Source organism: Momordica charantia (assembly GCF_013281855.1).
Source record: "Momordica charantia cultivar OHB3-1 chromosome 9 unlocalized genomic scaffold, Mcharantia_2.0 BLBB01000009.1, whole genome shotgun sequence".
Classification (NCBI taxonomy): Eukaryota; Viridiplantae; Streptophyta; class Magnoliopsida; order Cucurbitales; family Cucurbitaceae; genus Momordica; species Momordica charantia.
The window spans coordinates 30,783,099-31,057,791 of record NW_028275167.1 but is presented as its reverse complement, the minus strand read 5'-3'; the positions used below and the strand labels follow the sequence as shown (position 1 = coordinate 31,057,791).

The following is a 274,693-nucleotide window of genomic DNA, read 5'->3' as shown; positions in this document are numbered from 1 at the left end:
TAATAAATAATGGACATGAATGGCTGTGCTACAGGTCTTCAAGCATTATTTTGAAGAGCTGGAAGAAGAATCACTTAGAGACAACTTTGTTGTGGTGGTAAGATGAGCCTTTCACAGATTGAACCATCAGAAATTTCTTAAATTGTTTACCATATCATGTGTTGTGATCTATGTCAGGTGGTGAATGAAAATATTAATACTTATATTCTTTGTAGTATGAGTTACTTGATGAAATCATGGACTTTGGTTATCCTCAATACACTGAGGCAAAAATTCTTAGCGAGTTCATCAAGACTGACGCTTACAGAATGGAGGTTGCTCAGAGGCCACCCATGGCAGTAACAAATGCAGTTTCTTGGCGTAGCGAAGGAATAAATTACAAGAAGAATGAAGTATGTGTTCCTTGAAAGAATAAGCTGCATATATTCATTTGTGACTTTTAAAGCGTAGTAGGTAATGTCCTGTTCTTATTTCTCCAGGTCTTTTTGGATGTGGTGGAGAGCGTTAATATACTTGTCAACAGTAATGGGCAAATAATTAGGTCAGATGTTGTGGGGGCGTTGAAGATGAGAACTTACTTAAGGTCTGTGTGCTGTGCTTTAAGATGTTTGCATATTGACACGGATGAAGCTAGTACTTTCTTCACTTGTATATTGCACGCAATATTCTATAGAGTACTTTTCCTTGTCGTCATGAAAAAATTTATGGTCATGGAGACACCTGTTATTGGTTTGCTCTCTATTTCGCTTTCAAGTGAGAAATGATTTTAAATTTTTTTTAGCAAACTCTGAACTGGTAAACTAAACCATTCAGGACATTGACTATTTAATCATCTTAGTAAGCTAACAAGAAGTGTTAACTTTTGAAATATGTGGATATTGTTTTTATGGTATTGTTGAAATCTCCATTTCTTCGTTTCTGTTCTTGCATTTCAGCGATTTGTTATTATATACATTTGTACTCATTTGCAACTTGGCCTTGTGGTAATATTGAAAGTCTCATTTCTTTGCTTTTAAGTCCATCCTTCTCATGCCATTTGTATCCTAGTTGATAAGCTGAAAATTAAGGTTTGGTTTGTTTGTTGTTGTAGTGGTATGCCTGAGTGTAAGCTTGGGCTTAACGATAGAGTATTATTGGAAGCACAAGGTCGAACCACAAAAGGAAAGGCTATAGATTTGGAAGACATCAAATTTCACCAGTATGTATCAAGTTATTGACCATTTGGTGTATTTATTTTCTGGCATTAATAATATCCGTGTACCATGTTGGGCATGAATGCTAATATAATAACGTACGACTTTATAAGCGTTGCCTCAAGTTTCTAATTAAATGCTTATATTTTGTATTGCCTCGAGTTTTTAACTCGGTGCTTATTTTTTACTTTAGGTGTGTACGTTTGGCCCGCTTTGAAAATGATCGGACCATATCATTCATACCACCAGATGGATCTTTTGATCTCATGACTTATAGACTCAGCACTCAGGTTTTATATATCCACGTGGATGCTATTCTCTGGTCACTGCTGGCTTACTCCTTTACTTCCTTCTATTTTGTTATTTAATGTGTTCCCTTCTTTTTGTTGACAGGTAAAGCCTCTTATTTGGGTAGAAGCTCAAGTTGAAAGACATTCAAAAAGTCGTATTGAGATTATGGTAAAAGCAAGAAGTCAGTTCAAGGAGCGTAGGTATTAAAATATGCCTCTTTTTTTTGTTCTCTCTCTCTTTTTTTTTTGGTTCAAAAGAAGAGGTTTTAGGGAGGTCAGTTAAGATTATTATCTTCCTAGAGGACTAGATCCTTCTTACTAATAAAAGGTCAATCTTACAGCACTGCAACAAATGTGGAGATTGAGTTGCCTGTGCCAGCAGATGCTACCAACCCAAATGTTCGGACCTCAATGGGGTCTGCTTCTTATGCACCAGAAAATGATGCGTTATGCTGGAAAATAAGATCTTTTCCAGGTGGCAAGGTATTTAAAAATTTTTTTGCATTTCCATGAATGGTACTTTATGTATGAATAGCTGGTGGATTCAAGAAGACAATGTTCTTGACCATAATCTGGAAAAATTCAGGAGTACATGTTAAGGGCAGAATTTCGCCTTCCTTCAATTACATCTGAAGAAGCAACTCCAGAGAGAAAAGCACCAATTCGTGTAAAGTTCGAGATACCATATTTTACTGTTTCTGGAATCCAGGTAGGCCTTCCATATGCTTTCTTTTAACTCTCGCTATTCATGTTTGTCGTTCAATGACATGATAAATCCCTCTGATTTTTCCATGCAAGAAAATCCCTTAAAGCATACTATATCTTCCAAAATCTCTCGATTTTTTAGGATGAGATCATGGGCATATTCTTTTTACTCTGTCCAAACTTTGCCTCATGAAAAGTTGGCGTGCTTCTTGAAGAAGTAAATTGACCTAGGCTTGTATTTATTCTGTTATCTGCGATGTGTTAACACAGTTAGATTGGGTAGATTTGCATGTCTGACTCAGAAAATATGATCTAAATTTATCTTTTTTGTTACACTATGTTTGTGGAAACCGAAGGGATATGGATAACCGGGTAAAATATACACGTATTTTGGAGTTGAATAAACATAACCTTTGGGAGAAGATATAATGTTCCTCTTTACTAGCAAGAAACTAGGAGTCAGTCCGGATTTTTTTTTTATTTTTTTTTAATTTGAATGTTTATGGTGCAATCCGGTGATTTCGTAGGTTCGTTACTTGAAGATTATTGAGAAAAGTGGTTACCAGGCTCTTCCATGGGTGAGATACATCACAATGGCTGGAGAGTATGAATTAAGGCTCATATGAAAACTACTTACTTTGATATATAGACGTTTCATTCTGCGGAGTTCATATGTCGTGAATTATTCAGTTAATAATCACAGGATGAGTTAAGGATTTGTTGTTGTAGAGGATTTGGTGGGGGAAAAATGTCTGTTTTCTACTTGTCTTTTGTTTGTGAAGCATATTGCAGCTTTTGTAAGTCCATAGTAACTGAGAAGGGTTCCTTTTCGTTTATTTCTTCTTTTTTTTTCCTTCTCTTTCTTACTACACTAGGTGGTCTGATTGAATTCTCTTTTGCTCATATTTGCTCTCAATTAGTCCATTTCTATCTGTTTATTTTTGTTATAACCATTGATTTTTTCAAACGTATTGGCCTATTAATCCCTGTGTATGAGCAAAAACTGTATAAATAACATTAATCTAACAGAAACTACAAGGTAAACATAAATTTAGGAAAGTAAAAATTCTCTCGAGTTTATTGGACGGTTGCACTTCAATGTACTTGGTTTGGCAAGGTGAGTTTATTCCTCCTAAATGCATGTTTTCTGCAACGCTCAAAAATGCCATCGTATATCAGATCGAATTGAACTCCTGCTCGCTCCCGATTTATAATGAATGATATGTGATCTGCTTCCACAATCTTGTAGTACCTGCATCCGATTTTCCGAAAATTGAAATCGACAACCGAGGATTCAATTAGCAAAATCATGGGGTGTTTGCTTAACCATTGATCAGCTTAAGTTTGGTGTTTCTGATCTCTTAAAAGAAAAAAATCCCAATCGTTCACTCAGTGTTCGTGGACTATTTCAGATTAATATTGAAAAATCATGGGGGAAATGCTGATAAAGAAGAGTGAGCAGTGGACTAACCAGACGCCTGGTTCCCAAGACTGAAATTCAGATTCATTCAGAAGGAAATGGCTTGGATGTTCAACTGGGAAACGTGGGTGAGTCATAGATATTGTGTTTAATGCCCCATCGTTCTCCTGCCAATCCTCGTCCCTGCACGCCCATCACTGTCATTCTCCAACCAATGATTCCACCAAATTCTCTATTTAACTTTAACTTCTGTTTGATAACTATTTCGTCTTTCATTTTCTATTTTAAAAAATTGAACTTAAAAACACTATTTTTGTCTATACCTTGGTTTTGCAATCACTTTTTAAAAGCATTTTAAAAATCTAAGTCAAAATTTTAAAATTAAAAAAAGCAATTTTTATTTCTAAAATTTGGTTACGAATTAACTGTGATTTCAAAGAAGGTAAAAATCATGCTAGAAATCAGGTAGAGTTTCGAAAAATAGAAAACGAAAATGAAATGATTATTAAATAGGATCTGAATGCTTTTACAAAATGAAAAATTTCTAATACTCCCGTAGTATTCACCCACCGATAGCCCTTATACGGCGGGGAAGGAAAGCGCCACCAGCTCATCTGCAATGCTCTGAGAGAAAGCAGAGGGTGGATTCCAATGATGCTAAAAGGAACTGTGAGGCCAAAGATTTTCCTTGCAGGCTTCGTAGCATAGCTAAAATAGTATGTGGTGGGAAACGTCTGAAGACGGCGGTTCAATCGCATTGATCCCTGAATTGTAAGATCAGGCAGAATCCAATCCCCAGAAGCAAATGGACCTGCATTTCCCAACAAACATTTCAACACACCCAAAACACCACTTTTCCTCCATGACATGTTGAAATGATCAAATCCAAAGTTGTAATATTTTTTCAACCACGTGATGTCCAACCAGTCATAAGCTATGACCCCAACTCGGCACAGCTGCAACAGACTTATAGGTTTCATGGTTTCTCCATCTTCTGGTCTGAAAAAGGAAAATAAAAAAGGGAAACAAAAATGGACGAGTCCAAATTCAAAATCACTGACCCAAAAAAGTTTAAGTATATACGCTGCAAGTAATTTAACACATGGACGATCAATCGAGAAGGAAATAGTCAATCCGAGTATAGTCTAGGGAATAAAATAAGATATGAGTTTGTAAATAATGCAACCAAAGTCTCATTTTGACTAAGGAAAGTGAAGATACTGGGTATATATGTGAGAGACAACAATTTTTATTAGTATGAGACATTTTGCATGAAATCAAAAGCAAAGCCATGGACTTATGTCTAAAGCGAACAATATCATAGCATCGTGGGAGTGTGGAGGGTCTCTTGTTGGAATGGCTCCAAACATAACCATGGTTTAAACCTAGCTGTGTCGGTGAGATACTCGAGTGTTGAACAAAGAAGTGGTGAGCTTTGAAAGATATAGTCACGGTATAATTCATGGTGTGCTCTATTTGGATGTGCGTGGAACTTTAAATTAGAGCAAACTCTCATTGTAATTTGAGAATGGATAGATGAATGACTATTTCAAGGGAGGCTCGGTAATACTGAGGTCCGATAGTTCGATTGTCTACCTCGTAACTAATGGAATTGAGACCTTATGCTCTGGTCGATTAAATTACTACTCAAACCAAAAAATTTAATCGATCTTTTGCCAATATTTTTACCATGAGAGAACAAGAAAGTGTCATTTTTTTTTAGAGAGAAACTCACTGCATTCCGTCCAAATAAGTTCTTGTGGTTCCGTTGAACGCCCCTGATATGGCCGTTACGCTTAAAACCCAATTCTCAGAAGTGTTCTCGTGCCCTTTGAATGCCTGCACCCAAATTGAAGAACAAACAGTCACAATTTGTCGTGTCGGAAAATTACCTGACCGACACATAAAAACATCACAAAGTCTTCATCCTTGTTATAACAGTGAGTAGAAATGTCGTTTCTTCAGTTACCTTGTCGGCCAGCATTTGTTGGAGCAGACGAGCAACCTGAGCTCCGGCTGAATGGCCCACCAAATGAATAGGATGATCCTCGTCCCATTCAGGGTAGTGCCCTGCATTCCCCAATCAACACAACTTTTTGGCCAAAACAGAGAGAGAAAAAGGAAAAGAAATCCAATTTTTACCCGTATAAACTTTCAGTTTAATGTTTCCAGAGTGGGTGGACTGGTGAAAATTATAACAAATAGTACAAAAATGCAATAAAAATTGATTTTTCCGATTCCCAAATCACCTTGTTGGTAGAACCGGCCGAATCGCGAGTGACCATAAACTTCACTGTGTTCTTGGCCATAATCGACTCGCCCACCTTTCAGACAGTAGAACAATTCACGAGCCCTGAAACCCAATTTCAAATTCAAGATCCAAACAGCAGAAAAAAAAGCTTGAAAAAAAATCACAAACCTGTCGTAAATGCTGGTTAAGGACCCCAAATCAGGCACTAGAACCCTCTCGTCTTTGTTCTCAGCTCCGGCAAAGTACGACAAGTTTCCCAATCTCTAAAATGGACGAAATCAAAAAGCAAAAACATCAGAAAATTGAGAAATGGGGGCAGAATTTGAAAGCGATCACCGTTAAGTACGAACCCCTTTTCCAAAACCAAAGATTCCATGGACCAAAACGATCGGAGGAAGATTGCTTGATGATGGTAACGCTAACGACTTCATCGGCCCCACTGTTTTAGCCTCAAAATTCACCAAATTACCTTTACGAAACCGTGAACTGAGAGCCTCTGAAAAGTCTCCGGCGACGGCGGAGCTGAAAATATACAAGCCGTACACCAAATGAACCAAAGAGCTCAAAAACAGCTCCCACAAGAGCAAAACTAGAGCAACCCACGAGCCGATCATTTTCTGGCCACCGCAGCCGGCGCCGGCGAATTCAGCACGTGTTCACAGCACGAGCGAAGTGTTTCTGTTTTGCATGGGTTGCGAGTAGCACGATGGATCCAGTTTTCAGTTGGTGGGTTTATTTGAAAAGGGGAAAAATGAAGCCTCCTTATGGAAGAAGCTTAACGTCAGCAACAAATGGGATTGCTCACGATTCTAGTGGAAGCTCCAGCCAAAAGCCAAAAAGTCTGTGGGACAGAGGCCGAAAAATGACACGATTTTAATGCGATTGCCGCCACGCCTCATCGCCTTGATTCCCACTCCCACAAGTTTGGTTTTGGACTTTGGAGAACCCTAAGAAAAATAAAAATAAAATAAAATAAAAACTTTACAAAATTCAACTATTCGAGGTCGAGGACTGAAAAACGTTTCACGATTGAGGTATTCACTCTGTTGGCAGTTGGCAGTTGGCAGATTTGATTTCTGAAACAGAATTACATTAAATAAAAACTTTGATATAAATAATATTTGATATTATAAACTCAGTATTATTTTTATTAAAATAGTATATTATAAATTACATAATATTATAAGATAATAATTTTATAAAATTTATAACATATGTTAATAAATTAATTAATATTATTTTATATTGAAGTAAATATTTAGTTATTAACTACCACTCTATGAATATATTAGTAAATATTCTTAACATTTTTTCTTTTAAAATTTGCGATTCAATTTATAAATCTACTACCAAAACATATAAATCTTTTATTTTTAATTTCTTGCTTCAAGATCACCGATTAAATGCATAAGAAGTGTATGGTTTCTCAATTTTTGTTTTCTCTTTTTTAATATTTAAAATAGAAATTTATTCGAAATTTATTTATTGTTTTTGTTCTCTAAAATTTTAAATTTATATTTATATATAAAAATTATTTTTAAAAATATTTATTATGTATTTTATAAGTCGATAAAATAATGCTTTTATTTTTGTTTAAGAAAAAAAAATAATAATAATGGGACAAAGAAACAAAAGATAAACTTTATGCTTATATTAAAAAATAAAATTTTCCTTTGATTATTAAATGTTTATATTCCTAAAAAATTATTAGTAGGAAACAAGGAAGGAAAAAAAATGAAAAGGTTATCATTAGAGGATAAAACTATATTAGTTAATTATTTATCTTAGTATGACTTTTCTTTGTTTGGGAGTAGAGATGGAAGGTAAGCTAGGAGACCCACCAGGACCACCCAACTTCAAATTGTTGCTCCCTTTCTATGGAAACTGCTCAACTAATCCTACGGCCAATTAATTCCCTGCTCAATTGCTTCTCCTCTGTGCAATTACAATTACAGAAAATCTTCTTTAGATTTAATGAGATTTTTAACATATTAATAAATTAAATAGAGATAAAATATCTCTATAAACTACTCGGATTAAATCCTTACATTATAAAAATCGAATCGAGACTGTTGGAGGTAAATTAGCATCTACCACATGTCTGCTTCATAAACTAGCTTCTATATGATGATTAGAAGAGCCAAACGAATTTTTCAATTTTGTTCAAGTCTAGACAGCTTGACAATGAAAGTCGAGCTTAGCAACATCTTATTATCCAACCAACCTTAAAGAGCATCTGCAGGTGCAAAGACAATGAGGATATTCTTTGATAGGACCGCGGCGTTTCTTGAGCAGTCGAAGAATCGTTAAAGTGCTGTCGGAAGCTGTGTTGGGAGCTTTTCGCTATAAATAGAGATCTTCGCCTCTCACACAAGGGATGTGAAACTATATTCTCTCATTGTGAATTGACTAAAAATCGTAGTGCTAACTTTGTTTTTTAGGTCCTTCATATGTCGGTCTACCGAGTTTGAGTTTGATCATTTTCGTGATCAAATTGTGACGCTCGTGTAGAGAGGAAGGGGTACATGAATGAATCGATATCATATCCGAATGAGAGAGATCCTGAATATGGAAGCATGGTTAAGAAAAAACTTAAAAGAATTGTTAATTAGTACCTATACTAACAAGTTGCACCTTCTTTTTCGATAACTCAATCGTATGATCTGGTGACCTCCTAGTTGCAACTTTTGTTAAATAATGATTGAGTATTTGTAATTTATAAATAAATTTAGTCGGTTAACTTGAGTACAACTCAACTGGTTTAAACTGACTAAAATATCGTGAATTCGAATATCGACTCTTACCTGTTGTACTAAAAAAGATATTCAATCTCTAATTAGTTTATATGTCTACATATATAAAAACAACCTTATTAAATCTTAACAAAAAAATTGTACGATAAGACCAACCAAAAGTACAACGACCTAAAGTATGTTTTAACCATTTATAATTTAGTATAAAATTAGTCTAACTTACTAGAGATAATATAAAAAACTATGTAAGGATAACAAAAATGAGTGAAATCAAAATTAACGTTGGTAAATCATGATTTCAATACTCTTTTTATATAAGAAAAATAAAACACATCAATATTGAAAAAAGGAAAAAAAAATACAACAGAAAAAGAAGAAACGCTAAGCACGAGTTTTCTTTTCCTCCGTAAAAAATACAAAACGACACCGTAAAAGCGGAGATGTTAAGTTATAGGTATTTGCATTCCAGGCGTGATTTGAATGACCCAACCTATATTCCGGTTTTTTTTCCCCGTTTTTCCTTTTACTCTTGCAAAAATTTCGAAAAAGAGTAGTAATATTAAATTCTGCCATCTGTTATAAAATGAAAGCAGATCTTTAATGGGCTTTAGATGTCGATCCAAATATGGATTCATGGGCTTTTAGACAGTTGAAAGATGCTGTATGATTTAGGCCCAAAATATGAGCCCATAATGGTTTCCCCGTGGGACCCCTTTGCCTTGCCTCCTCCTTCCCCTCGCGACGTTAGGGTTTTGATGAACTCCTGATTTCTGCAGTAAAACCACCGCTGCTGTGGCAGAGAGAAGTGCCGGGAAATGGCGTTACGACAGTTCAGTCGCCCCAAGAATGTGGCGAAGAGGTCGAACAAGTATCTGGAGGAAGCGCTGTATGTGAGGCTCTTTAAAGACGGTAGCTCAGAGAAGAGCATTCGGCATCAGTTGAATGCTTTCATCAAGGGTCACAAACGAGTTTTCAAATGGGAGGTGGGAGATACGCTCAAAAAGCTTCGCGGCAGAAAGCTGTATAATCCTGCTCTCAAGGTTCGCTAAACTAAAGCCTTGAGATTCTGCAGTATTTGAATCAATGTTCTTGTTAAGGCTATCTATTCTAGTTGTATTAGAATAGGTTTGACAGGATTTCAGTTTTTAAGTACTTTTTCATGAGTCTAAACCCTTCTTGTTGGATCATTTCGACCATAGAAACATGAAGAGCCCGATAATAGCTCCCAAACAAATTTTGATCTCTCGATTTTGCCTCAACGCTTGTTTTGGATCCATTTCCTTTGCTCCCGTGATCTTGAATCTTGATAAATACCTCCTGCCTTTTGCTCTAGTTCCGTTTCTCTTATTTTTCTTGGTGAAAACATGTTTTAATCCCCGTATTTTGTCTAATGATTTAGTCATGTAATTTTAAAATTTAATAGTTACGTCCTTAGCATTAAGAAGTTAATTAAAATTATCGTTGAAAAGTAGTTTATGCCTTTATGGTTCAATGAAGTATATAGAACTTTTATAGTCTAAGATTGAAAGAGGTTCAATTATATACCTATTCATATGCTGGATTGTAATATAATTATTGACACTGGGAATTTCGTCATTGTATTGTTTCTATTTTGGAGAGGGAACTGGAGAGGCTTTTAGTGAAACTATGCAAATAGTTTTATCTCTATTGCTTATTGCTTGTGTAAAATGATTATTCTGAAATAGAAATCGTGGTATAGCTTTCAGAAACTATGGCCAAAAGGGGCATGAACAAGACAATTAGTGATCAAGCTATACACCTTGATTTAGTAGCCAAGGCTCGAGGAATTGCTGCTGCTGAGAGTTACTTTGTTACTCTTCCTGAATCATCAAAGAATCATCTTTGCTATGGCTCTCTTCTCAACTGTTACTGCAAGGAATTAATGACTGACGAAGCTGAAGCTCTCCTTGAAAAGATGAAGGAACTCAACTTACCTGTGACCTCCATGTCATATAATAGTGTTATGACACTATACACAAAGACCGGGCAGCCAGAAAAAGTTCGTGCAATCATACAGGAAATGAAGGCTGCCAATGTTATGTTTGATTCCTATACATACAATGTGTGGATGAGGGCACTAGCTGCTTTAAATGACATTTCTGGTGTGGAGAGGGTTATTGACGAGATGAAGAGGGATGGCCAAGTTGTTGGTGATTGGACAACATATAGCAATTTAGCCTCAATTTATGTTGATGCCCACTTGTTCGAAAAGGCAGACAAGGCACTTCAGGACTTGGAGAAGAGAAATTCTCATCGAGAACTTTCTGCTTTCCAGTTCATGATTACATTATATGGACGAATGGGTAACCTGCTTGAAGTTTATAGAGTCTGGCGCTCATTAAGGTTGGCCTTCCCAAAAACTGCAAATATAAGCTATCTCAACATGATCCAAACTCTGACAAAGCTGAAAGATTTACCTGGTGCAGAGAAATGTTTCAAGGAGTGGGAATCAGGATGCTCAACTTATGATATTAGGATAGCGAATGTTCTTATAGGAGCTTATGCTGAAGAGGGTCTGCTAGAGAAGGCTATGGAGCTCAAGGAACGAGCCAGAAGAAGAGGTGCTAAACCTAATGCAAAAACTTGGGAAATTTTTCTGGATTATCATCTCAGAAATGGAGAATTTAAACCGGCAGTTGATTGTGTTGCTAAAGCAGTATCTATTGGTAGAGGAGGGAAATGGATGCCATCACCCGAGATTGTTAAAACGTTGATGAGCCATTTTGAGGAAGAAAAAGATGTAGATGGGGCAGAGGATTTTCTTGAAACTGTGAAGAAGGCTGTTGACACTTTAGAGCCTGAGGTGTTTGAGACATTGATAAGAACATATTCAGCGGCCGGAAGGAAAAGTTCTATGATGGATCGCCTGTTGAAAATGGAGAACGTGGAGGTCAGCGAGGCCTGCAAAAAGCTGCTTGACGAAATATCTATTGAATGAGCTTTCGTTGTATCACAAATTTTTATCATTTGGAATTCCAGCTCTAAAGAAATGATTTTTTCCAGTGGTTCTTTAATTTTAAATAAAATCACCCACACAAGTAGCCTCCGGTTATCTGGTTCTTGCCATCTCGGAAGTGGGATCGTGCGCAATTGTATCAGAGTCCTTTCCTATTGCCTTATTCATACAATTTCGCTTCGTAGTAGTTGCCAAGCTTCTGGATACAAAATACTTTTGTTTCAGTAGGTAGTAATCTGGGTACCTTGTCGTAATCCTAGATGTCGACGCATTGTCTCTGTAATGTCGGATTAAGTCGGTAGTTTTGAGTTTGATTCCATGTAGCAGACTGATCGGATTTGGAACCATATTGAGCTTTCTGACGTGCAGTTGTATCAGCTGGGATGGTTATGGTTACCCATTTTAGTTTGTATCCAATGATTAGGTCTCATCCTCATTACGGAATACTGATCCTGATAAGAACATCTAGACACCAAACCCAACCGATCTTGTTGGTCGTTTTAGGCCTATGAACGGATTGGGGGAAAAGGCAATGCAAATAATACCAAGATCCCTCCAGATGGAAGATCTGGTTCTGTTCTGATTCGTTACGACAGTGACAACAACGGGGATCTGGTTCTGTTCTGATTCGTTACGACAGCGACAACGACAGGGGATCTGGTTCTGTTCTTCCTTGTATTGCAGATTATCTTCTGCATATGAAATTTTATTTCAAATGGGAAATCTCCTTCCTGTTCCGAGCTTGTAAGTTCGTTTCATTAGCTGCAACGTAACTGACATGAGGCTGCTACAAACATTTTTTTTTTCTTTTTTTTTTCTTCCATTTTTAAAGGGATGTGGAATTTCAGTTGTATTGACTATTGAGTAGTAATCTTGAATTTTTTCTGAATGGGTAGATGAGTGATCACCACCATTTTAATGTTGAAACACAAAGTCAATATTCTTTCTTTCTCATTAGTTAAACTATCCACGAAAGAGACGATAATCTTTGCCTTGGTAAATTTCATGTCGGCGTTGATTCCATATTTTTGTTTGATTATAAGGAATCAAGCTTTGCAATATTGTGTTAGACGTGCATGAATCTAAATTACTTATTCACCATTGGTCAAACGGAAATGAAGTTTATCAATTAAAAAATTCCAATATTTTCAAAGAAATTCACATGCCAGCCCCATCTGCCACTACTTAAAAAAATGAGAATAAATTCCACAATCTTAGTATAATTCACTATTTCTTTGTCAAAATTTACAATGGTCCTCCCGATTCTCACACTTTAGTGATTTGAATTAGAAGGGACCAAAAAATGAACTAAAATAGGAAACAAATACAAGAATATCTCACACTTTTCTCTCAAGAAAAAACGAAAAAAACCCAAATCACCCCCACAAGAAAATTACATTGGAGAGAAACAGACCCAATTAGGGGCATCTCACATTTCTTCCAGGCCCACCATAGTAAAAGTAATTTCCCCAAACTCTATTAATCCCTCCTTGAATGTCGTAGCAATTTGGATGATCTGCCAAAACCTTCAAGTTTGACAGTGGAATTAAGCTGTTGTCCCAATCCACTACTTGAAGGTTACGAAAATACGAAGCTTTTCCAAAGCCCTCGCCGGCGAAATGGCCGCTGCCCATTTGCGTCGCCGTGTGAAATCCAGAGGCCCTCGAATTCACCACCTCCCCACCGAACTGAATCATCGTCGCGTGGCTTTGAAGGTGAGTGAACAAGAATGCGGGCCAGTACCCGACCAGCACGCCCGACCCGAATTCCAACCACCAATTCCCATGCTTTGGATCCTTCAACAAACAAAACCCACTTCAATTTCAAATTTGAATTTTGATTTTCTTTTGCGTTTCTCATCCTTTAAGAGAAAGCATGGAATTGAGATGGGTTACCTTCCAAACCAGTAGACTGATGTCGAATTGGCCGCCATTGTAGGAAGAAGTTGGAGAAATTGCAGCTCCAATGGCGATTCTGCTGTTGGTCTGAACGAAGCCCGAGCAGAGTAAATTGTAGCATCCAGTCGCTTGATATGCGTCTGACTGTTTAATTAATTAAATCAATTAACAACTTAATTCCATTTCAATTTAATTAAATTACATCTCGGAAATCTCTCTTTTGCAATACTTACTGTCCAATAAGTGAAAAATCTAGGGTAATTGTCTCCATATAGCTCTGGGCTAACCTGCACAGAAATTCAAATAATTTTAATTTAAGGGAGAATATATTCTTCTTCTTCTTCTTCTTCGTTTGTTTAATTAACAAATGTGGGTTTTTTTAAAGCCCACACTCCACTTTTTGGAATAGTTGTTGAATAAGAATTCTGGTGTGGGTGTGGGAAAGCTTTAAATACAAAAGAAGAAAAATGTTGGTGTGAAATTCTGTGGTCTGCGGCTACCAAATTTAGTTTAGAGTGTGCGTCTGTGGTAGCTTTCACATTTGAGAATTTAGAATTTTTCTCTCTCACACACAATAATGGCTTTGATAATGATACCAATAATGATGAATCACAGTTGTCCCCATTACAAGGATCCTTCCATTCCAATGCCCAACCCAACCATATAATTCAATTCCCAAACAAACCCATTATTATTATTATTCCAGAGTAAAAAAAAAATGGAGAAAATTTAATAAAAAACTGAGAAACTTGCCTGCCAGCCAGCTTCAATGGTGTTTAGATCATCCCCAAATGAACCAGAAATGACCCACATCTGTGACAGACTGAACTCGTATTGATTCGTCACCCGCGGCGCCCATACGTTTATGCTCGCCTTTGCTCCGTAGTACTGTTCTCCGCTTACAAATCCCACTGCATGCTGTCACCAACAAAATATTAACCACTTTAAAAATTTTAATTATCCGTCAGAATCTGTGTTTAAATTAACTTTCTAATTTTTAGGAACAGATTTGAAAACTTCAAATTCAACTTTTTTTTTTCATATAATTTTATTAATTTTTGAGACAGAGACAGTTATCCATTTCTTCCAGCTTCTCCCTTCTCTGTTTTAATTTATCTGGCTCCGTTTGTGAGAAGTGTGAGATTTTGGAGAGAAAAATTGTGGGTTTTTTTTTAATTACTTTACAGTTACCTCGTGGCCGTTGCTGGTGGAGTCTCTTCTAATGCGTCTTCTTCTAACTTTTCTTCCAAATCTTTGAACGGAGCTGGCTCTCAGCATATCCTTTTCCCTCGTTCTTCTGATCGGAACAGTTCCTTCCGGGCAAGACTCGCCGGACATGCTCCATAATTGAAACGTTTCCGATGCCCCTCCGCCGGAAGGGCTCCGGTCATAAGGTCTCTCCGGCAGATCCTGCAGAACAATTTCCGCCATTAAAAACGCAAACGCTCTGTTTCACCATAACCCCAAATGAAATGATTTAGCCTCAGATTCGTTAGCTTACCAATGGCTTCTGTCCTTTCAGCAATGGATGATCAAAAGCCGGCTGGTGATGAGATATTACACAATCTATAAGATCCCCGTCCGGACTCTGCACCCCAAAAAAAAAAAAAAAGAAAAAACCCATCATATTCAATCTTCAAAACAGAGGAAAAATTGGAAAAAAAAAATTAATAAATTGGGTACCTGAATGGTTTTGACGGGGGGCTTGTTGATTTTCTTGAGATGGGCTCTAATGAGCTTCAACTTGTTTAATTCATCCTCCGGCTGGAGCGTGGCCGTGTGGTTATTGGGAAGGATATTTTTGTCGTCTGAATGAACGGGACAAAACGACGAAACGACAAGAAGGGAAAAAACAAGAACAGGGACGAGGTTAGAAGAATCCATGATCATGAGTGGGAAATTTGGTTGTCTTGTCTGTTTGGCAAAGTAATTTGGTCGTGTGCATTGGCCTTGTCTTCTTCTGCAATCACCGCAGCAGCGCCATAGGTTCTTAGCTTTTGCCCAACGAAACGTACTGAGCATCTTCTCAAATTGCCAAACTCGAATTGACCATTAAATTGAAAATTTCACTGTCTCGCCATTTCCAATGTCTTTGAAAGCTCCCCTCTGAAATTTCTCTCTACTACTACTCCTTCTTCTTCTTCTAATTCCGTGGCCTTGGTTTTATCTTTCTGACAGGCTTGCTTGAGACTTCCAAGGAAATTAAAAACAAAAAAAGAAAAAAATAAATAAACAAAGGGGAGAAATAAAAGGGCAGTCACTCACTTATGAGGTTGGATTTTCTTTAAAGTTTTGCCCATGTGAGTGTGCTATTATATATACACTTGGACTTGGGTAGTGATGAAATCATGCCCAATTCCTCAAAATTCGTAAAGAAATTATAGAGAGAGAGAGAGAGAAGGAGAGGGGGTTGTGTTTCCAGTCTCCGATACAAAGACTGAATACTTTAGCTTTTTGTGTCAATTTTCGTTAAGGCTAAAATCTGGGTCCGAAAATCTGTTTATTCTCTTCTTCACATATATGGCTGTGACCTGTGAGATTTATAGAATAGATGGGAATTAAAACTGGTTCTCTAAAGTTGGGTTTCTCTTTCTCCCTTCCCTAGATGTTCTTTATGACAGCTGCTCCAATTTATTATTGTTTTTTTTTTCTTTCAATTATTCCTCATTTTTTAATTTTGTAAATCAAAGCCAACCCACTTTTTTCCCCCCTTTGCAAATGTATTTATTAGAAGTTGATGGACGGCCGTAGATAATTTATGGGGGAGTTGTAGTTTAGAAGCCGTAAACGGCTGTAAAATTTTGATGCTTTAATTTCCGACGGAGTGGGTTGAAACGGTGTCGTTTTGTGAGAGGTGCGATTTTCCAAATGGGAACACGCGCGTTTTTGGCTGTTTGAGCAGCGTGCCCATGCAGGCTCATGCGTATCCGCTACGTTTGTGTTTTGGGGATTATTTTTCAATTTCGATGTTTCAAAATAATATTATTTCCACTGTGATTTATTAATTCCTGTATTATAAAATAACTTATTAAAATTTCAAAATTTTGGTATTAATGTTACTTTATTTCTTTTACATGTGGTTGTGGCGTGTAAATAAATTAAGTGTTTTACATTAATAACGATATGAAATAATTTCAAATTGTTTTGGTTTATATATTGAAGGGAAAAGAAATCTCTTTGTTTGTTACAGTGTACAATTAATTCCAAATCTTATGACACTTTAAAATTAGATGCCGCTATTCAAATTGATTAATTATTTAGAACACTGAAATTAGAGATGGAAAAAAAAAAGAGAAAAAAATCTACTCTCAATTGGAATAGGATGAGATTTGTTATATTTAAAAATATCATTTGGAGAATTTTTAACTAATAAATTTTTATTATTTGTTGTTAACTCGGGTTAATGCTTACACTACTAAACTTCTAAACTTACATCATATTAACATGTCACGTACGTAATTCTTAAATAATTATTATATATGGATCAGTAGACATAATCTTATAGGTTAGGAATCAATTCTAAATGTTTATGAATTGTATTTATAATTCCTCTACATAATACCCAGTTTTTAAATAGATAATCCATTAATTTGGCCTTGATTTCACGTGGGGCCGACGAAAGGAAAAGCATCTTTCTTTAATTCTGCTCTATCTGAATATAATTAAACTCAACTAAATTCATGAAAATGTAGATGTAGAAATCACTTCAATTTATTTAAAGTCGGTTGAAAAGTATTATTATATATAATTAATGTGATAAACAAAAAAGAAAAAGAAAAAAACATAGCTGGAAGAATTAAAGAATTTAAGTTTGTAGATATTTTTAGGTAATTAATATTTATGGTGTAGAGAGAGAATTTAAAGGTTAAAAATTAGACAAGATCATAAATATTATAGGCATAGGCATGAGGGTAATGAAAATTAAAAAAAATATATAAAAAATGGACAGCCAACTTCCCCTTTCAGAGATTTAATTGCATCAACCGTAACTGTGTTGGACATTGAAGGCAAGGCAGGGTCATTTTCGTAAACTACCACAAAACTCATTTACGTTTGATAAAACTTGTACCGCCGCACGCAGCGGAATTTAAGATGAAATCCAACACACGAAATTAAAAAGTTGGAGCCTTATTTATTTATTTATTTATTTTTTGGTAAAGAAAATGACTATCCTAGTCTATATAATTTATATTTAGTTTTAATTTTAGTTATTAAAATTTCTAAAATTTTCATTTTGGGTCTATATGATTTTGTATAATGGAACTTCAACTTTCAACTTTCTCTGACGAGGGCCACCAACGGACGAGAAATAAAATAAAGATTTAAATATGATATCTTGATGTTTGTATTTTTACTTTGATTTATTTTAGTTTAAGTAATTTCAAAATAAACATTTTGATTCATTTGATTCATTTTAATTTTGTTTATTTTAGTGTTTATACTTTCAAAAATTTGAATGCACAATAGAAATTATTGAATATAGATAATAAAAACTATTTAATAAAAATTTATAACAACATTTGAAACAAATTAGTTAATGAAGTATCGTACTAATAAAAACTATTTAATAAAAATTTATAACAACATTTGAAACAAATTAGTTAACGAAGTATCGTACTAAAATTATGATGAAAATAAATGTGATAAAAATATATCAAAATCGTCATTTTTTTTAAGGATAAAGATGATCAAAAGAATTGTTTTGAAGGTACAAAATTTAAAAATAGACCAAATCGAAACAACGAGAAATAAAATAGTTAGGGTTGATTAACATTGGTTAATTGGACGGCGGAGACTGGGTGGCTATGGCTATGGCTTGGGGTTGGGCCTCTTAATATTGGCGTAGAGTCCCTTTTTAGGGCTCTGTTCTGCGCCCAATTATGGCTCCCACTGTCCCACTCCCATATCCTTTATTTCCTCTCTCTTTTCTCAAATTCTATCTATTTTCGCTTTCATTTTTCACTCTAAACATTTATTTTCGTAATTTATTTTCTGGAAAATGCTAACTTTCTTGCCTTCTAAACCCTCCATTTGTCCCCCTTTCTTTAAATTGGCATGGACCACATTGTAATTTACACTACACTCATGTCAAAAAGTATATCTTTCTATGTCTTCATATTAGATATTGTTTAGACATTATTTTAGCTAAAAAGATTTTATGTAGGAATAATGTTGAAAATGCATGAGTCTCGTAGTATATAATATAAAACAATATCTATACTGATACGGGACATTCTTACAAAACTATACTGTCAATGGGTTAGAAAAACAGTTAAAAAAATGTGTAGTTTAAACTTTGAAAGCAGTTATTTCAGAGACAAAAGTACAAGACACTGAAATGGGGAGGAGGGCAGGCCATGAGAGTGTCTCCTAATTAATTAATATTGGAGTTTACTCATTGTTATGTGAAGTAAAAGCCAGTTTTAAGGGACAGAAATGACCAAAATGTTAATTTAATTACCAAAGGCCAAAGGGCAATGGATAGATGAATTGTATAATTAAACGTAATTGGGAACGTGCATGAATGCGCATGCAGGACAATGTGATGTAATGCAATTGATCCCAAAGCTAATAATTTTCCATGCTGTGTGTTCACTGTTCAGAGAATTGTTTCAGTCTCCATTTTTTTTTCTTCCTTTTTTGGGAATTTGATTCTCTGATCCTCTTTTTCCATTGGCTTTGATCAGAAGAAGAAAGCTGGTGGGACTGGGAAAGTACCTGAGATAACCCTAAACAAATGGAACATCACTGTGCTTTGATAATTATGACAATCTCACTTCTCATAATCTAAACTTCATTTTTTTCCCCCAAATCTCTAATCGAACTCTTTTTTTTCCCATTAAAAAAACCTCTGTGAATCATCTGAAACTGACTCAAAATATTGTATGGAATTGAGCCTATTGGGGGAGAAATTTAGGGTGAAAAATTGAATTTTTACAGTGATAGTGTCTTGAGAAGCCCAAGCAAAATGATTGGTAATAATTTGGAAGGAACCCAAGAATTATTTATCCAAACACATCCTCAAGTCCAGGCCCTTAATAATTTACTTCTCCTGCCTATGTGATGCTGTGTGTTTTAGAAGAAACATTCCATTACATAGATGTAATCATATTGTCTCCTCAATTCAAGGGGTTATTGAATTGAGGCACTTGGGGAAACCCCTTTTCATCTTCTACCAAGAAGTTATGCAAATCCCAAATCCCAAATCCAAGCCCAATAGAAAGTAAAAAAAACAAAGAAAAGAGGGCAGGATTACAAATTTGACCAAAAGCCTAAATTTTGAAGACATTTGACCAAGAAACTCCTAATCGAAGTGTGCAAAAGACAGAATGGACCTAGACCCACTTGTACTAATGGTTAATCTTGAAACCCCACCAAATAAAATTTCAAAAAAAAAAAAATTTTTTTTTGAAAACCCTCTAAAGATGAGCCTTTTTTAATCTTATCTTCTGGGTCATATGCTTTGGTAGAAGAACTCTCGATAGGGGCTTGTAATGTGACATGAAATGGGATTCATTTACATTGGTTGGGGACTTTACCATTTCAATCTTTTGATTCTTCTCAGAGACATAGAATGATTGCAAAAGCAAAGCTTTAAATTCCTTTGACCTCAACATATATATATGAAATATGAAAGGGGGAGGCTTAGTTTTTTTAGTCAGCTTCCTCCAAAGTCTTAAAAATAGTTTTCTTTCCTTTCATCCACTTTTCTGCATAATTATCTGATCCCACTTTAAAAGGTAATGTTTGTGCACTTTCAGTGACATGTTTTTAAGTCCCACCAAGCCCTTTTTCTCTTCCAAACGCTTAAGAATTAACGTTCCAATGTTTAAAAATCTCATTTTCTCGGAAACCAAACAAGAGAAAATAAGAATTCTAGTCAGAAATTAAAGTGGGAGAACAAACAGTAAAGTGAAATCCACACAAATCGACATGAAAAGAAGAGTGATGGGGGGAACCAAAAAAAATCATGAGAAACGAGAGCGTTGGTTGTCTAATGACTGGACTCTGAAACGACGCCGTTTAGAAGTCTTCCCTCGATTTGTTCATAATAGTGTCGCAATCAATTGGGTCTCGGTTTTGCTTTATGGGTCTCTGACAATTTTTACTACAAAAACAAAAATATTCGTATTGACAGAACAACAAAAAACTAGATTATTAAAAAGTATGAAACAATTATGGTTTGGGCAATGATTTTGTCCAATAGGCAGACTCAGCTTTTCAAAGAGGAAAAAAAGGGGTAAATGGCCATTAATTGTATGTAGTGGCCATTTGCAGCCTAAACCCATGATTTTAAAGGGTGGGATTGGAAAATTTAACCCTTTTTTTTTTCTCTTTGTTAAATAATATTTTTCTACCTACTCTTTGCTTTGGCATGCTTAAAGCAGCTTCTGGTGGGTCATATTCTTTAAAGCTCAAAACGTCGTCGTGTGCATTTCATCATGATGATGTTGCTGGAGCATTGTGCAGTTTGATGGCAGCTTCTTGCATTTGCTTGCAATGGGGACAACAACAATGGATCATCATTCATCATATTCTTATGCTTCCTTTACATCACGTTTATATTGTCTCTGCTGCAATACTATAGCCTGCCTTTTTTCCAATATTATATCACAAAGAGCGGGTCGGATTCAAACCTACGATCCCTTACAAATGATAGAGATGTATTTTATTATTGAACTACGTTCAAGTTGGTCAATCAGTTGCCTACTTCGTGGACGGTAAGTTCATTGAAAATTGATCTAGTTCCATAAGATTCACGTATATGACATAAATTTGATTGTTAGAATGAGAAGATTAAATCGAATTGGATCTTTTGGAGTTGGTTTGATTTTAGTTTTTATAAAATGCATTTTAAGAATTTCATAAAATGTCAGAAACTGTAACAAAATATAATTTTGATTTTGTTTGTTTTTGTTTAGAAAATTGATGAAATTCTAGACCAGACCACATTGTTCACAAGTGCACGTATTTATGGGCATGTGAAGTCGGACCACAAACTTAGATGAGCGGACATCTTTATTGGGCCGAAAGAGCAATTTCAGGCCCAGCCTCCTTTGAAAAAGTGAATGAAGGGCTTGGTATTGGGCCAGGCCCAATAGAAAATAGTAAGGCCCCGGGAAATAGCCCAAACGCTTTCCACTCTAATAGGAAGCGCTCCACCGGTAGAATGCTCAGTGACAAAGTTATTAAAGAAGAGAATATAGGATGATGAGATGGAAAAGCATTAAGTTTTCAAATTGAAGAAAGTGGGAACGGAACCAAACAACTGAAGAAAAAAAATGTTAGTGATTTGAAAGAGAAAACAGATCCATTTCGAATCCATTTCTGATCTTTTGAATTGGGTGACAACATATTGTGGCTACCAAACTTCGAACTTTTTAAGGTTTCTGATCACAGGAATCTATTTCTCAGTGCACCTTTAGGTACAGCTGCTCAATTTTTATTTCAATTTTGTTATACAATTTGATTTGCTTGTCGGGTCATAGTACGAAATATTTTGCTTAGAATTCAAAAGCAAAACTAGGTAGAGTTGAGTTGAAATTGGCCAACACTAACAGGGCTATTTATAAAGCTAACTCCAGCCAAAAGCCAATTTAATTTGCAGCGCCACGCCATTGAAGAAAAATAAGAAAACTCAAGCATGGAGGGTAAGTTATTGCTCTACTCTGCACTAACAATATACTTCTTTCGCTGTAGCTTCGGCCGAGTGATTGAATCTCCACAATATAAGGTGATTCATTTAGAATCAGATTTTGAGATCAGACAGTACAGACAAGTCTCATGGATGTCTGCTCTCGTCCAAGGAACAGCCTCCTTTGAGAAGTCCACCCAACAAGGCTTCCACAGGTCTGCTCTCCAATTCAGTTGCTTTGCTATATTCTCTGTTTGGTTGCCAAGAAAATGTGGTAAATTTTTTCTTGTGATCTTCTTGGGATGCTCTGCCTTGAACTAATTCTCTTGTGTTTCTGTTGGATTGCTTGCATCAGATTGTACCAGTACATTCATGGGGCTAACAGCAACTCTTCTCGCCTTATGATGACTTCTCCTGTCACAACCACCATAACAGCATCGACACATGGTCTCGATCGTTTGGTGAGGTATTACCTGCCTGTTATGTATGCCAAGAACCCGCCGCTGCCCAACTCTGAACTGAATGTTCAGTTTGAGAAGTGGACAAGCAATTGCTTAGCAGTCAGGCGGTTTTCTGGGTTTGCTAAAGATGATAACATTAACAAAGAAATTGATGCTCTGATGAGCAGCTTGAGCAAGTACCTGCCAGGGAGTGGAGCCATTTCAAAATACACCATTGCTCAGTATAATTCTTCGCATCACCCATCGGGGCGATTGAACGAAGTTTGGCTCGACGTTTCGGCTTTTACTGCTGAGGGATGTCAACCCCTGTGAGGAGTTGTCTTGAGTTGGCCTCTGTACTGTTGCAGGCTGTGTGATTGTCTATAGCATAATAAAATGTAATGTCTTTCTGAGTAACAAAAACTAAATAAAAGATCATATTATAACACTGCTCTTGAGGTATTTCTGTGTTTGTTGCAATATGCTTAGAGATGGATTGCTTCAGAATCCAAAGCATCATTTGTTAAACGATGCACAATCTGAAACAAAATAAGCCACTTAATCATCTCCAATACTTGAAATTTTTATCTTCACTTCATAAATATATGCTCTCAAGAATGAATTTGATGAGGCTAGGCATTCTATGATTGGATATAACTTACTTTTTAGCGGCGTTAACTTCGTAATTACTGTACGAGGCCTCCATTCCCTCGTCCTTGATTCTACTTCAGTAACAGTAATGATAAAAATATTATTATGCTGATGGTGATGAAGCAGAAGACGAAGATTGCAACGGTTCGAAAATATAGAATAAATTGATGCTTGTTTGGTGCTACTGGCTCATTATTCTTGAAAATTCCCTTGGACAATCTATCAAAGCCCAGATCACGATGATGACTTTCAGGACCCTGACGTTTTCTGGTAATAGTAGATCTCTGGTTCCTGTGCATTATACTCATAATATAGAAAATAATTCTTAAGTCTGTCAAGTTTTATTTGTCAATGAATCAACTGCATAAGAATTTTGCGGTTTTAATGCTGAATATGCATATCTGTATGTCATAATTAAGCTGCCCGAGAAGGCTAAGCCAGTTGCTATAAGATGGAAGTGTGATGGAAACTGGCCAACTCTTTTCAATTGTAATGTAATAAGATATCAATTTTACCTCTTTATTTCTGTCAACTTTCATCAACAACTATTACTTTTCTTACTGCTTTGTTTCAGTATATGACTTTAATCAGTCAGACATTTTCCTCATAGGAAAAGTCATATAAATAGAGAGAGAGAGGGGATTACATTTGTGGTCTTGTTTGGACGACATATACTTTCCCATCTCTAACCACACCTTCAATGTCCTGAGGAGATCCATAAAGCTCCTCAATTGCGTTTCCTGCACGAGCAATGCTAGAGAGAATCGACTGTCTAAAGTTGTCGTCCACAATGAGTGGATCCGTTGTGTAATCAAGGACGACCTTCTCTTCTTCGTCCATCGGTACGCTACGTCGAAAAAGTTCTCAATCAATTACTGAACATGGAATTACATGATGGACAGAAAGGAAAAGAGATATAATCCAAAATTATTAGTAGTGATAGAACCTAACACTTCATTTTTAGGATTAGAGTAGCAATATAATTCTACTTAAATGCCGACAACTGTCACTGCTACATGGAACACTGTATCTGTCCTTTTCCCTTTTCTAATGCTTTGATATCGATATTTAAATAATGTTGCTCACTTCAAACATTCTTGATGATTGACAGTACAGGCAATAGAATAGGAACGGCACTCCACTTGAAAAAAGAAACTGAAAGAAAATATTTGGAAATAACGAGGGAAATTATGTATTTGAACATTCCTGGTAGAACGGATCTAATACGGAAGGAACAAACATCTCGACAGGGCAACATAAGGATTTCGTACAAGTTAGAAAGATTATTGTAGGAAGAGATTTAAGAATACCTGTCATAGAGACCTGCCCCAGCATATCCTTCCAGGTCCTCACCATTTGAATCAGATCGGAAAATAATGGATCGTCTAATGAACAGGCCGATGGGCTTGCTTGGGTAACCCAACACCTGAAACATGTCAAATCCGAAATTGTTTTTTATGTAGTTTCACTCATTATATTAAGTGGATTGATTATCGGAGTCCAAAAGATGAGGGGAAAATTCTGTTCTGAACTATTTACATCTTATACACTGATTTGTAGAAATTATTTGTGAATTATTGGAGCTAACGGTGGTTCCATATTCATTCTTTCAAATACATTTTACAACTTCCATTTGAGGGATCAAATGACAGATTTACCTTAGGAGTATTTAGATCATTCTTCTTGCATATAAAACTCAAAGCACGTCCCGGGTATGCTCCTACTAGAGTTTCTCCAAGTCCCTTCACAACCTATTGCAACAATGAGACAAAAATTTCTCTTAGATTGATTAGATGGACACGTGGAAAGCCAAAGCATTTTTTTTTCTAATAATACCTCTGCATATATCTCAGATGAGTCTCCGGAAGATGGATTAGTTGTATGGATAACAAATGCATAGTCAGCATTCACGATTTCCTGAACAAGGACAGCCATGCAGAGATAATCGTGATCTAATTTCACCTTTCTCGTGCTGAAGTATGCCCTCTCATTCCACTTTGAAGCCCACACCTACACATGACATATGAAATAACAGTAAAGAGCATATACAACTCCTAAAGCATAAATAAACCAGCTAAAATTGTGATAAAATGTGAAAGTTTCACCATGGATAAAACCGGAATTTATGTCTCTCGGCTGGATGAAAGGTGAATTTTGCAGTGTATTAGGCCAAGTATGTGTTAACTACAAAATATGGCAATATTTTGGACAAAAAAAGAAACCTTTGGGAGGATGCCAAATTAAAAGTACTCATATCTATGAGTTGGACTTGGGAGTCTAGCCAATTATTTGCTTGGACCAGCATCACATTAGGCACAGACTGGAATAGCTCACCTTTTTTATTGCTGTCCATGCTTGCTCCCATCGTTGTTCACCTTCATCACCGGGCCAAGGCATTCCTGAACTTTTCATCTTAGATTTTAACTGTAGCACCTGAAAATAGTATTCGCAGATGAACTATTATCGTCAAAATGGGGCTGCATTACCTGGTTGGCCATCCTTGCATTTTGCTGGTGTCAAATGATATAAAATTCTACGAAATTTCCATCTCAATTTTATAAAGAAAATGAAAAGCTAAATGAAGCGGAAAGTCATACTGTATAATAAGTTTAAAAAGACACATTATCTATTTTCTGGAGTTGGAAAACCAATTGCAGCAGAGATGAGATAAACACCACGCTTGTCTATCATATAAAATGGATTGTCGATACTTTGTGTTATAACTTAAAAAGTACATATATATGCATGCATAAGATAATGTTATGCCAATAATAGGAAAGGTATACCAATTGAGGGGGTGCTGTCAGCTGTAAAACTGTCTCGCGAATCTCCTTCAGAGCACTGAACTCCCCTTCTCCTAACTTGCTCTTCAAATCATGAACCTTTTCAGCCACTGCCTTTTAAGTTATGGAAAACAGAAAAGAACTATTTCAGCTTAAACAGTTATCTCTTTTGGATGAACTATAGACCTTCAACATGCACTCGAGCAGCAGAAGAAAAATCTAAAATGCACTGGCCACCCAGAATGCATGAAGGTAAAAGTATTAGTCAAGAATAATGAAAGCTTCGAGATCCTATGAAATTTACATGAGGGTTAAATGATAGAGATCTAGCACACTGCATGGGATGGAACTTTACGTCAACCATTATACGTAATTTTCAAGAGGAAATCTGGAAGAAAAACCTTATTCGATTCATCAGACAGAACTGTCTCGAATACTCCAAATGGAAGGGCAACTGAGGTAGGGATCCCAACCCAAGATGGCACTTTTCCTTTTAGATAAGAAATATTACGTGATTTTGCTCCAACCTAAAAGAAGCAAAATTGAATGTCTAAGTTGACATTAGAACATAGGAGTCCCTGTCTTGGCAATATAAATAAAGTTAAGAAATGAACAGGAATATAATTTTTTATTCGAAGCCTAACCATTTCACTTGTGAATTCTTCAGATTCAATGGCATATTTACCACTAAAGTGCTTTCTGACAAGAGTTACAGTTGATGGAATACCATCATTTTCATGCTTGGAACTCGCATCTGATACCTCATCCTCTTTTACCTCGCTAGTGTTAAGCGAAAAAAAAAAAAAGCTATTATTTCACTTTTATGCATAACACAATACTTAAAAAGTGAACAGACTAGTTGACAGAAAAGGGAAAAGGAAGAAGCCGTGGAATATAGTAAACAATTGATATCATCTCAAAATTTTCAACTGCTTCAAAATGGGACGGCATAAATTTGCTTAAGCGAGGGAAAAGGATACCTATATACAACATCAGCAGATGTTGGCTTCAGACGCAACAACTTCCCTTCTTTAACTTGAAGGTCTGATAGAATATTTGGATCAAAGCACGTTGCGAAGCAAACCTACCCGAGATGAGGAAAAGAACATTATATGATAAAACATATGGGCAATGGTACGTGGTACTTGTAATCTTAACATATAACTACCTTTCCATTTCTTGCTCGAACAGAAACATGAGATAGGACATCTGGCATATCAGGCGTCAACACAGCAACAGTACCATCTGGAATTTCTTCCTCACCTTTTACTCGGTTTGCCACCAAAATTGTTGGCTTCTCATATGATTTATTCTGAACAGCAAGCAACTCATCCACCACAACAATATACCCAACAGCTTCAACAGGGCTAATAATCTGCCAGCTGTAGCATGGCGAGACAAAGATGTATATTAGAAGGTTGTCATAGGATATAAGAGGCATTACTACATGCTGCAGTATAATATTTGATCTAGTTTCCACTTCATTTAGCTATATTTAACCACTGTTTTCTTGAGAGAGTTCAAACAGGAAATAGTATGCAAACTCAACCTCCCAAGGTTTGCAGTCTTCCGCAAAACAGGATCAAGTCTGTTTAGAAGTGAGGATAAAGAGGAAGCTGATCCAGCACGAATGATTTCTTCGGTAAATATGTCAACCTGAAAATTTGAAATATGAGGAAGAATACAAAAAATTTTACAATACAAAGCAGCATGTTATAATCGCAAGAAGCAAGGACATACAGCCCATTGGTCTACTCCAAGAAGTGATCCCAAGTACTCAGCAGATGGCTGCAGAATGCGGTGGTATGATTCTGCCTTGTTTGCAAGTGCAAGGCGGGTTCTATCAAGCACAGACTTTGCATATAATGCCCAATGATCATTTTTACTTCTTGTCAGGTTTAATGCAAGGTCCCATCCCTTCGAAAAGAACAAAACAAATATAATAGTACAACTACAGGGACATTACCTTAAATAAAAAAAACTGACTTTCAAGAACCAAAACTTTTAACACTGAATGACTGAAATATAGACAATAGTTGTTCAAGATTTCAACTTCAGGGGTTTAATCTCTAATTTTATTGATATTACCTTCAAGATGTAGATGAGATCCTCATTATCATCTGATGATAGTGCAAGATTTTCTAGAACAAGGGTGATGAAGTACATAATTTTCTGCAAAACGAACAAATTAGATTACTACCATTCTATGTGGCCTGCAAGAAAATGTGATAGGATGCAGGGAAAAGGAAGGCTTTGAATGTCTAACTTTTAGGTGCTAGCTCAGAGAGAGGGAATACCTCTGGTCCTGCAGTATTTAGTTCCTCGTAACCCCTCTCAACAGCTGTCCTAACTGCAGAATCAAGGGCAATATCCAAAAATAAGAGATCCCTCAGACGATCTCGAGGATTAAGGAGCAAAGGACGTAGCTCTTGACGAGCTTCAAGCAAGCCCTACATTTAAACAACTTATCAGACCACATTTTGTTAAATAAAAGGTGGTCATAAGATTAAATAAGAACGTGCTTACAGAAGAATTTTAGGATACCTCAAGAAGTGGTTCAACATTCTTGATTTCAATATTTTCTAATACAAATTGCAGCAAGTTCTGTTTCAAAGACATTGTCAAATCAAATAGTCGATGACCAGCCATGTGATATTAGAAGTAACAATCAAGACAAAGTAGAAGACAATAACATTAAATTGGCAACGCTTAACTGATATTATGAGTGCAAATTGAAATAAGAGTTGAAAGTATTACCGGTAATTCAGAGGGTAGACCAGAAATGGGATTTATCTGCACTCCAACCATGAAGCCTTGACCCTGAAATTATTTAAGTTCTTTGTAATAAATGGAAATACAGGCCTTTATACATAGAAATTCCAGCCAATTCTACCTGAGATCTATAGCCCATGCAGTTTTGAATTGCAGATTCTAGATCTGCACCTGAATGAACTGCCTGCATATAGACCAAATATAACTAGAATCAGAAAGATCACCAGCACAAAATTAACAAATTGAGAAGTGAAATTGAGAGATTATCTGTTAATGCTGATAAAAAAGAGATCAGAGTGAATATTTACAGTACCAGAGTGAATATGAACAGAAAACTACATGAATTCTAAAAGCATGAAATTTTGATGTTACCAGTGAATAAAATGCAAAGCTTAGAGTTGAGATGATCAGAAAACCGACCTTCAATGTTCTCATGTAGTTTCCTAGATCACGCAAAAGACCATCCTTCTGATCATTCCGAAAATTTGGCTCAGAATGGATAGCACGATCATAGCTTAGAAGTCGTTCTTTTGTGATTCCGTTCTCATTCAAAGTTTTCCAGTAAACACCAATGTCAAAGTCACTATTAATGTAATCCATTAGTGCCTGCGATGGAAATTTACCAGAAAGGTTTTGAAAGATATGCATCATGCAGCACTAGAGAAGGCCAGAACAACTCAAAACTCCAAATTACCTGACAGATAACTACGTCATCAGGGCTAGTATTATTATGCAATTTCTGATGCCATTCTTCCATCATTCCCCCCTTGCAATCATTGTTTCTCTAATATCAACCAGTACATCGTCAAAATTTTCAACAGTCTTTTAACTATGAAGGAAACCAAAAGGACAAAATACTGAGAATTTATAAACTAATTCTACCACCTGAATGACCAAAATTTCATCCCGAATTCTCTGTCCAACATCCCCTTCACCACCCCGTCCAACAGTAGACAAAATCATCCGCAAGAGCTCTCGATATCGTGGATAACTTGCATAAATACTCTCCAACAAATCTGTAAGTCTGTCTTGTGCTTGACTGATCTCACTGCACCAAGAGTAATAAAAGATTAAACATTATGCTTCATAGTACTGCTAAAGCAGACCCATACAAGGAAAAAAAAGGCAGGCATAATAGATAACAATAAGTGAAAAGTGGATTGCATGCAAGCAAAAACTGGATGGTTGAGTCAAATTAAGTGAACCACTTATTAGATGATTTACCGTGGTTTCACATTGTAATTTTTATTCCATATAAGCTGCCTTGTTGCCATAAATCTCATCCACACCAACATCCCTGCAAGGCCCAATTCACGAGCATCTTTAGCTTCATCCATCAAGTCAGCTGCAATATTAAACCTGAGCAAAAGAATAAGTTAGATCGCACTGTAAGAAAAATTTTCAAATATAGTCTTTTCCAAGCATATATGAAAAGTAAAAAAAAAACACCAAAATCTTTACCCCATTCTTCATCTTATAGAAGTTTGAATGCACAAATAGAGTTTGTTAAAACGGGTAAGCTAATCCAAAACTTAGGTAGAACAATCATTGCTCATCCCTCATGCTCACACGCAAATGGCTTCAATCTTTACAAAGATCTAGTTAACATGAGGAATATTAATACAAAGAGAAGCTTATGGATCATTCAGGAACAAGGGTTGTGAAAGAAAGTATGTGATGCGACCATTTGATAAGAAGTATCCAAATAAAAACAGCGTGCAGAAGCTCTAACAATTACAAAATTGGTTTCCTCATTCCTGTTAGTTTCTAAAATATTTAGGAAGTGGCAATCAGTGCATTGTCTTTAAGTTTTAACAAATAAAAAGCAAAGAAGACAGTACATTGAAAATGTTGATGAACGGACTCATACACCTCTGAGATTTCTACTATTTGTGAAAATTAGGTGATCAAGGCTACTTTTTTATGAGACAATGGAAAAAAAAAAAAGGCAAACAGAAACCAAACATGAAAGAATATATGTCCAGATCTACTACTACTGGAAAAATGTTGATGAACGGACTCATACACCTCTGAAATTTCTACTTTTTGTGAAAATTAGGTGATCAAGACTACTTTGTATGAGACAATGGAAAAAAAGGGCAAACAGAAACCAACCATGAAAGAATATATGTCCAGATCTGCTACTACTGGATTACAGGTATTTGCTTTCAAGCTTTGGTAATTTTCAATGCTTGAGAAACGAACATTTTTTTTTTTATATTTGTGAGTGTCCGAGCCAGCTTGCGTGCACTTCGACTAATCTCACAGGACAATCGTCTGACCCTACTACATTTGGTTGCCTAGGTAACTCGTAGGATATTAAATCCTTGGTAGGTGATCACCGTGATTTGAACTCATTCCCTCTAAACCCTTTGCTATTTATATTGGCCTTTATTGACCACTGATCACACCATCATGGTTGAGAAACGAATATATTAGTTCGAAGAGGTTCATCTCAGTCTCTCTTCCTTTTCTCAGATAGATAAATTTCTAGATAAAGGCATCTCATAAAAAAATTGCAGAATAGTTTTTGGATTGGTATTCTATTGTAAACATTTTTGGGATTGCATGTGGATGATAAAGACTTTTGCAATTCCATTGCCCTATCTCACAAAAAATAATTTTCATGAAGCAAGCCTTGTATTAGTTCTTTCTACGTGGTCAAATACACAACAAGACCAAACTGATTTCATCTCTCACAATTTGGATTGCAACCTAGGGCACAAGGAAGCTATCATAACGAAATAGCCAACTGGAACCGAAACTTCCGTAAATATTATGCTCAAAGTAATACTCAACTGCAGGCTCCATTTTTATTGCTTTAAAAGAAAACCTGATGAAATTTCTAATATTTATAAATGTTAGTTGTTAATATTTGGTGTTCGTTTTTTCTATTATGGGTCTTTCTCGAATATAAGAGGCCTAGTTGCACATATCTGAATCTAATAGTGAAGACCAAAAACAAATATTAAAAAAATGTACAAGATATTTCATAATAAGGTAAAGACAACTCAGTCTGACAAAAGTCATTTGAGATAACTTACCGATGCATGAAGGACTTTTGGGCCTCACTCTCCAGGTCTGCTATTTTATCCAACAACGGCTTTGCAGTGCCTTTACCACCCTCAGTATCCTTTTAAGAAGATTCTCTCAGTCATTAATGAAGAGTAATGGAGGGGGAACAGAGGTATGCACAAAGCACTTGGACAAGGTAATGATGAAAAATCACATTAAATAGAAGAGAGATCACCTTTCGCACTTTCTGTGGTTTGATGGCAAAGCCAACATAAAAGTCTGACGAGCCTTTATTTTTTATCCACTTTCCAGAAGATTGAAGAACAAATGGCATTCCCACATAACCATCCTCTTCAATCAAGATTTCTAGATGTTGGACCTGTAAATGAATTGTAGCGAGATGAAACTACTAATTATGTTTCTTAACTACAGTAGTCAAAATTCAGCATTTCGAGAGATAAACTAAAAAGGACACCCACTCTTGTCTTACCTTTAGGGTGGAATCACCAGTGTCAAGTAAAAATTGTGTTTCAGCTGCCTGGCTCAATGAAACTGAACCCCATGGAAGTACATCAGGAGGGGGCGTCTGAAAATGCCAACAAATTAAATCTCTTGGGAAAAAAATGCATTAGGGTATCTACACCTTCTCCAGGATAATCTTAATGAAACAAGAGTTTCGGAATATTACCAACCACTCGCCGGGATTTGTTCTAGATAAACCCCAGTGAAGAGTAACTGGCTCCTGCAGATCTGTAGTGAGATAAACCTTTATCTTGCTAGCATTTTTTGTTACAAGTACCTAACATAATGAAATGAATTTTTAAATAAAAAAAAAAACAAAATTAACCTTTCAAAAGAGGAAATTTAAATAATAACATCATTTTCCTACCAGAAGATCCTTATCACCCAGCTTGTAGATAATTTTGTTTACAACAACACCACCATCCTGTTCCTCCTTTAACTTGGCAAATTGCTCTACTTCTGTCAAGGCTTTTGGCTTAGCTGAAAAAGTTTCCTCTATAGGTTGAGAAGCATATTTATTTACAAGTTGCATCAAGTCCCTCTTCTTGCGCTGGATTTTTTCAACTCTAAAGTACTTTTTCTCCTGCAATTGCTTAGCTACTCTACTTTTTATTTCTCCTTTGGTAATCTTCTTCCGAATCTCATCAATAGTAGCACCTTTTTTTAGTTCTGATAGCAACTCTTTCTTGGCTTCTTCGAATTCCCTCTACAAATAATGATTGAGAACAAACAAGTGAGTAATGAAATGACATATCAAAGGATACACAAAATGTACTTTGGTGGGTTAGGGGAGGGAGAGAATAAATATCCCTCACAAAAACAGCTTATACGCATTGATGGCTGAAAGGGTATTTGAAATTACAAGTTCCTGCTCAGCATTGTAACTGGGCTTCCCTGCTTTCTCCCAACGTATATAAGCTTGAACTTGTATAAGGTCATTAGGGATTGTATTTTCTTTAGGAGTGGATAGCTCCACTGTTTCATTGCCATCGTTTTCTTTGGTCAATCTAGTTCTGAGATCTTGTATGGTAGCACCCCTGGCTAATTCCTGCAATAACTCTGCTCGAGCAGCTTCATATTCCTCCTATAATATAATGATTTTTTTATAAAAATAAGATAATCAGCGTCAAACCACAATGGTACAGGTCTACTGATCATGCAACCTCTCTCCTATGATAATCAGAAAGAAATCTCAATGAAGGTTTTGGTGGCATTTGTAGATAAATCACCTAGTTTTAGAAAGATACAACCTGAGAAAATAATAGGAATAACAGTGCAGTTCAATTCCACCTACAACTAAATTTAAACTTCCCTACAATCCCGTCTACTTTTATGTTGAACTCTTTTTATTTGTTCTACAATAAACACAAGTTATATCATACATATGTGAATTTAAAAGAAGGAAGAAAGCAAACTAAAAATGAAGTGTAGCAAATCCTGATACAACGCACTTAAAGGAACATAAGTAAATTAAAAAATTGAAGAGAATGCATCCTTGCCTGCTCTTGTTGTGGAGTATACATCTGTTTGCCCTTTCTTTCCCATCTCAAATATGCTTGAACTTGCACAAGATCTTCAGGAACTGAAACATCTGGAATGAACTTTTCCTTCACTGGTAACATAACATGAAAGTTTTTGTCCTTGTTCTTATACCTGTGAATCAAACAATTTGAGATGCAAAAGAAAAAGACCTGTGAATTGTTGTGTTATCTTGCTTCAATGTTATTTAGAAACAAAATCAATAAGGAGCATACCACTTATTACGAGCTTCATCAAGTAAAAGAAACTCTATTGCTTGTATTGCAGGGTCATCAACCTCAATTGTAAGGATAGAATTGGAACCAGACTACCAAGAGAAAGGTGAGGGGAAAAGAAAAAGGGGACGTTCAATTATCTGATAGAATTAATTATAGGATCTATTGATACTCGTTCAAAGTTAGTAAGTTGAACTGCTATTTCAAAACTTACTTTCAGAAAAGGAGTTCTAAGAGCTCTGTTCTTATATACTTGAGTTCCATCTGGGCAACATGATGGAAGCACCCATTTACTGAAAACAGGAAAATTACAATAATAAGGATTTTTTATTTTTCTGAGAAGTACACTAATAAGGATCGATGCAAACAAAAATGTGCTGCAGAATAATATATGATGATAAAGATTGATAAGGAAAACAGGATCACTTTGTCTGCAAGTGAGCTTACTCTTTTCTATCACATATTGCACCCCAATGAAGAAGAAGAGAGCCACTAATGTTTGTGACCAGAATATTTACAAGTCTAATAGAACCGGAAGTAGGGACATTAACATCAACCTGTTCGATTAAGTACAAGATTAATTTAGTGCAAATTTTTACTTTGTTAGATTCAAAATTGTAAATTGGAAAGACTCGTTCTAAAAGAGCCTCAGATATAATCAGATATTGCCATTAAGAATCTAAAGGATATGTTTCCAAATACCTGCAGTTCAATATTCTCATCCAGACTGAACTTCCCAGCAAGCTGAAAACAAAAATTTTGAGACAGATTTTTCATAGAATGATTGGGAACAAAAGGAGTCAAAATTTGACCCCAAAAAATGCAATCTCGAACAAATGGTGTTAGATGTACATATTCTAGTGCAATGTAGTATGCCTGAGAGAATCAAATCTGATGCAAAATGTAGAGCTAATTGCCAGGTTGGTGCATCGTTGATTCCGTACCTAAAAATCATTTACACATTCTTTGATGCACCTCCCCATTTTCTTTTTCTTTTTGGACTCTCTTTGGGGAGCTCAATTATGACATGGCCATTTGAAGATTTGACATGTCATTATTGAACACTCGTTAACTAATTCACATTTTGCATAGATAAACGGAGAGATGATTTACAAGAGAGGGATAGAGACTATTTAGATTTGCAGAAGAAAACGAAGGTCTATTATGAAGAAAGTAACAAATTATTAATCAACTTCACAGCCTTACAAAAACAATCCTTAAAACTTCCTCATCCAGAAAAATAATATTAAAACTTTTACTTGAAGTCCGAAATGCAAATAATCTTCAAATCTCAATAACATGATTAGCAGATCCTAGCAGCTGAAAATGTACCTCGGAAGCTGTATCCGTGGCTAATACAGCGTGTGGATTGACAGGAGAGCTGCGACGACCTGTTCCGATGGCCATCCTTCGTTTTTGAAGGTTTAGACCGTTCCCCAAGAACTTTGTGGATACAGGAGATTTCCAATGCTGTGCTGGGACTTGATTAGCTATTGCAGCTTGGAACAAAGTATTCTTTGGGGTGCCAGAATAATTGAATTTACTTTGGCTATCAAAAACTGTAGGACGAAGCAAACTCTGGTGGAGTATATTCTGACTAATGGAATTACTCATATTCGTTGATGCACTTCCTCTGAAGAAATCGTAGAATCAATAACTTCCGTAAGGAACAATACAACCACGAAAATTCAATACAGAATAAAGAAGTAAAGATTCAAAACAGAACTCCAATGCTATAGGTCAGTTGAATAAAATAGGACTTCATTTACGTATCCGAGCTCTCTGCATCAATGATCGGGAATTCATCAATAAACGAACTCCAATGCTTCAGTTCTTGAAAATACAATTGACGAAAAGAGAAGAGAAGGGTCATGCTCGTGATCTTAATTTAGATTCAACAAGAAACACATTGGATTCATCGAGCTCATAGACCATTCAGTTCAACACAAACAGTATCTTCCGGACAAGAAAATAAGCAACAAACTAAAAATAAATCGAGCAGAAATCTAGCATTTCTAGTCGAAACTATACTGCAGCATTAGAACAAGTAAAGAAAAGCAAAATCCCGAAATCAGTGATGCTGGAAAACGAGAGAGGACATAGATATGATCAGATACACAGAATTAGATTAAATTGCAGAAGCTAAACCTCGGGATTGAGCTAAGAAAATATGGATACTGTTCAATTGGATTCTGGAGAAGTAGTAAGCTTCGAAGTGAGCTCCAGTCCAATCCCGCGCAGGCTTCAGAACTGGATCGTTGAAAGTCGGAAAAGTAACGTAATTGCGCGGCGTTTTATCACTTAAAATAAATACGTGGTTTGAAAGGGCCACGTAAGTGAAGAAGCGACGTAATTGGATCTTTTCACATGCGAAGTGAGAGTGGGATTCCGATGCATCGGGCTGGGAGGAGGAGGGCGGAGGGTCCGTGACTTGCCCGCCGGGCAGTTGATATTTTCCTTTTAGTTGATATTTAATTGCACATGTAACTAAATGCCCCTGGCTTTATAAATTATTTCCGAATTGGCCGTAATTTCGACCTCACAGCCATGAGATTTTTGTCATTTTACTTACTTTGGTTTTCTTTTAACAATATAAAATTGCTTTTTTATTAAATCTTTTAAGAAAAAGTTTTGCAGCCACGGCAGGAGCAGACAAATCCTTCCCGTGCAGTGAATTGGGATCATACAGAAAGCTGAAAGGTGACATTAAAAGTTTAAAAATTAAATTGTCGTAAATAAATTATTAGCTAAATTACCAATTTAGGCTTAGTTTCCAACTTTCAATTTTTTTAATATTCGTAAAATTAGATTGTCAAAAAATAATAATAACCACACCACGTTATTGTTGTAACAAATTTAATATCCTATAGACTTACTCAATAATGAAGAAAAAAAGATTTAAAAAAATGGTCACTCATTCCTCCAACATTTTACTTTCTCCAGGTGTCAAATGCCACTAGGCCAATTCATACCTCCAAATTTTAAATTGTTGGATATAATTTGTTTAAGTCTCACCGAGTTTCGATTATTACAAGTTGTTACAATATTTAATATATATGATAATGACATCTTTTTAATGTCAATTAGTCGGTATTCTTTATTTAAGGTTGAGAGGAAAAAAATAAAGGAGCGAAATAATATGGTAGGTTGGAGAGGGTGAGAGGGTAAGATTTAGGGACAATTTGTGTTTTAAGAAAAATCGATAGAAATCCAATGAAACCTTTAAAAGCACATCAACCAAACTCAAATTAAGCTTAAAAGAGATTTTTACTACATATTATAGATAAAATGGAATGTACACTCGGAGTCAAATGGTTAGAAATTGGGCCCCAATTTTAGAAACCCCTATTATACTTTTTTTTGTTAGAAATAAATAGGTACTTAATTAAACCAATTGAATACTGAGTGGCTCTTTCTTATTTAATTTAAAACAAATTATATTGAAATTATAGAATAAGAGACTCATTTAATCTATAATATTTAAACTAAATTACAAAAAAATTCTATGAACTTTTAACTTTCTCGCTTGTTTTAATAGTACTTTTATCATTTCAAAAATTTAAATATATTTTATTAACTTCTTAAAATATTCTTGGAGAGAATTTTTGTTATTATTTTAAACGAAAAATTGACATTACAGAATTTGAAACGATGCCATAATTAATGTTCTAATTTTTTGCTAAACGTCATCTTCCTTCATTAACCAGAGAATTTGTTTTATCTGTTATCTGCCTGAAACAGGTGAAATCAAGGGACATTACTTGAATGCTACGGCAGGTATCCCCACAATTACAATATATAATTGTGGGTATGAAATCCAATTTTTAGTAATGAACGACTCAACTCTTAATATCTGAAGATTTTTCCCTATTTCTAGAAAAAACTTCACTGCATTTCTTGGTGTCAAAATAGGTTAAAATGGAGAACCTATTCTCTCTCTTTTTTTAATGATCTTAGAGATTGTGTAATGCTGGAGAAGAAAATCAATTTATTGCTTATGTAGCTTATCCCCTAGACCTTTTTGAAGAAGGTTATGTTACGCTAACATGTTTAGCCAATACCAGGTATATAAGTAGTGATTTCAAATCCCGAGGTTAAGCGTTAACAGCAAGTAGATCTATGCCAGGAGAATTAAATAAAAATTTTGTCAATAACCGATAGTTTTTTCCATATTCCTTGAGATTTAATATAGGTAAACTTCTATGTTAATTGTCATCTTCCATGTTTGTTCAAAAAATATTTTTTAAATGAAATGTAAAGAATATAATATTAAAACTTCTGAAAAAATACCAATATTTTTTAATCCCATAACAAAGTTGATGAATATTAACTTTTAATAATTTAGCCTAATATTCGTTAAATGGGGCTTAAATACCTGACGTAACGAAGGAGAACATATTACACTAGAATGGCAATCAATGGATCGAGGTGGGAAGAGACGATAAAAGAGGATCGAAAGGCGAAGGAAAGAGTTTTGGAAATTACCGAATGTGAAGGAAAGCGAAAGGAGTGGCCGAAAACTGCAATCAAAGCAACTTCAAAGGAAAGGAGGGGGAAAAGAACAAGACGAAGTTTGGCGAGAGAAATGGAAAGCACTTGCGTTAGGCCACGCCACACATGATAAATCCCCATTTCTTACGACGCCAATCGACCCACGAAACCCCTTTTTAGGGCCAACTTGGATGCTTGTGCTGTCGGGGTCAGCCGTGAATGTGAATGGGCAACTTCATGGGTAGTTAATACTTAGATATTAAATCTAGATTTTTTTTCCCTTTTTTTTTGTGCTATCATTGATCTGTGTTCTCGACCGTTGGATTACAGATCGTCAAATATCAAACGGAACTCAACGACAGCCGTTGGATGCTTGCATACATTTCGATCAAATTGAATAATACTTTGCGACCGGAGGGAGAGGATGGCAGAAAATGAGAGAAATATAGGAGACTTTTTCTTCCCTTACTTTTAGTTATTTTGAGGAAGTTGCTTACTCGTGATAATTTTGGTCACTTATTTTAATTTGGGTAAAACATATAACTTTATATTATAGAATTTGTATTAAAATTTTGTAAAAAATAAAAAATGATCGTGGAAAGTGTTGAGACTAAAATAATATTTTAACCAAAATAAATAAATAATTGTCAAATTTTTATGGGTTATTCACATATCCCTTCCCAAACACAAAATATGTCTACAGAAATCTTCTTTGCTTTGAGAAATGAGGGAATTTTAACTAACACATCCCGTCCTACAATGGCCCAAATTAGAATCTAAAGTTAGGAATCATTCCAATCGAAATTATCAAATGCTAATCTAAAATAACAAAATTAAATTCATTTGATTTTAAAAAAAATGTAAATACATTGAGCAAAAGAACTTTTTTTTTTCTTTTTTCAAAAACTCACACTCTGAGCCTGAGGCTCCCAAGCTTCACGCATCTCCTGGTTGGGGCATTTACCCAACCAAAATTTTCCTCCTACCAAAATTAAAATCCAATATCTTCACCATAATATGGTTCCTAACCTTCATGCTATAAGTCATAGATTTCATTCTTGTAGATACTAAATTTGGCATTAATAACCCCTATATTCAGGACAATTTTTAACTTTTTAATGGTAATATATTAACAAAAATATTGTCAGAGATATCTATTATAAATGATTAAACTTTATTTTAAATCATCAACTATTCATTCATTCTCACATGTGAGGAGGAGTGTTTAAGATATCCAATATAAATAACTAAATTAAACTTTTGGATTTATTGGTGGTTTATTTTATATTTAATATAAAAAATAGTCTAAAAAAAGTAGTTAGAAAACATATAGCTCAAAAAATATAAATTAGATAAACAAAATATTAACTAAGCCGAAAACTAATAATTAATTATTAGGCCCAATGATTAAAGCGTAATTTTCATCTTTGTTTAAATCATTCATATTATGTAATTTTTTTTTCTCGATTAAAAAAAGAAAGCAACTAAATCTACATATCAAAAGAAGAAATCCGTAAGTTAAAATAAATAATTTGGTATTTGATTTACATAATTTCGTCAATGTGGAAAATAGGAATAAGAACCGAACCGGACGCGCTCATAGTCCCAGACCGTCACGACGTTTTGATAATAACAACTGAATGACTTATTTGTCGCCTTTTTTTGAAATTAATTTATGAACGACAAGTCGAGTCAGTCCGAGACTACGCATCGCTCCGCCCAAAGCTCCCCACGTTTGTTCCCTTCCCTTAGTGGGGCAACCAAGGCAGAGAGGCCAAGTAGATAACATTGGATGCCATGTTAAGGAGCACGTTATCAGTTTTAAAAATGCCCACACTTTGCACCATCATATCCCCTTCGATGACGGCGCCGTCGCATCGGACGTAGTCGCTCAGAGCCGCGGACAGGTGGCTCTCCAGGCTGTCTTTGTCCTGGATCTTCAGAGACTCCAGGCTTCGCTGCAGGTCGCGAATGGCGTTATCGAAGTTCTGTTTGCACACGTCCAGCGGCCCGGGATTGGCGGCTAATGCCACGCTCGCTTCATTGGCGCGTTTGGTTTCGAAGATCAGCTGTTCAATGGCAGCCCTTAAGGCGGCCACCGGATCGGTGGCGCCCTTCACGATGGCCCGGCACTGCGGGACGTCGTTTGCATTAACGCAGATGTCGGAGCCGTGGGCGTGGCCGGCCAAGAGGGCCACGGCCGCCGCGAGAAAGACGAGCGAAAAACAAACCAAATTTTTTTCACCCATATTTAATAAGTTGTGAAAGAAATATGGGTTCGTTTTTCCACCTTCTTTCTCGAGGCGTGTCTGCGATAAAAATCAAAAGGGCGTGGACAGTGGGCGGAGGGATGGTGGTCCCGGTTCTGGTTATTGTACGCTCTCGGGGAATTATGTTATTTATAGGCCTTGTCTGTAACAGTTTTCTATTACTGCCCATTAACGACGGGCTGTTTTGCGGGCTCTCCTTCGATCTCATTTTTATTTGGTTAAATTTTGTTTGTGTTTTTTTTAATTGTTTTGTGAAAATTGTTTTGAATTATTGTAATTCAATTTAAAACCAAAATTTCATGTATTTATGAAGTCACTACTCCTTTTTTTTTTTTTGAAAATTTGGAAATTAATATTTTTATTTGTATATAATTTTGATGTATTTATAAAATTTAAGAAAATTACCAAAAAAAAAAACACTACTAATTTTCAAATTTGACTTTTATCTTTTTTTTTTTGGAATTTTTGTAAAATTAATTTGGGTGAAAATTTTTATGTATTTATACAATTTTAACAAAAATTCATAAAGAGAATACTCACTCTTAAAATTTAAATATTTATTATCTCCAATTTATTTCAAAATTTTAAATGAGATTGGAATTGGTTTTCTATTTTTATTTTAGCATCTCATGCCTGCCCATAGAATTTTATTGGACGTAAGATAAATAATTTTAAATTTTATTTTAATTCCTACCAACTAATAATTAACTTCGAAAATAATTTCTAGTTTGTCAGGTATAACTATCCTTCCTAATTTTGGATTTTTTTTTCTCTCCCTTGTTAAATGTTGGTCGTAGATTTTTAATTTAAGTTTATTCTATTCAATTTTGGTTTAAAATGTCTAGTTTATAATCTCATGTCATCATGAATATAGTTTAATAAATTTTGATCAAGACACTAATTTTCGACCAAAGTGGTCACGTAATTTTGAGATCTTTTAAAATCTAAAGATTAAAATGGTTATTTTTAATTTTAATAGATTTAAAATCGAAAGATATTTGTGTATGATTAAGGCATAATTTTCATCTTGACATTTAAATAATTCGTATAATTTAATTTACTTTTATCGGATTAAAGATTATGTGAGACCCTATTTGTTCGTAAATATAATATAAATAACTCAATTTAAAAAGTAACAACACATGAAATTTCATAGTTTTTATTTCAATGTTTCAAAATATAAAATTTAATTAAATAGTTAAAATTTATAATCTAATTTGGTTTTTTTTTATCTCTACATGTTTACCTCAAGTTTTTTCATATTTTCAATGTTTATCTCATAAAAACGTCTCAATAATTCTCATCATTGCGGTTAGTGTGACTAAAATTCTAAAAAAAACACATATTCATGGATTTTTCATCTTTTTTTTCCCTAAACATAACAATACATAAAAGTAAATAAATGCAGTCGTTCTTTGCCATGTTCGAGTTCGGATGAGGTCATTGAGAGAGTCCTCGTGATTATCCTTCCAAGGTGATTCGATCTAATCAGGGAAAGAGTAAAGAAAAAAATCTTTATATATTGTAGAAAATAAAAAGTTACAAAACTTTTGAAATTTCTTATTAATTATAATTCAAAATAAGTTATAACTTTTTAACCTAGAAATATTTAACTCTTTATATTATGGAGAGTTTAAAAATAGGGAGAAAAAGTTTCTCCTCCCCTTTTATATATACTAGATTAAGTTATAAACTAAACCGTTCTCATTATTTAAAGCAAAAGTTATATACTTTTGTATTTCTCTCTTTTAATTAGTTGAGAAATATTTAATGTCGGTGAAGACAACCTAGGTTTGAACATTGACTCTCTTTACTCGATGGTTGTGATGACCAAATAGCTGCGAGTGTTTACTTGGCCATTAGATAATTTTTTTCACAACTCAATGATAAGGGTCAGTTTTTCACAACCCAATGATAAGGAGTATGGATCTTGTTGTTAATTTTTCGACAGTGATATTTGGTCCGAAGAGTAAAATTAATAATTTTTTATGTCATCTTATGAAATTCGGGCGAGTGGCCACGTGAGAATATATAAGAACAAAAAACCGAACCGGACGCCTTTTTTATTTTAATTAATTAAGTCATGGACGACAAGTCGAGTCATTCCAAGACTACACATCGCTCCGCCCAAAGCTCCCCACTTTTGCTCCTAAGTCAAGCTGGTGAAGTGCAAGCAATTGCTAGTCATTTGCGTCAGCCTTTTATCGATTGACACCAAGCTCGCAGCTTGCGTGACGATGCCGCTCTCGCCGATGGCGTCGTCGCACACGCCGTATGTCGCCACAACCGCGGACAGCCGGATCATCAGCGTGTTTTTGTCCTTGATCTTCAGAAGCATCAGGCATTCCTGCAGGTACGAAATGTTGTAGCCATAGTTCTCCGCGCACAGCAACAGTGCCGGGGATTTGCCTATTTTGGCGCTCGCTGCTTTGGCGCGTTTGGTTTCGACGATCATCTTTTCCATGGCTACCTTTAAGGCGACTGCCGGATTATTGGCGGCGCCCTTCGCCATGGACCGGCAGAGGGGCACGTAATCTGCTTTCGCGCAGATGTCGGCGCCGTGGGCGTGGCCGGCCAAGACAGCCACGGCCGCCGCGAGAAAGACCAGTGACAAACAAACCAGATTCTTTTCACCCATATCCAATAACGTACGTGTGAACTGTGAATGGCCTTGTTTTTTTACCTAGTTTCTCGCAAAGAGGCAGTGGGCAGTGGGGTGAGGAATGGTTGAAGTTGGCGCCGGTTCTGGTTACTGTACGCTCTCGGAGGAATTGTGTTTATAGCTTCACTGTAACCGTACTCTTTAACTGCCCATTAATAACGGGCTGTTCTGCGAAGCCCTCCTTGATTCTAGAGAGAATGTAGACTATGTTAGGTTTTACTTTTTATTTTCCTCCCTTTTAAATTTCTTCTTCTAAAAAAAGTTTTAAAATAAAATAAATTAAGAATTGAAAATAAATTAAATCTTAGTTTAGCGTGGTAATTCACACCGGTTTAGTTATGAGTTTGGATTTCATCTCCCAATATTTTATGTCTAAATGTAGCATATAAATATAATTGTATTTAACCATTTATTAATGAATCGATCACATGCTTATTTTTAAAATAAACATCAAATAAAGAAAATTGATAAAAAAAGGATTATATGAATAAAAATGACAAAGGTTAAAATTGTCGGATGAAAGATGACCTCAACTCAACATGAGAATATAAAAAACTAATGTTGCAAAAGGACATCTTGTCCGTTATTTAAAAATGAATGGAAATTAGAATCAAAATTTTCATCAATGATGTTTGTAGAAATGGAATCTAATTAATGGGAGTCATTCCTCTAAAATGTATAATTGAACGTCTCTCCTATAATTAATCTTATCAATTTTATTCCTATTTTTAATTCTGTGGTCATACACCAACTTTACAATATATATAGTTTACAACTTTGATCTTTTTACTCTAGAGTGAGACTCATAACTTCTTAATTAATTATTTTACATTTTTGTTATTTCTTTTTTATTATACTACTGATAATTTCTCTTACAATAAAAATGTATTACTATGTGAGAAAACTTCACTCCCTATAGTTGGATTTATTAAAGTTCAATACATAACTCATCAATACCTTCTATTTTTTATTCTCCTCTTTTTCTCTCCCTCCTCGTAACGTCTCACCTCTCTCTTTTTTTTTTTCTCCCTCCCCTCTACAGCGTCTCATTTATCCCATTTTTCTATATTCTACGATGCCTCATCTCCATTTTTTCTCTCTTTTTAAAATTTTTTTTTCTTATTTCCATTTCACAAAACTACAAATACCTCTTTTATACCTTTGACTTTGTCATAAATTTAGGTATCTTTTTATCTAAATTTACTGTAATTTTTTATTTAAATTTACTATATATATATTTCCAAATTTGTTGTATCTATTTTTAATCATGACCTATATTGAAATAATTAAAATAATCAATATCTCCCAGTTTAAATTATTTCAATATTCATCTACTGTAAATGACTAATTTAGTTATTTTCAATCTCTCAATTTAGTTAAACTATTTAGAACCAGATGATGATTTAGTTCAAAAGAGAGGAAAAAAGATAAATAAGAAGACAATCTTTTTAAAAAGGAAGGTTCAACTTTCTAGGGTATGTACCTTTGGATTCTGAAAAATATCGAGTTTTGTTTATTTCAAGTAGAATAATATGAAGAAAAAAAAATTGTAACAGAGACAAAATATTCTTCTTGAAACAATATGAATATGTGGTATATTGAAAAGATACACTAAGAATAGATACAATAAATTAGGTAAAATTGAACTAAAAAGACGCACTCTATCGCCAACAAAACCATGGAGTTATTACTCTCGAACTCATAATCTATTGATATTTTTGTCAATTTTTCGATCATCGTCTAATAAGTAATAGTTGTATTTAAATAATTTCATGGACGTGGAGTGGAGTTAGTCTAAGACCACACATTGCTCCGCCCAAAGCTCCCCACGCTTGTTCTTAAGTCAAGTCGGCCAAGTACAAGCAATTGCTAGCCATATGTATTAGCTGGCTATTGATTGACACAATGCCTGCAGCTTGCGTGACGATGCCGCCTTCGCCAATGGCGTCGTCGCACCCGCTGTATAACGACACAACTGCGGAAAGGCTGGACATTAGGGTGCCTTTGTCCCTGCTCTTCAGAGCTTGCAGCCCTTCCTGCAGGTTCAAAATGTTGTCACCAAAGTTCTGCGTGCATGCGCCCATAAACGAGGATTTCCCCAATTGGACGCTCGCTTCTTTGGCGCGTTTGGTCTCGGTGATCAGCTGGTCAATGGATGCCTTTGTGGCGGCTACCGGATCTGTGGCGCCCTTCACCATGGACCGGCACAGGGGCACGTCGTCTGCTTTCCCGCAGATGTTGGAGACGTGGGCGTGACCAGCCATGAAGGCCACCAGAAATACCTGCAAAACAAACATGACTATCAGGTAGGTCGTCTGCTTAGTTTTTCGTGCTTCTTTGTCGCGACGCCTGTCTGCGATAAGGGGCAAAGCGCCAGCGGGACAGCGGGCCGTGGGCAAAGGGATGGTTTTGTGAAGTTAGCGCCGGTTCCGGTTTTTGCAAAGGGACAGCGGGCAGTGCTCTCGGCGTGCTATGTTTATCGCTTGACCGTGTGTAACCGTTTTTCTTTTAACTGCCCATTAACAACGGGCTGTTTTGTGAGGCTCTCCTTGATTCTAGAAATAATGTAGACTTTGTTAGGTTTAACTATCATTTTTAACTTGTTTTATTATTATTTTATTCTTAATAAAGAAAGATAGAATTACCTGGCACCCATATTCATGGATTCAATAATGATAAAATTCTAATCTTATTGATGTGTGATAAAATTATAGTCTTATTGATGTTTTGGAATAAATCGAGAAATATAGAACAATAAACAATAAACTTATTTTTATTGTTTTAAAATTTTTATACAGAATGTTTCTAGAAAATGAGGAATAAGAAATCTGTGTAGTTGTTAAATATTTAGATTTCTTAATAAAATTACAAACGATAAAACAAGAAACGTAAACGTTTTACTAAACTGGCCATTTGCTTCCCTCTTTTTAAATTTTGGTTGTCCATTTTTAAAACATACATTTTATCTTGAGTGTAGCCTCTCAGGCCTCTTGCCACTGCGCTAACACCCGAAGGTGGGGTTAAATAAGTTCCATCCTTAAACTTTTACAATAATCAGCTTCTGAGCTTAAAATTCTTTCTAACAAAATCTTAAATTTTCAATTTTATATTTAAGAGGTCCATAATCTTTTAAAAAATATCTAAAATTAGACAATGATTTTTAAAATGTCTATAACCTCATTAATTAGATAGGGAATCAATGAAATGAAATGAGAGTGAAAATTTTCATTCAATCCCTCATTATTCTCCTACAACCTCATCAATTATGTTCTCATTCCTTAACACGTGTACGCTAGACATTTTTAATAATTACTTTACAACATTTAACTTTCTCTTATCTCATCTATTAGTATTATTAAAACTCATAACTTTTTTATTAATTATTATTTTACAATTTACTAGGAATAATTTTTAATTTTTCGTGTAATACAAAATTATATGGCTAAGTTGATGTGATTGTATTATGAAATATTATAAAATTCTATTTAATTTATCAATTATTTAAATTTACTTTGTCATTAGTAATTAATATCAATAAAATTCATTATTATCAAATATTATAACAATAAAATTTATCAATAATTTAAATTAATCAGGATTGTTTTAATAAAAATATATTTATTTTTTAGTCGATATAATTTTATTTTAATTGTTTGTTAATATTAAATAATTTGTTATAATAAAACATTTGTATTGTAAATAAAATAGTAATAAACTAAATTAAAATATTTATTATTATTCTAATTAAAATAATATTAACACGCTTTTTAATTTAATGTATATATAATTAGTTAGAAATAAATAATAAAAAAAGAGAGAGATAATATATATATAAACCGAACCGGACGCACACGCAGTCACGGTCTCAGACCGTGACGACGTTTTGAAAATAATAACCGAGTGACTTCTCTACTTTGTCGTTTTTTTAATTTTACGAACGACAAGTCGAGACAGTCCAAGACTACACATCGCCCCGCCCAAAGCTCCCCACGTTTGTTCCTAAATCAACTTGGCCAAGTACAAGCAATTGGTAGCCATTTTAATTAGCATGCTATCGGCTTCCACAAGGTCCGCAGCAAACGACACGATGCCGGCTTTGCCGATGGACTCGTCGCACCCCACAAATCTGGGCACAACCGCGGACAGGCGCGTGTTCAGGCTGCGTTTGTCCTTGCTCTTCAGAAACCCCAGGCTTTGCTGCAGCTCCGAAATGACCACACCGTAGTTCTGTTTGCACGTGTCCAGACTCCGGGATTTGCCCAATTTGACTCTCGTTTGTATGGCGCGTTTGGTTTCGAAGATCAGCTTTTCAATGGCTGCCTTTGTGGCCGCTTCCGGGTCGGTGGCGCCCTTCGCCATGTACCGGCAGAAGGCCACGTCTTTTGCTTTCCGGCAGATGTTGAACCCGTGGGTGTGGGCGTTGGCGTAGCCGGCCAAGAGGGCCACGACCGCCGCGAGAAGGACCAGTGACAAGCAAACCAAATTCTTTTCACCCATATGTAATGAATGGGGTTGGTCTGCGATAAAAGGCAGAGGGACAGTGGGCAGTGGGCAGAGGGATGGTTTGTGAAGTTGCCGCCGCTTCTGGTTTTTCATTTTGTACGCTATCGGCCAACTGTATTTATAGCTTCACTGTATCCGTTTTTCTTTAAACTGCCCGTTAACGACCGGCTGTTTTGTGAGGCTCTCCTTGATTCTAGACAATGTACTTTGTTAGGTTAAATTATCATTTCTAACTTTGGACATTTTAATCGTTAAAGTTTTCTTCTTTTTCTTTTTACAATAAAATGGGAAGATAAAGATATAAGAGATTGAATCTCACCCTCTACAAAACCAGCAAAATACATTGAGTGCGGTCCACATGCATTGTTAAACTTCTAAGAGGAAAGAAAAAGATCAACTACATAACTCTAATTCTTGTGCTTCAATATCATATTCTTCTGTATGAAGGCAAGTCTCGAGATCATCTCTTTATATAGAAGAAGATAAGGTTTACTCGAAATCTCATTTATCGAATTTCATCACGGTATACACAATTATTTTTTGAAGAATTAGTTAATTTTAGTTCATAAATGTTTAAAAATGTCAAAGTTTAATCTCATAACTTTTAAAACAATAATGATTTTGGTCATAACATATAGTGGCTGTCAATTCAATTTCTCCCACACTCGTTATTCAAAAGAAAATCCAACATATGTCTGAAGCTCAAGTTGAGGTCGAAAGGGAGATGAACATAGGGAAAAAGGTCATTCCATATTTGCTTGGTGCGTTTGCAGAAAAATATATGGAGTACGTGGTAGGTTTTTCAACGGTGGTAAGTAATAGGATGTGTATCTACTTAATTGCGGGCCTATGGGTAAAAAAAAAATATATAATTATCTTTATATATATACACACACTATAAAATACAACAATTTTTCACCAACAAGATTTTAACTTAGGACTATGGTATACTATCGCTTTACCTCTAAGCTATTAAATACACATTTGTGAGATAATAAATCACAGCTAGATTTACCTCAAGATCACAATGTTCCGAAAATAATAACAACGTACTTCTTTAATATTATAGAAAATAACTAATTATCTATATATAATTATTTGTAAGCTATTTTTTTAAATATTAAATTATTAATTATCCCGGCACGAAATCATCCACACATAACTACCTATGGAGTTTTTTTTTTTTTATACCTACCTATGGAGATCAATTTCGTTAGGTGGAGAGTTTTTTTTATATATAAAATATGAATAAAATGTAATTATTTAAAACAAAAATTATCTAACTAAATCTAATTTAAAAAAATTTAAGAATATTTATTTTAAAATTATCTAAATATAATATTAATAAATTTAATTATTAAAATAGAAAATCATCTAAACCAAACCAAGTTTCTAAAATTTGGGAAAATTTATTCCTAAAATTATCTAAGAAATTGTTTGAGTGGAAATGGGAGGGTAAAAAGGAAAAGAAAAAAACGATGGAATCTACCTAAAATTTCCGATTGCTCTTCTCGGTCTTAATATTATCTAATTACTATAATCTTAGTAAAGTATGATCACCAATTGAATTTTAGGTTGATTCATTTTTTTTCCCTTTTCTAATTCAAAGGATAATTTCTTAGATAATTTCGTCATAAATTTTCTAAACTAGATAATTAAAAGCAATTAAAAATACTCAAAAGCGCAAGATTAAAAAATAATTAGTTATATTATTTGATGACCGGCAAGCCAATCAGGAGTACACATCGCTCCACCCAGAGCCCATAGGTGATCCCCACGTTTGTTACTAAGTCAAAGTGGCCAAGTACAAGCAAGTGCTAGCCATTCTAAGCAGCATTCTATCGTTTTTCAAAACGCCCACAGCTTTTCCCACGACGCCGCTTTCGGCAATGGCATCGTCGCACGTGGTGTAGTCGGTCATCGCCCCGGAGAGTTCGATGTTGAGGCTGTCTTTGTCCTTCTTCTGCAGATAATCCAGCCCCGTCTTCAGTTCGCTAATCGCGTTGGCGTACGTCTCTTTGCACACCCCCAGAGCCCCCGACCTCCCCGATTTTATGCTCGCTTCCCTCGCCAGTTTCGTCGCCGTTATCAGCTTCTCGATGCCTGCCCTTGTGGCCGCCACCGGATTGTTGCCGACGCCCTTCGCCATGGACCGGCACAGCGCCACGTGGTCTGCTTTCGCGCAGATGTCCGCCGCGTGGGTCTGGGCCATGGCCGCCGCCAGAAAGACCAGTGACAAACAGACCAAATTCTTTGCACCCATATCTAATAATCTCTTAAATATGGCTTCCTTTTTCCACTGGGCCTGTGTGGATCAAGAGCAACGGGCAGAGGAATAATGGTTTTCTGAACTTGACGCCGGTCTGGTTTTTCTACGCTCTCCCCGAATTGTTTTTATAGCCTTCTTTGTAACCGTTTTCTTTAACTGCGCCCTTTAACTACGGGCTGTTTTGCCAGGCTCTCCTTCATTCTAGATGGAATATGTAACTAATGTGTGATCAGTTTTAACTGTCGTTAGGGATTTGTTAGATAAAAAATTTGGAGGACTACTAAAATTAGTTAAAAAATAATAATAATAAAAGTTTATATTGATTTTGAAAAATGGTATTAACATACATGCTGCAGGTTTTTCTTTTATTAAGAATAATCAATATTCATATCTTTTAACTCTCTTTGCATTGGTAACACTAACTTAGGGTGGTGGATTTAGAATTTCTATTAAGGGAACCTAATACATATTAAGTTACGTTTGGTGGCCCGCAACCCGACTAGTTAAGAGCCACTCCAAATTTAAGGAAGAATACAATATCACTAAAATAAGCTTTGAAATGAAAGCAAGGTTTGTTGAAAGGTAGAATGCTACTTAAAAATAAATAAATAAATAATTGAAGATGGTTGTTGGTAAACAAGCTTCAATCATGTTTGACACCATTCTACACTTGCAATTTCTATTTTGCACCATGTTCGAGGGATTCTTTAATTATGGTCGAAAAAACCAATATCACTTGGATCATTATCAAATCGATTGGCTAGTGGTATCAATGATGCAAGGGGATCTTTTTCAAAATTCTTTATGTGCTTATTCAGTAATCATTGATAACACAAAACGTTATGTCCAATAGCTATTGCAATAAGTAAAATTAATAACATCTATATCATACCTATCAAAATTAGTATTTTTCTTTTTTAGACGAGGACTCGTTTATTGTTTTTTTTATAATATTTCTCCATGATTTCAAATTAAATCTATACAAAAATATTAATAGAAAAATATTCAATAATTAAAATATAAAATATAAGTTTGACGAAATTAAAAGTCTAAAAAGAATTAGAAATTTGCTTGTAAATGGTATATTTTGACTTAAAACTCGGCCCTAGCTGTAAAATTGATCAAATAAAAAATGTGTATAAATAATTAATTTTATTTATTCATAATATTTATGTAAATAAAAAATAAATTTATGCTTTCGAGAACATTAGAGATTCGATAACTCAGAATTTTTAAAACAATAATGATTTTTGTCCACCTATAATGCTATTAATTCAATTCTTTCACACTGATATTATTGTTAAAAATGAATAAATTACCAATCAACATAACAAATTTAATCCTCGTGCATAATCTTCCATATTAGAAGAGTTTCATTCTAGATAAAATTATTTTCATAACTTTTGTCAATGCTACATTCTTATTTTTGAATGGTGGTAAGTAGGATATATCTACTGACCTAAATATATATTATTATTATCACTTTATATGTATATATGCATATAATTTTTTTTTCTAAAATGCTACAATTTTTCACAAACAAAATTCAAACTCGGGGCTTACTCTAAGCCCATTAAATAGTTTTGTGAGACAAATCACAGCTAGATCTGCCCACTGGTTGAGGTATCGAACCCCCAAGTTATGGGACCTTTTCTTTAATATTATAAACAGTAACTAATTATTTAGATATAATTATGTGTAAACTATTTTTTCAAATATTAAATTATTAATTATCCCGACACGAAATCATCCAAAATAACTACCTATGGAGATCATATTCGTTACGTTGAGAGTTTTTTTATATACAATATCCATAAAATCTAATTATTAAAAAGAAAAATTATCTAACTAAATCTAATTTTAAAAAATTAAGAATATTTATTTTTTAAATTATCTAAATATTAATATATTTTAATTACCAAAATAGAAAATTGTCTAAACTAAACCGAGTTTCGAAAATTTAGGAAAATGTATTCCTAAAATTATCTAAGAAATTGTTAGAATGAAAATGAAAGGGCAACAAAAAATCCGATATAATCTACCTAAAATTTCCAATTTGCTTTCTATATCTTGATCTTAATATGATCTAAATTTTTTAAAATCTATATCTAATTACTGTCGTCTTAGTTATTAAAGTACGACCAACTCATGAATTGAATTTTAGTAGATTACATATTTTTCATTTGTATTTAAACGATTTCGTAGATAATTTTAAAAACAAGCCGTCTTAAATTTTCGAAGCTGGATAATTAAAAGCAATTAAAAATAATTAAAAAGCGCAACATAAAAAATAATTGGTTATATTTATTTTTACGACCGGCAAGCCAAATCAGTACACATCGGTCCGCCCAAAACCCATAGCTGATCCCCACGTTTGTTCCTAAGTCAAAGTGGACAAGTACAAGCAATTGCTAGCCATATTAAGCAGCGTTCTATCGATTTTCACAATGCCCACAGCTTTCCCCACGACGCCGCTTTCGGCAATGGCGTCGTCGCACGTGGTGTAGTCGGTCATCGCTCCGGAGAGTTCGATGTTGAGGCTGTCTTTGTCCTTCTTCTGCAGATAATCCAGCCCCATCTTCAGTTCGCTAATCGCGTTAGCGAACGTCTCTTTGCACACCCCCAGAGCCCCCGATTTTGCCGATTTTAGCCTCGCTTCCCTCGCGATTTTCGTTGCCAATATCAGCTTCTCAATGCCTGCCCTTGTGGCCGCTACCGGATTGTTGCCGGCGCCCTTCACCATGGACCGGCACAGCGCCGCGTAGTCTGCTTTCGCGCAGATGTCCGCCGCGTGGGCCTGGGCCACGGCCACTGCCACCAAGACCAGTGACAAACAGACCAAATTCTTTGCACCCATATCTAATAATCTCTTAAATATGGTTTCCTTTTCTCCACTGGCCTGTGTGGATCAAGGGCAACGGGCAGAGGGATGGTCTTCTGAAGTTGCCGCCGGTCTGGTTTTTCTGCGCTCTCGCCAATTATATTTATAGCCTTGTCCGTAACTAACTGCCAGTTAACAACCGGCTGTTTTGCCGGGCTCTCCTTGATTCTAGGGAGAATTTGTCCGGTGCGCAGTCAAAGTCCAACTAAATGAAAGTGGGCTCTGGATATGGACCTTACTGAAGCCCATTATCCATGCTGCTGAGATCCGTCTTGCAACTTCGAATCAGGGTGTTCTTCATCAACTACGTAACAAGAATAGTCTAAAATAAAAATGAGAAAAACTTGTGGTACGAATATTATTTTTATTCATTTAAGCATTAATAATTAAATTGTAGACGATATTTTTTTTGAAACGAGTGTTTTTACTCCCGTTATTTCATTCCCCAGAGTAATAATGTGAAAGGAGAAAAAAAATTAAATAAATGAAATATATAAAAAGAGGCAATTATTCAAGCAAAAAGTTATATAAGTGCAAAAGGAGTGGTGGAATTTCCAACTTTATAAGGTGTTTTGACTTTGTAACTGACCAAAGTTTTAAATTAAATCTCAATGTCTGAGGGATTTATGGGTGAAAAGATGGATATTTATGAACAAATTATAAAATAAAACATTTATAGAAAATATATTTAAATTAATAAATAATCACTTCACCTTTTTAAATAAGTTGAAAATTGTCTTGGTCTGTGTCTACCTTATAAATATTTTATTGATGAATTTTTGTAAAATTATGAAAAATTAAGATCCATCACTTATGTCAAATTTAAATCAATGATATATCAACACAAATTTAATACCTTTGAACTTTAACTGATAAATTTAATATTAAATAATTTATCATGACAACCAAGTGAAAACTATCAAATAATTCCTTGTACATTCTATTGGAAATATACATTACGGTTCTCGAAATATTTATTTTGTGAGCGTTAGGTTTAGAAGGGTAAAATATGGGAAAATTTCTAGTCCTCCTAGTAGGGAACTTCAACTTAAATTATGTCATGTGTAAAGGAGTACTATTATTATTTAAATAAAAATATTTTTAGTTTTTATATGGGACTCACGGGCAAAATTGATCCATCAGTATCTCACTTTCTCTCTCTTAAATTAATCCTACATTCTCTCTTATTATATAATTATATATTTTAGATGTGATTATTTATTTTCACTTTTCTAATTTCTTCATCCCTTTATTGTTATTTACCTCTTCACTTACTTCTCTCATCTTCTATTTCTATTTTTTGGATATTTCTCCATTAAAACTAAATTTATTGTTTTTTTTCTTAACGATTTCGACTTCACTATTTAAATTATGTATGACTTTTCTATTCATTTATTTATTTTTCTTGTTCTTTATTATTATTTTTCTATTACATTCTAATCATTTTTATATATTTTTTTCATTTTTTATTGAATCCATAAAAATATTTGGTTGCATATGTTATGTTTAATTCTTTACATTTTTTTAATTCACAATTTTTAAATAAATAATAATAATAATAATAAACAAGAAAAATAAAAATTAAATAGAAAAGTAATACATAATTTAAATGGTGAAGTAGAAATCATTAAGAAAAAGAAACAAGAAATTTAGTTTGAATGGGGAAAATTTTAAAAAATAAAAATAGAAGAGAAAGAAGTAAGTGAATTCAACATCTAAAATATTTAATAAGAGAAAGAATGTAGGATTAATTTAAGAGAGAGAATGTGAGATCCTGGATCAATTTTGTCGGCGGATCTCACATAAAAACTAAAAATATTTTTATTTAAATAATAACAAAACTCTTTTACACATGACACAATTTGAGTTAAGTAGTATGGAAGTTCTCCCGGTACTAGAAATTTTTATTTCCAGTTTCCACCCACCAACCCAATTTCAATGGCTGATTTTCTTTCTTTCTTTTTCCAAAAAAATAATAAATAAATATGAATGCCAGGGCAACTAGTTTCATAACAACCCAACGTGGTCATTCCTGATTGGGTAGAATCTAAAAACAGTCCCGAAAGTAATTTAATAAGAAGAGGGGAGCATTGACTTGGGGCCTTGGGGCTGACAACAGGGCCCGCTATGGCTCCATAAAGTTGAAAATGAATATAAGCCAGCCATATTGATTATTTAGTTTTCTCCAGTAATTAATAAATAAATAAATAATATTAAAAAGTGGTGCAGAATATTCTTGGATACTCGGAAGTGGTCCCACCTTCGTGGTTGAATATTCTTCGGCCGGACTCTATGACTACAAATAAAATATCTATCATTATTGCTTTTATCGAATCTATTATAAAATAAAATAAAACAAAATATAAGTTATTGGTTTTCTTCTCTCTCACTCCTCAATAAAATAAACACACAAGTATTAAGTTGTAAATTTATAATGCAACACAATTTTGAGACGGGGAGATTTAAACACCAAATCTCAATAAAATGACTTATCGTTGACTATTTTAAAACTTGAAAATTCGAAGAAAAAACATATCTTTGCTAAATAATAAATAATAATTTTTAAATTTTAACTCTTTGAACAATTACTTCCCTATAAAAGTGAGTAGGTATCAATAGAGAGAGTTTGAGCATTTATACCAATGATCCATAGGTGTAAGAGAATATATACATAAAAGTCGGTATCCACAACCTATAATTTAATTATAGATAAATTTATATGAGATATGAGAAATTAGAGTCATTATTATAAACAGGCCTGTAATGATAAAATTCGTAAATTAATATTCTCCTCAAACAAAATGCTTTTATTATCTACATGTCTCAAAGTCGGATTATGTATGTAGACATATTTTCTTGGGTTGGAGTCTGTCAATATATTTTACTATTTTGTACTCACAGCACATCAAATAAATAATAATAACAAAACAAGACATTTTCTTTCTCAGAATCTGAGAGTATATCCCCGTATTGCCATATATGCCCATGACCATTAACATACATGGCAGGACTTACTTGTCTTTTCACATTGAAAAAGTCAGAATCTGTGCGGGTAGATCCCCGTCTTGTCTTTTGTGTCCATTACCATCTGATCTGTCACATACCAAAAGGACATAGTAGTCCTTTCACCGCCAAAAAGGTAGAATCTTAATGGTGAAATCAACCGACTCAGTTGAATACCCTCCTCTCTCCGTGGGCAAGTTTGGTCGACTGGTCCAGGTTTTTCCTACTTTCTCCTACTAATTTATTTACGGCAAGTAAATAGATTTTTTTAATAATTTAAAATTAAAGTATGAAAACAAAATGACATTAATGTACAATTACAGAAGAAAACAAATAAAACACTTTTGTATAGGGAAGAAAAAAAATGATTTTTTTCAATACCTTTTTATGCGAGTTAGTACAATGGACCATGTTAATATATATATATGGCTAAATTACAGAGATTATTGAAAATATTTGTATACTTTTAAAAATGTTATTATTAACTCCATACTAATTGGCACATATTTATGATCCTTTTAAAAATATATTTGGAACAAACTTCGATTAATATTTTGTAAAATATTAAAGGATAGTATTGAAAGAGTATTTTTCAAACAACGTCCATCGTGCCACATTCAGGTAATGATTTTTGTAATTTAGCCTATAAAAAACTCGTCTTACAACTGACAAGTATTTTGTATTCATCCTTTTTATACGCTATCATCTTCTCCATGTCTCTAAGCCTTTGTTTTTGTTTGAGAAAGAAACCAAATTGAGTCTAAAAAATTGTCAGTAAACGACTGCCGACTTAGCGGATGCGTGCATTGTTTCCAACCCCAAAATTTCCCTTTCAATCTCACAAAAGCCAACCCTCAAGTTTCCTTTTAAACAGTTTCCGAATTCCAAATTACATTGATTAAAAATTCAAAAGTCCACCTCCATTTTCGCTGCAGAAAATCTTTGAACATGGAGGTCGACGGCGGCGCAGTGGAGTCTCAGCCGAGAAAATTCTCTCTTCCGGTGGACTCTGAAAATAAATCCACTAAGTTCAATATCTTTTCCGTCGCCGCGCCCCACATGCGAGCATTCCATCTCTCGTGGATTTCTTTCTGCGCGTGCTTCATCTCCAGTTTCGCGGCGGCGCCACTCCTCCCGGTGATCCGCGACAACCTTAACCTCACCGACACGGACATTGGCAACGCCGGAATCGCCTCCGTCTCCGGCGCCGTATTCGCCCGAATCATGATGGGCTCCGCCTGCGATTTGGTCGGACCGCGGCTTGCCTCCGCCACCCTCATCCTCGTCACTTCCCCGGCGGTTTATTTAACCTCAATAGCCTCATCCCCTGCTTCGTTCTTCCTCGCCCGGTTCTTCACCGGCTTCTCCCTCGCCACATTCGTCTCCACCCAATTCTGGATGAGCTCCATGTTCTCCGCCACCGTCGTCGGCACCGCCAACGGCGTCGCCGGCGGCTGGGGGAACATGGGCGGCGGCGCGACGCAGCTAATCATGCCGTACGTCTTCGCAATCATCGAGCACATGGGTGCCACCAAATTCACCGCGTGGAGAATCGCGTTCTTCATCCCGGCTCTGTTCCAGACCCTCTCGGCCTTCGCGGTGCTAATACTCGGCGAGGACACCCCCAACGGCAACTTCCGGCGCTTGCAGAAATCCGGCGACAAGGCGAAAGACAAATTCTCGAAGGTGATTTACCACGGAGCGACGAATTACAGAGGGTGGATTTTGGCTTTAACTTACGGGTACTGCTTCGGGGTGGAGTTGACGATTGATAACATAATCGCGAACTATTTCTATGATCGGTTCCATCTGAACCTGCACACGGCGGGGATTGTGGCGGCGAGTTTTGGGCTGGCGAATTTGTTTTCTCGGCCGTATGGTGGGATTTTGTCGGACGTGATGGCGAGGAGGTACGGGATGAGGGGGCGGCTGTGGGCGCTGTGGGTGGTGCAGACTTTGGGGGGCGTTTTGTGCGTGATTCTTGGGTTGGTTGGTTCTTTGGGCGTCTCGATTGCGGTTATGATGGTCTTCTCTGTGTTTGTTCAAGCTGCCTGTGGCCTTACTTTTGGCGTCGTTCCTTTCGTCTCTCGCAGGTACACACTCCCTGCCTTTTTTTTTTTTATAGGTGTGATTCTGATTTTTTACTAAACCGATTAAATTGTTCCTTAACCAATTAAATTATACCGATTCTTTAGGAAGTAATTAAGTTAAATAAAAGAATTAAAAGGTGACATTTATAAAAAAAAAAATCTAATCACAATAAAATTTTACCCCTCAGGATGTAATATATATTTATCAGTAATCAATCTTAATATTGATTAACGGGTTAGAATTAAAGTTATTATTGAACATGGGCCAAGTGGTCAAGATACTTTTTTTTATTAAAAAATTGGGAATCTTCATTCTTACCTAGGGCAGTAAAAAACAATCCGAATTAATGTCAATCCTGAATAAGTTTTATCATGGACTCTAACATGTATTTACCATACAAGTGGAGGAATAAACTTTTAACTTTTTATTTCGTTTTTGCAATTTTATATTCAAACATTAAAAATTGTCTATTGAGTCTAACTTTCAACTTTATTTTATTTTAATTTCAAATTTTTTTAAAAACAGCTATTTTAATATTTATCACGAATGATAATTTAATGAATAAATATCATGACTTAGTAGGTAAGCATCAATTTTTTTCCATTGACATGTAGGAATTAAATAAAATAAACATCAAGTGAGTGTTTATTCAACGATGATCAAAATAATTATTTTAAAAAAGTTTATAAATTAAAATAGCCACAATCAAAATAAGATTTAAACTAGATATGAACTCGTCTTCAAAAACAACGGAGAAATTTAATAAAAAAAAAAAACACCTCATACTATGTTAATAATAATAAATCACCATTCAATCAAAAAATTTAAGTTTATGAGTTGAGTAAATTTAACTCATTTATGAATATCTCAATAATACGTGTTTGATTCAGGTCATTGGGGGTGATATCTGGGATGACGGGAGGGGGAGGAAACGTGGGGTCTGTGTTGACTCAGCTGATATTCTTCAGAGGGTCTCGCTACACAAAAGAGAGAGGCATCAGTCTGATGGGAGTGATGATCATCGCCTGCACAATCCCTCTTCTGTTCATCTATTTCCCTCAGTGGGGCGGCATGGTGTGCGGCCCCTCCTCCTCCAAGATTGCTTCCGAGGAGGATTACTATTTGTCCGAGTGGAGCCCTGAGGAGAAGGCCAAAGGCCACCATTTGCTCAGCCTTAAGTTCGCTCACAACAGTCGCACTGAGAGAGGCAAAACCCATAACTCCACTGCTGCTGCTGATCATGCAATTGCAGATCCTCCCCATGTCTAAATTGCTTCTTTTTCTTTTTGGGCTTAAGGCCCACTATCCTACCTCTGCCATATGGCCCATTTCTTTGTTTCCTCCAGGGCCACCCCACCCTGCATCGTCTCACAATATTTATATCATTAGAAGGAAAAAAAAAAAAAAAACTATTTCGGATGGTAATCTGTACTTTATCCGAAAATATGTTATCACTTATTAGAAGAATGGGGAGCCTTCTCCCCTGGTTAGAAGGGAAACGGAGCACTGAAATGTGTTCGAATTGACTATTTCCTAATATCACGTGTGCTACAATTGCTAGAAGTAAGGAAGTTCTAGGATGGGTTCGGAATGAGTTTGATAAAAATAACATTAATTAAGTGCTTCTCCTTAGTTCTGAGAACTTTCAAAAATCTTGTATTAAAAAAAAATGAAAATCACTTGCTATCTAATATCTATCCAAAAATCATTCTGAATTTACTCTTAATTTACAAACAAAAACAACTCTATTAGTACAACACTACGAGACATGATTCGTGAAACTCATAGAACCAAGAGTAAAGTAATGTGAGCCTAAGTCTTTAAGTCAACAATATTGTACTATTTTGCAAGCTATTTTCAAATTCTAATCGACTCGACGGTAATTCTTATAGAACTAAATAGATTCTAAATGGAAAAGAGAGAAGAAATAAGAAATTTAGTATAAAGGAAAAGAGAGTAAATTTATTCTGCATTATTTTTGTTGTTCCCCAAGGAGAAGGTACTAGAATGAAGAATCAGTTAGAAACGGGAGAGCAGAGCACTAGCATATTGCGTGTAAAGGAAAGGGCAGTGTTAGTGGAGGCCAACGTTTATGAGCAAAAACATAAGCCGCTGAAGAACAGTCGTCATAAAGCCTGTATTATCTTTACATTAATTACTAAGGTAAAATTAAAAGCCATGCCGCGCCTGAAAAGCTTTCCCCCACTGTCACCGCCATGAATCTCTCTCTCTCTCTGCCCTTTCTTTTCCACCAACCAATTTTCCAGAGGCAAAGAGAATAGAACAGAGTAGGGCCCAAATTCAACTTATTACAACTTCGCAAACTTTTCTGGGAAAGCAAAAAAGGAACATTTTTGGCTGATGGGTAGAAAATTTCGGGTCACTTTTAGTTTTATAGCCTCCTCAGTTTCACTTTGCTTGGATCAATTGGGAAATGAGATGCTGATGGATTCACAATATAATTTCTGATTACAATATGTCAACGCCAAACCCAACAAAACAGCGACAATGCTTTTCAAATCATCACCTTCCTACATTTTCCAAAAATTTCTGCAGAAGGGAAGCTAGACAGAGAAAACAGAAACAGAGAGGGTTTCAGTAACAGGCATGATCATGGGACTTTGCAATCCTGCGAACAGCGCCACCACCGCCCCTTCTCAAGCAGTAATCCATACTTGAAGGAACCAGGGGGGCCTGAGATTTGCCATAAGAATTCCAGCACATGGAGCTTTGAAATCCTCTGGATTCTGAAGATGGGCTCAGCTGGATATTAATGAGATCAACGTCTATGCATGGGATTTGGTTGCTGCAGGCCAAGTGAATGGGCTGAACCGTGTAACTCCCTATGATTTGATCGTATGTTACACCTGAAATTGCAACTGCTCCTGTTTGGTTCTTGCATTTGTACTTGTCGCAGTAGTATTGGTCTATCATGATGGGAACCTTCACATCAGAAACTTGGATATTGGAAAATGATACATTCTTCACTGATCCGGCTCCTCCCTGTTCATATTTGACAAGTGTTTATTTGTTTGAAAACAAACAGCCATTCTTCTCTATCCCATTTGTAAAAAAATTAGTGGTGGGCAAGAAACAGTCAACAAAGAAGTATTGGTTTTTCTTTTCTTGGCTAGATGGGAATTAGATTGCTTGTTTTTTAAGGTTAAATTGTTAAATTTTTCGACCTTTGATCTTAAATTTTGGGTTGTGTTTATTAAGTTCCATTAACATTTCTAAATTGTGAATAATAACTTTAGCTAGTTTAACATTGTTAACTAAATGATGAAATGACATGATTACCATTAATTGATTTGGCATGACGTGACAAATAAATGACAGAAAGAAGTAGACCATTTGACAAAATAAAGAGATATGTGCACTATAATATATACCCTCCTTTTGAACCAACCTATCAAATCTCTTTTATAGACTATGTTACACCATTTTTACCAATTATTTAATTATTTACTTTCTTCTGCTATGTGCCTATCACGTCTTGTTTCAAATGAGTCAACATTTATTCAATAGAGGCATGCTTCATCATTAAAATTACATTGAATAGCGATGTAGAGTCTAAGAATTAAATAAACATGACCATCCAAATTTAGAGTAAATCTGTAGTTTTAACTTCTTCTTTTTACCTGCCAGGTTTTGATCCTCACTCCTGAAAGAGCGTTTTGAATTGAGATGTTTTGGACAACAATATTGGAGACACATGCAACACTTTTATCTTTTCCAAGTCCACCCAAGCTGTAATTATAGGCAAGAAAATCATCTCTAGTGGTGAATATAATCATGTTCAAGAAAAGTTGAACAAAATGGTTAGTCCTTAATCACTGCAATAAATGAATGTTCTCTACAGGAATTGCCTTTACTAAAAAGTAACATTGATGAGGATTTATTTACCTAATGCCATGTCCAGGGCCACAGTTGATATGATGAACGTGAATGTTGGAGCAACCAGTCTGAATGGAAACACAGTCATCTCCTGTCAAAATAAAAAATATATAAAAAAGAAAAAACAGTAAAAAGAAAAAAAAAACTAGTAAAATAGTTCATATTTGAAAAGAATAAAATATTACCACAGCCAATGTTGGAGTGTTGAATTTCGACATCTTGTGTGTTCTGCAGGTGAATGCCGTCGGTGTTGGGGCTGTTCTCCGGCGAAGAAATGGTGATATTGTCAATTTTAACCCCGCCGGAGTTGTCAAATTTCAGATGACACTGTGGACTGTTTAGAATGCTGATGTCACGAACTGTCACATTATAGCTGGAATAAAATCTCAAAGCCTGTCATTTATAAAATAAATCTCAATTAATTGTTTTTTAAATTGTAATTATAAGCCAGAAACAATGAGAGAGAGAAGAAGAAGAAGAGTGAGAAAATTTTACAGTGGGCTTCATATCTGGAATGTGTTTCACTTTCTTCTGCAGAAAAACAAAAATAACAAGAAATGGTTAAGCTAAAACCCCACTCACTTCAATGTCATTAGCACAATTTAATGAGGATTACAAGTTTGTAAATTAAAAAAAAAAAAAAAAAAAAACTAACTTTGTTATTATAGAATCCGGAGAGTGTCCACCAATTAAAGCCCTGGCCATCCACAGTACCAGAGCCTTGAATGGTGAAGTTATGTAGCCATTTGAAATTCAGCCATTGAAACAAGCTGGATTTTGGCCACGAACTTACTTTTGGAGGCGCCAACACAGCTCCATCAATCTGTTTCGGAGTTGCACTTCCCCCATTAATTATCTTATCTTTTGAAGTCTAAAGCAGCACTAACTTATTAAAAGGAGAAAAAGAAAAACAATATGTTACATGACATGTCAAAGAACATACTTTTTGTCCTTTTCATTACATCCTCAAATAAATCAAATTCTTTAAGGAGAGAAGATATGAAGGCAAACCTGAAGAACTAGCTGAGGCATACAAGGGCCATTTAGAGTTATGGGTTTGATTAGAAACCTGTATTCTGATGGGATCTGCAACGTAGCTCCAGGAATCTGGCATGCAGCTTTCCATGCTGATATAAGTGCCTGCAAATAGGATGGTTTTTGCAAGTTCAAAACAATGCATCAGTCACTTACTCTCCCTCCCTCTGTTTTCTGAGGTTGTTTTAGACAATTTTCCTTTTAATGTTTGCGAGTGTCCATGCCAACTTATGCTACTCGACGAATTTTAGAGGATGGCTGCTTGATTCTACTATATTAATTTGGTTGCTAAAGAAAGGTTTAAGATATTAAATTTTAAGTAGGTGAACTCTTAACTCGTTTTTTTTTTCTTTAGCCTCGATGACAACTAAGCCAATTCAGGATGGTCAGAATTTGTTTTTCACAATTTTACCTTGGAATCATCAGAAACTCCATTTCCCTTTGCTCCAAACGACAAGATGTTGAAAATGGTGGACTGAGTTTGATTGTAATCAGGAAATGGAGCTGGTGCTGAAGCACTGCCATTTCCAGCACCCTTTTGCTTCTGATGCTTCCCCTTCTTGCTGTGATATTGCTTCCTTGCCTCCACTGTAACTACAGAAGAACACACAAGCAAAGAGACCAGAAAGAACAGAAACAATGAAAAAGTTAAATTCTGGCTTCTTTTGTTCATCTCCACAAGCACTCTTATTTCTCACTTCCCAACACTAGAGATTTTAAGCCAAGTTCAACTGAAAACAAGATAGTGAAGTCTTCAGAATATATAGAGAATTCAAGGCCTGTCATATTCAGAAAAAAGGTCCACTTTTCCAAGGTAATTACCTAATGGCATCTAATGGCAGTGACCCAACAGCCAGCTCAAAGAGAATAAACATAAAGTAAACTCCATCTCAAGCAAATGAATCGTATTATAATTAGTGAAAGTTGTCATTATTTAGAGCACCTTTGTTTGTTTGTATGTTGTTGTGTATAAAATTATGAATTAGCAAAATTATGAAAGCTATCTACGGCACATCGAATGGATAATGCATTCAAGAGCACGTCTTCCAAAATATATATAAATTAATCTTTCAAAAAGAAAATAAATAACGGCATTGTTGGCTCTAAAGAAAATTTCTCCCTTTGAGTTAGGAAAAGATTCTTAAAATTGCAAAAGATGCTGTTTTGTTGACATGGACTGTTAATCTTTTGAATTAGAATTTTGGACACGCATATGACTTTAGGTGCTTTAAAATTTTCAATTTTTTAAAAAAAGTGCTCACAGCCAATAAAAAGTTTAGTAAAAGAAACCAATTGGTTGATAAAATTCTAATAGAGAGTTTGGTATTACTTCTTGAAGGCGCCAGAGCGTCTTAATGAGTTAAAACATCGTCCAAATTTTTCATAGGTTAATGAATACCTTTAATAATTCTAAGGATACTTGAAAATCTGTTAAAGTATGATCAGAGAACTTAATAATGCCTTTCCAAATCTTTTTTATAGAAAATGTGTTACATGGTACTACTTCCGATATTAAATTGGCCACCATGATTTGAACTCATTCCCTCTGAATTCTTTATAATTTAGATTGATCTTTATTGACCACGATGGTTAACTGCTCCCCAACTAATTCTAATTGAAAAATGTAAAATCTTTATTAGTACAAACATTTTTTTCAGCTAAAAGCCACATTTCCCATTACTTGGGAGTAAATACCAATGTTGGTCTATATCATAATCAATCATAAAAAAGATACAAACATCCCATTTGATAATCATTTTTTTCCAGCTAAAAGCCACATTTGCACATACATTTCTTTCTATTCAAGGAGAAAAGGCAAGCATAATTTTTTAAAGTATAAAATAAAAAACGAAAGGATTATCAAATTCGTTAACTTCCTGATTCAGAAGAACCAAAATGCAGATTCATCAAAATGATACAATTAAACAAGGGTAACAAAAGGACACCCCAAAATCACAGGTCAACCTAATAAAAACAACCAGAGCAGAAGGGGTTACTCTTACTGGATTAGTGATCTATCAGAAACCCACATACAGAAAAGACACAAAAAAGGACAAAAGTGTAGAGTAGATAGAGCTAAACGGAAAAAAATAAAATAAAGTGCCACTTGGTAGGTTGAGGAGATCATGGGGGCAGTTTTTATAGTTGAATACCTGGAAAGTTGTATAAAGAGGGTTTTGAAGAGGTAGCTTTTTGGCGAAGTGGGTCGCACGTTGATCAAACTGGGAATACAATACAGCCTACAGAGGGCGGCTCAGGCTCGGCATTATAGTATGGTAGTGACTTCCATTTGGCTCCATTTTACTTTCTTTTCTATCCACACCCACATCTTCTATTAGCACACCACGGTTTTCTTTTATCTCTCTCTCTTTCGTCGCACGCTGTGGGCCACTCGATGGGCCGGTCGGTGCCCACTACGGCGATTGCGATGTTCTTCTCTGTTGTGTGTTCTGTCGGGGTGGGATTAGGAATTAGGAGCCTACTTTTTGTAATGGTGGCGCTCCTTTTTGATAGTCGCAAAAGTTTAAAAGGTTGCAGTTGCAGAGTAGCCATAGCCGGCTGAGCACTGAGGAGACAGGGAAGGTGGGAGATATTGGGTTTGGGCCTTGTGATCGGCCTATCCCCCAGTTTGGTCCTTGGGCCTCTCGTGGTTTCTATTTTTCGGCCCAAAAGGCTGTTTCTTAAGTATCTGGTTTTGAGCCTTGTGATTTGATCGTTGGGCCTGTTGTGGTCTCTGAGAGGTTTTGGGTTTTGGGCCTATCGCGATTTCTGGATATTAGGGCCCAAAATGTTTTAACTAAGAGATATTGGGTCTGGACCTTGCGATTGGCCCAGTGATAGATGGCTGGGCCTCGTTATTTCTGGATAATAGAACCCGAAAGAAAGCCCATAGTATCTGAGAGAGAGAGATTAGGTCTGGGCCTTGTGATTCACTTGTCCCCAATTCGATAAAATCTCGTCATTTCTGGGTATTAGGGCCTAAAAGGCTGTTTTACCTATCTGGGGATATTGGGTTTGGGCTTGTTATTAAGCCCAATTCTGTAGTTGGGCCTCTCATGATTTCTAGATATTAGGGCTGAAAAGGCCGTTTTAACCATCTGAGAGGTATTGGGTATGGGCCTTGATATTAACTTATAGGCCAATTTGATTGTTGGGCCTCTTTTAACTTCTGAATATGGCCCAAACGCCGTTTTAGCTGTCTGAAGGATTGGGTTTGGGCCTTGTAAGTGGCCAATAACCTAGTTCGATGGTTGGGCTTCTCATGATTTCTGGGTATTGAGGCCCAAAAGGCCATCCTAACCATCTGACCAAGCCTCCATGCCATATCTTCCTGCATTATGGAAGAAGAAAGGAAAGATGGTAAATAATAATTTAGTACACGAGATATTAAATATAATATACACTAATATGTTCAAAGGTCCAAGTTCGTTTATATTAGGTGAGAAGTATTTGACAAGTTAACCATTCTGAGAGTTTAAAATTGTACATTTTTAATTTGAATAATGAATTTTAATAAAATGCATGTCCAGTCGGTGGGTCTTAAATTTACAAAACGTTAGTCACTGGTAATTTTCAAAAGACAAGACAATATAGCAATGAATTAATAAGTCAATAACATAAAAGTCGTCCCCAGTTGGGAATTAGGTAGAAATCACACAGATTGTGAGAAATTATATTATAAAAAGGGTGGGAATTAAGAGATTTTTATTCAAAACTCTTCAATAATTAATACCTTTGTCGGAAGAAGAAAATGGAAAATCGTTCTTTTCGATTCAACTTTAAAGTGACCTCATTTGAAAACTTGAAAAGAACGAAAATACGTGTAGAATTTAATATTTATATTTATATATAAAAAAATTCAACATCACAGAGGCTAAATAAGGAATGAAATGACAGAGAATTCAGGAATTGGCCCCACATGAGACATAGGCGCCGCCGTGCCCCCACCGCGCATTTCCCGTCGTCGCGCCCACTCACTCTGCCGAGTCTTCCATTACATATATGTTTTTACGGAAGAGTCTTCTTTTTCAGTTTTATTTATTTTTAAGATTTTGACTTGTATGATTTTAAAAGTTACGATGGAATTACCAAAAGTCGGTTAATTTATGATACATTATTTCCCCTTTTGAGTTTTCGTGCTAATCTGTTCAAGTTTGGAGGTAAATTAACGTAGGTTTTTTTTCCCTCCGCAGGGTAAAATGGCACGGTAAAGTTTCAAAAAAGAAAAGGAAAAAAAAACGGCTCTCCCTGCTGGAACAGAAAGGCCACAAAATTACAAAACAAAAATTAATCAATTCAAACTCCCAAATCCACTCATTCCAGGGGGTCCTGAATAAGACGGTTGATTTATAAGTCAAAAAGCATATCTTTATGGACATGAAATATTTCTACCGTCCAAAAACAAATCCGATCGTCTATTTAAAAATCTAAAAGAATAAAATTTACACTTTTATCCTGAACTAATTATAATTAGATTAATATATTTTTAAGGATCCATCTCAATATTAAAATTTAAAATTGGTAAATTAGGAGATCAATGTTAATGACACCTTCCAAAATAAAAAAAAAATCTCAAAATCTCAAAAAACCATCTATTTTCGAAACTCATCCCTTTCTTCTTCCTCCGAGCCTCCGTTCTTCTTCTCCGACAGTCCGTCGCTATCTACCTTCCTCTCCAGCCGTCTCCGTTTTTCTCTGTCGTAAGAGCATTTCGTTGCGTTTATCCCTTTCAAAAGGAGATTTCCATCGGTCGACCACCTTCATCTCTTGCATTCCAACGTTGTTTTCAATTTCTGATTTCGTGTGAAATATTGTATATATGAGGATATATATTATTATAGTAAGTTGATTATGATATATCTTATTACTCAACTTATTTATATCTAACGATATGTACTATAATGATTTTAAATGTATATATGTGGATATATAAGTTAATATATACTGTGATTTTGAATATATTTTTTGAATATGCATTATATGTTTATTGAGACTTCAAAAGATGTTTTGTGATTTTGAATTGTCTTTGAAAATTGAGCATCAGAGAGTGAATTAAGGGAAAATTTTGAATGAGTAAATTAAGGTTTTGAAGGGGTGAATTGTGTTCAAAATTAGTATGGGGCCCACTAATTAATTAAATGATTATGATAATAATTTATGGAATTAAATCTTTTATATTAAAAAAACAAATAACTATGTAAATGTAATAAATAATGGTAAAATCGAAATTAAAATAAAATCCTATCGTAGAAATTTAAGTGTAAAATTAGAAAATTTTACCCTGAAACAGTACTCACCATAAATCTCCACGGAGATATTCAATTACTGTAGATACTTTTTTGTTTAGTACAAGTGTCTAGATAGGTTAATTATATTATACATCAAAATTATAGTAATGTGTTAGATATAGCAAACAACCTTAATTATTAGGTATAGCTCAATGGTATCTTGCCCATTCACATTTATTATATTAAGAAAATATTAATCATAGCATTAAACTAATAATTATCTGCTGGTGGAGTACGATTTTGACCAAAATCAACCATATAATACATCAGTTTAATAAAAAGCAACAATTGATACATAAAAATAAAGTTGTTGAAATTTGAATCAATCGAAATGATAAAGTTTATTAAAATCAAACTAATTAATTCTTTTCCAATTGTATGCTTTAAAGAGAATAATAAACCAAATAATATAATTTCAACCCAACCCAATTTAATTGATTTTGGTTAAATTAAAATTTTAGTAGGTAGATTCATGAGTTTTCATTTTTATTATCTAACAAGTCTATGAAATTTAAGGAATATCAAATAAATCGACTTTCAATCTTGTATCAAATGGACCCTGTAATTATTAGACATCAAATTGGAATGCTATGATACTATTAGACAATATAAAATTTTAAAATATTGAATAAATAAGAGATTTACTAGATATAAAATTATAAATTATATTAAATATAAAATTTATTGATTAGACACAAATTTTAGAGATTTAATTAAACCATTTTTGAGGTTTAGGAAGTTATAGATAAAATTTTAGAAGTTAAAAAATATAAACCAATTTTCAGTTTAATGGTTTCTAAAGCTGTATTTAATCGCGATAATTGGATGTTAATTGCGAACTAAGATGCATTAAAGTTGTCCATCCAATTCCAATCAGTGTCATATAAGTCTAAAACTGCCGCAGAATTTAATTATGATCCGTAATTAAATTTGTCTGCACTCAGTTCTGTTCTACGCGGTTTCTTTAGTCTTCTCTTTCGATTCAGAAGTCAACGATGGAAGCAGAATCTGCAATTTTCCACCCATACATATTGCTTTCAATGGCTTCGCTTCCATTAATGACCAACAGTGGACCACTTTCGCCACCCTATAAATCTTCCCACTTTCGATTTCTTTCCCTGATTTTCCCCCAATTTCCAAAATGTATCCCTCCAATTTCAATTTCCCCTCTTCGATCGCATTGCTTCTGCTGCTCTTCTTTTGTCTTGTAAGTCATTCGGCGGCTGATCCGAGAGCCACGGAGGCGGCTCTCATATGTTCCAACAACACGGCTTCCCCGCCGGAGCGATCCACCTTCGTGACGAATTTCTTGGCGTCCATGGATGCGGTTACTCCTCTAATTGCTGCGCAGCGATTTGCGACTGTCGTGAATGGGACTGGAAACACGACCGTTTACGCTTTTGGTGAGTGTATGAACGATCTCTCCCAGTCGGACTGCGATCTCTGCTTTGCTTCGATGAAAACTCAGATCCTGCGGTGTCTCCCCTTCCAACTTGCTACTCGCGGGGGAAGGCTATTCTTCGATGGCTGTTATGTTAGGTATGATTATTATAATTTCTTCAACGAATCTTTGAGTGCAGTGGATAGGGCTGTATGTGGGAAGTCGGATTATAGTGGGAATCAGACCATTTTTAGTGCTAATGCTATGGAATTGGCGAGGAATTTGAGTGTAGTAGCGCCCAAGAACGACGGGTTTGCGGTTGGATTGGTGAATCTGAGAAATGTTTCCGTCTTTGGATTGGGTCAGTGTTGGAAATTTGTGAGAGGGGCTTCTTGTTCGAAGTGTTTGGTTGCTGCTGCTAAGGAAATAGGTTCGTGTCCTCCAAAAGCTGAAGGAAGGGCGTTAAATGCTGGCTGTTACTTCAGATTTTCAACTCAACGATTTTATTTCAACAGCACGGCAACTGCCACTGGAGGCAATGGTGAGTTCGGTTTTATTTACTTGCAGTGAAACTGTTTGAAGAATTGCTTCTTCACTGGATTACTTTATCGTTCAATTGAAACAAATTGCCATAAGAGACTTTTCTTGTGGTTCCTACCTGGATATTAAAATCTTATGGGACCTGGGGGATAACCTATGAGATTAGTCGGGATGTATGTAAGCTTGCTCATAGTCATGGATATAAAATGCAAAAGAATTAACCTTAAATATGGCCTAACTGGTAGTCTCTTATGATGCCCTGTTCTCTGTTCACGAGCTGAGTTGCATGTTAGAACATTTTGGAGAGAGAGATGGTGATAGTTGTGGTGTAGATTAATGAAAGTTCTAAACCTAGTTTAAGTTTGAGACTTGAATGAACCTGAAAAACCCCATAACCTAACCATCAAAATGGATAAAATTGTCGTGAGTACTCAAATGTATTTATGGTTAACTTGATGAGGAGAATTTGGATTTTCAGTTTCAGTGATTAGAATGGAATCTAATTTACAGTGATGAGAGGTCCTTTTATTATTGCGCGAGATGAGATTAACAATGGTGTGGATGTTTTTCCACATTCTCTACACTGTCCAAATATATAAAACAAGCTCAAATGAGTCCTAGAGAAAATTTAAAGCATGTGGAGGCACTTTGACTGGAGCTTCATAATGTGCCTACAATAGTTTACTGAAATCGAGTTCCTCTTTCCAATTAGCCGTGTAAGATTTGTTAAACCATGTGATATATTAAAATTTTCCTGTCCTTCTAAATAGAACTTTTTCAATCTTATTAGTCCTCTGCACCATTGCTTGTTGGTTTGTGAACCAAGCATTTTCATGCCATTGCTTCTCTTAGTTTGGTTTAAAAAAAAAAAAAAAAGAACCTACTGTTATCCTGAGATATGGTGGCAAATAATTCATATGTTAATTTTTACAGGAAGGAGCCGTTTGGCAATAATTTTGGCTTCAGTTTCTGCTGCCGTGGCTGCCGTGTTGATTATTGCAACGGTTGTTTTCTGTGCCAGAAGGAATGTTGTGAGGAAACGCAAAGGTATTTGCTTTTATTATGTGACTATGGTAAAGTTTTCTTTCAATCGTCAAAATATTCAACTCATTGCAATTTTCTTTTTGCTTCAGAGAGAAAGCAACTCGGTCCTCTTCTAGCTATCGTTAACAAGTCCAAACTTAATTTTTCATACGAGACTCTTGAGAGGGCCACAAATTACTTTGACCAGTCCAATAAACTGGGACAAGGAGGTTCTGGTTCAGTTTATAAAGTACTATTCTGTCTCTCGTTGTCTTGGGCATACTCAGAACTTCAAAAATGCAAACTAAATAAGAAAGTTTCATTATGTTAAACAGGGAACTCTATCAGATGGAAGAGTTGTAGCAATCAAGAGGCTTTTCTTCAATACAAGACAATGGGTGGATCATTTCTTTAATGAAGTGAATTTGATAAGTGGCATTCGACACAAAAATCTTGTTGGGCTGTTGGGATGCAGTATTACAGGCCCGGAAAGCCTTCTTGTTTATGAATATGTGCCAAATCAAAGCCTGCATGATTACCTTTTTGGTAACGATTCCACCCCGAAATCCCATGTCTAATTTAAGAAGCTTTATTCTTAAAAGAATTAAAGAAATTGAAATTCTTTTACTTAATCTCTGTTTTCTATGTGCATCAGGTAACAAGAATGTCCAGCCACTGAGTTGGGAATCCAGGTTTAAGATTGTATTAGGCACAGCTGAAGGCTTGGCTTATCTTCACGAGGAGTCAAAGGTGAAAATCATTCATCGAGACATAAAATTAAGCAATATTCTGCTGGACAATGATTTCACTCCGAAGATTGCTGATTTTGGGCTCGCTAGATTGCTTCCTGAAGATAAGACACACATTAGCACTGCAATTGCTGGCACGCTGTAAGTTTCCATAATATATCATTTGGGACTCTTATCTACTTTCCAAAACATGAAGTTTTGCTCAGACCATAAGTAACTAATGTATGTTGACGTATTTTGGACATGTGTAGAGCAAACATGTTTTGCCCCTAAATGCATTCTGTGTTAACAGTTGGACATCTTTGCTCGTTCACAAGTTTGTGATTATGCCTAAACTCATGCATCTACAATCAACTTTTACTTGTCAATAGAAACATTTAGCAGCTTGATAATTTTCATGAAAATACCAACAAGACTATCATCTTAATGTTTTTCCCAAGTCCTTTTCTCATATTTAAATGCTTTACACTTGCAGAGGTTACATGGCTCCAGAATATGTAGTGCGTGGCAAGTTGTCTGAAAAGGCAGATGTTTATAGTTTTGGAGTTTTTGCCATTGAAGTTATCACAGGAAGGAGGAATGGTCACTTCTATCAAGATGCAACCTCCATCTTACAAAGGGTGAATCTTTTATCTCTTACATCATTCTGTTATCCTCTAATGTAAAGTTCCTAAATTAAACTGACACGGACCGTCATTGTCTTTGTTTCTTAAGGTCTGGAATTTTTATGGAGAGGGTAAGCTATATGCAGCTGTTGATCCTGTTCTTGCAGGCAACTTTCCACGAGATGCAGCATCTCAAATGCTTCAAATAGGTCTGGTTTGTGTGCAAGCCTTTGCTGATCTAAGGCCATCTATGTCGATGGTTGTGAAAATGATTACAGAAAATTATGAGATTCCCCAGCCAAAGCAACCTCCATATCTTCATTCTTCAAGTGGAGAAGTAAAATTCCAGAATTCTTCAGGGTCATCCAAACCCATTCTGGATTTGAATTCAGGGTCTTCACAAACTAACATGACTCAAAGCATCATCGATCCTAGATGAGCTGCGGCGTTCTTGTGAAATTATTTCTGATCATATATATAGCATACTCTTATATTAAACCCTGATAGATAACAGGTGAAGGCTTGCCATAGTTTTCCTGAACTTGTCATTCTCCCAACTCCCAACTTGCCTTCATCGTCGTGTACATTATACGGTCTCGTGGAAAACAAGAAACGCAACATTCTAATCTCCACTGGTCGGAGGATTGCAGGGTCGGTACCTGCCAAGTTTTAGAACACAATTAGCTTCTAATGAATGGCACTCCAAGTTTGGTAAGTGCAATTTGTATGCTGTAAATTCCATATATAGTCCATGTAATATGATGTGAAGGAAAATTTCGGCTTCTTGAGTTTTATAATTGTCTTATTGTATGAAGAATAAGTAGACTGCCACCATATGATATAACTTCCCAATCACGGTGCTTTACATAACAGTAAATTTCTGTGATACAATATTTTCTAGAATGTAATCATGAGAAATTGTTCTTACTTTTTGTATATCCTAAGAGTTGGGTTTAGTATTTGTGAACATTGGAAACTTGGAATTTATTTTCTGTATGTTGGTAACACAAGCAATAATATGAGTGTCCAAATTCTTCACCATATAAATATATATATATTGTTTTATTTTCCAGATATACATGAAGGGAAAGCAAACAAAAGCCGAGATCAGAGGAAACAACACTGGGAATATACATGTTGAGATGGTTAATTGAGTGTCTCAGTCCTCTCTGAAGAATCTACCAGAAGAAAGCCCATCCATTGTTTCAAACTGCATATTCTCTGATGGCTTCCAGTGGCGTTTCCGTTGATTTATGAACCAATTGTTAATTTGCTTCTGGTCAAGCCCTGTTCTCTCTGCCAGCGCCACCTTATCGGCTTCCTGCAAGATTATAAGCACCGGGTTATGGCCCATAAACTATCTCTCAATGTCAATGATGAGGGAAATTTATTATTTAATTAAACAACTTTAGATATTGTGAATTCAAACGAAATTTATTTTGAAAATCTATGCTTCGTAGCACGTGAGAAGGTATGATTTCATGAGACCATACCATGCAAATTACAAGATTTACAAAAGGTTATAAGTAAACATACCGTAGGATAAGGCCATTTATAGTGAACACTCCACCATTCAAAGAGTATTTGCCTGGCTTCTTTGGGCAATTTTCCCTTTTTCTTCTTCTTAGAGAACTCCAATTTTAAGGTACTAATATGACTGCCAAATCTACGTAAAAGTTTGTCCTTGAGATCCCTGTTCTCGCCTTTGGTTTGAGGCTCCGCCTCCACAGCTTCCATCTCTCCTCCGCTTAAGTCTTCATCCGATGAGACAGCACCTTCATCTATTCACGTGATAGCAAAAATTAGTACCCAGTACCCAGCCCATGTTTAATCAGATGAAATTTCTTAAAAAAATTAGGATTCAACATCTCAAAGAAGAAGGGCAGACAGGAGGAGTTTGATGACGGGGACCCCACAGAGAAAGGCATTCAAAGGTAAAACAAGGATTTGACTACCAACTGCAAAAAGGGAAGAAGGAAAAGGGGAAGCCCAAGGTGCGTTTCAGCAGTGTCTGGTTAAGTCATTTGTCAGAGGCAGGGGGGCGTGGAGGAACTCACAGTCAGAATAGACAAGACTGAACGGCCACATAAATTCACTTTCTGGAATGACCCAACCCAACCCACGAGAGTTTCGAGGTTAATAGAAAAAAATTTAAGAAAAAAAACCTTCTTCCCCCTCTCCCCTCGACTATATCCCATGAGCAGTAGCAGTAAGCGATGCCCCCACCAGACGAAAGTGACACTTTACCCATATCCTTATTACCGGGTAATGCCCATGCCAATGTCCATGCCCAGCCAGGAACAAAGCACATGGTAGTTGTTAGTTGATAGTGAATTAAATGACCACCCCTTTCCAGACCACTTCCTCACATTTTCAAATGTCACACTTTGGAAGTCTGGAAAAAAAGGATAGAGTATCCATCCGGACAAAGGGAGAGAGTACTGATTGTTTTAGTTTGTAAGATTTAAGAAGGAAGGTGGAAGGTGAGAAACAGAATCCCCCACCCCACCTGGTTAGCGAGGAACTATTCTGATCTGATCCAAACCCTGACTTTCCTTTCGCATCTCTTGGCTAGTTAGCTGATTCTGTTCAGACAAAGTAAAAAGTCGGTGATGGGCACCAACTTCAATCTTAAGTGTAACAAAGAAAAAGGGCCCCCCAAAAGGGGAAAGATAAAGCAACGGATATGGGTGAAAACTGTGAGCCCAGCTACCAGCCACAAAGAGACACGTGTCGTACACATCACCCGCACGAAGAGTACTTGTCGATAGAAGTGACAACCACTAACCAGCTGGGAGTGACTAAGTGCGTGGGTAAGAGAGGGCGCCAAAAGCACCTTCGCAGCGAAAACTGCGGGAGTACATGTGACAGTGTGGAAACCTCGACCACCCGCTCAACCCGGGCTTTCCCTTAACTTTTCCCTTTCTTTTTTTTCTTTTCCTTTCCCTTTTCTCTGCCAAACAAAATTTCTCAGTTTTCAATCGTGGGACATGCCATTACCCAGAATTTATTTCCCACCCAGAACACTGTACATTCTCAAGCTTCTTACTCCTGGATAAAAATGGCGATCAAGACCAAGCAAAGCAAGCCGTGACCATTATATTGGTGAGTAAAATACACATGGCAGAAACAAAAGCTATTCAGTATTTCCTAATGGCACATAAAAGCATGTACTCCACCACCTAGTACTCGCCCCAACAGACCCTAGGTTTAAAGACCCATCTTTTACTCTTTCTTCATCAAAAAGTTCGGATCGATTTACGAAATGGGTCATATAAAACTTGGGATATTAGAGTTCATTCGCAAGGAATCCTGCTGTACACAAATAGTGGGTTCCGAGAAAAAGATAATAATTTGAATACTGCTATCACTGTAACCAGCAGAAAAACTATAAAAACAAAAATAGTAATTAAGAGGGGTGGGATACAAAGACCACATAACAATAACATCACAAATAAGCTAGATATGCAACCAATATGTAATCATTATTCATTCCTTTTACATCAATTTTTAAATCCAGAGAAAGGTGATCTTTATTTAGCTGGGGGTTCCAGACAAAATAATGTAGTAACTCACTGTCCAAAAAGAAATATAGTGATTTTATATGATGAACACAGCTAGATCATCGCCTTTATATCCTCGTTCTAGAAGTAGATACCCAAAAAGAACATTAACTTGTGTTGATGGTAGACATTAAATAACATACTACCAGTCATATATTGTTTCAATTTTCTGGAATAATTTCTGCTAACTAATCTATCCCACTTTCCTACATCAACTTTGTGACCGACTAGCTCTTAAGACAAATCTATCTAGAATGATCTGGATGAGGATGGACGAAAAGCATTACGACAAGATAATAAAAAGGGGAATTCGCACACAAAATTAAAAGTGAGTCCAAAGAGAGTGCAATAATGCAGTTAGTTGGAAATAATAAGGCAAATAGTTCGTGCCAAATCTTTTGTTGTGTCCTCATGAGATGCTAAGTTCTTGCATAAAAACGAGCCAGCCAGATATTGGCAGCAAATACCGTTCGAGCACGTGAACGCATACCCATTTGAAATCCAAATGGAAGTCTGCCAACGGTCGCATGTCCAAAGAGACTTTAATATAAGGGATTATATATATGAAAGAATATAAAGAACTCACTAAAGCTCTCGTGCAAAGACAGGCTGAACACGAGGCTATTTTTTTAATGAAGATAACATCACACCTGAAAAGTTAATTTGTACTTCCAAAGTAAATTAAAAACAATAGTTGCCAACCATTATCTTTGATTTACAACCCCTTTTTTAAGATCACTCATTTTTTTAAGGAAAAAACTAATTTAACCTTTAAAGCCTGCCATACCCATTCCCATAAGTTGCATGTCAGAGAAATTAGAGATCAGCATTACAACACAAAGCAAGTTCAGTGATTTGTTCTATAATAATGAGGTTTCTCCTACCTGGGGATTGAAAGTTCTTTTTTGACGTTTAAATGAACTAATCAAGTTTCAAGAAGATGTTACTGCAACTTCACTTTATCAGCTGCAGTCAACAGCTTCATGACAAGTCCCAAGGTTCATTTTCTCATTTTCCATATCTTACATGCACCACTCATAAATTAACACACTTTAAAATTGTAATTAAAATATCTTCGACAAACATTATCACAGCCATCACAATCACGTTTAAGATAATGTCAATTATATACCTTACGAAAGATTCATCATATAATACGGACACGTATATATGTAACACTCATAAATTAACACACTAATGCAATGATGTTTGCTGTCTGAGTGAGAATTATCCACTCCTTTTATCTCCTTAATGGCATCACAAACTATCTTTTGTCTATTTTAATTAGTTGCTATCCTTTTTTTGTACCTAGAAAAATCTTCAACAGTGATGATCAATTCAAGAAATTATTGACCGAACAAATTTATGCAGGCCACTGAAAAAGGAATTCTTGGCCTCCCCATATACTTACTATTGAAAGTATATATACTCAAAAGTAATTTCATCTTGAAATTTCTAAAGAAAAAATTTATGATTTTATCTTTCCTTCTGGAATTGTAATGTTATATTTGGCGTGATATTGCTACTATCCTCCATATAATCTCTACCTACACAGAAGAGAAAAAAAAGGGGAGGCGGGGGGGGGTGGATTCACTAGCATTTTTTCATAGGATTTTTGGTAGACAATTATTGGAAAGAATAATAGTCACTTATCAAACATCAGAAAAATTACTACTTCACAATGATTAAAGAGAGTCAATAATGATAAGCGAAATGCATGTATGATACAAAATACTTTAACAATAGGATCATTGAGAATCGATTGATTATGTTTACTAAGACATCCCATATGTAAGATTTCAAATATATGATAAGCTAAGGCAGCCAGTATTTCGGGCCAAATAATTAAAAACAAATTAGTACCGTTTTGTCTATCATTAAAAATGAGATGCATTATGGATATAGAATTTAAAGGCTTTTACAAGGATTTTTCTACCAGTAGACAAATATGTATATTAATTAATACGCCCAATCATATTACTATTTCCAATGTCGTCACACTCAACTCTGAAATGTCAAAATCAGAATCTCCAACACGGAAAAAGTTCACACTTCCAGGATTGATATTTATTTTTATTTATTTGTTTATTTTTTTGGCATAGAAAATGAAAAGAGAGATAGAGATAATAAAAGCGAAGAAAATGAAACAAACACAACAAACAAGAACAAGATAGATGGATAGCCGCAGTTAAACAAACGAAAGAAAAATGTAATAATTAAAACTCTAAATTATTAGGAAACACTATTTGGAAGCCTTCATTATTGCACTTGAAGATTTCCAATATAATGAATAAAGAATCAACATTCAACGAACAATTAACAAGGTCGTAATCCAAAAACAGCGACTGTAGATAAGAGTTGCAATCGAAGACACAAGCCGATATCCATAGTTCCTAGGGTTTGGCTGTTCCTTTGAATTATTGGTTGTTAACACCTTAGAATTTTCAATCAGCAGTAATCTCCTAATCTTGTTTTTTTTTTAGTGTCATTATTTAACCAACACAAGTGACGGCAAGAAAATATAATCAGTGATTAACATCAAAGAATACTGGTTAGTGATTACTGACCGGAAAGGCTTCTGGAGAAGGCGCCATTGCAGAGGTTACTAAGTTGCATTTCGATCTTATTTAAAAACGTCGTCGCTTCATCAAAAGGCCTCTTGAGATCTGATTTATACTTCACCAACATATCGCAGTACGTATCCTTAAGAGAGAGAGAGAGAGAGAGAGAGAGAGAGAGAGAGAGAATCGTAACAAATAAACAGAAAATAATAATGAGAGAGAGAGAGAGAGAGAGAGAGAGAGAGATTTTGAAATGTTTATGGAGAAGAAGGAGAGAAATCAGAATGAGTACCATGAATTCGTCGAGCTCAGGATCGACGCCCAAGCACGTGGTGACAGCGTGACGGTTACAAAGGTCGCTTTCCTGACGGATTTCCTCTAACATCTGTGCAATCTCCGGAGGCGCCCCTACCTGCGCGCAATAAACCCACGCAACTCTCTTCATATTCTCTTCTACTCACTCATAATTCATGTCAAAGTTCACTTGATTACTTCCAATTCAAAACAAACTCATAATTCTTCCCGCAGTTTTCCCCCCTTTCGAGGCCGAATTCGGAATTAGGTAACAATAATTACGCTATTGTGTAAAGCCAAAAAAGAAAGAAAAATAAAATATAGGGGACAAAACCTGAACCCTGGCCAGGTGAAAAACCGAGAAAGAAAGCGTTTCTAGACTAGTAAATAGGCGATTTCTCTCTCTATCCTAGTTATACGTCTTCGTTCACAGTGTCTGAGAAGCATTTAAAGCCGAGAAAGTTCTATTTTCTGGTAAAATAAATTTATAAAAAAAAAGAAATAGCGGTAATTATTAAGAAAGAGAAGAAGATTAGGAATTAGGATTTAGGATTTTATGAAGGTAGCTGTGCAAAAGAACAGTAAGAGTGGACCGCTTTCTTTTCTTTTTTTTCTTCGTTTGGTGTGTGGTTGAGAGTTGAGAGAAAGAGCGGTGTTCACCTTTTGGCAGTCAATATAGGCATGGAGCAAACGAGGATAAGAAGGATGAGAAGAAATTTTGGCTTTGATCACGTTGATGAAATCGTCTTCACGTTGAATTTCGGGCGTGATCGATGCCGCTTCGGCTTCCGATATCGCTGAGGCTGCCGCCGACAGCAATTCGTTGGATCCAAACACTGGAATCCGATCGCGGAAGTCCCCGGACGACGCCAGTAAAGTCTGGTAATCCGGCGGCAGAATCAGATTCTCCGGCGACATCAACGCCTTGTCCGAATACTCCGCCGTGGATTGCAGTCCGTACATTTCTTCCATAGATCAGGTTGCAGTTGCAGTAGAGAGAGAGAGAGAGAGAAATGGTCGGAGAAGGAGGCGAAATTTAATGATAAAGATAAAGGAAAAGTTGGAATAAAAATAATTGGAATTAGGAAATAGGAATTAGGAGAAGAAGAGAAAGAAGGATGGGGTTTGCCGGAATTGGGAGTGGCAGAGGGGAAGTGCAGGCGTTCTCGGGTAGTGTGTTTTCCGGAGAACAAACAACGAATGAGATGCTTCTTGTTATTGCCAAGCGCCAGGTTTGGTTTCGCACTGTGCAACCCAGAGCTAAGATTAGAGAGGGAGCCACTTTTTTTTTCTTTTCTTTTTTTCTTTTTTCTTCTGGACACCACCTTTCCTTTTATATATTATTTTATAATTTAATTTAATTAAATTAGCAGCACTTGCCAGTTTTTATTTTTCTTTAAATGCATCCATTATTTTCTTCCATTCCATTTCCAATATTAAATTTCCTAAATTTAATTCCCTAATTGTACCTTCTTTCAATTGTATCCCCCGGGTGGAGTCGAGTACGGTGAGGAAGGAAATCCCCTCATAGCTTATCCTAAACTGGATTATAATCAAAATGTTTAAGATTTTTTAGCTTTCCTTTTAATTCTCCTCTCTTTAATTTCTAGAATTAAAATATATTATGTTTTTTTATGTTAACTCTTTTATAATATGTTCTTATAATTTTGGTACCTAATGTGTGTAAACAAATTCCACTTGGTTGTTAAATTTATTATTGTTTTCCCAACATTAGCAATTCAGTAAGTGACACCTATATTCTCTAGGTTCGACGTTCAAAATTCGTATTTTACATATTTGTTAGACTAAAAGGAATAAACTTTGTTGTTAACTTTATTAATTTCATGTTTCACCTCAAGATTATTAATTAATATATAATTATGTAAGTGTTTAATGAACTAAACAAGGAATACTTATTAAACACAAAATGAAAATTCCCTAAACCTAAGGAAGATTTTTAGTCATGGACTAAAAACTAAAAAGACAACCTGAAAAGTTGAATAACCCAGTAAAAAATTATACTTAATAAATACATAGAAATTTAAAATTTTAAAGATCAAATATGTAGTTCGGGAGGTTTGAATTAATTGTCACACATGCATTTGTAACACTATATTTTGGAAAAGAAATAAATGTATCTAAAAGCATTTATTTAATCATTTTAAGTTTAGAAATGGCAGGATGGAGTATATTGAATCATAAGATAGTAATTGATATTTCGTCTGATAATTAATTGTTTTCATGTTTATTATTATAGTGGCATTGGGAATGTACTGTGGTTAAAGGAGGGGCTCAATATATATAATTAAAAAGTCTAAATATTATATATATATATTTTTTACTTCAGCGACATATAAGATAGAAATTACTTTTCTATGCGAAATAGGTCCCAAACGAAGCAATAAATCTCCGTCCACATTTCCCACAACCAAGATGGGATAAAAAACAGGAACAGAAATCCAAATATTTGCATGTAAAATGTAGAATACATCGTTACGATGTTTACGTTTTAATCTTATTTATATTGATAATTTGAGTCGTCAATTGTAAATTTTGCGATTTTATTTTTTATAAATTAAAAGATATATTTCTAAGAAATTTAGGGATTTGCGTGTGGATGGAAATGAAATGGGTGGAGGCAAAGACGGTCGTCTCTGTCTCCATTCCACTCCGATAATATTTTTAAATGAAATTTTAATCTATAATTTTTTAATTTAAATTATATATATTAATCCGTTGAGATAAGTTGAAGTAAAAAGAATGGTACAAAAATTATTAATTTCATTATTTGAGAGAAAGGGGGAGAGAGGGAGGGGACATGCAGCCATGTGTGCGTATGCATTTTATTGGAACTCGTAGTTGTCCTCACAGCATGGACCTTTTAAAGCAATCCGTATCTTTATCAAATAACATCATTTTTTAACTTATTATATTTATATATAATCTCCTTTTTGTTCTTTTACCCAAATATATATCATCCTCCTTCACCCACTATTTGCATATTTATGAATTATATATTCATAAAAATATTTAAAATTTTATTATAGTTCTTGATTTTTGTCTGTGTATTTTGTTTCAAATTTTAAACCTTAGATTTTTTAAGTCTTTTAATTTTTTATAAAAATATATTTTACTTATTGCTATTAATTTTTCTTCAAAGTGTTCCATTCGTAGTTAAATTAGAAATATTAGATCAGTTTTTTTTTATTTAACACCAAAATATATGTTGTTAATAAATTTCAAATAAACATATTCCACCTAAACGAGCAAGATAATAAAATAGTTGTACAGTTCACCTGAAGATTGGCATCGATCTTTAATTAAAAAACTGTGAGTTCGAATCCAACCCTTCATAGTGTACTAAACGAAATGAACTAGTAGTAAATAATTTTCGCAATAAAAATTTGAGAGAGTAGAAATACATCATCAAATACATTTTTTTTCTTAAAAAAATTACAAAATTAAACAAAAAAAGGCAAATAAAATTTTATCGATTTATTTTCAATATTTAAAATTTCAGACTCGGACTCAACCGTTTAATTAAATTTGATGAATAATAATTGAAAAAAAATCACGTGTAACAATCAATTATAGCTATAGAAAATAAATATAATTGAGTATCTATAATTCCAAATCGCGAAATTTAAGTTTAGCAATCTTTTTTAGGAACAGCCTGTCCCCTAGAAAAATTTCATAAAATCCACATCTACAAAATTATGATTATGTTATAAATTATAAACCAGATCGGTTGAATTAAATCACAAAATTCGCAGAAATTTTTATGTGCAATCATAAATTGTATTAATCACATGATAATTTAAAATAATAATTAGATCTGTAATAAAAAAAATATAATAATAATTATTATTATATCATGCACAATAACATGTATTGAATTATTATAGTCAAATATTGTTAAAATAAAAACAACTAGTAAATTATATTATCAACCATCAATCATAAATCATTTGTGAGTTAAAATTATTATTGGACGCTATCATTTAAAAAATAAATAAATTCAACCACACATATATTTTTTTATATTTATGAGTGTCTGAATCAACTTACGCGCATCTCGACTACCTTCATAAAGTAAAATATAAATATATATACATATATATATATATATATATATATCAAAAATTAAAGTGGTTGTTTTTTAATGTAATTATAACATGAAAATGTATTTTTACTTCATGCATTTTTTTTCTGTACATATGATGGCGAAACATAAAATCTATTTTTTGAGCACGAAGAATTAATAGTTTACTGCTGAATTTACCTATTGCTTCATATTGTAACAATTTAAGTTTAGTTTGTCATATCTCTCAATAGCAAGGTTACTGTTATTGTACTTTCACAATGATATTTCAAGCTAATTAGAATAGATTGTTTAAGCGTGGTTTTTAAAATTAAAAACAAAATAAAGTCAAATAAGACGTTACTTGAAAATCGTGTCTAAAAAATTAAAACGTTTTAAAGATGAAAAAAAATCTAATTGAATATAATTTGCCTGTACAAAAATTTCAGAATATCGTAATAAATAACGAAAAATACACGCATTTTATTGGAAAAAGATGGTCAAGATAGCTATTATTTAAGAAATAAAAAAAAAAAACATTATATTCTCTTTCTATTTAGGCTATAATGTTTCCTTGGTAGTATTTAAATATCCGAGTGAGTAATCGGAGTGGGTATTTCCAAATATATTTTATACGATTTCATTATAAAGCTGTTTATTCCATTTCCTAAAAAGAAACCTTTCATTTTTTGGGTTTAATAATTAATTAAATTCACAATTAATAAAAACATATACAATACAGTGACGAAGGCAAAACGCGGTCGTACTTTATTTTTAATAAAAAAGAATTAAAGGAATTTTAGGAATGCGAAAAAATATTCGAAAAATACCTTTTTACACGGTGGCCGACACGATTCTGGTTATGTGATAGGCGGGGCCCGACAGAACCCCAACTTGATCACCTCCTCCCAATTAACTAAACTTAAAAAAAAGAAAAAGAAGCTCCACCAATCTTACTGTGCGTACTCGGGAGTGGGGCCCGGGGAACTGGGACCGTTCGATTTGAGTGGGGATGCGATCAGAGGGGAGTTACGGTGCGGGGCGAAGTAGGAGATCAGGGGCACGTTTGGGAATATAAAAACGGAGCGGGGGGTTTCCAAGTTTGTGGGTAGGGTCTTTCTGTCTTTGCGTAAATAAAAAACTGCTTATTAATTCAACTTTTTGATTACTGACTGATTGATTGATTGATCGATCCGTCGGTTTTAGGGCAAGTAAAAACAAATGCTGCCTGAAACCATGTCGACTTCTGGTAAACTACAGATTCTACTGTTTTTTTAAATCAAATCTGCACCCTTCGATTGCCTTGATCCGGGCAACCATCCGACGGCTGACAACCCAAGCTCGAAAATATCGTGGAATAAATCAGTAATATATGAAACAGATATTTGAATTATTAATTAGATTTGTTTATATGGTTCAGTTCTTGTAAAATGGAGCTCATAATTGACATGTAGGTTTTGTTTGTATAATTTTTAGGTGAGATTAATTTAACATTCTAACCTTAGAAACAGGTAAGCGTTAAGCTTGGATTGGTTCAAATTTTGAATTTTGTAAATATAAATAGCCAAATTTAAAAATTTAGAAACTCAAAATTTTAAGAGCTATTTGTAATCAAATCAGTTGATTTAGGGTTAGCTTTAAATTATACTATACACGTCTTCCAACTTTAATAAATTTACATTTACAAATGGTACAAAATTTGTAATTCAAACCTCTTTTGAGAATTTTTAGAATTGTTTGGTGATGGCATGTGTTCTTTTTGTACTTGTTTGTTTTCATTAAAAGAAATTAAAAATTAAAACATGTCAATCTTTTTTCTTTTGCTCCATCTTTTCCCTTGATGAAAAGGAACATGCATGTATGTGATAATAAGTCACTTAAGAACATTTTGCTTGAAAAAATATAAATATTGTAGCTACTCAAATTTATTTGTTATTTGTAAGTTTATAATCCACTTTACAAGTATTTTCAGGGTATGTATTTTACAAGTAAAAAAAAAAGAGCAAATTTTCTAGTTCTCAAAATCTAACTGTTAATAAAAAAAAGTGGTATAGAATTAAATGATTGTCTAAGAAATTAACCGCATAAGTTAATTTGAATATTTCACGTATGTAAGATAATAACAATAATAATAAATAATTTATTTAGATATTGAAATTTGAAATTCGAAGAGAAAAAGTGAAAAATCATGACACATGCATTTTTAATAACACTAAAAGTAAAAAATGATCCATCTAAAAAAAACCCACTTTGATTAAAATTTTCCTATTCCCTACGTTTTACGCTTCTATTCCTTATTTGGAAAAGAAACATTGGATAATTAGTCTCCATTTATCTCTAGAATATTTAATGAAATAGAACCCCAATTGTTATTTTAATTTTTAAAGGAGGGGGAAGGCAAAAGTAACATTAGAAAATGGAGAAAGCACAAGCAAACATTCACATATATATGGTCATTATGGTACTTAAATATTTAACAAATGAAATACATAAGACACGACAATGACGAAATATTCTATATATAAAAAAGTAATCACCAATCGATCAAAAATACACCTAATGCTTTAACAATAAGTTCATATTCGTAACGTCAATAATCTTTTTATGGGGAGTAGATTCAAATTTTTATAAGACTAAAAGAAGATCATCAAGCGAGTTTCATTTACAAAATTAAATATACAAATAAATTGAAAAATAATTAGGAAAATGAAATGAGTCACCTGGAAATGGTATATAGTACTGGGAGTGCACGTTGAGAGAGATCTCCAATCTCCAAGGAAATGGCTTTTAGACTGGAGAAGGAAGATGGATGGCGAGGAAAGCAAAGGGGCAGCGGGTATTATTATATATACAACAAAAGGCTGTGGTTTATTGAACTTAAAGGGAGGGAAAAAATGGTTTTATTTTTATTATTATTTCTTTTTGTAGTTGAATAAAAGAATGGAGATAAAGAATTGATGCGCGCTTAGCTTTTAATGATCGTGTCTTGGGCAAGCCTTATCGCGATGAGTATAATCTCTTTATTAATTTCCCCTAATGTTGATTACGTTGCTTTCTTTTTTACGGACCATACGCGCCGTTAGTATTAATTTTTTACAGGAATGATAATTTAACTAAAATGTATATGCAGGTGATGAGGTGGAGGTGGGTGTGTTTTAATTTCAGAGTTGACGTGGCAATTGGCATACATTAATTAATTAACAAACATGTATTTCTCTTTCTCCCATGCAAATTCTGATAGTGATCGCTCTCTCTTTGCTTTCTGGACTTCGCATTGTTGTTTTGTTTCTCTCACGTGCACGTGCACCTGCACCTGCTCTCTTCTTGTCTTTTTTACTTTGTTTTTTTTCCTCGATTCCTTTTTAAAAAATAAGCTTTTCTTTTTAACTACTTGAAGAAAGAAAGCCCATTGAGTTTAATTTTGGTCCTTTGCAACAAAAAAAAAAAGTTTAATTTTGACGCCACATATATAAAATATTTCTAGGGGCCTTTCAAACAGAATGCTCAATTTCAGTATTTTCATACCCTTTATGTAGATTTAGATACACTATTTATTCAATATATGATTGCTTTTGTTGTTAAATTTTTAGCAATTTAGATAATTATTTTTACTCACCGTGATTGCATAATATTTAAATATTCCTCTCAAATTTTAAAATGGTGACGATTCATTAACTCTCTATGTTGGATATCATTCTCAAAAGAAAAATAGATAAATAAATAAATATTGTTAAGTTTTGTTCTTTAACGTATTTAGATTCCTGAGGGAGGAGATCGAAATGTTAGTATAATGTAGCAAAGCCTATGAAAATTGAAAGCTTACACCATTGTTTTCACAAATAATTAAAGTGGGATTAGTTTACATTTAAAAAATTAGGTTTGACTACGGAGTCTAAATAAATAGCATACAAACCTAGTGCTGTGGTATAGCCAAGGCAGCAACCAATTGCCATACGAGGAACCTCGGAAAGCCAAATCGACGCGAAGAAGATAAGATAAAGGAATAATAACCTTTTTTTTTTCCTTTAATTTTAAATTTCATCTTAAAAACTTAATTAAGAATAAATAAGGACACGTGTTCCAAAACCCACCCTGATTAGTGAAAGAGGTTTTCAATTGAACACACGTCTTTTTATGGTGATTAGCGGGAGATAACAAGCCACTAATTCTCGATTTGTCGGCTCAAAAGGTCTTAAAAGATCACAAATCTTGGTCGCGGAATAATATAAAATCTCCGTCACCGTCGTCTTAAGCTTAAAGTAAAAGAAAAAGAAGGCCAAGTCAAACCACCACGTGGCATCTCAAACCCACCGATATGTCGTTTTCGTCCGATACCCCCTGAGAAGAGGAGAATGAAATGACTCTCATTAATTAATTAAACCAACTAACTTCCATATAATTTGACTTTTTCTTTTCATTTTTAAGCTGACGTGTTACGACGTGATTGGTTTCTGAACCTGTGGCTTCAATTTCTTCTCAGTTTGGAGAGTTGAACACTTTTAATTAGATCGAGAAAAATGCAAAAAGTTCCTCCAGGAAACATGGGATAGAGATAAGAATGAGTAGCTGGGCTCGGCCTGGCACGGCCCAGCCCATTTTGTATTTATATATTAAATAGAAAAAAGAAAGAGATGCATGGCCTGGTCAAAAAGAGAGCTTCCTGGATTCGCTCTTGGGCCGTTTTGAGATTAAAAATAAATAAACAAATATTTTCTCTGGAAGATATTCGTGGAGATAAAGAGGAAAGAAAGTACATGAGAGTGTGATATTATTATTGGGAGTAAGATATTCCACTGTCTTTTTGACTTATTTATACATTATTTAATGCTATCTAATTCAAGAAAAAATAGATAAATTCTAAACTTTTTGAAAAAAAAAATCAATTCTAAGATAGGATGAATTTGTGCAATTCATCCTCAAACAAGTGTTAAATATTTACGGTTAAAATAAAAAGTGTTAAATATTTACATTTTAGGAACGTTTTAAATATTTACATTTTAAGATTTGCACTTATATTTTTAGGAACGTTTATTCAAAATAAGATATAAGAAATAGAGAATAGTCATGAAATACTGATTTTATGTAAACATTACCAAAAATTTTCACTGGTTGATAATTTGCAAATCTAATAGCGCCTTCACTTTTCCATATTTATTTTGGACCACGAATCAACGTGTGCCTCAGTCGCCACCGTGGGTTTCTCAATCATGGACGGGTTCGTGGGCTGCTATTCGTGGACCAATAGTAAATTGAAATGACACTGGAAAACAATTTGAAAAAAAAAAAAAAACTTAGACAGAAAAATAATGAGAGAAATAAGATAATTAAAATATGGAAAAAATATTAAATTAAATAGGTAATAATTAAGGGTAATATGGTAAAAAAAATTTGAGGTCTAAAAATGAAAATTTTCATATACATAGACATTTGTGAAAAATTGATTTTGAAACAAGCTTCTGGAGAAAATTTATGTAGTATCTAATATGTCATTTAACACACGATTGAAAGTTTAAGTTTAGGGCTTGTTTGGTAATATTTCTATTTTTGTATTCATTCTGTAAACAAGTTTGTTTGTTACGGACTTTTTATTTTAATACAATAGGTAGGGATAAGATTTTGAACTCATAATCTTTTGACCAGAGATAGACCTTGACCAATTGAACTATGCTCAAGTTGGTCGTTTCTAATAGACTTGAAACATATATCTTGTCTCTCATTTTGGTGAACTAAAAAAATGATTTGTTATTAGTAAACCATCTCATTTCTTGTTACAAAAGTATAACTTATAAATGACGTTCTCATTTTTCATTCTTTGTTTATATTTCTATTTTTTAAGATACAAACTTTGGTTAACTATCCTGTCTCTTGTAGCTTGTTTATATTAAACAAAACTCATTCAAAATATAGCAACATTTTAGAAACTATCCAAAGTAGTTTTCTTGAGATTCATGATTTTTTTTATGGAAAATATATATCTTAATTAATTGAAGTACATCGTGGTTGACAACGAAAAGTAGTTCTAGTGTTTTACCTGGACTTATGTTTACACACATTTAACAAGATTGCTAGGTTGTTCCATTTCTTTTATTCTATCCTTTTTCCTATAAATTTTGTAATTTTTGTTTACTCATTTTTAAAAGATAATAATTCTAACGTCCGTATTTTGTTTGTGGCTTTGAACAGATCTCAATGCTATTAAAATTCTAAGAGTTATATAGAAATGTCTGATAAAAAAATTAAAAAATTAAAAAATATAATATCGATTAAAAGATAAAAATTTAAATCCCACCTTCACAATATTAACTAAAAAAACAAACAAAGAAAAAAAAAACAGTTATAAAATCTTTTTTATTTCTTTTTTTTTTAAATAAACAAGTATTTTTTTTAGACGAAAAGAAATAATTATTAATCACACCTTCTCTCTATTTTAGCTCTACAAGAAATAGAAAAGAAAAAACAATCACGCACAAAAACGTGAGAGAGTTATTAAACGCCCTTCCGACAGTATTTAAGTGATTACTGTTTGAATAAGTTCATCAATAAATTTTAATTTGCCGGAAAAAAAAAAACGATTTAATTCAGTTTGTCGTGATCCTTGATCGTGATTCGCCGACTTTCCGATCTGAGCGCCCTCTGCAAGTCTCCGATGCCGACGTTGGAGCTGGTGAAAACCAACCGCCTAAGCCGGGCTCGGTCGTCCACCACCGCATTCGGTAATATACCCCACCGGCAACCGCCGTCTCCGCCTCCGACGACCTCGCACTTAACCACCTCCACCGGGTCAGAACCGTGGTGAAGGAATATGAAATCTCCCGCCGACGTCATCCCGATCGACGCCATTTCTGGGCTCTCTCCCTGAAGTTTCTCCAAAAACGATTTCGGCATTTCTCCAATTTCCCGACGTTCCGATGTGGGGACCACCACCTCCCATATCTTCACGCTTTTAACATCCTCCGACGTCCCCATTAGGCCTGCAACCACCAACCGGCCGGCGGCGAGGCCGATGGCCGACGAAAAGACCTCCGGGTCGGGTTTCAGGTCATACGGCCCAGACCATGATTTGTTCACCGGGTCGAAAGAAAATGTCGCCGCGGAATTTTTATGCATGACGTACAGCTTTTCCTCGTCAACGGCAGTCGAGAACCACGTGGCAGTCGCGTATTCGGTGAAGATTGAGGGCAACTCGTCGCACGTGTCCCAGGTTTTGGAGTTCAAGTCATAAATGTGTACGGCGGGTGGTTGGTCGATGAAGTCGCACGTGCCGGCAGCGATGATGGCTCTGTGGCTCACCAGCGCAACTATCGGGTCCACTCGCCACATCAGCGGCGTGGGCACGTGATGCCACGTGACGTGGAGTGGGTCGACGGAGAAAGAGAATTTGGAGGGAGAGAGCGTGTAGAGGAGAGTGGAGTGGGAGGACCGGAGGGCGGCGGCGTAGCGGATGGGGGGGTGGTTGATCTCCATCCAGAGATCGGACCGGGGGTCGTAGGCGGCGGAGGAGGCGGCGGCGTAGGGAGGGGTTCTGGCCTGAGCGTGGAGGAGGAGCCATGGCTTGAGGGTGTTGGAATGGGAGAGAGAGGAGGAAACGGCGCGTTCCCAGCCTTGAGAAACGCGGGAGGAGGACGCGAGATCGATTAGAGGGACGCGAGAGAGAATAGCCTCCAGAATGTCGCCGTGGACGGCGGTGCCGTCTTGTTCGTCCGCCGACTCCTCTGCAGACATGGCGGCCGGGATTGGAGTCGGTGGATGCAGAGAGGGATAAATTAATCTTAGAAAAAGAAAATTAATAAATATTGTCAGTTGAGTTTGTTGAGGCTGCTTTTCAATGGCTTTTAATATAAAAATGTGTGGTGAGATGAATATCAAACGTCGTGTCACAATTATATGAAATATAGATAGAAAATGATGGTAAAAAGAGTTACAAAAATATTTTAATTAATAAATAAATATTTTTTTCTAAATAAATTATATTAATATTAGGTATATATCTGTAATATTTTATTGATATTTTTTATATTTTGTCAATTTTTTGTAGTATTATTGAAATGTCGATGTCGAACTTAAATCCATGAAAATGTCGACGTATCGAACGAATATTAATGTCATAATCCTATCTTAAAATATATTGAAATGTCAAGCCTGCATAATTCAACTAGTGAATTCTTAAACTAATTAAATTAATAAAGTCTTAATTTTAAAAACTTTTTTTTTCAAACTCAATTTATATTGTTTGGGCTGAGTTTTCAAGTAATTGAATTTTTCAAAATATCCTTGATGTTAACCTTTTAAGTGGCTTTAATTGAATTAGACATGTCTTTCAGATAAATATGGAAATTTGACAGAAAAAAATTTGAACGCCCAATCAACTTCAACCAGTTAAAATACTTATTTTAATTAAAAATCGTGAGTTTAAATCTCACATCGTATCATAAAGACAAATTCTAAACTATTTATCTTTCAATCTACCAATGTCAAATTTGATATATGTTTCGGTCAGTTGAGTAGTTGTCATGTAGAAATTTGGTACAGACAATAAAGTTTATATGATAAATAAATACATTTGTTTCCTACTTAGAAAACAATAATGAAAGACCTCTGCAATAGTACTCTCTTTACATTAAATACATTTATATAGTTTCCGTATTGTAACTTTATTTTCTATGTATTAAATTTCCATTAATTTAGCTGTCTTTTTCACTAAGCTATAAAATTTTCATCTATATATCAATATTTCCATAACTATTTCTATATATTAATGAATTTGACATAATATTATTGGTAAATCAACATTTTTATAGTATCACAGAAAATTCATCAAATATCAATAAAATACTTCTAATATTGACATATATTATTAATATTGATAATTTTAAACTTATTTATAAATGGTAAAATACTTCATTGAAAAAAAAAATCTATAGATAATATTTTCATAAAATTAAGTGTTCGATATTTCCAACCCTTACAACCTTACCTTCTATCTATCGTACACTGAATTCGGATTTGTCTGAATTTTTGTAAACAACCAATTAAATGATGGTGAAGTAATTTCCTCCCTCCCAGAAGGCCAACATTGAAATTCCTTGGACCAACTACTGTTATTTTAACTCGGTGCTGAACAAAACATCCTAGGGATGAATGTTCATGTTCTGACTTTAATTACTTTTAATGGTGTATTTGAGAGTGACTGTAGAATGAGTGATTTAAAAAAAATGATTTAAGAGTAATTGATTTTCCAAAATCGCCACCGGATAACTTACAAATCAATTTTAAGTGATTTTAGATTTTCCTAAAATAAAATTTTAATTTGTCAAACATATCCATGAAAACAAGAGTGATTTTGACAATAACAAATGTTATTTTGTCATGATAAAATCATTTCCAAACACACCATAAATCTCTTTTTCCAAAATGACAAAATCACTCTAAAACACGTCCTAAATCTCTTTTTTCAAAATCACTGTTTCTACCGTCACTCGTAAACACACTCTAATTTGGAGATCTTTTGAGGTAGTAGTGTTTTTTTTTTAAAAAAAATTTAGAAAAAGAAAATACATTTTTTAAATGGTTGTTATAATGATAAGATTTATTTTAAAATTTATTAATTTTTTTGAAATGTTTTGTAAAATTTTAATTGTTTTGAAGAGATTGATTTTATGGGTCCACAACTTGATAGTAAACTGTATTTAAAACTTGTGAGGTCCACAATTTATCGAAAGATAGATAGTTAAAAATTTTTGGTATCTTGCATTAAAGAAAAAGTTAATTATGTTAGTACAAAACTAAGAGATCCCAAAATTTAAAAACAATAATAATAAAATAAAATAAAATATAGATACATAGTTGGAGTGGTTAAAAAAAAAATCTGGCGTTTCTTATAGAAGGTTTGTTTTTGAAATGTTGCTAGCTTTTTTTAGAAACAAAAAGTTTCTATCTTTTTTCTTCTAATAGTGTTAGTGTTTGAACTAGCAAGCACCATATTACGAAACTATTTTCATGGACCTACGATTTTTGTCATCACTTATTGGAACGATTAAATTTTCTGTGCTGTCAATATGGTTCTGTCTAAAAGTCATTATGTTGATTGAGATGTTCTCATTGATATGTTTCAACTTTTTTGTCAATTCAAATTTGCAACAATATGCTTGCATCTCCAATAAGGGACACTTTCCAATAGAACCACAAGAGTTTTTTTTTTAGAAAATTTCCAATTTGGGACAATTTCCACCGTAAGATTTGAAGTGTCTGAATATTTGGAATCTTCATTCTTACCTAGGGCAGTAAAAAACAATCCGAATTAATGTCAATCCTGAATAAGTTTTATCATGGACTCTAACATGTATTTACCATACAAGTGGAGGAATAAACTTTTAACTTTTTATTTCGTTTTTGCAATTTTATATTCAAACATTAAAAATTGTCTATTGAGTCTAACTTTCAACTTTATTTTATTTTAATTTCAAATTTTTTTAAAAACAGCTATTTTAATATTTATCACGAATGATAATTTAATGAATAAATATCATGACTTAGTAGGTAAGCATCAATTTTTTTCCATTGACATGTAGGAATTAAATAAAATAAACATCAAGTGAGTGTTTATTCAACGATGATCAAAATAATTATTTTAAAAAAGTTTATAAATTAAAATAGCCACAATCAAAATAAGATTTAAACTAGATATGAACTCGTCTTCAAAAACAACGGAGAAATTTAATAAAAAAAAAAAACACCTCATACTATGTTAATAATAATAAATCACCATTCAATCAAAAAATTTAAGTTTATGAGTTGAGTAAATTTAACTCATTTATGAATATCTCAATAATACGTGTTTGATTCAGGTCATTGGGGGTGATATCTGGGATGACGGGAGGGGGAGGAAACGTGGGGTCTGTGTTGACTCAGCTGATATTCTTCAGAGGGTCTCGCTACACAAAAGAGAGAGGCATCAGTCTGATGGGAGTGATGATCATCGCCTGCACAATCCCTCTTCTGTTCATCTATTTCCCTCAGTGGGGCGGCATGGTGTGCGGCCCCTCCTCCTCCAAGATTGCTTCCGAGGAGGATTACTATTTGTCCGAGTGGAGCCCTGAGGAGAAGGCCAAAGGCCACCATTTGCTCAGCCTTAAGTTCGCTCACAACAGTCGCACTGAGAGAGGCAAAACCCATAACTCCACTGCTGCTGCTGATCATGCAATTGCAGATCCTCCCCATGTCTAAATTGCTTCTTTTTCTTTTTGGGCTTAAGGCCCACTATCCTACCTCTGCCATATGGCCCATTTCTTTGTTTCCTCCAGGGCCACCCCACCCTGCATCGTCTCACAATATTTATATCATTAGAAGGAAAAAAAAAAAAAAAACTATTTCGGATGGTAATCTGTACTTTATCCGAAAATATGTTATCACTTATTAGAAGAATGGGGAGCCTTCTCCCCTGGTTAGAAGGGAAACGGAGCACTGAAATGTGTTCGAATTGACTATTTCCTAATATCACGTGTGCTACAATTGCTAGAAGTAAGGAAGTTCTAGGATGGGTTCGGAATGAGTTTGATAAAAATAACATTAATTAAGTGCTTCTCCTTAGTTCTGAGAACTTTCAAAAATCTTGTATTAAAAAAAAATGAAAATCACTTGCTATCTAATATCTATCCAAAAATCATTCTGAATTTACTCTTAATTTACAAACAAAAACAACTCTATTAGTACAACACTACGAGACATGATTCGTGAAACTCATAGAACCAAGAGTAAAGTAATGTGAGCCTAAGTCTTTAAGTCAACAATATTGTACTATTTTGCAAGCTATTTTCAAATTCTAATCGACTCGACGGTAATTCTTATAGAACTAAATAGATTCTAAATGGAAAAGAGAGAAGAAATAAGAAATTTAGTATAAAGGAAAAGAGAGTAAATTTATTCTGCATTATTTTTGTTGTTCCCCAAGGAGAAGGTACTAGAATGAAGAATCAGTTAGAAACGGGAGAGCAGAGCACTAGCATATTGCGTGTAAAGGAAAGGGCAGTGTTAGTGGAGGCCAACGTTTATGAGCAAAAACATAAGCCGCTGAAGAACAGTCGTCATAAAGCCTGTATTATCTTTACATTAATTACTAAGGTAAAATTAAAAGCCATGCCGCGCCTGAAAAGCTTTCCCCCACTGTCACCGCCATGAATCTCTCTCTCTCTCTGCCCTTTCTTTTCCACCAACCAATTTTCCAGAGGCAAAGAGAATAGAACAGAGTAGGGCCCAAATTCAACTTATTACAACTTCGCAAACTTTTCTGGGAAAGCAAAAAAGGAACATTTTTGGCTGATGGGTAGAAAATTTCGGGTCACTTTTAGTTTTATAGCCTCCTCAGTTTCACTTTGCTTGGATCAATTGGGAAATGAGATGCTGATGGATTCACAATATAATTTCTGATTACAATATGTCAACGCCAAACCCAACAAAACAGCGACAATGCTTTTCAAATCATCACCTTCCTACATTTTCCAAAAATTTCTGCAGAAGGGAAGCTAGACAGAGAAAACAGAAACAGAGAGGGTTTCAGTAACAGGCATGATCATGGGACTTTGCAATCCTGCGAACAGCGCCACCACCGCCCCTTCTCAAGCAGTAATCCATACTTGAAGGAACCAGGGGGGCCTGAGATTTGCCATAAGAATTCCAGCACATGGAGCTTTGAAATCCTCTGGATTCTGAAGATGGGCTCAGCTGGATATTAATGAGATCAACGTCTATGCATGGGATTTGGTTGCTGCAGGCCAAGTGAATGGGCTGAACCGTGTAACTCCCTATGATTTGATCGTATGTTACACCTGAAATTGCAACTGCTCCTGTTTGGTTCTTGCATTTGTACTTGTCGCAGTAGTATTGGTCTATCATGATGGGAACCTTCACATCAGAAACTTGGATATTGGAAAATGATACATTCTTCACTGATCCGGCTCCTCCCTGTTCATATTTGACAAGTGTTTATTTGTTTGAAAACAAACAGCCATTCTTCTCTATCCCATTTGTAAAAAAATTAGTGGTGGGCAAGAAACAGTCAACAAAGAAGTATTGGTTTTTCTTTTCTTGGCTAGATGGGAATTAGATTGCTTGTTTTTTAAGGTTAAATTGTTAAATTTTTCGACCTTTGATCTTAAATTTTGGGTTGTGTTTATTAAGTTCCATTAACATTTCTAAATTGTGAATAATAACTTTAGCTAGTTTAACATTGTTAACTAAATGATGAAATGACATGATTACCATTAATTGATTTGGCATGACGTGACAAATAAATGACAGAAAGAAGTAGACCATTTGACAAAATAAAGAGATATGTGCACTATAATATATACCCTCCTTTTGAACCAACCTATCAAATCTCTTTTATAGACTATGTTACACCATTTTTACCAATTATTTAATTATTTACTTTCTTCTGCTATGTGCCTATCACGTCTTGTTTCAAATGAGTCAACATTTATTCAATAGAGGCATGCTTCATCATTAAAATTACATTGAATAGCGATGTAGAGTCTAAGAATTAAATAAACATGACCATCCAAATTTAGAGTAAATCTGTAGTTTTAACTTCTTCTTTTTACCTGCCAGGTTTTGATCCTCACTCCTGAAAGAGCGTTTTGAATTGAGATGTTTTGGACAACAATATTGGAGACACATGCAACACTTTTATCTTTTCCAAGTCCACCCAAGCTGTAATTATAGGCAAGAAAATCATCTCTAGTGGTGAATATAATCATGTTCAAGAAAAGTTGAACAAAATGGTTAGTCCTTAATCACTGCAATAAATGAATGTTCTCTACAGGAATTGCCTTTACTAAAAAGTAACATTGATGAGGATTTATTTACCTAATGCCATGTCCAGGGCCACAGTTGATATGATGAACGTGAATGTTGGAGCAACCAGTCTGAATGGAAACACAGTCATCTCCTGTCAAAATAAAAAATATATAAAAAAGAAAAAACAGTAAAAAGAAAAAAAAAACTAGTAAAATAGTTCATATTTGAAAAGAATAAAATATTACCACAGCCAATGTTGGAGTGTTGAATTTCGACATCTTGTGTGTTCTGCAGGTGAATGCCGTCGGTGTTGGGGCTGTTCTCCGGCGAAGAAATGGTGATATTGTCAATTTTAACCCCGCCGGAGTTGTCAAATTTCAGATGACACTGTGGACTGTTTAGAATGCTGATGTCACGAACTGTCACATTATAGCTGGAATAAAATCTCAAAGCCTGTCATTTATAAAATAAATCTCAATTAATTGTTTTTTAAATTGTAATTATAAGCCAGAAACAATGAGAGAGAGAAGAAGAAGAAGAGTGAGAAAATTTTACAGTGGGCTTCATATCTGGAATGTGTTTCACTTTCTTCTGCAGAAAAACAAAAATAACAAGAAATGGTTAAGCTAAAACCCCACTCACTTCAATGTCATTAGCACAATTTAATGAGGATTACAAGTTTGTAAATTAAAAAAAAAAAAAAAAAAAACTAACTTTGTTATTATAGAATCCGGAGAGTGTCCACCAATTAAAGCCCTGGCCATCCACAGTACCAGAGCCTTGAATGGTGAAGTTATGTAGCCATTTGAAATTCAGCCATTGAAACAAGCTGGATTTTGGCCACGAACTTACTTTTGGAGGCGCCAACACAGCTCCATCAATCTGTTTCGGAGTTGCACTTCCCCCATTAATTATCTTATCTTTTGAAGTCTAAAGCAGCACTAACTTATTAAAAGGAGAAAAAGAAAAACAATATGTTACATGACATGTCAAAGAACATACTTTTTGTCCTTTTCATTACATCCTCAAATAAATCAAATTCTTTAAGGAGAGAAGATATGAAGGCAAACCTGAAGAACTAGCTGAGGCATACAAGGGCCATTTAGAGTTATGGGTTTGATTAGAAACCTGTATTCTGATGGGATCTGCAACGTAGCTCCAGGAATCTGGCATGCAGCTTTCCATGCTGATATAAGTGCCTGCAAATAGGATGGTTTTTGCAAGTTCAAAACAATGCATCAGTCACTTACTCTCCCTCCCTCTGTTTTCTGAGGTTGTTTTAGACAATTTTCCTTTTAATGTTTGCGAGTGTCCATGCCAACTTATGCTACTCGACGAATTTTAGAGGATGGCTGCTTGATTCTACTATATTAATTTGGTTGCTAAAGAAAGGTTTAAGATATTAAATTTTAAGTAGGTGAACTCTTAACTCGTTTTTTTTTTCTTTAGCCTCGATGACAACTAAGCCAATTCAGGATGGTCAGAATTTGTTTTTCACAATTTTACCTTGGAATCATCAGAAACTCCATTTCCCTTTGCTCCAAACGACAAGATGTTGAAAATGGTGGACTGAGTTTGATTGTAATCAGGAAATGGAGCTGGTGCTGAAGCACTGCCATTTCCAGCACCCTTTTGCTTCTGATGCTTCCCCTTCTTGCTGTGATATTGCTTCCTTGCCTCCACTGTAACTACAGAAGAACACACAAGCAAAGAGACCAGAAAGAACAGAAACAATGAAAAAGTTAAATTCTGGCTTCTTTTGTTCATCTCCACAAGCACTCTTATTTCTCACTTCCCAACACTAGAGATTTTAAGCCAAGTTCAACTGAAAACAAGATAGTGAAGTCTTCAGAATATATAGAGAATTCAAGGCCTGTCATATTCAGAAAAAAGGTCCACTTTTCCAAGGTAATTACCTAATGGCATCTAATGGCAGTGACCCAACAGCCAGCTCAAAGAGAATAAACATAAAGTAAACTCCATCTCAAGCAAATGAATCGTATTATAATTAGTGAAAGTTGTCATTATTTAGAGCACCTTTGTTTGTTTGTATGTTGTTGTGTATAAAATTATGAATTAGCAAAATTATGAAAGCTATCTACGGCACATCGAATGGATAATGCATTCAAGAGCACGTCTTCCAAAATATATATAAATTAATCTTTCAAAAAGAAAATAAATAACGGCATTGTTGGCTCTAAAGAAAATTTCTCCCTTTGAGTTAGGAAAAGATTCTTAAAATTGCAAAAGATGCTGTTTTGTTGACATGGACTGTTAATCTTTTGAATTAGAATTTTGGACACGCATATGACTTTAGGTGCTTTAAAATTTTCAATTTTTTAAAAAAAGTGCTCACAGCCAATAAAAAGTTTAGTAAAAGAAACCAATTGGTTGATAAAATTCTAATAGAGAGTTTGGTATTACTTCTTGAAGGCGCCAGAGCGTCTTAATGAGTTAAAACATCGTCCAAATTTTTCATAGGTTAATGAATACCTTTAATAATTCTAAGGATACTTGAAAATCTGTTAAAGTATGATCAGAGAACTTAATAATGCCTTTCCAAATCTTTTTTATAGAAAATGTGTTACATGGTACTACTTCCGATATTAAATTGGCCACCATGATTTGAACTCATTCCCTCTGAATTCTTTATAATTTAGATTGATCTTTATTGACCACGATGGTTAACTGCTCCCCAACTAATTCTAATTGAAAAATGTAAAATCTTTATTAGTACAAACATTTTTTTCAGCTAAAAGCCACATTTCCCATTACTTGGGAGTAAATACCAATGTTGGTCTATATCATAATCAATCATAAAAAAGATACAAACATCCCATTTGATAATCATTTTTTTCCAGCTAAAAGCCACATTTGCACATACATTTCTTTCTATTCAAGGAGAAAAGGCAAGCATAATTTTTTAAAGTATAAAATAAAAAACGAAAGGATTATCAAATTCGTTAACTTCCTGATTCAGAAGAACCAAAATGCAGATTCATCAAAATGATACAATTAAACAAGGGTAACAAAAGGACACCCCAAAATCACAGGTCAACCTAATAAAAACAACCAGAGCAGAAGGGGTTACTCTTACTGGATTAGTGATCTATCAGAAACCCACATACAGAAAAGACACAAAAAAGGACAAAAGTGTAGAGTAGATAGAGCTAAACGGAAAAAAATAAAATAAAGTGCCACTTGGTAGGTTGAGGAGATCATGGGGGCAGTTTTTATAGTTGAATACCTGGAAAGTTGTATAAAGAGGGTTTTGAAGAGGTAGCTTTTTGGCGAAGTGGGTCGCACGTTGATCAAACTGGGAATACAATACAGCCTACAGAGGGCGGCTCAGGCTCGGCATTATAGTATGGTAGTGACTTCCATTTGGCTCCATTTTACTTTCTTTTCTATCCACACCCACATCTTCTATTAGCACACCACGGTTTTCTTTTATCTCTCTCTCTTTCGTCGCACGCTGTGGGCCACTCGATGGGCCGGTCGGTGCCCACTACGGCGATTGCGATGTTCTTCTCTGTTGTGTGTTCTGTCGGGGTGGGATTAGGAATTAGGAGCCTACTTTTTGTAATGGTGGCGCTCCTTTTTGATAGTCGCAAAAGTTTAAAAGGTTGCAGTTGCAGAGTAGCCATAGCCGGCTGAGCACTGAGGAGACAGGGAAGGTGGGAGATATTGGGTTTGGGCCTTGTGATCGGCCTATCCCCCAGTTTGGTCCTTGGGCCTCTCGTGGTTTCTATTTTTCGGCCCAAAAGGCTGTTTCTTAAGTATCTGGTTTTGAGCCTTGTGATTTGATCGTTGGGCCTGTTGTGGTCTCTGAGAGGTTTTGGGTTTTGGGCCTATCGCGATTTCTGGATATTAGGGCCCAAAATGTTTTAACTAAGAGATATTGGGTCTGGACCTTGCGATTGGCCCAGTGATAGATGGCTGGGCCTCGTTATTTCTGGATAATAGAACCCGAAAGAAAGCCCATAGTATCTGAGAGAGAGAGATTAGGTCTGGGCCTTGTGATTCACTTGTCCCCAATTCGATAAAATCTCGTCATTTCTGGGTATTAGGGCCTAAAAGGCTGTTTTACCTATCTGGGGATATTGGGTTTGGGCTTGTTATTAAGCCCAATTCTGTAGTTGGGCCTCTCATGATTTCTAGATATTAGGGCTGAAAAGGCCGTTTTAACCATCTGAGAGGTATTGGGTATGGGCCTTGATATTAACTTATAGGCCAATTTGATTGTTGGGCCTCTTTTAACTTCTGAATATGGCCCAAACGCCGTTTTAGCTGTCTGAAGGATTGGGTTTGGGCCTTGTAAGTGGCCAATAACCTAGTTCGATGGTTGGGCTTCTCATGATTTCTGGGTATTGAGGCCCAAAAGGCCATCCTAACCATCTGACCAAGCCTCCATGCCATATCTTCCTGCATTATGGAAGAAGAAAGGAAAGATGGTAAATAATAATTTAGTACACGAGATATTAAATATAATATACACTAATATGTTCAAAGGTCCAAGTTCGTTTATATTAGGTGAGAAGTATTTGACAAGTTAACCATTCTGAGAGTTTAAAATTGTACATTTTTAATTTGAATAATGAATTTTAATAAAATGCATGTCCAGTCGGTGGGTCTTAAATTTACAAAACGTTAGTCACTGGTAATTTTCAAAAGACAAGACAATATAGCAATGAATTAATAAGTCAATAACATAAAAGTCGTCCCCAGTTGGGAATTAGGTAGAAATCACACAGATTGTGAGAAATTATATTATAAAAAGGGTGGGAATTAAGAGATTTTTATTCAAAACTCTTCAATAATTAATACCTTTGTCGGAAGAAGAAAATGGAAAATCGTTCTTTTCGATTCAACTTTAAAGTGACCTCATTTGAAAACTTGAAAAGAACGAAAATACGTGTAGAATTTAATATTTATATTTATATATAAAAAAATTCAACATCACAGAGGCTAAATAAGGAATGAAATGACAGAGAATTCAGGAATTGGCCCCACATGAGACATAGGCGCCGCCGTGCCCCCACCGCGCATTTCCCGTCGTCGCGCCCACTCACTCTGCCGAGTCTTCCATTACATATATGTTTTTACGGAAGAGTCTTCTTTTTCAGTTTTATTTATTTTTAAGATTTTGACTTGTATGATTTTAAAAGTTACGATGGAATTACCAAAAGTCGGTTAATTTATGATACATTATTTCCCCTTTTGAGTTTTCGTGCTAATCTGTTCAAGTTTGGAGGTAAATTAACGTAGGTTTTTTTTCCCTCCGCAGGGTAAAATGGCACGGTAAAGTTTCAAAAAAGAAAAGGAAAAAAAAACGGCTCTCCCTGCTGGAACAGAAAGGCCACAAAATTACAAAACAAAAATTAATCAATTCAAACTCCCAAATCCACTCATTCCAGGGGGTCCTGAATAAGACGGTTGATTTATAAGTCAAAAAGCATATCTTTATGGACATGAAATATTTCTACCGTCCAAAAACAAATCCGATCGTCTATTTAAAAATCTAAAAGAATAAAATTTACACTTTTATCCTGAACTAATTATAATTAGATTAATATATTTTTAAGGATCCATCTCAATATTAAAATTTAAAATTGGTAAATTAGGAGATCAATGTTAATGACACCTTCCAAAATAAAAAAAAAATCTCAAAATCTCAAAAAACCATCTATTTTCGAAACTCATCCCTTTCTTCTTCCTCCGAGCCTCCGTTCTTCTTCTCCGACAGTCCGTCGCTATCTACCTTCCTCTCCAGCCGTCTCCGTTTTTCTCTGTCGTAAGAGCATTTCGTTGCGTTTATCCCTTTCAAAAGGAGATTTCCATCGGTCGACCACCTTCATCTCTTGCATTCCAACGTTGTTTTCAATTTCTGATTTCGTGTGAAATATTGTATATATGAGGATATATATTATTATAGTAAGTTGATTATGATATATCTTATTACTCAACTTATTTATATCTAACGATATGTACTATAATGATTTTAAATGTATATATGTGGATATATAAGTTAATATATACTGTGATTTTGAATATATTTTTTGAATATGCATTATATGTTTATTGAGACTTCAAAAGATGTTTTGTGATTTTGAATTGTCTTTGAAAATTGAGCATCAGAGAGTGAATTAAGGGAAAATTTTGAATGAGTAAATTAAGGTTTTGAAGGGGTGAATTGTGTTCAAAATTAGTATGGGGCCCACTAATTAATTAAATGATTATGATAATAATTTATGGAATTAAATCTTTTATATTAAAAAAACAAATAACTATGTAAATGTAATAAATAATGGTAAAATCGAAATTAAAATAAAATCCTATCGTAGAAATTTAAGTGTAAAATTAGAAAATTTTACCCTGAAACAGTACTCACCATAAATCTCCACGGAGATATTCAATTACTGTAGATACTTTTTTGTTTAGTACAAGTGTCTAGATAGGTTAATTATATTATACATCAAAATTATAGTAATGTGTTAGATATAGCAAACAACCTTAATTATTAGGTATAGCTCAATGGTATCTTGCCCATTCACATTTATTATATTAAGAAAATATTAATCATAGCATTAAACTAATAATTATCTGCTGGTGGAGTACGATTTTGACCAAAATCAACCATATAATACATCAGTTTAATAAAAAGCAACAATTGATACATAAAAATAAAGTTGTTGAAATTTGAATCAATCGAAATGATAAAGTTTATTAAAATCAAACTAATTAATTCTTTTCCAATTGTATGCTTTAAAGAGAATAATAAACCAAATAATATAATTTCAACCCAACCCAATTTAATTGATTTTGGTTAAATTAAAATTTTAGTAGGTAGATTCATGAGTTTTCATTTTTATTATCTAACAAGTCTATGAAATTTAAGGAATATCAAATAAATCGACTTTCAATCTTGTATCAAATGGACCCTGTAATTATTAGACATCAAATTGGAATGCTATGATACTATTAGACAATATAAAATTTTAAAATATTGAATAAATAAGAGATTTACTAGATATAAAATTATAAATTATATTAAATATAAAATTTATTGATTAGACACAAATTTTAGAGATTTAATTAAACCATTTTTGAGGTTTAGGAAGTTATAGATAAAATTTTAGAAGTTAAAAAATATAAACCAATTTTCAGTTTAATGGTTTCTAAAGCTGTATTTAATCGCGATAATTGGATGTTAATTGCGAACTAAGATGCATTAAAGTTGTCCATCCAATTCCAATCAGTGTCATATAAGTCTAAAACTGCCGCAGAATTTAATTATGATCCGTAATTAAATTTGTCTGCACTCAGTTCTGTTCTACGCGGTTTCTTTAGTCTTCTCTTTCGATTCAGAAGTCAACGATGGAAGCAGAATCTGCAATTTTCCACCCATACATATTGCTTTCAATGGCTTCGCTTCCATTAATGACCAACAGTGGACCACTTTCGCCACCCTATAAATCTTCCCACTTTCGATTTCTTTCCCTGATTTTCCCCCAATTTCCAAAATGTATCCCTCCAATTTCAATTTCCCCTCTTCGATCGCATTGCTTCTGCTGCTCTTCTTTTGTCTTGTAAGTCATTCGGCGGCTGATCCGAGAGCCACGGAGGCGGCTCTCATATGTTCCAACAACACGGCTTCCCCGCCGGAGCGATCCACCTTCGTGACGAATTTCTTGGCGTCCATGGATGCGGTTACTCCTCTAATTGCTGCGCAGCGATTTGCGACTGTCGTGAATGGGACTGGAAACACGACCGTTTACGCTTTTGGTGAGTGTATGAACGATCTCTCCCAGTCGGACTGCGATCTCTGCTTTGCTTCGATGAAAACTCAGATCCTGCGGTGTCTCCCCTTCCAACTTGCTACTCGCGGGGGAAGGCTATTCTTCGATGGCTGTTATGTTAGGTATGATTATTATAATTTCTTCAACGAATCTTTGAGTGCAGTGGATAGGGCTGTATGTGGGAAGTCGGATTATAGTGGGAATCAGACCATTTTTAGTGCTAATGCTATGGAATTGGCGAGGAATTTGAGTGTAGTAGCGCCCAAGAACGACGGGTTTGCGGTTGGATTGGTGAATCTGAGAAATGTTTCCGTCTTTGGATTGGGTCAGTGTTGGAAATTTGTGAGAGGGGCTTCTTGTTCGAAGTGTTTGGTTGCTGCTGCTAAGGAAATAGGTTCGTGTCCTCCAAAAGCTGAAGGAAGGGCGTTAAATGCTGGCTGTTACTTCAGATTTTCAACTCAACGATTTTATTTCAACAGCACGGCAACTGCCACTGGAGGCAATGGTGAGTTCGGTTTTATTTACTTGCAGTGAAACTGTTTGAAGAATTGCTTCTTCACTGGATTACTTTATCGTTCAATTGAAACAAATTGCCATAAGAGACTTTTCTTGTGGTTCCTACCTGGATATTAAAATCTTATGGGACCTGGGGGATAACCTATGAGATTAGTCGGGATGTATGTAAGCTTGCTCATAGTCATGGATATAAAATGCAAAAGAATTAACCTTAAATATGGCCTAACTGGTAGTCTCTTATGATGCCCTGTTCTCTGTTCACGAGCTGAGTTGCATGTTAGAACATTTTGGAGAGAGAGATGGTGATAGTTGTGGTGTAGATTAATGAAAGTTCTAAACCTAGTTTAAGTTTGAGACTTGAATGAACCTGAAAAACCCCATAACCTAACCATCAAAATGGATAAAATTGTCGTGAGTACTCAAATGTATTTATGGTTAACTTGATGAGGAGAATTTGGATTTTCAGTTTCAGTGATTAGAATGGAATCTAATTTACAGTGATGAGAGGTCCTTTTATTATTGCGCGAGATGAGATTAACAATGGTGTGGATGTTTTTCCACATTCTCTACACTGTCCAAATATATAAAACAAGCTCAAATGAGTCCTAGAGAAAATTTAAAGCATGTGGAGGCACTTTGACTGGAGCTTCATAATGTGCCTACAATAGTTTACTGAAATCGAGTTCCTCTTTCCAATTAGCCGTGTAAGATTTGTTAAACCATGTGATATATTAAAATTTTCCTGTCCTTCTAAATAGAACTTTTTCAATCTTATTAGTCCTCTGCACCATTGCTTGTTGGTTTGTGAACCAAGCATTTTCATGCCATTGCTTCTCTTAGTTTGGTTTAAAAAAAAAAAAAAAAGAACCTACTGTTATCCTGAGATATGGTGGCAAATAATTCATATGTTAATTTTTACAGGAAGGAGCCGTTTGGCAATAATTTTGGCTTCAGTTTCTGCTGCCGTGGCTGCCGTGTTGATTATTGCAACGGTTGTTTTCTGTGCCAGAAGGAATGTTGTGAGGAAACGCAAAGGTATTTGCTTTTATTATGTGACTATGGTAAAGTTTTCTTTCAATCGTCAAAATATTCAACTCATTGCAATTTTCTTTTTGCTTCAGAGAGAAAGCAACTCGGTCCTCTTCTAGCTATCGTTAACAAGTCCAAACTTAATTTTTCATACGAGACTCTTGAGAGGGCCACAAATTACTTTGACCAGTCCAATAAACTGGGACAAGGAGGTTCTGGTTCAGTTTATAAAGTACTATTCTGTCTCTCGTTGTCTTGGGCATACTCAGAACTTCAAAAATGCAAACTAAATAAGAAAGTTTCATTATGTTAAACAGGGAACTCTATCAGATGGAAGAGTTGTAGCAATCAAGAGGCTTTTCTTCAATACAAGACAATGGGTGGATCATTTCTTTAATGAAGTGAATTTGATAAGTGGCATTCGACACAAAAATCTTGTTGGGCTGTTGGGATGCAGTATTACAGGCCCGGAAAGCCTTCTTGTTTATGAATATGTGCCAAATCAAAGCCTGCATGATTACCTTTTTGGTAACGATTCCACCCCGAAATCCCATGTCTAATTTAAGAAGCTTTATTCTTAAAAGAATTAAAGAAATTGAAATTCTTTTACTTAATCTCTGTTTTCTATGTGCATCAGGTAACAAGAATGTCCAGCCACTGAGTTGGGAATCCAGGTTTAAGATTGTATTAGGCACAGCTGAAGGCTTGGCTTATCTTCACGAGGAGTCAAAGGTGAAAATCATTCATCGAGACATAAAATTAAGCAATATTCTGCTGGACAATGATTTCACTCCGAAGATTGCTGATTTTGGGCTCGCTAGATTGCTTCCTGAAGATAAGACACACATTAGCACTGCAATTGCTGGCACGCTGTAAGTTTCCATAATATATCATTTGGGACTCTTATCTACTTTCCAAAACATGAAGTTTTGCTCAGACCATAAGTAACTAATGTATGTTGACGTATTTTGGACATGTGTAGAGCAAACATGTTTTGCCCCTAAATGCATTCTGTGTTAACAGTTGGACATCTTTGCTCGTTCACAAGTTTGTGATTATGCCTAAACTCATGCATCTACAATCAACTTTTACTTGTCAATAGAAACATTTAGCAGCTTGATAATTTTCATGAAAATACCAACAAGACTATCATCTTAATGTTTTTCCCAAGTCCTTTTCTCATATTTAAATGCTTTACACTTGCAGAGGTTACATGGCTCCAGAATATGTAGTGCGTGGCAAGTTGTCTGAAAAGGCAGATGTTTATAGTTTTGGAGTTTTTGCCATTGAAGTTATCACAGGAAGGAGGAATGGTCACTTCTATCAAGATGCAACCTCCATCTTACAAAGGGTGAATCTTTTATCTCTTACATCATTCTGTTATCCTCTAATGTAAAGTTCCTAAATTAAACTGACACGGACCGTCATTGTCTTTGTTTCTTAAGGTCTGGAATTTTTATGGAGAGGGTAAGCTATATGCAGCTGTTGATCCTGTTCTTGCAGGCAACTTTCCACGAGATGCAGCATCTCAAATGCTTCAAATAGGTCTGGTTTGTGTGCAAGCCTTTGCTGATCTAAGGCCATCTATGTCGATGGTTGTGAAAATGATTACAGAAAATTATGAGATTCCCCAGCCAAAGCAACCTCCATATCTTCATTCTTCAAGTGGAGAAGTAAAATTCCAGAATTCTTCAGGGTCATCCAAACCCATTCTGGATTTGAATTCAGGGTCTTCACAAACTAACATGACTCAAAGCATCATCGATCCTAGATGAGCTGCGGCGTTCTTGTGAAATTATTTCTGATCATATATATAGCATACTCTTATATTAAACCCTGATAGATAACAGGTGAAGGCTTGCCATAGTTTTCCTGAACTTGTCATTCTCCCAACTCCCAACTTGCCTTCATCGTCGTGTACATTATACGGTCTCGTGGAAAACAAGAAACGCAACATTCTAATCTCCACTGGTCGGAGGATTGCAGGGTCGGTACCTGCCAAGTTTTAGAACACAATTAGCTTCTAATGAATGGCACTCCAAGTTTGGTAAGTGCAATTTGTATGCTGTAAATTCCATATATAGTCCATGTAATATGATGTGAAGGAAAATTTCGGCTTCTTGAGTTTTATAATTGTCTTATTGTATGAAGAATAAGTAGACTGCCACCATATGATATAACTTCCCAATCACGGTGCTTTACATAACAGTAAATTTCTGTGATACAATATTTTCTAGAATGTAATCATGAGAAATTGTTCTTACTTTTTGTATATCCTAAGAGTTGGGTTTAGTATTTGTGAACATTGGAAACTTGGAATTTATTTTCTGTATGTTGGTAACACAAGCAATAATATGAGTGTCCAAATTCTTCACCATATAAATATATATATATTGTTTTATTTTCCAGATATACATGAAGGGAAAGCAAACAAAAGCCGAGATCAGAGGAAACAACACTGGGAATATACATGTTGAGATGGTTAATTGAGTGTCTCAGTCCTCTCTGAAGAATCTACCAGAAGAAAGCCCATCCATTGTTTCAAACTGCATATTCTCTGATGGCTTCCAGTGGCGTTTCCGTTGATTTATGAACCAATTGTTAATTTGCTTCTGGTCAAGCCCTGTTCTCTCTGCCAGCGCCACCTTATCGGCTTCCTGCAAGATTATAAGCACCGGGTTATGGCCCATAAACTATCTCTCAATGTCAATGATGAGGGAAATTTATTATTTAATTAAACAACTTTAGATATTGTGAATTCAAACGAAATTTATTTTGAAAATCTATGCTTCGTAGCACGTGAGAAGGTATGATTTCATGAGACCATACCATGCAAATTACAAGATTTACAAAAGGTTATAAGTAAACATACCGTAGGATAAGGCCATTTATAGTGAACACTCCACCATTCAAAGAGTATTTGCCTGGCTTCTTTGGGCAATTTTCCCTTTTTCTTCTTCTTAGAGAACTCCAATTTTAAGGTACTAATATGACTGCCAAATCTACGTAAAAGTTTGTCCTTGAGATCCCTGTTCTCGCCTTTGGTTTGAGGCTCCGCCTCCACAGCTTCCATCTCTCCTCCGCTTAAGTCTTCATCCGATGAGACAGCACCTTCATCTATTCACGTGATAGCAAAAATTAGTACCCAGTACCCAGCCCATGTTTAATCAGATGAAATTTCTTAAAAAAATTAGGATTCAACATCTCAAAGAAGAAGGGCAGACAGGAGGAGTTTGATGACGGGGACCCCACAGAGAAAGGCATTCAAAGGTAAAACAAGGATTTGACTACCAACTGCAAAAAGGGAAGAAGGAAAAGGGGAAGCCCAAGGTGCGTTTCAGCAGTGTCTGGTTAAGTCATTTGTCAGAGGCAGGGGGGCGTGGAGGAACTCACAGTCAGAATAGACAAGACTGAACGGCCACATAAATTCACTTTCTGGAATGACCCAACCCAACCCACGAGAGTTTCGAGGTTAATAGAAAAAAATTTAAGAAAAAAAACCTTCTTCCCCCTCTCCCCTCGACTATATCCCATGAGCAGTAGCAGTAAGCGATGCCCCCACCAGACGAAAGTGACACTTTACCCATATCCTTATTACCGGGTAATGCCCATGCCAATGTCCATGCCCAGCCAGGAACAAAGCACATGGTAGTTGTTAGTTGATAGTGAATTAAATGACCACCCCTTTCCAGACCACTTCCTCACATTTTCAAATGTCACACTTTGGAAGTCTGGAAAAAAAGGATAGAGTATCCATCCGGACAAAGGGAGAGAGTACTGATTGTTTTAGTTTGTAAGATTTAAGAAGGAAGGTGGAAGGTGAGAAACAGAATCCCCCACCCCACCTGGTTAGCGAGGAACTATTCTGATCTGATCCAAACCCTGACTTTCCTTTCGCATCTCTTGGCTAGTTAGCTGATTCTGTTCAGACAAAGTAAAAAGTCGGTGATGGGCACCAACTTCAATCTTAAGTGTAACAAAGAAAAAGGGCCCCCCAAAAGGGGAAAGATAAAGCAACGGATATGGGTGAAAACTGTGAGCCCAGCTACCAGCCACAAAGAGACACGTGTCGTACACATCACCCGCACGAAGAGTACTTGTCGATAGAAGTGACAACCACTAACCAGCTGGGAGTGACTAAGTGCGTGGGTAAGAGAGGGCGCCAAAAGCACCTTCGCAGCGAAAACTGCGGGAGTACATGTGACAGTGTGGAAACCTCGACCACCCGCTCAACCCGGGCTTTCCCTTAACTTTTCCCTTTCTTTTTTTTCTTTTCCTTTCCCTTTTCTCTGCCAAACAAAATTTCTCAGTTTTCAATCGTGGGACATGCCATTACCCAGAATTTATTTCCCACCCAGAACACTGTACATTCTCAAGCTTCTTACTCCTGGATAAAAATGGCGATCAAGACCAAGCAAAGCAAGCCGTGACCATTATATTGGTGAGTAAAATACACATGGCAGAAACAAAAGCTATTCAGTATTTCCTAATGGCACATAAAAGCATGTACTCCACCACCTAGTACTCGCCCCAACAGACCCTAGGTTTAAAGACCCATCTTTTACTCTTTCTTCATCAAAAAGTTCGGATCGATTTACGAAATGGGTCATATAAAACTTGGGATATTAGAGTTCATTCGCAAGGAATCCTGCTGTACACAAATAGTGGGTTCCGAGAAAAAGATAATAATTTGAATACTGCTATCACTGTAACCAGCAGAAAAACTATAAAAACAAAAATAGTAATTAAGAGGGGTGGGATACAAAGACCACATAACAATAACATCACAAATAAGCTAGATATGCAACCAATATGTAATCATTATTCATTCCTTTTACATCAATTTTTAAATCCAGAGAAAGGTGATCTTTATTTAGCTGGGGGTTCCAGACAAAATAATGTAGTAACTCACTGTCCAAAAAGAAATATAGTGATTTTATATGATGAACACAGCTAGATCATCGCCTTTATATCCTCGTTCTAGAAGTAGATACCCAAAAAGAACATTAACTTGTGTTGATGGTAGACATTAAATAACATACTACCAGTCATATATTGTTTCAATTTTCTGGAATAATTTCTGCTAACTAATCTATCCCACTTTCCTACATCAACTTTGTGACCGACTAGCTCTTAAGACAAATCTATCTAGAATGATCTGGATGAGGATGGACGAAAAGCATTACGACAAGATAATAAAAAGGGGAATTCGCACACAAAATTAAAAGTGAGTCCAAAGAGAGTGCAATAATGCAGTTAGTTGGAAATAATAAGGCAAATAGTTCGTGCCAAATCTTTTGTTGTGTCCTCATGAGATGCTAAGTTCTTGCATAAAAACGAGCCAGCCAGATATTGGCAGCAAATACCGTTCGAGCACGTGAACGCATACCCATTTGAAATCCAAATGGAAGTCTGCCAACGGTCGCATGTCCAAAGAGACTTTAATATAAGGGATTATATATATGAAAGAATATAAAGAACTCACTAAAGCTCTCGTGCAAAGACAGGCTGAACACGAGGCTATTTTTTTAATGAAGATAACATCACACCTGAAAAGTTAATTTGTACTTCCAAAGTAAATTAAAAACAATAGTTGCCAACCATTATCTTTGATTTACAACCCCTTTTTTAAGATCACTCATTTTTTTAAGGAAAAAACTAATTTAACCTTTAAAGCCTGCCATACCCATTCCCATAAGTTGCATGTCAGAGAAATTAGAGATCAGCATTACAACACAAAGCAAGTTCAGTGATTTGTTCTATAATAATGAGGTTTCTCCTACCTGGGGATTGAAAGTTCTTTTTTGACGTTTAAATGAACTAATCAAGTTTCAAGAAGATGTTACTGCAACTTCACTTTATCAGCTGCAGTCAACAGCTTCATGACAAGTCCCAAGGTTCATTTTCTCATTTTCCATATCTTACATGCACCACTCATAAATTAACACACTTTAAAATTGTAATTAAAATATCTTCGACAAACATTATCACAGCCATCACAATCACGTTTAAGATAATGTCAATTATATACCTTACGAAAGATTCATCATATAATACGGACACGTATATATGTAACACTCATAAATTAACACACTAATGCAATGATGTTTGCTGTCTGAGTGAGAATTATCCACTCCTTTTATCTCCTTAATGGCATCACAAACTATCTTTTGTCTATTTTAATTAGTTGCTATCCTTTTTTTGTACCTAGAAAAATCTTCAACAGTGATGATCAATTCAAGAAATTATTGACCGAACAAATTTATGCAGGCCACTGAAAAAGGAATTCTTGGCCTCCCCATATACTTACTATTGAAAGTATATATACTCAAAAGTAATTTCATCTTGAAATTTCTAAAGAAAAAATTTATGATTTTATCTTTCCTTCTGGAATTGTAATGTTATATTTGGCGTGATATTGCTACTATCCTCCATATAATCTCTACCTACACAGAAGAGAAAAAAAAGGGGAGGCGGGGGGGGGTGGATTCACTAGCATTTTTTCATAGGATTTTTGGTAGACAATTATTGGAAAGAATAATAGTCACTTATCAAACATCAGAAAAATTACTACTTCACAATGATTAAAGAGAGTCAATAATGATAAGCGAAATGCATGTATGATACAAAATACTTTAACAATAGGATCATTGAGAATCGATTGATTATGTTTACTAAGACATCCCATATGTAAGATTTCAAATATATGATAAGCTAAGGCAGCCAGTATTTCGGGCCAAATAATTAAAAACAAATTAGTACCGTTTTGTCTATCATTAAAAATGAGATGCATTATGGATATAGAATTTAAAGGCTTTTACAAGGATTTTTCTACCAGTAGACAAATATGTATATTAATTAATACGCCCAATCATATTACTATTTCCAATGTCGTCACACTCAACTCTGAAATGTCAAAATCAGAATCTCCAACACGGAAAAAGTTCACACTTCCAGGATTGATATTTATTTTTATTTATTTGTTTATTTTTTTGGCATAGAAAATGAAAAGAGAGATAGAGATAATAAAAGCGAAGAAAATGAAACAAACACAACAAACAAGAACAAGATAGATGGATAGCCGCAGTTAAACAAACGAAAGAAAAATGTAATAATTAAAACTCTAAATTATTAGGAAACACTATTTGGAAGCCTTCATTATTGCACTTGAAGATTTCCAATATAATGAATAAAGAATCAACATTCAACGAACAATTAACAAGGTCGTAATCCAAAAACAGCGACTGTAGATAAGAGTTGCAATCGAAGACACAAGCCGATATCCATAGTTCCTAGGGTTTGGCTGTTCCTTTGAATTATTGGTTGTTAACACCTTAGAATTTTCAATCAGCAGTAATCTCCTAATCTTGTTTTTTTTTTAGTGTCATTATTTAACCAACACAAGTGACGGCAAGAAAATATAATCAGTGATTAACATCAAAGAATACTGGTTAGTGATTACTGACCGGAAAGGCTTCTGGAGAAGGCGCCATTGCAGAGGTTACTAAGTTGCATTTCGATCTTATTTAAAAACGTCGTCGCTTCATCAAAAGGCCTCTTGAGATCTGATTTATACTTCACCAACATATCGCAGTACGTATCCTTAAGAGAGAGAGAGAGAGAGAGAGAGAGAGAGAGAGAGAGAGAATCGTAACAAATAAACAGAAAATAATAATGAGAGAGAGAGAGAGAGAGAGAGAGAGAGAGATTTTGAAATGTTTATGGAGAAGAAGGAGAGAAATCAGAATGAGTACCATGAATTCGTCGAGCTCAGGATCGACGCCCAAGCACGTGGTGACAGCGTGACGGTTACAAAGGTCGCTTTCCTGACGGATTTCCTCTAACATCTGTGCAATCTCCGGAGGCGCCCCTACCTGCGCGCAATAAACCCACGCAACTCTCTTCATATTCTCTTCTACTCACTCATAATTCATGTCAAAGTTCACTTGATTACTTCCAATTCAAAACAAACTCATAATTCTTCCCGCAGTTTTCCCCCCTTTCGAGGCCGAATTCGGAATTAGGTAACAATAATTACGCTATTGTGTAAAGCCAAAAAAGAAAGAAAAATAAAATATAGGGGACAAAACCTGAACCCTGGCCAGGTGAAAAACCGAGAAAGAAAGCGTTTCTAGACTAGTAAATAGGCGATTTCTCTCTCTATCCTAGTTATACGTCTTCGTTCACAGTGTCTGAGAAGCATTTAAAGCCGAGAAAGTTCTATTTTCTGGTAAAATAAATTTATAAAAAAAAAGAAATAGCGGTAATTATTAAGAAAGAGAAGAAGATTAGGAATTAGGATTTAGGATTTTATGAAGGTAGCTGTGCAAAAGAACAGTAAGAGTGGACCGCTTTCTTTTCTTTTTTTTCTTCGTTTGGTGTGTGGTTGAGAGTTGAGAGAAAGAGCGGTGTTCACCTTTTGGCAGTCAATATAGGCATGGAGCAAACGAGGATAAGAAGGATGAGAAGAAATTTTGGCTTTGATCACGTTGATGAAATCGTCTTCACGTTGAATTTCGGGCGTGATCGATGCCGCTTCGGCTTCCGATATCGCTGAGGCTGCCGCCGACAGCAATTCGTTGGATCCAAACACTGGAATCCGATCGCGGAAGTCCCCGGACGACGCCAGTAAAGTCTGGTAATCCGGCGGCAGAATCAGATTCTCCGGCGACATCAACGCCTTGTCCGAATACTCCGCCGTGGATTGCAGTCCGTACATTTCTTCCATAGATCAGGTTGCAGTTGCAGTAGAGAGAGAGAGAGAGAGAAATGGTCGGAGAAGGAGGCGAAATTTAATGATAAAGATAAAGGAAAAGTTGGAATAAAAATAATTGGAATTAGGAAATAGGAATTAGGAGAAGAAGAGAAAGAAGGATGGGGTTTGCCGGAATTGGGAGTGGCAGAGGGGAAGTGCAGGCGTTCTCGGGTAGTGTGTTTTCCGGAGAACAAACAACGAATGAGATGCTTCTTGTTATTGCCAAGCGCCAGGTTTGGTTTCGCACTGTGCAACCCAGAGCTAAGATTAGAGAGGGAGCCACTTTTTTTTTCTTTTCTTTTTTTCTTTTTTCTTCTGGACACCACCTTTCCTTTTATATATTATTTTATAATTTAATTTAATTAAATTAGCAGCACTTGCCAGTTTTTATTTTTCTTTAAATGCATCCATTATTTTCTTCCATTCCATTTCCAATATTAAATTTCCTAAATTTAATTCCCTAATTGTACCTTCTTTCAATTGTATCCCCCGGGTGGAGTCGAGTACGGTGAGGAAGGAAATCCCCTCATAGCTTATCCTAAACTGGATTATAATCAAAATGTTTAAGATTTTTTAGCTTTCCTTTTAATTCTCCTCTCTTTAATTTCTAGAATTAAAATATATTATGTTTTTTTATGTTAACTCTTTTATAATATGTTCTTATAATTTTGGTACCTAATGTGTGTAAACAAATTCCACTTGGTTGTTAAATTTATTATTGTTTTCCCAACATTAGCAATTCAGTAAGTGACACCTATATTCTCTAGGTTCGACGTTCAAAATTCGTATTTTACATATTTGTTAGACTAAAAGGAATAAACTTTGTTGTTAACTTTATTAATTTCATGTTTCACCTCAAGATTATTAATTAATATATAATTATGTAAGTGTTTAATGAACTAAACAAGGAATACTTATTAAACACAAAATGAAAATTCCCTAAACCTAAGGAAGATTTTTAGTCATGGACTAAAAACTAAAAAGACAACCTGAAAAGTTGAATAACCCAGTAAAAAATTATACTTAATAAATACATAGAAATTTAAAATTTTAAAGATCAAATATGTAGTTCGGGAGGTTTGAATTAATTGTCACACATGCATTTGTAACACTATATTTTGGAAAAGAAATAAATGTATCTAAAAGCATTTATTTAATCATTTTAAGTTTAGAAATGGCAGGATGGAGTATATTGAATCATAAGATAGTAATTGATATTTCGTCTGATAATTAATTGTTTTCATGTTTATTATTATAGTGGCATTGGGAATGTACTGTGGTTAAAGGAGGGGCTCAATATATATAATTAAAAAGTCTAAATATTATATATATATATTTTTTACTTCAGCGACATATAAGATAGAAATTACTTTTCTATGCGAAATAGGTCCCAAACGAAGCAATAAATCTCCGTCCACATTTCCCACAACCAAGATGGGATAAAAAACAGGAACAGAAATCCAAATATTTGCATGTAAAATGTAGAATACATCGTTACGATGTTTACGTTTTAATCTTATTTATATTGATAATTTGAGTCGTCAATTGTAAATTTTGCGATTTTATTTTTTATAAATTAAAAGATATATTTCTAAGAAATTTAGGGATTTGCGTGTGGATGGAAATGAAATGGGTGGAGGCAAAGACGGTCGTCTCTGTCTCCATTCCACTCCGATAATATTTTTAAATGAAATTTTAATCTATAATTTTTTAATTTAAATTATATATATTAATCCGTTGAGATAAGTTGAAGTAAAAAGAATGGTACAAAAATTATTAATTTCATTATTTGAGAGAAAGGGGGAGAGAGGGAGGGGACATGCAGCCATGTGTGCGTATGCATTTTATTGGAACTCGTAGTTGTCCTCACAGCATGGACCTTTTAAAGCAATCCGTATCTTTATCAAATAACATCATTTTTTAACTTATTATATTTATATATAATCTCCTTTTTGTTCTTTTACCCAAATATATATCATCCTCCTTCACCCACTATTTGCATATTTATGAATTATATATTCATAAAAATATTTAAAATTTTATTATAGTTCTTGATTTTTGTCTGTGTATTTTGTTTCAAATTTTAAACCTTAGATTTTTTAAGTCTTTTAATTTTTTATAAAAATATATTTTACTTATTGCTATTAATTTTTCTTCAAAGTGTTCCATTCGTAGTTAAATTAGAAATATTAGATCAGTTTTTTTTATTTAACACCAAAATATATGTTGTTAATAAATTTCAAATAAACATATTCCACCTAAACGAGCAAGATAATAAAATAGTTGTACAGTTCACCTGAAGATTGGCATCGATCTTTAATTAAAAAACTGTGAGTTCGAATCCAACCCTTCATAGTGTACTAAACGAAATGAACTAGTAGTAAATAATTTTCGCAATAAAAATTTGAGAGAGTAGAAATACATCATCAAATACATTTTTTTTCTTAAAAAAATTACAAAATTAAACAAAAAAAGGCAAATAAAATTTTATCGATTTATTTTCAATATTTAAAATTTCAGACTCGGACTCAACCGTTTAATTAAATTTGATGAATAATAATTGAAAAAAAATCACGTGTAACAATCAATTATAGCTATAGAAAATAAATATAATTGAGTATCTATAATTCCAAATCGCGAAATTTAAGTTTAGCAATCTTTTTTAGGAACAGCCTGTCCCCTAGAAAAATTTCATAAAATCCACATCTACAAAATTATGATTATGTTATAAATTATAAACCAGATCGGTTGAATTAAATCACAAAATTCGCAGAAATTTTTATGTGCAATCATAAATTGTATTAATCACATGATAATTTAAAATAATAATTAGATCTGTAATAAAAAAAATATAATAATAATTATTATTATATCATGCACAATAACATGTATTGAATTATTATAGTCAAATATTGTTAAAATAAAAACAACTAGTAAATTATATTATCAACCATCAATCATAAATCATTTGTGAGTTAAAATTATTATTGGACGCTATCATTTAAAAAATAAATAAATTCAACCACACATATATTTTTTTATATTTATGAGTGTCTGAATCAACTTACGCGCATCTCGACTACCTTCATAAAGTAAAATATAAATATATATACATATATATATATATATATATATATCAAAAATTAAAGTGGTTGTTTTTTAATGTAATTATAACATGAAAATGTATTTTTACTTCATGCATTTTTTTTCTGTACATATGATGGCGAAACATAAAATCTATTTTTTGAGCACGAAGAATTAATAGTTTACTGCTGAATTTACCTATTGCTTCATATTGTAACAATTTAAGTTTAGTTTGTCATATCTCTCAATAGCAAGGTTACTGTTATTGTACTTTCACAATGATATTTCAAGCTAATTAGAATAGATTGTTTAAGCGTGGTTTTTAAAATTAAAAACAAAATAAAGTCAAATAAGACGTTACTTGAAAATCGTGTCTAAAAAATTAAAACGTTTTAAAGATGAAAAAAAATCTAATTGAATATAATTTGCCTGTACAAAAATTTCAGAATATCGTAATAAATAACGAAAAATACACGCATTTTATTGGAAAAAGATGGTCAAGATAGCTATTATTTAAGAAATAAAAAAAAAAAACATTATATTCTCTTTCTATTTAGGCTATAATGTTTCCTTGGTAGTATTTAAATATCCGAGTGAGTAATCGGAGTGGGTATTTCCAAATATATTTTATACGATTTCATTATAAAGCTGTTTATTCCATTTCCTAAAAAGAAACCTTTCATTTTTTGGGTTTAATAATTAATTAAATTCACAATTAATAAAAACATATACAATACAGTGACGAAGGCAAAACGCGGTCGTACTTTATTTTTAATAAAAAAGAATTAAAGGAATTTTAGGAATGCGAAAAAATATTCGAAAAATACCTTTTTACACGGTGGCCGACACGATTCTGGTTATGTGATAGGCGGGGCCCGACAGAACCCCAACTTGATCACCTCCTCCCAATTAACTAAACTTAAAAAAAAGAAAAAGAAGCTCCACCAATCTTACTGTGCGTACTCGGGAGTGGGGCCCGGGGAACTGGGACCGTTCGATTTGAGTGGGGATGCGATCAGAGGGGAGTTACGGTGCGGGGCGAAGTAGGAGATCAGGGGCACGTTTGGGAATATAAAAACGGAGCGGGGGGTTTCCAAGTTTGTGGGTAGGGTCTTTCTGTCTTTGCGTAAATAAAAAACTGCTTATTAATTCAACTTTTTGATTACTGACTGATTGATTGATTGATCGATCCGTCGGTTTTAGGGCAAGTAAAAACAAATGCTGCCTGAAACCATGTCGACTTCTGGTAAACTACAGATTCTACTGTTTTTTTAAATCAAATCTGCACCCTTCGATTGCCTTGATCCGGGCAACCATCCGACGGCTGACAACCCAAGCTCGAAAATATCGTGGAATAAATCAGTAATATATGAAACAGATATTTGAATTATTAATTAGATTTGTTTATATGGTTCAGTTCTTGTAAAATGGAGCTCATAATTGACATGTAGGTTTTGTTTGTATAATTTTTAGGTGAGATTAATTTAACATTCTAACCTTAGAAACAGGTAAGCGTTAAGCTTGGATTGGTTCAAATTTTGAATTTTGTAAATATAAATAGCCAAATTTAAAAATTTAGAAACTCAAAATTTTAAGAGCTATTTGTAATCAAATCAGTTGATTTAGGGTTAGCTTTAAATTATACTATACACGTCTTCCAACTTTAATAAATTTACATTTACAAATGGTACAAAATTTGTAATTCAAACCTCTTTTGAGAATTTTTAGAATTGTTTGGTGATGGCATGTGTTCTTTTTGTACTTGTTTGTTTTCATTAAAAGAAATTAAAAATTAAAACATGTCAATCTTTTTTCTTTTGCTCCATCTTTTCCCTTGATGAAAAGGAACATGCATGTATGTGATAATAAGTCACTTAAGAACATTTTGCTTGAAAAAATATAAATATTGTAGCTACTCAAATTTATTTGTTATTTGTAAGTTTATAATCCACTTTACAAGTATTTTCAGGGTATGTATTTTACAAGTAAAAAAAAAAGAGCAAATTTTCTAGTTCTCAAAATCTAACTGTTAATAAAAAAAAGTGGTATAGAATTAAATGATTGTCTAAGAAATTAACCGCATAAGTTAATTTGAATATTTCACGTATGTAAGATAATAACAATAATAATAAATAATTTATTTAGATATTGAAATTTGAAATTCGAAGAGAAAAAGTGAAAAATCATGACACATGCATTTTTAATAACACTAAAAGTAAAAAATGATCCATCTAAAAAAAACCCACTTTGATTAAAATTTTCCTATTCCCTACGTTTTACGCTTCTATTCCTTATTTGGAAAAGAAACATTGGATAATTAGTCTCCATTTATCTCTAGAATATTTAATGAAATAGAACCCCAATTGTTATTTTAATTTTTAAAGGAGGGGGAAGGCAAAAGTAACATTAGAAAATGGAGAAAGCACAAGCAAACATTCACATATATATGGTCATTATGGTACTTAAATATTTAACAAATGAAATACATAAGACACGACAATGACGAAATATTCTATATATAAAAAAGTAATCACCAATCGATCAAAAATACACCTAATGCTTTAACAATAAGTTCATATTCGTAACGTCAATAATCTTTTTATGGGGAGTAGATTCAAATTTTTATAAGACTAAAAGAAGATCATCAAGCGAGTTTCATTTACAAAATTAAATATACAAATAAATTGAAAAATAATTAGGAAAATGAAATGAGTCACCTGGAAATGGTATATAGTACTGGGAGTGCACGTTGAGAGAGATCTCCAATCTCCAAGGAAATGGCTTTTAGACTGGAGAAGGAAGATGGATGGCGAGGAAAGCAAAGGGGCAGCGGGTATTATTATATATACAACAAAAGGCTGTGGTTTATTGAACTTAAAGGGAGGGAAAAAATGGTTTTATTTTTATTATTATTTCTTTTTGTAGTTGAATAAAAGAATGGAGATAAAGAATTGATGCGCGCTTAGCTTTTAATGATCGTGTCTTGGGCAAGCCTTATCGCGATGAGTATAATCTCTTTATTAATTTCCCCTAATGTTGATTACGTTGCTTTCTTTTTTACGGACCATACGCGCCGTTAGTATTAATTTTTTACAGGAATGATAATTTAACTAAAATGTATATGCAGGTGATGAGGTGGAGGTGGGTGTGTTTTAATTTCAGAGTTGACGTGGCAATTGGCATACATTAATTAATTAACAAACATGTATTTCTCTTTCTCCCATGCAAATTCTGATAGTGATCGCTCTCTCTTTGCTTTCTGGACTTCGCATTGTTGTTTTGTTTCTCTCACGTGCACGTGCACCTGCACCTGCTCTCTTCTTGTCTTTTTTACTTTGTTTTTTTTCCTCGATTCCTTTTTAAAAAATAAGCTTTTCTTTTTAACTACTTGAAGAAAGAAAGCCCATTGAGTTTAATTTTGGTCCTTTGCAACAAAAAAAAAAAGTTTAATTTTGACGCCACATATATAAAATATTTCTAGGGGCCTTTCAAACAGAATGCTCAATTTCAGTATTTTCATACCCTTTATGTAGATTTAGATACACTATTTATTCAATATATGATTGCTTTTGTTGTTAAATTTTTAGCAATTTAGATAATTATTTTTACTCACCGTGATTGCATAATATTTAAATATTCCTCTCAAATTTTAAAATGGTGACGATTCATTAACTCTCTATGTTGGATATCATTCTCAAAAGAAAAATAGATAAATAAATAAATATTGTTAAGTTTTGTTCTTTAACGTATTTAGATTCCTGAGGGAGGAGATCGAAATGTTAGTATAATGTAGCAAAGCCTATGAAAATTGAAAGCTTACACCATTGTTTTCACAAATAATTAAAGTGGGATTAGTTTACATTTAAAAAATTAGGTTTGACTACGGAGTCTAAATAAATAGCATACAAACCTAGTGCTGTGGTATAGCCAAGGCAGCAACCAATTGCCATACGAGGAACCTCGGAAAGCCAAATCGACGCGAAGAAGATAAGATAAAGGAATAATAACCTTTTTTTTTTCCTTTAATTTTAAATTTCATCTTAAAAACTTAATTAAGAATAAATAAGGACACGTGTTCCAAAACCCACCCTGATTAGTGAAAGAGGTTTTCAATTGAACACACGTCTTTTTATGGTGATTAGCGGGAGATAACAAGCCACTAATTCTCGATTTGTCGGCTCAAAAGGTCTTAAAAGATCACAAATCTTGGTCGCGGAATAATATAAAATCTCCGTCACCGTCGTCTTAAGCTTAAAGTAAAAGAAAAAGAAGGCCAAGTCAAACCACCACGTGGCATCTCAAACCCACCGATATGTCGTTTTCGTCCGATACCCCCTGAGAAGAGGAGAATGAAATGACTCTCATTAATTAATTAAACCAACTAACTTCCATATAATTTGACTTTTTCTTTTCATTTTTAAGCTGACGTGTTACGACGTGATTGGTTTCTGAACCTGTGGCTTCAATTTCTTCTCAGTTTGGAGAGTTGAACACTTTTAATTAGATCGAGAAAAATGCAAAAAGTTCCTCCAGGAAACATGGGATAGAGATAAGAATGAGTAGCTGGGCTCGGCCTGGCACGGCCCAGCCCATTTTGTATTTATATATTAAATAGAAAAAAGAAAGAGATGCATGGCCTGGTCAAAAAGAGAGCTTCCTGGATTCGCTCTTGGGCCGTTTTGAGATTAAAAATAAATAAACAAATATTTTCTCTGGAAGATATTCGTGGAGATAAAGAGGAAAGAAAGTACATGAGAGTGTGATATTATTATTGGGAGTAAGATATTCCACTGTCTTTTTGACTTATTTATACATTATTTAATGCTATCTAATTCAAGAAAAAATAGATAAATTCTAAACTTTTTGAAAAAAAAAAATCAATTCTAAGATAGGATGAATTTGTGCAATTCATCCTCAAACAAGTGTTAAATATTTACGGTTAAAATAAAAAGTGTTAAATATTTACATTTTAGGAACGTTTTAAATATTTACATTTTAAGATTTGCACTTATATTTTTAGGAACGTTTATTCAAAATAAGATATAAGAAATAGAGAATAGTCATGAAATACTGATTTTATGTAAACATTACCAAAAATTTTCACTGGTTGATAATTTGCAAATCTAATAGCGCCTTCACTTTTCCATATTTATTTTGGACCACGAATCAACGTGTGCCTCAGTCGCCACCGTGGGTTTCTCAATCATGGACGGGTTCGTGGGCTGCTATTCGTGGACCAATAGTAAATTGAAATGACACTGGAAAACAATTTGAAAAAAAAAAAAAAACTTAGACAGAAAAATAATGAGAGAAATAAGATAATTAAAATATGGAAAAAATATTAAATTAAATAGGTAATAATTAAGGGTAATATGGTAAAAAAAATTTGAGGTCTAAAAATGAAAATTTTCATATACATAGACATTTGTGAAAAATTGATTTTGAAACAAGCTTCTGGAGAAAATTTATGTAGTATCTAATATGTCATTTAACACACGATTGAAAGTTTAAGTTTAGGGCTTGTTTGGTAATATTTCTATTTTTGTATTCATTCTGTAAACAAGTTTGTTTGTTACGGACTTTTTATTTTAATACAATAGGTAGGGATAAGATTTTGAACTCATAATCTTTTGACCAGAGATAGACCTTGACCAATTGAACTATGCTCAAGTTGGTCGTTTCTAATAGACTTGAAACATATATCTTGTCTCTCATTTTGGTGAACTAAAAAAATGATTTGTTATTAGTAAACCATCTCATTTCTTGTTACAAAAGTATAACTTATAAATGACGTTCTCATTTTTCATTCTTTGTTTATATTTCTATTTTTTAAGATACAAACTTTGGTTAACTATCCTGTCTCTTGTAGCTTGTTTATATTAAACAAAACTCATTCAAAATATAGCAACATTTTAGAAACTATCCAAAGTAGTTTTCTTGAGATTCATGATTTTTTTTATGGAAAATATATATCTTAATTAATTGAAGTACATCGTGGTTGACAACGAAAAGTAGTTCTAGTGTTTTACCTGGACTTATGTTTACACACATTTAACAAGATTGCTAGGTTGTTCCATTTCTTTTATTCTATCCTTTTTCCTATAAATTTTGTAATTTTTGTTTACTCATTTTTAAAAGATAATAATTCTAACGTCCGTATTTTGTTTGTGGCTTTGAACAGATCTCAATGCTATTAAAATTCTAAGAGTTATATAGAAATGTCTGATAAAAAAATTAAAAAATTAAAAAATATAATATCGATTAAAAGATAAAAATTTAAATCCCACCTTCACAATATTAACTAAAAAAACAAACAAAGAAAAAAAAAACAGTTATAAAATCTTTTTTATTTCTTTTTTTTTTAAATAAACAAGTATTTTTTTTAGACGAAAAGAAATAATTATTAATCACACCTTCTCTCTATTTTAGCTCTACAAGAAATAGAAAAGAAAAAACAATCACGCACAAAAACGTGAGAGAGTTATTAAACGCCCTTCCGACAGTATTTAAGTGATTACTGTTTGAATAAGTTCATCAATAAATTTTAATTTGCCGGAAAAAAAAAAACGATTTAATTCAGTTTGTCGTGATCCTTGATCGTGATTCGCCGACTTTCCGATCTGAGCGCCCTCTGCAAGTCTCCGATGCCGACGTTGGAGCTGGTGAAAACCAACCGCCTAAGCCGGGCTCGGTCGTCCACCACCGCATTCGGTAATATACCCCACCGGCAACCGCCGTCTCCGCCTCCGACGACCTCGCACTTAACCACCTCCACCGGGTCAGAACCGTGGTGAAGGAATATGAAATCTCCCGCCGACGTCATCCCGATCGACGCCATTTCTGGGCTCTCTCCCTGAAGTTTCTCCAAAAACGATTTCGGCATTTCTCCAATTTCCCGACGTTCCGATGTGGGGACCACCACCTCCCATATCTTCACGCTTTTAACATCCTCCGACGTCCCCATTAGGCCTGCAACCACCAACCGGCCGGCGGCGAGGCCGATGGCCGACGAAAAGACCTCCGGGTCGGGTTTCAGGTCATACGGCCCAGACCATGATTTGTTCACCGGGTCGAAAGAAAATGTCGCCGCGGAATTTTTATGCATGACGTACAGCTTTTCCTCGTCAACGGCAGTCGAGAACCACGTGGCAGTCGCGTATTCGGTGAAGATTGAGGGCAACTCGTCGCACGTGTCCCAGGTTTTGGAGTTCAAGTCATAAATGTGTACGGCGGGTGGTTGGTCGATGAAGTCGCACGTGCCGGCAGCGATGATGGCTCTGTGGCTCACCAGCGCAACTATCGGGTCCACTCGCCACATCAGCGGCGTGGGCACGTGATGCCACGTGACGTGGAGTGGGTCGACGGAGAAAGAGAATTTGGAGGGAGAGAGCGTGTAGAGGAGAGTGGAGTGGGAGGACCGGAGGGCGGCGGCGTAGCGGATGGGGGGGTGGTTGATCTCCATCCAGAGATCGGACCGGGGGTCGTAGGCGGCGGAGGAGGCGGCGGCGTAGGGAGGGGTTCTGGCCTGAGCGTGGAGGAGGAGCCATGGCTTGAGGGTGTTGGAATGGGAGAGAGAGGAGGAAACGGCGCGTTCCCAGCCTTGAGAAACGCGGGAGGAGGACGCGAGATCGATTAGAGGGACGCGAGAGAGAATAGCCTCCAGAATGTCGCCGTGGACGGCGGTGCCGTCTTGTTCGTCCGCCGACTCCTCTGCAGACATGGCGGCCGGGATTGGAGTCGGTGGATGCAGAGAGGGATAAATTAATCTTAGAAAAAGAAAATTAATAAATATTGTCAGTTGAGTTTGTTGAGGCTGCTTTTCAATGGCTTTTAATATAAAAATGTGTGGTGAGATGAATATCAAACGTCGTGTCACAATTATATGAAATATAGATAGAAAATGATGGTAAAAAGAGTTACAAAAAATATTTTAATTAATAAATAAATATTTTTTTCTAAATAAATTATATTAATATTAGGTATATATCTGTAATATTTTATTGATATTTTTTATATTTTGTCAATTTTTTGTAGTATTATTGAAATGTCGATGTCGAACTTAAATCCATGAAAATGTCGACGTATCGAACGAATATTAATGTCATAATCCTATCTTAAAATATATTGAAATGTCAAGCCTGCATAATTCAACTAGTGAATTCTTAAACTAATTAAATTAATAAAGTCTTAATTTTAAAAACTTTTTTTTTCAAACTCAATTTATATTGTTTGGGCTGAGTTTTCAAGTAATTGAATTTTTCAAAATATCCTTGATGTTAACCTTTTAAGTGGCTTTAATTGAATTAGACATGTCTTTCAGATAAATATGGAAATTTGACAGAAAAAAATTTGAACGCCCAATCAACTTCAACCAGTTAAAATACTTATTTTAATTAAAAATCGTGAGTTTAAATCTCACATCGTATCATAAAGACAAATTCTAAACTATTTATCTTTCAATCTACCAATGTCAAATTTGATATATGTTTCGGTCAGTTGAGTAGTTGTCATGTAGAAATTTGGTACAGACAATAAAGTTTATATGATAAATAAATACATTTGTTTCCTACTTAGAAAACAATAATGAAAGACCTCTGCAATAGTACTCTCTTTACATTAAATACATTTATATAGTTTCCGTATTGTAACTTTATTTTCTATGTATTAAATTTCCATTAATTTAGCTGTCTTTTTCACTAAGCTATAAAATTTTCATCTATATATCAATATTTCCATAACTATTTCTATATATTAATGAATTTGACATAATATTATTGGTAAATCAACATTTTTATAGTATCACAGAAAATTCATCAAATATCAATAAAATACTTCTAATATTGACATATATTATTAATATTGATAATTTTAAACTTATTTATAAATGGTAAAATACTTCATTGAAAAAAAAAATCTATAGATAATATTTTCATAAAATTAAGTGTTCGATATTTCCAACCCTTACAACCTTACCTTCTATCTATCGTACACTGAATTCGGATTTGTCTGAATTTTTGTAAACAACCAATTAAATGATGGTGAAGTAATTTCCTCCCTCCCAGAAGGCCAACATTGAAATTCCTTGGACCAACTACTGTTATTTTAACTCGGTGCTGAACAAAACATCCTAGGGATGAATGTTCATGTTCTGACTTTAATTACTTTTAATGGTGTATTTGAGAGTGACTGTAGAATGAGTGATTTAAAAAAAATGATTTAAGAGTAATTGATTTTCCAAAATCGCCACCGGATAACTTACAAATCAATTTTAAGTGATTTTAGATTTTCCTAAAATAAAATTTTAATTTGTCAAACATATCCATGAAAACAAGAGTGATTTTGACAATAACAAATGTTATTTTGTCATGATAAAATCATTTCCAAACACACCATAAATCTCTTTTTCCAAAATGACAAAATCACTCTAAAACACGTCCTAAATCTCTTTTTTCAAAATCACTGTTTCTACCGTCACTCGTAAACACACTCTAATTTGGAGATCTTTTGAGGTAGTAGTGTTTTTTTTTTAAAAAAAATTTAGAAAAAGAAAATACATTTTTTAAATGGTTGTTATAATGATAAGATTTATTTTAAAATTTATTAATTTTTTTGAAATGTTTTGTAAAATTTTAATTGTTTTGAAGAGATTGATTTTATGGGTCCACAACTTGATAGTAAACTGTATTTAAAACTTGTGAGGTCCACAATTTATCGAAAGATAGATAGTTAAAAATTTTTGGTATCTTGCATTAAAGAAAAAGTTAATTATGTTAGTACAAAACTAAGAGATCCCAAAATTTAAAAACAATAATAATAAAATAAAATAAAATATAGATACATAGTTGGAGTGGTTAAAAAAAAAATCTGGCGTTTCTTATAGAAGGTTTGTTTTTGAAATGTTGCTAGCTTTTTTTAGAAACAAAAAGTTTCTATCTTTTTTCTTCTAATAGTGTTAGTGTTTGAACTAGCAAGCACCATATTACGAAACTATTTTCATGGACCTACGATTTTTGTCATCACTTATTGGAACGATTAAATTTTCTGTGCTGTCAATATGGTTCTGTCTAAAAGTCATTATGTTGATTGAGATGTTCTCATTGATATGTTTCAACTTTTTTGTCAATTCAAATTTGCAACAATATGCTTGCATCTCCAATAAGGGACACTTTCCAATAGAACCACAAGAGTTTTTTTTTTAGAAAATTTCCAATTTGGGACAATTTCCACCGTAAGATTTGAAGTGTCTGAATATTTGGAATGTTGGTTTTTTTCTGCCCCAAATTCAACCCTATAGAACCACAAGAGATTCTTTTTGAGTTTAACAAATTAATCATACTTTCTAACATTTTTTTTAGATATTTGAAAAATATTGTATTATAATTGATGCATTGAAAAAACTTCTTCCATAGATTAACTTGTCTTTCTTCAAATAAGATAACAAAATGATATACTTTATAATTAGATCAATTTTGTTTAGGGTTTAGATTCATCCCAAATGGGTATATCTTTTTTTTTTTTTTTTTTTTTGAGAAAAGGGTATATCATTTCATTAATAAGAGTTGGAGAACTTCTTTAATAGACTTTTTAATATCCCATGGATAAGAAGAGGGACAAAATGAAAGGACCACAAAAGAGTTAACCAATGCCTTCAATATGAAGGAAAGGTAAGACCATAAATACAAAGAATTGTAAAGGGTGGTAGGTTTATTTCAAATGATGCTAGTTTTCATAGACGTTTTTGTTTCTTTTGTTTTGTTTTTTTTCTCCTTTAATTTTACTATCGTGAGTATTTGAATCAGATTAGATGCACCACACTAAGGAATTATTCTCATGGGACGGATAGTAGGATTCTACAATCTACAACTGTCATGAATTTATTGAGTAATAAAAAACCACCACTTGTTGGACGAATATTGAAGGACTCTTCATATTATCATTGTACTACATGTTATCTACCACATGGTTGTATCTAAGAGTCATAATATTGATTGAGATGTTCTTATTTATATCTTTAGGCTTTATCTCAATTCAAATATGTTTGAATATTTGGAATGTTGATCTTTTCTACCCTCCACTTTTTACCTAACTTTCTTGAGTTTTTTTTTTCCTCAATTATACTTCAAACAAGCTTATTTGACGATTAGGCTTTACAGGGAGTGCCACAATTTAATCATACTTTTTAACATTTTTTTAGATATTTGAAAAACATGGTATTATAATTTATGCATTAAAAAAACTCAGTTCAAATGTTAAATTGTTTTTTTTAAATAAGATAAAAAAATGATATACTTATATAAATTTCATCAATTTTCTTTAGAGTTTAGACTCATATCTAAGAATGTTCATGGGATAGGGTGGGGACGTGGAAGGCTTCCCCGCCCCCTATTTAATTCTCCATCCTTGTGATATTTTGCATGAAATTTAGCGGGGATTGAGGCAGGGATTTAGTGCCGAGAATTCGCGAGGATTAGGTTCCCTATAGGGGATTTTTTTTGTTTATTTTTATTTTTAAAAATTATTTCACAATTAAATAATTTTTTCTAAAGAAATTTCTAATTAATTTTTTATTTCTAATCATAAAACCACATGGTCTAACCCGTCTCTATATATATACATATATTGGACGGGTGGCAGAAAAGAATATGATTTTTTTATTATACATATTATACATAGAGAAAGCAATAAAATTGTATTATCGTGTGTGTGTGCGCGCGCGCGTGTGTGCGGTGAACGAAGAATGGGGAATAGGGAACAGTTCTCCGTCCTCGTCCCCATTTAGGCGACAAAGAAAAAACTTTCCCCATCCTCACCCATATGAAATTTAAACAAGAATTCTCCACCCCGTTTAAATAGGTTCTGCATGAAAAATAGACATCTCTAATTGTATCATCATATTGGCATATCTTTTCATTAATAAGAGCTAAGAGGACTTATTTAATAGACTTTTGGTATCCCCATTAGATAAGAAGAGGAGATAATGGAAGGGCCACAAAAGAGTTAAACTAACCCATGCCATCAATATGAAGTGAAAGGTGTGACAATAACTCAAAAGGATTGTAAACAATGAACATATCACTTCAAAATATGGTTTTTTTGGCGGGATTTGAATCTCTAATTTTTTAGTTGATAATATATGTCTTAACCAATTCTGCTACAGACTGAAAATTTTAAATTATTATATCTAAGAGTTTAGGTTATTTAATTTTAAGTGACAACATTTTTTGTCACTTTAAAGGTATGCTTGGGAATGATTTTAGTATGAATAGAAGTCTAGAATCACTTTCACTAATGCCAAATCACTTCCATTTTAAAATATACATGTCTAATAATGATTCATAAGCGATTTTGGAAAAAATCTATCACTTAAGTGATTCCCAATCAACCACTTGGAAGATGTTTCTCCAAATGATTATCCAAAGGCAACTTGATTGGCAAGGATTTGGGATGATCTCTTGGTTATACTGATTTAGAAGTCTCAAGTTTGAACCTTCCGGTGAGTTTAATACCAAATCTCTTCATATCTTTTCGGTCTAAGCCTTGGGGTAGGCATGGGTATCCGTATAGGGCAAAGTTACGACTCCCAATTTTCCAAAAAAAAAAATAATAATAATAGGGAATTATTTTTTTTAGTGATGATTAGGGAGAGCTTTTAAGACTGGAGGGTGGTAGTTGCTCTCGGTTTCCTTGGTGGGTTTGCATTTCAAATGTTGCTAGCTTTAACAGACTTCCTTTTTTCTGATTTTTCTTTAATATTATGAGTATTCGAACTAGATTACATGCACCACGCTAGGGAACTATTCTCATGGGGTGCAGCATGATTCTACAACATACAACTGTCAAGAAATACAAAGATGTTTTATCCAAAAATAGGTGATCACCATGGGTTCTGGTACCATGAGTATCCAAGTGTTAGAAAATTACATTCCCCTTGCCATAGTCTACAAGCTCTAGCCTAGAGTTCTTCCTTATCAATATGTCGTCCGTGGTTAATTTTTCTAAATTTTGTTCTTGAGAAATTGAATGGTATTGGATGTGGGTGGACATTTTCAAAGTTCTTCAAACTTTATAAACAAGTATATAAGCTCAGCTCATCCAGGCCCGATGTTACCATCAGGGTGCTCGTAAGAAACCAGCACGCACGACAAGAATGATAGGAATAAAAAAGTTCTGGTATAAAAGATCTTAAGATTGTGATTAAAGTTTGACACTGGGTAGAAGTAGAGAAGATGTCATGCAGTTCTTTAGAAAAACGCATGGTTGTTGGTAGAGAACTGACACCAATGAAGGTGCAAGTTGCACATTTTCTTTTACAGCTATGTTTCAAGAATCAAAATTCTCCCAGGAGAAAAGGTGCACTAGGAAGAACATTTACAATTATCCGAAGATCTGAAGGTCCTTGACAAGTTTTTATCTTTGTTTTAAAGTCAATTATCATATCGTGCCTATAATCTCAGAGAAAACCACTTTTAAAGAGTTAAGCTAGTACAGATAACACATAACAGAACTTTCATGACCCATGAAAATTAGCCTCAATTCAGACTAAACATTAAAAGGTTCTTTATTTAATATCCATACATTGCCATTAGCAGTATCTTTTCCTACTCTTGTCATAAAAGACCCATGGCAAATTTTTGAATGAAACTATCGTTAAGAAGCCAAGGGATGGGATAGAGGGAAATAAAAAAGAATTCTATCAGATTCTCCAACTTTGGTATAGATGATAGTTGTTAGAGGAAAAAGTCAGAATACTCCAACGGAGACTTACGCAGCTGCGGTGATGCATTCAATGGCTTGCTTGCATATACCAGTCATTGTTGCTTCAGGGCCATAGACCTACAACAGAACATGGAAGAAATTTCTGAGCCTCTCACTAATTTGATCGCTACTGCTGAGTGTTAAAATTATAGGCATTGAGCTTTACATGACTGTGAAATGATTCGATGTACCTCAATTGGAATGCCGAGTTCTTCTCCAAGTGCCCGCATTTTTGCCAAGCCCCTCTGGTAGTTAGGACCTCCTCTCCTTACATAAATATTCATTCTTGCTGCCTTAAGCTTTGCTTCCTGAATGAGAGGGGGAAACGAGTTCAGATGTTTAGCTGCTAATTGGGAAAAAGGTTCTACAGTTTGTCTGGGAACTTCATTGCTAGATCTTACCTTCTCCTTCAAGGCCCTAATTATGCCATTAAATGTAGCAGCTACATCCGTAAAGTTAGCTATTCCTCCACCAATCACAAGCGCTCTACTACGGCCATCAGGATCTGCAGTTGCACACTACCAAAAAAAGAAAAAAGAAAAGTAGAATGAAAACAGAACCACGTTAATGTTAATGGAAAATGAAAACCATTGTCCAGGAATTCAGATATTTTGATATTTTCCTTATCATTGGCATCACAACCAACCTCAGAACAATTATCAAATCCAGTAGGAAAAAACAAGGAAAGAGTAACTGTTGATCATCAGATCTTTTGGTGGAGGAAGAGCACTTACATCAATAACAACTCGGGCATACTGTAACACCTCCTCTTCGTTTGGTGCTCCACTGTATTCTGCATAATTCCCAAGCTCAGAGGCGTAACCAAGATCTCCAACCTAACAGTAACAGGAAGGTTTCATTAGTATATAATAGCAACAGGACACTGAGCTAGAGGGACTCAATATGGAAGGTGTACCGTGTCTGCATAAATGACACTTGCACCTCCTCCAGCAACCATGGTCCATATTCTTCCTTTTGGGTTCAAGACAGTGAATTTCAATGATGCACTCGTCTGCAGGTAAAGCAAATGTGAATACGTATTATCGAGTTCAATACAATCCCTAAAGAACTGGTTCTTCTGGAATCAATATTGCATTGCACTACATGATTTCCCTTCAGCTTTAAGTATTTGATATCCTTAATTCAGATCAGAATCCTAAGACTTTAATTCAGATCAGAATCCTAAGAGTTCTCTATTGGATTACCAGACATAGAAGTGCATATGAAAATTTGGAGGCTGAAGAACTACTAATGCCGATAAATCTCTCTTTTGACATAAAAACGGCACTAGCAGAGTCAAAAAGTAATGAAAGAGATAAAGAGGCTTGCTGAAAGATGTATGGGAGTTTTTTTCTTCACCTTTTCATCTAGGCCATGAATAAAGCTCTCTGTTGCACTCATAACTCTTCCAAACGGCAATGGGAACTCAACATCACCCCACCTACATAGTCGCAGTATAAGATAACAATAAATATATCAACTAAAGCATAAATAGAATTAACAGCACCAATAAAATTGTGATCATCTAATTTGTTCAAAAAGGGAAATGTATGGAAAAAAAAGGTCATACTTTTTGAAATTCTTAAAACTAGCAGTATCATCCAGTTCGCCTCTCATGTCCAGTGGATAAGGCTTTCCATCAACCAATGTGAAGGGATTCATTTCCAGAAAAGTGAAGTCCAAATCTGGCAAACATGAATCCAAGAAGTTGAGATGGAGTTCTACAAGCCACTGAAGCTATTTCTGCTAGAATATCCATTATCAGGAAAAAATAAAAGTAGAGCACCTTGAAATAGAGAAAAAACAGACTTGAGAAAGTCCTCAATTTCCCCCTTGATCTGGATTAAAAAGCAAAATTTGTGTCAGTTCTCTATAGCTAGAGTGGGCACAAAACATGCTGAAAATTTCACAGAAAAAATATGGCAGGATAAAGTTCATTCTGAATTGCTGAATCCTATGCTAGAATACTGTTGACTTATTTCATCAGGAAAACCGCATCAGAACGCTAGAAGTAGGAATATGAACCAGGAACTATTTGTGATGAAAGTACCTCCAAAGGAAGGGTGGCAACAAGTGGAGCACATATTTCCGATGTAAGGGATGCTCCTGTTGGAACAAAGATGGTCTTGACCTAAAGAGATCATATATCATCATGAAAGTGGTATAAAAAGACCATGTGATGACAAAAAGAAAAAAAAAAAAAAAAGAACTTTTGTATCTTCTGAGACAAACTGCTAATAAAAGCATTCAACCACACCTTATCCCAGTTCTCTTCAATATCAATTCCTCCACATTCTGAAAAGCTTAGACTACAGCCAAGCCTTTCTGAGACAATATTCAGATAAAATTCTTCGTTGTGTGGGATAAAAGGCTCCACTATAAATGTTGTAATGGGTCCCTTGCATCCGCTCATCTCCACCTAGTATTTGAAAGAAAACCAAAAAAGAAACAAGTAAATATGTAATCACTAAAAAAGAATAAAATGTAAAATTAACTGAAATGCTTGCTGATGAAGAGATGGAGGAGAAGAAGTTGATATATAGTACCACTTTCCCCAGACGTTCCTTCACAAAATTAGTTACTTCAGCCAAGTCTAGATTTAGTGCAACTAAACCGCTTTTACCACGCTTTCCAAACAACATGTCAGGCTTCACAACCAATTTTGACGATAACAGCCAGGGTTCCTTCTCAGCTAGCTCATTGAAATCGGTCGATTCACTAACCTATAGCATGTCGGAAATAAAGCATTATTGCAAATATTGAAAGATTAACAAAATAAGATTCAATATACAGTGTGATTTTATATGATTAAGAATTAAGAGTAAGCAAAAGTACTTCAAAATTAAAACACTTCTTTTCTTTCTCCTAAAATCATTTGTGGATATTATTTTTCCAGAAGTTTCAAAATAGGGCTAGAAGCACTTTTCACGCATCCGAAAGTAACCCTAAAAACTTTCCGAAATTTATGGTTTTGTCTCATTGACACTATTAAGTAAAGCAATGGCGCCAATTAACAATGGATAGCGTTTGTGAAGAGGCATCTACCGAACATGGAAAAACAAAAATAATAAATCAAACGATCCTGAATCTCCATCAGCGGAGATATCGACACTCGACAATAATCGGAAGAAGAAAAATGAACTTACCTGCGCTGATTTGATCGGTAAATCACGGCCAGAAATTCTTTTAAAATGCTCCTTCAACAATCTCTTGGAATCGTTCTCTCTGATCTTCTTGCGCGCCATTTCTCAATACCTACATTGCGCCAGAGAAGAAACCAATCAAAAAATAGCAAAACCAAAACAATGAAATCAACCGAAGTCAACTAATTGCTCAAAGATCCGAAAATTTGAATTAGCAGAAATAATAGATCTTGATCAGAGCACAAATCAGAAATGGCCAAAAGTAAGAAAAAAATCTTCCAAAGAAAATCTAGAGAAACGCTTACGGATTGGTGGTGGATTGGGTTAAACTGCGATCAAATCGAGGTTAAAGTTGGAGTCTCCGAATCCTACTCTCTCTATATATAGTCGCTGAAATATTATTTAATTTATGCCCTTTTCCTCTCACGAGCAGATGAAAGAGTTAGCAAATTAATTTCTGATGACATTTGCGAATAAATAATTTGAAAAAAAAAAAGAAAGAAAAAACTCCCGATCACAATCGCCACCTACCACCAAAATAACTGAACCAACCTCTCGTTGCCAGGTGATTTTCACTTGTTTTGTTTTTCTTCCTACAAATTTTATTGAAATTATATTAACGTTTCAATTTCGCCTTAAATTGAAAAATATAGTTCTTCTTACTTTTCGTCCCTTCTCAAAATATTAATGTATATTTATTCAAATAATCTTTAAAAGGTCTAGATCATTAATAGCATTCTTTTTTAAATGATAGGAGTTTTTTGAAACAAAGGATAAAGTTCATTTAATTTTTACATATAATTTAGCATTAATGTTATTTTTAAAATTCAGTTTTTAAAGATAAAGTTTAATACTACTGGTTTTTTTAATATCTAGCTTCTTTATTGTTTAGTATCTAAAATTTAATCTTTCATTTATTTTTTTAAGAAACATTAGACTCTTTACTGTAAAAGACATATTTTAAGAAAGATATTTAGGTGATGAAATCTACCTACAAATAAGAAATATAAATATAAAAATAAATATTTTTTTTTAAATAATCAAACTGTTATTTAAAAAGAAGTGATCACGTGAAAATGTTAAATATATAGGAATTCAAACTCACAACTCTGTGGTTTGAAGTATATGTCAATTACAATTGAACTATATTCGTTTGGATGAAAATGTTAAATATTTTTCTATTTATAATGTAAAATTTTGTATACTTTATTGTGCTTAGTCGTTAGAAAAAGGGCGGGATGGCTTAGCCATAATTGTCACATATTAGTCAAAATAAAAAAATAAAAAGGAAGAAGGTGGGATGAGGGATGAGGGAAAAATTCAGAAATCTTGTGTTTTATTTTTCCGGAGCGTGAAAATTGCGAACTACGCGGCACGTGAGAATCGCGTGAGGCTTTTAGAGAACCAGGGATAGAAAATGAAAAAGGAAAGAAAAACCGAAGAGAAAGAAACGGTAGTGGACTTCTAGGGCTCACCCGAGATTGTTTGTGTACTGGGCTAATTTCGTTCATCCCCTAATTGATCCTTATAGCATTTCAGATTCGCGGCGGAATTATTGAATCAGGTATCATTTTCCTCGATTTGTAATCTCGCAGTCTATGTTTTCTGGGTTCCGTCTTATGTCGCCGATTGGGTTTTCTGGATGTAAGAATCTGGACAGAATTGGGGGGGGGGGGGGGGGGGGGGGGGGGGAGGAAATTTTGACTGAAAGAAGCTTGAACTTTTGAAGCCTATCGACCATACAAGTTGGGGAAATGGAAGGAACGGAACAGTGGAAGGTTCACGTGGAACAATTGAAGGTCCAGATGGAGCAATGGCTGCAACAAGGCTTGGAGCTTGTTCACCAAATACCCCCAATTCAGCTCTACGTCGGGGTTGGTGTGTTGTTATTGACCACCCTACTTCTCTTATTGAGTGAGTCTCCTCTTTGTCTGATCAATTTTTTTCGTTCTTTAGTCCTGTGGTTGAATATCGCTTTCTGTAAGGTGAAACATTTTGGAATTTGCAATTGACTCCTCTCCTCTCTCGACAGCTCGCTTGTTCAAGCGCAGAAAATCGAATACCATTGTTCTCAGTGGACTCAGTGGAAGTGGGAAAACTGTTATTTTCTATCAAGTAAGCATCTGCATTGCTGGTTTCTTCTCTTTGTTTTATACGACTGCTGGACAAAACACTAGAACCTGGTATTTTAGTTTTTCTAGAATTTGATAACTGAATTGGTTGCCCTAAGATATTTGATATACTCGCATTTTGCATTTTTCATTTACTTCGGCTTCAATTCAATGATTATGCCTTTTGTGTTATGAGTTTATACACTAGTTGTATTTCTGCACCATCTTCTCAAGAGGTATCTCAAAGGCACTAATGTTATTTTGGAGTTGGAGTGTATTGTCCACGTTGCTCTTGCATGTAAGAATGCCCCATTTTGCTTTGGACCTATTTTTAAGGTCGGTTAAGAAGTTAGTAACACAGCAGCCATGCACACTGTAGGTTTTCTGTTATGCGTCACAGTGTTTGATGTCTTGGATATTTCGAAACATAATTTGCTGATTGATTGGATGCCATGAAAGCTGTTATACAAAATTTAAAGCAAAGTATAAATCTTATCGGGTTTATGATGATGCTATGTATATGCTAAAGATTTTTCCTTGACAGGGCTTGTAATGTACCAAGAAAAAGAAGGAATTTTTTTCCCTTCTAGATGTGCTGCTATCATTTATGATGTTATTATGCCTTTGCAGCTTCGTGATGGTTCTTCTCATCAGGGTACTGTTACATCAATGGAACCTAATGAAGGCACGTTTGTGCTTCATTCTGAAATTTCAAAGGTAGGTCATGTTTACTAGTACTGGTGCTCAGGAAGTGAGAATGCTCCTTTCTCTGATCCATTACGGTTTTAGAAATCAGTATTAACAATGCTGTGCAGTTTTTTCCCCAACTATCTCAACTTTTTTCTTTCATTATTTGATCAAACTTAAACTAACAGGTATTTTATTTAATTGTTTTCTTAGTAGAAGAACAAACTAAAGCCTGTTCATCTTGTTGATGTCCCTGGGCATTCTCGCCTTCGAGCCAAACTAGATGAGTTTTTGCCTCAAGCAGCTGGTGTAGTCTTTGTGGTGGATGCTTTGGATTTTTTACCTAACTGTCGTGCAGCTTCAGAGTAATTATCTAATCACCACAACTTTATGCCTATGTGTTTATATTTACCATATGAATGTAGAAGCTTTTGGTCTCCCAAGTTCTCACAATCCTAACAGATAGCATTTAATTTGCTACATAAGCACTCACGTGTCTTGTCCATGTCTGATGCAATTCATGTTTAACTACACAAAAGAAGTGCGGAATCAAATGTCTCCTGTCATTAGTTTAATTTCTTAAATTTCTATTGAAGGTACCTCTATGATATCCTGACTAATGCGAGTGTTGTGAAGAAGAAAATCCCTGTCCTGATACTATGCAATAAAACAGACAAGGTTACAGCCCACACAAAAGAGTTTATCAATAGGCAGGTGGAGAAGGAGATGTATGGCTTCTAACTTTCTCTGTTTTATTAACGTCTTTTGTATTTGGTATCATTAACTACCATACTTTGTTATTTCAATCTTATGTTTTCTATAATTGTGCAGTGACAAGCTACGAGTGTCGAGAAGTGCGATCTCAGCAGCTGATATTGCAAATGACTTCACACTAGGGGTACCTGGAAAAGCATTTTCGTTCTCACAGTGCCATAACAAAGTTACAGTTGCTGAAGCCTCTGGATTGACGGGTGAAGTAACTGAGGTTGAGCAATTTATAAGAGAAAATGTGAAGCCTTAGCTGTGTATTCTATCCTACATGTTGACTGGTGCTTTTTACCCCTTCATTTGAATATAAACTCCAATGTGTTTGAAATGCCGCTTTGAGAATTTCGAATTGCATCCCGATTCTTGTAGTGTCTAAAGACAAGAAGTTAAAGCTGTTCTATGTCCATGTCTTCTTCCCTTGCTGAGAATTGTATAAGATCGTACCCGGAATAGTCGTACAATGTCACAGAAAAGCCAAAACATTCGTAAAGCATAAATAATAAAAATCTGAGACATTGTTGCCTTCTTTGTGGTGGAAATAAGATCATTTCTACAACTCTGCAATATGTTGGCTTCTTTTGTTTCTGGCATGGCTCTCAACAATCTGAATTTACACCAGCTAATAGACGGATAGGCGAAACATATGGGGAAATTGGCTCAAATGACCTCCAAAAACTTTTGAAATGCTCAAATAACCCTCTTTCTTTTATTGTGCCCTAATGACCCACTTGAATATTAAATTAATTTTTATAGGTAGCGAAATTACCATAGTACCCTTCGTTCAAAAAATTGAACCGTTCTAACTTTCCCCATTTCTCTCCGTTGTCAGTCGTCGTTCGTCTTCTCCTTTTCCGTTTGCGTGAGTCGTCTTCTCCCGCTTCATCTCCGTTCGAAATCGCTCGAGGTAAGTTCAATTTTTCCACTGTTCCGTGGGGTTAGGGCTACGTTTTTTCATGTTGAATGGGTTTTCTTCCGTTGATTCCTGAACACCAGCACTGTATCTTGTTGACCATGTACATGAATGAGTGATTTCGCTGTCCGATTTTACTTTATTTTGTTTGTTCCATTATTGGGAGATTGTTCTGTTGTGATTTCCTTCATTGTTGTTCTGTCGAAATTGATTTTTGAGCTGAAATTGAGTTTTCAGGTATGTGGGAGGGAACCGTTTTAAGTGTGTTGGGAGGTTGAAGAAGGAGAGCTCTGCCATTTTTCTCGGGTCGTTCTCGGGCGAGGTTGAGCACGAGGTATTCGTCAGATGCTTGAGGCTGAACCTCGAGGTTCCTCGAGGTAAGCTCGAGGTTGGATTTCTTTCAAGTACCTCGGGTTGACCTCGCGCGAGGTTGAACCCAAGGTATTTGAAAAAAATCCAACCTCGAGCTTTCCTCGAGGAACCTCGAGGTTCAGACAAAGCTGAATACATGGGGCATAACCTCGCCCAAGGTCAACCCGAGAAAAATGACAGAAGCTTACAAACGTTGAGCGACTTTACATATTTTTGTGTAGTCTATATTCTGTGAGATTTCTCGGGCCCGATCTTAACCGAGGTTGTGCCCGAGGAAAATTACAGAATGTAAACTTTGTTAACAGTAATATATATTTTGTATGTATCGACCTCGAGGAAGGCGAGATCGTAGTATGGGACTCCTTGACTTCAATGACCACGGATCATGCTATGGAGGATCATTTGAAGGTAATGCGCACCATCATCCCAGTAATGCTCTTCAAATGTGATGTTATGAAAGTCCGACCCAATCTACTGATCCAACCATGGTGGATTCGACGAGTTACGTTAGCACCACAGCAGATTGGCGGTGGTGACTGTGGGATTTTCGGCGTCAAGTATTTTGAGTACGATGTAACCGGGTCCGCATTGAATACTCTAACACAGTCTAGGATCGCATACTTTAGAAGGCAACTTGCTTTTCAACTTTGGGCGAATAGACCTATTTTTTGATATTCCATTAGAATTGTTTTCTTATTTTGTACGTAACTTAGTTAAATTTGATAATACGAATGAATTTAAGTATATTGACTATGATTTAACAAGGACTCGTTTAGATACATTGAGACAAAACATCAATTATTAATGGAGTTTAGGACTGCGTTTTCAATATTAGGATCATTTTAATCTTTATTTATGAAGAACATTGTATTTTACGGTCGAGGTAAGCTGGTTCACGCTCGAGGTTTTTTGCACAACTGACAAAAAAACCAACCTCGGTATCTACCTCGACCGAGTTCGAGCCTGAGAATATTGGCAGAACTGAAACAAAGAACAACCTCCATATTAAATGTACAGAACTTTAATCTCTATTTTTGTAGCTCATTGAATTTTACGGTCGGGGTCGACCATAACTTGGCCGAGAATTATGGAATCAAGAAAAATATTCGGCGGCGGCGTCCAACACGAGGAACAAATTTTGGTGGCTTAATCGTCCTTGGCACGTAGTCATCCAGTAAAATCCAATATTCTTCGTCTCCGACGGGGGTACACGGGTTCGGCGTAACCAAGTATGAGGGTTTCGATTCGGTACCATTTTGTTCTGCATTACAAAGCACAATTGAAAGACAATTAGAGATGGAATATATATATATATACATCAACCTCGGGCGGGAAACATATTTTCTCGCTCGAGGTGGAGTTCAATACGCAACCAAGCCCGAGGTAACTTTAACAAACATTCCGTTTTGAAAACCTCTGACCCCGATTAAGAAAGTTTAGTACCTCGCCCGATGTTCATCAAAAACATGAATCTCGGCCGATAATCATATCACCTCGCTCGAGAATAACCCGACAATTAGAGCGCATAGTGCAGGAGGAATGAACATATGGGTTTAAAACAAAATAACAAAAATTATTGTTACTCCGACTGTAACAAAAATAAACCAAACGAGGATCAAATAAAAACACATGTGTTCAAATGTAGACATCAAGCAAGATTAACGCGCAAAAGGAGAAAGCATAAAAAATAAACAACTACTTCTCCCGAAATCTTGAAACTTCTGAAGATAATATTCACAATACTTTGAAGCTACCTCGGGCGGGAATTTTTCTACCTCGGTCGGGAATTATTCCAGCGGTTATCTGTTACATTTAATGACATTTTGGTCATTTCACCTGCTTCTGACACATCATCAATGTCAAAAGTGAGTCATTTGGGCATAATTAAAGGGGTGGGTCATTTGAGCATTTCAAAAGTTTTTGGAGGTCATTTGAGCCAATTTCCCAAACATATGTTTCATTCTCAATGCTTTTAAAAGTGCTGTTACGATGTTTAGTTAATTTCTTTACAACTAGATACATTGAAAATTTGCAACTTTTCCCACTTCAACTTGTTATACAAGAATAAGAAATATACCAACCAAAGAGCCCAGTCCAACAATTGTCTCTTGTACCTATTCAGGGTTGAGCTTCTTTGCTATTATATCAACAGGTAATGATCCCAAAGGGGCTGACAGGTCGAGGTCTGCTTCCCAATCCTCATCATCATCAGAGCCATAGTTAGGTTCGCTGTAATCCTGACTTTCAGCGCTGTCATCTGGACTGTTAACCTTCTCTTCACTTGACAAGATAAATGCTGGATAAGAGTGCTCAGTTGCTTGTGAAATTTTCTCAAATTCCTCAACTTTCTCTAAGAGGTCATCAGGAGCAAGACCAATCACATTTAGCAACAATGCCTTGTTTGAATCGATAGCACGCTTCCATAGCAGCTTCATTTTTGGACTAGTTTTGATTGTATGATGATTGCCATGTGAACGGTTACTATTCTTGATAGGCTCACCTAAAAAAAACAGCAAAGATGAAGACATTTAAAAGCCATTTGCAGTTATTATGTTCAAATCTGATGAGAAATAGAATTAGTCATTTATACTTTGCATCACAACTTAAGAGTTAAGACTACATGTCATGGCCTCTTTGTATTTCTGATAAAAGTGAGAAAGTGTAATTAAACGAAAGGACTATACTTACCAGAAGAGCCCGAACAATTATTAGTGCTAGCTTGAAGAGGAAGTGGAGCAGAACGATCTTCTGGAATAACTGACTTCCAATCTTTTCCCCTCCACATCAGTATCTTTTCGTTGTCAAATGACAGTAACACACAAGGAACCAATTCCTGTCGAGAAAAATGAAGGAATAATAATCAATGACTTATATCAAACGATCAGATATCATATGATTTCCACAAGTGCTAGTTACATATGTACATAACTTATTGGTTTAACTCGGCAGAAAGGTGGGTAGTTTCATCATGTGTAAAATAAATCTCAACCATGGTAATTGAAGTTTTAGTTTAAAGCATAATCAGCTCGGTTCCATTGATACCGCAACATATATCCAGAGATTTATCTCGGGATTAACTGCTAACTTCTATGCAAGTAATGTTGCAAGGGTCAAAGGAACAAAGCAGAGGTTAAAGGATTAAAATGTACGCCAACCTTGAGTTTAGCACCCAACTTTTTATAATCACTTTCATGCATCCCGGTGCAATCAATCTTCACTAAAATGCTTCCTTCAAAGGCATGCCTTACATCATTCACCAGGGAAATGTACACACCATTTTTTGCTGCAAAGGGAAATAGATTTTGCTCAATACTTATAAGGCGATTAAAATATGCCCATAATGTATGAATAACAAGCAAGTACACAATTGCAATCCGATTAAAAAAGAAATTTGTATATCAAAGTACCCTTTTCCATTTTTATATTCTTGGCTCATTAGCTTCTTCACCTAATTTACATATTCTCCAAAAACTATCACTGCCTCTATCACAAAAAATAAAATAAAAAGACTACATTTTCACTTTCCAAGTTGGCCCTTAAGAAAATCAGAAAAATAATATAAAAGGATCATCTTTGGTTGATAGGAGCCTGACATTGAAAAACAATGATAGCCTCTCAAGGGAGCTCGCTCTCCCAAAACTTTTTGTCCAAGCATTTGCCTAATCCCTCACTCTTTCCATCTTACTCTACTTATAACTACTCAATTTGATGTATAATATAAACTTAGTAACAGTTCTATTATTGGTATACTAATAGTTAACAGATTATATCTGCCAAATGGAGTTGCTCGACTAGAAGAAGAAAAAAGCTAACGAATACTGTTAGGGAACTCCAATAGCAACATAATAGAAAGAGAAATTGGAGACTATGGAGAATGATATACTCATTTACCTAATTTACATATTGGCAAAAGATTTTTCCCTTGCATCCTCAGCTTATTAGCTTCCTCTTTTGTCAATCCTTCTGGAGCTTCTTGAATAAGTTTTGGGTACACAGGGGCTGCAGGTTTCCAGAGCATTACTGGGTATTGGGGGCGAGTACGATAATTGTAGTTTCTACCTTGGAAAAGATATAATACCCACCAACACGGTGAATTATTTTTCCACCTGTTTTTTCCTGGAATAGTGCACAAGAAATTTACAGGCAAAGGAACAGAGATAATTACTAGTGATCTCTCAGAAAAAGAAAGAGAATTGTTAGAAAAGGGTTGAGGAAATAAAATATTTGGGACACCATTTTTATGGGAAAGGAGAAAAAATATATACAATTGCAAAATGGGAGCAAACCAGTTAAAAGAAGTACCTTCAGTATATGATTTTTTTTCTGAGTCAAGATATAAAATTCTTTTGGTCATTCATGAAAGCAAATGGATTTGTTGAATCTTGACAATTCCTTGTCATATTGGACTGGATGGATCAATTCTCAGAAGCTAACAGTCAAATGTGAATGATCTTGGTAGTAGCATATAATGGATTTTTTTTTTTTTTTTTTTAATATCTTTTGATGGACTAGTTGAGATAGCAAGGTCTAGAATGTGGTATATTTAGCACCAAAAGTTCTTGTCTTAAGGTTTGGAGTTTGTCACATTTAAGCATCTGTTATGAGTGAGTAGTTATGTCATATTTTCTCGCTTTCTCGTAGAATTATAATGCAATCCTGAATCCACAAGACAGATAGGCCAATACCCATAAATACATGCTTGGCAATACAGTGTGATATATAGACTATATAATTCACAAACTAAAACTAGTAGTGCACCTATTTAAATACAATAGTCATAAGATAAGCCAGAAAAAAAAAAGATAGATTACTTCATACAATTCAATTGAAATGGCTAAAAAATGAATAATTGTGCGAAAAAAATACCTCGAGATGATGACAGATATTGTCCATATCTACTGTGGGAACACCTTTACAACGAACTTTACAAACACGCTGCCGCTTCCAATGCGAATGTATCAACTCCAACATATTATGTGTCAATCCATCCCTTCCTAACACGAACCAAAAAAGGTCACCAACTTCAGCCGATCATAGAACTGGAAATCGCAACAAAGCATATATGATCATATAACAACCAAGGTGAGTAAAAATTCATATGGAAATGGGGGGGAAATGCATAGCTCACCAAGATTAACCTGGCGGTTATGCGACAAATGGGGCTTCACCAGCATGCGAATCTCCCAATTCTTCAGGGGCTCGCCAAGTATCTCCTCTCTGCTCTTTGCCTCCGTCGGATACTTCCCAAGCGGGAATGGACCAGGCATTTCCACTTGCTTCACTCCCTTCGTGCCTGGAGGGGGCGGATTGAAGGAATCGAAGAGAGGGATTTTCTTCTTGGAGCTCTTGAGTGGGGCTTTTCCGGTCCATGGCCTGGGCATCGTCGGTGGTGCAAAGGGCAAAAACGCCGGCTCGCGAATTGCTATGGGCTTGACCTTGGGGGTCTCGGAGTAGCTGTATTGGAACTCGAATGGAGCATCCGGGAGGAGATAGGAGACGCCCGATTCGCCGATGACGACGGCGCGATCGCCGTGGGATGAGATGACTCCGTCCTTGACGGGCTTGTAGTATTTGGAACGGCGGTGGAAGGTTTTGAGAGCGGGATTGGGGGGAGGATTTGAACGGAGAATGCGGGATTTGGGGGGAGGGTATTTGGGAATTGGGATGGGCGTGGAAGGAGAAGAGACGGATGTGGATGTGGGATCGTGCGGCGGCGGCGGCGGTGGGGCTGAGGGGAGGGAGGAGAAGAGGTTTAGTCCTGGTAGTGACGGTAAAGTTGCCATTGTTACAGACTTACAGTACAGCACCCGTTTCCTCGAGAGAGATAGAGAGGAAGGGAGATAAGGCTCAGCTTCTGGTGCCAAGCCTTCCTGATATTTCCGCAGCGGGAATCCGTTGAAGGGCTAAAATTTAACAGAAAAAAAAAAGCGACAATTATCTTGCTCGGAGAAAATGTAGAAGAAGATCGTTAAAATTAGATAGCCAAGTGAGAAGCAAACTTGATTAATAACGAGAAGTAAGATTTTGGTGGTAAAATTCGACGTTAATTGCTAGGTTTATTATTATTATTACTATTACTACTACCACGTTTGTTTGTTTAGAGGCTATCATTGAAACATCTACTAAAATAAATGTGAATAGTAATGTCGCAGTTTGGTAGTTCATTTTGTTTTGAATACAAAATGTCACGAGTTTCGATCTAGTCATTCCTACCTGTTACTTCTCCTTATGATAGTAACGAGGGATCTATTGAGATCGATTCGAATTAAACATGCAGAATCTTTTAGTGTTCAAACTCAACTTTTGAAATGATAGAGGTATTTTTTAGATAGGTGACAAAGTTTAGGAATATTTTTGTAATTTAACCTACACATAATATAATTGTGACGAGAGAATGATAATAACTACTTTTGGTTGGTTTAATGAACAAGACTTGAATTATTAACCTTGAAATGGTAATAAATATTTTATATATATAACTATGTTTAGATTGAGAGTGATAATAAATATTTTATTTACTTAACTAAATTCGGACACAATGTACTTAACTAAATACCTATTTTTATTTTTTTTACAACAACCTCCCTTTATATGATATTTTTATTTCTATTTGTAAGTTCATTTCAAATAATTAAATAATTGTTTTTCTCATATAATTATATTAAAATTTGATTGTATTGGTTAACTATTTACTCAAGAAAATACAACTTTAAGAGAAGACATGGCTAAAATCAAATGAAAACAATATAGAATAGAAGATGAAGAAGTGGAATAGGAATAAAAAGAGAGAGGAAAAAAAAAGGATAAAATATTTTATCTCGAAAGTATAGATAATTAAGAAAGAGAGAATATAATTTAAGAAGGAAAAAGAATATCATATGGGAGGATTTTTAACTCTTAAAGTTTGAAGGATTCCACTTTACTTATATACTTCATTTGTAATATACAAATGACACGTGGCGTAAAATTAATGGAAGTTGTTTGATCAGACAATTTCGCGAACGTCAGATCAGCTAGGATGAGTCTGCAAAACAGAGTGAACACTCAAATGCCAAAGTCAGCAAATGTCTAAATCAACTCGAGAGAGAGAATCAGATTGTTCGCATACCTTAAAATGAAGCAGAGTGGTTCTATTTATAGGCGAGGTCCCCGACAAAGTAACCGTGAAATACAGCGTGATGTAACAGAATTTGTCGAAGAATGTGCTGAGCCGAAGTGGAAGAAAATAGTTCAATTGTGCTTATTTGATCGGCTCGACCGATGGAGAAGGTCGGCTCAACATGTTAAATCATGACCGAAGCAAGTAAACAGACATCCATCCAGTCATAACATGTCACATGTGAACTGAGAAATCACCTCCAATAAAAATAGTATGGAACATTTTTATGACTATTATAGGAATAGAAAATTTTCAATCTACACATATGTTTAATTAAAAATAGAGGTTTGTACCAAATTGATAATATTTCTTGAAAGAAAACACTAACATCTGAATTTTGTGAGTCTTGGGAGTTCTAGAGATTTATCCCAATTTGCTGGGCTTGAATTTTTGTTGGAATTGGCGAGTGTTTGGAGATTTTTATGTCGTTTTATGTTAAAATTAGTAGGTGAATATGAAAGCGTAAAAATGGTAAAACTTATCAAAATATACTATTTAATTTGATGATATTACTATATTAGAAGTTGAAAATTTTTTTTTAATTAAGCCTGTCAAATATAACAATAAAATTTTCATATGAATTTTTTTTTATTTGAGTACAAGCTGTGAGAGTGAGCACCTGAATTAATTAGATATAAATTCAATAAAAAGATAAAAATATATATATATATATATTGGTGAAGTAAATAAAGACAAATTTTCTATAAAAAAACAAATAAAGAGATATACAATTTAATTGAAATATAAAATAAAAAAAGACTGAACAAGTAAAAAAGGTTTATATAGAAGAGAACTACAAAAAAATCCAACCTTTTTTTTTTTGAAGGAAAAAAAAAATCCAACCATTATTATGAAATAAGCGCAAATATCAAATATCAAATATTCTTTTAGCCTTCAATTAAGATAATTAGAAACACTTATTTTGGGCTTATTAAGAGAAAAGAAATAAATACTGTTAAGAGAGAGAGAGAGAGAGAGAGAGAGAGAGAGAGAGAGAGAGAGAGAGAGAGAGAGAGAGAGAGAGAGAGAAGAAATAAATAAAAAGAAAAAAGAAAAAAAACGACACGGAAACCCTAGAAACACTGGAGCCCTAGCTATAAAAGCCAATCTCCCCCAACTCTGAGCACTCTAATTCGGCCGCTGCAACCAAGCCTCCAACCATGCAGATCTTCGTGAAAACCCTAACGGGTAAGACGATCACCCTCGAGGTCGAGAGCTCCGATACCATCGACAATGTCAAGGCCAAGATCCAGGACAAGGAGGGAATCCCCCCGGACCAGCAGCGTCTGATTTTCGCCGGAAAGCAGCTCGAGGACGGCCGAACCCTTGCCGACTACAACATCCAGAAGGAATCAACCCTCCACCTTGTCCTCCGTCTCAGGGGAGGCGCGAAGAAGCGCAAGAAGAAGACCTACACCAAGCCGAAGAAGATCAAGCACAAGCACAAGAAGGTCAAGCTCGCCGTCCTCCAGTTCTACAAGGTCGATGACTCTGGAAAGGTGCAGAGGCTGAGGAAGGAGTGCCCTAATGCCGAGTGCGGCGCCGGGACTTTCATGGCCAATCACTTTGACCGCCACTACTGCGGGAAGTGTGGTTTGACCTACGTTTACAATAAAGCCGGTGGTGATTAGTTTTATCGTCGTTTTGCTTCATGTTTTCCCTTTATCTAAATGTTGAATGTTGTTGAATTTATCTAGAATTGCTGCTCCAGCTTGTGGAGCATAGTTCGCGACATGGATTTTGTTTTCTTAATGTCGATTTATTATCGTTTTCATTTAGATCCACATATCTAGTCAGTTTTTTATGCGATTATTATCCTTTATATAAACTGTTTCATTTGGATTTTGGTTTAATGGATGATATGCTTTCTCGTTAACTTGAAAAATAGGCGCTGATTAGTTTTCTGCTATTTTCTGCGCGTTTGGTGAGTTGGCTGTTCTGATAGTTCTTAAATTTTTTAGATAGAGCTATAACAGATGTTTACTAATTTCAATTGCTCTTTTATGTAATTCGATTCTTGAACGAACGGGCCTACAAGTTCTTAACTTATGTATATTGTTTAATTTTCATTTGGAACTGATAAAAATGCTTGTGTAACCAGACCTGAGTTGTTTTGTAGTTTGATTGAGGCCTTCTTGTATTGCCAAAACCCTAGGGTTTAACTTTTTTAATCTAGCGTTTCATATTTGACAGAAAGTCACCACATTTGTCAATTTTCTAGCTTCAATAGACCCCCAGCAACAGCAGTGCTGAAGACATATTTGTAGAGGGATTTTCTCGTATTTACCAATGTTGGGGACAAGAATTTCCATTAATTGTTCAGATTTAGTGTGCTGTTCTTACTAATTTCTGTTAAAGCCTGATTTGTGACCTGACTTGGCTGCTTTATATCCTGTTGATTTGAGGTGTGGTGGGATTCTAGATTTGTATGGGGACTGTGCTTAAGGTTTATCTGAGTATTCTCAATCTCTGATTTGTTTGCCTGTGTTTGTGATTTCTTTGGCAAAGTCATATATTCCACCAGTGGCAGAGTCAAGTTAGAACTTTCATTCCTTTGTTCAATTGATTGTATTGGATCTTATGGCAATGATCTGATATCGTGAATTTTTGAACTGCAGTTCTTGTTTGAGTCATGAGTAAAACAGACCTATTTGTGAGATGGGTAAACTGGCCTGTTTTATTGACAGACTATTTTTTCTCCATAATCATTCTTTCCTGTTTGCTCTTTGGAATTGATGGTATAATATCTGTTGGTGACCTATCTGCTCTTTTGTTTGTTTGGGTCATTTTGCTTCTTGGCAAGTCTGAGGATTTCATTGAATGGTTCTTAGAATGTTCATATTGTTGATTTGATATGTGGCTTAATTGGTTTCAAATTAGAGGATTCCATTAGTTTACACGTCTTTGTTAATTATCTTGCTATGAGAATGGGGCTGAGATGTTCAACAAGACTTCGTTTAAATTATGTTTAAATTAAGGTTAACGTTTCTGTTTCTTTATTTCTAGTGAAGGAAGATGTGTTGCATGGGTTCAACCCCCAAAAATTCAAGTATGATAAAACATGTTTTTATATATGTTTTGAAACAAATTAAAAATTGGAAGGAAAGAGAAATTTGTTTGGTTTGTTCTCATAATTTCTATATCATTGTGAGAATGTTCTAAAAAAACGAGAAAAATTATATCATTGTGAATGTTCTAAAAAACCGAGAAATAAGGAAGAGAGTTAGTTGTAAAATACATATTTAGATTTTTTAAGAAAATTGATAGAAACAAGAAACAAGAACGTTACCAAATGAGTCTATAATTTTTCTTGGATATAGTACATGAAATCATGTCTTTAAAATATGATATACGATGACTTAGGTAACAGTATGAGAATTTATTTTCTTTAATTTCAATTACTTTGCTTCGTAACAGTACCCCATAATTTAAATTGATTTCCACGTGAATGTTGGCAAGCAAAGTTAGACCACATCTTTTTTTTTTCTTTTTTTAATTTCTTATTAAAAAATAACTCAAACATCATTTTAGAAAATTTATTCCCATCCCATCGTTCTCATTCAGTCCAACTAAGAGAAATTAGCCTATACTGTTATTTCTGCTTATGGTTTCTTACAGTAAATTAAAAAGTTAAATTTTTTGGTATGGTTCTTGTAGACGTGCTTATAAAGGACCTATGAATAACAAATTTTTATAATATAGGTGATTTACGGTAGTTTAAGGGTGTGTTTGAGAGTGATTTTAACTAGATCAAAATTACTTTTGTCATTGTCAAAATCACTTCTTCCTTTTCCATCGATTATGTTTGACAAATTAAAAAATTGATTTTAAAAAAGTTTAAAGCGATCTTAAATTGATTTCTAAGGTGACTCATTCATTCTACCATCACTTTCAAACACATTAACTCGAACAATAAAATATAAAAGACAAATGATAAGACGCCTTAATTTTCCCAAAGCAAGACGCTACAGTAAAAAGAGAACTCACTGCACTTTCACTTTCATCAGTAAAATACCGAGGCCACTTGGTGCAGGCTGCAGCTGTTGGTTGGAAAAATTGAAGGAGCAAAAAACGACAGATGAAACAAACAAGCACCACTCTTCCAACTTCATTGAAATTTGAACTCTGAACCCAACATCCTAAACCTCTTGCAAGTGTTTTTCAGCATTTAATAACTCCTTTCGCATTGAAACTTTAATACCAAACTTCTTACAACTGATTCTGTTATATATTTGGAGCTTTGCCGTCTTAGAACCAACCATCAAACACAGAGATTTTGGTTTCCAATACAATGAACCATCTCTTTGATCTGCCTGAACAGATTTGTTATGTGCAGTGTGGAATCTGTACCACCATTTTGTTGGTAAGTTGGTGTTCTTCATTGTGTTTGAGGTTTTATTCAAGTGAATGATTCTTCATGTTCTTTCGGTCTGTCGTTTCTCCGGGAAGTGCAGGTCAGTGTGCCGTGTAGCAGCTTGTCGATGGCGGTGACAGTGACGTGCGGCCACTGCTCAAGCCTCCTCTCCGTTAACATGATGAAAGCCACTCTGGTTCCTCTCCATTTTCTGTCATCTATTGCTCGCAATGTGGTATGGCTTTGGACATGTTTTGCACTTTTTCTTCTTGAATTCTGATTCAAAGCTCATCTTCTTTTACATACATCTTTACATTAAACTATAAGTTTACTCTCTACACTTTTCTATTTGCCCCTATACTTTTACCTCTTGTTTTCTTGTGTGTTTTCAGCCCAAAGAATCAGGTGGAGAAATGAATTCTGGGAAGTTCTTGGACAGTTTCAAGGCATCAAACTTGAAATTTTCTGAGTATGAAGATGATGAAGGAGGATTGATCCCTGTGACACCTCCTGTTGTTAACAAACGTAAGAACATTGGCAACTACAATTACAATTACAACAATAAAATGAACAAATATGAAAAGTTCTAACTTTTTGGTATTTTTATTGCCCTGAATGATCATCTCTGAAGCTCCTGCAAAAAGACAGCGAGCCCCATCAGCATATAACTGTTTCATCAAGTGAGATTATCCAACTTTCAAACTTTTTGCTGGTTTTAGAGTGAGTTTGGGATTAAAACGTAGAGTTTTTAGTTGTTTTTTTAATTATCAAAACAACACTACAAAAAGTTTGAAAAAGTAATCCCAAAACTAGCCTTTAATGGCTTGAAGAACCAAAATTTATCTGCTTGTGTTTGGAGCAGGAATGAAATTAGAAGGCTCAAAGCTCAAAATCCTCAAATGTCTCACAAGGAGGCCTTCAGAACAGCTGCAAAGAATGTAGGCAGCAGACAAAATTAATTAACTCTCTGATTAGAAAGTCATATTATCTGAATGTCGAACTGATTTTCATTTCTTTCAGTGGGCAAATTTCCCTCCTATCCAACAAAAAGAAGACGCAGAGAGCTGTAATCAGATCGAGGAAAATGGGGTTTGGGACACTCAAATGCCCGAGGTAAAAACAAACGTTTAAATTTCATTTTGGTCTTTCAACTTTTAAAATCTTTTATTTTAGTTCCAAACTTCAAGAGAATATGATATCTATCCACCGGATACTCATCTTATCCAATCTATATGACTCAAATACATGTTCACGTTAATGCGTTAATATATATACTTGAAGCCATACTAGAATGGTTATATTTTTAGGATTAAAGTAGAATAAACTTGAAAGTCTATTATCTCATTTTAAAAGTTTATGAATCAAAACAAGATTCAAACCAGAAACGAACTTTGGAATCAGAAGTCTTGATATTTCAGTGTTGAACACTTGAGTCATGAGACCAAATGGGAACTTGGTTAGATATTAATGAATATAATTCGACTTTTAAAGCAAAACACTGATCATGAATTCACAGAAGAAGAAGAAGAAGCAATGTTTGAAATGCTCCTTTTCCAAAGCCAGTCAACTTCTCAAAAATTGAACAACCCAAGTAAAATTTATGACATTTCCATTAAAGGGTGGGAGCATTGAGTGCAAAGCTGATTATATATTGAAGAAGTTTGGGTAACTTTATGATCAATTTTGTGTTTGTGAAACAAAATTTCAGGTTCACAATGATGGAAAGTGTTCCCTAAGGCATTCGGTATTGACATAACTCACCATTTCAGTGAAGGCAAGGCTGCAGAAAAAGGTTACAGATTTTGGTGTGTTACTTGTTTTAGGGAAAAAGGGTTTCAAAATTCCAATGTCTTAAGAAGGGTAGATGCCATTGGGAATGAAAGTTTCTTCTTTTTTTTTTTTGCTTTCTCAGTCGATTAGATTAGCTGTTCTGGAAAAACTTGGATTTTTATAGAATCTTCTTCTGGATGTCGGTTTCTATTTCCGCTCGATTTTAACTTTGAAGCTGTGAATTTGAAACTTTGTCGAAAAATTCATCGGCAAGAAACATTCTCTCTTGGGATGCCATGTTTCTTTACATTTCCATTGAGGTTTATTATACAATAGTTACATTTTCAATGATAAAATTTTAATATTTCATCTGTGTTAGTTTTTATTTTCCTCTTCCACAGCATTCTTAAATCTAAGTTATATTTTAAAAACTAAAAAAATTAGAGACCATTGGATAACTATTCCCTTGTAGTTTTCTATTTTAAAAAATTATGCCCATTTTTTTTTACCATTTTATTAGTAAAATTTTAACCCTTTCTTAAAATATATTTGATACTTTTATCGGCTCCTATCTAGGAGCTTCTTTGTCAACCAAATATATTAGGGGTTAGGCGATTGACCCGTGATTAATCGAGATGTACACAAATTAATCCAAACATATGGATAAAGAAGATAACTTTAGAAAGCAGGAAACTAAAAAACCAAGTAATAAAAGGTATAATGTATCAATATCAGTCTAACTTTGAGAAGTTCAAGTACTTTTAAAATAAAAAAATTATTCACAATTCAAATTAGCACTAAATGATAATGTGAGAAAATCTTTTAGTTCGAGTCTTATTAATAAGACTCATTTTAGTGTTAAATATTAGATTAAAGTAAGAAATTTATGAAGTACATATATTATCTATAAGGTGAATGGTCTAACTTGAATCCATTACAACATTACTTTACATTGAATACACATCAACTCTACTTTCAAAAAAAAAATCTCTCATTTAAGTTAAATTAGAATTTTTAAAAATAGAACTTATGTCTTAAAGATATGTAGTATATTATAGGTACATTTCATAGGTAGACTCTTCCACACTCAGATCGATTATGAGATCATGACGTTTACTTATAAGCCTTAAAAATAGCTAATCAAATATTAGTTATTTTGTTATATAGTTTTCTTTTCAACTTCTTTCTCCCTCATATTTTCAAACTTTTCTCCTTTATCCATCAATTAATTTTTTAAAATAAAATAATATGACTGAAAAGAAATTAATAAAATTAAAATTTAAGACCTCTAAAAATAAGATATTAATACTTGCCATTCTGTTGTAGATTTTTTTTTTATAAATATAATTGTGGTAAAAATTTGCATGACAACGAGAATAGTAATAAGAAGATACTGAATTAGAATTTTCTTTTTTAATTTCAGGACAAAACTGTAATTTTAATCTTGTAGCGGCATGACATCACCAGGTCAAAAAAAAAATACAGAAATTGAATTAAATCTCATTTAAGTTTAATTTTTTTTTTTTTTGGATCATTTGGCCAAAAAAAAAATCCAAAAAATTCTAAATTTTGGAAAACATGTTAATCCCAAATACATTGTTTAATTTCTTTCCTGAAAGATCATTTTTCAAACATACTTCACCTACATATTTTATTAAAAAAAAAAGACTGTTTTTGGAAACAAAAATAGTATAGTTTTTCTTCCATATATTCAATTAAAATAAACCACATCGATAAATAATAAATAATCCTTCATTTTTTTCTGACCGTCTAGACGACTACAAGAATAGAAGACCATGCAAAAACCAGATACTTTCCATAACTCAAAACTCTTCTGCAAAGTGTGTGAATCGATCGTCACTTCACCGACTCATAATTACACGCGTTCTTCTCTTGGCATGTCCAAGCTTCAATTTGCAGCCCGCTCATCAGCTACACGATTTCAGACTTATCCATGGCTGCATCATAATCACAACAACCAATTTAATTAAACGCTTCAAATTCGTTAATAAACAGAGAGAATTGAGAGATTGTATTACTGTTGTAGTTCAACAGCTTCTCGATCAGATCCACATGAGTCATAAGCATCCGCCGACAGCAATACCGAACTAGCCCTAATAAATCCAACGCCTCCCTGCACCGCACCAAAAATCACTATGTTTTCATCTTTTTCAATCCTATTAATATATACTTTTTTTACCAATCGTGGCTGTTATCGCAAAAATTTCAATACATGAAACGATCCTACGCAAACTCAAAATACTTGCATAATGCAAATTCAGAACGATTGTGTTAGCAGAATTTAACAAGATTATGAAAGAGGAATTAGAAATAGACGAATTGAAGCCAATTCGGCGTTCTATTTTACCCTTCCGGATAGTCTGCTTGCAGAAGCTCTAGATAAGAGTCCCATTTGTTACCGATCACCTGAAAAAAAAAAAGAAAAAACAGAACATAAAATTAAACACAATACGGATACAAACAGAGTTTCCTTATAATAATGCAGAGAAAGCTGAAGATTAATTTCCTTAGCCATTGAAGGAACGGCGATGGCCGATCAAATAAGGAAAAAAGCGATTGAAGCGGAAGTAATACCTTGCCGCACGTGAAACAGCGCACCGGAATTATCATCTTCTTCGTTGCTCTGCAATCTTTGTTTTCGATCGGTTAATTCCAAATCGGAGAACCAGAGGGAGCTTCAACCGTATTTGAAGGCAAATTGAAGGCTTCGAATTCGGAAACTAATTCCGACTGGGCCATGGGGCCCATGTTTTGGGCCTGCCCACCCTCTATTCTTTTCGGCTATATGGGCCTAATTGGGCCGTTTCGTTTATGGTTCCTAATTTGTGGGGGTAGTTAACAGGTCTAACTTCATATTTTATTAAGATAAAATGACGCACAGTTATCTTATTCTTTATTTTTATTTTTATTTGTTTTTTTTTTTAATAATACATCTTATTCTTTATTTTTATTCGATGTCGTCTGTAAATTGTAATCGCCGAGTCAAGATAATAATAAAAAAATGGATGACGCCGCCGCCGTGACAGCCTGGGAAGTTCCATTAATTTTGGTGTCGGATCAAGCTTCACTCGCAGCCATTTTGCCTTCTCTAGTTTCCACCTCCTCAAGACGGCAATTGGATTCTCAAATTCGGAGGAAATTCCGCTGCCGGCGCCGGTGCCAAAGGTGAGCTCCGATCTTTCGCCGGAATCTACTTTCTCTGATGGTTTTTGTTTTCTGTGTCTTTGCTTTTCGGAAGGTGATTCTGTAACTTGGTCAACTTCTCTGCTCCGGCGACTGCTTGCTTCAAGCTGTTCGGCGAACGGATTGTTTGTTGCTATTTCCCTCGTATCATATCGATTGGAAATCCGATTACTGTATCTTTGATTAAATATTTAGATGAACATGTATGCATATTTTCAAGGCTTCTGTTAAATCCTTGTGTCTTGGTTTCGAAGAATTTTTGTGGCGATGGTAAAGCAGTTGTTAAATTTTGATTTCAACTACTGATGTTACAAAATTGTTCCATGCAAAGTTATAGTTTGACTTTAGGTCAACGTTTTGAGCTCCCCTAGAGGTTGATCCGATGCTTTCTATGGGATTACTGAATGAACAGTGAATACAGGAAATATGCTTGAATCTTTCATTGCTTTTGAACCTTATTGAAGTTGAAGATGAGAATTTCAAGTTTTGTGTTAGAATCATTATTCTGAACTCTAATCTCAATCTAGTTATTGTGACATCAAGATTTTTCATCTGAATGGCACTTAATATGTTTTCCATTTAACAAACTTGAGGAAAGGAAGAATGGTATGCGTTTTGAGCTGCTATGGATGGATCATGATGATGAATAAGCTATTTAGTTAACATATATGTAGTTACTTTACAGTGACTAATTCTTTGGTTGGTCTTTCAGGGGTGTGGTTTAGTAGCATAAGATCATTGAGAAGTAATAGTAATTGGGAATTGTTTACACTCCCAAGTGAAAGGAATGGGTTCTGAAGGTCCAGCTGGGGTTACAATTCACGTGACTGGATTTAGGAAGTTCCATGGGGTTGCCGAGAATCCTACCGAGTCTATCGTTAATGATTTGAAGGCTTTTGTAGACGAAAGAGGGTTGCCTGCTGGTGTTACTCTTGGGAGTTGTACCGTTCTTGATGCTGCTGGAGATGGTGCTCTTCCTGTGCTTTACGATGTCTTGGAATCTGGCATTTCAAATATGACAGAGACTAACAAAGTCATATGGGTCAGTTTTCACCATCTATTTTGCTAATCTTTTATTGAACAAAATCTTGCTGCACTCTAGTAATGCTTAGTTTGCTATGTAATCCGTTTCTATTCGTTTATTTAACGCTCATTCGACTAATATATAAAGATAAGCCACGCATAGAAAAGGAAGCAGCTCCTATTTACTGCTATATAGCAAAATTTCCTTTATTGTTTGGCTGAGAAATGACTGAATGCTGAAACCTGGAGAGGATTTGTTCAACATCAGCTTCACTTGGGAGTCAATAGCGGGTCGGTGAGGTTTGCTGTTGAATGGCAAGCTGTGAACGAAGCTACTTTCCGTTATCCTGACGAACTCGGATGGCAGCCTCAGGTTTGATTTCTTCTCTTACTTCTGGAGCTATTATTATATATGTCTTCAGAAAGTACCTTGTATAACAACATAGACTTTTCAGGCAAAATCCAGTAATCTTCTAATCAATCTGAAAATGAACTTAATAAACTGTGGGTGATGACATAAACAAATGGATTCAGTTTGATGAACTAGCTCTCTATCTTGCTCTGGAACATAGGAAAATGTTTCCATCTGTCTAAATCTTTGCGAACTACCTTGTTTGCATTTTGCTGCAGATGTATTCGGTATCACTTTTCATATATATATTTTCTTTTCTTGTTGTTCTTCTTGATCCAGAAAGTTCCTATAGTCTCCGAGGACGGGGAAATCGCGATGATAAGAAAGGTACTTCTCTCTTGCCTTTCTCCTTTTAAACTCGTATGTAACTAATATTCAATTGTTGTTTCAAGACATCCTGCTCGGCTCTGGCGATCTTAGAGAAGTTGAAGGCGAAAAGCTACAACGTGACATTATCGGAGGATGCGGGTCGATTTGTTTGCAATTATGTATATTATCACTCACTCAGATTTGCAGAACAGAAGGGTCACAAATCATTGTTTGTCCATGTTCCTCTGTTCTCGAAAATCGACAAAGAAACCCAGATGCGTTTCGTTCACTCACTTTTAGAGGCCATTGCGTCTACATGTTAAAAAAACAACATTGGTTTTGTTGCTCTGATTGCTCCTTCAATTCTATAAATGTTCATCTTCAAGTTGTGAAACTCTGTTTCTTGCAAGTAAGGACCTTCCTCACAAGGGACTTCCATCATTATATACTATTAATTATTAAACCCTATCCTCTTAACCAAAAGAAAGTACCTAGAAAAATAGTCTTATGGATGGTTTGTTTGGCTCCACAATTTTTTAAAACTCGTTGTCTGGTGACCAATCAATTAATGTAATAATAAGAAAAGAAAAGAAAATAGGCTGTAATTATGGATTTAGGACTTCCATGATTAGCCTTTTTTTTTTTTAATTATTCTATTTCTATGGGTATATTTTATCCCATAAATTTTTTTAGCAAATAAAAATAAGCCACACTAAAAAGTCAATGGAAGTAGGAGCTGATGGTGTGTAAGTAAGTATTTTTCTTTTAATATAAAATGCTTATCGTCTAGGATGAAAACGAAGGATTTCGTTAAATATTTTGATAAGATGTCAACCAATGGAATAGTTATTATTATTTTGTTGATATTGAAAAGAAATCTTCATGAATTTTATCAAATAAGGGTAATGCAATAAGCCGACCAGCACGATCATGTCAATTGCCAAGAGAACACATATTTTTTTTCTCTATTATGGTTTTCACTTCAAATAAAATATTGGGAAAAAGGGGTTTCATATCTTAAATGGGAATTTTTTTCCCCCACATTTTTAATGTACAGAATTTAACGGTATGCAACTGTATTTTACCATGCATAGAAGAAACTTGAGAGTTGAGCTGCCAAGGAAGAAGAAAATGTGAAGTGAGCTCACAACAAAGAGAGAGAGCGATGGGGGAGACACAAAACAAAATGCATCAATGGCGGTGTTGAATTTGGTGTGCTGGTTTTAGAGTAAAGCAAAGAAACTTCAAATATTTTCTCTTCTACTTTACGTGTAGGCATGTTTGAAAATGGCGACCTCCTCTTAATCTGCTTTCAAGCAAAGCCACAGCCCACTAAAATGGCTTCTTTATTTCCCCTTATAAATTCTAACCTCTTTCATTGGATCATTGCATTAACACAAATCACTCCAGTAATCAATCTCTTCTACCAAGTCGACTCGAAATGGATAAATTCTTCGTTCTTTCTCTTCTCGGTATGCTGATAGTTGCCTGTGGAGTTTCGGGGAGTATCGAGCCCGATGGCGACATTGACATGATTAGAGAACTTGAAAATTTCGACATTGGAGGAGAGGATGACGATGTCGTGGACGCATCTGCCGTCCCGGTGTGGAGAAGCGAGCGCGGGAGCAAGGTTCTGATGAATGTGGATAGTTTCAATGCTGTTGGAGATGGAGTTTCAGATGATACAATGGTACATAGACATTTCTGTTTGGAAATATGGATTTTTGCAGGGAGAATAGTGAATCAAAGTGTTCATATTTTGTAATCAGGCTTTCAGAAAGGCATGGGAGACTGCCTGCAGCACTTCAAAATCAGTTCTTTTGGTGCCAAAAGGAGGGACATATCTGGTGAATGCAACCACTTTTAAAGGGCCATGTAAAGATGACCTAGTAATCCAGGTAAGCCATAAGATTATGATGGTTTTCCTTTTTGCAAATAAACAAGTTGAGAAGATCATGGTTACAAAAACAGAGTTAAACTTTGCAGATTGAAGGAACAATAGTTGCACCAGATGAGCCTGAGAAATGGGATCCAAAATTTCAGAGACAATGGCTAGAATTTACCAAACTAAATGCAGTTACCTTTCAAGGGGATGGAGTTATCGACGGCTCGGGCGACAAATGGTGGGCGGAATCCTGCAAAAAGAACAAGTCAAGGGTAAATTTTTTAATTGTCTCTGAGCTTGATTCCTTGGCTATGTGATTGAAATGGTATTCACTCTGGTTTTCTGGTTGTTTTTCTTTTCAGCCCTGCAAAGGAGCACCAACAGTAAGGACTAAACTACTCTCCTCTGAATGAAAACCATGAGTTTTCATGTGACATTCTGATTTGAGGGCTTTCTTGCAGGCATTAACTATTGATTCAAGTTCAAATATAAGAGTAAAAGGCCTTACTATTCAGAACAGCCAACAGATGCATTTCACCATTGCACGGTCTGAATCTGTTCGGGTTACGGAGGTAAGAGTCTCGGCTCCCGGAGATAGCCCCAATACGGACGGGATCCATATCACTCAATCAACTAATGTTGTAATCCAAAACTGCAAGATTTCAACAGGTTCTCATTCTGACCTTCATCAAGTTATCATTAAACACACCCATTTCCTAAACTGGCTGAAAAGGGTCTTGATTTAGTAATGGTTGTGCAATTCATGCAGGTGATGACTGCATCTCCATTGTCAATGCTAGTTCTGGCATCAAGATGAAAGGAATATCATGTGGACCGGGGCATGGGATCAGGTAACTGCAGATGTTTTCATTTCACTCGGCATCGTTTGATTTGTTTCGAGTACCAAAACCAGATGAATGTCTTAGAATTCTTTCCTTTTGTTTGTTATGAAACTGTGTTCCTTAGCATTGGAAGTTTAGGGAAGGACAACTCCACTGGCATTGTAACAAAGGTGGTGTTAGACACAGCCTTCCTCAGAGAGACAACAAATGGTGTTAGAATCAAGACTTGGCAGGTTAGTATCACAGCTTCAATCACCATTTGAATATGAATTTTACATGGTTGATTATATAAAACACGTAACGGGAAAATCGCTCTATTCGTGTGGTGTAGGGGGGTTCTGGATATGTTCGTAGCGTGCGATTCGAAAATGTGAGAATGGAAGATGTTGAGAATCCCATCATCATTGATCAATTCTATTGTGACTCTCCTACTTCCTGTGAAACTCAGGTACACAATCCTCAAAATCCATATTTAGCTTCTTCTAATCAAACAGTGACATTAAATATAAGATCATATTGAGATAGTAAGACAAATTTTGTTGATATCAATCATTAATCTCAATGCCTTTTGCTTTTGTTAGACATCAGCTGTGAAAATAAGCCAAATAATGTATCGGAACATAAGCGGAACCACAACGAGCAAGAACGCGATGAAATTCGCTTGTAGCGACAGCGTCCCGTGTAGTAACATAGTTCTAAGCAACGTCAACTTGGAGAAGACGGATGGAACAGTGGAGACCTATTGCCACTCTGCCCAAGGTTTTGGATACGGCGTCGTGCACCCCTCAGCAGACTGCCTAACTTCCAGCGACAAGTATTCCGCAGCCTCGGATCAGACCGAAGTTCCCGAGCTCGTGGAACTGCACCTCCCAACTGAACACATTGTTCACACTGAGCTCTGACCTTGTTGTCCTGTCTCTCTATACTAAACTACAAAGGGGATCATATTTTGGTAGAGCTTGGTTTTCAGCCGACCAACTCAGGAAATATTTGTACTGTAGCATATATTTACATAGCATATACAATTACACCTACCCTTTTGGAATCTAAATAGAAATATAGACTGCTAAGTATATGATTGTACTATACTATTACTAGAAGAAAAATATACATATTTTGAGCATATAGTAAAGTTTGTTAGCACTAAAGTTCATATCATATGGTTGATGGCTCTCTGAAGATATAATATACACAAAAAGGGGAAGATTGAGGAACAAGGACCACTTATCTTGGAGTACAGTGGACGCCCCGCAAACAGATCAAACTGGGGCTTAAAAACGCGCCACTTTCTGGTAGAATTTCAACTTCATGAAAGCGAAAACTGGCGTATAGTAGAAGTGTCATGGAACAAGACAAAAGTGGTCCAATTGTATCAAAACGGCACTGATTCCACTAACTGATGGTCAATCAAACAGAAAAAACGCACCCCAACAACCCCATAAAACTAGATGGAAATAAAAAACTAATGGTATCCAATGCTAACTTGGAAGGGCAGTGCCAGCTTACAAGCTATACAGGAGAAGATAATAAAGGCACACCCGTCCCAAACTTTAAGGGTAGTGACCCTTGTTTTTTAATATCTCATCTTCAAATTTCATTGGGTGATCACGACTCCTATTTCTTCTATTACTCACATTCTTGATGTCGTCCATCGTCTACCATAAACATAAACGTGGAGGTTTCTACATCTCTCTCCCAAACAAACCAATCGTCTAGATTTTCGCTTCAAATTTTCCAACTTTACGGAGATAAAACACCATCAAATGCAATGTAAATATTGCTAAAACGAGCATAGATTAACAATAATAGACAGTAAATTCAACCCATCTCTACCTTTTGTACTAAAAAAGAAAAAACATGAACATGTCAAATATTTATAAAATTCATAGACCTATATAAGACCCAAAATTAAAAGTTAGAAGTTTTGATCGGAGACATATAAATACGAAAGGACAAAAGCAAAAAGAGAATGGTGTGGACGGAATAGAAGGAATAAAAGAATGATGTGAGCAAAATTATATTTATGGAGTTCACGAGAGGGCTATAGAAAAGTTCACGAGCAATTAAAAATCCACGTCCTTCTCAAAACCCCTTCCTTTATTTGTTGTTTCCATATCACTTCCTATTCTCCTCATTCACTCATTTGTTTTTGACAAAAACCAAAATAATGCCTCTGTCTCTGCCCACCATTATTGGATCCCCATTCTCACTAATCATTACACCATCAAATTAATAAATAATACTTCAATATCAACATTTCAGAAAATAATTGAGAAATTTTGAAAAATAACAACAATAAACAAACATAAGAATTTATCTAAAAAAATTTATATTAGAGAAAAAATCACGGCGTATCAAAAATAAAAAACATTATGCGAAGAAGATTGCAATCACGCAAATTTCTCACTCCGACCTCGATTATAGAAATACTCTCTCAAATCTCTCTCTTCAAAGTCTTCAACTTATCATGGTCCTTCTCAGTTGACGCCAAAAGCAAAAAAGCAATCTGTTGCAGCTATTTTATTGCTTCTATTTTCATTTGAAGGATTGGTCTTTATTGGTTCAAATGTTTTGAGCTTGCAAAATTTAAGACACAAAGGTGTTCTCTTTCGATTTTATTCTCGAATTGTTCTTCTAGTATCATCTCCAGTACTTGGAAAGCTTTTATTTCTTCTTAGTTTTTTTTATTCATATTTTATTTTTGTATTACTTTCCCTTGGAATTTGTCTTTGAAAATTTATGACTTTTTCATTTATAAATGAAAATCTCATAAAAGAATATTTTTTCAAAAACCAAACAACATGATGGACCTCATTCGTCTACCTAACAAAAGTGCCCTTATGATATCTATCATCCAAAACAAATTAATTATAATAAAATCGATTTTATATTTTTTTAATTTCACATTTCTTTATCAGTAATCATGTGCATTGTTACAAACTCCTGAAAATGGGTAAAGAGCGAAGCTGGTGAGAGTAGAGGTTAATTAGGGAGAAAACATGCGTTATCATGTGAGAGATTGGTGATAAAAATATTTTTTAAACAGTTACAGTAAAAATACTTTTAAATGGTTAAAAAAAAAACATTTCCGATCGGCCACAGCCTACAACTGAGATAAAATTACAAATTTTGTTCTTGTACAATTTTGTCCCCACATTTTTTAAATGTTTCAGTTTTTGTCAATATGCTCCAATTATTAAATGTAATAGTACTTTAACGATATAAACTTCATGTGAACTGATTTGACATTAATACAGTAAAAAGAACACCATTAAGATTAATAAATAAAACTACAAGAATGAAATTAAAAGTGTTTAACATCCATGGACCGAAATTGACAACCAAAGTAAAAGCACAAAAACAAGATATATAATTTAAGCTTAATACAATTATTCTATCCTCAACCTCGAGAGTTCATTATGGGAATGCCATCAAGTAAGACATATTGTTGGATCGAATTATATAGCTGTTTGTTCTTAGTGATTAGTTTTATAGTTAACAGAGAGAGGATTGGGAAGTCAATAAAAGAATTGGAAGAAGAGAGTCTTAATTTTTAAACACAGTAAAATGACAGACATCAAGACAACAATATTAAGGAGCCTAGCAAGCCACAGAGATGAATTTATGTATATCCACAAAGCTTTAAAAAAGGGGTATCAGTATCACTCACAGCCACAACAACCTCTTTAAATTAAACTTTTTTGTCCATCAAATTAACTTCCCCTTTCCATTTCATGTCATTTTCACACAAACCAACCAAAACAAAAACATTAACAATAGGGAAGAGTAGAAGTATGGGAGAAAGCTATGGCACAGTAAGAGCCAGAAAGAAAACTCAAACCGGAAACCGATGAAAACTCTAAATTCTTCAAACCAAATGTACGATTTTGGGTTCGGATGGGTTGTATTGCCAAAAGAAAAGCCATGGGCGAAAACTCCAACTTTTTTTATGCTCAGTTTAAAAGGTCGCCTCTTTCGAGCCAATATTCTTTTGGAATTTTATGCATATATCAATTTTTTACGTAGGCCATCCTTAGATAATTAGACATGTCAAAAACACCACCCTCTTTAGCCCTTATCTCTTTTCTTATCTTTTTCTTTTTTCTCAGTCTTCATTTCCCTCTCTTTTTCTCCTTTCTGTGGTGAAAGGTCATATATAGGCCCCAATGGCAATCCAGGTGGCAATGGCTTGCGATCTTTTATCATACTGACTTAGACAACCTTGATATCAAAAATCTTTAGTATCTCCAAGGTCTGGGTTTTGAGGTAAGCATAGGAGAGCAAAACTAAAACTCTGACTCTCCATTATTATTAAAAAAAAAAAAAAAAAGAGGAGGTTATGTAGGCTAATAGTGTGACCGGGAAGCAGAGAGAGAGAGAGGGGTAAGATTTTGGCCCGTGATGGTTGCATGTGACTATGAGGAGCTGAAATATTTCAGTGCGGCCCTTGGCTCTTTTTACCCTTCTAGACCCACACATCACGTGTCCCCCTTTCGTTTTTTTACCTTTTTAACTCCTCAATTATAATGCTTAATCAATCATTTTACTTCCAATTACAGATAACCAAACACATTCCTAGATGGTGAATCAGACAACAGGGTACGGCCAATGTACATAATTAAGAATCTTGGCTAATCTTCGTACATCTCTGGTAATTATACGACGACGTGTCACATAACTGCAACCTGACAATTTAAACTAGAGTTTGGTTAGTAAATAAGTTAAATCTCGATTGGCACATTTATGGACACGTGGCCAAATACTTGGAGATTGGGTAATAGTTTATAACCAAAAATGATAGCTTTTGCTTAGCTTCTATGACTTGGCGTGTCCATGCATAGACTCACTGGGTGCTACCTTTGAAGTTCCTTTGTCTATTTAAACAACCCCAGCTGAATTTGCCCCTACAAACCTCTCCTTCCTCTTCTCTCTCTCGTGAAAATGAAAGGGCTTAGTTTCAGAGGACTCACATTTATGTTTTTGGTGGCATTTCTTGTCTGGTCTTCTAGTTTGGAGGCCTGCCATGGGAGAGCCACATGGAAGAATTGGAGGCAGAACAGAGCGGCCTCAGCGGCTCTCTACTCCAAGAAGTGGAAGACCACTCACCGTCACGGTGGTTCTCACAACGGCAACCACCGTGGCGGTGCTTCAAAGATAAAGCCTCCGTCACTGCTGCCACCGGCTACTAAGCAGAAACCAGATGTCCCCCGCAGCCTCCCACCCCCTCATAAGGGCGGAGGCTTTAATGGTGACCATTCTTCCACGTTTAATGTGCTCCATTTCGGTGCTAAAGGCAATGGAGAAACTGATGACACCCAGGTGAACATTAATCTTCTTTTATCTCACATGAAAATCAGGAAAATATTTGGCTTCTCAGAGCAAGAAGCAATTTTGTCCTCGCCCCTTTGATAACTAAGTATAAGAAATGTAAAAACAAACTTTTTTTTTTCAATAAATAATGAGTTTGTCAATTTTCAACGGCGGTGAGAACAAGATTTGGTTATTAACTTTAAGGAGCCAAATATTTTCCTAAAAATAATTATTTGTAAAGTTATGATTATGCAGAGTATGAGTGATATAAGTGAATATATATTTGATGAAATGGTATTTACGGGGAAGAGAAATGGGAAAAGGGGGGTGGGCCCATCTAGAAAGGCGGAATCTCGTTATGGCAGTTGGGTCAGGATTTGAGCAAGAATAATTGGGTGGAGTAGGCAGCATTCTGAAAACTAATGCCAAACAGTAAAACACTCTCTTACCGTCAGTAAACAGCTGTAACAGTAAAATAATCATGTGCATCGCAGGCATTCCAGGACACATGGACAGCCGCTTGCAAGGTGGCAGCATCGACCTTCATCGTCCCGTCAAACTATGTCTTCTTAGTAGGCCCCATCTCCTTCTCCGGTCCTTACTGCCAACCTGATATCGTATTCCAGGTACTTTTATATCGGCCAAATTATATATGTCATTCACATAAACTAAACTATACTTTCCATCAAAATTAACTCTATTCTCTAAGAGCTAAGACAATTGATAAAATTTAACTCAAGTATAGATACTAAAATCAAACTTTAACTACAAGAATGAAAAACATAAGTGTCAAGGGGAAGTTGAAAAATTAGTTCCAGATTGGTAAAGTCTGAGAGGTGGGTTATAAGCATAATGCAACTTTGCATCATCTTGTTTTGATTTTTTGATTTTTACAAAAAGTTGGATGGGACAATCATTGCGCCGACGGACTTCAAAGTTTGGGGTAAAGGGCTATTACAATGGCTACAATTCACAAAGTTGGTGGGAATCACCATACAAGGAAATGGAGTTATTGATGGAAGGGGTTCAGTATGGTGGCAAGCTTCCCCTTTTGATGATCCCATTGACGATGAAGTCAAACTATTCATCCCACTCAACAGCACTGTACAAGCAAAGCCACCATCACCAGTAATTCACCTTCTTCCCGCCCTGCATTTTAGTTTCAAAGAACTGTCTGCTGCAACATTTTCCCTAAACCTATTCTAAAACCTGTGACAGGTGAGAAGTGAGCTGGTGGGAAAGATGCCAAGCATTAAGCCAACTGTAAGCGCGGCTAATATATCCAAAAACTTTCTGAGCCAGTTTCATTGTTTGTGGAAGATCCCTTGACACGGCTCTGTTCTTTTTCTTGTACAGGCTCTGAGGTTTTATGGAAGTTTTAACGTTACTGTCACCGGCATAACAATTCAGAATAGCCCTCAATGCCACCTCAAGTTCGACAATTGCATTGGAGTGTTGGTTCATGATTTTAGGGTTTCGTCTCCAGGTGACAGTCTCAATACTGACGGAATTCATCTGCAGAACTCCAGGGATGTGCTAATCCACAGCACCAGTCTCTCTTGTGGTACGAATTACTTTGCATATGATTACTGTTTTCTTCACTCTTATTGCCATTTCAACCATAGTGGGTCATGGCATCATTACAGGAACGAATAAGCAACAAAATGCAAAACACGAAGCAAATAGCTAGTTCTCACCTTCTCCTATTTCTTTGCTACCATTCATGTAACTCAATGATAGGGGCTCCTCGGTCAGTTCAGTTTTCTAAAGCATAAACCAAAAAGTATTTGTTGGTTCAATTTGACAGATTTTGTCAATTTCAATCAGTTCAGTATGGTTCGGTTTTGATCGGCTGGGTGATCAATTTTGTCAAGCAGTCGGTTTGGTATTCAGAAAGAGTTTAGTTTCGGTGCATGTTTTTTTTTCCCCTTTTCTCATACCAATATGTCAATTTTGAGCCTTTCGCCAAAAACTTCTACTCACCTGCTTACAACCCAACTCAATGTCTTACACCAGGTCATCAGGGAGCAGCCAACCTAAGGTTACATTTTGAACCCAAAGACAAGGAACATTTTTGTAACTTTTTCTCCACTTTAATTACCCGACAGAACTTTTGGCTTCAAGCTTCGCATTCAACCCCCTTCAAGAAGGGGGGAAAAAACTGGCAATGACATTTATGCATTGCAAATATATAGGATGAAAATTGACCGCTTGGTTTGATCTTTCACTCAGGAGACGACTGTATTTCAATACAAACTGGTTGCTCAAACGTGTATATACACAACATCAATTGTGGTCCAGGACATGGAATCAGTATTGGAAGTCTGGGGAAGGACCAGACAAAGGCTTGTGTTTCTAACATCACCGTCCGGGATGTAATTATGAATAACACAATGAATGGTGTCAGAATCAAAACATGGCAGGTATGAGCACAATTCTTCTTTAGAATTAACTCATCAATACTGCTAGTCTTGATCATTGAAGTAAATACTTTATTTGAAGTAGTCTGTTCTCTATGAATCAAACTTGATAAAGATAGAAACTTATAGGCAGTATACACTGTAAAGTCAAACCAGCTCTGTCTCTCTATTAAAATTTGATTCCAAATTATGCATCTGCAGGGTGGATTAGGTTTTGTACAAGGAGTCCTCTTCTCAAATATTCAAGTTTCTGAGGTTAAGATACCAATAGTCATAGACCAGTTCTACTGTGACAAAGCCAAATGCTCAAACCAAACTTCAGCTGTGGCTCTATCAGGAATAAACTATGAAAGAATTAGAGGTACTTACACAGTAAAGCCAGTACACTTTGCCTGTAGTGATAATCTGCCATGTACAGATATATCACTAACTGGAATAGAGCTCAAGCCACTGCAAGAACTCTATCATTTATACGAAGCCTTCTGCTGGCAAACTTTTGGAGAGTTGAGAACTCCTACTGTCCCACCAATTGATTGTTTACAGGTCGGGAAGCCATCAAACAACCAAATTCAGTATGATTTTGATACTTGTTGAGTGTGAAGTTGATACTTATTTGTGTATTCACTGGTGTGGTTGGCATGATTTTCCAACCCCTTTCCACACCATGAGCTTACGCTTGTACATTTTAGTAGTCCTGGTTCATAAGATTATCCTGTAAAAGTTATAGTTCTGCCCATTTAGATATCGACATATTGCAATGACTAGACTGCAGTACTGGTATGCTGCTTGTTTGTCATCGCACACTTCACTGGGTGACATTATACTAAAGCCTCTACGAAGATTTCTAATAAATCCGTCTCTTTGTAGTTTAAACTTTTGAATTTACATTCATTAGTTGAAATAAAGTTCCTACCATGCCAAGAAGGAAAATGCATACAATGGATCACAAATATAAGAAGTCACCAATAACTTGTTATGTAATGTCATTCAATCACACCCATGATAAATAGTTAATACTACGTTATGATCCAAAATAACACCCCCACCAACTTACAGTAATAAACTCTGAAAATATCCCATGTTTTTTCCAAGTTTGAAACAGGACAAAACAACTCCTATGATAGTTTTATTTAATTACCAAGTATCGGGGCCACTCCACTCCTTGTTCATGACTCACCTCCGCTAATCTATGAAGAGGTTTCACCAACCCAATACCAGCTCCGAGAGAACATCTCCCAGTAATTCAACAATAGTCAGAGGAATGACTTTAATTTCATTAGACAAAAAGGGATAACCCCCTAACCAGTAACTAGAGATCACTGATCAGGCATTAAAGATAAGGTAATTTTTACCATCGCCCGCCCATGAGGTACCAATCGAATTTGAAAATAACGATTCTGAAGATTATCAGACTTCTCCCTAATGAATTTGTCTGATACTTATGGCAACAGAGGAAAACGAAACAAATATGCACAGGAAAACCACAACAAACGCATCATGTGGAGAGAGGATATGTTATGCACGCATTACCAAGTGAAGCAACCTTCGAAAAATTATCCCCGCAGAAAATGTTTCTACTCAAAAGAATCTCGCGTGCATAATAGACCATCGGCAGCAACATTATCAAATCTATCTTTACATTAACCTCGAAGTCCAAAAAAATACTACGAATACAGAGGATCCAAACATAGGATTGAACCTAGAAGAAACAAAGAGTGAAGAAGAAATCCTCGTGAGACTACGGAAAAGAAGCAGGGCTATAGACTTACCTGGATGGAAGATGAAGATGATAGGGGAACGCAGGCCAGATCAACGGCTAAAATTTGAGCGAGCTATGCGAGGCAATCCCCTGTTTTCCCCCCGATCGAGCAATGGCGGCAGATTACAAATCCGACTACAGAAGACCACTTCGCCTACAGTCGCAGTGGGCTTTTGGATCGGGTCGGATCATACCCTTACTCGGTTTCTCCCGCCTTTTTCCTTTTCCCATCTTCCCGTCCCTTCAATTTTCATAGTGCTAGTATAAAAAAAAAAATCGCAAAATTTGTAAAAATTGATAATTTTTTTTATATATTATAGACGGTACCATAAAAATTTTAACTTGTACCGTAAAAAAATAAAAACTAATATAAAAATTTTCCCATCTTCACGAGGAGGTAAAATTTGTACGCTTATTAAAGTAGACTTTTTACCAAGTTAATAATATTAAAAAAAAGAAAGAAAAAACCCTTAATGCTAGTGCATGTATGTATCAATTTTTATCCATCTCACCTCACCTCAAATTTGTATACTTATTAATGTAGACTTTTTACCAAGTTAATAATATTTATAAAAAAAAACCCTTAATGCCAGCGTATGTATGTATCAATTTTTACCCATCTAACTTCACCTTAAATTTGGACAAAATATTTCAACTTTGACCCTAAACTAAGATAAGTGTGATAGCATTTACCTTAAACTTTAATAAGTGTATAAATTTTACATGTCGCGACTTTTTCGTTTGAAAAATCATTTATGAAAGTATTCTTGCTTGCCTTACAAATGTTTTTAATGAAATTGGTAGGATTTCAAATAAAAATGATATTTGAATCTTTTATTTTTATTGAAATTTGTGAGTTTTCACATAGTTAATTAATATTTGATCGTGTACATTTATCCTACTTAATTTTACAAAGAAGATGATTTCTATTGAAATTGGCTAGTTCTATTTGACATATTCGAATTTATTTGGCGAATTAGTAAAAAATGAATTAAAATGAAAAAATGCAATACATATATAATTTTAAAGTTTAATTGGACAAATTTAAAGTTCTATAGATCAATATATTTAAACTAAAATAAAAATAAAATATTAAACCTTACCACTTGAAAATACTAATGTGAAACAACTCCAACCCTTCTCCAACCGTCACCAACATTACTTTATTATTCTTATGTAAAATAATAAATTTTTTTGCCCAATGAAGATAATTTTCCCACATCAATCAATTGTTGCACTTGTTTATTTATGAAATTAGTTTTTTTCTTTAAGAAATCATTTATGAACTTGAAATTTTTAATTGAAGTAATCATTCTCCTTGACTTTTTATAGTTTAAATTGAACTATATTTAAAATATTATTTTTTGAGGTCTATAATGTCATAATTTTTTTTAGTTAATTAAAAAAATAATTTAATGGTTGGATGGTAGAAAATGAAACATAGTAATATGTTTTTTATCTCCTCAGTTATGTTTGGATTGACATCTTTTTAAACAGTTAACATATACTTACATGGACAATTATTTTTAGAAAGCTACAAAATTATTTCATCACATGGTTGAATGTAATTGTTATAATTCAAAAGTGGTTGAATGTAATTGTGATAATTGCAACAACCCTTATATTGGGGTAATTTGTCAATAAAGTTAATTGGTATAATTGCTCAAATTAATGTTTGATTCGCCTTTCTTCCTTGAACCAATAGTTACACGGTAATTGATCTTTGGTAATTTTTTTCTTTCCCAACAAGTTACACGGTAATCGAAATGGGCTGCCGCATAGTTGAACATCTACCATTTACTTTTGGAAAATAATCGACTCTTTAACAATAAAGAGTAATTTTGTTATATTTGAGGAAAGTTAAAAAATACTTTTAGTGAATGTAATTTCGTGAAAATAACAATTTAGTTCCTAAATTTTTTTTTTTTGTAACGATGTGGTTCTGTATTTTCAAATTTGTAATAATTTAGTCATTATAATTTAAAGTTGGTAACGATTTAGTCATTATCGTAACTTTTTTTTTAAGTTTCTTGTATGTATAGATTGATAAACTAAATAGTGACCAAAAATATGTTTATGAATTAGAAAGATTAAATTATTATATGATAAAAATTTGACACTTAATTTTAATAAATTTTTTTCACGATAGGGATTAAATTGGTATCAATTTGAAATTATAGAACTAAATCGTTACAAGTTAAAGTTGTGAGACTAAAAATTGTTGCTTTATGAAAAGTACAAGGATTAAATTTACAAACTTAAGTTTAAGGATTAAATTGTTATGAGTAAAAGTAGACGGACCAAATGTGTTTTTTAATCTTAAAATAAAAAAAAGTAAAAATAAATGCTATTTATACAAATTTTTTACGGTGGTGAAAGTCAAATATTTTCCTTTCCTTTTTAAATTTCCATCATGTATTTATTGTACTAAAACAATATATATAAAAAAGAAAGAGTCTAGAATCCCGACAGCTTATCTTATCCATCACTGATTTCTTCTCTCAAAGTTCTGTAACCTTTTAAATTTCCTTCCACTTTTCTTCTTCTACATCTCCGATTTCTGTTCGACAATGGCCGATAAGGATCTGAAGAACACGATGAGAAGGAGAATGGCCTCTATTTCCAGTCATCTCTCTCCAATCTCACCGGCTCCAAATCGCGACTTGATCCGCTTATCCGGCGCCTCAATGAACGACAGCTACCACCGCAAACACGGCGCCGTTCCGACTCACCCCGTCGTTTGGCGCATCTCCGGCGACGACTCCGGCCAGGAATTCACCGACATCATCTACGAGAAGGCCGTGGGAGAAGCCATTGCGAAGGTACAATCGAGCTAGAATTAATCGCCGTGTTTAATTTAATATTCTTTTAACATTTACAAATTTCCGCGCCCTTTCGGTAGATCACGATCAATAGGCCGGAGAGAAGAAACGCTTTCCGGCCGCTAACAATCAAGGAGCTTCTCCGTGCGTTTAATGATGCCAGAGACGATAGTTCCATCGGAGTCATTATTCTCACTGGAAAGGTAAATTTACTTATAATTAAGTTGTTTGATTACACTAATTAAGAAGAGATTAGTAGGATTTTTACGGATAGGGTTGCTTCAGGGAACAGAGGCGTTTTGCAGTGGAGGAGATCAGAGTTTGAGAAAGAAAGACGGTTATGTCGATTTCGAAGATTTTGGTCGTCTTAACGTGTTGGATTTACAGGTACCGACATGTCGTTCGAGTATTTACTCTAATTTTGCCATTTTGGACCTTAACTTATTTCCTTGGTCATTTTTTAGGTCCAGATTCGTCGTCTTCCAAAACCAGTCATCGCAATGGTACAATTTCCCAATTCGGTTTTGAATTATCGCATTTGTTAATAAATTTATCGTTAATCGAGGCTACTAAAGTTTTAATAGGTGGCAGGTTATGCTGTTGGAGGAGGCCACATTTTGCACATGGTTTGTGATTTAACCATTGCTGCAGAAAATGCTATATTTGGTCAAACAGGTCCTAAGGTATTTCAGCCCTCAAAAAATTGTCAAATTTTCGCCATTAATTTCTTCTCCTGTGGTTGAATGTTAACATTTTTTGTTTGGCCTTTTAGGTGGGAAGTTTTGATGCTGGCTATGGGAGCTCTATCATGTCCCGTTTGGTAAGCAAAATTTTCTCAAATTTTGAATACGCAGAATGTATGGATCTGAGTTTGATATTGTTTTCTGATTATTGGGCGATCAGGTTGGACCCAAGAAGGCACGAGAGATGTGGTTTCTGACCAGATTCTACTCGGCTTCTGAAGCAGACAAAATGGGACTCGTCAACACCGTAGTTCCGGTGAGTCCTTCCGGCTGCAAATCGTAGATCCAAATTCCAATTACCAATTTAATCAACTTCATTTCAGTTTAATCCCTATTTTTTAAAGTTTAAGTTTAACTTCTATAATTTGAGTTTCTAATTCAGTTTTTATAATTTTAAAAGTTACAGCATCCAAGTTAAATCATATAAATTGTTTTGGAAGTTTGAATCCTTTTGCTTAAAAAAAAATTAAGGTCTTTTACTTTGATATAGACTTTTAAGATAGTTTATTTTTTAGTGGTAGATAAGAGTGGATTAACATGGCAACATCAATTTTCTATAAAGTAAATAAAAAATTGGAGTACTTTCATCACTATATAGCATAAATCAAAAAAATGTTACAAAATTTCATTTTTTTAAAATACATTATAAGTCTAATCAAGTTACCAACTAACTTAATTTGTTAAGATATATATACGATATGTCCTGATAAAAAATATAATAGGTTAAAATTCTAACTCTTACTTATTGTACTAAAAAATGTATTATATATTAATTTTAATTCAAACTATGTTATTTTTATATAATTTCAATTTTTTTTTTCTATATTTGAACCTACTATTTAGTTTATGTGTCGTGAATTATGACTAGACATCGTGTCGAAAAGTAAGCATTACATATTTTTCTAAATATTTGAATATGCACCTTTTTGTTTAAGTTTAGGGGAGGAAAGAAACTAGCGTAGCAAAATTCGTGAGTTAGAAATTCCCGTATTCACATAATTTTGTACTTACAAAGAAATTAAAACTAAACCCGGAAGTGAATCACTAATTTACCCTTTTAAATCTTCACCCCATCAAGCTTAACTATGTATTTTCCTTTTTATAGTTGGATAAGCTGGAGCAAGAAACGATCAAATGGTGCAGAGAGATTCTAAGGAACAGTCCGACTGCAATCCGGCTGTTGAAATCGGCTTTAAACGCCGTCGACGATGGACACGCCGGACTTCAGGTACTGTGCTTCGAAAAATTCCAAATTTTCTGCAGTGATTTGCCGCCGCCGCAGCGCTGACTGACTCTTTGTTCTCTGGTTAATCGTGCAGGCACTGGCCGGCGACGCCACGCTAATGTTTTACGGTACAGAAGAGAGCAGCGAAGGAAGAGTGGCGTATATGGAACGTAGGCCCCCAGACTTCTCTAAATTTCCAAGAAAGCCTTAGATTTCAAACGCTATTTTAATTTCAATTTCTTGCCGTGGTTTAATATTATTGTATCTCGATTGTAAGGCAAAATGTGACATGAATATTCGAACGCTCAATCTTTTCGTCGGGTGTGTCTTGTTCGTTAGATATCCAATATATAAATTATATATAAAATTAAGTTTATTCGACCCACCAGTTCCAATATATAAATTATATATGAAATTAAGTTTACTCAACCTACAAGTTTCAATATATGAATTAAGTTTACCTACCTTATCAGTTTAAGTTTGAGTATTAGTTTATTCATCCTAATCAGAATGGGAGGTCTGTATTCGAATCCTTGTATGGTTATTTCCTTCTCATTTATTATGGTTTCTATTATTGGGTCTTGTTGCAATTTTCTAAGTCCACAAATGAGGGGTGGTAGATATCAAATATATGAATTATATATATTTATTTAAATATTGTGTACAAGTTAGAAATTGATGTGAACTTAAATAACATAGTTCAATTGGTTAAAATATCTATTTCATTAAAAGGTTGAGAGTTTAAAAATTCAACCTACATATCACAAGGGTAAGTTGATAATGTTGTTCATGAGTTACAAAGACAAATATTCAAAATCCAAAATAATCATATTGGTTATTAACATAAATCGTTTTTGTTTCAAGTCATTAATTGTGATAATTGGATTGAATTGATTGAGAACTTTACCATTTTAAGCAATGAAGATAATAGTACCTTTATTGTGATCTATTTTGCCTAATTTGAGAGGCTGGATTAAACATTGTATTTTAATTTCACGTTTCTCTAAAAAGTGACACTTTAAATGACATAAACTGATTGCTTTTTGTACATTTATAAAAAGATGTAAAAGAGTTATGAAGCAAATTTAAAGGAGACATTTATTTTGTACTTTAGAAAAAAAAAGACATTTATTTAAGTAGTTATATTTTTTAAAAACAGTCTTTAATTTGTTCTACATAAATCCAATTCAAATTATCTACATAAAATTACTAGTCAAATATGCCATTTTTGAAGGTAGTCCAACAATTGTGTATATAGCCAAATATTTATACATCGTCACATTTTATTCAATTATCTTAATTTTCAAAAGGTGACGTAATATATTCCCTCCTAACTTTAAAAAGCATTTCAAAAGAAAAAAAATCGAAAGATAAAAAAGAAATGAAATAAATAAATAAAGAGATCTTACGTAATTAGCTTTAATTATGCAATGCATTATATACAAATGACAATAATAATATGTCCAAAATTATACTAAAAAAATGTTAATTTTTTTTAAAAAATGATAATAATAACAAAACAGGAAAATATAAAATTATCCTTTTAGGTCACTGCTCGTTTTAACGTCTCCTTTCAATTTCGAGACTTCAAATTTGAATCATCAACGACCGCGGGGCCGGAGCATTCAATTCCACGCAACAAGAATTAAAACGTGTCGGTCATTTATTGGTTTGAGAATCAACACGTTAAATAATTTTAATTTCCTATTCTGCGCGAAAAGTCCAATGACGCCAATCTGCAAATTCTCAGACCTATGACGTGTTCGATGGTGATTGGAGGATAATTGGTTCGTCTACACGGTCCATCAAAAGGGCAGTTTCGTACTTCAACCTTCCCTTGCCTTTCGGTTTATATATAGGGCCCCGGTGAAAAATACTCCTTCTCACCGTCTCGCTTTTCTGTCTGTCGTAGATTCTTGGTGGTGCTCGGAGAAGGTAATGTTCCGTTTACCATTTTCGTTCTTCTTTCATTCCCCCATGCGATGTTTTTGTTCTTAGGATTTTGAGGTTCTTCAAGTTCTGACGGCCATTGTTTTTCCTGAATCTTTGATATCTCTTCCTGGATTTCTAATTCGAATTGAGCGTTTCTTTTGATGAGTATCGTCATTGATTGTTCCGATCTGCTTCTTTGCCGATTTTTCTTGCATTTTTTGTGATTTATATTTGAATTAGATGCATGAATTTCTTAGAGGAGCTTAATATGAGTTCAATTTCATGGTCTTAAGGCGATCTGATAGTGCGATGCGATCTACCTTCAGATCCATTCCAGTAGCCGTGAGGGATGTGATTTATTTAAACTGATGATTCTCCGCTACTTTTTTCTCTCCATTCCATTTGATATTTGTTACTTCGAATAATCTGAATTTCTATACCTAGTATTTTGTTGATCTTCAGTCGCGGTATCGTTTTTTTTTTTTTTTTTCACTTGATCTTTGTTGCTATGGTCATCAATCTCATTAGATATACTCTGATGGCGTTGAAATCATTTAGGGATTTATAGGCAGAGACAGAAATGGGGCTTACGTTCACAAAGCTTTTCAGTCGGCTTTTTGCCAAGAAGGAAATGCGAATTCTGATGGTTGGTCTTGATGCGGCCGGTAAGACCACTATCCTCTACAAGCTCAAGCTTGGGGAGATCGTCACAACAATCCCTACCATCGGTGAGTTTTCTTTTTCCATTTTAGAAATTGAGTTATTGCATGATCTATCCTTGATCTATGTGCGTGTATATATACACACACAGATAGATCTATTTATAATTTGTTCTTTAAAAAAGAAAGTTCGTTGATATCTCTCATCACTGCATTTTATCTGGTTTATTACTATGACTCTACCATGGTAATTCTCATTCATATTGGGTTCACAATTTTCTTCTGCACAATAATATGCTTGGCTTGGTCGTTTGTAAACCTTATAAAATATTGAACATGTAACATTCTTCATCTGGATAATTTTTTACATAAAACCAATATATAGCTAATGCTGAAGTAAAGAGTCAATGTCACCTTGATTTAAGGAAGGAGGAATATATAGAGGCCTCTCATCACTGCATTCTATTTTCATATGGTCTGTGACTGTAGTATATACCATGGTTTTACGCATTCTTCGTGTTAGTTTCACAATTTCCTTCTGCTTAAGGACTCAGTCACTCTATGATATGAAATAGTAAACTTCATACATCTTATCAGAATATAACAAAGTTTAATTGAAGAGTCAATTAGCTGACTGTCACCTCGACTGAAATGTGTCCCCTGGTATCCTCTACTTTTTAGCACTTGTTCCAAAGAATATTGTAATTTAGCTCATGTCCTTTATTTGCAGGGTTTAACGTGGAGACTGTAGAATACAAAAACATCAGCTTCACTGTTTGGGATGTTGGTGGTCAAGACAAGGTTTGAACTTTTGTATGGATTATTCTCCTGCTAGAATGCAGGTTATTTTGTTAATCATTTCTAAAAGTTTTATTTATATTATGTCTAATTAATTTATGTTCTTAAATTCCTGTTCAACAGATCCGTCCCTTGTGGAGGCACTACTTCCAGAACACACAGGGTCTCATATTTGTTGTTGACAGCAACGATAGAGATCGAGTTGTTGAGGCCAGGGATGAATTGCATAGGATGTTGAATGAGGTATTACATACTACGTACTACCTAAGTTTGAGCACCTGTTTTTAATTGCTCATGATGCTGCTATCGCTTTCTTTTTTAGAGAGTACCGTTCCAATAGTTCACAATTTACTACATTTCTTTGCTAACTAACATTTGGTATCTCATTATTCACTTTATAGCATCTGTGATCATGTAAATGATTGTCTTTTGTAAATGATTTGTGTAATAGTAATTTGCACTTTTCACCCTTGGAGTTTCAATCCAGACACAGGACAAAAATTGATTACTAAGAATTCATGTGATTCCAGGATGAGCTACGAGATGCAGTTCTGCTTGTGTTTGCTAACAAACAAGATCTTCCTAATGCAATGAATGCTGCTGAGATCACTGATAAGCTGGGTCTCCACTCTCTCCGCCAGCGCCACTGGTAAGACTTTGTTATATTTATTCCAAATATAAAACTTTGCTTCTGTTATCTTGCCTACTCAGGTTCGAACTGCTTCATGATATCTTCAGGTACATCCAGAGCACTTGCGCCACCTCTGGAGAGGGGCTTTATGAGGGTTTGGATTGGCTCTCCAACAACATTGCTAACAAGGTAAATAATAACTTATTGGCCTAATCTACCAATGATTTAGAAACCTGCTTTGCAGGCAAAATCTTATTTTCACCAATCCTTTCTCTCTCTCTTTTTTTTTTTTTGCTATTACTGCCATCCCGTTGAGCTAGTATTTACATCTCTGTGCAGGCATAAGGATATGGAACAGTTGCTTCTGAGACTCGCAGTTCTGGATGCAGGGTGAATATTATCTAATTTTTTCATGGGGCAGCTTATAAGAGGTTATGGTTTTTCTGTTTACGGGAGCTTTTAGCAAACTATTTGTCATTATACTGTAATATCAGAATGGTTAGCCTTGGTTATTGTGTTTTGTCGGCTCTTTTTGGGGCTTTACGCGCTGTTCCTTTCTTTTGATTTCTAGCTGAAACTAGTTGATGTATCATTCCATGTTGGATTTGTCTCATAACCCATTCTTTTGTTGCTTCTGTTTCAATTTCATTGCATAACTATCACCTATTCAAATGTCAAGATGATCTTTTCTACTGGAGTAAATTTTTTCACGATCAATTTTTTCCAGGCAAGCTGGATAAGTCAATGATGACTGATGAATCTAAGCACGAATTAACCCACAAAAGTAGTTTTGAAAGACGTCGAACCCAATAAGAAAGATTCCCAATCTTTCATTAGCTTGCTCCAGATTGTAATATCTAATGCATTTAGTTATTTTATTTCTTTTAATACCCTTTACAGCTATGGTATGAATATCTGATTATGCTAATTGGTTGTGTTTTATCTTTGACGCTAAATAGTGCGAATGCATAAATAAAGTGAAACGATCTTCTTAATTTCTTATGTGAGGCCCAAAAAAAAACCCTCCAAAGTTGTAATTTCTGCAGCTTATAGGAGACTAGCTTGTTGGTGCTCAGAGACGGGAATCTCTGCTGGGGCTGTCCATGAATGGCCGTGTGGTTATGGGCAGAAGCATGGATGGACCTGCTCATATCTCTTTCCTGATTGCGAAACCAAAACACAAGACGGGCTGGCCTTGGAATTCCTTTGGTATCTTTTAAAGCAAGTTTTGGTATAAAAGAATATATAGAGCATCCTATTCCTGCCTGGCATTTTCATTGTTTCGTGTGGAGAATGATATTTTGACGTATGCCAATTTGCCAAACCAATCTTGGACACTCGCTCCCAAAACTCGTCGTGTGATGATTAGATGTATTAGAGAGAAATTACTACGAAACGTATTTTAAACCAGTATCCAACAGTTAATAGAGGTATATAGATTTAGAACTTGCATCAAATAGTTATTAGGAGTCAGTCACATTGTGTCGCTTTCATCACCACCAACTTGCATAATTTGCCAGTGATATTACCACAAAACTCTCTTCTAGCTTCTCCTATTTTGACAAGGAATAAGTTTTTAAAATTTTTTAGGACTTGTGGGGGTTGATTTCAACTTTTCCAAGCCTCAAGGGTGCTTGTTTTCCAGCATGGTGGGCTCCTTGTCCCATCTCTCCAAGCCAGGAAAGAAGTGCACTTGAAAATGATGCCACATAAGTACAATTTCTCCCCTCAAGTTGACGCCAATTGGTAACAATTTGTAATTATTTGGAGTCCTGTGATGTAAAATTTTATTACTCTGGAAAATTAGAATGGAGTGTGATGTTTCTTTTCACGCATCCCTTACGCAACGCTTTTACACTTTTCAAAGAAATGCATATTTGTCATTTTTTCTTTTCATTTTAATCCCTCCCCCGAATCCATCAAACATGAATAAAAATATATACAATTGAAAAGTTTGTCTCTAGTTTTGGATGAAGATATGTTCCACGAGTCTTTTTCTTTCCTAGTATAATGGTATGGGTGGGAATTTGAAATCTCTTGGTCGGAAATAGATGCTAGTTAGCATTAAGTTAAACTTATGTTAGCATGTCAGACAAGTAAATAAATGATGTAATTATTTATACATGGATCACTTTGATTGATTAGATATATTATTCTCTTCCATTACGAGGGATGAATCATGAACGTTGGAAACAACTTATAACAATTGTTGAATAAGTTATCTTTCATATTTAGTAAGCATGTAAGTTTCACGTTTGATGGAAACAAAATAATCACGATTCATCAGCAGGGATGATATTTTGAATAGAATATGGATCTCCATGGAAACCTATGAGAATCTTCTCTATAATTGTGGTTGACAATGCCTTTAACACATCAACTTCAGCGCCATTGCCTTCAGGTATTTGTTTCTTCCCTGCAACACACATTTCAATCCAATGGCCCATCCTTAATTTCCCTTTCTCCTTTTTTGGCCTTTTCTCATTCCTTTCCACCACTCTTAAAAGCCAAATAAAAAACCATTCAAAATTTATAATAAAAAAGAAACTCAAAGAGAAAAATTGTTTCCTCTGTGCTCAGTTTGATATCGATGCCTTCTAAAAACTTAGATTAAAAAATTACCAATTAAATAATCAATATAGTATACAAATTCAGGTCATACAACACCAGTTAAAATTGTAGCTGTAAATGACATTTATTCTTCCAATTAAATTTCAAATTCTCATATCACATACCAAAAAAACAAAGCCTAGACAGGGAAATATCTAAAATTGAACAGATATATGGACAAAATCCAAGGGCCCGAGATGGGTTTCCGAGGGTTGATGATAGCAGATATGTTGTGGAATCTTTACCATTCGGTTCGGTCATCTTTGTTTGTAGTCTTTATTTCCAGTTTCCACCCTGCTCATTTTTCTATTACCAATCACCATCTTGATCAAATTTCAATAATCGAAACTTCACGAAAACGACCATTACTTCTCATTTACATTTCATTTCCCTTGAATTTGAATTTGAATTTGCATTTGCATTTGAATTTCCCTCCTATATAACCAACACCCATCTCCGCTCTACTGATCTGCACACACATAATAACAAAACAATATAATAATTCGAAATGGCCCCAGAAGTTCCGCCGGCCGCCGCCGCGCTCTGCAGCTCCGACAGGGCCTACGTGACGTTCTTGGCCGGCAACGGCGACTACGTGAAAGGGGTGGCGGGTCTGGCCAAAGGGTTGCGGAAGGTGGCCACCGCCTACCCTCTCGTGGTGGCCGTACTGCCGGATGTTCCGCCGGAGCACCGCGAGATTTTAAAGTCTCAGGGGTGCATCATCCGAGAAATCGAGCCCATTTATCCTCCGGAGAATCAAATTCAGTTCGCCATGGCCTATTATGTCATCAACTACTCCAAGCTTCGCATTTGGAACGTAAGTCCCAAACCCAAACCTATAATATTAAAAAGCATTCAAACTTCTTCCACTCATTTGATTGAATTTAATTATGTGCCTTATCTGGTCCCATTTCACTCCTAAAAATTCTCTGAGTACACTCCAACTTCATATATAAATTGGGTGTGGGTGTGGGTGTGGGTGCAGTTTGTGGAGTACAAGAAGATGATATATTTGGATGGAGACATCCAAGTGTACGACAACATAGACCATCTTTTCGAGAAGCCAGATGGGCATTTCTACGCCGTGATGGACTGCTTCTGCGAGAAGACATGGAGCCACTCGGCCCAGTACAAGATCGGATACTGCCAGCAATGCCCCGACCGTGTGAAGTGGCCGTCCGGCTCCGGCTCCCCTCCACCGCTGTATTTCAACGCCGGCATGTTCGTGTTCGAGCCCAGCATTGAGACCTACGACTCCCTTCTCGCCACTCTGCGTGTAACCCCACCCACTCCTTTTGCCGAGCAAGTGAGCGTCGTGTAATTAATTAATTTCGTTCCCTTTAAATTTTAATTTTCCATTTTGGGAATTAATTAATTAATTTGTCTTTTTTTTTTTGCAGGATTTTCTGAATATGTTCTTCCAGAAGATATACAAACCTATTCCTCCCACGTACAACCTCGTTTTGGCCATGCTGTGGCGCCACCCCCACAACGTCGATGATGTCCATAAACTTAAAGTCGTCCATTACTGTGCTGCTGTAAGCTTTCTCTAATTCTATCTTTTCGAAAATTACACTAAATTATCACATCAATTCAATATGTACGTCTCAAAATTCACTTTAAAGATTTGCAATTTATGTCCATTTTGTAAAATTTTAAATCTAATACGTGTTTTTTTTTTCCTGGGTGCCATTAATTTTGTAATTCCCTCTTATTGTTTCCTTACTCACAATTTTATTTTCCCTTTTTGTTAGCCTTCTAAAAATGTATATTATATGAAAAATATTTAGGCGAGTAACACCCATCTCTAAATGACCACCCTTAAAAAAATAATAATAACTCACTATTATTATTATTTTCATTTAGTTATAAAAATTTAATAGTGAGCACTAAAATTTGGTGAACATAAGATAGGTCTTCATTAAACCAGTATTTTCTATTTTATAAACAAATAAATAATAAAATTTAGGTATTTAATGGTAGGTAGCCTTCCTATTATTAAAAAATTGACAGTTATTTATTATATTTTCTTTTAGAAAATACTTAAATAGGATAATAATCTATCTCTATATTAATTTTTATTTAGAAATACACAGGTCATTATTTTTATAAAAAAATTATAGTTTTTATATTTCTCTATTTTAATTGTGAAATATTTAAGGGTGGAGCTAAGTATTTTTTTTTTCTTTCAATTTTTCAATGACGAGTGCTCACTCGCATCAAGTATTTTTCATGAATAATTATTTAATTGAAACGACATTTTTTAGGGATCGAAACCATGGAGGTACACGGGGAAGGAAGCAAACATGGACCGAGACGACATCAAAATATTGGTGGCAAAATGGTGGGACATTTACAACGACACGTCGCTCGATTTAAAGTCTGAAAACGGCGTCGTTCAGGAGGGAGATGAGGCCCAGACTCTGCCAAAGTTGTCAATCATGGCCTCCATTCCTGAGCCCAACATTTCCTATGTCCCTGCACCTTCCGCTGCTTGATGATTATTCATCATACCCCCAATACCATACCATATCATTTGAATTTCCCTTTAAAAAAACTTTACAATTTTATATTTATACGCACTCTTGCTATTATACTTTCTTAATTAAGTGTATCTAATTAAACTGAAATTTCGACACCCATTGATATTATACTATATACATAGAAGACAAAAAAAAGAGGCTGATATAGTTTTTTTTTTTTTTTGGTTGTGATATGAATGTATTTAAATATTATGTCATATAGTTTTCAATAAATGAGAAGTAGTGTTCTCTGTTTATATTTCTTGTTCTTAGAATTTTATAAACGTCGACTTTTTTTTTAATAATTTCCATAAATTTCTGCCTTTTCTTTCTCTTCCAAAATATGTTGGGCCCATAAAGGCAGGTGCCCGGCCCAAATTAGAATGCTATACGAGCCACTCCAAAATATTAAGCCCAACCTAAAATCAGCCAGGCAATCCAATCAACCGACGGCACGGCAAGGATAACATTAATGAAAAAATAAAAACAAATACAAATTATGATGAACTATAATGTATCTTTTAAAATTAATTTATTCATTCAAACAATATTTATGAGGTTTTATGCACTTTCTCAAATCACCTATTGCCATTATATTTTATCGGGGTTTTTCACCAACTTAAAAAGAGTAAAAATGGAAAAAAAAATCAAGAGATTGTGAGTTGGATCCCTACTCCCACATGTTATAAAAAAAATAATAATAAATAAAGAGTTTAAAAATTCTAATCCATCAACTCAAATTTTAATAGTATCTTAGAAAACTTAATGTAAAATTAAATCTTTCATTTAATAATAAATTTTAGCTGTACCAACATAAATTTAACTCGACGGTAACTAACATTTGTTTATAATCTAAGGAATATATTTTTTCTATACGTTGAGGTGGGAAATCGAATTCACAATTCCTTAATTGAAAATATATACTAATTACAGCCCGTTACAATATTTCATTTCCAATCATGGTATTTGAAACAAAAAGAAAAAGAAAGTTTCACGTGTCTAATTAAAAATAAAAATAGTGAGAAAAAAAAGAAAACTATCGGCGATGATCCTGACGTACCTACCACCAGACGACAGTTGCAGGAGCGGGAATGGTACGCGCCTCCTGGTTCGTCCTCTGCCGAAAGTCAACCGTTGGTACTGACTGTAATTTCTAATTCCGATGAGATCTCGCGCAGCTCTCCCCATATTCTTTAACTGATGTTCTAAACGGTTCACCTCCGGATGTTTCAGCACTCTTCAATTTCAGGCCTTACGAGTTCGTCGCCAACAAGACCTAGCCGGCCGGATGGATCTCGGCGTCTCTTCAATCGGCCGGAATTCGGAAGCCCAAATATCTCATTTGGCCTTGGATATTGGAGGTGATTCTTAGTTCTTCGTTTTTTGTGATTCTGCCTCTGTTGATTTGGCCTGGATGATGTGTTTGGTTTGATCTTAAACTTGGATTGAATTCTTTTATTTTCTAGGGATGAGATAACTGATAAGTTTATGCATCTCTGCCGTTGCTTGGATTTACTTCTCTCTTATGAAGTTTTCTTATTCGACTTTCTTTTTACCTCTTGATTGTGATGGTTGATTTTTCTGGGCCTATTTGGAATAGTATGCCTGCACGAATACCCTTTACTCTTTTAATCTAAATCTTAGTATCGACCTCTGAGCACTAGAATGATTCTAGAGAACTTGATTTTTCGTCCAACTCTTTTCAACTAACTAATATTCCTTCTTTTCTGTTTGAGAGTGACGTGCTGACTGACCTTTTGTGGTCTTTCTGCCCCGTAGAGACTTGAGAAAGAGTAACTATGAATGATCCTCTGCATTTTATAATATCTACGTCAGTTATTTAACGATCCTGAAGTTGCAAATTACCCATGTGGGTGTTTCGTTTTTATCCCTTTCATGGCAGGCACTCTTGTTAAGTTGGTATATTTTTCTAGAAACAAGGAACTCTTGAAAAATGATGAAGTCCAGAGTTCTGCAAAAGTTAGTGAAAGAAACCATTCCATACTCCAAGGGAGGCTTCACTTTGCCAAGTTTGAAACAAGCAAAATTGACGACTGCATAGCATTTATTAACGGCAAGCAACCTGGTATACGGGCTTTTCTCTGTGCCCTTTACATCAATTGATCTTTTTTTTAGCTTAAACTTGTTTACTCAGTGTGTCCTGGTTGGATAAAAAATCTAAAAAGGAAGAGAAATTCCTATTCTTAGTATGATGTTTGCAGATGACCATCTGTTGTGGTTTACGAAGGGAAGATGTCCTTGACATATCGAAGGGTTCATTATTTACATTTATATATCTCTAGAGTCAACGTTCACCTAATACTATATCAACTCAATGTTATGTACAATTTAGAATGAACCTCTTGGCCCATAACACAATTAGAAGTATTGATATTATTACTTAGCTGTTTTTCCATTCAGTAGCCAAAAAGTTAAAAAATGAAGAAACATACAAACTGTGAAATGAACTTAATATGCTCCAAAATAGTCGGTACCTTTATTATTTTGACTGTTAAAGTCTTGTGTATGCTTCCTTCCAGACTCTTCGTCCCCCTTTTTGCCATTTTCTTCCCTTTTTGGTACTCTGCTGAAAACTGAACGTTAACCCAGGTTCCCAGCACCCCAAGGATCTTGACAGCGACAAAATCGTTGTAAAGGTGCCATTGAATCCATCTTTTTAACTCAAAGGAATAATTTACATTGTTCTATCTTGTATACTTTTGAAGCATGCAAGTTTATTCACTGGTAACTTTTGGTGAGAAGGCCACTGGTGGTGGAGCATATAAATTTGCAGACCTCTTCAAAGAAAAGCTTGACTTTTGTCTAAACAAGGAAGATGAAATGGATTGCCTCGTGGCTGGAGCAAATTTTCTTCTAAAGGTAGGACATACAACATATCATTTTGGTACGCAAAGAACCAATATACTTGAAATATTGTATAATGCAACACATATCATGTAATGTTGTGAAAATAAATCTCATTAATGCAGATAATAGAAAATAGAACTATATTTGAATTCTATGACACTTGGAAAATGCTCCTATTTGTGTTTCATTTTAGGCAGTCCACCAAGAAGCATTTACATACATAGGCGGTCAAAAGGAGTTTGTTCAGATTAACCAAACTGATCTGTACCCTTACCTTCTCGTCAACATTGGCTCTGGAGTCAGCATGATTAAGGTATGGTCATTATGGTATTCACTATATAGTTTTCTAGCCTTAGCATTTTCATGAGTACAGTTTCTTACACCTGCAATCTTTTATATTGCAATTAGTAGGTGGATGGAAATGGAAAATTTGAGCGGGTAAGTGGAACGAGCCTTGGTGGCGGGACCTTTTGGGGTTTGGGTAGGCTTTTGACAAAGTGCAACAGGTACTTCCTCATTCACTTGGTCGTTGAAATTGTTGTTGTTTTGGCAGATGGTTCGACATGATTAGAAAGCTCCGAACTCTACTAGTTTATTATTTTTTGTTCTTCCTATCAAATTGAACCCTTCATTTATATAATTTAACGCCTAGCAAACTTTTATAATTTATTTTCTTGCTTTAAAAGCCAAATTGTAAAATCTTTCAGTTTTGACGAATTGTTGGAGTTAAGTCACCAAGGAAATAATAGAGTGGTAGACATGCTTGTTGGCGATATATTTGGTGGAATAGATTATGCTAAGGTACTCACTGTTATCAATATCATATGATGATTCATCATGCACGATCAATGTTACTGCCTCCATTTCTAAACACCTCTTATAATATCGGGAATAGTCTTTCATTCATCAAGGAGGAGGATGTTTCCTTTTTAGATACAACTTTTCATCTTCTTCTGCCATTTAATGATTCAGGTTGGTCTTTCATCCACAGCCATTGCTTCTAGCTTTGGCAAGGCAATTTCAGCGAGCAAAATACTTGAAGACTACAAGCCCGAAGATCTTGCTCGCTCCCTCCTAAGATTGATTTCAAATAACATTGGACAGGTAAGTCACTGTGATGGAACTTCATTCACTTGTAAACTTCGGAAATATAAGACGTTCTCAATTTAATTCTCCTCAGATTGCCTATCTTACTGCACTTCGATTTGGACTCAAGCGGATATTTTTTGGAGGATTCTTCATACGCGGTCATTCTTACACTATGGACACCATATCTGTTGCTGTTCATTACTGGTAAAGATTTTGAATTTTCATATAAAAAGTTTATAGATGGAATTAATCATTTGTCTAATACATTAAATTCAATTACTTCTTGATTGAATTGAGTGAACGAAATAACTATGACTCCATCAAACAAATTAAATAGGGATAACACAAACATAGCAACTCCATTATATATTTTTGTTCTCATGGCAGTAGCTGACTATGTTTTTATTCCCTTCAATCCTCGGCTTTTCGAATACGATTTTCATTTTTCTCTTTCAGGTCGAAAGGCGAGGCTCAAGCAATGTTCTTGCGGTATGAAGGATTTCTTGGGGCCTTGGGTGCTTTTGCGAGCTACAACAAGCAGGGCCTTGATAACTTCATACAACTAATGCAGCAAGACCCGAAACATAAGCCGGAGTTTGATAGTACAGCATCTGAAGGGGAAGCCGATGAGTATGCAAGTATAGATTGTAGTGTCTACATAGATTAAGATTAGAGTTCATTTCGTTTCTTAGACTTGGCTTAGTGAAGTGCAGAAAATAAGACCATTTTTGGGTGGCGAACTTGGCACCCTGTTGATTCATAAAGTAAAACAAACTTTCTAGGACTCAAATTTAGCTGCCTATCTATCTAGCAAGGCTGATACCATAGGGGCTTTCATTCCATTAATCTCAAAGATTCCAAAGCTTTTGTTCTTACTCCTGCCCACTGTTTCCACTCCCCTGGTCTAGAAATTTCAGCCTAGTACATGACAGGTCCAGGACTTATATTGGGCATTTTTGTTGTTGAGTGTTTGATAATTGGGATTAGGGCTCAACAGAGCTGGCCATTTCATCAGAAAGTAGGTCAAGGGGCAGGTCCTAGAGGAGGTAGGAGAGTTGTTAAAAATCCACCACCAATAAATTTAAAATGGAAGACTACAAAATCATTGTCGTAATGATCATCAAAAGACAAAAAAAAAAAAAATAGGAAAGCAGGGGACAGAGCAGCCATTATAGGCCAAAGCCTTCTTGGAGAAAGATAAAGCAATAAAGATTTGAAGAAAAGGAAAATTGAGGAGCGCCGCAGGGCCTCGGCTTTGCTTTATGGTGGCAAATTGGAATTGCCACTCGAATCCCCATAATCTCCTCCTTTTCTTTTACACCAATACATATTAGATTTGAGACTACAATCCATTTTATCTTAAAAGTACAACTCCTCTCCCTTCAATCACTGTCCACGGCCCTTCCTACCTAAACCAACCGTTGAGGACGTTAAATTTTCACCTTCGTAGATGGACAATACTTCCCTACTGACCGAGCAGCATTTAGATACCGCGTAGCGGAATAAGAGAAAAGAAACTTTTTTCCTTTTCTAGAAAAACAATAGAACACCAGCAGTGGTTGCGTGTCATAACACAGCACAGCATTTAAAGAATGGATGATTGAGAGGTATTGCTCTTTTGAAAATGCTTTTAAGAAGTTGCCGTCTCAATGTGCCAAACTCTACCTTTATTCTTCTATCTCCAACCAATCTCCCAATTCTTCCATTCATTAAAATTTAATGCAAAAAAGAGGGGGAAAAAAACCCAAGGAATATCTTTAGCTGTGTGTGTCTTTAGGAAAAGAAAGTTGGTCCCTTTTTGACCTCTTTTCTGTCCCCAAATCGAAATCCTATACATAACCCTCTTTCATATGCAACATTGTTGCTTCTTCGTTGAGTAAACCCAAAATCTCTCCCTTCCCCTCCACTCAAAGCACCACCACCATAATAATAATACCAATCCCCAATCCCCAGTCCCCTAATCATCTTCCTTAATTTCTCACAATCCAACTTCCAAACCTCGTCGACATGTCGGAACAGCAGCAGCCGGGTTTGGTTTATCCCAACACCGCCGCCGCCCAACCTCCTCCTTCCCACCATTCCAACGGCTCCTTCGGTGCAGTCTTTATAGTTCTTGCCGTAATCGTTGTCGTGTCGGCTCTCGCTTGCTTTCTTGGCCGCCTCTGCAACCGGCGAGTTGAAAACCAGAAGCCCAAGCCGGAGAAGAAGACCCATGGCGGCGGCGGCGGTGGTCGCCCCAAAGGAAAAGAACTACCCAAACCTCACCCCAATAAAGATGGAGACATCGAATTTGGGTTTGATTTGAGAAACCCAAATGGGAAAGGCAAATTCCCTTCTGGTGGAAATGGAGGAAGCAAAGGCAAAGGTAATAATGGTAATAACGGCCATGGCCATGGTCATGGTAATGGCTTCAAACCCTTTGAAAATGGCAGTGACATGAGAAGCGAGATCAAGTATTCTGATCACCACGAAGCAGATTTCAATTTCAAAGCTGGTGGGCATGTTTGATGGTTCTTGTATAACTAAACTACAATATGGAACCAAGAAAAGGCCCTGTTCCTCTGTCAAATTATAGCTGCTGTGTGGATTTTTCTCTCTGTTCTTTCTTCACTTCTTTGTTCTTATCTAATTACAAGCCTCAATTCAATCACCAATCTGTGATAATATTCAGGGGATGCTCTTGAATTCTGGGTAGGAGTCTAAAACCAGTTTGAATTTTTTTTTTTCGATCGCATATCTTCAAGCTTACGGCAACTTCAAGTTAACAGATGTTTTTGTGTACTTTTGTGTTTAAAAGTGACCAAATAATTAGGTTTCGAATAAAACCGGGGAATACGAATCCCAGTGGTGGAAGTGGGGAACTCTAAAAGCAGATCCAAAACAATTGTTTCAATTTTGGATTTGTTTAATGCCCAAATTAATCAAATCTCATTTCATCAATTTGATCTTATCCAAGTTTCCAACCTAACTGTCAAATCGAACATAGTTCACGTGGTTAAAGCACCTATCTCTGATTAATAGATCATGAGTTCGAGCCAAAATAATATTATGGCTTAATTTTGGTTGGGTTCGTAACCTAACAAAAATTAATTGGATTATATAAATATAAAACGGAAACAATTTAGTTGGATATTATCATAACATCTAATCCAACTCAAATCACAAACATCTTTAATGTCATCAATATGAATTGAGAATTTAAAATTACGACCTTTTAGGCCATGTACGTGCTTTAATCATTCAAATATTGCTTTTACTTTATTTTTATTAACAAGATATTTCTAATTTTTCACTTTGATTTCCAATTTCCACCGCATTACGATTATGTTCTACCAGTTTTTGTTAGAATATTGCAAAAATATTTTTTTTTTCTCTGAAATTCAGATAAACTCATGAATTACAATGGCCCATCCAAGCTCACAGCCCAAGCCCAAGCCCACAAAAATCAGAGAGTAGTTCCCGTTCATTTTTCCGCCTGGCGCGTGCAAAATACGGAGGAAATATATATATATATATATATATGATATTCTTTTTTCTTGAAACAACGGAGGAAAAATATATATAGAAAATTTGTAACTATAAAAATTTGATTAAAAAATATTTTGGACCTAAAATAACGATTTAATTCTTAAAATTTTAGTTTGAATTTAATATATGTACTTTTAAATTGATAACAATTTTTTTTAAGATAACAATTTAATTTCTATAGGTTAAAGTTTAGGATGACTTAATTTATAAAAGTTTTGCAGTTATAAACTTTTTTATATAAGGTGAAGTTATTTTCATAAATATAAAATCTTCGAATTGTGTTACATGCTTTTTATTCGGGTCAATTTTTTTTTTGACAGAATTATTCGGTAATGAGTTTCAACATTTTTTTTTTGGATTATTTAATCTTAGGGTTAGTTTATGTAGTCTGTTGTTAGATTTAAGCCTTTTGTAATTTGATTTTGACTATTTTGTTGGTTGAATTTAGTGGGAATTGTTAATTATTTAGGGATAATTTTTTTCAATTCAAAAATGGGTAAAAACCCAAAAGATTTACTTATAAGTTAGTTGTATTTTTTTCATCTCCTCAAATTAGAAGTTAGTGTATTTATCTAGTCCATATAAGTTCATAAACTTTTAAAATTGCGTCTATTTAATTCCTGTGGAAACACTCGATTTTGTGTTTAATTTAAATGGGTTGTTCAAAAAATATAAGAGCTTGCCCAAAATCGGTCCATGGCATAGTCGTTCAACTGATACAAAAGCATTAAATTGATAAGATTAGCAATTTATTAGATAAAAAATTGAAAATTAAAAAAGTACACATAAACTTTATAACTTATAAAAATTAAATAAACACGACCTTTAAAGTAAGTTCAGGTAGCGGTTTGTACTTGCCTACTTCTGAGCCGGTATTTTTAATGGGTCAAAAATTCCAATGAGATGCATTTATGAACTATGTAGCAGAATGAGCAATAAACGCAAGCTAGTTATTAATGGCCGTTTTTGATTTCAGACAAACAAATCATTGAGCTTCTGTGGAAGTGCAGAGCACCGGCGTCGTACAGTTTCAAAATCAACGGTTGGAGTACGGTCCCAAGCATCCCCATTTTACATGCCGCTCCTTCTAAATCGAATTTGATTCTATTCAATTTTGTTTGCAATTGCAGCAGTTTTTGGTTATGGGTAGCTTTCATTTGAACGATTCGATTATGGGTTTCTGTTTTCTCTTCTTCTCACTCTCTGGTCACTGGTCAGTCAAAACTGTCCTTCTCTGCCATGCCTCTTTCTTCTTAAAGCAGCATCAGATTTCTGTTTTCGAAAACTGACTCTGATTTTTCCCTTTCCAAATCAAATGTTAGTTGCCCTTCAAATCTCCTCCTGTACTTCAAGGAGAACCCGTCGAAAGCCGTCGTTCAGAGCCAGAGACAATAATGAGAAGCTTCGAGCGAGCTCTGCAGTGTCTTAGGGCTCTGGTGGAGACCAAAGTGTGGGATTATTGCATTGTCTGGAAATCGAGGGATGATTCTTCCAGGTATTTGATTTGATTTCTTTTTTATCAAAATGATTTGGAGTTTGGAGTTTTAACGGAGAAACTGCTGTGTGTGCATGTGTAGGTTCATTGATTGGGTGGGTTGCTGCTGTAGCGGTGGAAACGCCGGCGCCGGCGCCGGGAAAGAGGAAGCCGGAGAGCCGAATCCGGCTGCTACCCTTTGCAAGGATTCTCAATTCCAACATTTTAGGAGTACAAACGCTTGCCAAGCACTTGCTCAGTTCCCTTCTTCGATACGATTGAATTCAGGGTAGCAAGAAAAGAAAACTGTTCATTGCTCTAGACTAAATATGATAATTAACGGCAACACAATTGCTAAGAACATTTCATCATATTCGGATTTTGTGGCAGGATTCATGGAGATGTTTTGATTTCGAACCAACCCATGTGGGTTACAAGTGCTGAAGTTTCTTCTACTTCAAGCTTTTCACTTGTGGGTTGTTTTATTTTCCTTCTCAATTTGGTTGCGTTTTAAAAGCCTGTGATGGGTCTGGTTGATTTCAAAGCAACTTAAAATTTCTTGGAAATGCCATCTTATTTGGCAGGAGTTGACTGGAACCCGAGTTCTAATTCCGATTTCTGCTGGGATTGTGGAGCTTTTTGCTACAAAACATGTAAGAAAGAAGAACCAAGAATAAGAACTACGAAAATCTTCTGTTCATATGATATAATATATCACTTTGGGTGAAATGTGTTTCAGATTCCGAGAGAGGGAGAGGTTATAGACTTTGTAGTGGCTCTCTGTAATTTCTCTCTGGAGCAAGAAGTTGATACAGAGAGTGAATTAGATGGTGGCCTCAAGGAGCAAAGTCTTCAGTCATCTCCCAAGTACTACTCAGTAAACTGGCCAGATTCTCAGCCCTTTGTAGATTTCAAATCCAAGCTTGAAATTCTTCCCTCTGTATCCCAGTCCAGCTCTTTTCCTAGCTGTGAAGGATCATCCAGTGCCTCAAAGCCTTCCAATGAGCACCAATACCTTGATTCCTATTCGAGTTTGGTTTCGCGTGAGTTCTTAAATCAACCAATTCGCAGGTCTTTCGGGTCGAAAAAGCCAATGCCCCAAGAAGACTTGCTGAAACAGCAAAGAGATGAGGTTTCGGGATATTCGAAGATCTTGGAGAAAGATGAAGCAAAAATTGGAGGGAGACAAGGAAAGGAAATTTACAAATCCAAGAACCTCATCACAGAGAGAAAGAGAAGAAACAAGATCAGGGATCGTCTCTACGCTCTACGTGCATTGGTTCCCAATATATCCAAGGTTCATATAAACTAACAAATACCATATCGAGAATTTGTTTAGATTTATTTATTGATCTTCTGTCTTTGATATGTTGACATCCTTAGATGGATAGAGCATCAATCATTGTGGATGCTATTAACTACATTAGGGAGTTGGAAGAGAATGCGAAAAGCCTCCAGAATGAACTCATTCAACTGGAGCATAAGGACTCTCAAAAGAACAAACAACATTTAAAGATTTCACCATTAGAGAGGAAAAACGATGACACGACATGTCGGTCTCTGGTTCAGCACGATCGGCCGACGCTTATCCTTGGTGAGGAGAAGCCTTCGGAGGTAGGATATCAGGTGTCACCTCATCTTTACAGCTCCTTCCTAAAGAAGCCTACCAATAAAACATATATAAGATGGAAAGAGTATGTTATTTCTTGTGTAATTGTATTTCCCCTATCAAAATGTCATCAGGTGGAAGTGGAAGTGATGCAGATTAATGAAAGAGATTTCATCATCAAGCTATTCTGCGTGAGGAAACAAGGCGGCGTTGTGAGGTCGATCGAGGCTATGGATTCACTGGGCTTGCAGGTTGTTGATGTCAATATTACCACCTTTGGGAGTATGGTCCTGAACATTTTCCATGTTGAGGTAAGCTTCATTTACGAATGATTACTGTGCTTAGGCAATATTTACCTCAGATTACTAGTCTAAAAGTTGGTTGAATCCCTCCCAAATTCTAGGTAAAAGAACCTTTTTTTACTGATTTGTTTCTTGTTCCATATATAGGCGAATGAAAATGACATTCAGCCAAAGAGATTGAGAGACTCACTGATCAAGCTAACAAGCAGAGAAATCAGACGAATAAAATAGGCTGCACAAAGGGAAAGTTTTTATAAGCTCAACTTGATGTTAACATCTTAGAAAGGGAGACTTGTTATTTCATCAAAATGAGCTATGGTAAATAACTTCTTTTATCGATTCTTTCTTCTGTGATGGAAACCGACATCATTATTTGGGGAAAGATATGTTTACAATACAATGCACGCATGGTATAATTGGTAGAAATGAGAAAAATGGATAGATAAAAAGAAACATATAAAAATAGTATACTGTCAAAAATTAAAAACGCAATACATATAATATAACCACCATAGCAATACCAAAAGTAGAATATCCCTCATCATCCTCTTTTAAATTAATGACATATGGTGTTTAATATAAAAATCCATATAACTATTTTTCACACCTCCTTAGTGTAGAGGGATGTATAAGTTTATGATAAAATAAGAATAACTAAGTCAAAAATGGGGAAAAAAAGGAAGAAGCTTTACACATTATTTACGCCTTGTTTCAGCATCATATTAGAATTGTCGACTGCCGAAGTGACTTTGTGGTGTGCTACTTTGTCCTTTAAAGGCTCGAGTTTCTTGTTCACCACTTGAGTTATCTTGGTATCTCCATGATTCTTGACTTGCAGTCATTTCTCTTGAATTGTATTCGCTACTATAAACGTCGAATTCGGAGCTGTCTCCACCGAGTGCCATTCTCCTGAATCTAGAAATGTCTTGACTGTATTGTCCAGAATCATAGATGGTACTCTGGCCAAATTTGACACCATTGGAGAGGTCGGACATGTCACTTTCAGTATCTAGTGCCCTCACCACCTGTTAATAAGAATGACAATTTAAGAACACGGTTATCCAAAATGCAGTTCAGAATAGAACTATGTTAACCTGAACCATGCGAGGCCGTTTGGGAGCCGAATGACGAACGCAGGCAGCTGCTGCTTCGATCATTCTGAACATTTCACTTTCCACGTAATGTTTTTCAAGTCGTGGATCTGTCAATTCGCCGAACTCCCCAGTTTCAAGGGCACGTATGAGGTGTGGACGAGCCTGCAACATCCATAACATAGAACATTGCTGAATCTATTCAAGTGCATCTCAAGGGAGCAGAAAGATCTTCAATACCACATGGCTCGACAAGAAATGTAACAGAAAATGCAGAGGAAATTTGAAAGGTTTGTACATTTATTTACGTACCCATTCGACCAAACTCTCATCCCCCAAAGGTTGAGAAGGATCAACAGGCTTACGACCAGTAATAAGCTCAAGAAGCACAACCCCAAACGAGAATACATCTGATCTGTCTGTCAATTTCCCACTTGATGCGTATTCAGGTGCCATGTATCTGCAAGCCATTGAAACACAAACGATCAATTTATATGGAACAAAAATGGCCCAAAGAATTGTTATGTGATGCGTAAATGTCGAGTTAACCTACCCAAATGTCCCCATGACACGAGTCGATACGTGGGTGTGTGTATCATTCGTCAGTTTCGCAAGTCCAAAATCTGCAACCTGTGTTTGAAGTTGTCCATCGAAATTGGAACCAGAGACTCTGGAAATAAGAAAATAGCATGTATGGTTTCGAAATTGTTAGAAAAAGTTGGTGTGGACGTACCTGTGCCTCAAAAGCATCATCCAGTAAAATGTTGGCTGACTTGATGTCTCTGTGGATAATCTTGGGATGACCTATGAAACAGGACAACAAAAGGAGATATGGAGTTAATGGAATATGTCGTCTTAGAAACATTGAAACAGACCAATTCTGCAAAACTTTTTTGAGTTTACTGATATGTACTCACAATCCTCATGCAGATATGCCAAACCCTTTGCAGCTCCCAAAGCAATTTTGAGTCTTTTAGACCAATCCAACACAGGGACTCCTTTACCTGCCCAGAGAAGTCAAATATTATCAACACCAACACCTCCTCATAAAGCTATTTTAAAGTGATGTTGGAGATCAATGATGGGTTCCATACTGCTATGGAGATGATGCTCAAGAGTCATATTAGGAACAAACTCATAGATGAGCAATCTATGATTCTCTGAGACGCAGTAGCCCACTAAAGACACCAAATGTCGATGATGAACACGACTGATAATCTCGACTTCGGCCTTGAATTCCCTCTCCCCCTGTCCACTTCCTGCCTTGAGTTGCTTCACAGCCACTGGCTTCCCTTCTGGAAGCCAACCCTTGAAAACACATCCAAACCCACCTTCCCCAAGAATGTTTTGACGCGAAAATCCAAACGTAATTTCCATCAACTCCTCATAGCTGAAGAAGAACTTAGCGGTGCTTATAACCCCCGACTCCACTCCACTGCCACTGTATACGGTTCCTTTTTGACTCCCAAAGCTGTTTCCAACAGGAGTATGCGGTACCTGAGTATAGAAGCCTTCTGGCGAACCAGAGTTGCCCATATGTTGATGGGGATAGTAATTTCCATCTGCAAGTAAGAAAATTAGCATCATCACCACATCAGAACCATATAACAAGTTTCTTTATATATTCAACAATGGGCTAATTTGGATAACTCCAGTACCTGATTTCACACAGAAGTTGTTAGGAGGCATGTAGGGGCCGGGATATAAATCTCCCCGTCTTTTCTTCTTCCTTGAGAAAACAAAAAGCACGGCAACCAAAATAATTAACAAAACTCCAGCTATTGCAGCACCTACCGCAACTTGAGTGTTACCAGATGAACCCGAGGGTGGTGTATGGGGCTCCCCTGTTGACGATTTCAATGGTTTTGAGTCGGAGGAAGGAGATGGGTTGTTTGGAGTAAGAGTGGGTGTGGGTGTGGTTGTGGTTGTGGTTGTGCTCGTGCCTGTGGCCGGGTCTGCGTCTGCTGCGTCTGCGTTTGTATCTGAGTCTGCGTTTGTATCCGTGGATGGAGGAAGAAAATTAGATCCCGGTGATACTGAGGTAGTACTCATTTCTCCAGGAGGACTAGGAATTTGTTTCGTCGTCTTCGGGCTTGCTCCTGTGGAAGGAATCGTGTCTGGATCTCCTTCTGGTGGAGTAGGGTTCGAGGATTCAGATGTTTGGGGCTCTGCATCGGGGTCAGGATCCGGAGCGTCGTTGCCGTTATCTGTCGGAGCTGAGCGATTCTCAGGTTTTGGAGAAGGTGGACTACCTAGAGGATCTGGCGACTCGTTTTCGGTAGGGGTAGGGGAGGGTGGAGGATCGCCACCGCCACTGCCACCGCCGTCACCACTGCCACCACCACCATCGGACGACTCTTTTGGAGGCGGTGGTGAAGGCAGTGGCGAACGAGGAGGAGGAGGAGGAGGAGATGGCGGCGGTGAAGCGTCAACCGGCGGTGGTGACACCTTTGCCTGAGACGAGCCAATCATATTGGAGACGTCATCGGCGGGCGGTGTAGAGCTAGAGTCTGAGGGAGAGGGCGGTGAGGAAGAAGGTGAACCTAAACCTCCGTTGTCAGAACCTCCGTCGGCAGCAAGCGTAGTGACAGAATTGGATGACGACGAATTCGAGGGCTCAGGACCATCGGCGGCGGAACTCAACGATACCAAAAATTGTACCGGCGGAGGAGGAGAATCGGAAGTAGATTCAGGTGCCAAACTTGAATCTGATTCCGACGAAGGAGAAGTCTCGTTTGAAGAAGAAGAAGACGACATTATTATTCTTCTTCTCTCGCAAATTCTCGCTCCGCTATTTCCTCCGATTGAATTTCAGCACCGCTTCAGATTCTCCATCCCACTGCAATTTCTTCTTCCCTATCTCATCTCTTAAAAACCCCCACTCCTTGTAATTCGAGATTCCCTTCGAATTCGGCCCATGAAGAAAAGAAAACAAGGCTGTTGTTTGTTTGGGGGTATGGCAGAAACTGAAAAATGTTGAGATTTGATTCAAATTGTGGGCAGAAGAGGGATTAATTTTGGTGGAAAAGGCAGGTCCAGTAACTGGGTAAGAACAGATTAGGTTTTCCCAAAATCTTGGTGAATTTTCTTGGGAAACAAACAATCAGAACCGGAAAAGCGCCACCTACACGTACGCCACAATTGAGTTCCAAAATTTCTGCGAATCCTAATTCTCGCGTTTTTAGGTTATAAGCGATACCGGATTGAGATTGAAACTCTGGGTGCAAGAATCGTGGGGAGGATATTTTTGGGTGGTGGTTAATTTCCGACGGTCTCCAATTTGAATGAACAACGACTGAAAAATAGCACTCCTCTCCCTCGCATTTCGGCTCACCGCCAAATTCAAACTCCCGGACCCACCTTTTCCCTTCCTTAACCCTCTCACTTCTCTACTCAAATCCCATTTCTCAACTGATTATTATATTTATAATCAGGTTTTAATTCTCATTTATCTTTTAGCTTAAATTATTAGCTTTCTCTTCGTACTATTTATGGTATAGCTCACCAACCTCTCACTTAAACTGAACATAATTTCTCGATAATTGACATATATCTTCATCCAAAAAATTGTGAGTTTGATTCCATAATAATTGTTTGGCTCAATTGAATAAAATGAAAAGTTGATTATTACCCTTAAAATGAGCGGTTTTTCAAGAAGGAGAAAAACTATTACTTTGATATACTGAATATTAAGTACATTAGTGATATACTTCATATTAGATATATTAGTTATATTAACTATATACTTTAAAGGAAGTTATTCATTCATATATATTTGGCGTGACTCATGTACTTCATATTGGATATAACAATTATTATTTCATATTAGATAATTCAATTACCTAATGATATACTTTATGTTCGATCTATCAACTGCATAATATCAAGTATATTAGCAATACACTTCAGGTTAGGTTTATAATTATGCAGTGATAATAGCTAAAAAAGTATACACTAATGTCAATTTATTTCTTGATATTTGAGAATAATGAGGTAAATTTTGGAATAATAAATAAATAAATAAATATATATATATGATTTAAATTTTTTTTACCATTTTTGTAAAATCTAAATATGATAAATGTTTTCTAGCCCATTAAAATAACGGAAAAAAAAATTCATACGTAGCCATTAATTTTTAAGATTGTGTCAATTTATTTCTATACTTAAAAAAAATCTAATAGATTCTAGAACTTGTAATTTTGTGTCTTGTTAATTTTAATATTTTAATGTTATGGCCACCAAACACAATTCTACTTTTCATGTAATTCTTAAACAATATAGTTAGTGTGACATATAAGTGTTGAAGTCCCAAAAATTAACACCAATGACCTAATAGACATAATAGACATAAGATTGAAAGTTTAATGGTTTATAAAACATTTTACCATATAGACACTATCTTGAGAGTTTGGAGACCTATTATATATATATATATATATATATATATATATATATATATATATTTAGTACAATATGTGAGAGTGGAAGATCGAACCTCTTGATTAGAGATATATGTTAATGATCGTTGAACTATGTTCACAACTTAAAAGTCTAGGAAGCATGATTTAAGTTATTTAACCTGTTTGTTATTTTTTAAAAAAATGCTATTTTCTTTTTTTTTTTTGTAAAATCATAATTAGTTATATGAAAAAATTATATTTAACGTATTGGTGTCTTTTTTTTAATTATTTTTGAAATGAAGAGGACTTTGCATCAAAGAAGCTGCGAAGAAAATGACAGAGAAGGGAAGAGAACAGGGGAGGAACACTGCAGCCTGGAGAAGAAGACGGGAGGAAGAGAGAGGAGAAGATAAAAAATAATAATAATAATAATAAATAAATATAAATATAAAATTATTTAATATCGTCGCGTCATTTTTTGATTAGTCAACTAATGGTCAAATTTCAAGCACCTTTATATTTAACTAGTAAGAAACACGTTTATTGCACGTAGAATCTTGTAGTTCTAAATTAAAGTAAAACTAATAGTGTTTTTTAAGTTTATAATATTATCATTTTAAAGAAAGAAAGTGATTATATATAAATATAAATTCAAGGTATGATATTGTTGTAATAAAAGAAAATGATGAAATATTAGCATGGAAAGTAAGTACAAATTTGAAGTGTAAGAAATATGAAAAAGCACCGACGTACAAGTTTTTTTTTTTTTAATGAATGAACGTTCTTAATTTACCTCTAATTTTCTTGATTATAAATTATTATATTACATTTTATCTTTGTTAAATTGTGTGACGTTAAATCATTGAGTTTGTTCATTCTAGAATGAAAAAGAAAGGTAAGAGTGAGAGAAAGAGTAAACCCTAAAAGGTCCAACCTGATGATATTGAGAGGGATAAAAATTATTTGTTTACCCTAACTTTGTAAAAATAATTACAACATTTCACATATATGAATCAAAAGCATCACTTTAAAAAATAAATAAATAAAAATCAAACTCATAAGCATTTTTATTATCCAAATTATGAGAATAATAGAATTTTGCTTTATCTCGATTCCATCGACCACCATCTTGACACATCGTACTCTAGAATTTCTTTCAATCTGAACAATGATAAATTTGGGAAAGTGAACCGATGCCATCAACTCAGCTCTAATTTGGGTTCTCTTCACTATCAATTCTCCTCTCGATCACTCATATGTACATTGTTGTTGTCGTTGCTAAAGCAAGAGAGTAATCTTCATACCTTCATACCACTTGGAAAATTTTCCACTTTGTTCCATCCAGCACCTCTTGATTTTTGGTTGGCATGAGAAAGAGAGGACACATATTTATATATGGATTGGAAGGGGATTAGGAAGATGAAAGGATTAGGAGAGGGTATGTGATAATTGGAAGGGGGTTAGGAAGATGAAAGGATTGGGGCAGGGTATGTGGCAGATGAAAGGAGTTAAAAAAAAATCAATGAGAAAGATAAAATTAATGAAAGAATAATTAATAGAGAGAAATTAGTAAGAGAAAATAGGGAAATTTAGAGGGATGAGATCGTGAGAGAAGAGATAAATTGAGAGAGAAAGTTTGTATTTAAATGACACAATTGCCATCAAAAGAAAAGTGAAGAGAGTTATAATGAAAGGACAAAAATGATATATAAAAGTTTCTCCTCGTCCAGATTACATCTAAATTAAGAAATTCATCGCATTAAAAGGATATTTTAAGTAGCCCTACCAGTGTCCAAGATACTTATCAAATAGTTGGGGAAGCGACGTCATATTAAAGATTTCTCCTAATATTTTTGTAAATGGCTTTATGCTGACGTGACTTGTTATAATAGATGGAAAACTTGCCTTTTATGCTGATGCGGATACTTTTTCCTATCTTTTAAACGCGTCATCAATTTTAAATTAATTGCAAACTTATATCTTTTTTTTCCCCAAATTCGATCCAGAGATGTTTAATGTTTTTAGGTTAAATTACAAATTTAATCATCGAAATTATAAAATTTGTGTCTAATAGGTCATTGAACTTTAAAAGATATTTAATAGATCATAACTTTCAATTTTTTTGTCTAATAAATCCAACTAAATAGATGAATTTTAAAAAATATCGAATATGTCTAAAATCTATTAGATATGAATGGGAAGTTCATGAAACTATTAGACGCAAAATTTAGAGACATATGAGATAGTACTTTTTAAAATTTAAAAAGGCACAAAATTTTAAGTTAAATGATTTATTAGAGAGTTTATATATTATAAAAAAAAAAGCTAAAGGTTTATGCACCAAATTTATAATTTAACTTTTTTCTTACAAGGTTTAATTTTTTTTAAGAAAAAGTATAGCATTACAAATATGAAGTTCGGGATATAAACTTTGGACCTAAAAAATAATTACTAATGTCTTAATTAATTGAACTATAATTAATTATTTATAATTAAACCACCATGAAACGATTAAGCAAAGAAGGGAGCTTCGCCTTAATTGATGAAAAGAAAATAATAAATAAAGGGAAAATATTATATTAAAAAGTTTAAAATTAAAAAGAATTCCCTTTAATTTGAGTGGTAAGTACAAAACAATTACATAAAATACTATAGAACGATTCATACTTCATAGCTGGTGTTTGTTGATCAATATGATCTGTTTTCCAGCCGAGCCAGCCACCCAACTGTTCCGACATGTCGATTTCAAGAATCGACAGTTTAAGGAAACGGTAACTTCTAAAGACTAAACTCGTTGTTTTGCAAAAGTAGGTCAAAATGGAGAGGCAGTCAATAATAGTGGCAAATAATGCGACGACGTTTCCTCGTGGGGTTGAGTTTCTTGAATATTAAGGTTCTTACCGAACCCCATTAACAGTCGATTTAAAGATCATAGTGTTTGAATTTCCTTATCTAAAAAAGGGTCAACAACATTTAATTAATTTAAAAAAAAAGAAAATGAGAAAATGTTAAATTGGTCAATTCCCTTGTTATGTCTATATATTATTACAATATAACAATAACAGTGGGCGCCATGTCTAACTTTTTTGTTTCCTTCTAAAACAAAAATTGAAAATTCAACGCCAATATAATTGTTCAACTAGTTAAGATATATATTATTAAATAAAAAGTCGGATAATATTCGCATCTCCGTCCATAAAACGTTTACCATTGAATTTGTCTAAACAGGATTACTACTAATTCCAAACTCCACAAAATATTTTCTTTCCTTTGAATGCCCAACAAAGTCAACCGGTTGAGAAGATTAGTCAAGACTAATGCAATGGGTTTGGTGTATTTACAATAAGGTTAAATGTGTATGGAGTTTGGTGTATTTACAATAAGGTTAAATGTGTATGGAGTTGGTTTTGATTTTGTCTCTAATTTTTAAAACGTTTTAATTTGATTTTTTGTATGTATTGATTTTTTGTCCATAAGTCATTAGTTTAATTAATTACTATCACCAAACATGAAATAAATTAACAAAATAATGATACTGTATCAAAATACACTATATTACCAACTTCAACATAACTTAAGACATCTATACCTCTCATCAAAAAGTCTAGGTTCGATTCCCCACCCAATATTGTATTTAAAAAAATAACAATTTATTAGTTTAGTTTAAAATAATCAGTATATTTTAATTTAATGAAACAAACATATAAATCCCTCCCAAAATTAAAAGCTTGAAATGAAAATTTACCTTATAACTTGTATGTCAACTCTAAAATTCTTTTAAAAAACTTTCGATTCTAAAAGATCTAGGGAGACAAATTGAAAATATCTTCAAAATAGGTTGATTTTTCCATATAATATTTGTAGGACAATTAAAATTAGAGTCAATTGTGTATCTCCTTCCCTACTCCATCGTTTGTTTAGCCCATAAAAAAAAATATATCACTATTCTTTTAATCTTTTAACGCTTAATCCAAAGTTTTAAAATATTAAGGACTATATCATTATTCTTTTAACCTATGGTTTTCTATCTATAAAAATTAAGCTCAAAAGCATTACCCTTATAAAATTTTGAAAACAACATGTGCAGTTTTTAAATTTTTGGTTTTTACTTTTGAAATTTGTCGAAGAATTCAAATAGAGAGGGTGAAAATTTTAGTAATGAAATTATTAAAAAAAGAAACACATAATTTTTAATTTATGAAAAGGCAGCTAAATTATATATATTTAAGGTTTTGAATAGTAAGATTAGACAGGAGGGGATGGAAGGTCAAAAGGGTAAAGTTGGAAAGATGGAATGGAATAGGGCCAAATTGTGTTGGTTGGGGATTGAATTTTGATTTATTAGCATTGGGATTTAGGAACAGGAATTAGAATACGCGGCTTTGCCTCCCTTTTTCTCTCGGCTTCCCCGTCCACCTGGCCACTTCACTTTTCATTATTACCGCTTCGGCTTCGGGTTTAAAAATCCCGCCCCCAACTGCAACTGCAACTGCCCTCTTCAAACCAATCCCTCAATTAATTCATTTCTTCAATCCAATTCCACCCCATCTTTAATCTCTCTTTTTCCCACGGATGCGCGACCCGGTTGAGGAAGTTGTGAGCCTCGAAATGGATCCACCGGAGGAAATTTATGGCGCCGATGACTATGATGATTTTTCTTTTGTTTGTTCAAATCCGGACGGCTCTCCGATCAGTGCAGAAGATGCCTTCGTTAACGGCCAGATTCGCCCCGTCTTCCCCGTGTTCGACCAACGCCTTCTGTTTTCCCAGACGAAGGCGGAGGAAACGACGTCGCTTCCGCTTCCGGTTCGAGTTCGACCCCAGGCCCAGTTGAAGAAGCTATTCATGGAAGACGAAGAACTTCGTTCGGATACTCAGGATTTGACACGTGTTGCGCCGGAAATATACTGTGAGTGGTCCCCGCGGAAGGTGGGGGAGGCGGCGCCGGAGCTGGGGAAGAAGAGCTACTCCACGGGGTTCTCGAAGCTGTGGAGGTTCGGGGACAGGATTCGCCGGAGCAGCAGCGACGGCAAGGAGGCGTTCGTGTTCTTGAGAAGTCCGTCGTCGGGCGGCGGCGGCGAGGCGAAGTTAAAGGCGAATGGAGGGTCGGGGTCGGGGTCAGGGTCAGGGAGGCGGACGAAAGGGGAAAGGGAAACGGCGTCGTGTTATCACGAGCGGCATTACGCGAGAAATAGAGCGGAGAACGAGATGAATAAACGGAAATCGTATCTGCCGTATAGGAGTAATCTCGTGGGCTTCTTCACCAGCGTTAATAATAATAATAATAATAATAATAATAATGGTCTCACAAGAAATCCTCACTCCTTCTGAGTTCTGCAGCAGCATTGGAATTGTTTTTTTTTTTTTTTAACTTATTTGTTGATTTATTAACTCATTGTCTATTTTATTCATTAATTTATTTCTTGTTTATCTTTTGAGATGGGATATTTCTGAAAGAAACCTCAATCTTTAGCCGGACTAATATGAAAGAAATTATTGCAATTACCCATAATGTGGCGAATTTTCTTACACAGTTGGATTAACAAGACATAAAATACTAGTATTCAAAATTATATATATTTAATTGGGATATATGAAAATTTTTTAATTCACACCCATTGTTATTAAATGAGGTAGCTACATTGTGACAACATCATTTAATAATTCTTTAGTATAAATAAAAAGCTATATGATAATTAAGAATAAAAATTATATATTTAATTTTACTTATAAGAACTAGTAAAAAATAATACTTTTTTCCATTGGAGATTGAAGCTTCAGTTTTAATTAAATAGATATAATCAAATTAAGAAATATGATACAAGTTTCATGTTTTAATGAATTAGAAATTAATTCCCTTTCAGATAAGTTTTCCTAATTTGTTAGGGATTTATTTATTAGAGATAATTTCTATTTAAAAGATGATAAATTAATCCCTATTATAAATAGAGGAGCTAACATTAATCACCCTATTCCTGTGAGTCTCCTTCCCTAGGAATTTTTGTTTTCCAGGTAAAGGTTGATTGATGTTTTTGATTCTTTGTAGATTGTGAGATCTAAATGAATTTCAGCTGTTCTTTATTTTCTTTATATTTCCATATTTTATGTGATTAACCCAAACTATTGCTTTTTATTAATTTATTGACACTCAATTATTAATATTACATTTTGTCATTTAGAATTTTGGATTCGTAATTGTTGTAAATATTTCAATAGCATAATTGATTACCACCCATTTCTTTAATTATATTATGAAAGCTATGTAATCAGTCAATCAAACGTTTGGTATTTTTTTAATTATATTTTGGGTTGTTTGTTGACAAGGAAAATAATTAAAGGTAGATTACTTGATTATCCAATACATAGGTTACGTTGTTAATTAGGACTTTCCAACAACCCTAACCAATTTAGGATAATTAAACCTTAAATATATTCTTGGCTGGATCCTTAATTATGAATGTTGTTTAATTTTATCCCTTTTTTAATTCTTATCTACTCTTATTAATTTCTTGCAATAATTATTCTAAAAGAAAAAACAAAAATCTTTCAATAATTTTTTAAAAGCTCTCCAGACTTGAAAATAACATATTCTTTTTTTTTTTTTAATTATTGTTATTGGTTGGATTGTAAAGTTTTAAGAGGCGTGAATTTGGTTGAAATAAGTTGAAGAAATGTGGAACATGGAATTCTAATCCGCAGTGAGGAATTCTCACCTCACCCATCGCTTTCCTTGAATTTCCCTATCCCCAAATTGTCTTCTAAATTCTTTCAGTTGGGCGTTGGCCCCCATTTTCCTCCATCCCTATTCCCTTCTCTTTTATTAGGGTTTTCACTTTTCAGCGTCGAATTTATCATCATAGCATGGCCCCCAGTTTCAAGAATTGTATGCTCCTCTGCTGCACACCCAAGGTTTCGGTAAGTTAGCTTAACCTAATTACGATAATCTCTCTACCCTGCCCTTAATTTACTTTTGACCACGATCAACTTATGTAACATGATACTTAGCTCCATGAATTTGTAAGCATTTAAAAAAATAATTAAATTATCTGTAAGAGTAAAGTTTCTAACTATTTAAAAAGTTGATTGAATTTATTTTAGTTTTTCTTTTCTAAATAGTTTAATTCTTTTTCTAAATTTATGTCAATATAAAAAGAAGGTATTTATGTGAATGTGTACTTTCAAATAGAATATACAATTTGAAATTTTACAAAAATTAGTATAGTCCAAATCAAACTTAAACTCAAATGTGAAATAAAATACATTAAGAACCGTTAAATTTATGATATTTTTTAACAAATATTTCAATATTTTTTAAAATACAGATTAATTTTATGTCGTAATTTATGTATAAAAGATTAAAATGTAAAAATTTTGCTAATGGTTAAAAATTCCCTCGTGATGCCTAGCCAAAAGATATACTCAAGTATTGTTCCCTTTAAAAAAATGAATCTATTGTACTTGATAATTTAGGCCCATGGATAAGGGCTTGGCTGTTGATCGTGGTCCCATCATTTGAGTTTTTTTTTTTCTTTTTTAATTCTCAGTATTTGATATATTCAACTGATAAGTTTGGACCTCTCCTTTGTCTAGATGGTTAGGCTCTCTTTGTTCTGTTGTTGCCCAATGAAACTTGCCCTTTAATGTAATCATTCTTTTTTTCCTCAAAAATAAATTATTTCTTGAAGTCACAACTTTTTTTTTAATTAATTATAACCCAAAAAAGTAGACCAATTAAGGGATATGAAAATAAGACTTGTAAAATTAAATATTAGGTTACTGAAAACTTTATGACTTTTTTACCTGTATTTTAGAAAAATATTAGTGAGACTATGAGAAGTTATTATTCAATTAGTTATCTTATTTATATTTCTAGAATTTATATCAGATTTCAAAAAATAAAGCTAAGAACACTTTTCCTATATATAAAAAATAAAACCAAATGTTTCTTAAAAACAAAATAGTTGAATAGGCTCTACATTCATTAGTCATAACTTTGAAATGTCTACATCTAATACCTGGCATTAAGTATATAGTTTTTTATATAACTTATTTTTAGTACATTTTGGAATTCGAACTCACGATCTTTTGGTAAGAAATAAGTATTTTAACCAATTGAAATAGGCTCAAGTTAGCTATAGTTTTTAATATAATAATATAATAACCAATTCGGTGAAGCGACACATTTGATTTCTTTTTAATTATTTTATACCAGACAAGATCCAAATATAATTCTCAATCATTGACCATTATAAGGATTAAACATTAAAGCTACAGTTAATAAAAATGATAATTTAAATATATGAATATACAGTAACTGCAAAGTGGGTAAGTTAAATATAGTTAATCCAGTGGTGTAACATATCTCGAAGTTTTGAATAACGAGAAGAAAAAAAAAGTTTGGATTGCTCTAGCATTTAATATATATCAGAGATAGATCTTGAAATGGATCAGAAACTAAATTTAAAATTAAAAAAAGTTATGATGTTCTTGCTATAATTGGTGTTTATTATTTTATTTTAATTGCTCATTGATCTTCTATCTACGATTTTTTTTCTTAATTTGCATGTCTTGCGCCTTACACTCCCCCCATATCCTCAATATTTTTTTCCTATTACATTCTCATACATGTGGCTAATTACCAAATTCATCCTATATTATTTTCAATTTGATCCCATATTTTTAAAAGTTTCACTTTAGTCCACAAATTATATCCAACGCATTTTTACCCATTCAAAATCACTAAGTTTTTTTTTTTAACTTGTCCTAGACCTTAACACAATTAATCAAATACGAATTCACAATCTCTTAGTTAGAGATGTTTATCAATTAAGTTATGCTCACATTGACAATAGAAACATAAATTGATTATTACCAATTAATTTTGAGTACCATAATCTAATATTTTTAAAGCTTAGTCAAATTATAAACATGAAATTGAAGGTACATTGATGATTTCACATTCTTATTATTATAACAAGACTATAATAATTAAAATAAAATCAATGCATTAACACCTTCCATTTTTCTTCTTCTTTTGTAAAGGTCTCCTGTCCCCAACACATTGTGGCTTTTCCATTACCCTGACCCCTTGCAAAAAAGTAGAGCTAAATTTGAGGAATTCAAAAAGGGCCCCATATGTTTGACAAATTTAGGAATTCTCATATAAAATCAAAGAAGTTGGTTTTGACCCCAGATTCCCCAATGGTAATAATAATTCACAATACCCATGCCTCCCTTTTACTAACTAATAAAAATAATTGCATCTGTTTTCTTTTCTCACATGGTTCTAATTTTTCCAAAGAAAAAAAAATTACATTTTAATTTATGATCACATTTCACAATGTGTGGCCACGTGGCGGTCATTGAACGGGTATATTAGTTGACTCGTCAACCCAGGCCACCGGCATGGACGTTGACCCCTCTCCACCACTTTCTTCTTTCTTTCCACTTTTCCTCCATCAATCATTTTGCATCCAAACAGTGCTCACCACCTCACATTTTTTCTAATCACAGCCGTCCATCCAAATTCCTTCTCCAAATACACGGCTGTGATGATCTTCACCTACCCAATCAGCCATCCTTTAATTTTCATTCCCACCATTAAATTTATCACACACAAACACACCCATCAAAATCACATATTTCCCTTTTGCAATTTGGACAGTTTTAGAAATTCCAATTTCTTATTAGTTTCTTTTTCATTGTTTCATTTTGTAAATTATTTAATTTTTGTCAACTAATTACGCATAATTACATGCCATTAATAGTATATTAGGATCAAGGATATGACGCGTAGTGTATAATTAAATTTTATGCGAGAAAGCCAACCGGGAGACCTAGAAAAAATAAATAAAAAGTGAAGGGTCTTTCCAACGTCATTTTCCCATTATCTAATCGTGGAAGGAAAAAAAAAAAGAAAAGAAAAAGAAATTTCACGCTCTAATTAAGAAAATGCCAAGTGGGAAAATTAATTAAATTTTATTCATTAATATATTTGGTTGGTTCTATTATATATATTGGACTGCTCTTGCCCAGTATGGTGTATGGTTTATAAGCTTGCTCATCAATTCTTCTTTCCAACAACATTAACCTGAGAACTGAGACGCAGAGGTCTGATTTTGATTCTCTAATTTCTTCATCCATTTTTTTTTTGTTTTTTAATTTATATATATTCTGGGTTACGTTCTTCCGATCCTCCAGGAGCTCGGTCGAAATTTTGCCATCTGTTGCATGGTTCTATTATTAGGATTCGCTAAATTGTTGATCTCTGTTTTGAGTGTTGTTTGAATGTAGAAATAATCATTTGATTTGATTTGCTCCACCCATCTCTCTTCTTTGTCTGTGTTTTGTGTTTTGTTTTTTTAATTTGGGTTTTGGGTATTTGAAATTATAATTTGGGGACTGATTTGGAATAATCAGGAAGACATGGCGCAAGAGTCGTACGAGGAAGCCATTGCCGGACTCAAGAAGCTTCTCAGGTACACGATCATGGAGATCATCCCTCTCTTTTTTTTTTTTAAATAAAGCCACCGCAAATCGACGCGGTTCGGGCGGCGCCCACCACGTACGACCGACCCGATTCCCCCTCTGACACCCGAATTGATTGCAAAAGAGGGTTTCGTAACGGTTTCCGTTTTGTCTGGCGTCATGCAGCGAGAAAGCTGACCTTCAGGACGCCGCCGCCGCGAAGATCCGGCAGATAACCGCCGAGTTGTCGGCGACCACCGCCGGTTCAGATAGCTTCGACCCAGTGGATAGGATCAAAACCGGGTTCACACACTTCAAGAAATCGAAATTCGAGTACGATTACGTCCTTTTTTCTTCTTCTTCTTCCTTCTTTCTTTGTTCGAATATGCCGTATGCTCGATTCCTAATGAATCTGCCTGTCCTTATGCCATCACTCCTAATTCATTTCAAATCATAATCAATTAAAATTTAATCCGGTACAGTAATAATAATTATCAATGATAAAGAGAGTTATTTTTATTTTTGCTTCCCCAGGACGAATCCTGATTTGTTTGGTCAACTTGCGAAAGGCCAGAGCCCGAAGGTAAATATATTTAGTATTTTCACAATTTGAGAGAAAAATAGATAAAAAAAAAAAAAGCGTGGGAGCATGTAATTTGTATTTTCTTGGAGGGCCATGATAAGGGCACCACTGCAAAAATGCATTTATTGGGTTGGATAAGCTGTTGAATCAAAGAAGGTAATGGAATAATAAAAAGATAAAACAACCACTAAGAGACGTCCACGTGTAATGTGAATGGCAGTTTCTGGTATTTGCGTGTTCGGATTCCCGAGTTTGCCCTTCGCACATCCTGAATTTTCAACCGGGGGAGGCCTTCGTGGTCCGCAACATCGCCAACATGGTCCCACCATATGACAAGGTTGCCTAATCTGTCGCTGTCATATATTTTTTTTATTATTCTTATCCAATTAAATATTGTTAATTACCAATTTTGTTTTTCTAATTTTTAATTTGGCTGTTTGTAGACCAAATACTCAGGAGTGGGGGCGGCAGTTGAATATGCAATACTACACCTAAAAGTGGGTAATTTTATATTTTAAAATATATATATATATATATATATATATATATATATATATATATATATGGATATAGGATAATAAAAATTAACAAAAAATTTAATTAATATTTTAGGTGGAGAATATTGTGGTAATCGGACATAGCTGCTGTGGTGGCATCAAAGGCCTCATGTCCATCCCAGATGATGGAACCATTTCCAGGCAAGTTCCTTTTTGTTTGGGGTTTAATAATTTATTATCTGCATCTGGTTGGTTAAACTTAAATTAATTAATTTTGTTAACTAAGAGTTGGTCTTGGTTTAATTAATTTTTTTACCCCACCACTTGTTGTAATATATAAAAGTTTGGTGGGATTTTGGAGGTGAGTTTTTTGTGGCCATGTGATTGAGGAGTCATAAACTATGATATGATATGTTGGTTTACCAACCTGCCCTTCTTGCTTCCTGGCCCCAACAAAAACAAAACAAAAGAAATAAAAGCCCTTTAAGCTTTCCACTCTGGTGGTACCATATTCTTGGAGGAACCTGTACTGTGTATATATATATGTATATAAAGTTGTCAGAAAGGGTGGAGGGACATAACTTGCAAATTTGGAACTGTTCTCTTTACAATTCAGTGCTCAATGATAAGTACACTTCATTTCCTATCCTTTTTTTTTGTCTTTACACTTCATCACTTTTTTTTTCTTTCTTTCTTTTCTTTCCGTTTTGTGGGAATTACTATTTTGAACCCACTTCTATCTCTCTAGATTCTCAAAACCTTGATAGAGAGGAGTTTACACTTCTTTCACTAAAACCCGTTTTACGTGACTCATATCATATCACATGGATTATTAATTGATGAATAACGTAGCTTATGGACAAAACTTCCCTCCTGAAGATTCAAAAGGAAGTTCTTTTTGAATTCATGCGTGGTCCAGTAACATATAAACAAATGTATTTTTTAATCTTGTATAATTTATATCTCATTCTATATGCTATGAGACCACATAAGAATTCAGGAGAAGTTTCCTCAGGAGGGAAGTTTTTTCCGTAATTTATTCTTCGACCGCCCTTTTAAATTTTAGTAGGACTATTAAATGTAATAGAAACAGACCAATAAAAATATACCACATTGTCAACGTTAATATAGTTTAACCGATTAAAACATGTGTCTTCGATCAAAAGATCATGGAAATTGAATCCCGATTCCACACATGTTGTATTTATATATTCATATATACTGGAAGCTTTTACTAAGCCATGTATAGTATTAAATAGTGTTGTTCTAAAATTACCATGGGAGAACAAAGAAGGAATCATGTGTCTTGGGATTTACTTTTGAGAAGTTCAACAAAAGTAACGGTACTATTCCTTCCATTTTCAGTGATTTCATAGAGAACTGGGTGAAAATATGCGCACCTGCCAAAACCAAGATCCAATCAGAGGGCACCGAATTGAGTTTCGAGGACAAGTGCACAAACTGCGAGAAGGTAAAATAAAATGGCCATCCCAATGAATTTATGTATAAAAAATAAACCATGCAAATTCAAGAAGTTTGTTTTCTCTCTGTTTGTTTGATTGTAATACCAATCATTTATACAATGCAGGAGGCTGTGAATGTTTCCCTTGGAAACTTGCTGTCATATCCATTTGTAAGAGAATGCGTCGTCAACAAAAAACTCTTCATAAGGGGTGCACATTACAACTTTGTCTCCGGAGCTTTCGAGCTATGGAATCTTGACTTCAAAATTACACCTTCTCTAGCTGTCTAAAAATACCATACCATACGTCTGCGACCACGATAACCAAACCCGGCCGACCGATTGTTTTCGAGTTTCTTCCTTTCTTCAACGTTGTCCCGTCTGCTGCTTCTGTGATATATTTATTATATGAGGCTAATGAACTTGTACCTTCCCCTACAATAAGAGTTTGTGTTCCCTTTCATTTTGTTTCCTTGTTTTGAAAATGTTCCCTGTAATCCGATCCCCATCACTCTTGTAACATTATAAACAATAACTTCAATGAAATGTTTTTCTTCATTCTCTTTTGGAAGTAGCTGATCAAGCTCGCTGAATTTTATTCTATACTCATTTAACCATACAAAAAAGTGAGTACAATGAGATACTTCAATTTTCAATAGTTACAGAGCCATTGCAGAGTAGTAGATGGAAAGGTTTCTCACAGATTCCCTCATGGGATTGGATGTATGACTATTTTTCCAGTGGCTCGGCTGGTTTCAACATAAGAGAAGGCCTCCACGACCTGAGAGAATGGAAAAGGTCCTTTCGGGTCCACGATCGGCTTCACCTTCCCGCTTTCTAGGTATGGGTTCAGTTTCTTTAGAACTGCTCCATCTGAAGTGACCACAAATCTGAAACCAGGAGGCGTCAACGCACCGGTTAATGCCACCACGTTGCCACCTTCTTTCACTACCTTCACTGCCTTATCACACTGCCCTGTCATTTGGGAAACACAGACTCAGAATCTCATATTAGTAGCTAAATCCCAAGATCAGCAGTGTGATAAAATCTCACCAATTGCATCGTAGACTACGTCGAATTTTTCGGGCAAATCTTCAATGTTCTCCTTGGTGTAGTCAATGGCTAAATCCACACCCAAACTCTTCAAAAACTCTAACTTTCCAGTGCTTGCAGTGGCTGCAATTTTTGAAGCCCCAAACACATGTTTCGCTATCTGCAGCAAAACCAAATCCCAGAGCGTTCCATTCCAATAAGCAAAAAGGCAGAGATAAGTTGCAGAGACAATTTACCATTCATTCAAAAGCGAGAGAAATGACCTGAATGACTAGGCTTCCAACTCCACCGGCACCATTGAGAACGAGAATCGATTTGCCAGCTGAAAAGTTGGTTCTTACGAGACCTTCATAGGCTGTTTCAATGGCCAGAGGCAATCCAGCGGCCTGAACGAAATCGATATTCTTGGGTTTTAAGGCTAATAATTTCTCCTCCACGGCTGTGTACTCTGCAAGAGAACCGAACTGTTTGGGCCCTTCAAGAGCTTTTTCATTAATGTTGCCATAAACTTCGTCCCCTTCTTTTAGCTCCCTTACCTGACTGCCCACCTTTACCACCACTCCTGCTACATCATATCCTGGAACTGTCTGCACATAATCCCATACACTTTGATTCAAAATTGCATTGCCAAATTGCTAAAAATTATTTAGTATCCAATTTACACTTATAGATTGGAAATAGTTCCTAAACACCTCTATTATTATTTAAATCCATTTTATAAACATAAATGTGTACAGTTTAGCGTGTGGTTTGTCATTATCTGCAAATTTCTTCTATAAATATCAAGGGACATAAAAATGATTGAAGACCCATATTATAAAGATTTTTTTAGAAATAAAAGTTAAAACTCGTTTATTAACCATTTTCTTCCTTTCATGACTTACTTCTAAAGATCTTTTTGTAATTCTAACTAACAATTTAAAACTAAAAAGAATAAATTTCTAAAATCATTTTATAACATTTTACTGGCATCTTAAAATCTTAAAAGTATTTAAAATGTGGAAATTTTTTGTTGATAAATCAATTTAATTTTTGAAGTTTCAACAGTTTTTATCTATTTTTGTCTCTATATCAATTCTTCTTCATTATAGCGTAACAGTCTATTTTCGTCAATGGTTGTGGAAACAGGTGAAATCACGAGACCAAAAATTATTTAAATCATTTTATGAAAACAAAATGGTTTTACTAGAGGAATTCCTTGATGAACAGTGTCAACAGGGCTAGACATTACCGGCAACTGGATTCCAATATTTTCGCAGCAAACAAAGATACACACATAAAAGAGCGGGAAAAAAGAGGGTTACCGGAAGAGGAGAATCAGTGGCCTTGAACTTCCCCAGCATCCGCTTAGCATCGACAGGGTTAAGCGCAGCCGCAACGACCTTGATCAGAACCTGGTCCTCTTTCACTTCAGGCACCGAGACGCTGCTATCAAATTTCAACACATCGACGCCTCCATACTCACCGTAAACCCACGCCTTCATTTCCGATGGCACCGATATGACTTCGGATGCTACAGCGGAAGCCGGCGTCGATTGCGAACTGGCAGATACGCTCAAAGCTGGAATGCGAGAAACCGGCGAAGCCGCCGTCGCGGTGCCGTAACTGATCGTCTTCCGTTTGGTTTCCCGGAAAGCGAGGGAAAATGAGGGCCACAATTTGGAAGAGAGAGATTTGAATTGCGAAGGTGTGGATGCGAGAATCGCTTCCATTTTTCCCACTTCACAGTTTCCAGACGCTCCCACCACAGCTCTTATCTCGTTGCAAGAATCCGTACGAAGGGGCAATTATACCCTGCGGTCAGTACCACGAGTTCCTTCCTATTCCACCTCTAGATTCTCGCCAAATCATGTTTGAGCTTGCTTCCTCAAGTAGTGGAAAGGCAGTACGGCACATGCAGGGCCTACGTTTCAAAGCCCACATGATTAGTGGGCCGTGGGCCTCTATCATGTGGGCTTGTCAAGTAAAGGACAAGCCCACAGACTTGAAGCAGGCCTGTCACCCAGTTTGGTCCACCGCTAATTTCCGGGATTTTTTTTAATATTGTTTTTAATTAATCTTATTTTTAAAATAATGTTGATTTATTAGAAAAATGAAATAAAAATGCAACTTTAGAAACTTATTCAAAATGTATTGCTGTTTTAAAAAAGGGGTAAAACAGTAATATTTTTTAAAACAGCAATATTTTTTTAATAAGTTTTCAAAGTTGCATTTTTTTTTCATTTTTCTAATAAATCAACATTATTTTAAAAATAAGTTTAATTAAAAACAATATTAAAAAAACCCTAATTTCTGCCCCTCCTATCATTTAAATTTTTTTTTTACTAAAATCATCTCTTATTGACTTTTTTGTACTAAAAATAATTTGTTTTTTTTTCATGGTCATAATCATGCGTTGTCATTTCAATTCATTTTTTTTTCTTTGAGAGGATGATTTTTTTTTTAAATTAAAATTATGCTGGGAAGTTGAATTCAAATTGACAAAATATTTTGGAGAAAATTAGTTATACAAGAAAAAACATGTGCTATAAAATTATAAATTTTGTGATGGCTGGATCAGGGTGTCCCGCAGACTTCGTCACCTTCTGTAAAAGAGAGATCTTTTTTTATAATCTGCAATTAAATCGCCTCCGCTTTTAAATTGATATGCCCAACCCGCAGTTATTTGATTTCAATCCGCTGGCTTGATTTAATCTCATCTTGCAACACTAAAACCCTAGCATGAGGTGATTGAATATCTTCGAGTTTAGTCATTGTCTCTTCTCTTGATCCAATTTTTTTGTTTCATCTGTTTGTAAACGGGTCTGCTTTGGTTGGATGGAATATTTGAACTTTATTAGGGTTTAGAGGAAGGGTACTCCATTTTTGTGGATTCAGTTCAGGTAATTGTGCAGAGTATAAATCCGGGGGTTTCTGTGTATCTCTCTGTTTTCTCTAGGTTTAGGACATTGCACTTATGGATCTTCTCCAGTCATACACAGATCAAAAAGACGAGAACCATGACGGAAGCCCTAAACAGGTTACATCTTCGCCAGAAGCCTCTCCGCCCCGGCTACTTCCCTCCAAAACCTCGGCACCCAAGGTTGACGATACAATGTTAGCCCTCACGGTGGCCAACGCCAACCGGACCCTCTCGAAGCCAATAGACCCAACTCAACATATTGTTGCCTTCAACCCCACCTACGACCAGCTCTGGGCGCCCATTCAGGGTCCATCTCATCCCTATGCCAAGGATGGCATTGCGCAGGGCATGCGAAACCACAAGCTAGGGTTCGTTGAGGATGCGTCCATTGAACCATTTGTCTTCGATGAGCAGTACAACACTTTCCACAAATATGGATATGCTGCTGACCCCTCAGCTTCTGCTGGAAACAATTACATTGGCGACATGGAGGCTTTGCAGAAGAATGATGCCATCTCCGTGTATAACATCCCTCAGCACGAGCAGAAGAAGAGGAAGATCGAGAAGAAGAAGGAAATGAGTGAGAATGAGGATGTGGAAATGGATTTGAACCCGGATGAAGTTGAAAATCCAGCTAGTGATGTGTGGTTGATGAAGAATAGAAAGAGTCCATGGTCTGGGAAGAAGGAAGGTCTGCAAACTGAGCTCACTGAGGAGCAGAAGAAGTATGCGGAAGAGTATGCAAAGAAGAAAGGTGAAGAGAAAGGTGGTGAGAAGGCAGAAGTTACAGCGGATAAGAGTACTTTTCACGGTAAAGAGGAGAGGGATTATCAGGGCAGGTCTTGGATTGCACCCCCGAAGGACGCCAAGGCCACAAATGATCATTGTTATATACCCAAAAGATTGGTGCATACTTGGAGTGGGCACACAAAGGGTGTATCTGCTATTAGGTTCTTCCCCAAACATGGTCATTTGATTCTTTCAGCTGGTATGGATACCAAGGTGAAGATATGGGATGTGTTCAATTCTGGAAAATGTATGAGAACCTACATGGGTCACTCGCAGGCAGTTCGGGATATTTCATTTTGTAATGATGGGTCTAAGTTTTTGACTGCGGGATATGATAAAAAGATTAAGTATTGGGATACAGAAACAGGGCAAGTGATATCAACCTTCTCCACCGGGAAAATTCCTTATGTCGTTAAGCTTAATCCTGATGATGATAAGCAGAACATATTGTTGGCAGGGATGAGTGATAAGAAGATTGTTCAGTGGGATATGAACACGGGCCAGATTACTCAAGAGTACGATCAACATTTGGGAGCAGTGAATACCATTACATTTGTAGACAATAATAGAAGGTTTGTCACATCAAGTGATGACAAGTCCCTCCGTGTTTGGGAATTTGGGATCCCAGTTGTTATTAAGTATATTAGTGAGCCCCACATGCATTCCATGCCTTCCATTTCCGTTCACCCCAATACAAATTGGCTCGCAGCACAAAGTTTAGACAATCAAATTCTTATTTATAGCACTAGGGAGAGATTTCAGCTAAATAAGAAGAAGAGGTTTGCCGGGCACATTGTGGCTGGATATGCTTGCCAGGTCAATTTTTCACCAGATGGACGTTTTGTTATGTCGGGTGATGGTGAGGGTAAATGCTGGTTTTGGGACTGGAAAACTTGCAAGGTATTCAGAACTCTCAAGTGTCATGAAGGGGTATGCATTGGGTGTGAGTGGCATCCATTGGAGCAAAGTAAAGTAGCAACGTGTGGCTGGGATGGCCTGATAAAGTATTGGTAAGTAAATCCCTTTACCTATGAACTTTTAATGGAGGCTGTTTCTTTTACCCTTGGCCTTCAATATGACATTTTTTAAAAAAGTCCTGCAGTATGAGGGTCAAATATATGTTAAATTTGGGTTTTCTGCCGACTTATGGTGATCTTTATAACTCTTTGTATGAGATCTTCCGATTGACTTAACTCTTTAGTATTTGAATGCAATTTCTGTTATCCTCGTGCTTGTTAAATTTTGTTCAATAGACTGGCACTGAGTAGTTGGCTTATAGATTTCAGGTCATTTTCTGTTGTTTTTAAGAACTACCTTTAGATGTCATAGGACTTGAATACGAATTAAGCTCAGTGTGCTGATGGCATGCTGCTTTAATTTAGTGAATCCATTGCTCCACAATTATTGTAGATCCCATATTGTGCTAGAATACCTTAATGCCTTTTCTCAATTGAATAGGTGAGAACCTAATGATAGTTTTGCCTATGTGGTAATGACTATATCTCAGATATAAAAACCTTATGGTTTTGCCGGCTATCGCAATTGTTTTCTTGGCACTTTGTAATGTTCCTTCTGTCTTTCGACTCTATGTGGTTCTTGGATTTTGTTCATGCTGATAAATTTAGATTCCTCGATATTAAAGTTTGATCTACCATTTCACATTTTCGACTGTACTGTAGCTGTAGGTAAGTATGGATCATTCTGGATGGTTCTATCTGTCAATTTAAGTAGCCATGGCTATTTCTATTCTTCACCTTCTTGTAATGTATCAGATTGTATGTATCTTTACCATTTGACACATGATTGAATGCGACATAGGGTCAAAGTCCATTGATCAGGAATGGCCGTGTAACGATATCTGTTGGCCAACATTTCTGCTCTTGCTAAATTTTTCCCCAAGGATCGTACTATAGAAGATTAATATTTATTTTTGTGGAGTGCAGGGACTAGTTTCGAGCTTTGATATGTCAGCGCTTGCTAAGATTGACCCGACTGTGGAAACCACTTGCCTGGGACGTTTGGCCTCAAGAACAAGGAAATCTCTCGGTGAAAAATCTGCCTTTCAAAAAATGAATGTATCTTAACTTGAATTTTGTGTTAGATCATCTTAGTTTAGTCACCCAAGCTCATTGTACTGTTAGCTCTTTTACATTTTTTGTATACTGAATTAGTACAAAATTACTTCTTTCTACTTTATGGTGTACTTCATCTTTCTCACTTGTTTTCATTTAGGAATGAACGATTCACTTGTATAATTACAGGCGCTATAAGGGCAAAATTATATTTGAGATTTGATTTGATTGGATGTCAGTGGATGGAAATAATATATTTGAGAATAATATTGTTATAGATAATTGATGACTATGGTCGATTTTTGGTGGAAATATTAAAAGATTTTAACAGGAATGGTTGTTGTGTTGGACTGCATTTAACCATTTTATGTAATGGTAAAATGTTAATGAATGAACTAATAAATGTTAATTTCGAGCTATTAATATAAATTAATTGATTTTAATTCAAGAATTCACTATTAACCATAATTATTGGAAATTGAATACTTATTAAAATGGATTAATTATATAGATTTGAATGTATTGATTAATTAATTAAGTGAATAGATAATTAAGTTTGTTAAATTAAAATACTATTATCAATTATTTGTTATTAGTCCTGTAAAAAAAATGTTATTAGTTGATTACAACAGAATGATTATGATAACTTTATACATTATTATCCGTGGTGTTAGGACTCAGAATTCAGACAGACTAATCGGAGATAGATGCTTAAACTTTTAAAATCGTAGAAGACCAAATTGAAATCAATCTCAAACTATAAGTACCAAATTTGTAAGGTAGTCTAACCAATTTAAATTAATTCTAAACAAAATATATATATATACATTCTGTAAAAGAAACATCTATCAGAGGAACTATGACAAACAAAATATATCAAAAAAATATTGAAAGAGAGTTTCATCATAGACAGAAATCTCAGAGTTAAATGATATCTAGAACGTGGTTGTTAGAAATATTGAAGATCAAAAAATAGATCTCATTCCAAAATTTACAAGAATAAGGGAATATAAATACATTACCCACCCATTCCACTCACAATTTATCTGTACCTGGCTGCAACACATTTTCAAATAACGCTGCTGTACAGTACATGTGTCTGAAGCTCTCATCTTCTAACTTCTAAGACCACAAAGTTTGTCTAAAAAGTGTTTGGAAAATAATCAGTCGCCATCCCATCAAAATCAATAGGGAGGAAAATAGTTAAATGCTCATTAACTGATGCTCAAAACATCTACAGTGGATAGAGAACAAGGTATAAAATTCTAATGTAGGAAGCTCCTTTTAAACCAACAGCACTTTTTACTCAGTTAAAAAATGTTAATAGACAGCTATCCTATGGACAACTTACTCCACTCCAACTCCAAGCAATAGCCTAAGCCAAGTGTTGGGTATGTTCCTCGTTTCCTTGGAAATGGAGCCAAGTGATGGGCGGCCTTTTGCTTTTCTAGCTCCTCTAATTTCATTTGTTAGTGTTGTCTGTTGTGAATTGTCATGTGACCCCAGAAACCCACAACATCATTTCAACTTATTACAAAGCCACTCTCTGTAGGCTGTACATCTCTGATTTCTTGAAAAGGATCATACCTAAGATAAGGATGCATTGGTTGCTAGGACGAGAACAGTGAGATTGACGATACATTACCACAGCATGCCTTGCAACGTCGTGCCCATTTTCCATTTAAAACTTTATACTGCCAGTTTACTGCTTTGGAGGCTGATCTGAGGATGAGATCTTCTCCACAGAACCTGAGAGGCACTGCCTTTTTACAATTTGGAACTCCATTTTGAGTAGACTTCTTATTCTTGTCCTCAAGCCGGATGCTTCCTGCGGTTTGAACCACCGCTTGCCAAACTGAGATTTCAAGAGCAAAGCAACCACATCATGTCATCGGCATTCCAGGAACATGGTTAGTGTTATAAAATCAATTCAACAGCATAAAAGTACCATATCCAAGTCCTTCCTTTTTAGTCTATCAGGAGCCTCTTCAATGAAGCGCTCTATGAAGTACAGAACAAAGAGACCACAGTCATAGTCGTTCTTTTGCTGTGGAACCTGGTGATGGCCATTCATTAATGGGAAAGGCAAAATCTCAAATCCACAGCACAAAAGATTAACATTGTAAATTTTATGAAGTAAAGTTGATGAGCGATAGAAATACCCTTTCTATTATTTATAATGAGAAGAAATTACAAGGAACCAAGGGAGAATTAGAGAGCTCCCGAACCTTTTACTACCCGTACAGTGGTCCTCCCTCCCTAACGATTTTCTGCCTCACTTCTATGCCTTATCAGCACCCCTTTTCTAGAATATACATTCTTAATATTAGGCCTGTCAATGAGTTATCGACTTTTACATCTAATGTCATGTGGCAGGGTTTCCTTGTTTATAATTCCCAAGTGTAGCAAAACTATTTTGTGCTGTAAACAGAATAGTTTGGACTGCTGAAAGCCTGAAAGCCATTATGTTATGTGTGGGAGTCCTAATAGGGATAGTTTGGGAATATTATTAGTGGGAGTATTATGGTAATTAGTTAGGACTTAGGGGTGGGTTGGATATAAATAGAGGGTAGTAGGGAGAAGAGTGGGTATCTTTTGGAATAGTATTTTGGTGAAAAACTTGAGAGAGTTCCCGAAACGCTATCGATATTATAATTTCTCTTATGATATTGCAATATAGTTATCTTGTTAGGTTCTTGTATTTGGGATCCTAACATTATGCTTCTCAATGTCCAGAAACTTTATATAGATCTATTTTCTTCTATCACTATTTTTTAAATCACAAATTAAACAACCCCTTTGAACTTTTTACTTTTTCTGTTCCTCAAAGAATGAAAAGTTACCACCATCTATAGGTTTACATAATACACAGAGAAAACACAACTAATAAAAGTAAGAAGACTATACCTCGATTATTTTATCTTCAATTCTTCGAGAGATGTTTTTCCATATCCTAAACGGCATTGGAAGATCTGAGTCACTAACTTCTCGATCCAAGTAGCACCATTCCTCTTTTATATAACTACAGATAACATTTTATGCACCCAGATCTTGGTCACTTTCTGAAGAACATCTTAATAGTATATCTAAAAGAAATTCCAGAAAACAGAATGGACAATAATAGTAATTCCACCAAAGTAGTTGATCAAAATATTTCCAGAAATGGTATAAGGCATTTTCATTGGTGTCATAAAAGGGCTTCCGTACTTTTTAATGTTATCAAAAATTGATCTGCTAGAGTGTAGTCCCAGTGAATCCAAATGAAGTATAATGGGTCCCGCTTCATCTTCCTTATGTGGAAAACATATAATCACCAAGCTCCAGTGAAGACTGAACACATCAGAAACCAAAAAGATAAAATCAAAATTCTCTTTTAAAACCATACCCAGACCAACACAAAAATGCGGAGAATATTTGATATCCTAGATAATGATAGACCATGGCATGAACCCATGAACTCGAAGCATCTAAGTTTAAAGCTTGCCTTTTGGTCATGGGCCAGCCCAACGTGGTTGGAAACAGGAGTAATCGAAAAGCTATAGACAATGTGAGAACTACAGGAAATAAAGAGAACACGCAAAAATCAATACAATGAGATTCTACACATTCACATGGAAATTGTCATGCTAAACGAACTGCAAAATAATTAATAGCATGCACATTAGTGCCATTAACTCAAAGAGACAAGTAATTGCACGCTTAGATATTAAAGAGTTGACCATAGGAACTTACTCCTCGTGGATTGGAATCAGTACATAAGCTTTCTGAAATATATTAACGCCCTTCCACCACCTTCTGAACTTGACAAAAAAAATTTCTTTGTCCTTCCCCTTAACATGTCAAGAAATCAAAGTCAAGAATAACTTGCGGGAAAGAATACTGTATTACAGCAAAACTATAGATATTATACGAGACTATACATACGCACATTTAAAGAAGAAAATGAAGAAACTGTCAGTGCCACAAGTAACCTCATGTCATATCCTCGGGGGAAATAAAAAAGGCAAGGCTGTTTATATCTATTTGTGCTACAAACCTATTACAATATAAAGTACTTTTTTTCCCAAAGGCTATGATACCAATCTTGGTGAAGCTTTAGTTTTATTAATTCTAAAATTAATTTTACAGAGGGGAAGCCATGGCCTCTATAGATTTGCTTGGCTTATGGGTTATGGGCTTCGATTACAATGGTTTTTTCTAATTAACCAACAGTAACTAACTCTAATCTTAATAAATAAACAATACTTAAGTAAATAAAAATACTTAAGCAAAAATACAAATAGACCCTAAATAAACTAACAATATAGTACATCAAAACACATATTTAATTGATAGAGTGAATGGTTACCTACAAGGTATCAAACTCTTTTAAAGAAGCTAACGTAAAATACTCCCCAATAAGAATTTATTGTAAAAAGGGCATAATTATAAAGGGAACAAAAACTATTGAACTCAGATATTTCAAAAACTTCATGCAACACATGTTAAACCCACATCACCACACCCCCACTAGAAATTAGAAGTCCATCCCTCAACTCAGAAGCTTTTAAACCCTTCAACCGAGATCAAAATCGTCAAGCCTGTTACATGTTATGTAGGTGCCGATATCATGTTTCATCACATGCTTATGTGCACACTTCTTAATCTGGTAGTAACCTAGTAATGCAGTTCTGCATTTCCATATCCAGTAAGTAAAGTTTATGAAACCAAAAATTATAGGACATTGATTCTAAAAGTATACACCTAGGTGTGTCAGCCAGATACACCTTGGAAATCTTGCCTCATGCCTGACGAGGCAGTCTAGCTTGGGTGTGTGCCTTCTTTAGTGCACCACAATAAGGTTTACAGTTTCAAATTCTTTAAGTGCCATTTTTCCTTCTACACACTAACGTTTTGCCCTACATTTCCTGAATGCAAGAGTGATTTTGAACTCCTTTCTTACTCGTAACTCTTTATTTGATTTTTTTTTTTTCTGGTTAGTGCGGAAAAAAGATCTACGAATTTCTTCTTCTTTGCCTCTCTCTCTTATAGATGACTTTTCATATGTAAAACATGTCATAATTTTCTATATTTATTCTCTAGAATATCTTTTAAGGATATCTTATTTTGATCTCTAAATTATGCATCTATGCAGGGTCTAGCCTCACCTTGGGCTTAGGTTAACAGAAACTTTTGCACCATAGTACTATATACTTCTCTCAAGAAAAAAATGAATCAATCACTCAGAAGGGGGAAGTAAAGTACTCAAACAGCCTTGAAAAAAGTGTATAGGACTACCTTGTTTGATACAGCCTCCTTAAGCTTTTCATAAAAATAAGTATTGAAAAAGTGAGAATTGCATATCACCCTATTTGTTGAACATGCTCGCTGCTGTAAATACCTACATAGGGAGGAAAGTTGCACATGGAACTTAAAACTGCATCAATACCTAAAATTTCTGCTAAAAAAGAAGAAGAAAAAGTGAAGGGAGAAAAATAAATGATAGCAATAAAAAGTGAAGGAACGAAATTGTGCGGCCCGGGCGCTTTTATGGTTGATATGGAAGGAACAAAATAGTCGGCTTTTTGAAGATATGATTTTGTGAGATTCTTTTTGTGTGAATATTAAGCATCTAGCTTCATGGTGGACTTTACTCCACAAAAAAGTTTTTTGTAACTACAATCTTCTCTTGCTTACACAAGATTGAAAAGTGGTGATTGTATATCGCTTTGAGGAGGGTTAGCTCTACCCTCCGCCTTCTGACTGTATCCCGTTTAGGGGCCTTTTTTATTTGAATACAGATATTTTGTTTCTTATCCAAAAAAAATAAAAAATAAAAAATCAGACGATACAATGAAATCCTACATTTAACTCCATCTGGATTCCCCTCAAAAAGTGTTTTTTTAAATCAGCATTGACATGCATTCTAAGCTGGAAAGGTGCTTTCCGAACTAGAAAACTCAAAATAAAACAACAAGATGATAGCAAACAAGAAAAAGAAACAAAGCCAAGACACGCCTCAAGGAAAAGAAAAAGAAAAACCTCTAAACATAGAGAACAGATCAAGTTCCATCCAGAGCACCAAAAACTTCTTTCAAACAAGAAGAAAAGAAAACTAAACCCCGTGAGTTTTTTGTGGTAACAATGTATCATGCCATATTGAAGTTCATAGAGAAGAGAACAAAAAAAACTTGCAGTACAATGAGTCACACATCAAGTTCTACATCTAATCACTTCCATAGGTCCAAAAGGTGCTCTACTAACCGAATATAAAAGTTCATGATCGTTGATGTCAAATAACCCTCTGGATCAAGACACTTTATGTCCTCAAAACAAATTTCAACTGATTCTGGATCGTGCCTGCCGACAGTTAGTAGAATATATAATAAAAGTACCACTTTCATAGAATCACAAATTTAAAGAGAATATGCTTAGGTATTGATAATAAAGAAAAGTGTTGTGCACCTTGATGGATAGTAGATCTTGGTCTCCTTCATGCTGAAAAGTTCACATAAATGTAAATTGTAGCTTGTATCAAAAAGTTGTCCAACCTATGATGCATGTCAATGGACTAAAGAAACAAGCATATTAAGTTTACCATTTGTCATCACGCTCTGATATTTTTATTGCCAGAGCTTCCTCCTCGTCTACAACTACAATGGTCTGCCCCTATCCAAAGAAATCTCATCAATTAGATGAAGAAAGTACCATAAAGAATAGAACACAGCTATCCTACGTAAGGGCAGCATAAATGCCTGCTTGACATGGTTTTCTGTTTTTACATGGAAAATAAGACCTTCATAAAGAGCGATTAAAAACAAACATGAATCAAATGCTGCCACAAAAGAGTGAGATAAAACTCCCCACAGAGCTCTATACTGAACTATCATGTTGAGATCGTAAGATTATTATAACAAATGGGTATTATATCTTGCCTTACACATCAAAGCCACGAGAATGAAAAACATAAACCCAACAAAGTCTAACACTCAAAACGTACCTCTCTAAGTCTCAGATTATCTGAATGCTGAACTTGAGAAGCATCCTTCCTGCAAAGAAGGGCCAAAATAATCTTAGCACATGAACTGTGGACGGGCTACATCAATCTGAAAAGTTAACTGAGAGAAGTTATAAAAGGTTATTCGATTTTTTAGGTCAACTTTGAGGTCCCACAATTTTTTAGAACCTCAGTTGGATAAGCTAATCATTTATAATTTTTAGCTCAACTGGATGTTTATTTAATTTTATTCATTTTCTTTTTCAGGTTTCCCTTTTAAGTGGAAGGCCAAAATGCCATGGCTCAGCTCATTGCCAAAAGGGTTGTTTTTCAGGATAGTTAATTGGAGAAACAGAAGGATTTTTCAGGGTGTGAAAAGACTTAATAATGGGATTTGGATATTGATCTAGTAGCCCTTTCTTGGAGTCCTTGCTCGAAAGATTTTGGTAATTACTCTCCCTCTTCCATGACTTCCAATTGACGGAGTCTTTTTGTAACTCCTTTAAGTTAATTCAGATCATTTTTGTGAATGTTCATTGTTTCCAATGTTTTCTCTACAAATATCCATTGACATCTCCGTAAGTTCAAGACATGAAGATTCATCAATACTGACATCTAAATCCTTGATATAAATTACTTACATGCTAGACATTAGACACCATTTTAGCTAATCTTAACTGATTGCAAGGATAAAGTAATGAAACAAACCAAGCATGTAACGAGTCTTCAGTACAATCATATCTAATGCCATAGTAAATTCTTGTATTGAATAAAATCTTATATTACTAGCACAAAAATGAAAAACTGCCCTCTCAAGATAGCTTCCAGTATCTACATCACACATCAGAACCGCATGGGGGATTTAAGGGGGAGAAAACTTAAAAAGTAGTCAAAGAAGGATGGTTAAAGTAGAACTTACTTCCCAAAACAGCCAGGCAGCTTTTCAATGACGTCAAAATCAAACTGATCAGAATTTTTGCCATTTTTATGAACATCGAAAGAAAGATTATTGGCAGATTTGAATGGCTGTTGTCTTGATGATGTTTGACCCTTCTGTTTTAGCTTTGGTGATAATCTACCATTATATCTCTGTCTCCGATTATCACAATGTCCCAAAACTGATAGTTCTTGACTGAAGGAACCATTATTGCACCCTGCCTGCTCAGATAGTTTAAAATAAATAAAAGAAATTATGTTGAGGGCTGAAGGAAATTAAAAGTTACAGACATTTATATGGCACAGTGCAGTACTTTTTCTTCCAACTTCCGGGAAAAACAAGAAGTGAATGTGGACAATGAATCAGCTGAAGATGAAGCAGTCTTTTCCCTAGCTCCGTAAGACGTACCTACAAAAAGATTTAAACCCTTGTGCCTGATTAGTTGACAAATTTTGAAAATTTTTTGTAGTTGATCGTATATCTAACTGTAACTTCTTCCATTGTGTGAATTTTTTCTTTTGATGAGAAATCACCCTGATGCTTCAACAATTGGAGAAGTTGTAAGACATTGTCTCTCTCCTTCTCGTCACTCATACCAAAGATCAGTATTTAATATTTACTTATGCAATCTACCTCCCAGTAATTTGATCATATCAGATATACCTCCAAAGTTAATTTATCAACTATGATGACCCAAATTTATCAACTATGATGACCCAAAAAACAAAAAGAAAACATCATTCCTCCAAATATGCAAAGAAAAGAAACAAAAAAGGTATGTTTGATACCAGGAAAAAAAAAATCTAAATTGAGCTCCTTGGCAACTCCAATACTAGTCTAAATATGATTTTGAAGTTCTGAGTCAATCTCCAACAATATCTATATCCTCCTTTCAACAACTGCAGGTACATGCCATTTCCAGAGGTGCCATAATTGTGCATGACAGTTCAAATTTAATAATTTGTACATTTACTCTGATCAATCGCCCTAAATTATACTATTTTCACTAAGAGCATAAAAAAGTCCAAACTTTTCTACTAATTGTGCCCCCTGTGACTTGTGTGATTGCACACGACTAAGGGACAACTGATGGTAGTGAAGAGAACATAGATGGTTCTTTTCTTCACTCTTCTTCTCCAAATAAAAAGGCTTAAATGTCTGCCTACCAATACAAATGTGATCTAATTCATAATGGAGAAAAATTATATTGAGTATTACATGAATGAAAACATGCAGCATTACAGTTCAAGCAAGCACAAGATCCATCAATTTTTCCATTTTACCAACAGTGTGGCAATACTGTTCAATATATGATTTGGAGTTTTAAGGTCAGTATAGGAAAGCAATAAAAATAAATCGAAAAGGGACTATAGTGATAAATTTAGAACATTACCAACCATACTTGAGGTTGTTGGCTGTGAGAGATTTTCGCATCCAGTAGCTTCCTGACAAATAATAAAAGCAGAAGAATCTTAAATTAGAACCAAGTTGGGAGAGTAAATCCCCATATGAAGTTATCTTCATACTCTTGAATAATCATTTGATCTTCCTGAGCAGTAATATGAGCATCCAGATATTTTTCTTTGTGGGTTCTTTAAAGTAAATGTTACAACGTCATGCGTGGTCCGAGAGGAACTAGGCTTTTTAAATTTTTAGAAAGTGAATAGAGTGCCAAATTGGGTTAGGATGCTTTCATATCTGCGGCCTCTTTTGTCGAGTTTTTGCTCAAAGATTTGTTATAACTCTCCTCTTCAACTCATCTGGACTTGGGAGGCTTTCCCTACTTTAGTCATATAATTCGATCATAATGTAGTGAAATTTTGTTCCTTATCAAAAATAACTAAATAAATCAACCTCCAGAACAGGCGGGTCAACCAGAACTTCATCGAGCAGCAAGCATTTGTTAACGAAAAGTGATCCCAAGATATAATCCATTTGGTTACGAACTACGAGAGTACTGACCAGTTACAACAACAAACACTCGGGTTCCCAAAGGGGGAGTTTAATTGATGCGACGGCGAAGGATGTTCAATAAAAATCTTGATTTTGTCCCCAAACAAAAATTGAAAACATTGATGATCGAAGGCTAAACTAAGTTCGAATTTAAGTAAATAATCAGCATTAGAGCCTGTGACGGAACAAAAAGAAAAAATTCTCCCAACTGATACGGATAACGGCACAACCCAGTATACCCAATTGCCCATTCTTTCAGTTTTCTCAGAAGGAAAAAATAAATCGAGTAATTAACATGAGTTCACGATTCGAAGGAAGGGACTCAATTTGTAACAGGAAAACCTTTTCAACTCGACGGAGCTTTCTGTATTCCCTCTCTTCCTCGCACAGCTCCAGAGTGCGAATGTACTTTTGCCCCTTGTCAGGCAATTTACAAGCCTTTGTCTCGTAGAAACTCTTCATTCTGCGAATCTTATCTTCCAGCTCGACATCGCTAAACTTTTGGTATTCTTCTCTAGCCAAATGTTGCCGATCGGAGTCCATGTCAAGGTGGTTCTGGGGGTGAGGAGCCGCGGTGGGAGGCTCGATGACTACATCAGGCGGAGGCTCCTCGTCTTCACAGCCTAAGAGTTTGTCCCAGTCAATATTCAGAGGTCTCTTTGTCGTTTTCTCTTGCTCCATGAATATGCATCTGATGCAGCAGAAATTTACGCTATTTTTTACTTCCTCTGTCTCTCTCTCCGTTTACCCTCTTCTTTGTTCTTGACAACACTCTGACAGAAGTCGCAGAACAAAGGTTTTTTTGGCGTTCATTTGGCATCCCGGGCTTTCCCCTCCATTTCCCATTCCATGCATTTACTGAGATTTTTTTCCTTTTCTTTTTGGCGCTTTCCTTTTTCTTTTTTTTTTTTCCCCTTTTTGTGTTTTTCGTAATTTTATTTGTTTCGAGAGTCTCATCTCATGTACTAAGAAATAAAAAAGAATTATACGCATAATAAGATATTTCACCTATCTTTTGAGTCAATATAGCACGATAATAAATATATTGTATTAAATATAGTTTATGAAATAGGTGCTTAAATTAAATGATATTTCATACTTTGTCTTTAGTTTAGTCACACTTCTATAGTTTTTATTTTTTATTTTGTACTCTTGCCTTATGATCTGTCTTTGTTTCAATTTAGTTCACAGACCTTTTTTATACCTTAGTCACTTTACATATAAACTATTGCTAAATAAATATTTTATTTGCATATCGAAATTAAACTCTTCAATTATTTAGTTCACAGACCTTTTTTATACCTTAGTCACTTGACATATAAACTATTGCTAAATAAATATTTTATTTGCATATCGAAACTAAACTCTTCAGTTATTGATAGACTAATCTACTAAATTTAGTGAAAAAAAAAATCCATCATTTTTGTTATTTGTTTAAAAAATACCCTGTCATTTAAAAAGTTTTAATATTTTATTTGACATTTCATAAACATTTCAACAAATACCCTTTAACATTAACTTTGGTTAATATTTCAAATTAAAGTTGATGTGACAAAATCTTAAATAATTATAGTAAATATGGGAGAGGTCCAACCCATACCATATGAGTCGGACTCTACTATTATTCGACAATTTCAAAGTAGGCTAAAATTAGCTTATTTGCTGTGACAATGATGATGGTGACAGGAAGGGTTTGGGAAGTTAGAGAGAGGGGTTGTAAATAGGGATTAAAAAAGAGAGGTGAAGATGGATGAGTCGAAACTTGAAAGGTAAAATTTAAGTCAACGTTTGTAAAAAAAGGAAAATAATAAAACAAAGCACAAATTTTTAAATAAAAGAACTCAGGGACAGAAATGTCAATTTCCCTGTAATGGGCCTTCACTGACGCCCGAGCCCGATTTTGTATTACTGGACTAAATCTGCTAAAGTAACCATGTAGGTTACGCACTGCACCACGTGGACCAATAGGGAGTCACCTACTAGACTAAGCCGCTGAAAGAGAAACAGGCGATTTCTTGTTCTCAATGTTTCTGTAGGGGTTGGGGTCCGGTTCTTCTTCTTCCCCTCCTTCTCCAGTCTCTAGGGCACAAGATTAGTGTAAGAGCTCGTTCGGCAGAAAAGTGCAAGCTAAGCCTGGAAGCTCCGTACTTCCTCGCGATCTTTTTTATACTTCCATGGCGGACTCTTCCTCTTCCCCTGCAACCCTTGATTCAAATCCTCAAGTTGCCGACCCCGAAAACCCCAATTCCCAGACAAATCAACCCGAATCTGCCGCTCCTTCTTATCCTCCACCGCAATCGTTACCACCAACATCGATATCTCTCGGAATAAACCCTACCTTGCATTCATCGTTAGTGTCAACGCCACAACCACCTCCTTCTCTATCATATGCCCCGCCACCCTTATCCGGCACGGTGGCCGTTCCTCCGACGGCTCCGTCTTTCCGCCCGGTGCCTCTCCCAGCTCATCAGTTCTCGCCCATGCCGAACACTGGCATGCTGAACCCGAGCTATCCAAACCCTGGGGTTCAGCCTCCCGGTGTTGGCTCGGTGGCGGCGCCTGCTCCTGGTATGCCAAGTGGTGGTACAGGAGCAGTTCCGGTGCCGCAACCGATGATGGCATATCAAATTCCACCGGGTCAGGTTCCGAATCCGGCGTTGAGGCCATACGGCACCATGCCAAATGGTTTCGCTGCCATGCCAACTGCTGGTCCTCAAGGGGCCTTTCCTCCCCCTGGTGGGTCTTATTTATCCCTATTGTTTATAACACTGCAATTGCCAATGTGATTGCGTATTATTTTAGAACCGTTTCTTATTTAGTACGTCATTGTTCTGATTGTCACTGTGTTGTTTGAAATTGTTAAACATTCTGTTTGTTGATGTTGTCAATTACGGCAGATGCATTCATTTTGAGTTCGTTATCAATTGGAATACAGTCGAACGTAGACGAAAATTTTACTTTGATTTTGTGTGACTTTGACTTGTTTTTTTAACCGTTGACGCAAAGTATAAGTTCCGCGCATATTATGATGCCTGGGAAAGAGTTTGCTAAAATAAGTTCGGAGTCTATTAAAAATTTTCGTCTTGGTTAGATTAAGGGTATCGATGACAGGATGTTTTCTCCTACAGCGTCTTGTCTCTTGATTGAATACGGTGAGAAAGGTTGGAAGGCTTCATATTGCTTAGAGAACTACCATCTACAACTCCTTGTTTGGTATGCTCATTCATATTTGCCTGTTATTCTTGTTTGCTTTCAGCACGATTTTTTTAAATAGGATTCTGGTACTAAGCCCATAGAGAACTTGGTATTTATAATACAAGTAGTATACAAGAGTCCTTCCTTTTGCCCTGCTACATAATACACGGCTGTGTCATGTTTATTTACTAGGATTTTACTGGTAGTTATATTGGATACTGTCCCTGGATATTTGAATTGCCAGAAGCAGACCATGTTAGCACCTGTTCGTTCGCCTTGTTTCTAAGGTATCAAATTCTCTTAATTAATTTTATTTGACATTTTCTTAATTTCTTTATGCTACACTTCAACATCTAACCATTGGAAATCTGAGAGTGAATTTTGGGAATATGTGAATTTGTTCCTCTTTTCAATTGATTATCTGTATGTATGACATGCTCAAAGTGTGTGCTTCTTAAATCTTAAATTGTGCTTTCGGTGGACGGGATATTTTGAGAAGGTTGCAGTGCAAGAGTAAGGTAAGTCGAATTTATGTAACAGTTGAAGGAATTTGGTGCTATCATTTGAATGCTTTCATCAGGTTATCTATTCAGCTGGTGATAGTTTCCATTCCTGTGCTTTGGATTTTGGTAATGGGATTCATGATTTCTCATCTATTATACTTCTGTATACTTTTAGCACCGTTAGATGGTTACCTGTGAGTAGTCTGCCAACACTTTCTGATGCATTGGCAAGATATTCTTTTTCATTTGTGCAGGAGTTCCTCGTTATCCTTCTCCATACCCTGCTATGATTCGGACTCCTTTTCCTCCACGGCCACCTGGTGCTCTTGGCATGGTTCCAGGGATGCCACGCCCTCCTATTCCAGGGATTCCTGGCGTTCGTCCAATCATCCCTCCTGTGGTTAGGCCATCTGTTCTCCCAAGTGTTACACCTGCGGAAAAACCACAAACTACAATTTATATTGGCCGAATTGCACAATCAGTGGAAAATGATTTTATGCTTTCTCTTCTTCAGGTAGGTTAATCATTCTCTATGTTGCATTTCTTCAGTTATTTTGCTTTCCTTCAATTTTAGTGACCTATTTTCAATATCAATCTGTTCTTGTAGCTTTGTGGACCAGTGAAGAGTTGGAAACGAGCTCAAGATCCTACAGATGGAACTCCTAGAACCTTTGGATTCTGCGAGTTTGAGTCTGCTGAAGGCGTTCTTCGTGCTCTACGATTACTGACAAAGTTAAACATTGATGGACAAGAACTTGTGGTATGATTGGATTTGTCATAATATTTGTAGATATCCCATTTGATCTTATTAGTGCTTAATTTTGATCTCTATTAATCTATTTTAAAACATTCCTTCTCTAGAGGGGACATTAGAGTCAATTATATGTTTTTTGTTGTTCTATCAATTCTTTATCATTGCTTTTAAGATTAAAATTTCAACCAAAGAAGAAGCTTAATGGGTTCTATCTCTATGTTGGACTTAATTGTATAACGCAGTTCTCATAGTTTAAAGCTATGGACATGCTGGCGTTTTTGTAACTTGCCTTTTTGGCCTTTTGTATATTTCTTATCACCAATGAAATATCGTGTTTCATGTAAAAAAAGCTATGGACATGCTTAGATATTGTATAATGGGACCTGGTTTTTGAAGGCACCCTCGAAGTTTTACTTTAGTATTACCTTTAATTTAGTCATATGCAAGGTTGGCCTCTGTATTGCTGTTTTATTTTTTATTTTTCCTGCCAAGCTTTCATTCGTTATGTATTGATATTTTTCATTTTGGATGACAGATGTCATTATTTTTTTTCCAACCTAGAAATGGTATGGATATTTATTTTGTTTGGCATCATTGTACATAAAAAGTTAAACTTGTTTCCGATAGAGAAAAAAAAAAGTAAGTTAATGTAGTCTTTTTTTCTTCCCTTTCTCCTTTCGGATCACATCAATGATCAACTATTGTTCTCTACATTCACCTTTCAACTTATTATTATTTTTTAAAATTTATCATTATTTTTTTAATAAACAGTTAAAAGGTACTCAAGCAACAAGAGATTATCTGAAGCGTTATGTTGAAAAGAAAGCAGAGAATTCAAAGAAACTGAAAGAAACACAAGTTTCAGAGACCAAAGAAGAAGAAGCAGACACTACGAAAGTGGCTAAAAATGAAACTTCAAAGCCCCCTGTAGAGGATTCAAAGGAGGACCACGATTCTGGAGAAAAAGAAGATCATGACATTGCCAATTCTGCAGTTTTAAGTGATGAAGATAGAGATGCTGATCGAGAGGCATCAGAAAAGCTTACAAATGCACTGGAGGAAAGGTTAAAGTCTAGACCTTTGCCACCACCTCCTCCACTGACAGCAGCTGATGTCTCTGGTAATTCAAGTGCAGAACCATCTGCTAAATTGAAAGATAGTGAATCTGACGCTGATATTTTGAAAAGTGGTAAGTGCGTATGATTGGTTTTTCAAATCTTCTCTCTGCAGCATGAGAATTGGTTTGCACGGGAGATATGCATTAACGTTTATATTTCGGTCCTTAGTTTATTGCAAGTAGTTTATGTTTCTTTCTATAAATAAAATTGGAATTGCTGGGTTGCTTAATTGTCATAACCTCCTACAGATGCAGCTGATGATAGAAATGATGATGACACAACTAGTGATAATAAACAAACTAGCGAGCATGAAAAGCCTGAAACAAGTTCACCTGACAGAAGTAGAAGGTATGACAGGAGAAGCCGAGAAAGAGACAGGGAGCGGGATTTGAAAAGGGAGAAGGAGAGGGAAATTGAGAGATATGAAAGAGAGACAGAGCGGGAGCGTGCTAGGAAAGAGAGGGAACAAAGAAGAAAGATTGAGGAGGCTGAGCGACAGTATGAAGAATGTCTTAAAGAGTGGGAATATCGGGAAAGAGAGAGAGAAAAGCAAAGGCAGTATGAGAAAGAGAGGGAAAAAGAGAAAGAACGTAAAAGGAAGAAAGAGATATTGTATGATGAAGATGATGAGGATGATGATTCAAGAAGAAAATGGCGCAGAGGTGCTCTGGAGGAAAAGAGGAAGAAGAGGTCTAGAGAAAAGGAAGATGATTTGGTTGATAGACATAAAGAGGAAGAAGAAATTGTTGAGGCCAAGAGGAAGACTGAAGAGGAACAGCTGCAGAAACAGAAAGATACCCTGAAACTTCTATCTGATCAGACTATGAATGTCAATGAGAAAACTGTTCTTGCTGAAGAATCCGCTAATGATATTGTTATGGCTTCCGAACGTGATTCTGAGCTCAACTCTAGCTGCGAGAACCATATTGGTATTATCTTACTCGTCAACTGTAAAAAGTCTTTTTTTCCTGCATAATTATTACATCGTGCTCTTGTGTTCTATTATTTTGAATGACATATCTGGTATTTGACAGGGGACGGGATTTTACAAAATGGTAGTGGCGATGAATCAAATACGGTACTATTGTCAGAGACTCGACAGAGTGGAGGCTTACCTGCAAAAAGGTTAGGATTTGGTTTAGTAGGATCTGGGAAACGGACTGCTGTACCTTCAGTTTTTCATGAGGAGGAGGATGATGAAGCACAGAAGGATAAGAAGATGAGGCCACTGGTTCCCATCGATTACTCAGCTGAGGAACTCCAGGCTGTGCAACCTGCCAGTACTGGAGCGTTGCCGCCAAATTTAGTTGCAGCAGCCGAGTTTGCAAAGCGTATATCAAATGTTAATGCCAAAGAAGAGAAGCCTGACAGTGAAAGGGAGCGAGGAAGGCGTTCTGGCGAAAAGTCTAGTCAGCGGGATAGAGACCGGAATGATGAGGATGCGTATCGCACCAAAGAGGAGAACAAGGCAATAGACAGAGATAGGGAGCGAGACCATGTTTTGGATAAAGCAAAAACACCAGATAACAAAAAGCTTTTGGATGCAAAACAGTTGATTGATATGATTCCAAAGACGAAGGAGGAGTTATTCTCATATGACATAAATTGGGCTATTTATGAAAAGGTACGGAGTCTCGTTGAATTACTTTTTTAAGGTATCCATGGGCGTTGAAATTTGAAACTGTATGCTGCATGAGTGTTTAATGAAGATGCTAGTCGACCTAGAACGTCGATAAATCTCTTCTCATTTTGTTCTCTTTGCTTTAAATTTTCCATGTCAGCACATGACTAGTTTTCTTAAAAGCATTTTTTTTCCTATAAAATTGGGGAAAGTGCTGATTATAGATCCTTGTGTGGAGTTGCCATTGCATATTCGAGTTTCTGCTGCTACTGGGCTCTGAATAATTACAGCTGCAGTGGGATCTTTGGTAAATAATATCTGTCGGTGATTTTTTTCTGAAAATTTAACGCACTATTATGCATGTTTGCAGCATGCACTACATGAGAGAATGAGACCATGGATTTCAAAAAAGATAACGGAGTTTTTGGGGGAGGAGGAAACCACTCTTGTGGATTACATTGTTTCAAGTACTCAGGAACACGTAAAGGCATCTCAAATGCTGGAGCTGCTTCAGACAATTTTGGATGAAGAAGCTGAAATGTTTGTTCTGAAGATGTGGAGAATGCTTATCTTTGAAATAAAAAAGGTCGAGACTGGTCTAGCCTCCAGATCAAAAGCATGAGGTTAGTTTTCTGTGTGCCGGCTGTCATTGGTGCTTTCCCTCTACCAATATTTTTCACGGCTCTGAACTTTCAGGCCATTTCCTAGTGGTATAAGGATCGCATTGCTGTTGGGGTTTTACTCAATTGTATGCTTTAGATTCATTCTTTTTGTTAGTGTTCACAGTCGAACTTTGGTCTCCCATGAGAGCTCGCACTTGTAGCTTAAAAAAAAGAAATTGGAATCAACAGTTTTTAGTTTTAGTCTGAACTCTTGAGATATTATCCATTTGAAGCTGAAGCAGCAACTTTAGTTCATAGTGATTGATGGCCATCTGAAAAGTTAGAATATCAAATCTTCTGCGGAATTGAGCCCCGGTAGGTTTTGTTGCCCGCGGGGAGCTGGGAGGTTTCGTTGTAATTTTGACTCATTTCGTAATTTTTAAATGTAAAATTACTCGCTGTAGTATCCTCATGATTAAAATCAACAATCCCTCCCTCATTATTAAAAAAACAAATTTCTTTTCAATCTTTATTGGAAAATCGAATGCACTAATTTCTTTTCCATGGAAGGAAACAGCCCGCCCCTAACACGAAATATGTTATGTAACTCAAGTTGGAAGGATCTGTTGGAATTTTGGGATTGGGGAGGAGGAGGGCAGTTTCGGAATTGCTGCCCATCAGAGATTTTTTGAGATCAATAATTCTGTAGGAGTTTAAGGTTCCAAAGAAGTTTAAAGCTTTGATTGGTGTCTGGGCCGGCGTTTAGCATGACGTTGCCCGTCGGCCCAGTCCTATCCTATCAAAATTTATTATTAATGTCGGATTTTCATAACTCTTTTATTATTTTATTGTCGAAAATTAAGTTGGTAAATACAACTCCACTTTATGTGTGTATTTATTGTTTTCCTAATATTTCAAACTGTTTTTAAATCTAAACTAAATTTTGAGAACTAAAAAAAAGTAAATCAAACAGCGACAAATTTATATATGTATAATTTAAAAATATATAATAGTGTACTATTTAAAAGTGCTAGAAGAATAATTTGACTTTTCAGCTTATTTATTTCTCTTTCATTTTAATTAACATATTTATTTATATAAATTTTTCAATTTTACAAGATAGCTCGTGTATGCTCCACCAAGCCAAAATGTAATTTTGTTAACCTTTTAAAATTATTTGTTATATAATAGAAAAAATGTTTCAAAGTTGAGGGTTGGTCAGCCGCTAGACTTGACATTTGACATGAGAGATAAATTGACATATTTTATAATATTGTAAAGAAATCGACGACAATCAACATACAAATCAACAAAATATTACTAATATGACACAATATTATTATTGATAAATTTGAACTTATTTAAAATGGATGAAATATTTGTTTATATTTGTCTTTTTCAAAAATATATAATTACATGAACACAACATTTTGTTGAAAACCTCTGATATGCCCTCAAATATGTCACCCTCTTTACTGGGCCGACCTGACACAAAGAAGCAAAAGCCGAAGTCTTGTGGGCTCCAAACCTCCAACCACTGTTTGGGCCGCTTACCATAAAACCTAGTTTTGTGACTCAATTCACTGACTAAAGATGGATTGGGCTTGAACTGATCCTTTATGTCGGAATTGACCCATATATTAAACTATTTAAAAAAATATTTTTTCAGCACCAAACTAGAATTCTGTGTTTTTATTTGATTCTTGTTCAAAACATTTAGAATTATAAAATTTATGAACTTTTAAATTCTAGAAACTCTCAATGGTGTGTTTAAGAAATTTCTTAATTTTACAAAATATATACATATATATATATATATGGTAGGTTTATAACTTTTAATTTTCTATTTAATAATAATAAGTCATCGACCTATTAAATATTTTTTTTTTGAAATTCAAAGATCCATTAGACAATATTAAATTTTGTGTGTTTGATGCATCCTGTTTTTTCGATTGACCTCTAAATTTTGTTTAAAATGTGTAATAGGTTAAATATCTATTAAACACATTATAGGAAGTTCAAGAACCAACTAGACAGTTCTTAAAGTTTTTCGACTTACTCAATACAAAATTTTAAATTTTAAAACCTATTAAACACAACTAAATTTGAAGGACTAAACTAATAATTAATTAAAATTAAATTTACTTTAAGCAATCAACTAAAAAATTTAAGTTCTTAAATATGATAGTAAAGTAGAAGGCCTTATATTCCAAACTTTGATAAATCTTATTAGAGTAGAAGGAGAAATGAGAGGGAAGCAGCGATCTTTATTAATTTTTGAAATTTCAAGTAATTTTGTTTCGGTTATATTTCTTGTGTGAGTGCCAACACTAAAGTTGGGCTGGCCCAATTTTGCAAAGAAATCTAAAGGCCCATGTGTTTAAGTGACCTGTCCGCAGAATCAAGTTTTGTCGTGGTTTAATTTTGCTTTTCCACCATGAAGAAATGGATGGAGGGGACGGGGTGCGGTGGGCATTTGCTTCTGCAATCGCGAACGATGTCGAGGACGGAAGCCCTGCAATCACATTACAAATGAATTCCACTGCCATTGATCGATTTCAAGGTAATTTTCCCCCTTCACCTACAATTTTTCTGCATTCTCCTTCCTCTGAAATCGAATGCACCGTCATTGCTTTAATTTCCATCTTGGCGAATGAATTTGATGCCGGTCTTACAAATTTTACTTCGATTATTAGTTCCTCCATTTTGCTCTTCCAGAATTATCAGTCACATCTAGAGATTTATGAAATCTAGCATAACCTATGCGATTGCACTACTTGGCTCTTAAGCTGAATCGAATCGCGCTCGATATTTATATTAAATTCAAGATAGCTTTAGCTTTAATATGAAAAGGAATACTCATGTGTCCAGCACAATTTGATTTGTGAGCTGTTATGATTCTGTGAGATGAGTAGGATGAGTTTCCTTTTATGTTGTTCCATGGTTCCTATGGTTTCCATTCTTGTTTTCCTTCCTTTACTTCTATTTCATTTTATGAACTTTCAATTTCATATTCTATTAGACATTTTCCACAATTCAAAGAGCAAGTGACACAAAGTTGAATTTTGTGTATAAGTCCCTTACCTTTCAATTTTGTGTTTGGTAGGTTCTTGAATTACAAAAGATGTCTAATAGGACAACACAAAATTGAAAGTTCTAGAGACTATTTAAAACTTAGGAGGGAGGTATTAGACACAACTTCAATTTGTAGACCAAACTTGTTATTAGAAAAGAAAAAAAGGGAAGAGGAGGAAACTTAAATGACCCAGAACCAAGCAAGAACAGAACCAATAGCCAAACCAGAAACCAAGGAGATGGCCATTAAAATCCCCGCAACCTCAGCATGTTCAAATGGCACCATTTTGGGTGCGGAGATCATGCAAACAGCGTCTAAATAGCCACCGCTAAGTCCGAGAAGGCAAGTCAGAAGTGACACAGGAATTTCGGTTCTAAGGAATCGGGGCCCATTTAAGCATCCAATAAAGAGTGGGTAAAACAACACCCTGGCCACACAGCTCCCAACTGTAATCTTGGGATTTTTAATCACATAAACTGAAGCAAAATACTTCCCAATTAGACTAGACGCATAATACCAAGAAATCAGAGTAATGGGATACCAGTCCTTCAAAATCTCCGAATGAACATCCTCTGTAACGAACCCCGGAAATATCGACAGAGATACCACGAAGATGATCACTTCTCCAAATGCATAGAGTTTGATAGTGCTTAATATTTCCCATAAGGTTGATCTGCTTATGGACCCAAATACACAACCTTTTCTTTGTTTCTCTTCATTGTTCAAATTCAGGCGGTACTTCAAAACGGGAAGCTTTGCTGCTGCCTTGTACAATATAATACACACAACTATGATTGAGATTCCCACAGAAAAGTAGAGGATTGTGCTTTTTCGCAACCCATTGGTGTCTCGTGGGTATATGCCTTTTGTTACCATCCTCAGCACCGACACCATAAGGCCTGCGTGTTCAAATTGCAAAATAATAATTAAATCCATCGTCCTACCCACCCCCATTCTAAGGTTGATACATTCATCCTAAGCCGTACCTTTATCTAATTTGCACTCTCTAATGATTCTAGTGTATATATACTTAGGCGGGAAGACTCTCAAAGAAGTCAGATTTCTAGTGTATATATTCTAGTGTTTATCTAATTTGCACTCTCTAATGATTCTAGTGTATATACCTATGACGCCCTCTCCTCTTTAGGTGGGGAGACTCTCAAAGAAGTCAGATTTTTCTTCCTTTTGTTTTGAAGAGTTTTGATGAAATTGTTGGTGAATACAGAGAGAGAAGAGAGAATTAAAAATTAATAAAGAGCAGTTGTATTGTATGGAAGAAGCAATCGGAATACCCAACTCTTTTTAATCCAAAACTTTGATTGTGACTAGAAACCAAAATTTCAAAGGAATCTTAATTTCAGTTCCTTTTGGTTGTGTGGTTAGAGAAGAGAATTAGAGCCGTAGATGCAAACACTGTAAAATAAATTTACCAGAACCAGCCTTCCCGGAGACAACAGCTTGCATATATCTCTCCGGGAGTTCGCCGGCAGAGCCAATGACGCCGCTTTGGACGAGCGCATCGGCAACACCGCACATGACAACGGCTCCAACAGTGACATAGAAGCCGTTAAAGAGCCCAACTTGACCTTTAATGTAGAATACTTCTAAAAGAGGCACCACCATTAGGTCCAGCACATAGAGGCCCAAGCCCACATTGATTCGGACTCGAGCGTCCGACCTCCGACTCGAAAAAACGACCGAAACAAGGCCGATGAGGGCCGTGAGTGTAAAAGCCGCAGCGAAGATGCGGTTGGTGTGGGTTTGGGGGTAGATGTGGGAGAAATAATCGATGGTCGTTATGAAGGTGGTCCATGGCAGGAGACTCCCCAGGCCTAAAATGAAGTATGTAATGTAAGTCAAGTTGAATGTATCTGTTGGAATTTTGTTGGTTTCGGCTGAATTGGGAAAGAGAAGAAGGGCAGTTTCCGAATCGCTCCCCATCAGAGAATTTTGTAGCTGAAAAAAAGGGTAAAATTTTGCACAAACGGGAGAAATGAGAGAAGGAGAAAGTGGAAGAAAGAAGAGAGAAAAAAATGAGAAGGGAGTAGGGAATATTTTTATGTGAATAAGAAAGGGAAAAAAAATAAAAAATATTATACGTTATTATAATAGACGGCCCTTGTTTAGTGTCCAAAGCTTTATGTTTATTATCCAAGTGTTCTATGTGTTTGTGCCCATATATCCATGTGTCTCGTGGCTACAAAATTCAAGTCAAAGAAAAAGATGATCTATTTTTATATTTTGTCCAATTCATGGAGGGAAATACTCCATGCACCATCATTTGTTTTTTCAAGTCTTTTCTCCTTCACCTTAGTCTTTTTCCTCTCCTTTTTTCTCAAGTATTTTCCCCTTCTACCTCCTTTTTCATTTGTTTTTTTCTCTGACTCCAGTTCTTCTTCTACACTTCATTCTCACGGAGCAGAAAGAAGAAGAAAAATCGACGCAATTCAATATAGGTATAGTGGTGGAAGTCGATGATTTTTTTTAATAATGCTTTATTTTAAACTTATTCTAAATATATATCAACCCCAAACTATTTCCTAGAATAATGTTTGGAAAATTATAGGTCGTCCCTCCACTCCACAATTTCCGAGTTGCATGGTGTCTTGTTGGCGTCATATATATATATATATATTTTATTCTGGCATGTTTTATTGAATAAAAGAAGAAAAAAAGTGATATAATGGAGACTAGAACCGACCTCTAGATTAAAAAGTAAATATACCACCATTGTACCAAAATGGTAATTTTATATAAATTTGGCATATGTCTCTTCAAGAGACGACATGCTAGAATTAAAAAGATACACAAAATTAAAAGTTTTAGAGGCTATTTAAAACTTAGGAGGGAGGTATTAGACACGGCTTCAATTTGTAGACCAAACTTGTTATTAGAAAAGAAAAAAAGGGAAGAGGAGAAAACTTAAATGACCCAGAACCAAGCAAGAACAGAGCCAATAGCCAAACCCGAAACCATGGAGATGGCCATTAAAATCCCCGCAACCTCAGCATGTTCAAATGGCACCATTTTGGGTGCGGAGATCATGCAAACAGCGTCTAAATAGCCACCGCGAAGTCCGAGAAGGCAAGTCAGAAGCGACACAGGAATTTCGGTTCTAAGGAATTGGGGCCCATTTAAGCATTCAATAAAGAGTGGGTAAAACAACACCCTGGCCACACAGCTCCCAACTGTAATCTTGGGGTTTTTAATCACATAAACTGAAGCAAAATACTTCCCAATTAGACTAGACGCATAATACCAAGAAATCAGAGTAATGGGATACCAGTCCTTCAAAATCTCCGAATGAACATCCTCTGTAACGTACCCTGGAAATATCGACACAGATACCACGAAGATGATCACTTCTCCAAATGCTACGAGTTTGATAGTGGTTAATATTTCCCATAAGGTTGATATGCTTATGGACCCAAATACACAACCTTTTCTTTGTTTCTCTTCATTGTTCAAATTCAGGCGGTACTTCAAAACGGGAAGCTTTGCTGCTGCGTTGTACAATATAATACACACAATTATGATTGAGATTCCCACAGAAAATGAGAGGATTGTGCTTTTTCGCAACCCATTGGTGTCTTGTGGGTATATGCCTTTTGTTACCATCCTCAGGACCGACACCGTAATGCCTGCATGTTCAAACTTCAAAATTTATGGTGCCCTCTCCTGTTTAGGCGGGGAGAATCACAAAGAAGTCAGATTTTTCTTCCTGTTGTTTTTAACAATTTTGATAAAATTGTTGGCGAGTACAGAGAGAGAATAGAGAATTAAAAATTAATTAAGAGTAGTTGTATGGAAGAAGCAATTGGAAAACCCAACTTTTAATCCCAAACTGTGATTGTGACTAGAAACCAAAATTTCAAAGGAATCTTAATTCCTTTTGGTTTTGTGGTTAGAAAGAGAATTAGAGCCGTAGATGCAAACACTGTTAAAATAAATTTACCAGAACCAGCATTCCCCGAGACAACGGCTTGCATATATCTCTCCGGGAGTTCACCGGCACAGCCAATGACGCCGCTTTGAACGTGCACGTCGCCGACACCAAACATAACAACTGCTCCGACAGTGACGTAGAAGCCGTTAAAGAGCCCAACCTGACCCTTTATGTAGAATACTTCTAAAAGAGGCACCACCAGCAAGGCCGGGACGTAGAAGCCCAACCCCACATTGATCCGGACTCGAGCCTCCGACCTCCGACCCAAAAACACAACCAAAACAAGGCCGATGAGGGCCACGGGTGTACTAGCCGCGGCGAAGATGCGGTTGATGTGGGTTTGGGGGTAGATGTGGGAGAAATAATCGATTGCCGTTATGAAGGTGGTCCATGGCAGGATGACCCCCAGGCCTAAAATGAAGTATGTAATTTAAGTCAAGTTGAATGTATCGGTCGGAATTTTGTTGGTTTTGCCTGAATTGGGAACGAGAAGAAGGGTAGTTTCAGAATCACTCCCCATCGGAGAATTTTGTAGCTAAAAAATGGGGTAAAATTTTTGCACAAATGGGTGAAATGGAGGTTGGAAAAAAATTGTAAAACCGTTGATTGGTAGTCCTAGTTAGAGATGCATATCAGTGGGTCCAGATCTGTTTTAGCACAAAACTAACATCGAAAATTGAAGATTCAGTTTTAAGTGCGTCGGAAACTTAGTTTTACCGATCGATTTGCGGTGGATGCTGAAGTGAATGATTGTGGCTAGAAAGATTGAAATGCATCAAAGAACCAAGAGGGAGAGTAGAAAGATGAGAGAAGAATGAAAAGAGAGTAGACAAATATATGGAGATATTTTTATTAAAAAAAAAATAGTGGAGAGATGAGAACAAGAAAGAGAAAAAAAGAAAAAAATATTAATAGACGGCCATTATTTAGAGGCCAAAGGCATGTGTTTCATATCATCATGTGTTTGTTGTCCATATATCTATATATCTATGTGTGTTCTAGCTACAAATTCAAGCCAAAGAGATGATCCATTTTTATATTTTGTCCAATTTTATATTCTCCCATTCTTCTTCTCATGGTTCCTTGTTTTGTTTCTCAATTTTACCACCAACAAAATTTATAAGAAAGATTCATGTGAATTTTGGGAGGGATATATATATATATATATATATTTAAAATTTTATACATCTCTCCCCTCGGATCCATTAAGGTATCGGTTTTTTAGGATGCTTTTGGTTAGTAATCTGAAAACAAGAAATTGAATCGAATGAAAAACATAGTTGTATTATTTATTTTTAGAGTTTTGTATTTGTTAGTACATTTGAAAATTGAATCTCAATTTAAAAAATGACTTAATGTATGTTTAGTAATATATTTGTAAACTAGAGTAGTTACTAATTAAATATTTAGTTCAATCTAAAATCATATTAATTAATTTATTAACATTTTTATTATAAATTTTGTATAATTATTATTTTACAATATTATATAATTTATAATATATATTATATTTTACATGTTTTGATTTTAACAAAAATAAATGTATAACATGAGATAATATAATTATCAAAGTTTTTATCTTTCTTTAATATAATTTTACATTTTAAAGTTTCAAACTGAAAATTTGAAAATACTAAAAACATCGAAATGTTGTTTACAGAATTTCAATTATTTAAATTACAGAATTTAAAAATAGTTTAAAAACAGACACGCTAGGACGTAACACAAAATACAACATGTCAATTTTTAAAAAAGTAGGATAAGACATATTGATGACATATTAATTTTTTTTCTATAAAAATTATATTTACACTGACATATTGATTTTTACCTTTAAACGCATCAATTTAAATTCATACTACTTTATTTTTAAAACAGAAAGATATATTAACAAAATTATTTAATATTTAATAAAAAAATCAAACTTATTAAATATTACTTGAAATAGACTTAGGGAATTTTAAGAAATGTTTACTGTGCTGTGACTGACATCTGTAAGTAACGGAGGAAGTCTATTTATGGGTAGCAAATTCGTCATGGGTCGTTCATGGAGGAAAATACTCCATGCACCATCATTTTTCTTTCACGTATTTTCTCCTTCACCTTTTTTTTCCTTCATCTCCTTTTTCTCAAGTTTTTTCTCCTTGTCCTTCCTTTTTCATCTTATTTTTCTTTCAGATTTTAGTTCTTCTTCTACTCATTATCACGGAATAGAAACGAAAAAGAAAAATCCGCGCAATTGAAAACAGGTATAGGGTGGAAAGTTGGTGGGAGAAAGAACGTAGAAGAAAGCATGTCTTGTGCGTTGTTAAAAGCGTGTCACAAACGTGTCCAATTTTTTCTTTCTTTAATAAAATAGGACACTCTTATTTGCCATGTCGTATCCGAACGTATCGGTGTCCGACACGTGTTCAATCCTGACATCTACATTATTTTCGGTGCCTGTACTTCCGTACTTCCTTGTTAGTGAATTTGAAAATTGGGAGTAAAGAGAAAAAAAAATAAATGTTGAGATAGCACATTGATTAAAATGATCCAAAATTAAAAGTAAAAAATTAAAATAATAATTAAATCTTTTCTAAAAATGATATTTATATCGTATGCACACATCACACGTTTTGATAGTATTTAAATCGTATGCAGACAGCACAGTACACGTTACTATATTTAAATGTAAATCGTATTATAATATAACGTGTATATATTTAATTCTAAAAAAAAAAGTGTATATTTGAGGACTTAAATGGCCTCTCTCATTTCTCCCTCCCTCCCTCTGATAAGACTGATATCACCTCCAAAGTATATGATGTGTGCAATTATTTATAATACAGCGAAAGAAACCCATTAGAAAAATATTTTTCTTTTCTGCCAAATTATAATGGGTACAATTCGATGTTATATGGCAACATGAGTTTAATTATACAAATTTATTATTCAAAAAAAATAATTTGTAAATATGATAATACGCCATTTTTGTATTATTGATATACACGTTCTTACATATGTTAGAGCATAAAATAGAAAAATTAAGGAAACAACCCAACAATAGCATTGCTTTTCTTACACAATTTTATTTCTTCTATACTCAAAGGTATTAATAAATAAGTTTCTCTTGGGATAAAACTAATTATCAACTTTTAATGCAACATCCTTAACATAGGACTCGATAAACTACGACTCTTAGTGTGTAAACAATCATAAAGAGAAAAGAGAAGAAAATTTTTTATTGTTTCAAAACAAAAAATAACTACATATTTATAGATTATTTGTGACAATTCAAATAGACATATATCTTTTCAGATAGGGTTGTGTTCTTTATAAAAGACACAATAGTCTCGTGAAAAGTTGTGATTAATTAAAATTTCGACATATGTGCCTCTTTTTGCAAAATATATTAATCATGCGATAAATATGCATAGGTCAAATATATTACTATTGCAAAATGCCTCTTTTCTTAGTATTACGATATGTGGCACTATTGCAAAATTAATATTGGTATATGCGAATGCCATTTTTTCCATGTAGGATGCTGCACTCTTATGATATTTGAAAGAAAATTAGAATCCATATTTAATTTGAGTAGTTCACGGAAAGATAAAATATCTAAATTGAAAAAAAGTTCAATGGACAAATTAAACTGATTAAGATATTTATTTCTGATAAAAAAATCATTCGGATCTCCAATTTTATATATTATTTAATCAATAAATAAAAGGTTGAACTAATTTCATTTTTGCAGAAGAAAAAAGAAAGATAAAATAACCTAGAAGAAACGTATGCAATGATTATGAAGAGTAGTAATCAAAATATTAACCAGGGCTGGTTCAGTATTTTTCTATCTCCTCCCCCTCAATCCATCTCTCTCTATAGTTTAAACTTTGTTATATGGTTTGGACTTTGTAGAGAAATTCCATGCCCCACATGCACGACAAAGAAAATTATTTAAAATACAGACTTGAATAAGCCAATTATAAGGCAAGAAATTGTAGATTATATTGCACGATCAGATCATCCACAAGATCTTTCGTCACTGTTCCAATATTAATGGACGGTCTGGATTAAGTAGGAGAGCTGCCTCCCATCTTGACTTTATTTTTTTTTTTGTTGAAAACCTCAGATTCTCGTGTGAGCGATAAATTAACGAGAGAATGACAAAAAATGGTACCAAAAAATTTTTATTTTATGATATCGTTATAAATATATATTTATTTTATGTCATTTAGTTTAATTTAGTTGAATTTTCTAATTTATTTTATTTTATTTTCAAGCTCTCTCCCTCTCTCTCCTATCTTTTCCGATTTTCTTCCTCTCTCTCTTCATCCACGTCCCATAATACTAGCTAGGCCTAACTAATAATATGAATAACTGATATTTATTAGAATTTAAAAATTGTGGCTAACAAATTTCTTTTAACTTTAAAATGTCAACTAAGTTTTTATATCATTGACCTATTAAATTTGTTTTGTTGTTTCTAAAATTTCTATACAATTTTGACAATATTTATGAGAGACAAGGAACAACAAACATATATAGTTGTGAAATGCTTAGATTTTTTAATAAAATTAGAAACGAGAAACCAGAAATAAAAGTGTTACTAAATAGATGCTTAGGGAATGGGCCTTAAACATGTATTAGATAAACTAAATTTAAAGGATTACATTAATAATTAACCAATATTGTATGTGTAATGATAGTTAAATAGAGTCTGTGAATAGAAAGTCTTGTGCTAGAAATTTGGTAAATCTGATTAATAGTTTGGGAAATTTCAAGTAATTTTGTTTGGGTTAATTTCTTGTGTGGATTGAGACCCGAGTTCCAATACTGAAGTTGGGCTGGCCCAATTTTGAAAAGAAATCTAAAAACCCATGTGTTTATATGGCCCGTCCGCAGATTCAAAAGTTTTCGTGGTTTAATTTTGCTTTGCTGCCAGCCTTCCAAGAACAAATTGATGGAGGGGACGCTTTGGCCATTAATCATTTGCTTCTGCAATCGCGAACGATTTCGAGGACGGAAGCCCTGCTATCACGTTAGAAATTGATTCCACTGCATTTCAAGGTAATTTTCCCTCTTCTCCTTCCATTTTTCTGCATTCTTCTTCTTTTTAAATCGAATGCACTGTCATTGCTTAATTACCATCTCGGGGAATGAATTTGATTGAGTTTCGTGCATCGGTCGGTGGTTTCTAACAATTTTCCTTCGATTATCAGTTCCTCCATTTTGTTCTTCCAGAATAACCAGTCATTTCTAGAGATTTATGAAATCTAGGCGTAACCTAATTAAACGATTGGACTACTTGGATCTTAAGCTGAATTGAATCGCGTGTCTGTAACGAGTTCTGGACATAAGATAGCTTGAGCTTCAATTTGAAAAAGAGTACTCATGTCTCCAGCACAATTTGATTTGTGAACTGTTATGATTCTGTGAGATGAGTAGAATGAGTTTCCTTCGGTTCCTATGGTTTCCATTCTTCTTTTTCTTCCTTCACTTCTGTTTCCTTTCTGTTTATTCTTTCTTCTTCTTTGTCTGCAATGCAAAACCATATTTCTCTTTCTTTTCTTTTGTTTTGTAAATATATTTTGTCTTTCTTAATCTCCTAAGTATTATTCTTAAGATGAGGCGTCTTTCTAACCAAAAAAAGGTACTCTCATTTCATCTTCGCACCTTTTAACGTTGCTTAAAGCCTGGCCTTGATCTCACAAAGCAAGATTAAGCTGATGACATTAAAACATTTCTTGTGTTTTTATATTCATCTATCCTGCACCCACAGAGCCTCATTTTTTGATAATTCTTTTTTCAACATTTGGCGTGCGGGTTTAGCATTATGATCTAGGAATACTAAACCTCGAGACATCGGGTGTAGATATGGGGTTGAATAGCCTAAGGTCAAACCTTTTAATTTTATGCTTAGTAGTTCAAGCATAAAATTGAAAATTGTAGACATCATTTTCAAGTAGTGTTTGGTTGATTACAAATTAACCAATATTCGATTGGTTGGTTTGAGGTTATCAATAAAAAAGATTTGTCTCAAAACAAAAGTCAATTCGATTGACACAACTCGTGTTCATGGACCAAACTTGTTACAAGAAAATTAGAAGGAAATGAAAGGAAAAACAAGGGAGAAGGAGGAGGAAAGTTAAATGACCCAAAACCAAGTAAGAACAGAGCCAATAGCCAAACCTGAAACTGAAGAGATAGCCATTAACATCCCGGCAACCTCAGCATGTTCAAATGGCACCAATTTGGGTGCGGAGATCATGCAAACAGCATCTAAATAGCCACCGCTAAGTCCGAAAAGGCAAGTCAGAAGCGCCACAGGAATTTCGATTCTAAGGAATTGGGGCCCTTTCAAGCAACCAATATACAATGGGTAAAACAACACCCTAGCCACGCAACTTCCAACCGTAATCTTGGGGTTTTCTATCAAATAAACCGTAGCAAGAGACTTCCCAATTAGATCAAAGACATAATGGTCAGTGATCAATGTAATGGGATACCAGTCCTTCAAAATCTCCGAATGAACATCCTCTGTAACGTACCCTGGAAATATCGACACAGATACCACGAAGACGATTACTACTCCAAATGCATAAATTTTGACAGTGCTTAATATTTCCCAAAACGTTGATCTGGTTATGGACCCAAATACACAACTTTTTTTTGTTTCTCCTCATTCTTCAAATTCAAGTGGTGCTTCATCACTGGAAGCTTTGTTGTTGCGTTGTACAATATAATGCACACAATTATAATAGAGATTCCCACTGAAAAGTAGAGGATTGCGCTTTTTCGCAACCCATCGGTGTCTCGTGGGTATATGCCTTTTGTTACTATTCTCGTCACTGACACTATCACCCCTGCGTGTTAAAGATGATAATTAAATTTATTGTAATCTACTCGCTTAAATGGAAATTTATTGTAATTTTGTTTATCTAAATAGTTGAATTCCTCGTTAGATCTCCATTTATATAGTAAATTTCATAAACTTACAATAAAATATTTTATTTAATTCTAAATATCTTTTAGAAAATTATGTGTCCAAACTCCAAATAAACTAATAAGCGTAGTAGTTTAAGTTTAGGATTTTTTTTATTAAACAAAGGATTACTCAAGGATTTTTTTTATCCTTTATAAAATCTGCACTTTCTAGTGATTATGGCCGCGTAGGTGGGGAGACGATTATTCTCCCTTTCCTTTTTAAGAATTTTGAAGAAATTCTATGGTGAGTATAGACTAGAGATAATTAAAAAGTCGTAAAAAGTCAAAGGAAAGCCCATCCACATCTTTCAACTCTTTTTAGACCCAAATTGTGATTATGAGCGTGGACTAGACTAGAAACCAAAATTTCAAAGGAATCTTAATTTCCATTTCTTTAGACGGAATCGGAATAAGACAAATTTACCTGAACCAGAATTCCCAGAGACGATGGCTTGCATATATCTCTCCGGGAGTTCGCCGGCGGAGCCAACGACGCTGCTCTGGACGAGCGCCTGGGCGGCACCGCAGAGCACGACGGCTCCGATAGTGGCGTAGAAGCCGTTGAAGAGTCCGACGCGACCCCTAATGTAGAATGCTTCTAAGAGAGGCACGAGCAGCAAGGCGAGGACGTAGAGGGCCAAGCCCAGGTTGATTCGGACCCGAAGTAAAACGCAGCTCCGATCATAGAAAACGACGAGAAGAAGGCCGGTGAGGGCGACGAGCATATAAGCAGTGGCGAAGATGCGGTTGATGTGGGTTTGGGGGTAGATGTGGGAGAAGTAATCAATGGCGGTTATGAAGATTGTCCATGGCAGGAGACACCCTGCCCCTAAAACCAAGTATGTTATGTAAGTCAAGTTCAACGGATCTCCTGGATATTTGCCTGAATTGGAGCTGGGATTGGGAAGGAGAAGAAGGGCAGTTTCGGAATCGCTCCCCATTGGAGATTTTTGGATCTCAAATGGAGACAAACAAAATTTAATGACAATAAATATATAAATATATGAAAGGGAGGGGTGAGAGAGATGAGAAGAAAGATGCATAGAAAGGGGGAGGGCCGGAGGGGTGATTCTTCGCTAAAAAGAAAAAGGATGTGGAGGTGGAGGTGGAGGTGGGCGTTTATTGTTCCACCCAAAAAAAAAAAAAAAGTTCTGTTATTGATACAGATTTTTAGGTGAGGTCCACGTCGGTGCAACGTACGTCTTCTTCTTTAAGTTTTTGTTGCCTACACATAAAATTTAGCACCAATTTATTGATATGCCGATTGCACTTTGATGTTTAAATTAAAACTCAAATTGAGAACAAATGGATACGGAGCAGGATGAAAGTCGAGAGTGTATACCAAATTCTCACAAGAGGTCGTGTAAGGAAAATGTGGTAGCGTTGTTCATGGGTCCTCTATCAACGTTCTGTGTCATTTTCATGCTAGTGCAGAGTGGTGCGGCGACATCTAAGGTATGCTCTTCACACCGTGACATATACTTGTTGGGTGAGTTTGTTAACGCCTCTAATTGTGTTGAGGGCATCCATATGGTGCACTCGACTTGCCTTTTCGGTTGCTCAACATCCTTCTGTCAATGCACTCGAAGTTGTCTCGATGCCCATGTCCACTTTATGGGTAGAGGAGGGCTCGACGTGTTTTTGCGAGGTATCTGCAGGTGGCACCTAATGACTTCCCCTCAGCGACTGAGGTACTCTGGGGTTGGCTACCTAATCCAACCTCGTCCATTCTAAATTCATGAGCCAAACTTTGCCTAAATGGAGGGTATATATATTATTTTTTAGTACATAAATGGTTCATTCTCTCTCTCGTATCACCTCAGAAATAGAAATTTTCTATTCCCGTCGATAGAAAGTTTTCAAAATTAGAATAGATAAGCCTTTTTCTCAAAGAAATAAAATAGCTGGAAAATTTTTTTGGAAGTGAAAGGGAGGAACATTCCTACTAACCAAGCGATGAGGAAATAAGAGTATTATTTGAATTGGAATTCAAATTTAATTTAAGCAGCTAAAAAAGATAAATCTTCTCTATATCCTATCCTCTGTAAGGGGGTAAGAATCTTTATTTTTTCAGAGGGTGAAGGATCAGTAACTTGGGACCAAAACATGTACGAGGAACAATGACAATAAAAACTGGACCACGGCTCCAGTCTTTTTCTCCCTCCTCCCTCCTCCCTCCTCCCATCAATCCATCTCTCTCTCTAAACTTCAAACTCTGTTATATGATTTTGGACATAGATAAATTCGATGGCCCACATGCATGACAAAAAAGAAATAATTGGAAACACAGATTTAAATAAGGCAGCAAATTATAGATTGCACGATTATCTAGAACATCTTAATGGACGGTCTGGATTAAGCAGTAGAGCCTCCAACAATCTATGAGATGTGACGATGAGTATGGGTTGCTGCAAGCAACTTGCTTGGAAAAGGCAACAAAGCAGTCTTATCCTTGACCTATTTTGTTGAAAATTCTTTAAAATTTGAAAACTATTTAATCTACTTTCTCTCACTTATTTTATTTTATGCATTCATCTACTTTTGTTTTCAATTTTTTATGGTGGTAGCTAACTCACGAATATGTACTCAAGTTTTATACAAAGATTAAATATTAAATTATAAAATTGATCCTAAAAATTTTGTACTTGATAGATTTATGAACTTTAAAATTTTGTAAGTTTCGTGAACAGATCGGTGGTTTGGTTTCTACCAATTTTCCCTCGATTATCAGTTCCTCCATTTTGATCTTCCAGAATTACCAGTAATTTCTAAAGATTTACGAAATCTAGCGTAAACGATTGCACGACTTGGATCTTAAGCTGAATTGAATCGCGCTGTCTGTAACTAACTAGTTCTGGGCATATATACTAAACTATTAGATAGCTTTAGCTTCAATTTGAAAAAGAATACTCCTGTGTCCGGCAGAATTTGATTTGTGAACTGTTTCCTGGTTCCTATGGTTTCCATTCTTCTCTTCCTTCACTTCTATTTCCTTTCTGTTTATTCATTCTTCTTCTTTTTCACCGTCTCCTTTATTGTCTTTCGATTTTTTCTTCTTTTCCTTCCTCTTTCCATGTCTTCTTTCTCATGATTTGCTTCTTTGTCTGCAATGCAAAACCTTATTTCTCTCCTAAGTCCCAAGTATAATTCTTAATAGGAGGGAGGGGGTCCTTCTCAAATAATAAGTATTTTCATTTTATCTTTCAACCTTTTTCCTTCTTTTTAGTTGATCTTTCCACATTTATGAAGTTGCTTTATGCCTGGCCTTAATCTCATGAAGCAAGATTATCCTGCTTCCTGCACCACAAAGCCTCATTTTGATATTCTATTTTCAACATTTGGGGGTGTTTGGTTGGTGTGCGCATTCAGCATCTTAAGCCTAGAAATTTTAAACCTTCAGACTGTAGTAGATATGGGGTTTGTGTAGCCTCGAGTGGGCTCATTTGACAAATCCTCTCCCAAACACGGCTCCTTCTCTACGCTGAAAATATAAATTAAAAAAATGCACAGCAACTTCAACACGATCTTGGTTCCTCCAACTACCAATATTGATAATATTTATTTAGCAACACAGCTTACACTTGCATCTAACAAAATGACAATTTATTTATATTTAATAGGTCCTTAGCACTTCAAAAAGTATCTAATTGGTCCTTAAATTTCAGAAAAAGGTTGAGTAGACCTTTACAAAGTTGAATTCTGTCCTTTATCTTTCAATTTTGTATTTAATAGGTCAAGCAAGGTTCTAGATAGACATTATTGGACATAATTCTAAATTTCTAGTTCATGGACCAAAACGGGAGAGAGGGAGGAATGTTAAATGACCCAGAACCAAGCAAGAACAGAGCCAATAACCAAACCTAAAACCAAGGAGATAGCCATTAAAATCCCAGCGACCTCTGCATGTTCAAATGGCACCATTTTGGGTGCAGAGATCATGCAAACAGCATCTAAATAGCCACCACTAAATCCGAGAAGGCAAGTCAGGAGTGCCACAGGAATTTCGGTTCTAAGGAATTGGGGCCCATTTAAGCAACCAATAAACAGTGGGTAAAACACCACCCTCCCCACACTGCTCCCCACTGTAATCTTGGGGTTCTTTATCATATAAACTGAAGCAAAATACTTCCCAATTAGATTAGACACATACTACCCAAAAATCAGAGTAATGGGATACCAGTCCTTCAAAATCTCCGAATGAACATCCTCTGTAACGTACCCTGGAAATATCGATAAAGATACCACGAAGATGATTACTACTCCAAATGCATATAGTTTGACAGCGCTTAATATTCCCCAAAAACTCGATCTGCTTATGGACCCAAATAGAGAACCTTTTTTCTCTTTCTCCTCATTCTTCAAATTCAGGTGATGCTTCACAACGGGAAGCTTTGCTGCTGCATTGTACAATATAACACACACAATTATAATAGAGATTCCCACTGAAAAGTAGAGGATTGCGCTTTTACGCAACCCATCAGAGTCTCGTGGGTATATGGCCTTTGTTAACATCCTCAGCACCGACACCATCACGCCTGCTTGTTAAATTTGGATTCAGTGGTAATTAAGTATAAGTGTCTTGAAAAATTAGTCAATTGGAAAACCCAAATTGTTATTGTGAGTTGAAACCAAAACTTGAAAGGGAATCTCAATTCCAGTTCCTTTTGGTTGTGTGGTTAGAGAAGAGGAGGGAACTTACCAGAACCAGAAATCCCGGAGACAACAGCTTGCATGTATCTCTCCGGGAGTTCGCCGGCGGAGCCAACGACGCCGCTCTGGACGAGCGCATCGGCGACGCCGCACAGCACGACGGCTCCGACGGTGACGTAGAAGCCGTTGAAGAGTCCGACCCGAGCCCTAATGTAGAAAGCTTCTAGGAGAGGCACCGCCAGCAAGGCCAGCACGTAGAGGGCCAAGCCCACGTTGATTCGGACCCGAACCCCGCATCTCCGGCCGAAAAAAACTACCAGAAGAAGGCCGGTGAAGGCGACGAGGAAGTAAGCAGTGGCGAAGATTCTGTTGATGTGGGTTTGGGGGTAGATGTGGGAGAAGTAATCAATGGCCGTTATGAAGGTTGTCCATGGCAGGAGACACCCGGCCCCTAAAACAAAGTATGTTATGTAACCCAAGTTTAACGGATCTCTTGGAATTTTCCCTGAACTGGGCAGGAGAAGAAGGGCAGTTTCGGAATCAATCCCCATCGGAGATTTTTGCAGAAATTGGTGAAATGGAGGTAGGTCCGAAAGAAAGTTAAAGCTTTGATCACTGCGTTCGCCTGACTCCTGAGTTCTATCCTATAGAAACAAATTACTTTATTAGATGTGGTCTTCAAATATCTTCTACAGTTTTTGCTTCGTATATCCAACGGTTCAAATTTTAGAGTATGGTTCCTACTAATCTAAAACTGTAAAACATGTGTGCCTGTCTCTATCATGAAGTTATATGATCTGATTGACACGCAATTGGCTCTTAGTGTCATCGACATAATGCTATATTTAATAATGTTCTAAGAAAATAATACTTTTCAAGCTACTGAGGTGCGTCATAGATCATAAATACCCATTAATATATTTAAGGGCTCTTTTTTATAATTATTTCGTTTTTTATTTTTTGTTTTTGTTTTCATTTTTTTAAAAACAAATTGTTTGATAACATTTTTTATTTTTCAAAAACAATTTTGAAATTAATGTAAATTTAAAAAAAAAATAACTTTCAAAAACAGATTTTTGATTTCAAAATTTGATTTTTCGTGGAATACTCGGCTTTTTTTTCTTTCTCATATCTATCTCTAAAAAAATTATTTCTCCTACTAAAATTTTTTTATTTTTAAATTTTTCTCTACAAACTTTATTTTTCTCTCTAAAATTTTCATATTTTTAATATTTATTATTATTGGTCTCTCTCCAAATTTTTTTGTATTTTTATTTTTTTTCCTAATACACCAGTTTTATTTATCTCTCTAAAAATTTAATATTTTTCCCTTTCACGGTAACTTTTATTTATCTTTGTATTTATTTATTTTCTCTAAAAATTATATTCTAAATCAGTTTCTACTCTAATTTTTCTCTTTCTTTATAATTTCTTTATTTTTTTTCTCTAAAATTTTTCTCTTTTTATTTTTAACTTTTCTTTCGCTACTTTTTTTTTCTAATCTTTTTATTTATCTCTCTAAAATTTATCTTCCAAAAGTTTATTTACATCTCTCTAAATATGTATTTTCATGTCTCTACATTAGGGGAAGACAAAAATTTCCGCAGGTCGGGTCCCAAAAATAGGAAATGCATGTCTTGATCCCGTCTCTATTCCCGATTCCATGTTTTAAATAATTAATACATATTTATTACACTTTTATACTTAAATTCTTAAAATAATTATAAAACCAATAATTTTTCTCGATAACATCTCTCAGACCCAAGAACGAGGTAGAGACGGAGATTAAAAATTTTCACGAGCACGAAAATGGGCGAGAATATCATCACTTGCACCCACATCATTGTCATCTATACTCTACGTAAAATTTTCTCTCTCTAATATGTATATTCAATTTTCTAACTTATTAAAAACAAAAAATTAAAAATGGTTACCAAACATATTTTGATTTTCTGTTTTTCAAAAATAAAAGATAAAAAATGATTATTAAACATATATGTTATAAACTGGCCCAATTGTAGATCATATTACAATATATATTTTTCTTGTACGGAAATATTCTCTTTCTGTCTCCATATGACATCATCTTTCTCTCTCTGATCACCGCCCAAAGACATGAGGCATGCGATTACAACACAATGAAAGAAACTCATTAGAAGAATAAAAAATACCTCTAAAAAAAGTTGAGTGGTCGACAGTAGAAATTCATATTGCCGTCAATATTATTTATTATTTAAATTGAAATCCAATTTTAATTTTTAGTAGCTTGATAAATTTTATGAATATTTTTCTGTAGGGGGTAAGAATCTTTATCAAGTGCAATATCTGAGCCCAAAAGAAAAAAAAAGTTGCATTCTTGGTGTTGGGTCTTTTTTCTGTCTCTCAGATGTTGAAACATTGTTATATGGTTTGGACTTTGTAGAGAAATTCCATGGATCACAATTGACAAAGAAAATGATTGAAAAACACAGATTTGAATACGGCAGCGTATTATAGGCTGCACGATTATCTAGAAGATGTTAATGGACGGTGTGGATTAGGAGACCATCCAACGGTCCATAAGATGTGATTGGTGAGTATGGGTTGCTGCAACTTGCTTGGAAAAGGAAACAAGTCTTATCTTTGCCTTTATTTTATTTTATTCTGTATTCCAATTCCCTCTCTCTTCATCCAAGTGCCACACTACTATTGGCCATGGTGTTTAAAGTAGGAATAAAAATAAATAAAAATATTAAAAACTAAGCCGCAGTGGTCGGTAACTAAGACACATTCTTTAGGATAAAACTGAACTCTAAGCAGCAACATTACCATTAAATATTTTACCATGCATTATTTTTAAAATAAATTATAGTAAAAAAAAACCGAGTGAGGAGCGAGGGTTATGCTTCAGTTTTTCAATTTTGTTTGAGACAATTTGGGAGCGCTGTTTTAGAAATTTATTTATCTAAAATTTTTTAATTTTACACTTTTAGATTTCTGTAGGTAGGATTTTGTTTTAATTTCGATTTTACCCTTATTTATTGTATTTATATTTATTATAATTAATCTTTTATTTAAATGCAAAAGATTAATATTCCAAATTTGATTTCGTAAACATTAAATTTAATATATTATACTAAAGAAAATTTATTACAAAATATTCAATTATTATGGTAATCCCCAAATTTACTCTTTAATATATTATACTAAATAATGAAATTTAATACAAATTTTTTTTTATTTCATTACAATTTTGGGCCAAATTTCAATAATATAGTCGTTATGACATACACTTATATGGAAATATATATTTATATAGAGATATAAACTATATCCGACTACATTTTTATTTATATGGAAATATAAATTATATCCAGCTATAAACTTAAAGCAACATACACTCAACAATGGTGATATAAACTATAATCATTATAACATACACTTATATAGAGAGATAACCTATATCTAGCTATAAAGTATATACAACTATATCCCTCTACAATTAACAAAGAAAGCAAATAACTTACAAACCTTCCGGTCGGTGACTAGACAATGGTTGGAATAAACGGAGGACTCAAATGGTCGACGGGCGGCCGGAGACAAAAAAGAAATCTCGGGATAAACGGACGGAAACAATGGACGGATGACTGGAGATGAAGGAGAAGCTAGACAGACTATTCCGACAACGAAGAAGAACAGAAACGGCAGCCAGAGATGAAGGAACGCAGACGGCGGCCGGAGATGAAGGAATTGACGGAAACAGAACGATAGAGGAAGAAGAAAGGTCAGAGGAATGAGGTTTTAGAATTTTTTTAATAATAGAGGATTTTGGGGATTTGATATTTTTTACTTTTGGAAAGTCTAATGAGGAGGAATTTAAAATGTAACCCACTAAGTAACCAATTTTGAATTTTAAAAATTAACTAATATTGAGGTGAGATACAAAAGGATATATTAGTAAATTGGGTGATGGTACATCCTATGGAATTGTTTCATGTGTAAATTTTATACGATTCAATCATTTTATGTAATTATAGTTTCTAAATAGACTATCAATTTACTCATGGTATTTTGTTTCTATTATTTTCCTTTGTAAACGGAGAACCAGAGTTCCATTCACAATCATACGCTTAAGCTGGATTGGCCCAATTTTGAAAACAAAACTTGGAGCACGTTGGGTAAAATTTCTATCCCTTGTTTTCTGTTTTTTGTTTTTTTTAATGTATTAGTTCTTCTTTTTTTAATATGATAATTGTTTATTATTTATTGTTTTTTAAAATAAAATGTTTAATTGTCATTTCTTGTTGTTGTAAAATAAAATTTCAAGTTAAAAAAACAATTAAGTTTTTATATGAAAATTAATTTGTTAATTAAATATTGAAAATGTCTATCTTACATTTACTTTTTTAATATTTATTAGATAAAACTTAAGAGTGATAAAAGAATAGTTAAATGCAGTGATGTTTTCAATCCATGTTTGACCTGTCATAAGATTCAAAATTGTTGTTAAGGGCTTAGGGAAGGCGGTGGCCATTAGCTTCTGCAGTGACGAAGGATTTGGAGGACGGAAGCCCTGCAATCGCATTAGTTGGTTCATTTCAAGGTAATTTTCCCCCTTCTTCAATTTTCCTGCATTCGAATACACCACACCTTCGATTATCACTCCCCTTTATCATGATCTTCCAGAATCACCACTCGTTTCTAGAGATTAGTGCTTATGAAATCTTAACCTAAGCGATTGAACGATATGGCTCTGAACTTGAACAGAATCGCGCTTTAATTTGAAAAATAATACTTTATTTTGTGAGCTGTTGTACTGATTCTGTGAGTGAGATTAGGATGGATTTCCTTTTCGTTTTCAATCCTTTTAACTTCTATTTTGTTACTGTTTGTTTCTTCTTCTTCACCATCATCCCATTTCTTCTCTATTGATTTTTCTCCTTTTCCCCTTTCCCACTTCCGCTCCTCTTTTATTCAGTATTTGTTTCATAACTTTATATGTTCGTCTTTTGAAATGGAAAGTCGTTTGATATGTTTATGTCTCTGTCCCCATGATGAAACCCACAACCTCTAATTGGCAACCTTTACATCTCCTTTAATGATCATCATCTTCATTGGTTGAGTTGAGACGATGGTTTCTTCTTTTTTTTTCTTTAATTTCTTCTCTACTCTTTCTTCCTTCTAGGTCGATTTTGAGTTCCTCTGAATAAATATTGAGTTAATTGTGATACCCATGAGATAAGACAGAAGATTCCATCGAACAACCACAACCCAACACTTGTTTTCATGATAAAACATTGAATTCTGCAGAGGTTTTGTACAACCAAATATAAGTATATATGTTGATAATACGAGGTAATCCATAAACAACTATATCTATGTCCAAGCAATTTGAACAGAAGTACAAGCCTAAGTAATTATACAAGGATTCTGGGCATAAAAAGAAAAATTAAATGACCCAAAACCAAGCTACAACAGAGCCAATAGCCAAACCAGAGAACGAGAACAAAACCAATAGAACACCAGAAATCTCAGCATATTCAAATGGCACAACCTTAGGTGCCAAGATATACTTCACAGCAGCCAAGTAGCCATTGGTAAGTCCAAGAAGGTAAGTAAGGATTACCACAGGAATTTCAGTTCTAAGGAACTGTGGACCATGCAAGCAACCCAGGAAGAGCGGATAGAACAACAGCCTCCCGATGCAGCCACCGAAAGCAATCTTCGGATTTTCGATCAGATAAACCGAAGAAAGATACTTCCCAATTAGATCAAATATATTATAGCCAGTAATCAGAAGAGCAGGGTACCAATCCTTGAAGATCTCCGAATGCACATCTTCTGTAATAAATCCAGGGAAGATAGAGAGAGTAACAATGTTGATGAGGGCCAATCCAATTGCATAAATCTTGATTCTGCTGATTATATCCCACAGAGTCGATTTCTTCATGGACCCAAACACACCACCACTCTCCTGTTTCTCTTGATTCTTCAGGCTCTCGAAATGCTTCACAACTGGAAGCTTGGCTGCAACGTTGTACAGGACAGTACACAGAATCATGATTGCGATTCCCACAGTGAAGTAGAGGTTGGCACTTTGTCGCAAGCCATGGGCGTCTTGTGGGTACATGGCTTTGGTCACTATCCTCAGCACAGAGACCAGAACGCCTACACTCAACCCAAATTATGCCAAATTCAAAATCTGGACACGGATTAACTATGGTTCACTTCGATTCATCCATTATTACCCAGATAAGATTTTCTTTATATTCAATTTCGTTTCCACTTTTTAACCCTGGGAGGATGTTCTTGTTCTTCCACCTGGGCAGAAGGGGGTTTCCTTTAAGATTTTGGTTTCTGGTTAATAATTTAATTTCGGTCAAGTTCTTAGCAAAGAGAGACAGAGAGAAGAAATCAGAAGCAGAGTTGAGCGTTACCAGCAGCAGCGGTTCCGGAAACAACAGCCTGCATATATCTCTCCGGGAGCTCGCCGGCGGAGCCAATGACGCCGCCCTGAACAAGCGCGTCGCCGACACCGCAGAGGACGACGGCTCCGACGGTGACGTAGAAGCCGTTGTAGAGTCCAATCTGACCCCTGATGTAGGAGACATCCAAAAGTGGGACGAGGAGGAGAGCGAGAGTGAAGAGGCCCATCCCGGCGTTGATTCGGACCCGAGCATCGGACCGGTGAGTGTAGAGAACGACAAAAACAAGGCCGATTAGAGCCACGAGGAGGTTGACGACGGCGAAGATCCGATCAACTCTGGTGTCTGGGTAAATGTATGAGAAGTAATCGACGGCGGTGATGAAAACATTCCATGGGAGGAGACAGCCGACGCCCAAGAAGAAGTAAGTTATGTAAGTCAAATTGAAGGGATCGTTGGGAATCTTATCGGCGGTTGCGCCGCCGAGGAGAAGGGCAGTTTCGGAATCGACTTGGGAGTCGGCGACGCCTCCGCCCATCGGAGATTGGGAATGGAAATGAAGATATGAAAAAAAAGGCCCACTGCACTGCGGCTTGTTGGTGGCTGGCGATTAGCAAAAGCATAAGTTAAGTTTGTTATATAAGCATTCTTCTGGTTTACAGTAACTACACATTAAATACTCACATGCTTTGAATGAAATTCTTATTTCATCCCATCAATCAGGACTGATCCATGCAACGTCTATCCTTTTTCTATAAATTATAAGAAAATACTCCACTCTAATACTCGAATTTTGTGTTTACTGTCATTAAATATTTTATAATTTTTGCATTTTTCTTAGCTGTCAAATATTGAAGGGTCGTAGAGACAAGGTTGTTCCTTATTATTGAGAAACCAAATATTTTTCTAAATTATATTTAAGAATGGAAAATATTTGACTCTTTAGAAGTAATAATTCAATATTGTCTTGGCTACCATTGAAAATTTGACGAGAAATATTGGTCTCACCATCGTCAAATATTTTACAATTAAGAAAAAAATAATAAAAATAGAGAATTTTTTTAAAAATTAATGAATTGTCAAATTTTCAATGGTAGTAAAAGATAAGAGTTTAGATTGGGAATATTTTTCTTTTATGGTTCGTTTCCCGACAGTTGCTGTTCAGTTCTTTGGTGCTCAGTGCTTATTGGCGGTAGTTGGATGGAATCTCATCTTTTGCGTATCCCAACACCAAAAAAAATCTCTTTTTCTTTTATTAAATTAGATTTTTATTTTTCTTATTCAGTGTGTGTTGTACTCTCCAAATCTCCCACCACCGTAAAACATAGGTGGATTCTTGTTTCTTCCTCCTCGTGGTTACTAACACGACACGTTTTGATTCATGTGATAATTAGTTGGTTGTTTCTATTTGCTAATTATATATTAGCGGACTATATTAGGTTAAAAACATATAAAAGAAATTGGAGAATTTTAGTTGCGCAAAAGCAATTTAGGGATATTTTATGAAGAAACCAATATATAAGAATTGGATCGAAACTCAAACTTTCACAATCATAAAATTTAAGTTGAAACACTAAATTTGGGACCAAATTTATAAGATTTTATTTGTCTATCTTTTTTCTTACCACTTTATTGTCCAATAAGAATCAATGTCCTTTAATGGGTACCACAGTGGCCTTTTATTTTGTTAGGGAAGCAATCATTATTGATTGTTAAATTTCTAACTTTATATATTTTTTAAATTTGTCAAATCTCCAGGCGTATATCATCACGTCTGTGAAAAAAGAAAATTATCATATTGACTTTGATCGTTCCTTCCATTGAGAAAAATTCTTAAATATATAAAAATTAGATCACATAGTTTAACAATATTTTGGTTATATTATATGTATTTGATTGGTTTTATATTGATAAATTCAGCAACAGAATACTAGAAGCAAGCAATGTAGAGATGCCGCAGAAGGCAAGCGACTTTTCCATTGTTTATATTATTATTATTATTATTATTATTATTCACAAGACGGTATATATAATAGATATAATATAAATTGTGGATAGCTTCCGTATACGGCTTCAGCTACAAAGACATGACAGATTATGGCCGGTGATAACTGGATGGGACAACCATTTAATACGGCGATTTGACATTAACTAATTATTTATACTAATAAATAAAACATTTTTCAGTAATATATATATTTACGAACTTATTTTAATTAAAAGTTAATTGCTATTTTTCTGTGAAGATCTCCATCTCTGAACAAAGATTCATAACTTCAGACCTTCATGAACAAGGGGAATGAATTTTGTGTGTTGGCTATGCGGAACCCCAATTCTAGTGTGTTCGGTCGTCACTCCATGATCTTTGCAACATACATCATATGGGGAGGAGACATTCGATACTGTTAATTGCTTTATCTTGCATATTTCTTCATTTTCGAGGAGGATTCGCACTATCGTGTGTGCAGTAGACCTTCATTGCACAAACAAAATACAGAAACTAATGGATACATTCCATTGTTTTTTCTACAACTATAAATACAAGATGAGAAAAACTAAAATTATCCCTACCGAAAATTGATGGTAAATTTTGATATAAGGAAACTGATGATTCTGGACATTCAATCAAAATCAATATATATATCTGTTTTTTTTTTTTAACGATGTCAAAATCAAGATTTGAATACTTATTCTACGGTGAGACTTTATTGATTAGCTAACAGTAATTACTTATATATTTCAATTGTCAAAATAGGTTTTTTTTTTCTTTTTACTTTTTTAAAAATATACACATCCATATTTACATTCTATGGGCACTTTTTAACAATATTTTTGAAAGCTTGACATTTTTATGCACGTTCACATTATTAATTCCATCACATTTATCATAGTATTGTCGAGCTTAATATTTTACGTAACTTTTATTGTTTATTTTTGACATATCTTACAAATCGAAAATATTACTTTTTTTTTTGTCACTTTTTGATTTATAAATACTTGTAAACATTTTAAAATAGATTAAATTCTACATTTTATATCATACTTCTCCTATTATTGTGATTTTAGTCCCTTTGAAAATTTTAAATTCATCATACCTTATATCAATTTAAAAGGCTTCCAACTATATTACTTAATTTGAACTTAATTCAATAAATAAGGTAAGTATTATATTACTTAAGGTTGAAGCTTTGGTTGTCACCCTTAGCTTGTTGAACAAAAAAAAAATCAATTATATTAATGAATATTAAAATTTGAACTAAAAATTGAATATTTAAATCGATTGAATATATAATTTAATGCTAATTATTAGATTATGAATATTGATGAGTTCTATCTCCAAATAAATTGACAACAGGAGAAGTCGTCTATATCTATTATTAACTTTTGTAATATCCTTTTTCTCTTTAACGTGAGATCCTTGATAAGGACAACAAATTTAATTTTTTTTTTTTGTTGAAAGAGGACAACAAGTTATAGTATAGAGGCAAGATTAAATTTTAAAAAAAATATTGCTGAGTTCAAATTCCTACCATACTTGTTGTACTAATAAAAAAAAAAGATAAAATTAATACACACATGTAGGTACATATACAAAATTAATGTTTAAAATATCCTTTCTTTTTTAGTTACGATTAAAATAGGCTAAGTTAGACTCTTTTTTTTTCTTTTAATTTGAGAATACATGAGAACAAATATTCAACATTCCAACCTTTTTACTGAAGATGTATACTTTACCTTTAGCATTACATAACTGTTCAAGTTGGTGACGAGTGAGAGACGAAAAAAGTTCCATTTTTATATGTAAATATGTTGAGGTGAAGGAATAATTCATAGTAAAATTTATTCAATAAAATTTTAATAATGGGATCAATTTTTATTAGTCAATGCATACTTCATTGATTAATTAATAATAGAATTGAAGTTTAAAAGCATCTTCAAATCAAATTGACTAAAACGCCCAATACTTTTCCAAATACTTTTCGTAACTACAATATATAGACTTCAAATTTCATACTGTTTAACTAATTAATTTTTTTTTTTTTATGAAAAGTCATATTGTTTAATTATACTATAATACCTACATTTTTTATTTATTATTTAGAGATGAAATCATGGAGGAGGTTGGGGCTAAGAAAACTTTTTATCTCTTTTATTGCCTTATTCCCTAATTTCAAATACAGACTTAAATAATCTTATTCACATATCTAACTTCTTCAAGAAATTTTTTTTTTAATTACCTTGTAAGAAATAAAAAGTATATTACTTGTATACACACATGTATATATACTTTTTTTAATTAAAACATATTTACATACTTAAACATGTGAAAACTGAAATTATATTGCAAGCTAAACGAATCTCTACCTGATAGGTCAACTTTTTTTTTTCAAATATTTTATAGACATAGCTCAACATGTTTAAGAATATTTAGAATATTTATATGTTTTAATTAGTTGAGCTATGTCTATAAAATATTCTAAATGTTATATTTACCAAGAATTTGAAGGTGAATGTTAACTGAAGTTTTATTGATTTTATGAAAATAACATATTAATGGATCATTTTGAAAAAAAAAAATCATAAAAGAATACTTAAGTCATAAATAAATATTTCACCAGTTTAAATATTTTAATTGTTTTATAATAAGACATTAGTGATATTTCTTTAATATTTTTTATATTTTAGCAATTCAATCTAATTTTCATGTCTTTTTCCAATTTTTATTTTCTTCCGGTTTTTTTAATATCAAAAGCTAAAAACTAATAGCCAAACAAAAGCGATTTTTTCAAGAAATAGATAAGGAAAATGACAGAAAGTTAAAGAGACCGTTGCATTGCATAGTCTACATTTCCAGATTCTAAATATTATTCGTCACTTTCCAATGAAGATGTTGATTTTTTTTTTTTTTGCTATAAATAATTCAACAAAATTTTATTGTTTTTCTCCATATTAAATAGATTTTGACTTGTTAAAAAAATTAAAAAAAGAAGACTTTGAGAACAGTTTAATTATAAGAAGGAAAGTTATTGATTTTTTTTTCCGTGTCCAATTTTCTAATTTTCTTATGATTATAAACCAATTCAATAACCATTTTTAATAAAAAAAAAATGCAGCAAAATATGTTTGATAAATGATAACATTAGTACAAAACTCCTTTTTATTCTCCAAAATTTTGAAATAAAATATTACTTGAAACTATTCTTTTAAAAGAGTAAAATATGTAAAAATATTATTAGTTTTACTTTTATTTAATGTTTTATTGTACATTTTGTAAGTTTTTTTTTTCTAAAAAGAGAGAGAGAAAAAGATAAAGCAGTACTCTTATCTATCTATTTGAAAATTGTTGTAGAAAATTGAAAATAAAATTCAAATTTCTTTGGTTTCAAATTATGTTTGAAATTTTTGGATAAAAGATGATATTAAAATGCATAATCGAAATTTAAAAAAAAAATGTAAGATTTCTATAATGGATGTGCACAACACAACTTCTCATGTCGTTTAAATTTATTTGCCAATCGGAAATCGTATTTAAATTTATTAAAAATAAATTAACGAAATTGTTATTCATGAAATATTTTTAGTCATCCACGTGTTCAAACTGGAGTACCAAACAATGAAGGAAGGTTGCTAAATTAAAAAGAATTTGAAATTAGATTTAATCCAGACGATTAGTGATATAGGTCAATGGTAGAGATTAAATGGGAAAATAAAGAAAGAAAAATAGCTAAATAGCCGGTTGTTATTTTATTTTATTTTCTGAAGTGCCACGTGTTGCCTTTTAATTGGAAGATTGTTTGTAAGGTATAACTAAACCACAGATTTTTATTTAGTTTTGGCCAAATTATTATACTTGCAATTGCAATATAATGTGAATCTTACTTTACTTTGAGCGAAAAGTAATTAAAAAGAAAAAAATAATCCTACTTTCTCTGAAGTCTGAAAGATTCTCCCTCATTCTTTTTAATCCACTCAATTTAAAAAATAATAATAATAATACTTGTACAACATATTTTTTTTATAAAATTTTAAAGACCAAAATAGAATAATATAAGGACTAATTCGAAGTTATAAAAAAAACTTCGAAATATGAATTAAATTATAATTATGACTTCAAAATTCAACACATTTCAATAATAATATAATATGCTTATGGTCTTGCATTGCAGATGATTATAATAGCATTTATACTCATGATTGCAATGAAATTATGGTATATTACAACGACTCCAACTTCATCTGAATAAATTATCCAATAAATTTATCATATGTTTGACATGTATAAAAAAAAAATATAAAAAATAGTCATCTAGTAGGGAATTGGAATCTCTTCTAATTTTGCTTATTTGTTTATATTCTTTAGTACAACTAATTTTGCTTATTTATAATGAGGAAATTTATATACTATTTTCCTTTAGTTTTCTAGCTTAGTGTCCCTATGCAATGTAGATGCACGATCAATAATGGTAGATAACATAGTCAATTTGATATTAAAAAAAAAAGTTTTGGAATACTATATCATTTTTAAGTAGAGAGTAAATAGCAAAAGAGAACGGTCTTAGAGTTGAGAATAATAATATTAATTAGACTGAGTGAAATTACATGTAACATGATGAACTTTTTGGAAATAAGTAACATGAAGATTTTTTTTTTTAAAGAAAGATGCATTTAATTAAGCCACTAGGGCAACGGTTGAAGGGAATCCCCTTTTACAAGATCCATTAATCGAGAGGAGAAGGGAAACTGCCATAAACACGAGGATGAGGCCGAAATTGCCCATTTGGCTAAGGAATGCGCACAAAAATTACACGAACGGGGGGAGTGCATGAAGGAAATTGATTCGAACGCTAGGGCTATCGATCGAATTTTCATAATCCAATTCATTTCTTTTCCCATCGTGAACAGATCTCCTTGAACAAGGCGAATGGCTTCTTGGCAATCAGATTCTACAACCAGACGAGTGTAACTCCGTGAGGCAGCGAGCTTTAGAGCTTCCAAAATTCCTCTGATTTCGGCAAAAAGAGGGTTCAATGGCATCGGCAGAAACACTGATTTCGCTACCAACAAAACCCCCAAATGGTCTCTGATAATAAGACCTAGCCCTGTTGATGTAGAACGACAGGCTGCATCAGAGTTCACCTTCATAGCTGAGTCGCAAGGAGGAAGCCAACGACAGGATGGGGGAGGGACCGAATTCTGCTGCGGTGAGATTTTCTTATTTTCTTGAGCTTGTGAGTAATTCTGAAAATAAGAACTAATCCAATTGTACCTTAAAGCAGGGGTGGAGACAGAAGAACCATGGGCTAGAGAATTTCGATCACACCAAATCGCCCAACAGGTAAAAGCAGCAAGATCTCCTGCTGTGGATTTAGTTTATCATAAAGATGTAGCCAAATGTCCATAAAACTGAGATTTCCATTCATTGGAGATTAGTATTTTAGAAGGAAAAAGCTATAGGTTAAAGTTAAGTCTTTATTTGAGTGGATGAGACTATTTTTAAAATTTTTTTTAAAACTATTTTCATAGACTTTTAACTTTACCAATTCCATTAAATGATTTAAATATATTTCTTTTCTCTTCGATTTTAGTGCTTTTTTGTTTTTTTTTTAATCTACCTTGCTTTGTGATTAGGTCGATTATTGTAATGATTGAGTTTAGGCATTTATTGATAAGTTTAGTGTGCTACCTAAAGCTAACAATGATTACTTATATATTTTACTTGTCAAAATTGGTTTTTTTTTTTTTTTTTTTTACTTTTTCTTTTTTGAAAATATTCACATCCATATTTACATTCTATTGTTACTTTTTACAATATTTTTGAAAAGTTTGAAATTTTTATCCACGTTCACATTTTTAATTCCATCATATTTATCATAGTATTGTCGTGCTTAATACTTTACATAGCTTTTGTTGTTTATTTTTGACTTATCATACAAATCGAAAATATTACTTTTTTTTATTGTCACTTTTAGTTTGTTTTATAAATAATTGTAAACAGTGTTAAATTCTACATTTTATATTATACTTCTGTGATTTTAGTCCCTTTGAAAATTTTAAGATCTTTATATCTTATATTAATTCAAAAGGGTTCCAACTATATTACTTAATTTGAACCTAACTCAATAAATAATACTTACTTAAAATGTTACTCAATAAATAATACTTACTTAAAATGTTAAAGTTTAAGGTTAGGGTGGAAGATTTGGTTCTCAAAAGGATGTTTCAACTATATTAATGAATATTAAAATTTGAACTAGAAATTGAATGTTAAAATTTATTGAATATATAATTTAATACTATTTATTAATATTAGTGATTAACCATACGTACAAGTTTCATCTCAAAATCAATTGACAATGAGATGTATCAACCTATATCTATTATAAACTTTTGTAAGATCATTTTTCATTTTCAGTTTCGACTGGTCAAAGCACTTATGTCTAACCAAAACAATATGAGATTGAATCTTCATCGTACTTGTTGTACTAATAAAAAAATTAATACTCACATGTAAGTACATACGCAAAATTAATGTTTAAATTAAAATATACTTTTTTTAAGATATGATTAAAATAGATTAAGCTAAAAAAATTTTTTAATTCAAGAACATGTGAGAATAGAAATTCAAACTTCAAACTTTTTAGTTGGAGATATATACTTCTAACTTTAGCTTGGACTAAACTAGAGTGAGAGACATGAAAAGTTCATTTTTATATGTAAATATATTGAGGTGAAGGAATAATTAATAGTTAAATTTATTCAATAATATTTTACTAATGGGATCAATTTTTATTAGTCAATGCATACTTCATTGATTAATTAATAATAGAATTGAAGTTTAAAAGCATCTTCAAATCAAATTGACTAAAACGCCCAATACTTTTCCAAATACTTTTCGTAACTACAATATATAGACTTTAAATTTTATACTGTTCAATTATATTATATTAAATGTCAAAAGAAAAAAATTATACTATAATACCTAAATTTTTTATTTATTATGTAGAGATGAAATCGTGGCAGGAGGTTAGGGCTGAGAAGACTTTTTATCTCTTTTATTGCCTCATTCCCTAATTTCAAGGAACAGACTTAAATAATCTTAGTCACGTATCTGACTTCTAGAGAAAAAAATAATAACATTTTTATTTTTTAAATTTCTAATACCTTGTAAGAAATAAAAAATATATTACTTATATTTATTCACACATGTATACATACTTTTTTTTTATATTAAAATATATATACATATTTAAACATGTGAAAACTTAATTATGTTACAAGCTAAAAAAATCACTATTTTTTAGGTTACTTTTTCTCTAATAATATTTTCTATGCCAACTTAAACATAACTCAACTAATTAAAACATATATTTCAAAACACAAGAGAAGTTTTAAATAATTTCCACTCTACATGTTATAAAACAAGAAAAGAAAATTCTAAATACGAATTTAAAAGTCTTTGTTAATAGGTGGGGGAGATGATTACACAATGCACAACCACCAATTAGATATTCTAAATGTTATATTTACCAAGCATTTGAATGTCAATGGCGAAAACGAACATAATTCAACAATAATTGATATATATCTTCAACCAAGAGATTCTGAATTTTTGTACTAAATAAACTCAAAAGTTTTATTGATTTGATGAAAAATAACATCTTTATAGATAATTTTGGAAAAAAAAATCATAAAAAACAAAGTCATAAATAAATATTTCACTCGTACATGTTTCTTTCATAAAAAACGCGTTAAGATATAGATGCTCGTACTTGAAATTATGGAGGGACTTTATCCGTGTATCCAAAAGAAAATTAAATGTTGTGGAGTGGATTCAACCTCCAAAGGGTTCATAGAACAAGGTCAAGAGCAAAAGGTTTGCAAGCTTAAATGGTCCATATATGGACTAAAACAAGCATCTCGATCTTGGAACATAAGGTTCGATACAACGATCAAATCTTATGGTTTTGACCAAAACGTTGATGAGCCTTGTGTATACAAGAAGATTGTCAACAACACTGTAGCCTTCTTAGTGTTGTATGTGGATGATATTCTACTCATTGGGAATGATATAGGATACCTTACTGACATAAAGAAGTGGCTAGCGACTGAGTTCCAAATGAAGGATTTGGGAGAAGCTCAGTATGTTCTTGGCATCCAAATTCTAAGGGATCGCAAGAACAAAACGTTAGCCCTGTCTCAAGCAACTTATATCGACAAGATGCTTGCTCGATATTCGATGCAGAATTCCAAGAAAGGTTTATTACCCTTCAGACATGGAATTCATCTGTCTAAGGAGCAGTGTCCTAAGACACCTCAAGAAGTTGAGGATATGAGACGTATACCCTATGTTTCAGCAGTGGGCAGCCTGATGTACGCTATGCTGTGCACTAGGCCTGACATTTGCTATGCGGTAGGGATAGTCAGTAGGTACCAATCCAACCCAGGATATGATCACTGGACTGCTGTTAAGGGAATCCTCAAGTATCTTAGGAGAACGAGGGACTACAAGCTCGTGTATGGCGCTAAGGATTTGATCCTTACAGGATACACTAATTCTGACTTCCAAAAAGACAAGGATTCAAGGAAATCCACGATGCATCAAACAAGGATGCATCGCAGACTCCACGATGGAGGCTGAGTATGTTGCAGCTTGTGAAGCAGCAAAAGAGGCGGTTTGGCTTAGAAAGTTCTTGACAGATTTGGACGTCGTTCCAAACATGAACTTGCCCATCACACTTTATTGTGATAACAGTGGTGCTGTGACAAATTCTAAAGAACCTCGAAGCCGAGAGATAGTGCAGCGAGGAGATGTGATTGTCACGAAGATCGCTACAGAGCACAATATTGCTGATCCTTTTACAAAGGCACTCACGGCTAAAGTGTTTGAGAGCCATCTAGAAAGTCTAGGTTTACGAACTCTGTACAGTTAGTCTAGGGCAAGTGGGAGAAATGTAATTGGGTATAGTGTATGTCCTAGTTTATTGTATTTTCCCTTTGCTTTATGATAATGTACACCCCACTCGAGTTTAGTTCAAGTGGGAGTTTGTTGGGTGTGTTGCCCTAAACTCGTAGTTTGTATTTTGTAAAAGCATATATCTATTTAATAAAGTTTTATTCAATAAATTTGTTGTTGAATCATAGCTTTGCATTTTCCAAAATCCAATAAACTAAACATCCAAGGTTATTTATGATGTAATCGGGACTATATATATACTGGGTATATAGTTGATATACGGGGTATATATTTGATATACCCCTAATATATGAATGGATAATGTCCCGTGAATAACCTAAAGGGTCTATAGTATATGGATAAGGCTGGGTACCTTATCCTGGTAACACTATGGATACGGCCCACTCTGTAAAGGTTACAGACGACTCGATCCAGGTCGTTCGTGTGGAGACATGCGAGTGGGGATATTCTATATAATGAGTTTGTAT

The 274,693-nt window shown here is 35.0% G+C and overlaps 46 protein-coding genes, 3 long non-coding RNA genes and 2 pseudogenes across 68 annotated transcripts in view; 25 read left to right on the top strand and 26 right to left on the bottom strand.

The window, feature by feature from the left end:
- The window catches only part of HAP13 (Clathrin adaptor complexes medium subunit family protein), a 4,340-nt gene extending 1,249 nt beyond the window's left edge, over positions 1–3,091 (top strand). Inside the window, exons 3-11 of the mRNA XM_022296108.2 lie at positions 35–97; positions 216–392; positions 480–583; positions 1,091–1,198; positions 1,387–1,483; positions 1,587–1,684; positions 1,825–1,966; positions 2,070–2,192; positions 2,716–3,091. Of these exons, the coding sequence (XP_022151800.1) occupies positions 35–97; positions 216–392; positions 480–583; positions 1,091–1,198; positions 1,387–1,483; positions 1,587–1,684; positions 1,825–1,966; positions 2,070–2,192; positions 2,716–2,814 (1,011 nt within the window). The 3' untranslated portion in view covers positions 2,815–3,091. The remainder of the gene's footprint in view (positions 1–34; positions 98–215; positions 393–479; positions 584–1,090; positions 1,199–1,386; positions 1,484–1,586; positions 1,685–1,824; positions 1,967–2,069; positions 2,193–2,715) is intronic.
- Positions 3,092–3,181: 90 nt separating this feature from the next.
- On the bottom strand, positions 3,182–6,781 carry LOC111019695 (uncharacterized). 2 transcript variants are annotated; one of them, XM_022296107.2, is made up of 8 exons: positions 6,210–6,772; positions 6,028–6,122; positions 5,858–5,961; positions 5,578–5,678; positions 5,344–5,447; positions 4,179–4,607; positions 3,660–3,791; positions 3,182–3,440 (listed from the first exon to the last, which is right to left on the bottom strand). In XM_022296107.2, exons 1-8 carry the CDS (start codon positions 6,471–6,473, stop codon positions 3,284–3,286), a joined length of 1,386 nt encoding a protein of 461 aa, XP_022151799.1. In that variant the 5' UTR covers positions 6,474–6,772; the 3' UTR covers positions 3,182–3,283. The 2 variants fall into 2 exon arrangements, with proteins under 2 accessions (XP_022151799.1, XP_087973673.1); XM_088117547.1 differs by lacking the exons at positions 3,182–3,440; positions 3,660–3,791 and having other exon boundaries at positions 4,247–4,419; positions 4,533–4,607; positions 6,210–6,781.
- A 2,573-nt stretch (positions 6,782–9,354) lies between these two features.
- Positions 9,355–12,478, top strand: LOC111019753 (Tetratricopeptide repeat (TPR)-like superfamily protein). Its single transcript, XM_022296205.2, has 2 exons — positions 9,355–9,652; positions 10,333–12,478. The coding sequence occupies exons 1-2, from the start codon at positions 9,428–9,430 to the stop codon at positions 11,569–11,571; spliced, it is 1,464 nt and encodes a 487-aa protein (XP_022151897.1). The 5' UTR covers positions 9,355–9,427; the 3' UTR covers positions 11,572–12,478.
- A 315-nt stretch (positions 12,479–12,793) lies between these two features.
- On the bottom strand, positions 12,794–16,048 carry LOC111019661 (protein neprosin). Its single transcript, XM_088118055.1, has 8 exons — positions 15,753–16,048; positions 15,171–15,677; positions 14,989–15,075; positions 14,679–14,897; positions 14,241–14,405; positions 13,721–13,774; positions 13,485–13,631; positions 12,794–13,385 (listed from the first exon to the last, which is right to left on the bottom strand). Exons 2-8 carry the CDS (start codon positions 15,507–15,509, stop codon positions 13,008–13,010), a joined length of 1,389 nt encoding a protein of 462 aa, XP_087974181.1. The 5' UTR covers positions 15,510–15,677; positions 15,753–16,048; the 3' UTR covers positions 12,794–13,007.
- Positions 16,049–21,919: 5,871 nt separating this feature from the next.
- LOC111019773 (uncharacterized) lies at positions 21,920–23,010 on the top strand. Its single transcript, XM_022296226.2, has 2 exons — positions 21,920–22,337; positions 22,478–23,010. The coding sequence occupies exons 1-2, from the start codon at positions 22,132–22,134 to the stop codon at positions 22,893–22,895; spliced, it is 624 nt and encodes a 207-aa protein (XP_022151918.1). The 5' UTR covers positions 21,920–22,131; the 3' UTR covers positions 22,896–23,010.
- A 690-nt stretch (positions 23,011–23,700) lies between these two features.
- On the bottom strand, positions 23,701–36,516 carry SEX1 (Pyruvate phosphate dikinase, PEP/pyruvate binding domain-containing protein). The gene is made up of 34 exons (XM_022296225.2): positions 36,208–36,516; positions 35,392–35,692; positions 34,762–34,803; positions 34,507–34,616; positions 34,274–34,352; positions 34,060–34,151; positions 33,805–33,958; positions 33,168–33,389; positions 32,673–33,011; positions 32,472–32,582; positions 32,274–32,369; positions 32,019–32,162; positions 31,813–31,901; positions 29,993–30,127; positions 29,654–29,816; positions 29,463–29,552; positions 29,189–29,374; positions 28,890–28,952; positions 28,754–28,816; positions 28,541–28,600; positions 28,294–28,446; positions 28,085–28,168; positions 27,737–27,913; positions 27,546–27,652; positions 27,165–27,378; positions 26,977–27,080; positions 26,641–26,776; positions 26,398–26,523; positions 26,000–26,110; positions 25,548–25,646; positions 25,050–25,223; positions 24,872–24,964; positions 24,524–24,639; positions 23,701–24,060 (listed from the first exon to the last, which is right to left on the bottom strand). The coding sequence occupies exons 2-34, from the start codon at positions 35,671–35,673 to the stop codon at positions 23,856–23,858; spliced, it is 4,419 nt and encodes a 1,472-aa protein (XP_022151917.1). The 5' UTR covers positions 35,674–35,692; positions 36,208–36,516; the 3' UTR covers positions 23,701–23,855.
- A 3,529-nt stretch (positions 36,517–40,045) lies between these two features.
- LOC111019774 (uncharacterized) lies at positions 40,046–41,057 on the bottom strand. Its single transcript, XM_022296227.2, has one exon. The coding sequence runs from the start codon at positions 40,797–40,799 to the stop codon at positions 40,299–40,301; it is 501 nt and encodes a 166-aa protein (XP_022151919.1). The 5' UTR covers positions 40,800–41,057; the 3' UTR covers positions 40,046–40,298.
- Positions 41,058–42,969: 1,912 nt separating this feature from the next.
- On the bottom strand, positions 42,970–43,458 carry LOC111019675 (uncharacterized). The gene has a single exon (XM_022296079.1). It carries the CDS (start codon positions 43,456–43,458, stop codon positions 42,970–42,972), a length of 489 nt encoding a protein of 162 aa, XP_022151771.1.
- Positions 43,459–45,320: 1,862 nt separating this feature from the next.
- LOC111019796 (uncharacterized) lies at positions 45,321–45,779 on the bottom strand. Its single transcript, XM_022296255.2, has one exon. The coding sequence runs from the start codon at positions 45,777–45,779 to the stop codon at positions 45,321–45,323; it is 459 nt and encodes a 152-aa protein (XP_022151947.1).
- Positions 45,780–47,481: 1,702 nt separating this feature from the next.
- Positions 47,482–47,979, bottom strand: LOC148209331 (uncharacterized). The gene has a single exon (XM_088117482.1). It carries the CDS (start codon positions 47,977–47,979, stop codon positions 47,482–47,484), a length of 498 nt encoding a protein of 165 aa, XP_087973608.1.
- A 1,792-nt stretch (positions 47,980–49,771) lies between these two features.
- LOC111019778 (uncharacterized) lies at positions 49,772–50,248 on the bottom strand. The gene has a single exon (XM_022296231.2). It carries the CDS (start codon positions 50,246–50,248, stop codon positions 49,772–49,774), a length of 477 nt encoding a protein of 158 aa, XP_022151923.1.
- Positions 50,249–52,538: 2,290 nt separating this feature from the next.
- On the bottom strand, positions 52,539–53,201 carry LOC111019676 (uncharacterized). Its single transcript, XM_022296080.2, has one exon. It carries the CDS (start codon positions 53,109–53,111, stop codon positions 52,635–52,637), a length of 477 nt encoding a protein of 158 aa, XP_022151772.1. The 5' UTR covers positions 53,112–53,201; the 3' UTR covers positions 52,539–52,634.
- A 3,640-nt stretch (positions 53,202–56,841) lies between these two features.
- NRT2.5 (nitrate transporter2.5) lies at positions 56,842–59,768 on the top strand. The gene is made up of 2 exons (XM_022296072.2): positions 56,842–58,231; positions 59,120–59,768. Exons 1-2 carry the CDS (start codon positions 57,087–57,089, stop codon positions 59,496–59,498), a joined length of 1,524 nt encoding a protein of 507 aa, XP_022151764.1. The 5' UTR covers positions 56,842–57,086; the 3' UTR covers positions 59,499–59,768.
- Positions 59,769–60,656: 888 nt separating this feature from the next.
- LOC111025714 (polygalacturonase At1g48100) lies at positions 60,657–65,303 on the bottom strand. Its single transcript, XM_088117620.1, has 8 exons — positions 63,574–65,303; positions 63,138–63,266; positions 62,782–62,949; positions 62,622–62,657; positions 62,312–62,519; positions 62,136–62,217; positions 61,871–61,979; positions 60,657–61,232 (listed from the first exon to the last, which is right to left on the bottom strand). The coding sequence occupies exons 1-8, from the start codon at positions 63,832–63,834 to the stop codon at positions 60,825–60,827; spliced, it is 1,401 nt and encodes a 466-aa protein (XP_087973746.1). The 5' UTR covers positions 63,835–65,303; the 3' UTR covers positions 60,657–60,824.
- A 4,129-nt stretch (positions 65,304–69,432) lies between these two features.
- On the top strand, positions 69,433–74,209 carry LOC148209330 (cysteine-rich receptor-like protein kinase 3). 2 transcript variants are annotated; one of them, XR_015787143.1, is made up of 8 exons: positions 69,433–70,371; positions 71,304–71,417; positions 71,504–71,643; positions 71,729–71,939; positions 72,049–72,283; positions 72,618–72,762; positions 72,857–73,458; positions 73,821–74,209. XR_015787143.1 is itself a non-coding variant. In XM_088117264.1 (7 exons), exons 1-7 carry the CDS (start codon positions 69,591–69,593, stop codon positions 73,184–73,186), a joined length of 1,956 nt encoding a protein of 651 aa, XP_087973390.1. In that variant the 5' UTR covers positions 69,433–69,590; the 3' UTR covers positions 73,187–74,209. The 2 variants fall into 2 exon arrangements, 1 of the variants encoding a protein (XP_087973390.1); XM_088117264.1 differs by having other exon boundaries at positions 72,857–74,209.
- LOC111025793 (homeobox protein knotted-1-like 6) lies at positions 73,266–80,472 on the bottom strand. Of its 2 annotated transcripts, XM_088117265.1 has the most exons (6): positions 79,826–80,472; positions 79,164–79,283; positions 78,878–79,013; positions 74,284–74,528; positions 73,882–74,068; positions 73,266–73,406 (listed from the first exon to the last, which is right to left on the bottom strand). In XM_088117265.1, exons 1-5 carry the CDS (start codon positions 80,135–80,137, stop codon positions 73,907–73,909), a joined length of 975 nt encoding a protein of 324 aa, XP_087973391.1. In that variant the 5' UTR covers positions 80,138–80,472; the 3' UTR covers positions 73,266–73,406; positions 73,882–73,906. The 2 variants fall into 2 exon arrangements, with proteins under 2 accessions (XP_087973391.1, XP_087973392.1); XM_088117266.1 differs by lacking the exon at positions 73,266–73,406 and having other exon boundaries at positions 73,767–74,068.
- A 9,219-nt stretch (positions 80,473–89,691) lies between these two features.
- LOC148209329 (F-box/kelch-repeat protein At1g23390-like) lies at positions 89,692–91,067 on the bottom strand. The gene has a single exon (XM_088117018.1). It carries the CDS (start codon positions 90,966–90,968, stop codon positions 89,820–89,822), a length of 1,149 nt encoding a protein of 382 aa, XP_087973144.1. The 5' UTR covers positions 90,969–91,067; the 3' UTR covers positions 89,692–89,819.
- Positions 91,068–94,593: 3,526 nt separating this feature from the next.
- On the bottom strand, positions 94,594–100,273 carry LOC111019762 (polygalacturonase At1g48100). Its single transcript, XM_088118024.1, has 8 exons — positions 98,544–100,273; positions 98,108–98,236; positions 97,752–97,919; positions 97,593–97,628; positions 97,283–97,490; positions 97,107–97,188; positions 96,842–96,950; positions 94,594–96,203 (listed from the first exon to the last, which is right to left on the bottom strand). The coding sequence occupies exons 1-8, from the start codon at positions 98,802–98,804 to the stop codon at positions 95,796–95,798; spliced, it is 1,401 nt and encodes a 466-aa protein (XP_087974150.1). The 5' UTR covers positions 98,805–100,273; the 3' UTR covers positions 94,594–95,795.
- Positions 100,274–104,402: 4,129 nt separating this feature from the next.
- Positions 104,403–109,179, top strand: LOC111025711 (cysteine-rich receptor-like protein kinase 3). 2 transcript variants are annotated; one of them, XR_002603604.2, is made up of 8 exons: positions 104,403–105,341; positions 106,274–106,387; positions 106,474–106,613; positions 106,699–106,909; positions 107,019–107,253; positions 107,588–107,732; positions 107,827–108,428; positions 108,791–109,179. XR_002603604.2 is itself a non-coding variant. In XM_022303608.2 (7 exons), the coding sequence occupies exons 1-7, from the start codon at positions 104,561–104,563 to the stop codon at positions 108,154–108,156; spliced, it is 1,956 nt and encodes a 651-aa protein (XP_022159300.1). In that variant the 5' UTR covers positions 104,403–104,560; the 3' UTR covers positions 108,157–109,179. The 2 variants fall into 2 exon arrangements, 1 of the variants encoding a protein (XP_022159300.1); XM_022303608.2 differs by having other exon boundaries at positions 107,827–109,179.
- LOC111025713 (homeobox protein knotted-1-like 6) lies at positions 108,236–115,444 on the bottom strand. Of its 2 annotated transcripts, XM_088117251.1 has the most exons (6): positions 114,798–115,444; positions 114,136–114,255; positions 113,848–113,983; positions 109,254–109,498; positions 108,852–109,038; positions 108,236–108,376 (listed from the first exon to the last, which is right to left on the bottom strand). In XM_088117251.1, the coding sequence occupies exons 1-5, from the start codon at positions 115,107–115,109 to the stop codon at positions 108,877–108,879; spliced, it is 975 nt and encodes a 324-aa protein (XP_087973377.1). In that variant the 5' UTR covers positions 115,110–115,444; the 3' UTR covers positions 108,236–108,376; positions 108,852–108,876. The 2 variants fall into 2 exon arrangements, with proteins under 2 accessions (XP_087973377.1, XP_087973378.1); XM_088117252.1 differs by lacking the exon at positions 108,236–108,376 and having other exon boundaries at positions 108,737–109,038.
- A 9,219-nt stretch (positions 115,445–124,663) lies between these two features.
- On the bottom strand, positions 124,664–126,039 carry LOC148209328 (F-box/kelch-repeat protein At1g23390-like). Its single transcript, XM_088117001.1, has one exon. It carries the CDS (start codon positions 125,938–125,940, stop codon positions 124,792–124,794), a length of 1,149 nt encoding a protein of 382 aa, XP_087973127.1. The 5' UTR covers positions 125,941–126,039; the 3' UTR covers positions 124,664–124,791.
- A 5,677-nt stretch (positions 126,040–131,716) lies between these two features.
- Positions 131,717–135,685, bottom strand: LOC111019183 (ATP-citrate synthase alpha chain protein 2). The gene is made up of 13 exons (XM_022295512.2): positions 135,424–135,685; positions 135,122–135,230; positions 134,522–134,698; positions 134,233–134,394; positions 134,026–134,106; positions 133,762–133,813; positions 133,546–133,660; positions 133,335–133,416; positions 132,892–132,987; positions 132,710–132,811; positions 132,377–132,493; positions 132,167–132,283; positions 131,717–132,053 (listed from the first exon to the last, which is right to left on the bottom strand). Exons 2-13 carry the CDS (start codon positions 135,218–135,220, stop codon positions 131,982–131,984), a joined length of 1,272 nt encoding a protein of 423 aa, XP_022151204.1. The 5' UTR covers positions 135,221–135,230; positions 135,424–135,685; the 3' UTR covers positions 131,717–131,981.
- An 824-nt stretch (positions 135,686–136,509) lies between these two features.
- LOC111019241 (uncharacterized) lies at positions 136,510–139,210 on the top strand. 3 transcript variants are annotated; one of them, XM_088128352.1, is made up of 7 exons: positions 136,510–136,682; positions 136,768–137,032; positions 137,151–137,233; positions 137,774–137,946; positions 138,133–138,281; positions 138,513–138,644; positions 138,748–139,210. In XM_088128352.1, the coding sequence occupies exons 2-7, from the start codon at positions 136,932–136,934 to the stop codon at positions 138,935–138,937; spliced, it is 828 nt and encodes a 275-aa protein (XP_087984478.1). In that variant the 5' UTR covers positions 136,510–136,682; positions 136,768–136,931; the 3' UTR covers positions 138,938–139,210. The 3 variants fall into 3 exon arrangements, with proteins under 3 accessions (XP_087984478.1, XP_087984477.1, XP_022151281.2); XM_088128351.1 differs by having other exon boundaries at positions 136,511–136,682; positions 136,848–137,032; XM_022295589.2 differs by having other exon boundaries at positions 136,517–136,682; positions 136,848–137,032; positions 137,860–137,946.
- Positions 139,211–141,896: 2,686 nt separating this feature from the next.
- CAF2 (RNA-binding CRS1 / YhbY (CRM) domain-containing protein) lies at positions 141,897–145,889 on the bottom strand. The gene is given in 7 exon segments (XM_088118157.1): positions 141,897–142,466; positions 142,655–142,799; positions 143,122–143,249; positions 143,858–144,043; positions 144,046–144,082; positions 144,833–144,960; positions 145,095–145,889. Coding segments are annotated over 7 exon segments (1,665 nt in total). The 5' UTR covers positions 145,750–145,889; the 3' UTR covers positions 141,897–142,080.
- A 2,323-nt stretch (positions 145,890–148,212) lies between these two features.
- LOC111019064 (ubiquitin-ribosomal protein eS31 fusion protein) lies at positions 148,213–148,903 on the top strand. The gene has a single exon (XM_022295349.2). The coding sequence runs from the start codon at positions 148,286–148,288 to the stop codon at positions 148,754–148,756; it is 471 nt and encodes a 156-aa protein (XP_022151041.1). The 5' UTR covers positions 148,213–148,285; the 3' UTR covers positions 148,757–148,903.
- A 2,188-nt stretch (positions 148,904–151,091) lies between these two features.
- Positions 151,092–153,574, top strand: INO (Plant-specific transcription factor YABBY family protein). Its single transcript, XM_022295359.2, has 7 exons — positions 151,092–151,488; positions 151,580–151,714; positions 151,872–152,004; positions 152,111–152,159; positions 152,342–152,417; positions 152,500–152,592; positions 153,188–153,574. The coding sequence occupies exons 1-7, from the start codon at positions 151,417–151,419 to the stop codon at positions 153,233–153,235; spliced, it is 606 nt and encodes a 201-aa protein (XP_022151051.1). The 5' UTR covers positions 151,092–151,416; the 3' UTR covers positions 153,236–153,574.
- A 1,374-nt stretch (positions 153,575–154,948) lies between these two features.
- On the bottom strand, positions 154,949–155,952 carry LOC111019076 (DNA-directed RNA polymerase subunit 10-like protein). The gene is made up of 4 exons (XM_022295360.2): positions 155,845–155,952; positions 155,618–155,676; positions 155,289–155,383; positions 154,949–155,207 (listed from the first exon to the last, which is right to left on the bottom strand). Exons 1-4 carry the CDS (start codon positions 155,878–155,880, stop codon positions 155,182–155,184), a joined length of 216 nt encoding a protein of 71 aa, XP_022151052.1. The 5' UTR covers positions 155,881–155,952; the 3' UTR covers positions 154,949–155,181.
- A 270-nt stretch (positions 155,953–156,222) lies between these two features.
- LOC111019074 (Peptidase C15, pyroglutamyl peptidase I-like protein) lies at positions 156,223–158,663 on the top strand. Its single transcript, XM_022295358.2, has 5 exons — positions 156,223–156,435; positions 157,166–157,495; positions 157,745–157,849; positions 158,168–158,215; positions 158,281–158,663. The coding sequence occupies exons 2-5, from the start codon at positions 157,241–157,243 to the stop codon at positions 158,518–158,520; spliced, it is 648 nt and encodes a 215-aa protein (XP_022151050.1). The 5' UTR covers positions 156,223–156,435; positions 157,166–157,240; the 3' UTR covers positions 158,521–158,663.
- Positions 158,664–159,538: 875 nt separating this feature from the next.
- On the top strand, positions 159,539–165,618 carry LOC111019073 (Pectin lyase-like superfamily protein). Its single transcript, XM_022295357.2, has 9 exons — positions 159,539–159,887; positions 159,967–160,095; positions 160,184–160,354; positions 160,445–160,465; positions 160,544–160,751; positions 160,852–160,933; positions 161,049–161,157; positions 161,256–161,372; positions 161,506–165,618. The coding sequence occupies exons 1-9, from the start codon at positions 159,639–159,641 to the stop codon at positions 161,824–161,826; spliced, it is 1,407 nt and encodes a 468-aa protein (XP_022151049.1). The 5' UTR covers positions 159,539–159,638; the 3' UTR covers positions 161,827–165,618.
- Positions 165,619–165,755: 137 nt separating this feature from the next.
- Positions 165,756–169,527, top strand: LOC111019072 (polygalacturonase At1g48100). The gene is made up of 7 exons (XM_022295355.2): positions 165,756–166,243; positions 166,729–166,860; positions 167,135–167,362; positions 167,453–167,497; positions 167,591–167,798; positions 168,467–168,657; positions 168,856–169,527. Exons 1-7 carry the CDS (start codon positions 165,866–165,868, stop codon positions 169,246–169,248), a joined length of 1,575 nt encoding a protein of 524 aa, XP_022151047.1. The 5' UTR covers positions 165,756–165,865; the 3' UTR covers positions 169,249–169,527.
- Positions 169,528–172,874: 3,347 nt separating this feature from the next.
- Positions 172,875–175,584, top strand: ECHID (enoyl-CoA hydratase/isomerase D). Its single transcript, XM_022295420.2, has 9 exons — positions 172,875–173,235; positions 173,316–173,438; positions 173,521–173,622; positions 173,700–173,738; positions 173,820–173,918; positions 174,008–174,055; positions 174,139–174,234; positions 175,084–175,206; positions 175,298–175,584. The coding sequence occupies exons 1-9, from the start codon at positions 172,984–172,986 to the stop codon at positions 175,412–175,414; spliced, it is 999 nt and encodes a 332-aa protein (XP_022151112.1). The 5' UTR covers positions 172,875–172,983; the 3' UTR covers positions 175,415–175,584.
- Positions 175,585–176,992: 1,408 nt separating this feature from the next.
- LOC111019123 (ADP-ribosylation factor 2) lies at positions 176,993–179,866 on the top strand. 2 transcript variants are annotated; one of them, XM_022295422.2, is made up of 7 exons: positions 176,993–177,138; positions 177,694–177,863; positions 178,525–178,595; positions 178,716–178,835; positions 179,123–179,241; positions 179,331–179,412; positions 179,563–179,866. In XM_022295422.2, exons 2-7 carry the CDS (start codon positions 177,716–177,718, stop codon positions 179,566–179,568), a joined length of 546 nt encoding a protein of 181 aa, XP_022151114.1. In that variant the 5' UTR covers positions 176,993–177,138; positions 177,694–177,715; the 3' UTR covers positions 179,569–179,866. The 2 variants fall into 2 exon arrangements, with proteins under 2 accessions (XP_022151114.1, XP_022151115.1); XM_022295423.2 differs by having other exon boundaries at positions 177,018–177,138; positions 177,704–177,863.
- A 2,428-nt stretch (positions 179,867–182,294) lies between these two features.
- On the top strand, positions 182,295–184,612 carry LOC111019122 (galactinol synthase 1). The gene is made up of 4 exons (XM_022295421.2): positions 182,295–182,650; positions 182,819–183,139; positions 183,234–183,371; positions 184,101–184,612. The coding sequence occupies exons 1-4, from the start codon at positions 182,342–182,344 to the stop codon at positions 184,329–184,331; spliced, it is 999 nt and encodes a 332-aa protein (XP_022151113.1). The 5' UTR covers positions 182,295–182,341; the 3' UTR covers positions 184,332–184,612.
- A 724-nt stretch (positions 184,613–185,336) lies between these two features.
- Positions 185,337–189,187, top strand: PANK1 (pantothenate kinase 1). 2 transcript variants are annotated; one of them, XM_022295417.2, is made up of 11 exons: positions 185,337–185,492; positions 185,589–185,716; positions 186,259–186,441; positions 186,966–187,012; positions 187,119–187,235; positions 187,417–187,536; positions 187,635–187,729; positions 187,931–188,024; positions 188,196–188,327; positions 188,404–188,516; positions 188,769–189,187. In XM_022295417.2, exons 1-11 carry the CDS (start codon positions 185,401–185,403, stop codon positions 188,977–188,979), a joined length of 1,332 nt encoding a protein of 443 aa, XP_022151109.1. In that variant the 5' UTR covers positions 185,337–185,400; the 3' UTR covers positions 188,980–189,187. The 2 variants fall into 2 exon arrangements, with proteins under 2 accessions (XP_022151109.1, XP_087973458.1); XM_088117332.1 differs by having other exon boundaries at positions 185,402–185,716; positions 186,290–186,441.
- A 154-nt stretch (positions 189,188–189,341) lies between these two features.
- Positions 189,342–190,966, top strand: LOC111019124 (uncharacterized). The gene has a single exon (XM_022295424.2). The coding sequence runs from the start codon at positions 190,320–190,322 to the stop codon at positions 190,818–190,820; it is 501 nt and encodes a 166-aa protein (XP_022151116.1). The 5' UTR covers positions 189,342–190,319; the 3' UTR covers positions 190,821–190,966.
- Positions 190,967–192,713: 1,747 nt separating this feature from the next.
- On the top strand, positions 192,714–195,625 carry LOC111019167 (basic helix-loop-helix (bHLH) DNA-binding superfamily protein). Of its 4 annotated transcripts, XM_022295491.2 has the most exons (10): positions 192,714–192,888; positions 192,971–193,053; positions 193,163–193,335; positions 193,418–193,603; positions 193,705–193,786; positions 193,899–193,967; positions 194,054–194,611; positions 194,698–194,940; positions 195,058–195,234; positions 195,373–195,625. In XM_022295491.2, exons 3-10 carry the CDS (start codon positions 193,235–193,237, stop codon positions 195,454–195,456), a joined length of 1,500 nt encoding a protein of 499 aa, XP_022151183.2. In that variant the 5' UTR covers positions 192,714–192,888; positions 192,971–193,053; positions 193,163–193,234; the 3' UTR covers positions 195,457–195,625. The 4 variants fall into 4 exon arrangements, with proteins under 4 accessions (XP_022151183.2, XP_087973781.1, XP_022151182.2 ...); XM_088117655.1 differs by having other exon boundaries at positions 192,714–193,053; XM_022295490.2 differs by having other exon boundaries at positions 192,714–193,335.
- Positions 195,626–195,743: 118 nt separating this feature from the next.
- LOC111019170 (proline-rich receptor-like protein kinase PERK13) lies at positions 195,744–199,741 on the bottom strand. Its single transcript, XM_088117654.1, has 8 exons — positions 197,975–199,741; positions 197,411–197,878; positions 197,234–197,320; positions 197,050–197,120; positions 196,870–196,946; positions 196,629–196,776; positions 196,320–196,481; positions 195,744–196,250 (listed from the first exon to the last, which is right to left on the bottom strand). Exons 1-8 carry the CDS (start codon positions 199,071–199,073, stop codon positions 195,948–195,950), a joined length of 2,415 nt encoding a protein of 804 aa, XP_087973780.1. The 5' UTR covers positions 199,074–199,741; the 3' UTR covers positions 195,744–195,947.
- Positions 199,742–205,094: 5,353 nt separating this feature from the next.
- LOC111019169 (uncharacterized) lies at positions 205,095–206,232 on the top strand. The gene has a single exon (XM_022295495.2). The coding sequence runs from the start codon at positions 205,292–205,294 to the stop codon at positions 206,048–206,050; it is 759 nt and encodes a 252-aa protein (XP_022151187.1). The 5' UTR covers positions 205,095–205,291; the 3' UTR covers positions 206,051–206,232.
- A 1,251-nt stretch (positions 206,233–207,483) lies between these two features.
- Positions 207,484–214,286, top strand: LOC111019165 (carbonic anhydrase 2). 4 transcript variants are annotated; one of them, XM_022295486.2, is made up of 9 exons: positions 207,484–207,634; positions 211,139–211,197; positions 211,373–211,519; positions 211,721–211,769; positions 211,990–212,106; positions 212,213–212,266; positions 212,382–212,467; positions 213,632–213,737; positions 213,855–214,286. In XM_022295486.2, the coding sequence occupies exons 1-9, from the start codon at positions 207,581–207,583 to the stop codon at positions 214,017–214,019; spliced, it is 837 nt and encodes a 278-aa protein (XP_022151178.1). In that variant the 5' UTR covers positions 207,484–207,580; the 3' UTR covers positions 214,020–214,286. The 4 variants fall into 4 exon arrangements, with proteins under 4 accessions (XP_022151178.1, XP_087974280.1, XP_022151179.1 ...); XM_088118154.1 differs by having other exon boundaries at positions 207,516–207,634; positions 211,143–211,197; XM_022295487.2 differs by lacking the exon at positions 207,484–207,634 and adding an exon at positions 210,699–210,829.
- A 14-nt stretch (positions 214,287–214,300) lies between these two features.
- On the bottom strand, positions 214,301–216,524 carry LOC111019164 (NADPH-dependent alkenal/one oxidoreductase, chloroplastic). The gene is made up of 4 exons (XM_022295485.2): positions 216,086–216,524; positions 215,045–215,368; positions 214,782–214,941; positions 214,301–214,703 (listed from the first exon to the last, which is right to left on the bottom strand). Exons 1-4 carry the CDS (start codon positions 216,491–216,493, stop codon positions 214,438–214,440), a joined length of 1,158 nt encoding a protein of 385 aa, XP_022151177.1. The 5' UTR covers positions 216,494–216,524; the 3' UTR covers positions 214,301–214,437.
- A 797-nt stretch (positions 216,525–217,321) lies between these two features.
- LOC111019157 (Transducin/WD40 repeat-like superfamily protein) lies at positions 217,322–220,777 on the top strand. Its single transcript, XM_088118153.1, has 3 exons — positions 217,322–217,507; positions 217,720–219,482; positions 220,416–220,777. Exons 2-3 carry the CDS (start codon positions 217,738–217,740, stop codon positions 220,420–220,422), a joined length of 1,752 nt encoding a protein of 583 aa, XP_087974279.1. The 5' UTR covers positions 217,322–217,507; positions 217,720–217,737; the 3' UTR covers positions 220,423–220,777.
- Positions 220,778–221,462: 685 nt separating this feature from the next.
- LOC111019156 (ubiquitin-like-specific protease 1D) lies at positions 221,463–231,279 on the bottom strand. Of its 3 annotated transcripts, none has more exons than XM_022295473.2 (14): positions 230,753–231,279; positions 229,851–229,902; positions 228,771–228,865; positions 228,440–228,678; positions 227,524–227,572; positions 227,122–227,186; positions 226,989–227,021; positions 226,788–226,883; positions 225,822–225,924; positions 224,277–224,374; positions 223,752–223,874; positions 223,452–223,566; positions 222,493–222,600; positions 221,463–222,399 (listed from the first exon to the last, which is right to left on the bottom strand). In XM_022295473.2, exons 1-14 carry the CDS (start codon positions 231,089–231,091, stop codon positions 222,247–222,249), a joined length of 1,668 nt encoding a protein of 555 aa, XP_022151165.1. In that variant the 5' UTR covers positions 231,092–231,279; the 3' UTR covers positions 221,463–222,246. The 3 variants fall into 3 exon arrangements, with proteins under 3 accessions (XP_022151165.1, XP_022151166.1, XP_022151164.1); XM_022295474.2 differs by having other exon boundaries at positions 227,122–227,192; positions 229,860–229,902; XM_022295472.2 differs by having other exon boundaries at positions 227,122–227,192; positions 230,753–231,278.
- Positions 231,280–232,434: 1,155 nt separating this feature from the next.
- Positions 232,435–238,464, top strand: LOC111019228 (splicing factor PWI domain-containing protein / RNA recognition motif (RRM)-containing protein). 2 transcript variants are annotated; one of them, XM_022295572.2, is made up of 7 exons: positions 232,435–233,146; positions 234,363–234,622; positions 234,716–234,868; positions 235,634–236,051; positions 236,229–236,909; positions 237,015–237,604; positions 237,972–238,464. In XM_022295572.2, exons 1-7 carry the CDS (start codon positions 232,585–232,587, stop codon positions 238,221–238,223), a joined length of 2,916 nt encoding a protein of 971 aa, XP_022151264.1. In that variant the 5' UTR covers positions 232,435–232,584; the 3' UTR covers positions 238,224–238,464. The 2 variants fall into 2 exon arrangements, with proteins under 2 accessions (XP_022151264.1, XP_022151267.1); XM_022295575.2 differs by lacking the exon at positions 232,435–233,146 and adding an exon at positions 233,691–233,892.
- Positions 238,465–240,580: 2,116 nt separating this feature from the next.
- Positions 240,581–247,737, top strand: LOC111019238 (uncharacterized). The gene is made up of 2 exons (XR_015787282.1): positions 240,581–240,766; positions 247,404–247,737. It is a non-coding gene; the product is annotated as an uncharacterized LOC111019238 (long non-coding RNA).
- LOC111019234 (equilibrative nucleotide transporter 1 pseudogene) lies at positions 241,252–243,220 on the bottom strand (annotated as a pseudogene).
- On the bottom strand, positions 244,202–245,745 carry LOC111019237 (equilibrative nucleotide transporter 1). The gene is given in 2 exon segments (XM_022295584.2): positions 244,202–244,920; positions 245,235–245,745. Coding segments are annotated over 2 exon segments (1,230 nt in total).
- A 2,276-nt stretch (positions 247,738–250,013) lies between the features above and the next one.
- On the top strand, positions 250,014–250,678 carry LOC111019239 (uncharacterized). Its single transcript, XR_002602514.2, has 2 exons — positions 250,014–250,280; positions 250,433–250,678. It is a non-coding gene; the product is annotated as an uncharacterized LOC111019239 (long non-coding RNA).
- Positions 250,679–251,243: 565 nt separating this feature from the next.
- Positions 251,244–254,734, bottom strand: LOC111019233 (equilibrative nucleotide transporter 1-like; annotated as a pseudogene). The gene is made up of 3 exons (XR_015787308.1): positions 253,540–254,734; positions 252,622–253,422; positions 251,244–252,076 (listed from the first exon to the last, which is right to left on the bottom strand). The product of XR_015787308.1 is annotated as an equilibrative nucleotide transporter 1-like (transcript).
- Positions 254,735–255,785: 1,051 nt separating this feature from the next.
- LOC111019236 (equilibrative nucleotide transporter 1) lies at positions 255,786–257,543 on the bottom strand. The gene is given in 2 exon segments (XM_022295583.2): positions 255,786–256,732; positions 256,897–257,543. Coding segments are annotated over 2 exon segments (1,221 nt in total). The 5' UTR covers positions 257,399–257,543; the 3' UTR covers positions 255,786–256,013.
- Positions 257,544–260,971: 3,428 nt separating this feature from the next.
- On the top strand, positions 260,972–263,970 carry LOC111019057 (uncharacterized). The gene is made up of 2 exons (XR_002602494.2): positions 260,972–261,429; positions 262,012–263,970. It is a non-coding gene; the product is annotated as an uncharacterized LOC111019057 (long non-coding RNA).
- Positions 262,140–263,969, bottom strand: LOC111019056 (equilibrative nucleotide transporter 1-like). Its single transcript, XM_022295344.2, has 2 exons — positions 263,264–263,969; positions 262,140–262,994 (listed from the first exon to the last, which is right to left on the bottom strand). The coding sequence occupies exons 1-2, from the start codon at positions 263,787–263,789 to the stop codon at positions 262,276–262,278; spliced, it is 1,245 nt and encodes a 414-aa protein (XP_022151036.1). The 5' UTR covers positions 263,790–263,969; the 3' UTR covers positions 262,140–262,275.
- Positions 263,971–274,693: the final 10,723 nt, after the last annotated feature.

Coding starts and splice junctions, on each gene's coding strand:
- LOC111025713 (XM_088117251.1), bottom strand. CDS start 115,109: ATGGAAGAAATGTACGGACTGCAATCCACGGCGGAGTATTCGGACAAG. Junction 109,499..113,847: donor CTTCTCCAGAAGCCTTTCCG/GTCAGTAATCAC, acceptor TCACGTGAATAG/ATGAAGGTGCTGTCTCATCG. Junction 109,039..109,253: donor ATAAATGGCCTTATCCTACG/GTATGTTTACTT, acceptor ATAATCTTGCAG/GAAGCCGATAAGGTGGCGCT.
- LOC111019169 (XM_022295495.2), top strand. CDS start 205,292: ATGCGCGACCCGGTTGAGGAAGTTGTGAGCCTCGAAATGGATCCACCG.
- LOC111019122 (XM_022295421.2), top strand. CDS start 182,342: ATGGCCCCAGAAGTTCCGCCGGCCGCCGCCGCGCTCTGCAGCTCCGAC. Junction 182,651..182,818: donor CCAAGCTTCGCATTTGGAAC/GTAAGTCCCAAA, acceptor GTGTGGGTGCAG/TTTGTGGAGTACAAGAAGAT. Junction 183,372..184,100: donor TCGTCCATTACTGTGCTGCT/GTAAGCTTTCTC, acceptor GACATTTTTTAG/GGATCGAAACCATGGAGGTA.
- PANK1 (XM_022295417.2), top strand. CDS start 185,401: ATGATCCTGACGTACCTACCACCAGACGACAGTTGCAGGAGCGGGAAT. Junction 185,717..186,258: donor TTTGGCCTTGGATATTGGAG/GTGATTCTTAGT, acceptor CTTTCATGGCAG/GCACTCTTGTTAAGTTGGTA. Junction 188,025..188,195: donor GTGGAATAGATTATGCTAAG/GTACTCACTGTT, acceptor TTAATGATTCAG/GTTGGTCTTTCATCCACAGC.
- LOC111019676 (XM_022296080.2), bottom strand. CDS start 53,111: ATGGGTGCAAAGAATTTGGTCTGTTTGTCACTGGTCTTGGTGGCAGTG.
- LOC111019074 (XM_022295358.2), top strand. CDS start 157,241: ATGGGTTCTGAAGGTCCAGCTGGGGTTACAATTCACGTGACTGGATTT. Junction 157,496..157,744: donor AGACTAACAAAGTCATATGG/GTCAGTTTTCAC, acceptor GTTCAACATCAG/CTTCACTTGGGAGTCAATAG. Junction 158,216..158,280: donor AAATCGCGATGATAAGAAAG/GTACTTCTCTCT, acceptor TGTTGTTTCAAG/ACATCCTGCTCGGCTCTGGC.
- LOC148209329 (XM_088117018.1), bottom strand. CDS start 90,968: ATGTCTGCAGAGGAGTCGGCGGACGAACAAGACGGCACCGCCGTCCAC.
- LOC111019183 (XM_022295512.2), bottom strand. CDS start 135,220: ATGGCGCGCAAGAAGATCAGAGAGAACGATTCCAAGAGATTGTTGAAG. Junction 133,814..134,025: donor TTGCCACCCTTCCTTTGGAG/GTACTTTCATCA, acceptor TTTTTAATCCAG/ATCAAGGGGGAAATTGAGGA. Junction 133,661..133,761: donor TGTTTTTTCTCTATTTCAAG/GTGCTCTACTTT, acceptor CATGTTTGCCAG/ATTTGGACTTCACTTTTCTG.
- INO (XM_022295359.2), top strand. CDS start 151,417: ATGAACCATCTCTTTGATCTGCCTGAACAGATTTGTTATGTGCAGTGT. Junction 151,715..151,871: donor CATCTATTGCTCGCAATGTG/GTATGGCTTTGG, acceptor GTGTGTTTTCAG/CCCAAAGAATCAGGTGGAGA. Junction 152,593..153,187: donor GGGACACTCAAATGCCCGAG/GTAAAAACAAAC, acceptor ACAAAATTTCAG/GTTCACAATGATGGAAAGTG.
- LOC111019072 (XM_022295355.2), top strand. CDS start 165,866: ATGAAAGGGCTTAGTTTCAGAGGACTCACATTTATGTTTTTGGTGGCA. Junction 166,861..167,134: donor AACCTGATATCGTATTCCAG/GTACTTTTATAT, acceptor TTTTACAAAAAG/TTGGATGGGACAATCATTGC. Junction 167,498..167,590: donor TGCCAAGCATTAAGCCAACT/GTAAGCGCGGCT, acceptor TTTCTTGTACAG/GCTCTGAGGTTTTATGGAAG.
- LOC111019796 (XM_022296255.2), bottom strand. CDS start 45,779: ATGTTTGTTTTGCAGGTATTTCTGGTGGCCTTCATGGCTGGTCACGCC.
- LOC148209331 (XM_088117482.1), bottom strand. CDS start 47,979: ATGGGTGAAAAGAATTTGGTTTGCTTGTCACTGGTCCTTCTCGCGGCG.
- LOC111019762 (XM_088118024.1), bottom strand. CDS start 98,804: ATGAACAAAAGAAGCCAGAATTTAACTTTTTCATTGTTTCTGTTCTTT. Junction 97,629..97,751: donor CCGGATTCTATAATAACAAA/GTTAGTTTTTTT, acceptor GTTTTTCTGCAG/AAGAAAGTGAAACACATTCC. Junction 96,951..97,106: donor GGCCCTGGACATGGCATTAG/GTAAATAAATCC, acceptor CTATAATTACAG/CTTGGGTGGACTTGGAAAAG.
- LOC111019064 (XM_022295349.2), top strand. CDS start 148,286: ATGCAGATCTTCGTGAAAACCCTAACGGGTAAGACGATCACCCTCGAG.
- ECHID (XM_022295420.2), top strand. CDS start 172,984: ATGGCCGATAAGGATCTGAAGAACACGATGAGAAGGAGAATGGCCTCT. Junction 173,919..174,007: donor TTGGTCAAACAGGTCCTAAG/GTATTTCAGCCC, acceptor TTGGCCTTTTAG/GTGGGAAGTTTTGATGCTGG. Junction 174,056..174,138: donor GCTCTATCATGTCCCGTTTG/GTAAGCAAAATT, acceptor TTGGGCGATCAG/GTTGGACCCAAGAAGGCACG.
- LOC111019170 (XM_088117654.1), bottom strand. CDS start 199,073: ATGTCGTCTTCTTCTTCTTCAAACGAGACTTCTCCTTCGTCGGAATCA. Junction 197,321..197,410: donor TGAGCATCATCTCCATAGCA/GTATGGAACCCA, acceptor TTCTCTGGGCAG/GTAAAGGAGTCCCTGTGTTG. Junction 196,482..196,628: donor ATGAGAGTTTGGTCGAATGG/GTACGTAAATAA, acceptor TGGATGTTGCAG/GCTCGTCCACACCTCATACG.
- LOC111019675 (XM_022296079.1), bottom strand. CDS start 43,458: ATGGGTGAAAAGAATCTGGTTTGTTTGTCACTGGTCTTTCTCGCGGCG.
- LOC111019241 (XM_088128352.1), top strand. CDS start 136,932: ATGGCTGCAACAAGGCTTGGAGCTTGTTCACCAAATACCCCCAATTCA. Junction 137,947..138,132: donor TTCATTCTGAAATTTCAAAG/GTAGGTCATGTT, acceptor TTTTCTTAGTAG/AAGAACAAACTAAAGCCTGT. Junction 138,282..138,512: donor AACTGTCGTGCAGCTTCAGA/GTAATTATCTAA, acceptor TTTCTATTGAAG/GTACCTCTATGATATCCTGA.
- LOC111019124 (XM_022295424.2), top strand. CDS start 190,320: ATGTCGGAACAGCAGCAGCCGGGTTTGGTTTATCCCAACACCGCCGCC.
- LOC111019164 (XM_022295485.2), bottom strand. CDS start 216,493: ATGGAAGCGATTCTCGCATCCACACCTTCGCAATTCAAATCTCTCTCT. Junction 214,942..215,044: donor TTGGAAGCCTAGTCATTCAG/GTCATTTCTCTC, acceptor GTTTTGCTGCAG/ATAGCGAAACATGTGTTTGG. Junction 214,704..214,781: donor CGTAGTCTACGATGCAATTG/GTGAGATTTTAT, acceptor CCCAAATGACAG/GGCAGTGTGATAAGGCAGTG.
- LOC111019073 (XM_022295357.2), top strand. CDS start 159,639: ATGGATAAATTCTTCGTTCTTTCTCTTCTCGGTATGCTGATAGTTGCC. Junction 160,466..160,543: donor CCTGCAAAGGAGCACCAACA/GTAAGGACTAAA, acceptor GCTTTCTTGCAG/GCATTAACTATTGATTCAAG. Junction 161,158..161,255: donor TTAGAATCAAGACTTGGCAG/GTTAGTATCACA, acceptor CGTGTGGTGTAG/GGGGGTTCTGGATATGTTCG.
- LOC111019056 (XM_022295344.2), bottom strand. CDS start 263,789: ATGGGCGGAGGCGTCGCCGACTCCCAAGTCGATTCCGAAACTGCCCTT. Junction 262,995..263,263: donor TTCCGGAACCGCTGCTGCTG/GTAACGCTCAAC, acceptor GGTTGAGTGTAG/GCGTTCTGGTCTCTGTGCTG.
- LOC111019165 (XM_022295486.2), top strand. CDS start 207,581: ATGGCCCCCAGTTTCAAGAATTGTATGCTCCTCTGCTGCACACCCAAG. Junction 212,107..212,212: donor TGGTCCCACCATATGACAAG/GTTGCCTAATCT, acceptor GGCTGTTTGTAG/ACCAAATACTCAGGAGTGGG. Junction 212,267..212,381: donor ATGCAATACTACACCTAAAA/GTGGGTAATTTT, acceptor TTAATATTTTAG/GTGGAGAATATTGTGGTAAT.
- LOC111019157 (XM_088118153.1), top strand. CDS start 217,738: ATGGATCTTCTCCAGTCATACACAGATCAAAAAGACGAGAACCATGAC.
- LOC111019773 (XM_022296226.2), top strand. CDS start 22,132: ATGGAGGGTAAGTTATTGCTCTACTCTGCACTAACAATATACTTCTTT. Junction 22,338..22,477: donor ACCCAACAAGGCTTCCACAG/GTCTGCTCTCCA, acceptor TGCTTGCATCAG/ATTGTACCAGTACATTCATG.
- LOC111019695 (XM_022296107.2), bottom strand. CDS start 6,473: ATGATCGGCTCGTGGGTTGCTCTAGTTTTGCTCTTGTGGGAGCTGTTT. Junction 6,123..6,209: donor TCTTTGGTTTTGGAAAAGGG/GTTCGTACTTAA, acceptor CGTCCATTTTAG/AGATTGGGAAACTTGTCGTA. Junction 3,792..4,178: donor CCGCCGTATAAGGGCTATCG/GTGGGTGAATAC, acceptor ATGGGCGTGCAG/GGACGAGGATTGGCAGGAGA.
- LOC111025711 (XM_022303608.2), top strand. CDS start 104,561: ATGTATCCCTCCAATTTCAATTTCCCCTCTTCGATCGCATTGCTTCTG. Junction 106,614..106,698: donor GTTCTGGTTCAGTTTATAAA/GTACTATTCTGT, acceptor TATGTTAAACAG/GGAACTCTATCAGATGGAAG. Junction 107,254..107,587: donor ACTGCAATTGCTGGCACGCT/GTAAGTTTCCAT, acceptor TTACACTTGCAG/AGGTTACATGGCTCCAGAAT.
- SEX1 (XM_022296225.2), bottom strand. CDS start 35,673: ATGAGTAATTCCATTAGTCAGAATATACTCCACCAGAGTTTGCTTCGT. Junction 27,379..27,545: donor AAGACTGCAAACCTTGGGAG/GTTGAGTTTGCA, acceptor GCCATGCTACAG/CTGGCAGATTATTAGCCCTG. Junction 27,081..27,164: donor TTCGAGCAAGAAATGGAAAG/GTAGTTATATGT, acceptor CATCTCGGGTAG/GTTTGCTTCGCAACGTGCTT.
- LOC111019156 (XM_022295472.2), bottom strand. CDS start 231,091: ATGGAGCAAGAGAAAACGACAAAGAGACCTCTGAATATTGACTGGGAC. Junction 227,573..228,439: donor CTGCCTGGCTGTTTTGGGAA/GTAAGTTCTACT, acceptor CCTTCTTTGCAG/GAAGGATGCTTCTCAAGTTC. Junction 225,925..226,787: donor ATCATGAACTTTTATATTCG/GTTAGTAGAGCA, acceptor CTCCCTATGTAG/GTATTTACAGCAGCGAGCAT.
- LOC111019753 (XM_022296205.2), top strand. CDS start 9,428: ATGGCGTTACGACAGTTCAGTCGCCCCAAGAATGTGGCGAAGAGGTCG. Junction 9,653..10,332: donor TGTATAATCCTGCTCTCAAG/GTTCGCTAAACT, acceptor ATCGTGGTATAG/CTTTCAGAAACTATGGCCAA.
- LOC111019661 (XM_088118055.1), bottom strand. CDS start 15,509: ATGCTCAGTACGTTTCGTTGGGCAAAAGCTAAGAACCTATGGCGCTGC. Junction 15,076..15,170: donor CCCCCGTCAAAACCATTCAG/GTACCCAATTTA, acceptor TTTGGGGTGCAG/AGTCCGGACGGGGATCTTAT. Junction 13,386..13,484: donor TCAGTCTACTGGTTTGGAAG/GTAACCCATCTC, acceptor TGTTTGTTGAAG/GATCCAAAGCATGGGAATTG.
- LOC111025714 (XM_088117620.1), bottom strand. CDS start 63,834: ATGAACAAAAGAAGCCAGAATTTAACTTTTTCATTGTTTCTGTTCTTT. Junction 62,950..63,137: donor TGCCTCAGCTAGTTCTTCAG/GTTTGCCTTCAT, acceptor ACTCCGAAACAG/ATTGATGGAGCTGTGTTGGC. Junction 61,233..61,870: donor TGAGGATCAAAACCTGGCAG/GTAAAAAGAAGA, acceptor AAATATGAACAG/GGAGGAGCCGGATCAGTGAA.
- LOC111019076 (XM_022295360.2), bottom strand. CDS start 155,880: ATGATAATTCCGGTGCGCTGTTTCACGTGCGGCAAG. Junction 155,677..155,844: donor GCTGTTTCACGTGCGGCAAG/GTATTACTTCCG, acceptor TTTTTTTTTCAG/GTGATCGGTAACAAATGGGA. Junction 155,208..155,288: donor GAAGCTGTTGAACTACAACA/GTAATACAATCT, acceptor ATTATGATGCAG/CCATGGATAAGTCTGAAATC.
- LOC111025793 (XM_088117265.1), bottom strand. CDS start 80,137: ATGGAAGAAATGTACGGACTGCAATCCACGGCGGAGTATTCGGACAAG. Junction 79,284..79,825: donor CCTATATTGACTGCCAAAAG/GTGAACACCGCT, acceptor TATTGCGCGCAG/GTAGGGGCGCCTCCGGAGAT. Junction 79,014..79,163: donor CTGAGCTCGACGAATTCATG/GTACTCATTCTG, acceptor CTCTCTCTTAAG/GATACGTACTGCGATATGTT.
- LOC111019774 (XM_022296227.2), bottom strand. CDS start 40,799: ATGGGTGAAAAAAATTTGGTTTGTTTTTCGCTCGTCTTTCTCGCGGCG.
- LOC111019123 (XM_022295422.2), top strand. CDS start 177,716: ATGGGGCTTACGTTCACAAAGCTTTTCAGTCGGCTTTTTGCCAAGAAG. Junction 177,864..178,524: donor CACAACAATCCCTACCATCG/GTGAGTTTTCTT, acceptor CTTTATTTGCAG/GGTTTAACGTGGAGACTGTA. Junction 179,242..179,330: donor TCTCTCCGCCAGCGCCACTG/GTAAGACTTTGT, acceptor TGATATCTTCAG/GTACATCCAGAGCACTTGCG.
- LOC148209330 (XM_088117264.1), top strand. CDS start 69,591: ATGTATCCCTCCAATTTCAATTTCCCCTCTTCGATCGCATTGCTTCTG. Junction 71,418..71,503: donor TGTTGTGAGGAAACGCAAAG/GTATTTGCTTTT, acceptor TTTTTGCTTCAG/AGAGAAAGCAACTCGGTCCT. Junction 72,763..72,856: donor CAACCTCCATCTTACAAAGG/GTGAATCTTTTA, acceptor TTGTTTCTTAAG/GTCTGGAATTTTTATGGAGA.
- NRT2.5 (XM_022296072.2), top strand. CDS start 57,087: ATGGAGGTCGACGGCGGCGCAGTGGAGTCTCAGCCGAGAAAATTCTCT. Junction 58,232..59,119: donor GTTCCTTTCGTCTCTCGCAG/GTACACACTCCC, acceptor TGTTTGATTCAG/GTCATTGGGGGTGATATCTG.
- LOC111019228 (XM_022295572.2), top strand. CDS start 232,585: ATGGCGGACTCTTCCTCTTCCCCTGCAACCCTTGATTCAAATCCTCAA. Junction 233,147..234,362: donor AGGGGCCTTTCCTCCCCCTG/GTGGGTCTTATT, acceptor TCATTTGTGCAG/GAGTTCCTCGTTATCCTTCT. Junction 236,052..236,228: donor CGCTGATATTTTGAAAAGTG/GTAAGTGCGTAT, acceptor AACCTCCTACAG/ATGCAGCTGATGATAGAAAT.
- LOC148209328 (XM_088117001.1), bottom strand. CDS start 125,940: ATGTCTGCAGAGGAGTCGGCGGACGAACAAGACGGCACCGCCGTCCAC.
- LOC111019167 (XM_022295491.2), top strand. CDS start 193,235: ATGAGAAGCTTCGAGCGAGCTCTGCAGTGTCTTAGGGCTCTGGTGGAG. Junction 193,336..193,417: donor TCGAGGGATGATTCTTCCAG/GTATTTGATTTG, acceptor GTGCATGTGTAG/GTTCATTGATTGGGTGGGTT. Junction 193,787..193,898: donor CTACTTCAAGCTTTTCACTT/GTGGGTTGTTTT, acceptor CTTATTTGGCAG/GAGTTGACTGGAACCCGAGT.
- LOC111019778 (XM_022296231.2), bottom strand. CDS start 50,248: ATGGGTGCAAAGAATTTGGTCTGTTTGTCACTGGTCTTTCTGGCGGCG.